At 45.5% G+C, this 275,748-nt stretch overlaps 32 protein-coding genes, 2 long non-coding RNA genes, 1 other non-coding gene and 1 pseudogene across 55 annotated transcripts; 19 read left to right on the forward strand and 17 right to left on the reverse strand.

Moving 5' to 3' along the window:
- Nucleotides 1-3,007: 3,007 nt before the first annotated feature.
- LOC100831127 (transcriptional corepressor LEUNIG) lies at nt 3,008-14,770 on the forward strand. 2 transcript variants are annotated; one of them, XM_014899429.2, is made up of 20 exons: nt 3,008-3,033; nt 3,157-3,226; nt 3,322-3,394; nt 4,172-4,272; nt 4,629-4,738; nt 6,017-6,376; nt 6,467-6,555; nt 7,838-7,925; nt 7,999-8,074; nt 8,679-8,728; nt 8,840-9,148; nt 10,220-10,399; nt 10,510-10,755; nt 10,882-11,002; nt 11,253-11,362; nt 11,451-11,600; nt 12,050-12,205; nt 12,533-12,649; nt 13,793-13,999; nt 14,281-14,770. In XM_014899429.2, the coding sequence occupies exons 3-20, from the start codon at nt 3,363-3,365 to the stop codon at nt 14,419-14,421; spliced, it is 2,643 nt and encodes an 880-aa protein (XP_014754915.1). In that variant the 5' UTR covers nt 3,008-3,033; nt 3,157-3,226; nt 3,322-3,362; the 3' UTR covers nt 14,422-14,770. The 2 variants fall into 2 exon arrangements, with proteins under 2 accessions (XP_014754915.1, XP_014754916.1); XM_014899430.2 differs by lacking the exon at nt 3,008-3,033 and having other exon boundaries at nt 3,050-3,226; nt 4,175-4,272.
- A 1,328-nt stretch (nt 14,771-16,098) lies between these two features.
- LOC100833268 (ubiquitin carboxyl-terminal hydrolase 14) lies at nt 16,099-26,126 on the forward strand. Its single transcript, XM_024459426.1, has 19 exons — nt 16,099-16,298; nt 16,398-16,575; nt 17,300-17,412; nt 17,493-17,829; nt 18,428-18,522; nt 18,937-19,070; nt 19,147-19,203; nt 19,298-19,375; nt 19,882-19,936; nt 20,594-20,674; nt 21,491-21,689; nt 21,766-21,823; nt 21,905-22,027; nt 22,717-22,805; nt 23,029-23,118; nt 23,204-23,377; nt 23,497-23,621; nt 23,818-23,944; nt 25,597-26,126. The coding sequence occupies exons 1-19, from the start codon at nt 16,203-16,205 to the stop codon at nt 25,773-25,775; spliced, it is 2,388 nt and encodes a 795-aa protein (XP_024315194.1). The 5' UTR covers nt 16,099-16,202; the 3' UTR covers nt 25,776-26,126.
- A 4,766-nt stretch (nt 26,127-30,892) lies between these two features.
- LOC100835718 (gibberellin 3-beta-dioxygenase 2-2) lies at nt 30,893-32,838 on the reverse strand. Its single transcript, XM_003569590.4, has 2 exons — nt 32,169-32,838; nt 30,893-31,920 (listed from the first exon to the last, which is right to left on the reverse strand). The coding sequence occupies exons 1-2, from the start codon at nt 32,660-32,662 to the stop codon at nt 31,257-31,259; spliced, it is 1,158 nt and encodes a 385-aa protein (XP_003569638.1). The 5' UTR covers nt 32,663-32,838; the 3' UTR covers nt 30,893-31,256.
- A 12,816-nt stretch (nt 32,839-45,654) lies between these two features.
- Nucleotides 45,655-56,484, reverse strand: LOC100837877 (ABC transporter G family member 31). Its single transcript, XM_003569597.4, has 24 exons — nt 56,057-56,484; nt 55,335-55,455; nt 54,975-55,063; nt 54,779-54,863; nt 54,373-54,532; nt 54,222-54,298; nt 54,088-54,141; nt 52,388-52,478; nt 52,003-52,304; nt 51,640-51,921; nt 50,533-50,849; nt 50,273-50,433; nt 50,079-50,182; nt 49,649-49,805; nt 49,443-49,562; nt 49,253-49,347; nt 48,594-48,926; nt 48,221-48,511; nt 47,951-48,034; nt 47,741-47,874; nt 47,429-47,656; nt 47,157-47,328; nt 46,821-47,075; nt 45,655-46,104 (listed from the first exon to the last, which is right to left on the reverse strand). Exons 1-24 carry the CDS (start codon nt 56,383-56,385, stop codon nt 45,832-45,834), a joined length of 4,314 nt encoding a protein of 1,437 aa, XP_003569645.1. The 5' UTR covers nt 56,386-56,484; the 3' UTR covers nt 45,655-45,831.
- A 5,192-nt stretch (nt 56,485-61,676) lies between these two features.
- Nucleotides 61,677-67,774, reverse strand: LOC100840219 (aromatic aminotransferase ISS1). Of its 3 annotated transcripts, XM_010232231.3 has the most exons (11): nt 67,722-67,774; nt 66,788-67,612; nt 66,556-66,644; nt 66,408-66,455; nt 65,850-65,978; nt 64,952-65,011; nt 64,589-64,745; nt 64,256-64,362; nt 64,096-64,154; nt 62,674-62,782; nt 61,771-62,451 (listed from the first exon to the last, which is right to left on the reverse strand). In XM_010232231.3, exons 3-11 carry the CDS (start codon nt 66,616-66,618, stop codon nt 61,999-62,001), a joined length of 1,185 nt encoding a protein of 394 aa, XP_010230533.1. In that variant the 5' UTR covers nt 66,619-66,644; nt 66,788-67,612; nt 67,722-67,774; the 3' UTR covers nt 61,771-61,998. The 3 variants fall into 3 exon arrangements, with proteins under 3 accessions (XP_014755070.1, XP_010230533.1, XP_003569653.1); XM_014899584.2 differs by lacking the exon at nt 67,722-67,774 and having other exon boundaries at nt 61,677-62,451; nt 66,788-67,546; XM_003569605.4 differs by lacking the exon at nt 66,788-67,612 and having other exon boundaries at nt 67,722-67,763.
- A 2,086-nt stretch (nt 67,775-69,860) lies between these two features.
- Nucleotides 69,861-73,029, forward strand: LOC100822625 (tudor domain-containing protein 3). Its single transcript, XM_003565369.4, has 6 exons — nt 69,861-70,219; nt 70,618-70,785; nt 71,325-71,571; nt 72,073-72,228; nt 72,329-72,591; nt 72,667-73,029. The coding sequence occupies exons 1-6, from the start codon at nt 69,950-69,952 to the stop codon at nt 72,814-72,816; spliced, it is 1,254 nt and encodes a 417-aa protein (XP_003565417.1). The 5' UTR covers nt 69,861-69,949; the 3' UTR covers nt 72,817-73,029.
- A 199-nt stretch (nt 73,030-73,228) lies between these two features.
- LOC106866147 lies at nt 73,229-74,019 on the reverse strand. The gene is made up of 2 exons (XM_014898901.2): nt 73,552-74,019; nt 73,229-73,413 (listed from the first exon to the last, which is right to left on the reverse strand). The coding sequence occupies exons 1-2, from the start codon at nt 73,851-73,853 to the stop codon at nt 73,410-73,412; spliced, it is 306 nt and encodes a 101-aa protein (XP_014754387.1). The 5' UTR covers nt 73,854-74,019; the 3' UTR covers nt 73,229-73,409.
- A 2,932-nt stretch (nt 74,020-76,951) lies between these two features.
- Nucleotides 76,952-79,475, forward strand: LOC100822938 (protein PGR). The gene is made up of 5 exons (XM_003565370.4): nt 76,952-77,312; nt 77,408-77,521; nt 78,389-78,611; nt 78,698-78,946; nt 79,045-79,475. The coding sequence occupies exons 1-5, from the start codon at nt 77,164-77,166 to the stop codon at nt 79,174-79,176; spliced, it is 867 nt and encodes a 288-aa protein (XP_003565418.1). The 5' UTR covers nt 76,952-77,163; the 3' UTR covers nt 79,177-79,475.
- A 1,678-nt stretch (nt 79,476-81,153) lies between these two features.
- On the reverse strand, nt 81,154-84,519 carry LOC100826549 (serine/threonine protein phosphatase 2A 57 kDa regulatory subunit B' kappa isoform). The gene is made up of 2 exons (XM_003569646.4): nt 82,869-84,519; nt 81,154-81,894 (listed from the first exon to the last, which is right to left on the reverse strand). Exons 1-2 carry the CDS (start codon nt 83,955-83,957, stop codon nt 81,529-81,531), a joined length of 1,455 nt encoding a protein of 484 aa, XP_003569694.1. The 5' UTR covers nt 83,958-84,519; the 3' UTR covers nt 81,154-81,528.
- Nucleotides 84,520-86,843: 2,324 nt separating this feature from the next.
- Nucleotides 86,844-89,656, reverse strand: LOC100829096 (auxin-responsive protein IAA1). Its single transcript, XM_003569654.4, has 5 exons — nt 89,227-89,656; nt 88,917-89,107; nt 88,722-88,836; nt 87,481-87,542; nt 86,844-87,356 (listed from the first exon to the last, which is right to left on the reverse strand). The coding sequence occupies exons 1-5, from the start codon at nt 89,439-89,441 to the stop codon at nt 87,337-87,339; spliced, it is 603 nt and encodes a 200-aa protein (XP_003569702.1). The 5' UTR covers nt 89,442-89,656; the 3' UTR covers nt 86,844-87,336.
- Nucleotides 89,657-94,416: 4,760 nt separating this feature from the next.
- On the forward strand, nt 94,417-96,057 carry LOC100823245 (aspartic proteinase CDR1). The gene has a single exon (XM_024458247.1). The coding sequence runs from the start codon at nt 94,441-94,443 to the stop codon at nt 96,055-96,057; it is 1,617 nt and encodes a 538-aa protein (XP_024314015.1). The 5' UTR covers nt 94,417-94,440.
- Nucleotides 96,058-98,034: 1,977 nt separating this feature from the next.
- On the forward strand, nt 98,035-99,435 carry LOC106866013 (aspartic proteinase CDR1). The gene has a single exon (XM_014898497.1). It carries the CDS (start codon nt 98,035-98,037, stop codon nt 99,433-99,435), a length of 1,401 nt encoding a protein of 466 aa, XP_014753983.1.
- Nucleotides 99,436-107,381: 7,946 nt separating this feature from the next.
- Nucleotides 107,382-109,341, forward strand: LOC100824171 (aspartic proteinase CDR1-like). The gene is made up of 4 exons (XM_024458253.1): nt 107,382-107,388; nt 107,814-108,103; nt 108,185-108,361; nt 108,439-109,341. Exons 1-4 carry the CDS (start codon nt 107,382-107,384, stop codon nt 109,207-109,209), a joined length of 1,245 nt encoding a protein of 414 aa, XP_024314021.1. The 3' UTR covers nt 109,210-109,341.
- A 1,309-nt stretch (nt 109,342-110,650) lies between these two features.
- LOC100824482 (proline-, glutamic acid- and leucine-rich protein 1) lies at nt 110,651-111,597 on the reverse strand. Its single transcript, XM_003565374.3, has one exon. It carries the CDS (start codon nt 111,551-111,553, stop codon nt 110,939-110,941), a length of 615 nt encoding a protein of 204 aa, XP_003565422.1. The 5' UTR covers nt 111,554-111,597; the 3' UTR covers nt 110,651-110,938.
- A 1,759-nt stretch (nt 111,598-113,356) lies between these two features.
- LOC100838391 (H/ACA ribonucleoprotein complex subunit 4) lies at nt 113,357-115,510 on the reverse strand. The gene has a single exon (XM_003569683.4). It carries the CDS (start codon nt 115,397-115,399, stop codon nt 113,624-113,626), a length of 1,776 nt encoding a protein of 591 aa, XP_003569731.1. The 5' UTR covers nt 115,400-115,510; the 3' UTR covers nt 113,357-113,623.
- Nucleotides 115,511-115,659: 149 nt separating this feature from the next.
- Nucleotides 115,660-123,410, forward strand: LOC100840825 (valine--tRNA ligase, mitochondrial 1). Its single transcript, XM_003569691.4, has 21 exons — nt 115,660-115,819; nt 115,967-116,005; nt 116,255-116,314; nt 116,391-116,560; nt 116,638-116,710; nt 116,873-116,938; nt 117,051-117,134; nt 117,673-117,750; nt 118,079-118,162; nt 118,264-118,343; nt 118,460-118,517; nt 118,619-118,921; nt 119,034-119,204; nt 119,700-119,890; nt 119,995-120,397; nt 121,326-121,577; nt 121,658-122,158; nt 122,240-122,334; nt 122,465-122,567; nt 122,819-122,964; nt 123,074-123,410. Exons 1-21 carry the CDS (start codon nt 115,811-115,813, stop codon nt 123,237-123,239), a joined length of 3,132 nt encoding a protein of 1,043 aa, XP_003569739.1. The 5' UTR covers nt 115,660-115,810; the 3' UTR covers nt 123,240-123,410.
- Nucleotides 123,411-123,927: 517 nt separating this feature from the next.
- Nucleotides 123,928-127,224, forward strand: LOC100827580 (E3 ubiquitin-protein ligase At1g12760). Its single transcript, XM_010232232.3, has 5 exons — nt 123,928-124,082; nt 125,000-125,820; nt 126,043-126,168; nt 126,250-126,526; nt 126,668-127,224. Exons 2-5 carry the CDS (start codon nt 125,225-125,227, stop codon nt 126,896-126,898), a joined length of 1,230 nt encoding a protein of 409 aa, XP_010230534.1. The 5' UTR covers nt 123,928-124,082; nt 125,000-125,224; the 3' UTR covers nt 126,899-127,224.
- A 6,898-nt stretch (nt 127,225-134,122) lies between these two features.
- Nucleotides 134,123-135,840, reverse strand: LOC100843464 (acyl transferase 7). Its single transcript, XM_003569701.4, has one exon. The coding sequence runs from the start codon at nt 135,694-135,696 to the stop codon at nt 134,383-134,385; it is 1,314 nt and encodes a 437-aa protein (XP_003569749.1). The 5' UTR covers nt 135,697-135,840; the 3' UTR covers nt 134,123-134,382.
- Nucleotides 135,841-140,266: 4,426 nt separating this feature from the next.
- On the forward strand, nt 140,267-142,058 carry LOC100844985 (acyl transferase 7). Its single transcript, XM_003569706.4, has one exon. It carries the CDS (start codon nt 140,439-140,441, stop codon nt 141,753-141,755), a length of 1,317 nt encoding a protein of 438 aa, XP_003569754.1. The 5' UTR covers nt 140,267-140,438; the 3' UTR covers nt 141,756-142,058.
- Nucleotides 142,059-145,010: 2,952 nt separating this feature from the next.
- LOC100824082 (syntaxin-32) lies at nt 145,011-148,982 on the forward strand. Its single transcript, XM_003569724.4, has 5 exons — nt 145,011-145,545; nt 146,886-147,136; nt 147,245-147,414; nt 148,063-148,269; nt 148,611-148,982. The coding sequence occupies exons 1-5, from the start codon at nt 145,290-145,292 to the stop codon at nt 148,768-148,770; spliced, it is 1,044 nt and encodes a 347-aa protein (XP_003569772.1). The 5' UTR covers nt 145,011-145,289; the 3' UTR covers nt 148,771-148,982.
- Nucleotides 148,983-149,585: 603 nt separating this feature from the next.
- LOC100820906 (DNA ligase 1) lies at nt 149,586-152,697 on the forward strand. Its single transcript, XM_003569713.4, has 3 exons — nt 149,586-150,174; nt 151,712-151,964; nt 152,048-152,697. The coding sequence occupies exons 1-3, from the start codon at nt 149,818-149,820 to the stop codon at nt 152,398-152,400; spliced, it is 963 nt and encodes a 320-aa protein (XP_003569761.1). The 5' UTR covers nt 149,586-149,817; the 3' UTR covers nt 152,401-152,697.
- Nucleotides 152,698-153,784: 1,087 nt separating this feature from the next.
- On the forward strand, nt 153,785-167,354 carry LOC100830324. The gene is made up of 23 exons (XM_003569745.4): nt 153,785-155,875; nt 156,313-156,511; nt 156,588-156,647; nt 156,856-156,960; nt 157,902-158,042; nt 158,150-158,212; nt 158,765-158,992; nt 159,080-159,163; nt 159,764-159,921; nt 160,014-160,539; nt 161,401-161,571; nt 161,689-161,748; nt 162,056-162,178; nt 162,548-162,823; nt 162,948-163,013; nt 163,144-163,275; nt 163,590-164,411; nt 164,642-164,922; nt 165,224-165,456; nt 165,598-165,839; nt 165,933-166,124; nt 166,383-166,655; nt 166,765-167,354. The coding sequence occupies exons 1-23, from the start codon at nt 153,981-153,983 to the stop codon at nt 166,909-166,911; spliced, it is 6,477 nt and encodes a 2,158-aa protein (XP_003569793.2). The 5' UTR covers nt 153,785-153,980; the 3' UTR covers nt 166,912-167,354.
- A 58-nt stretch (nt 167,355-167,412) lies between these two features.
- LOC112270639 lies at nt 167,413-173,599 on the reverse strand. The gene is made up of 3 exons (XR_002962965.1): nt 173,258-173,599; nt 168,516-172,110; nt 167,413-167,732 (listed from the first exon to the last, which is right to left on the reverse strand). It is a non-coding gene; the product is annotated as an uncharacterized LOC112270639 (long non-coding RNA).
- A 140-nt stretch (nt 173,600-173,739) lies between these two features.
- Nucleotides 173,740-180,657, forward strand: LOC100825089. Of its 2 annotated transcripts, none has more exons than XM_014899275.2 (5): nt 173,740-173,906; nt 174,090-176,436; nt 177,264-178,805; nt 179,375-179,627; nt 179,719-180,657. In XM_014899275.2, the coding sequence occupies exons 2-5, from the start codon at nt 174,193-174,195 to the stop codon at nt 180,261-180,263; spliced, it is 4,584 nt and encodes a 1,527-aa protein (XP_014754761.1). In that variant the 5' UTR covers nt 173,740-173,906; nt 174,090-174,192; the 3' UTR covers nt 180,264-180,657. The 2 variants fall into 2 exon arrangements, with proteins under 2 accessions (XP_014754761.1, XP_014754760.1); XM_014899274.2 differs by having other exon boundaries at nt 173,741-173,906; nt 177,174-178,805.
- A 2,978-nt stretch (nt 180,658-183,635) lies between these two features.
- LOC100825396 (crocetin glucosyltransferase, chloroplastic) lies at nt 183,636-185,429 on the reverse strand. The gene has a single exon (XM_003565377.3). The coding sequence runs from the start codon at nt 185,374-185,376 to the stop codon at nt 183,859-183,861; it is 1,518 nt and encodes a 505-aa protein (XP_003565425.2). The 5' UTR covers nt 185,377-185,429; the 3' UTR covers nt 183,636-183,858.
- Nucleotides 185,430-188,832: 3,403 nt separating this feature from the next.
- On the forward strand, nt 188,833-188,920 carry TRNAM-CAU. The gene is given in 2 exon segments: nt 188,833-188,870; nt 188,885-188,920. It is a non-coding gene; the product is annotated as a tRNA-Met (tRNA).
- A 1,279-nt stretch (nt 188,921-190,199) lies between these two features.
- Nucleotides 190,200-192,131, forward strand: LOC100825704 (crocetin glucosyltransferase, chloroplastic). Its single transcript, XM_003565378.4, has one exon. The coding sequence runs from the start codon at nt 190,436-190,438 to the stop codon at nt 191,921-191,923; it is 1,488 nt and encodes a 495-aa protein (XP_003565426.1). The 5' UTR covers nt 190,200-190,435; the 3' UTR covers nt 191,924-192,131.
- A 1,674-nt stretch (nt 192,132-193,805) lies between these two features.
- LOC100839208 (protein BOBBER 1) lies at nt 193,806-196,258 on the forward strand. The gene is made up of 6 exons (XM_003569774.3): nt 193,806-193,963; nt 195,038-195,210; nt 195,364-195,412; nt 195,507-195,673; nt 195,781-195,864; nt 195,942-196,258. Exons 1-6 carry the CDS (start codon nt 193,924-193,926, stop codon nt 195,978-195,980), a joined length of 552 nt encoding a protein of 183 aa, XP_003569822.1. The 5' UTR covers nt 193,806-193,923; the 3' UTR covers nt 195,981-196,258.
- Nucleotides 196,259-197,284: 1,026 nt separating this feature from the next.
- Nucleotides 197,285-202,529, reverse strand: LOC100826018 (probable serine incorporator). Of its 4 annotated transcripts, none has more exons than XM_010232235.3 (12): nt 202,267-202,528; nt 201,595-201,679; nt 199,584-199,988; nt 199,305-199,464; nt 199,171-199,195; nt 198,971-199,060; nt 198,611-198,856; nt 198,439-198,508; nt 198,218-198,289; nt 197,988-198,121; nt 197,839-197,912; nt 197,285-197,699 (listed from the first exon to the last, which is right to left on the reverse strand). In XM_010232235.3, exons 3-12 carry the CDS (start codon nt 199,917-199,919, stop codon nt 197,632-197,634), a joined length of 1,275 nt encoding a protein of 424 aa, XP_010230537.1. In that variant the 5' UTR covers nt 199,920-199,988; nt 201,595-201,679; nt 202,267-202,528; the 3' UTR covers nt 197,285-197,631. The 4 variants fall into 4 exon arrangements, with proteins under 4 accessions (XP_010230537.1, XP_010230536.1, XP_024315532.1 ...); XM_010232234.3 differs by having other exon boundaries at nt 201,595-201,682; XM_024459764.1 differs by lacking the exon at nt 201,595-201,679 and having other exon boundaries at nt 202,267-202,529.
- Nucleotides 202,530-207,180: 4,651 nt separating this feature from the next.
- On the reverse strand, nt 207,181-209,467 carry LOC100826330 (leucine-rich repeat extensin-like protein 3). The gene is made up of 2 exons (XM_014897983.2): nt 207,629-209,467; nt 207,181-207,525 (listed from the first exon to the last, which is right to left on the reverse strand). The coding sequence occupies exon 1, from the start codon at nt 209,317-209,319 to the stop codon at nt 207,673-207,675; it is 1,647 nt and encodes a 548-aa protein (XP_014753469.1). The 5' UTR covers nt 209,320-209,467; the 3' UTR covers nt 207,181-207,525; nt 207,629-207,672.
- A 4,348-nt stretch (nt 209,468-213,815) lies between these two features.
- On the forward strand, nt 213,816-216,649 carry LOC100826641 (annotated as a pseudogene).
- Nucleotides 216,650-240,486: 23,837 nt separating this feature from the next.
- LOC104582507 lies at nt 240,487-245,221 on the reverse strand. 2 transcript variants are annotated; one of them, XM_024459518.1, is made up of 6 exons: nt 244,947-245,221; nt 243,547-244,852; nt 243,362-243,455; nt 241,773-241,840; nt 241,083-241,161; nt 240,487-240,892 (listed from the first exon to the last, which is right to left on the reverse strand). In XM_024459518.1, exons 1-2 carry the CDS (start codon nt 245,077-245,079, stop codon nt 244,062-244,064), a joined length of 924 nt encoding a protein of 307 aa, XP_024315286.1. In that variant the 5' UTR covers nt 245,080-245,221; the 3' UTR covers nt 240,487-240,892; nt 241,083-241,161; nt 241,773-241,840; nt 243,362-243,455; nt 243,547-244,061. The 2 variants fall into 2 exon arrangements, with proteins under 2 accessions (XP_024315286.1, XP_010230539.2); XM_010232237.2 differs by having other exon boundaries at nt 240,487-241,161.
- A 99-nt stretch (nt 245,222-245,320) lies between these two features.
- On the forward strand, nt 245,321-250,367 carry LOC100827986. Of its 12 annotated transcripts, XR_002963520.1 has the most exons (11): nt 245,327-245,718; nt 245,810-245,896; nt 246,611-246,784; nt 246,864-246,988; nt 247,106-247,271; nt 247,578-247,592; nt 247,690-247,756; nt 247,855-247,916; nt 248,398-248,533; nt 249,004-249,895; nt 249,996-250,367. It is a non-coding gene; the product is annotated as an uncharacterized LOC100827986 (long non-coding RNA). The 12 variants fall into 12 exon arrangements; XR_002963512.1 differs by adding an exon at nt 246,004-246,108 and having other exon boundaries at nt 245,321-245,718; nt 247,106-247,756; XR_002963519.1 differs by having other exon boundaries at nt 245,322-245,718; nt 247,106-247,592; nt 247,831-247,916.
- A 1,588-nt stretch (nt 250,368-251,955) lies between these two features.
- LOC100830823 lies at nt 251,956-255,998 on the reverse strand. Its single transcript, XM_003569832.4, has 5 exons — nt 255,422-255,998; nt 255,250-255,334; nt 254,933-255,143; nt 252,455-252,526; nt 251,956-252,367 (listed from the first exon to the last, which is right to left on the reverse strand). Exons 1-5 carry the CDS (start codon nt 255,895-255,897, stop codon nt 252,165-252,167), a joined length of 1,047 nt encoding a protein of 348 aa, XP_003569880.2. The 5' UTR covers nt 255,898-255,998; the 3' UTR covers nt 251,956-252,164.
- Nucleotides 255,999-263,594: 7,596 nt separating this feature from the next.
- LOC100827258 (MAR-binding filament-like protein 1) lies at nt 263,595-268,916 on the reverse strand. Of its 2 annotated transcripts, XM_010232238.3 has the most exons (4): nt 268,447-268,916; nt 267,510-267,656; nt 266,528-266,766; nt 263,595-265,717 (listed from the first exon to the last, which is right to left on the reverse strand). In XM_010232238.3, exons 1-4 carry the CDS (start codon nt 268,703-268,705, stop codon nt 263,903-263,905), a joined length of 2,460 nt encoding a protein of 819 aa, XP_010230540.1. In that variant the 5' UTR covers nt 268,706-268,916; the 3' UTR covers nt 263,595-263,902. The 2 variants fall into 2 exon arrangements, with proteins under 2 accessions (XP_010230540.1, XP_003565429.1); XM_003565381.4 differs by lacking the exon at nt 267,510-267,656 and having other exon boundaries at nt 268,447-268,915.
- A 1,988-nt stretch (nt 268,917-270,904) lies between these two features.
- On the reverse strand, nt 270,905-273,281 carry LOC100835106. The gene is made up of 3 exons (XM_003569846.4): nt 273,042-273,281; nt 271,981-272,900; nt 270,905-271,499 (listed from the first exon to the last, which is right to left on the reverse strand). The coding sequence occupies exons 2-3, from the start codon at nt 272,895-272,897 to the stop codon at nt 271,340-271,342; spliced, it is 1,077 nt and encodes a 358-aa protein (XP_003569894.1). The 5' UTR covers nt 272,898-272,900; nt 273,042-273,281; the 3' UTR covers nt 270,905-271,339.
- Nucleotides 273,282-275,748: the final 2,467 nt, after the last annotated feature.

Genomic DNA, 275,748 nt, shown 5'->3' on the forward strand with positions numbered 1-275,748 from the left:
CACCGCCACGCGCTCTGCCCGGCGTGAGCCGCCGCTCTAGGCAAGGTGATCGGCATCGACCCGGTCCATACAGCCAAGCCTGGGCTGCCATGTTGGCACTGACGGGTGGGTCCCACGGTTAGGACCGTCGTTAACATGCTGAAACTTGGGTTATGACTTATGTGCAACGGATTATATAATACTCTCTCCGTTCTATAATTCTTGTCAAAATATTACATACATCTAAACATTTTTTAGAAATAGATACATTCATTTTTAGACAAGTTTGAGACAAAAATTATGAAACGGAAACGACAGCTGTTTTGGGCAACAACCCCAATGATGGATGGTTCGTGCAATTTCCTCTGTTTAAGTCGGAGTACGCTAGGCTAGTCAGGAGCGATGATAGGGGGTGGTGCTCCAAAAGTCCAAACGCGCTCTGTCTCAGGTCGGGTCGCGTCAGCCTCTCGCTCGCTGGCCAGTCGCAGGCAGCAGCGAAGACGACCCGGGCCGTTGAACCCAAGACTCGCCACGTCGGCCTCTCTGCCCACCTGACACCACGAGCACCCTCCAAAGACTCTCTTCTTCATGCGTCTGGCAACCTAGGAGTACCAGTACCTACGCAGCTAGAGTCCACAATGCCCCCACAGTCACCCCGAAACAAAACACACCGGAAATGAGAAAAAATCACGAAACCCTGAACTCGATCGCTATCCCGTTTCGTTTCTTCTCCTTTACTCTCTTCGCTTCTCCTCCGAAAAAAACAGAGTAAGTAAAAACCAGAACCAGCTCTGCACTGCAGCTCTCGAATTAATCTCCGCTTGCCCTCACACAAAACCCGAAGAAGGCGAAGCCGCGAAGGAGGAATTACACAAGAAGGGAAGAAACGCGCAGGGAGGGAGAGAGGACTTGGCGTGGAGAAAAGCGAGAAGGAAAGCAACTGCGGCAGGGGCGTGTACAGTGCAGCGCAGCGCAGAGCAGGCAGGGGGCAGTGTGCACTCCAGACTAGACTAGCAGTAGTACAGCCAGCATTGAAGCGCCCCTGCCCTACTAGTCTACCCCACGCTTTAGTAATTAGTTTTACTGGAGGACAAGCTAGCGCACCTGGCGTGCGGTTTTGTCTTCCGCGCGGCGGGGTTGAAATGACGGGGATGCCCCTGGGATGACTTAGCTTTGTCCTGATCACGCAAAACAGACTACAGCTCACAAGTCACAACACAACACAACACAACACAAAAACGCGCACGACTGTTTACAAGCTCTGGTCCAAACTCTGCAGAACCGTACTCCGTGGAACGTTTGTTTTAACCTTGTTAATCCAGTTGACTTCAGGAGATGTTGACAGGAGGCAAGCTGTGAGCTCTCTTTGGTTGTGGCTGGCTCATGAAAGCCATGCGAACTGCTGACCTTTACTCGTCTGTGACCGGAATCGCTTCCTTTGGCTCCGACGATCCCGTCGCCATTTGGTCGCCGCCGCGGTTGCTTTGCTCTCATCACAGGTTCCACAGTCGTAATCGTCGCTTTCATAGTTTCATTTCGTCCTCGATATAACGTCCAAAGGAATGTAAATGCCGGGGAAGTGACTTGCAGTGCTCGGCTTTTCACGAAATGACCCGGAGTTTGTTTGTTTCTGCACGCGAAGGGCTTGCCTTTGCTATGCCCTCGTGTACACACCACCACGCGAGGATCCGAGTACTGCAGGTTCTTTGGTTCAAACAATTTCCACGGAAGATTTGGATGTTTGAATTATTATTTTTAGGAATTTTACTGTGAGTTATTTCATTTTGTACGATTGAATTCTACACAAAGATAAAGCTTAACCGAGACGTGACAAATCTGCGGCGCGAAGACGAGGAGGAAAAAAGGAAGCATGCTCTCATAGATGTGGACAAATGTACGAAAACTCTCTAGTATTTGAATCGTAAGGGCATCATCAATGGTGATTGATGCTAATTTTTTTCTTCATTTTCATATGTTTTTTTTATTTTCTTTCTTTCTTGATGGACCACATGACATCTTCTTTTCTTTCATTGTATCCATGTAGATGTGGTTATTTGCACAAATAACCACTACTTATTTGCTACATATACTTCTAACAAATCATTTTTTTGGGTGAATTTAGAATGCCTGCAAAACGAAAGAGAGGAGGCTCTACACATAATTTTGATTTTGAAGCACACGAGTCATGAGTCAATGAGCGGCTATAGCTTTCACTGATTCAACTTATACCTTGAGCCATTTGATTTGACTGGATGGAAAGATTAACTCGAATTTTTATTAGTAGGAGGTGCTAGTTAACGAAGAAGCTACCATTCAAATTCAAATAGTGGCGTGTTACATTTGGTCAATGTCCGGTCCGGTCAACGAGCTCGTATGATGAGAGAAGGAATAAATGAGACGATGAAGAAATGTGATGTCGACCTACTATCAACGACAATACAACAAACGTCACCCTTGGAGGCTTACGACGACCAGATAGGTAACGCTAGCGTAGTCTAACCTGAGAGATAGTAATGCGTGATTGATACACGACAAATCTGCGGCGCAAGAGATAAGGAGAAAGAGAGGAAAACAGGTCATCATTGATTGGACAATTACAAGCGACTATTTAAATCCCGAAGGTAGCGTTTGTTGTTGACTCTTAGAACAAAGGTAGCTAGGAAGTAAGATAATGCGCAATTGGAGATGCGACAAATCTGCGGCGCAAAAGATAAGGAGAAAGGGAGGAAAACAGATCATCATAGGTTGGACAATTACGGGCAACTATTTAAATCCCGAGGGTAGCGTTTCTTGTTGACTCTTGGTACGAAGACAGCTAGGGAAGACAGAAGGAAAACCCAAAAAGGTCCTGGCCAATTTATTTGTTCTTGTCAAATAACCAACGGAAGAAAAATCTCGAAATATCACACACCTACACACCACCTTCGAAAATAGCTCGAAACCCTTTTGAAATGAAAACGACTGTGAAAATAATTGTGAAAGCCCTTTATGGCAACCAGGGGTGGAAGTGGAAATGCGAATAGCTGCTGGGTTTTTTGGACTGCCAAGACTCCGGTACTCCCATTCCTCCTTCTCTCTTCCCTGTTCATCTGTTTTTATTCCGTTCTTCTATTCCACCCCCCTCCCCTCTTCCCCTTATTAAATCATCAGGCACCTACTTTCTCTCCTCTCGTATAGAGTTCTTTTTAAAGAATCAACTTGCGTTTCGGCCCGCAAAGTGGACTCCTGATTGGATTTGGAGCAGAATGTGAGCGGTCAAATCCTTCTTTTTTCTTCGCTGCCCTTGTACTCTGTGCGCTCTTTTATGTTTGCGGTTCTTGAGGTGTTTGCCGTGTCGTGCAGTGTGGGCTGCGAGGAGGCGGAGGAGGAAGAAGCGGCCATCCATGGCGCAGGATACATGGGAAGCAGACAAGAGGTGAGTTTCATCTCTCTGCTTGCTCCCGTCTTCCAGTGTATCTCCGTGGGCAGATTGCTTTTGCCGGGGAAACATATCGCTGCTTAATTTCTTCTTTTCACTTCTTCAGGCATTCCTCCTTTTCGTTTTGATATGCTTGAGAAATGCGGCGTTCTACGTGTTTCTTGAAATTTCCTCGTTCCTATATCCTGTCCGCTTGATGATTTTCGTTCGCAGGTTGTTTCCTTCGCCGTTTTAGCATTGTAGATTACATCGTTCTTTTTTTGTGATTTTTTTTTTGGTGATGGCGCTGCCCCTCCTCTACCCTTTTAGCATTTGAGATTAGATTATCGGTTTCAGAACAGATGCTTTTAGATTATTCCTTAAAAAACAAGTGCTTTTTATGTCTGTTGAGTTTCTTGATTTTTCTGATTCCCTGTTCTGCACATTTATTTCTTCTCTTGCAAAAGTCGTCACCTTTTACCTTCTTTCTATGTTTCTTTTCGCCCTTTTCTTTCCCCGGTGTAGTTTTGTTTCTTGTGTATGTTACCTTCGTTCCTTGCAATGCCGCTGCGAACTCGCTCCATTTTCTGAGAATTTAATGCTTCTGTACTATAGTAATCCAATGCTCTCCTGTCCTGTTGTTTGTCAGTGCCTGCACTGAAAAGCTTCCTTGTGGGTTTTCTTTATGGAATAATTTTTTCATAGGAGGATGCGTTTAAGTTCTTTCGTGCCTTCATCCTACCTTGATGACCTGTATCATGGAACTAATGTTTGCTATGTGTATCGCGGGTGAAGCAGCTTGGATGCGTACATCTATGATTACCTGGTGAAGAGGAACTTGCAGAACACTGCAAAGGCATTCCTAGCCGAAGGCAATGTGTCTACAGATCCTGTTGGTGAGCTCAGAGAGTGCTCAAGTTTTGTTTCCAAGCTTCAATCTTTCTGCATTACATGATTTACATCCAAATACTTGATTCCTCGTACCATTATTTCTATATCGTCAATATGACACGTAGTCAGGTGCACAGTGATACTTTTATCGTCTCGAGATGAAAACTCTTTATTATTCAGTACTTGCACAACGGAGATGCATCACTAGATAGACCATATGCGAGCAAGTTGCTAAAAGATATTCGTAGTATTGTTTTTGGCTGATATACATATATATCTATGGCACTCTGACCTTTCTGCATTTTAGAAACGAAACTTAATTTTGCTGCACTAATTTGTGTCAATGTAATTCTGCAATAAGCAATCGATGCACCGGGGGGTTTCCTATTTGAGTGGTGGTCGGTCTTCTGGGAGATCTTCATTGCAAGGACGAATGGCAAGCACTCTGAAGATGCTGCTTCGTACATCGAGGTTCTTACAGGCTACACAGCTATAACACATGCATACTGTCATTACTTGTTCTTATTATTGCTTACTTCCTTTTGCTCACTTGCTGCTCTGGTTAAATGATACTCCCTTCGTCCCATATTAAGTGAATCCAATTTGCCCAAATGTGAATGTATCTATGCCTAAACAGCGTCTAGATACATGTAATAGAAAGTCACTTAAGATGGGACGGAGGGAGTAGAATTCTACAGTAACGTCTTAGATGTTTCAGTGTGTATGTCTTAGCCACCATGTATATGTTTTTGTACAGAAGACCATGCATGCAGAAGACTGAAAATTTCACAAGAACAGCAAATGCAAAATAAAATAAAAAACCTAATCCACGTACAACAGTAAAACCTTCATGGTTGACCCCTTGTTGTTCCTCTGGCCCATGTCACCAAATAAAAGACCTGTGACTATTGGCAAGATATCTTATGGTCAGCCAACATCTGAATTGTTTTCCCGTATTTATCAACTAGCTTCTGACGGTTAGTCTGTAATGCATTTGTTTCCCGCTACTTTTTAGCGTTTAGATTTCAAGTAAAAATTTGAGCTAATGCTCCAAAATGAACACGACTACCAATTTGCATTTTGAGCTAGGATAATAATAGGTAGTTCTGTTGTCTAACGAGTTATTTGTTCCAGGCCAGCTATTTTTATATTTATCCAGTGTATATATAATTTACAGGTCACAACTCACAAGAATCCATTGTTTGAGTAGTAAGTACTGATTTATGTTTTTCCTGTATCTATGAACTAGTCGGTACCACATAGTCCGTGTTCAGGAACTACTTGCCACTGCCAGGTGCCTAGGCATATAACGTGATAATAACATATACTCCCTCCGATCCATAATAAGTTAGTACAAAATCTGAGACACTTATTATGGATCGGAGGGAGTAACATTAATCTTTACTCCTATAGAGATCTCCATTGGTGGCGATTGTCCGTCACCTTCAAACCATTATGATTTTTGTTTGGACCAAGAAGCTGGAGGCTTGACCTTATGATTGCATTAATTTCAAGGTTTGAGTTACAAACTAGTGGAAAGACAAAACAAGAACAAAAGCGAGAAAATTAGGTAGTCATAGCATTGATATCATAGTGAGTATGAGTTGTTCAAATATGTAGTGTAATCTTTTAATCCGGAACAACACACGAGTATTGTGCTAGTCTTGCATAATTGTGAAGTATCTTTTCCTCTCTTGTTTGCATGGTCTTGTTACCTTACATCGCTATGACTACAAATTTGTGACCCAGACACAGAAGATTAAAGCTCAAGAGCAGCAGGCATTACGGCAGCAGCAGCATCAACTTGCTCATTCCCAGCAGTCACCACACCAGATCCAAACACAGCAAGTCCTGCTACAGAGACATGCACAACAGCAACAGCAACAACAACAACATCCCCAGCAGGAGCAGCAGCCATGCCGCCAGCAGAAGCAACAGCAGCGTAACGAAAGCAGTTATTTGCCTACAAGTTCTCAGAATTGTTCAGTATCTGCTGATCCAATAACACGACAAAATACTGCTGCCGCAAGTTCTTTGTCTGCAAAGATGTATGATGAGAGAATGAAGATTTCTTCTCAGAGGGATGCTTTAGATGAGGCATTAATAAAGGTAATTCCTCTGTGGCACTTTGAATTTCTCTTAAGAACCCTCATATCCGCTTGATATAAATTATATACATTCATATTTCCATTTCTGCAGCAAAGGTATACTGAAAACATTGAGCAGCTGCTGGAATCAAACCAGGCATCTATGCTGAAGTCCACCGCAATGTCAGCTCAGGCTTCAGGGTACAAACTACTCACTAATGTTTGTTAGTATTGCATTTGCTTGTAGGGAGTTATCTTGTGTGGACCACTCACAACATGGGATTGTGAGATCAAGTTGACGATCCCAGTAGGACACCCGAGTCAATGCAAATTTTTATACCTTTATGGAGATCTACTCTTAACGCTATCTACCTACCACTTAGGTGAAACTGTTAGGTTTCATCTTATCTCACCAACTAGAAGCTGAATGCTCAAATTATATTTTACTTACTCAAGTTATTAGGGTATGTTCGGATGTTTGCCAACTTTTTGGCATGCCAATGCCACTTTGCTGACTCTAGTTCAATTTTTCGGTCAAAGTTGGCCAATTCATCGGCAAGCTAAACCTTGGCTAGCTAAAAGTTTTGGTAGGGCAATCTTGGGCTCAAACCAAGCAGCCCCTTAGTTTTAGGTTTGTTCCTATTGTAGTTTTGTGTGCATTTTCCTTTGATGATAACTTGTTTATCAGAACTTCTATGGAGCAGTATTAGAGTTAACTGGTTATAAAAACCTGATGTTATGTACTCCCTCCGTTCCGTAATTCTTGTCGAAATATTGCATGTATCTAGACACTTTTTAGGAATAGATACATCCATTTTTGGGCAAATTTGAGACAAGAATTATGGAACTGAGGGAGTACTAATTATGTTGGGCACTCGAAGTTTCAGTTTTTTAATGTCTTCTAAGTATGACCATTGACCAAGTCTACATTAAAACCTTTGTGGTTGGTAGATAACATTGATGATGGCTTCCTGACTTTCGGGGAAAATGTTCAAGTTCAATTAATGGCCTGACTGATGATTTGCACAAATCGCACTCACAGTAATAGCTGGTTTACCCCAGAATGGTGTACGCACAATGCATATAGGCTTCTAAGTTGCATATGAGATGTATTTTATCAAATACATGAAACTCTTTCTTATTTCCTTATCACATGGGAGTTATTGCTGATTCACTTCCCCCTTTCAAGCAAATGTAGATGCTACAGTATCTTGAAGATGATCATTGCAATCTATGCTATCCATATTGGTTGGGAAGTGCAAGTTTTGTCTTCTTAATCCGTAGATGGCCATTAAGTATTTTACAGTGTGCCCTCCAATTAAGAGGCAAATCTATATGTTTGTCCCATTAGCATGCTGCTTCTAGTTCTTATCCATCAAGGCTATTATTTTAATGTGATAAATCATATTAGTTCATATCTTTTCTTCTGTTATCTGGTAGTATGTGTGTGCCTTAACTCGTTTTCTTTTCTTATGACCATTAGGAAAATATTTCAAGGATCTGCTGGTGGCATACCAGGTAGTTTCCAGCAAGCTCAGGCCAGGAGCCTGCAGCTTCAGGGATCAACACAGGTAGATTTTTTTTTAAGATTATGTATTCATTTATAAGCCAGTATCTATAATTGGATAAGTCAAATTGTATCAGGAAATCAAGGCAGACACAAATGGTGCTCTAAATTTTAGTGCTGCAGGAGCAGACGGATCTTTACTTGGAGTACCAGGTGTTGGCATCAAACTCCAATATAATATGATTTTCTGATATTGTTATGCTTTATGAATTTTTAACATCTATAGCGCAGCAGTATATTCCGTCTTAAAACAACTTCTCGACATTTCTGCTAACTAAGTGTCAATGTTGCAAATAATTATTTTGAATTGGGCCGGACTTCATTAGGCACAGATCGAGACATGAAAAGTGGTTGGACTTAAAGTTGTTGGAATTTTACAAAGAATACAAACATACAATCTGTTTCTGTACATAAAGACTCAACTATCTTTATGCAGAACACTTCTAGGATTTCAGCTATAGTTTTTTTTTGTAATGTTGCTCCTACGTATTGATTTTGCTTGATTTGTCATTTACTTTGGGTACGGTGGTTAGTCCACTCTGGGTACACTCGCCTTCTTCTCTGCTTGGGAGATTGTGATTTTTTTTAATGCACATGAAGGTCATCGTTATTTCTGTTTGAGCAGCAATTAGGTCTTTTATCTCTTGTTATGTCAAATAATCTCCCGTCTTGTTTATAAACCCAAATGGTTGCCCTTGAAACTTGTTTCCTCATGCACACACTCAACATTATTGCTTGATATTTTGCTGTCTGGCAGGTGCTAATCCTGCGGGGCACAATTTGACCTTGAAAGGCTGGCCTCTTACGGTTAGCTCTTCACCTCATTCAGTGTCTTGCATCTAATTTTTACCTTAGCAGCAAAAGCTTCTCAATATTTTTTAGTCTTATGATGCATTCAATTTGGTCATAATTCTTTAGGGTTTGGATCAGCTTCGATCTGGATTTCTCCAACAGAAATCTTTTATGCAGTCTCCCCAACCGTTACACCATCTTCAGTTTCTCACTCCACAACAGCAACAACTTCTACTTCAAGCACAACAAAATATAGCATCTTCGCCTGGAGAGATGGATGGCAGAAAGCTTCGGATGCTTCTGAACAGTCGAAACATGTTTTCTGGAAGGGATGGTCAATCAAATGCATTCACAGAAATTATTCCTAGTGTTGGGCCTTCATTGCAAAACATATATTCACCTGTGCAGCTCATGGAGACAGATATTCTAATGAAGGTAAAGTTCTACTTACACATTTTACTATATGCATTTAAGTGCTCTTATTTGCACCGCAACTTTATGAATATAGCTTCACGTCTTGTTTCTTTTGTTACCCAATTGATTACTGCTAAATTATAGTGCTGAATTTTGGTCTCAGAGCTGTCTTAAAATTTATTATAAGAAAATTATGATAAACTTATATCCCATGTTGTTTATCATAAGAAAATTATCCCATGTTGATAAGCTGGCATTCAGCAGCATCAATTTTCTCATCAGTTAAGTGCATATGACCCCCTGAACTTAGAGCCAAGTTTAAATTTTCAATCCCTGAATTTCGGTCAGTGAGCGGTCATCAATTTCATATAAATTTATCATGAGAAAATAGTCCGGAGGTGGTTTTGCTCCAGCGTGTCATCCAAGTGGATGGCAGTTTGGCTGTGAAGCTGAGTTGGCAATGGTTACAGGCTTTCCAAGAGATTGTTCTGTAAACTGAATGGCATCCTCTATTTAGGAAGGTAGCTCTTTCCGACCACTCTGGTATAATGATTTATTTCTGATCAATGAAAAAATTGTGATCCACATATAAGACCTGAAATAAAAGCACGCTCCCACTATCTCTTTTTTAAATTGATTTCCTCATATAAAAGGAATGTTCAAACTCTGAGATGTATGCTTCAACCCGTAAATGGATTTCTGAAACTTGCCAGAGGTAACTTTATTGCATGATCGCATGATCATAGAATTGCTCCCTCTTTTCAAAATTATAAGATGTTTTAGCTTTGCCAAGTCATTTTTTAAAAGCTGACCAAGTTTGTAGAAAAATCTAGTAATCTACCAACATCTACAACTCTATTTTTTTATTAAATCCACCATGATATATATCTTCATAGTAGTACTTTTTTTTATTAGTACATTTTTCTATAAACTTGGTCAAAAGTTTAGCTTAGGACAAATCTAGAACATGTTATATAATATGAAACAGAGGGAGTACTTTATACATGCTCAGATGTACCCATCACTACCATTTATGATAGAACTTTTATATATCGTCATATATACCCTCAGTGCGTCCCTTCTTTGTAGTAGAAAGTAGCAGCTTTGCAGCAGCAACAACAAAACAGCAGTCAGCAACAGCTCCTTCAACACCCATTACTATGTCAGGAACCACAAAGCTCAAACCACCACCCAAGCAATCATGGAAAGTTGGTATCCGGAAGTGTTACTATGGGTGGAAGCTTGTGTAATTCCTCCCGTGGAAATGAACAGGTTTTACTCTGTTCTGCATAAATTAAACATTATCATCGTAATATCCTGTTACATGTGTCCTTGTGTTAAATGTTTTAATAATTTCATGAACCCTAAACTCTGATATTCAGGTTTCCAAGAATCAAAATGGGCGAAAGCGCAAACAGCCTATCTCATCATCTGGTCCAGCTAACAGCTCTGGTACCATGAATACTACTGGCCCCTCCCCCAGCTCTATACCCTCAACCCCATCCACAGATACTCCAGGAGACACCATGTCAATGCCATTAATACACAACAATGCTAGTATATCAAAGGCGGTAGTTGTGTTTGGTGCTGATACCCCAGGGACAAGGGAATCACCAGCGAACCAGATTGTAAGTTACTTTTACTAGTTCGAAAAATATTTGGACAAATACCTATTATTACCTTGTTACATGCATGAGCTAGCTGGGAATATGGCTGTTGTAGTGGTTGATTTTTTATGCCTTGTATTTCTGTAGGTTGACATGGATCGTTTCGTGGAGGATGACTGCTTGGGAGATAATGTGGGCTCGTTCTTGCCTCATGCTGCCGCTGCTGGTCTAAGAGATGCACGCAGTCGTTGTATGACTTCTACTAAAGGTGTGACACTCTAGTCCAGCTGTTTAGTACCCTAAGACTTATAAACAGGTCCCAATTGGGTAAACTCAACTAGGTTGAAGTTAACGGGAAAACTAAGTGCCATATTGACTTCAGGTCCTTCACAAAAAGGAATTTCCTAACATGTGCAGAAGTAAAATATGTTCATTCAATGTGTTATATTTAAACTAGCTACTGGAAAATCGTATCACTAGTTTGTTTTGTATTCAATATTTGTATGTGTTTTATGTAGGATTCACCTTCCGAGAGATCTCTTCAGCTCGAGCAAGCACAAACAAGGTCGTATGCTGCCACTTCTCATCAGATGGAAAGCTACTTGCTACTGGGGGTCATGATAAGAAGGTAAATATGGATATTGTATGAGTTGTAAAGTCCTTCATCCGAAATTGGTGTTGATACTGAAATATATAACCACTATGTTGGAATGCAGGCGGTCCTGTGGCATGCTGAAACCTTAAAACAGAATTCAATATTGGAGGAGCATTCTCATCTGATAACTGATGTGCGGTTCAGCCCAAGCGTTCCACGTGTTGCTACATCATCATTTGACAAAACTGTCAGGGTCTGGGATGTCGACAATGTAAGCCTGTGTGATTTGTCAACAGTCCCTAGTTATTATTACCATCTGTTTCCTTCCGCGATATGTACGTCTGTCATTTAACATGCCTTGGATGCTTCATATTGCACGAATCTGTCCAGTAACTTATTTTATTCAATCCTTGTTAATGCCTCCTCGGTTTTCTTTGTGCTGAAACTGCATAGTATTGTTAATTAGGTTGTGAACTCACAAAAAAACTCAGTAAGCAGTGTCCACGGTAAGACGATGTGTTATGAAAGGTCCGCCATCCACAACATCGGTTCTTAGATTCCTTCACACGGCATGAATTCTTCCAGTAGAAAGTGGATGCTATTTGTTCTTTATTAATATGCTTGTGATTACAGATCCGATAAATATGTCAATGTTTTACTATATTATATGTTTTAGATATTATCATTGTTAAATTTTGAACTGTAATGATTCTTTTTCAGCAAGGTTATTCAATTCGTACGTTCACTGGACACTCAGGATCTGTTATGTCAGTGGATTTTCACCCAAACAAGGATGACCTCATTTGTTCTTGTGATGGGGATAGTGAGATACGATTCTGGAGCATCAACAACGGAAGCATTGTTCAAATTTTCAAGGTTACTCAACCTGGCCTTCTGAACTTCCATGATTTTGTAATTGGCTCTACTTCATTATGAATGCTGCACAAAATATTCATTTTATCAAAAAATATAAAAAATGTGCATGTTGAGGTGCTATCTGCTGAAGCCACCAAATACTTCAAACTATACCTACTTATTTAATTCGTGCCAAGCAGCCAAGGACTGCTATACACCCTGCAATTGGTGGGTTATTAACTTATTACAGAAATAGTGCGTTTACCGGCACAATCAGCAGATGGTCTTGAATAAGATTACCTGCAGATCAACAATTTCTTGATTTATTTATTACCATTGCCTTTGTAGGGAGGCTCGAGCCAGCTGAGATTTCAGCCACGCCATGGTGCATTTCTTGCAGCAGCTTCAGAAAATGTTGTGTCTATACTGGATGTGGAAACACAAACTTGCGTGAGGAGATTTGAGGTTTGTATGGCATGGCTCTAGCCTCTACATTTTTTTTGTTTGATTCACAGAGTGTCTCAGGACATAGTGGTCAAGTAATATTCTGGCAACCACCTGGAGCTCTGGCTCCATTAAGTAGAAGAGTCTATCCAGTTTATAAGGGAATCAGAACTGAAAATCTCACAAGTGCCGAGTTTTTGGAGATGGAACTGGCAGAAAACCTAAACTCTGTTAGATAGATATTAGTTTTATTGTACTGAAACTACTCCCTCCGTCTCATATTAAGTGACTTTCTATTACATGTATCTAGACGCTTTTTAGGCATAGATACATCCATATTTGGGCAAATTTGAGTCACTTAATATGGGACGGAGGGAGTAGTTAGTATGCCTTTTGTATTTAGGACTCCTAGTTTATCTTTCTGTACTTTTATATATTTGGCCTATAGCCTTGGCAATAGATCAAGTTGCATACCTCACATGGTACCAGAATCGTAGGGATTTTTCCCACCCAGCACACGCCCAACTCGTGCTCCCTGCAGACCGATTTCATGGTTTTCTGATCGATTGGATCGTTCATTCTCTACAGTACATGTTCAGTCATCCCAGCCTTGCCCGATTGGCACCGGGCTGCTCCCGTGAGAGCTCACCTCCCTATGGCCGCTGCCTGCCCATCCTCTGCCGGTCCTGCCAGCCGCCGCTCTTATCTTGATTCTGTCCGCCTTGCCAGCTGTTTTGACCGAGCGTTGTGCCCATGAACTGAAAAAAAGAAAACAGAATAGGGTCATGTCTTTGTTGTAAGTTCACGTCTCCATATCTCGCTGCCCGGTGATCTTCGTTGCAGCAGGGTCCCAGCAACCGGGGGCGGCACATTCCCTTCTGACCAAACATAGTATGAGCCACGGCAAAGAGCACACACAAAAAGCCAGACGTCATAAAACCTACTTGAGGATGCTACCAGCTATAACACTGACCAATTTGTTTAACTGTTTATAATTGTGATATTCATTTCTGTTCATGACAAATTGCTGTTACCTTAGTGTTATTTTTAAGTCGTCATGGGGCTGTTGCAGTCATAATTTACTTCTCTAGTAGTCACTCTAAATTTTGTAGGTTATGAAAAGAGATCACTTCATCCATTACTCTTTTCTTTGTAATTTTGCAGGGTCACACAGAGCATGTGGGTTCACTGTGTTGGGATCCCTCTGGTGAATATGTTGTTTCTGCCAGTGAAGACACGGTAAAGGTGTGGTCTTTGAATTCTGGGAATGAGGAGAACTGTGTGCATGAACTCAATAGCAGCGGGAGCAAGTTCCATTCGTGTGCTTTCCACCCTTTATATCCATCTTTGCTCATCATTGGTTGTTACCAGGTAAGGGTTTTCGCCATGTAACAGTGTTTTTTGCAATCTTGATACATCCAAAAATAAATATTACCTGCCTGTTCGAAATTTCCATCTTTTAGTGCGCGTCATCATCTGTAAATATACAAGTGTTACTTTGTGAAAGGAAAACCATCTTTAAATCTTGCTGTCATGAAATACCTATGATATTAATGGTTAAGGATAAACAGGATCGTTCGTTTTTACTCCTGAAAAAAATTGACGCTTGTGACATCTGCACACTTACAAGTGTTCTGTGTCAAATACTGCAGTCTCTTGAGCTGTGGGACATGTCGGAGAACAGAAGTATGACTGTTGCTGCACATGACGGCCTCATCTCTGCCTTGGCCTCGTCGAGCTCCGGTGTGGTTGCTTCCGTAAGCCATGACAAGCACGTCAAGCTGTGGAGATGAACCGTTCCCAAGCTCGCCGTGCTCTGATCCGTACCTGTGGATCTGCTCTTTTAGTCGCAGCTGAATGTCTGCCAACCGCTCTGGTGCTGAACAATCTACATAGTAGTCCCCGTCTTATGCAGCCTACTGCTTAACTGGATATATAAGGTTTATCGCAGTAAAATCTTTTGTTAGCCCTGGTACTCTGGGAGGGTGGATTACTAGTGGTAGTCTACCCAGCTTTTGTATAGAAAAGGAGGTTATATTTGTCAGGTTCACACCTTGCATCCATGAACCCTGAAATGGTTATGGTCATACGGCTGCATCTTTGGTCTGGATGATGAATCGCTAGTCGTTTTATCATGTGAAATTATGTGGACCTTTGCATTTCACCAAACCTGCTGTTTTATTGAGATTTGTGCCAAATTAGGACCGTGGCTGGCTGTCTTGGATGCCAGATTGCACAGTTGTGCTTAGAATATGGTTACTTACTGGCTAGGAAAATGAGAACAATATTTGGTGCCCAAAGCTTGCACCGGCACGGAAGGAATATTTGGCTTCGTGGGTGTTAACATCAACCCAACACGAACTCACATAATACGGAGGATTGATAACTCGTAGAGCACACTGGTCATCAGAGCACGGTGGTAGATGAACTGAGGAAGGAGATCGACGGAGAAACCACAGGCTATGCTCCAAGCTCTATGCTCGTTTTTGCGATGTTTTCTTGGACTGATCCGTTTCGTTTGCGATCTTGCGAAAGGTAATACACAATCGTCCTGATAGACACGTTTGTTAGGCTTCAGAGTGATCTCAAGTTGCTTTTGGTTTCGTTGTTTTGACGTTTCTATGCTCATTTTTCTTCGTCTTTTGCACAATATCACGTCGATTTTAGTTTATATCTTTTGACTTTATTGTCTAGTCTCAAAATCAATCCTATCTCTTTTTAATGAATCACCGAGGTGATTTGATCTCCCCAGAATCATTACTCAACCGAAGAGGTTACATAGTTTGAGAGATGTGAAGAGAGGTATTCACGCCAAGAGTTGGCGCATATCTTTTGATAGGCCTTTTCAAGCCAATGAGACCATAAGGTGGTGTTGTTTAGAACATTACGCATAATTAGAAATATTAGGAAGAAGAATTACAAAATCCAGTACAACATTGTTTCTTGACTTCCAAGATATTCCAAAGGTTCGAGAGAAACATTCTTGGTCAAATTGAGGTGGGTCGGTAATTTGCAGAGTGACCAACAAACGAAGAAAATGTGGATGCATGTTTTCATTGTAATTGGACAGTGTGAACAAACATTGTGGTCGGTGATTTCTTTGCAAATCAGGTTGCAGCCCAACAACCATCCGAAAAATTTCATCTTAATGAAAACATGTCTGCCGCAGGTAAAACTCGAGCCATAAGAATAAGGCGGCAGCATGAACCATTCTCTAAAATTTAAAAAATAACCTAATTGCTGAGATGAAAAAAAATGTAAACCGGCTAAGGAGCATTGAGTAATTCAGAATCCTCGATCAAGTTGCTCAAATTGATTTTTCTAAAGGAAAGAAGTTTCTACGGATCGATCGAAGATTCGAAGTCCAAGTGTCCAACGCACCCGGAGACCACCGGGCACCGGCTATACGGGCATCGTGTTTAACTTAACTTAACCCCTGCTGCTTCCCTTCTCCAAGTCCAAAACCCATTTTCGTTCTAATCTCCTCTCCTCTCTGCCTCGCCGTCTCCCACCCCCCGCCCCCAAAACCCTAGGCGCGACCCACCTCCACCGCCGCCCGGCGCCGCCCGCGGCCATGGATCTCCTCCGCTCGCGCCTCCACAAGGTCCGCATCCCGGAGCCCACCAACCGCATCCACAAGGACGAGTGCTGCGTCTCCTTCGACACCCCTGTAAACCACCCTCCCTCACCCCTGTACCTCCTCTCCGCTTCGATCGCGCTAGGGATACGATGGTTTTGACGCGCGTTGTTTTCGTGCCTGCTGTTGCAGAGGTCGGAGGGGGGGCTGTACGTGGACATGAACTCGTTCCTGGGGTTCGGGAAGGAGCACGTGGCCTGGAACTTCGAGAAGACGGAGAACCCCGTGTACCTCCACATCGTGCAGCGCCGCAAGCCGGAACCTGACGAGGCGGATCGCCCGCTGAAGAAGCCCACCCTACTCGCCATCGGTATGCCACGCTTCATTCACAGCGTGTTTACTGTTGTTAAATTCGATTTAATTCTATGTAATTGTGAATAACCTATGGCCTATCTGAATGGGCATGCATTGTTTGGCAGTGTAATTGTTTCTGTTTGGGCTTGCTTAATGTGGTTATTGATTAAAAGGGATGACAGGCAAAAATGACATAATATCTCTGGGTTTACATCATTGAGTTATTGTGGAGCAGTTTCACCATGTAGCATAGGAATTTGTGCTGAATGTGCCTGATATGATGTGTCCTGTTGTAGCTTTGATCACCATTACTCTACTATGTCTGTATTAGCTTTGGTTTGTTTTACCTTATTAAGAGTTCCTATGTTACGTTACTTTATTATTTGAAAGATAACATTGCTCGTTATAGTGTAGAAAGATGACGTCCTGGTATAATTTTTTGTTTGCTGTGCTCTTGCCTTGCAGCAATTATTGTTATTTGATCGTCTTTCTGTCTCTAGTATTTTGTGACATTGTTTATGCTAATTGTCTATAGTATCATACCGAGTTTTGTGATAGAACTTATCTGTATTTGGATTTTAAGAATAAGTGGTATTGTGGTAAGATCATAAAAATTGCATAGCGTGTTCTTTGTTCCCGTGCTTACAGATAGATGAATGTGGGTCCCAAAGTTCTGGTCGGTCTATATTTTTCATTGGAAGCAATTACCATCTTCACTAATCCCTTTCTTGGATTGATAGGAGTGGAGGGAGGTTTTACTGATCAAGAACCTGAATATGATGTTACTTATGAAATTGTAATCTTACCTGAATTCATCTCTCTCCCGTTTCCATCAGTTGACTTGCCCGAGAAGGTAAATTTTATTTTCAGTGTAGAATATTGAAGCTGTTATATGCATGGTTGTTAGTTATTTACTGTACTAGAAATCTGCAGGTCAGGCTTGCAGTTGATAAAGTTATACTTGCTGAAAGTGCTGATAGGAAGCAACAACTGGCTTCTTGGGTTGCTGACAAGAAGAATGTCAGTGCATTTGCTATGGATTTGCAGCAACTAGGCAATGGCGTTATTGTGCCTCCTACTGGATGGAAATGTAGCAAGTGCGATAAAACTGAGAACCTCTGGTTAAATTTAACTGATGGTATGATCCTCTGTGGGAGGCGGCTTTGGGATGGAAGTGGTGGGAATAATCATGCTGTTGAACACTACCAGCAGACTAAATATCCTCTTGCTGTAAAGCTTGGAACAATTACTGCTGATTTGGAAGCAGCAGGTAATGCTATTGTTAAACTTTTGCATTTCTGGATTTCCTCTTTTATTTCTTTTGTTACTCTAGGTACCTCATCCTTGGGTGACGATGCTGTGTCAGTTTGTTAGTGTGGAACCCAACCTTTTGATCTCTAAATTGGTCATGTGAGAATGGAAGCTGTAGGTTCAACATAAGGTGCTGATGGAACAGTATACTTTAATTGGTACTTGAAAAGATCCGATTAGTTCACTTATGCATTAGGATTAATTGTTTGAAACGTTTATTCACCGTTCGTCCTGATGATATATAAGTCCTTCCACTTATTAATGAGTACAATGCAAGAAGTATTGAAGATGCATTTTTAAATTAAGTCCCCAAAAGTTTCTGGTTGGTCTAAACCTCTACAGCTATTCTTTAATATTTGTTTTATAGTTCATACCACATAATCTGTTATCTACATAGGGTAGTAATCTTGTATTTTTGGCTTTTTAGTATGTCTTGCCTACATACCTTGTTAAGCATGACTAAGAGTATTCTTATTGCAACAGCAACAGTTGCTTATTTCATTTCTTTTTTCTTTTATAAAGTACCTATTCATCCCAGATTTTCTGTGACAGCTCAGACGTTTACTCATACCCGGAAGATGATAGTGTTGAAGATCCACTATTAGCTCAGCACTTGTCACATTTTGGCATCGATTTTTCTTCACTCCAAAAGGTAAGATACCAGCTTTTTTCATGGCACTCTATGTGTGAATCTGGTTGTACGTAATATGAATTTTATACGTTTTTCTTTCATATGTGGTCAAGTCAATTGTTTTTTACGGCACACATACTACTATGGAACACCTGATTGTAGAATTGATGTAGTGAACATCAAGCATAAATTCAGATTATAATTAGGTACTGAATATTAATTGCTTTATATGTACAAAAATTGTTAGATGATGCGGATGCCTGGTAATGATTTTTAAATATGAGTAGATTGAGTTGCTTTATGAATTGTTGTAAATGACCAAGTAATCTATGATATTTTTATGGACACGGATCAAATTTACAACTGGCAACGCATTAATAGACAGTTCTTTTTTTTGCCCTTCCCTTATACAAGGAGCTATTTTCTTTGTTGCAGACAGAGATGACTACTGCTGAAAGAGAACTTGACCACAACACAAATTTTGATTGGAATAGAATACAAGAAAGTGGGAAAGATGCCGAACTTTTATTTGGACCAGGTTATACTGGTCTTGCAAATCTTGGAAATAGGTATTGTGGTTTGATGACATGAGTTTATTTTATCTTCTAATAAGTTGTCTTAATTCATATCTTTTCTTCCTTACAGTTGCTACATGGCTTCAATTATGCAAGTTATGTTTTCAACCCATCCTTTTATATCACGGTTAGTTCTACTTCAATATATAATACTTTGCTACTTATTATCTTTCCGCCTTAAGTTGGATCTGCACTTCCATTTATTCAGTGGATTATTTCAGATACTTTGAGAAGCAGAGCTTGAAAGCTGCATTTGCAATTTCCCAAGCAGATCCAACGTTGGACTTAAACATGCAAATGTAAGCTCTCACTGTTGATCTATGAGTTTGGGGGGTTGTGCATTCAGAATGTGTTAAAAGCATCATATCCTTGCAGTTTTATTGCTACCGACCTGCCGCCACAAACAACATTACTCTTAGATCTGGGTTTGGTCAGTCATTTTTTGTTCTCTGCTGGCACTTTTTGGTCACCTACACACCTCCCACCTGGGCAATTCGTCCTAGTTGACTAGGTGGGTATTAGCGTATAGTTATAGAATAGCTGGTTTCTTCAAACCACAATGTCTGTGTCTGTTGGCAATGTTAATTCAATCAGGCATCATGTTGTAGAAACAAAACTGTGTTGGTAACATTATTCTTCTTGGTAACATTTTGCTGAACTGAATACAACTGAGGCGTAATCATAAAAAACTAAAATCATTGTGGTATCTATTTTCTGTCCCAACTTAGAAGGGTAAGATTTTGCGTTTCTGTGCAATAGTTAATCAATATATATGTGTCCTTATAAGGTTTGCTTTCTTTTTCAGGACAAAGTTGGCACACGGTATGCTCTCTGGCAAATATTCTGTTCGCAATCAGGAGGTAAGAATTTGTGCCTGTGTTTATCTATTGTTGGTAGGTGCCTGTTGCGGTGGTGGTGTTCACATGGGTGTCTAATTATTCAGTCTGGAGTAGATTCCTTCTTGCTTGATTTTGTTTACCTTTTAAGCAATACTTTTGTGGTCTTCCTTATTTTCTTTCAACTGATAGGCAATCCAAGTCCGCGTGTAAAGTTATTTGGTGTGGTCGGTTATTTATTTGTTTAAAATGGTGCATGATAGATTAGACTCCACCAATTTCCTTGGATATCTTTTGAATATTTAATGAAAGGGGATGGAACTTTGAACTTTCTTTCACTGTGCTACACTGAGCTTCCTGATAATCTTATCACCAATGGTAATTTCATGTTTTCTGTCTAGAATAGTTAAGGGAGAGTATATGTGAGAATGATGTTGCGCATCAATGGTGCTTCACAACCTTGAAATCATTTGTTTTAGGATTGGTCGGAAATAAGTGCTTCTGAGGGACAAATGTTCTGTTGTCCTATCTGGCTTTCTGGTGCATGATGTGTTATATTCAGCAAGTTTCGTTCTAAATTGCTGTACTGAACTGTTCTCGTTATATTGCCTCTGGCGCTTTACAAATACCGTCGGACCAACTTTGTGTTGATGCACCCAGTGTTATGTGGTCAATTTACAGGGACAAGAAGGAATACGTCCCCGTATGTTCAAGTCAGTTATTGCAGCAAATCATCCTGAATTTTCCAGTATGAGACAACAGGTACCTTTGCGCCCATTGTCCAAACCTATGTGTTCTCCTTTTTAAATTTCCAAGTAGAGTCCCTGTACAGAGTGATTTTCTGTTTTTTTTTCCAGTGATTTTTCTTCTAATTTCCTTTTTCTTTAATGTCATGTTTGGTTGGAGGGAATTGAGGAATGGGAGTGGGAGGTGGAGAGTGGTGAGGTGTAAATTCATCTCTCTGGTTGGTGGGAATGAGAATTTATGTGGGATTGGACAGCTCCACCATTTTAATTATAGGAATTGGGGTGGAAAATTGTGAGGGAATTGATTTCTAGAGAACATTCCAGCTGTCATCATAACTTATGTTATGATCTCTACGCTAATCTCCTGAATTCACACCAACCTAACAGGGGAAGCGTTCTAAATCCCCACGGTTAAAATGCTAATCTCATAACTTATCATGTACCAACTGTGTCCTCTGAACTCCTGTTCCCTTTTCCATTGGTTGCCAAACAAGGTGTAAGTTTATTTGCCGACAACACTAGTTATGCTGCCACATTTGTGAATTGGTACATCATGCAAAACAACTTTAGATTGATTGTGGAGGGTAATATGATGTTTTGGTAGTTGGGGTTGTTAATTTGTCTTGTTTTAAGACTTGACGGTTGGAAATGGACTTTCGTTCGAATTACGGATTTTGTGATCATTTCCTTCGAATATACTCTGGCAACAGTTGAGGGGTAAAAAATTGACCATTTCATTTTAATATTGTGATCATGTTGCTACCTATTTGCATTTTTTTTTTTCAATTTACTGAACTACAGTTTTGAGTGCAACGAGTTTCTTCCATCGCAGGATGCCCTTGACTTCTTCCTTCATCTTATTGATAAAGTTGATCAGGCAAACCCTGGAAACCACGAGTTAAATCCTTTTACGGGTTTTAAGTTTGTAATTGAGGAGCGGGTTCAATGCCCTTCTGGGAAAGTTTCTTACAACAAACGTTCTGACTACATTCTCTCGCTGAGCATACCACTGCATGAAGCAAGTAACAAAGGTGTCTTTTAAAGTTTTGTTTGTTCTTGTATAGTATTAAAGGTATTATAGAACATTCACATCTGTGGGTTATGCAGAGCAGCTAGAAGTGTTTAATGAGAAGAAAGCAGCCATGGACTTGGATGGAAAGGAAGTGTAAGTATTCATAGTTCTTGCAGTGCGTACTGCCTAGTGACTTAGTCTTATGACATCTGTGCCAATTTATTTCCATGACAGATCTAATGAGGAAGTCGTGAGACCAAGAGTCCCACTGGAGGCATGCTTAGCAAGTTTTTCAGGCGAAGACGAAATTCCTGATTTTTACAGCACTGCATTAAATTCAAAGACGACAGCAATTAAGTATGCATATATATGTTAAATCTCTATTCTGTGATGGGTTAAAGGATTTTATTAGCACCAGTTCCTCATGCACATTCATGGACTACAGCATTGTTCCACATTCGTGCAATCAGTAAATTTAGTGTTTATCTGATTGGAAATGCTCAATTTTCCTTGGAACTATAATATATCAAGATGGAACAATGTGAAAGGGATGCTTTCTCCTGGTTAGCTTAAAGTCAAGCCAAGAAAACGTTGAATTTCATGACCAACCACTTTTAGAATTCACATGGAAATTAGCCTAGTAAGTGTCAATCAGTGCAATTGAAATGTAATGCTCGCGCAATTCGACCTATTAGTACTTAAATATACCATTACAACAACAGCTTAGTTCTATAAACTGCACTCCAATATGGTATTAGGTCAGTTAGTTTGGATGTACAGTCGTCAGTGCACCAGTAATCTGAGGATACATGAGCGGTAGTTACTGAGAATGTTTCATGAACCGTTGGACAATTTTATCTGCTAATTGTCTTCTCTGGATCATTAAGAATATTTTACATTTTTACGTGGAAGTAATGAATAGCAATGTTGCATGCTTATTTATAATGATTGGATTTTTGTGTTGGACGGCGTCTTATAAATGTGAGATGCTCCTTATTGCCAAATGATTTAGCTCCATGGTTAACGAAATAAATGTATCATCGCAGGACTGCTGGCTTTAAAACATTTCCTGATTACCTGGTGCTGCAGATGCGCAAGTTTGTAATGGAAGCAGGATGGGTGCCGAAAAAGCTTGGTAATCCTCCCCACTCTTTCATCAATTTAGGCTGTTAGAAGTCTGATATTACTCGAGATTGTCTTGGGTAAAGTTAATGGACCGTGCCTGAAAGTTTTAGGAAAAGTGATGGTTTGGTGATGCTAACATCTCTGATCCACAGTATTTGCCATTCGATCTAGGCTATTCAAATTGTTTCCATCATATCGATGTCTCGAGTCATGACATCTTATTTCCCTCTCAGATGTTTATATTGATGTGCCGGATATTATCGATATCTCGCACATGCGCAGCAAAGGTGTACAGCCTGGGGAAGAGCTACTACCTGAAGGAGGTTCGATTGCCAACTATTTGTTCCTTTTTAACATGCTCTACTTTCCCCTTTCATGTTTAATGACTTAGCAGTATCATCCTTTCAGCTTCTTGTGGCAGCAAAGCTGAACCCGCTCAACCTGTTGCCAATGAGGACATTGTATCCCAGCTTGCAAGCATGGGGTTCAATTACTTCCACTGTCAGAAAGCTGCTATTAATACATCGAATACAGGAGTCGAGGAGGCGATGAATTGGCTTCTCTCTCACATGGATGATCCAGGTTGGTATGCAGAAACAAAAGGTTCCATTGTTGATTATTCTACATTTTATTCATCTTGAAATGATCATTCTATTATTAGTTGTAACTGTGACAGAAGAGACTGCTATCAACTTGTGCAGATATTGATGATCCATTATCTCAAGATCAAAAGCCTTCTGAAGACGCTATTGATGAATCAAGTGTTCAAACTCTTGTTTCGTTTGGATTCCAAGAAGATGTTGCTCGAATGGCCTTGAAAGCTTCAGTAAGAATGTTTTTTATGATTACATCATGGTCACCAATGTTTTTTTACAAGAAGAGACATCATTGTTGGCCTTCCTTTGGAAAGTTGGTGTTTAGTACTATTTTTCACATCAGCCTTGCATTTTCCTCTTGTACTAATGCGGTAATGCCAATTAACTTGGCCATGTCCTTGATACTCTTGTTTTGTCATGTATTAGGGTGGGAATATTGAGAGAGCCACGGACTGGGTTTTCAGTCACCCTGAAGCATCTAGCTCCGTATCTGCTGAGTCTTCAACAAGCAATGTAAAAGATGATGACTCACACATACCAGATGGAAGTGGCAGTAAGTTTCTCCAGCCCTTTTCATTGACTTCATCTGGAGTTATGGTCTTATGCAAATGAATAACTGACCTATGTCATGGCTGCAAATTAGAGCTGCAAATAAATAACTACCCTATTCAGCATGTATGATACACGTAACAAGTATTGGTATCGGACTGATATACATCAATGTCCAAAAATACGGACTCTCACCCTCCCTTACGGTTTAACTTGCAAACTTGTTGTGCTGGGCTATATATCTGGTGTGTGTCCGCAATGTTTCCACAAAGTAATGCACTGCCGACTTTTTTTAAATACTCCTATTTGCCCAATAGAAATTATTTTTCCTTATTTTGTCATGTATTAGGGTGGGAATATTGAGAGAGCCACGGACTGGGTTTTCAGTCACCCTGAAGCATCTAGCTCCGTATCTGCTGAGTCTTCAACAAGCAATGTAAAAGATGATGACTCACACATACCAGATGGAAGTGGCAGTAAGTTTCTCCAGCCCTTTTCATTGACTTCATCTGGAGTTATGGTCTTATGCAAATGAATAACTGACCTATGTCATGGCTGCAAATTAGAGCTGCAAATTTTTGACCCACAGGGTACCCTTTGACCCTCCTTGGTTCAAACAAATGAACTAGTTTTCCAAAAAGTTGTGTCACTTTAAAATTTTAGTTCATTTGGTTGAACTAAGGTGGGTCAACGGGTACCCTGAGGGTCAAAAATTTGCAGCTCTACTGCAAATAAATAACTACCCTATTCAGCATGTATGATACACGTAACAAGTATTGGTATCGGACTGATATACATCAATGTCCAAAAATACGGACTCTCACCCTCCCTTACGGTTTAACTTGCAAACTTGTTGTGCTGGGCTATATATCTGGTGTGTGTCCGCAATGTTTCCACAAAGTAATGCACTGCCGACTTTTTTTAAATACTCCTATTTGCCCAATAGAAATTATTTTTCCTTACTATTGAAATAGTATTTGTGGATCGTATCCAAGTGTATCTGGTGAACAATATATTACTGGATGTGGATAATTGGATATGGTACCCTTTCCAACCATCTCGTAGCAATGTAACTACCTGTCTGCTTTTCTGTCTACCGCATAGACACGTCTTCCCATCACTAGGAACCAGTGTAATGGCCATTTAGTACTCCCTGTTTGTAGTGCCAGTTGGACGAAAAACTCTGAACTGTTCAAGGGTTGTTTATACATTGTGAAAAGTTCGCCTCTCTACCTTATTAACTCCATCCAGTCTTAAAAAAGATGGTGTTTTGGACATTTCAGTCTTCAAAATATTATCATTGACCATTAATTAATACTGCAGTATAACAAACCTAGTTTCTTCAAAATATTTAAATGTTGTCAGAAATGTCATGTTTTTGTGGACTGGAGGGAGTTGTCAGTTTATCACAGTTAAAAACGGTTGTTTCAAATTAAATTCTTTTATGTTCATGGGAGTAGTACTTAACCTTTGAAAAAACAGGCAATAAGCAACGTTGTATCCCAGTGACTGTTTCATCTGCTTAACTGTTCTGTCTAAATCTAATAAGCATGTCAAGAACGCTGTGGTTGCTTCTGTTTCTGATTTATAGTTGATCGCATAATGGCTGAAATTTGTTAGCACTGTTAAATTGTTAACAATAATTATGCTGTCCAGGATACAAGCTGGTGGCATTTGTGAGCCATATGGGCACCTCTACCCACTGTGGGCACTATGTCGCCCATGTCCTGAAAGACGGGAGGTGGGCAATCTTCAACGACAGTAAAGTTGCTGCATCAGTTGACCTGCCCAAAGATATGGGATACCTTTATTTCTTCCAGAGGATAAGCAGTTAAAATAGACGGTTACAGTCAAAATACCAGGAAGTCAAAAGTTCATGCACACATTTCATCAGAAGCACGGCGGAAAGTCGCTTGACTTGCGTGCCAATCGACTTCAGGGACTTGGGACATTTCTTTGTTCGCTCAGACAGTATCAATTGGCACTTCCAGTTACAATTGTCTTTGGTACGATGCTATGAAATGGTTGAATTGTTGTATGGGAGTCGTCAGCATTCCGTTGGTTCCCTTGACCGCAAATTCTTTTATAGCACAACTCAAAGGCAAACCAGTACTTTTTTAGCATGCATCAATATGTTATGTATCCTCCGCACTTCCCTTAGCCGAAGCTGATTGTATTGGATGTTAGTTTGCATCCGTGTTCTCAGTGACTTAAACACGATAACAATCGCAAGCCTGCTAATAGTAGACATCTAAAGGCCCATGCAGGGCTGCACAGTGCTCACCCGCGTGGAAGCAAGCGACCACTGCCGCTCTTCTTGTCCAATAGTGTTTCTTTACAACGCTGTAGTTACAGGGAAGGTTGAAGTGGTGATTCGGCTGACTGCAGCTGACGATTGCGCGTTCGGCTGATTAGACGGCGGCGTCGGGCCGGGTCTGGTCGGTCTGCCCCGCGCGACACGAGCGCGCACATGACGCGGCTGGTTCCCTGCACCTGCATGTGCCCGGCCCGGCACAAGACGTCTTCCCCCAGGAGGAGCCCGGTTGTCTCGTCTGTCGGGACCTCCACACGCCACTGTCAGTACCCAACCCTGGACGGACCCAGGTCCCAGGGCCCTGGCCATCATAAGTTAGTTAACCAGATCCCATCTCACGCGTACCAGTTGTACTCTTATCCAAAACAAGAACGAGGCAGAGGTTCTCCTAGCTACAACGTCCCAGAACCCAACCACCAGTAGTCCAGTACGTAACGTAGCCCCCCATAGGACCATCAGGAATGATCGATGGCTACCTTTGGCTCCAAAACATGGTGATAGATAGAGCTGTCATCCCATAAATCAGGCCTAGTATCGTTAGTTAATACCACGTGCCGATCTCTGGTGCCCAACGTGGTTCGATACGTACCATTCCAGAGGAGGTTTGGTCGTTCACGAATATATGGATCACTTCAGCAATGCTTCCTTGTAGTAAGTCAACTGCTGGACTCTACGAGCATTGCCATCGGTTTCGCGACAGTTGGTTATATAGTCCTCGAATCTGCTCCCGAAGATGCATCCAACCAACAACGGACGTCGATCATGCATGTAATTTCATCGTGACTTTGCGCAAAATGTGCGATGACGCAATGTACGGGGAATACGGTGACATCTGCCGTTTTCATTCTGTTGTGGCGCCTAACAGCTCGAGTACTAGTTTTTCCCTACAGCTAGCGCAGCAGTGGACGGAGGGGGGCCTCGAGATATTTCAGAAACCTTGGTCTCTGCTTAACGAAATCACTATCCGTACGTTGGGGTCATTGTTGCTCCCTGCATGTGTAAAGCTTTGATCGGCACTCAGGCCATCGACCGATCGAGCCCACAGCGAGGTGTCCGACCGGCTCTTTCAGCTTTTGCATGACGTCAATGGGACGGAAGACAAGCAGGGTGCGTGCTGCAGACGTGCAGTGCGGCAGGTTCATCATCGATCCATGTCGTCCAGGCAATGCGATCGAAGGGCAATTTGCTCTGCTCCTCCGATCTTCTCTGTTCCGTGAGCTGTTCAGTTGCCGTCTAGACTGCATTGCATGCAGATGCAGAGAGATGTGGACAGGTGCACATAATACATAGACTGATTGATATGTGGGTAGATAGATGAGTCATCATGAGTGAGTGCTGGCAAGCGATAGCTAGCTAATACGTACAGTACCTATCTACTACTCTATATGGCATGAATGGCATGCAAGGAATTATTGTTGACATTGCTGGATAACTGAAGGTTTTGTTCGGGGTTTGGTTTGGAGACTGCAGTGCGTAGGTACGCGCGCAGGGCAGGGGTGGCAGCATGGCACGTGCGTAAATCGATCGGAATAATCAGTCAGCTGGTCTCCCGTCTCCGCTACGTACGTACGTACGGACCGATCTTGGCCTGTGCGTAGCTCGCCGGTGTGGCACTGGCTGCAGGTACGTGGAATGTTGTACGGAACAGCGGCGGCTGTGTGCGTTATCTATTCGAATAAGCAAAAACAGGAAGATGTGCAGGTAGCTATAGCTAGTGGCACAAGTACTGACATGCTTAAGCAAGTAAGTTGTGGTTTCTTGTGTGTTACCGGAAGTTTGAGCAAGTGTACATGTGATGTGAGCGAGAGATTTTCTAGCTCCTGCAAGCCTTTGCAACAGCGAGCTACGCTTGCGCCGCGCGCCATATATGCGCTGTCGATCGCGATTGATCTGGGATCACGGTGTTTTGATCACCATTGATGAGGCACGCAACAAGCTAGCTGCAGGTAGGCGCCGCGCGCATCATCAAGTGCTGCGCAGTACTTTTTTTTTCGAAAATGGGAGCTTCCCAGCCCATTTTATTGCAACGTTACGTCATCACAGTACATAAATCATGGGTCACACAAAGTCGAAACAAAAATAAGTCAAATAAAACAAGAATTCTGAAGCCGTCTATGCATCCTGAATTCTCGCAACATGCTGCCAGCCCGTTGGATATATCCCGTGCAACCGTCTCCGTCTCCAGCCTGGTGCACCCAAAAACCGAAAGCTTCCGTTTGTACACAAATAGAACAAAGGACCAAAGACGGATGGCAAAAGAAAATACTCCCTCCGTCCCAACATACGAGGGCGTCGATTGCTAGCTAGCTCCTTGATTGCTTTTGTTTTGTTTCGATCTGGCCGGCCTGGGTGTGGGGAATCCTGAGAACTTAACTCTGGAATCTGGATATGTATCAATTGTTTGCATGGATTGCTGGGGTGTCATCTGGCAATGATTTGTGCCATGCATGCACGCAGAACCTGACGGAACGACGGACCTTATTTGGGTGTACGTACAGTACGTGGTGGTCCTGGCCGGCCAGTGTACAGTGTGTGCTGGCACGGCCCCGGCAGGATCGATCGTCTAGTTCATCGACAACCAGCCGGTCCGGACGTTCGTCTCGCTTCGGGCCCGGTCCGGCCCATGCCGGCGCGTTTCCCGTCCAGTTAAAATAAAAAAAATTCGAACTTGCTACGTAGCTGTTTGTTTCCCAAATTTGAGAAAACCAGGCGCTATCGCTTTCCTTCATGTGCCGCGCGCGCTAGCTTGCTATGCTTCCGGTGCAGCACCAACCGAATCACCTACAGGGAGAGGAAAGGCAATCGGTCGGAACCTACTTTTCTTTCTTTCTTTTTTCTGGTTCCGGACATTTCCCTGTTAATCTTGGAATGGAGCCCTGAACTGGCGGGGAGCAGCAGGAACCGACGGGCGCCCATGGCTGCATTCTCTGGGCATCCAGGGGAAGGGGAAAGGATCCCAAGTTGCCTGCACGGCGCCTTTTCGTGCCGTTACCTCTCGCCATCCGTCCTGTCTCCCGCGTGCTTTGCTTGCCTGAACCTGGAACTTGTCAATGCCGATGCCGATGCCAATGGCGCGGCGGCCGGCCGGTGGACTGGGCCCTTAACAATGTCGGGCTCCGGCCAGCGACAGACCAGACACCGGCCGGCCGCGCGTATACATGTCTGTCTGGCCGTCCAGACAGTAGACACGGCATGGACACATCCTGGCACTCTATACTCTGTACACCTAATTAATCTGCCTTCCGGAGCCGGAGCCGTCACCTCCGTTCCCAATTAACGTTCCATTCTACTGCTACTCCCACGGATTTTGTTTTTGTCGTTGGCGAGTTGAGTACACACAAACATCTCACTTTCCCTGTCTGCCGGACATTTACTCCGGTGACCGACTTGGTTGCCGCCAGCTAGCTGGGAGTGCGTACGTCGACACCGCGCGCAGAGAAACTCTGCGCGTGCCATTCAAGTTTGATGACAAACAACATGCGCCAAACACATTGATTGTTCTTCATGGATAACCCATGCATGCCACCACGCCCGTACAAGCTCATTCAACTCATTCACCAGACACTCAGAGTCTCAGACTCAGTCAGTCAGTCACTGCTGATCACTGTCCAAAACCACCTACTATGTTCTCTTTGCTCATTCAAACAATATTCCTGCTAATTAAAGTTCCTCTGAATCTCTTTGCCCGTTCAAGCATACATGTATGTTCCCAGCTCTCAGAGATGGCATCTCTTCTCTTTTGGCGTGGCCCGCCTGGGGTATGATGTACTGGTCGGCCAGTTTTCGCAACAACTTGCAGCTAATAAGGACGCTGTAGCTAGCTGCTGCTGACGCTGAATGTTAGTTGAGGAGGGAGAGGCTAATGGAGGGCTCCTCCGGCTCCGTGGAGCATATGCATCTTGTCTCTTTTCGCATCATGCAGGAGGAATCCAAAAGGCGAAAAAGATCCCCGCAGATCTCCACATCACTCTCCAAATTTCCTTCCCCGCCCATTCTTCCTTCAGGACGCACGTCGACAGGAGCCACAGAAAGGGGAATACTGCCACTCCCTCTACTACCCCACACCCATGTACAAGTACAATGCTGCATGTATGGTATGTATATACAGTTATGTACTTATGTAAACACGCTCCTCTCGAGCTTCTGCCGCTGCCTCTCCTCCATGTCTCATCCTTTGTGCTTGTTGTGCATATTTGAGCACGCAGAGTCTGGTCCATGTCCATCTGGTTGCAGAGCTTGCATGTAAACAGCATCTCCATGACTCTAGCTCCGTGTACAACAGTACAAGCTACCCAGGTGTGTCCTATGCACACAGTTGTACTGTTGTAGCTGCATGCAGCTAGCTAGCAGCACTAGCTGCACATCCATGGCCTATTTCTCTTGAGGAACATACTGCTGCATGCAAAACCCGGCCCAATCGATCTTGTACTGGCATCCATGTACATGTATATATGTCCAACATGCATGCCAGTACAAGATCAGGTTTGGTACCTACCTAGCTTATATACATATATACATATATGCTCCCATCCTATCATTTGAGCAGCCTGGCCTCGGAGCATATAACTGGCCGGGCATAGATCGATCTATGCATGCATTGTAGCATTGCAGGCAGCCTGTGCTAAATGCCAATTAAGCTACAGGCCAAATCATAACCCACCCAATTAATTAACTGGCCAGTAGTACGCAGTAGTCCAGTTTGTTTGTTTCCTGCTTCGATCTTCTTCTCGATCCCCATTACAATTATTCTACACCTTGCCCAATCATTAACCGCCGCTAGCTGCTGCTACTATGCTCCTTATTTTTCTTTCTCTCGTAGATCCAAGCTAGCGGCCCTTAATTCTCTGCTTACACGACAAAAAAGAGAGGAAAAAAAACTGGTTCTTAATTAATTACATGCATGGATGGAGGAGACCTCGAACACGATCGATCGAGACGACAGCCGCACGCTCTTCTCCCGATCGATCCCTAATAGCTACCCAAATCGAGCTCATCAAAGTCATTAATAAGCTTCTCCGCTCACTTTTATTTTTCTGTTTGCTAATTTCGTTTGGGCGTCGTCGTCGTCGTCTTGATCGACGGCGACCATCTGGAGCGCGGAGTCGCCGGTGGCGAAGGCCTTCTTACGGACGGTCATGTACTCGGGCCACGTGACGGGCCGGTACATGGGCTTGGGCCGGGCCGGCGTCAGGGCCTCCTCTAACGGGCCGACCCTCGTCTGGGCCGGCGGGCCGAGGAAGTACCCGAGGGACACCCGATGACTCTCCTTATTAACCACAGCGCGATGGAACACGCTGTGGAAGCGGCCGTTTGTGAGGATGGAGAAGAGGTCGCCGACGTTGACGACGAAGGCGCCCGGGACGGCCGGCACGGCGACCCAGCGGTCCGGCCCGCGGCGGAAGAGCTGCAGCCCGGGCACCTGGCTCTGCAGCACGAAGGTGAAGTAGCCCGAGTCCGTGTGCGGGATCAGGCCCAAGGCCCGCTTCGGGTCCGGGCATCTCGGGTACCAATTGAGGTGCGTCGTGGCCGTCATGGTTTCGGCGATCCTGTGGGTCGCTTCCACGGCCAAGGCCTCGTCCGCGGTGAGGCCCAGCGCCCGCAGGAAGAGGCCCAGCAGCTTGTCCGCTAGCAGGCGCATCTCCCTGTGGAACTCCTCCATCACCTCACTGCACGTATATACAGAGTATCTGTCAGTAATGAAGCAAGTATGTATGTACGTATATACATAGGTGTGATATACGTCTAGCTGGCGTATATGTACACCAGGCTAGCCAACAAAAGGGAAAGGAAAGAAAAAAGGCTGGCGAGGGCGCGTGCGTGTATATGTCATTTATGCATGCATGGGCACATGAGGCGTCACGTGCGAGCCGGGGACAGAGATGGTATATGGCACGTGCGTGGGGGGAGTATATACCAGAAGAGGAGGTAGTCTGGGCCGGCCTTGGGCCAGAGCTTGCGGAGGTCGCGGCGGAGATGTGCCGGGGAGAAGGTGTAGCCCTCGGACCACATGGACTTGGCGAAGAAGCTGGAGATGGGCGGGGAGCCGTAGCCGCAGGACTCGCCGCGGCCTCGCACGGCGCGCATCTTCTCCGGCGCCGGCAGCGCGAACATCCCCGCCACGCGCTCCTCCACCCGCGCCAGGAGGGACTCGGGAACGCCGTGGCCCTCCAGCAGGAACGCGCCCCACGTCTCCGCCGCGCGCGCCACCGCCGCGGCCGCGGCGGAAGGGTCGGCGCGCATGTCCACGACGGGGACCCGGTCGGCGTCGTCTTCCCCGGCGCCGGCGCCGGCGCCGCCGTCCACGACCGGGTGGTCGTGCAGCCCCGGCCACGCGTGCGACTCCGGCACCCCGCGCGCCGCACGGAAGTCGAAGTAGCGCGGGCTCGTCAGGTGCGACGCCGTCGGCATGGCTTGTAGTGCAGAGACTTTGCTTTGATTTGCAGTAGTTCAGCTGGGAGTATATGTGAGCACAGAAGGAAGGAAAGAAGCTAGCAGAAAGCTAGCTAGTGAGTAACGGCGATCGGCACCGAGATAGCTAAGACGGAGAACTGAGTGTGTATGTAGGAATGAAGGAGAGAAGTACAAGGGCGGGGGGGTATTTATAGGGGCCAAGAGGTTTGGACCGTAGCGGATTAGGACGAGATAGAGCGGAATCCATTGATTACTTGCTTACTGGTTACCGAGAGAGGGAAAAAAAGAAGATAAAAAAGATAAGCACCTTTTGGTGAAGACAATGACGTCGAAATGTGAGCAAAAATAAAGAGGATGATTTAATTTGGAGGACACAAATGTACTGTACGTACGTATAGCTACAACTGCTCGGCGCTGGCTGGTCTGGTATGTATATCTGGCGCCCAATTAATTCTGTACGTACAGAGATGTGTACTGTATGAAATAAACTAATTAACGCGCATTGTACGTATGCACGTAAAGCGCCCGAAAATCATTATTGTCATCACAGATCGACTGCACCCGGCCGGCCCCGAAAATTAATTTTGGGTGAGCTGGTCCAGGATGGCCTCCACAGGGTAGGTCTCTCTGCTTCGACAGGTCGATTTTCGATCGACCCGTTTGTAAGAAAAATGCCATTAATAGTAGTGTTCGTCCGGAGGAACAAAAGGGAGCTGACTTTTCAAATAGCCAAGGACTGAAGGATAACGTACGCATCATGGATGTGTTTCCCTGGATGCATCCATGATCCATGATAAGGAAGGATGCAAGAAATCAACGGTCGTTGACTCGACCTGCTTTGCAAGGGCTGCCGTTACCGTCAGGACGACACAAATGGGACAAAGGATGCCTCTAAATCTTGAATTCAAAAGTTAAATGAAACTTTAATGTAGGAGTAATATAAGTCAGGTAAGAGGCATCCTGCCTGCATGCATCTTTAGCCACCATCTAGTTGATCCTCAAAATTTTCCTAAAAATCCGTAGAATCTACCCACGCCAAGCAGGGTCTTATGGGAAGAAAAAAAAAAGACAACACTTTATTCTATCTACAAACACTCCATGATAGAACTAGCTACTGGCACATGTGAGAAACAAAGCATACGCCAAATGCAATCCATATCAATCGGTGGACAGTGATCTACTGTAGTATTTTGCGTAAAAAATAAAACAGCTGGCGTGGCGACGAGGACATGGAAAGAAACAGGACAAGAGTGAGTCTAAACACTGAAGTGAATGGTGGTGAGGATCCCGAGGCAAATGCTAAATGCTAAATGCAGGGACAAACGAGGGGCGCTCCTGCTGGACTCTAGCTCTGGTACGAAAAATATGGCCATCCATGAGGTGAAAACAACAGTTAAACTTTTTATGCATATCAATTTTGTGTGTGTTGCCATTTCAGTATTTACTCCGTTTCTAGTTTCAAAATAGTAGCATGAACATGATTCTTATGAAGGATACAACGACCAAATTAAACTGAGTAATTAATTAATCTGGTGTTGTAAATCTCGGTGTTTCCTTCCATAAAGTTAGTCAACTTAAAAGAAATTTGACTTAGGATAAACCTAAATGTTTGTGTGTGGCTTAGGATAAACTTAAAAGAAATGTGTGATATTTGTGTGTGGCTTGCACACACAGGTTCACACGTGACTTTCTAAAATAAAAATATCATTGAGGATATATATGGAAATAGTTGACGCCCCAAAGAGTGGCATGCGTGGAGATCTAGCTGGAGATGATTCTGTTCGTGGGATAAAAATACTCAAAACGAGCAAGTTGTTAGGCAGATTTCATCCTCGGCTGCTTGGTCGTCTCAAAATTAGCCTCTGGCGACAGCGCCGCCACCTCAGTTGCATAGAAATTTACTGCTCGATCACTGCTGAATGAGATAGGACTGTCGTCTCGAAAGTGCTCTATAATTGTGTTCCATTATGTTTAGACGTGGGATGTTGGACTACTTGTCACGTAGTATGGGCTTGACATGTGGGCCCGTGGTGTCAAGGTAAAAAAAAATGGTTCCAAACGAGAGAAAAAAAAAGACTAGTACACACCCAAGAGGCAGAACCAGAAAGAAAATAAAGTCGGAGTATTAAATTGGGTAATTTTTACACTTTGGCAAAAAACAGAGGTAAAATTATCTCTTCGTTAATACACTCATCTAACTTACCTCTCTTGTGTACATGTTTTTGCCACTTCATGCCTTAAAACTGAATTCGCATATGAGCCATGCTCATTGGCATTTACCCGGACAAGGACACGTAATTTTGAAATGGTATTTCGCAGTTTCTTTAGGAACAAAATAAAAATCATCCACGCTAGCTAGCTCCAAATATATACATGTCAAGAATTCTGAGCTACACCTAGCCGATTGTGCTACGTTTGTTGGTCACATCGTCCGATCTCATGCGTCCACCCACCGATCCATTGGGCAAATTGCAAAAGTACAAAACAAGAAGAAAACTTGAAAAATAATTGTCGTGGGATAAGTTATATGAAGAGCGAATCGAAATTGGCATGGACGGTTGTCCGTGCTCTTGTCTTGACATGAAAAAACTAGATGGCTGATAATACATTATATGTAAGAGGACCCCACAGTGAGATCTCACCTTCATATGATTAATCTAAACGTCGAATTAATGATTGGTCGTTGAGGGGATTAATTTATAAATTTTACTTTTTAACTAGTACAAGAGTCTTCTACTCCCTCCGATCCATAAAAAGTGTCATCCGCTTAGTACAAAATTTGTACTAATTTAATACAAAACGGACGACACTTTTTATGGATCGGAGAGAGTAATAGTTTTCTTCTGTTAGCTTTGTTTAACCCTTTAACCAGAAGAGTATTTTTAAAATTACAATTATTTTGAATATTTGAAATTAAAATAAACTAAAAAGTAACTAATAAAATAGTTCAACTTTGCCAAAGATCTCATTCACAAGGCATGCATACATATATGTATTAATTACTGCATCCGTATACACAATGATCAGTACGGTATACCACAGAGGCCATGCAGCCATGCACCATATATTCTTCCTTCCTTTGCAGCTCTAACCAACCGCATTGCGACAGCGAACCTATCAGCAAACGGCGGTACAACCTGTCCAATAGTAGAAAACGCACAGGGTTGCATGGTTCTTTTGGGGCATTCCTTGTCCAAACATCTGGTAGCATGCAGTGGAGCACTGCTAGTATTTGCTTGCTACCTCCTCCTATCCTATGGGCCTCCATGGTTGGCGCCATCCATCCGGCCACCTGAAAAAAGAGAAAGAATCTTCACATGTTGCACGGAATCATATCCCCTCACAAACAAAACATCATGCTGCATCTCTCCTCTCCTACCATTTTGTTTACTGTTTATCAACATGCTGTCTTTTAGCTAGCTAGTTAGGCACTTGCCCGGAGTAGTATATACAATTAACTCAAATATGTTTTTTAAGAGTTAGAGAGTATCTGTTCCTCAATAACTTAGAAGTACGTCGTTTTTTCTTTCTCGGTCCATTAATAACCGTTTGATCAAAATCATCTCGATTACCTCTTTTGGAGTTGCCCGAGTCACATATGTTAGATCTGATGATTTTTAGGGGTAACTTAAAAATATATCATTTTTTAATCACCTAAGAAATACCAAATACCGACTAATTAATCGATCATGCATGAATATCATCGCAGATATCAAGTTCGAATTAATGTTTGATGCTAGTTTTCAATGAACCCTTTATGCATCTTAATTTGTGAACTGCCGATGGTGTCGAACTGTCGATCGATCGGAACGCTTTTCTATATCTGTTTTGATAATTTTTGGCGATGTGGTACCTACAGAGTTGATTTTCTATTTTTGTTTTCTGTGACGTTGATCGATCCTCCGAAGAACAGTAGGTCACGTACACCGAAAACGAAAGCGATTGCATTATTTTGGTCTGCGAGCTAGATGCTGAGACGCATTAATTAACAATTAAGAGCTAGCTTTGTGCACACACAATGCGACAAGAAGAGATTTTGCGCTTTGTCTCGTCACACGTCCTCATGTTTAGCATCTGGCTTATGTGTAGACACATTAGCTTAGCTAATGGCTCTTTGTCTCTGTGCTTGTCTTTTAACCACGTAAGCGTTCTTAAAGTTTAAGTAGCTTAAGGATGTAGCGTGTACCTAATATGTGGAATATCTTGTTGGTTGATGCGGCAAAGTCCAGCTATAGCTAACTGTCCGAAAGGACACTTACATGTGCTCTCTCCCGTCCGATTAACTAGCGCGCAGAGAATCCTGATATTATCTGGCAAGATGTTTTAAGGTCAATAAGAAGAAAAATTAATGCACACTTTTGATAGGAAAGCTACAGATTGTAGCCATTGTTTCCTAATTGATGAGGATGAGAGTGTTGCGGAAGGCAAAGTTGAGATCACTTATTGTAATACAGAGCGGAAAAGGGTTGCTCATGAATTGGCTACTTTCGTAGAAGAGATTCGGGTTTTTATGGCACGAAAATGTCCCATCCAAAGTAGCATCTTCTGTCGTTAGGGGTTGTAACCCTGTATAATTAATAGATCTCACATTTCCAACAAGAAAGCATATTTGCTTACATGTTTCTTATTTTCCAGATAGGATTGAAACACCTATGGCTGCATTGATGGTCTTTTTCCTTGCCACGCCGGTCCAAATATATAATAGGCGAAGGTAGAGACAAGATTATATATGATGGATAAGATGTGGCTTTTCTTTTCAAATTGTCCAGTGTCACTGTCAGGCCCTTGCACAATACGGAGTATATAGAAGGTGGATTTCATAAGGCAACATTGTTAAAGGCGGTTTTTGTGCTGTATATTTAGGGTGGTCGATGAGCCTAAGTTAAACTAAATGCCAACACTCGCACACAGAAAAAAACACAACATCCCAAACAGGTCCTAACAGAAAGGTGGCATACAAATTATACCATTGAAAACTTTTTTCGAATACAAATCCAAGCAAGTAAATACTACTAGAGTGCTTCATCACATACCAATTAATGGAGTATATCTTTCCATATAGCTGGTTTTAAATACGGGGAAATATCTCTAGTGAAAACCAACCTATTTTTGCCAACTTCGCAAAAATCATGTTTAAAAGTTTTAAAAAATATTTAAAAAAATACCATATGTTGGAGATGTAATGATCCACTAACATGCCAACCTCAAGTAAAAACTCAATTACATTGGGAAGGAATAAAAAAGAGAAATACCCTATATAGGTGAATAGTGACATCGCGAAGAAACACTATTCATGTTGAATTTGTTTTTTTCACTGCCGCTAAATGAGATTGAGTTTGGACATGAAATTTTACACACATATTGAGCATTACTCTAACATATTACTATTTTTTTAGAATTGTTTAAACATTTTATAATGGTTTTACCAGGTTTTGATCGAATACGTCCCCTTCAATTCAGTACAATTTAATTAGGGCCTGAGCTCTGGTGACAGGGCATTGAACAAACAGACCCTACGGCAACCAAGCACGTGGACAACCGATTCTGTAGAGGAAAAATTAAGCAGGAAAGAAAGTAGCACCACACTATCTGGAGTACCATGCTGATTAAGATCATTAAAATCGTTATCTAGGCCCAGACAAATGGAGTTTCAATTCGGTTGGTAACGAATCAGCATCCATCCAGCTGATCGATCCAAAGGCTCTGGCTGTGCAATCAGTTCCCATCAAAACCGTTGCCGCCCTGCGCACATACGTGCAGGGGTCTTGCACGTACGTACGACGTGGCCTACCCTAATCTACACATCGATCCATCGATCTTAGTACCTTTTTAAATTATTTCGCCTCCTTAGTGCACGGTGCTTAATGCTGTCACTAATATCCCCTGCAAAAAGGCTTATCCTACACCGCATCCCTAATTTCGGTACGTGACGCTGTCGGGCGCCGGCCCCTGGCAACAAGATTATTTGCTTTCGGTAGTCAAAGCCTATGGGGTATCTTCATGGGATTTTCTTTTTCAGAAATTCATTCATGTGGTTTTCTTGTTTTGGTAAAAGGACATGCAAAACCTACCTAAGCTAGTACTAGATGCTTTGCCAGGTGAGAGTGACACACCATGCATTAGCCGTACGTAGTACTAATATAGTCCATTAACTATAATGTGTTATTAGCACTAAGTTAATGAATAATGGTTTTCTGTATCTTAATTTCGAAATTGGACAAAATAAAATTAATATTTAATTTTTAGATCTAAATCATACTTGTTTTCACTTCTCACAAGATAAAAATACGTTTGTCGTGAAATATTAGGTGAAAAATTATTCTTGCAAAACTAGAAAGCAAACTCCATAGAAACCATTTTAAGAAGTTTTTCTTTAAAATAGCATATGGCATAGGTGTGATACTCTACAAGGATGTAAAAATTTTAGTCCAAACTCGATCACATTATGAAGGAATTGAAAAGAGACATATATAAATGAATAGTTTCACGCAGTGACGAATTAATCGTTATTCATGATGAATTTGTTTTTTCCCTGTGTCGAAAAAAAATTGAGTTTGGACTTCAACACGTATATAGAACATGACTTCCCCAACTTATGCTATTTTTTAAAACTTCTACGATATAGTTTTCATAGAGTTTTCGTCGTAAAGATGGTTTCTTACGTGTATCCTTGGATTTAATATTTTCCCCTTTCCGGGTCCCAGTTGTAATCGGGTGCTGTGGTGTTCTCTGACTCGCCTTAAGTTAATACTATCAAGTATAGGAAGAGTTACCTAAAAAAATAGACAGCACATGTCCTATCCAATGAATTATGATAATGCACTGTAATATCGAAGTCGTTTATTGGACAACGCACTTCTCTCTGCAAGACAACAATCATGACTGAATTTTGCACTGAACTGCCCAGTGGCTACAAATGGCTACCCACATGGCCTGTTAATTAACCATAGACTTTACCATATACACGGAGTTCGATCATTATAGTTCTTTTTTCGCACAGAGTTCGATCGATACGCAAACTATCAAGAGCGCATCCATATACACGGATCTTGTCAGTTATCACCTCTTGTCTGGGCTTGGCTAGGCTAAAAAGCCATGGTGACTAGACGATTCACCACCAGCACTCAAGGACAAATCAACGTCTGACCGGCCGGATTTAACCTTTGTTAATTCCCATCTTTTATTTGTTTCGGTCCTAAGAACCAAAACGGTGCTACTATGTCTTTACTTGATCAGAGTGTATATCAATCACTAGCTAGCTAGACGCCAACTTTTACACAACATGCAGCATGACACAGGGTCCGCTCTATCAATATATAGCTAGCTGCTAGCCTTTGCATGCCACCACATCCATGTCCCATAGCTGGCTAGCCAGTAGTATATATGGAAAGCCATTTTTTATCCCCAATATCCTTTTTCTGTTTTGGGGAATCGAATCTAAGCCATATCTGATCTTGCTTGCTCACAACATAGAGTGACTTTAGCATGAGTTGTCGATCCAACAATTTTTCATGGGAAAAAGAATATTTTTGTCATCTCCTGTTGAAAAGAGCCACAGTGAAATTTGCAGAGCGACACATTTGTTTTGTTTAACCACACAGATGAACTTCTTTTCTACGAAAAAATAGAATATATATAAAAGGCTCAAACAATTACACGTTTATTTACTTATATTTTTAAATTCATTGAATTTTGTTTTTGCAATTACTGCTCAAACTAAGTGAGTGCGCACCGTAGACCTGTTCGTGGAGAGGTGCAAAAAAGTGACCCTGATATTATCCTACTTAGTTCAAAAATGGACTAGAATTTTAAAATCACATCACTGAACTAAGGAGGGTTGGAGGTCAACATGTGGGCATTCCAACAAGACTCCAACACAAATTGTCTAGGGACATTGTCAGGAAAATACGACAAGCCAAATTGTGGAACTAGGAAGTTTTACCTTCCATGTGGATGGCACACGATGTCGAGCAACCAACATAATTTTTTTACAATACGCAAACAGTAGTGTTGAAATTTATGAACACAGGAATTGAATATATATTGTCTTCATTTCTCATATTAATTAACAACTTGCTCTGATCAGCTCAACAACTAGCCCCGGTCGTGCACACAATCCAACATCGACCGAAGGTCCAAACATTTATCATGTGACCGAAAATCGACTATAGATATGCATGCATACAGATATACAGATCATAGTAATCATGGTCCATGGAGCAAACTCTCACCGGTGGAAGCATTTGTACATGCTGCACCTTTCCACACATACATACACGCATAGCTTGCTAGGGTTAGGGAACATTGGGACAAAGTGTGTGAGGGTGGTGGGTGGCGAGGGGTAATGTGATGTCCTTTGGTGAGGCTGGAGGGTGCTAGCTAGATACAAAGGAGAAATAATAGGGAGGGGTTGGAGTATAGTGTCTCCTAGCTGACACAACCTCCATCATCACTGAGAGCTCAGTGGAAAGAAAGAAACAAAGAAAACTATAGCATGCGCATCTATATAGCACATGAACAATGCTATGCAAGAATCATGCACTCGGGATTTTTTGCCATGTTAGTGTTAGAAACTCTCAAGTATAGGACAATAACACACATTAGAGCTAGCCATAGCTCTCAAGTATAGGGTACTACTCCCTTTGCTTGGCAAGAGAAGAGGAGACATATGTTGGCCTTTGTTGCTTCTCAAGCACCATAGATCAGGGACAGGACATTTTGTCATTGGGAATGTGAAGCGATCGCTGTGGAAGAAAAGCAGTCGGGATATGTTTGTGAAAATGTGCTGTCTATCATGATGAAATCCTAGAGGATGTATAGTATGCCTAGCTATACCTAGAGCATTTTTTCCTTCTGTTTGTCTTGACCTCCTTTTGCATCTTACTGCCGTAGATTAGTCAAGGCCGGGCATGAAAATTCGGTGCGAGTTCTTTGAATATTCGTTGTTTAAATAAAGTTCTGTCGGTGTGTGTAATTAGTACATTTCTTCAGCAAATATGTTTTCGAGGAATTTCAGCAAATATTTTCTAGTGGATGGTTTAATATAGTGAATATCAGTGTCGTGCGTCTTTGGGTTTTTTCGTGCAAGTGTGTTTTCCATGCATGTACAATCAGTTTTATGATCTTGTTCTACTTTATTCTTGCCTCTTGATCTTTCGAACAAATTTGTCGATACGCTATTTTCAATTTGGGTTGCTACAAAAAGTATGTTTAATATGCTCCCAAGTGTACCCCCAAGAAAAGCTACGTCCCATGTAAATATGCATCAGATAGTTATTGTTGCCTTCACTCTTCTTTCCGATGAGACTTTTCTTCAAACATTAATAATGGCTAAAACTACTAATAAAATCCAGAGTTACAAATCATTGTCAATCGCAATCAAGGCATTGAACGGAGGGGGCAAAATGACAAACTCAATTCGTCAAGTGCCCCATTAATTTGGGCATGTCATCTCACTGATTCACTTGCATCCATATAAGCCAAAAACATGTATAAAACTGGCCATTTCATTCTTATCTCTTTGTAGCTTCTTCATCCAGCAAGGGCCCCATAAGCATGAGCATTAGTCCCCTTTTATTTCCTTTTGTGCCACCACAAAGCACTAGACAGAGGGACATGATCCAATTGCAAAATCTTAGCTTAAATACGATGTGGATTAACCTCCACTGCTAAACAGGGGATAAAAGCAGATGCGATATTATCTCACATGTCTGGGCATATGCACATATATGCCAGGTGGCAAAGAAGGTGGGGGTGAGTGGTCAAGAGACCAGCAGGTATATATATATGAGGATGACTTGTTTATTATTCGCCACTATATATATTCTTTGTTTGCAGCCTATATGGTAGATGTGGCGAATTTTGATGTATGGTACTCTTCTGTCGTCTCTTATAAGATATACTAACTTTGCATTAAGTCAAACTTATTAAAATTTGACTGAAGTATAGAAAAATCTACTAACATCTATAATGTAATTTAAATAGTTTTATTAATATGTCATGCTATGCATGTTTATAGTATACTTATTTAATACTCCCTCCGATCCATAATAAGTGTCTCAAATTTTGTACTAACTTAATACTAGTACTTTCTCCGTCCAACAAATGATGTCTCAACTTTGACTAAATTTGAATGCATCTATACATTAAGTTATGTCCAGATACATCGAAATTTTGACAAACTTAGTACATCTTTTTGTAGATGGAGGATACATATTTTCTGTCGACTTGGTCAAACTTTAAAAAAATAAATTTTAGACACAGCTAGAACATCTTATAAAGAGAGAGAGAGAGTAGTATTTATTTCTTAAACGCTACATGCAAGTACTTCTTAAATGTTGGAATTTTCTAATAATGTTGGCGTTTTCACAGGCTGGTTATTTCTGGGGAATTGCTATCGAAAAAGTTTCTTGGACTGGTTGGGAAGAAAACAAGAGCCAGGGAGATTTCTTTTTGCGATTAATCCAGCATGGAGACTACAGAAGGAACACCGCAAAGTGCAAACATAAAAAAACCGGCTGATTGTGGGCAGTGCTTAGAGAAGAGCCGAAAAGATAATTGAGATATACATCGATCGCCCGATCTTTGACATAAGCCAAGGCCTGCAGATAGACCACCAGGGGTGTCGATCGGTCTGTGCAGTCTGTCCTATTTTCAACATGGACAGGTTGTAGTATAATTTTTGCTTTTTGTCGGATGGATCGATCCTAGCTAAGTAAGTTGGTGCTTTGCGAGAGAGCGAGAGGTTCCTTGGCATTAGCGTTGGTCTTTCTTTGGTTCTTTTCTCTTGGACCGCGTCTTGGCATCTAGCACACATTATGCACGCTCGCACGTACGTACGTACCGCTTTACAACAAATTAACAAAACACGTGCAGATCGACGTATATGTACATGAACACATACACTTACACGCGTACATGCATACTAAAAAAAATCGGTTTTGCCGGTGAGAAGTCGTCTATTTTTAGGTCAAAGATCAACCGACGTGTTTTGGCCGTTCGTCGATTGAGTTATGAATATGATGCGTTGATATTGAGTTTTTAGACTTTTGCTTATAACCTCAACCAACAAAAATACTGATACATGCATGTGGATGGACGCATGCACGATATATGAGCACCGATCCCGGCCGTTTTAATTTTTCTACGGCCTGATCGATTCATGTGGGTGCTGAGAGGATCGGCACGCAGCCGCTCGATCCTTGTCATCACTCCCAGCAGGCTCCCAGCCGCTGCATGCCGACCGAATTAAGCATCTAGCGGTAGTGTGGGCCGGCGGTAACAGATGAGCTCGATCATCATGATCATGATCATCCCGATTATTCTCAGCCTGCAGCCAGATAGATGGGTATAGTAGTCCCGTAGCTACCTATACATATCATACATATCCGGTTCAAAAAATACATAGAGTATATCATACATGCATACATTATGATTCCCTTGCATGCAGTAGCGGCCGTGGCTACTGACAGCTGCGCGGCTGGCCCTGCATGCAGCCGCACACACTTGCCAGGCCCTCCTCGATCGGTCGCCGCTGGACTGGACTGGACTGGACTGGACTGAGATGGATATATAGATATGTGTCTAGCTAGACGATCAAATCTAAAAATATACGAGCATCTAAGCATGCATGCATATGAACGTACACAGACGGCCGGGATAAGCTAGCCTTGGGGAGCTCGATCGATCTCATCGGTCCACCGTATCTAGCCGGGCAAAGTTGTCCATATATGACCGCTGACGATACACAGTCACTTGACCGAGTCACTGACTGACTGGGGACACGACAGTGCACTCGAGTGTGCATCGCGCCCTGTGCCGAACGCCTGCATGCATGAATGCCCGGCCGTGGTCGATCCGGCATACGTACGTACACGCGCCGGCCGCGCGCGGACTGGCAATTAACCAAACGGCCGCACCGTCGATCGGCCCCAAAATACAAATCCGAAGAAGGTGATGGGTGGATGGACTAGGCAAAGGAAGAAGGGCTACCTTGGCCCCTACACTACATCCAGGCGCCGCCATGGACGCGCCAAAGGTCGTCAAGGACCACTAGCTGCTACTACGTACTGGCGGCTACACCGACCCACCGACCACCATTGGATCGGATTGCATTCATTTTGGAACTCTCTTTGGAGGCCAATCCACGTGCCTAAGCCGCAGCGCTCTCCATAGTGATCCCCTTCTTTGTCACTCTCTCCCACTCGCTCACTCACCCTGCGGCCGCTAAGCTTTAGCCATATATGCATGCGTGCACAAGAGCCCAAGTTGGGGGTCAAATATAATACGCCGGACTTGGCTAGCTTGGCCCGGCCCGCGGCACCAACGGCGGCGCGCGCCAAGCTTAGCAACCGGACAAGCGTTTTCGGTATTGGCGTACCGTTTGTCCTCGCTGCTAGCTGCAGCCTCCCTCCGCCGTTGCCGTCTTCCGTGACGTCCGCCGGATAGATAACGAGACAAACGCCACCCTTCCACCGCCATGCAGGCATATTCTCCCAACTGTTAAGAAAGGAAGAAAAGATATATAATGATGATACGAAATGCATGCAAAAAAGCTCTGCGTGCTGGGAGGCCTCTGTGTCCTGATCGATCTGTTTGCGTCGCGTACCTCGAGTGCATGCAGTTTACTGCTGGAGTAGTGTAGTGCAGTTGGCAGAGGAAGGAGGGAGGGAGGGGAGATAGATGCTCTAGCTCGTCTGCCTTTCTTTCTCGGGTCGCATTGGACGGTCAGGTCAGTCCTTGGAAGCAAGTAGCAGTTGCTGCTGCTACGTCCAAAAGGGCATCGGGGACGGAGGACGGACAACCGATCTGCATCGCCCGAAGCGGTCAAAAAGACTGGCCAGGTGTCGACCTTCCACAGGCGCGCTTAGCTCTACCTCCTGGATGCGGCAAATGCCCAGCGGATATATTCATTCCTTCTTCTTCTTCTGTCAAGGGTCCAGATCCATCGATACATCATCAGTGTCTGAGTCTTGGGCTGGCTATACATCTCACCTCTCGCGACAGAAAATTATTAATTTTACGTACGAGCAAAAGGTCCATCCATGTACTGCAAGTATCTTAATTGTACAGTGTGCGTGGCGTGTTGATATATAGTATGAATTTTAACTAGCAATATTCGAGCTAGCTATAGGTACATTGCTGCTGGCTTGGCTTAATTAAGCTGATCATCTGCGCTGGAAGTTGAGGTACTTGATGGCGAGCGCGAAGACGAGGGCGAAGAGCGCGCAGAAGCCGACGACCATGGTGGCCACGACGCCGAGGAAGTCGTGCCGGAACCCGAAGTGGCTCTCGAGGAACGCCGCGACGGTGGTGGAGCTGGTGCCGTCGGCCAGCAGCAAGGGCTGGTCCAGGTCGCCGAACTGGGAGGTCAGGAGCCCGTACAGCGTCCACGACACCGGGTTGGCCCAGTAGTACCACCTCCACCACGCTGGGATGCGCTGCATTATTAATAAAAGCGTGTATCAGCATTAATTCACCAAGTTGCTGCTACTTGAGCTGAATATATATACTCTAAGGATCAATTAAATAAATTTCTTTCTTGCAAATGTTGGACAGAACCACGAGAATGTGTGCTCATGTGCTTGTTGATCTGGGTTGTTCACTCACAGCCTGGATAAGAGAAGAATACCCTCTTTGGAAAGGAAAAGAAAAGTTGACAAGCCTAGTGGTTCAGGCTTACGTGGTTCTGCATCACTGATGTATAAAGCCCATATGGCCTGATGCATTCTATACAGGCCAGCCAAACATATTAGGGCCCACCTAGGACAACCAATTTGCCCGACCAATTTCCTATTATATTCCATGAAATTACGCATTCAACTCTAGAACGCAAACAATAACAGATCTTAGGATCCCTAGAAAAAAAGAAAAAATAATCTTAGGACAATGCACCAATTATTGGTTGGATATTGTGCACTTCAAAAAATTCCCCCAAATAAATAAATCATTGATGCAAAACAATGGGTCATGGGTGTATAAGATAACAAGATCATATTTGATTTTCCCAAAGGCCTTCACTATAAAAAGTATACCCTAGGATTCAATCAGATCCAGGCAGTCAAAAGGAAAAAGGAAGTTAGCGGTTGGTTTTGTGAAGTCAGCAAGAGGATTGATGTTGGGTTCAAATCATGGGGTGGTGCTATTTCTTCCATACCTTCCTCGGGATCATGAATCCGCAGAAGAGATTCCATAGCGTGTAGAATGGGGCAGCAATGATAGGCGCAACCGTATGGTTTGGAGTAATCGCCGTTGTCATCATCCCATAGAAAGTGAAGTACAACAGAGTGAAGTACATGAAGAAGAGAAACCACAAGAACTTCACTCCTGTCCACTCAAATGAGCCCAAACTGTAGAAAATTGTACCATAGACAAGTGACTGCACAAGAATGTAAGGGAACTCCACTGTAACCTGCCAAAGAACAATGTGTTAAAAGTTCTACCGTCGTATATGAACACTAAACATAAATGTGCTGAGGGAACAGAAATTTACCAGAGAGAATGCGAAAGGTAATGCTGAATACATTCCAGCAGCTCGCTCTCTGTATGAAACAAATCTTTCGATGGAAATCACAGGTTGAACAGAAGTTGCGTTTGTAATTCCTATGAAAAGTACTGCTGCATACATGGCACCCATGGCATTGAATATATCATGTTGGGTCTCCCTGGCAATTATAAAACGAAATTATGATCAGCTCACTGGGAAGACCACCATGTACAGGTATGCCGGAAAATTATTGATGTCAGAACCATCAGAGGACATACCTTCTAGAGCCGAATTTCCAGCAAATCGTCCCAAACATCAAGGAAATGATGACAGTATAGAAGAATCGAACTGCAGTGTACTGAGGATTCCTCCAGTATGATAGGTTTTGCTTCCATAAGCATGCAAGAAACTGAGCACAGAATGGTTGAGCATACTTGGTAGAGAAAGTGAGCTCTTTCGATTCACTGGTCGGTTTGCTCAGGGTCTCAACCATTTCTTTGGTCTGCCTGAAATGCAAAACACAAACATGTATTAGTGGTGAAAAGGTGACTGTGAAACATGTAGTGAGATTACAAGGGACTAGTGTTTACAGAAATAATTTTGACTGCCGATAGTATTCAGCAAAATCCACTCCAAGAATCTGCTCCATATGAGTACTTGTGACCTCCAACATCCATGCAGCAGGGTTATAGCCATCCCTGATTTTAGGCACTCCTGGAATTGCCTGCTTGTAAACAGGATGTAAGTACGGCGGCTTGTCTAAGTTTCTTCAGTGAGAAAACACAGACTGCACAGCATACCTCAAAAAACTCAACCAGATTGCGTGATTTGGAACCCAAGGGGCCAGCATATATGAGTTGCCCTCCACGCTTCATAAACAAAAGCTGAGCAGCATAGCATATGCACAAGTTAGGAGAGGTGTGGACGGTTAATCTTAGTACGTACTGGTTCAAGGTAAAATCATGTAGGTATCTTAAGATCAACGAAACATTCGTAGATCAAGACTGGAATGAGAATAATTTAGGTGTCATATTCATTGTTGAAAACAGATATTCTGTAAAGAAAATGACCTCGTCAAAGGACTCAAATATGTCGATACTTGGCTGATGGATGGTGCACACGATTGTCCGTCCTGTATTAACAATATTTCGTACAGTTCTCATCACAATGGCTGCAGACCTAGCATCCAATCCTGATGTGGGTTCATCCATAAACACAATAGAAGGATTTGCCACAAGCTCCACAGCTATCGTCAACCTTTTACGTTGTTCCGTAGACAAACCATTTACTCCTGGTAGGCCAACAAGAGCACCGCTTAGCGGATTCAGCTCAACAAGTTCCATCACCTCTTCCACAAAAGCCTATAAAAACAACCAGCAGGGATCAAAAGGGTAATATGACAATGTCTGGCACAGAAAACATAGAGTTTCAGCCATTGCTTACCCTCTGAGTGTCATCATTGACATGAGAAGGCAACCGGAGGCATGCCGAGTATAACAATGACTCTATCACGGTCAAGCAAGGTGAATGAACATCATTTTGCTCACAATAGCCAGATATCCTAGTGAAAGTCTCTTGATTCTTAGGATACCCAGATATAGTAATGCTTCCTTCTATGAGTCCTCCTGTCTTCCGGCCAGCTAAAACATCCATCAGGGTGGTTTTACCGGCACCACTTACTCCAACAAGAGCTGTTAGTATCCCTGGCCTAAATGCTCCAGTAACATCAACAAGCAGTTGCAGGCGATCTTCTGCTATACCTTGTTTTTTCAATTCCTGCTAGCAAAAGTGGATTATGAATGCACGAATCATATACTCCCTCCAGTTCACAAATAAGTGACTTTTTGCACACTGGCACAATGTTCAAAATGTAATGTTGAGCACTAGTTTCTATTGTAATATTTCAGAAGTACCTTTCAAGACAAATCTATTTAAATTAAATTGGCAGTCAAGTTTTCAATCTAAATATTTAAAATTAAACTGGCAGTCAAAATTTTAAAAGTTTGATTTAAAGATATGTCCAAAACATCACTTATTGTGAACCGTAGGGGATAGTTTTTTCAAACATTTTTTGTCATGCATATGGGCCACCTCTGACGTACCTCTGGTACATCAACATAGTAATTGATATTCTTGAAGCACATAGAAAGGGGTTGAAAGGGTAACACCATGCCCTTTTGTTCCTTGAGCTTAAGCCCTGGAACAGAGTCAATTAGGGGGCCACAATTAGTAAATGGTAAAAATACCTTGTGATGAGAACTGTATGCAAATATTTCACTCATCAAGCATTACCATTTAGTGAAGTTGAATGCAGATAAGATCTCAGCTCTAAGGCCACTCTGTCACTCTTCTTTCTAGAATTCCTGTGTTTAATTGCATCCTTGGACACAACAGCTTGCATATTCCCGATTGCTGTGGAGGAAAATCACTAGTGACGATGAGAAACTACTTTGAACAAGTTCAAGTTATTTCGGTCTAATAAAGTAGTGTAAACTTACGGTTAAGAATTGTCAAGAACAATGTAAATAAGGCATTCAAAACAATCGTGTAACCTAACAATGCTCCAACTCCAATCCAAAACCAATATTTTTCCTTGAATAATCCATATCCAGTCAGTACAGCTTCACCTAATGTGATGTTCTGGTCTCCAAATTGCTGCCATTAAACGAAATAAAGTAGAATAAGCATTCTAACAAATTCTGAACTATGTATGTCTAGTAAGAAATTTTTTAGTTACAAATGCCTTATTGTAGGTTCACAAGAAGAATATAATATATCTTAAGTAACTTGGGATTTCACATTTTTGCACCCACAAATATCCATGTGTACCCGTTTGTTGGATACAACCAAATTAAGAAAATATAACAGACCGCTCCCATGATGTTCCTTCATTGACATCCTCGAAAGGGGAGTGGAATCAGGTGTTACCTTGCTCCAAGAACGTCCATGGAATTCATTTACGGAAATAGCATTTTGTGCATACATCATAGGAGATACCCAATAACCCCAAATCCACCAGACCGGTATGCTTTCTGTTATAGTCAGGAACACGTAGCAACATATTAGACATATAATTTCGAAACATACTCTCAATTAGTTCATGATGTTTCAGAGAATTCAACCTTTGGTTATGATGAATCCTCCAAGGATCATAACAACTAACAAAGCAAATGATCCAAAGGTATTAGCAACTATCATATTTCGGCCCAAAGATGCCATGACCCGGAAAAGAGCCAAAGATGTCTGATGCAGAAAGAAAAGCAACAAAAATTGCCCCAGAAATCTGCACGCGGAAAAACTAAGATCAATCTTCCAATATAAAGATCTCGAAAGTTCTGAACAGAAAGTAAAATGAACAAAGTGATTTCATGGGATCAGTTACCTTGTGAATTGGGGGTCATAACCAACCACATAATATGTTACAAGAACCCACATTCCTGATTCAATAAGTGAGGTTGGAATGCTCAGGAGCCAAGAGGGAAGCGTAAAAGCCCATGGTGGGTAGAAGTGCAAGTCTCTGTGCTTGTAAAGAACAGGAAGCTTTGTCACCAACATCGAGACTTCGGTAAAGCCGTTAAACAGAATCATCACTATTGCAAAATAGAGGGCTCCAAGATAAAGGATCCCATCATCAACTGAATCATGGTGCATTGTTGTTCGAAAAAAAACTGTCATTGTGATAAGGGCCACAAGTAGAAGCTGGCACAAAAAGGTCATGTTAGAACATCTTTCATTTGCTGTGAACAGAAGTCAGGGCAACTTGCACTGACAATAGATAGTAGCATGTGTTATTAATTTAATCAAAATACGAAGATATAGTACACTCTACATATCAGGCAGTGCTCCTGCTGGGTTTCCCGAAAATAGAAAAAAACTTATGACTGGATATAACTAGAATAACATTCATGCACCAACTCAGAAACGGTGCTAGCATTTGTAATAACTCCAATATAGCCCTATCTTTCTATTTCGAGCCAGTTTTAACCACTTTAAATCGCCAAAAACAATAATAACAAAGGGAAGCTAATGGCAGTTCACTTAAGACTGCTAAGGAAAAGTAGGAATATGGTACAAATTCTCACGGAAATAGTCTCTTAACCCCTTTCATGGAATTATAACAATTGCAAGAACTCTTCATATAAAAATCGAACCCTTAGCTTGGTGAACTTAATTATAATTGCTTACATTTCATAGTGGATCATACTGATATATTAATTAAAATAAATAAAAAGGACGTAAGTACCACTACTTATAATTCAGTCATCACTTTTACATGTCTAATTAAATGAGAAATCAAATATCTCAAATGTATGTTGTATGATATATAAATTGTATGAGATATAAATTTTAATATTAAATTCTTTTGATAAGCCGAAGACTACAGTATACCACACTACTACACCCCTGCAATTGTGCAGGTCAATCAAATTGGCTAATTTATGTGAAGTGGCATGGTACTAATCTCCAAGATGAATCTCGTTGAAAATACCTGAATGAATTTGAAGACATAGATGAATGAGTTTCTTTTCATTAGCAGACGCTGCCACTGGAAGTTGGACTTCAGAATCTCGAGCCTCTTGACACCATAATTTGATCTTGAAAGAGCGGCAGGATGATTACGCTTTCTATTGTACGGCACATCTAGTTCCTCATGCAACCTCTTACCAATAACAAATGTTTTAAAGGCTTCAGCAAATTTTGATACAGACACAAACTGGTATGGATAATCGTACTGACACCAGTATTGCTGTTGATCTTTCTTGGACAAAACCTGCAACAAAAAAAACGTGAATATGCAAGGTAAACCCAATTGGCATTAATATACAAACATAGAAAGAGTAGAGCTGCCTACTTCTTGCAAAAAATCGGCCACATTTTTTCTTTCAGGGCACCTGAAACCCATTGCAGCAAAAAAATCAACAGCATGTTCACGTGGCCCCTGGTATACAATTTGACCTTCAGATATAAGAATAACATCATCAAATAGCTCATAAGTTTCTGGAGGCGGCTGCAGCAGGGATATGATTGTAGTGCCATCCAAAGCATGTGTAGAATGCCTTAGGTACTTGATAATCTGATATGTGGTTGCACTATCAAGGCCAGTAGAAATCTCATCCATGAACAGAACGCGAGCAGATCCAACTAGCAGTTCACCTGCAAAAGCACTCAATATTAGCATAGAAGAACACCACAAGAAGATTGTGAATCTTTTATAAATAGTATTAGCATGTATCAACCTGTTGTTAGGCGCTTCTTTTGTCCTCCAGAGATTCCTTTGATCATCTCATCTCCAACAATGGTGTCAGCACAGATGTCCAGCCCTAAAATCTTGGCTAGATCAAAATTAGCAATTCAGAAATCTCACCAGAATCATGTAATCAAGATATTACAAAACAAAGAACGATTAGCTACAGTTTTCGGTCAAAAGAAAGATTAGTTTCTAAAAACTAAAAAGAACAAAAAAAAAGGGGCTGTGTGGATTAACTTGTAAAACTAACAAAACAAAAATATAAGCAACCCTTGAAAAGGAATAATAACACAAACAAGATCTGTTCAAAATAGAAATTGCAATTTGCACCAACGGACTTGATAATTACGCAAAATAACTGTCATTTCTTTGCAAATAACATCAGTTGTTTTGACTTTTGACTTTGCATTGCCCTTTGCACCACTTTTCAAGATCAGTTCAATCCGACCCGGCAAGCAACCCTGAATGTCTAGCCTGCATACATATGTCACGCGAGCAGAAGATATGCCCCCCTGCAGGTGGACATAGAGCTCTAGACTCACTAGTGCAATGTCTGTGCAGGAAATACTAACCCTGTTATTTTGTGGAACATGTGGTTATCTTGTGCAACATGTGTCAGATAAGGCAGCAGAGCACAAACCGTAAGTTACTCATACAAATAGAAGTTCAAAAAGGAGATTGACACAACAAATTAGAAAAACTATTGAGACATCTATCATTTCCTTGACAGCTATGTCGCCTCGTGGACGGGCGTCTCTCGCAATTGTAATGCTTCGTATGCGAAGGGTAAATGTGTTGCCTCCCCTAGTTGTCTCCCTCAAGCGGACATAGCTGTTAATAACATGATTGAGGAGTTGTCGACTCTCCAAGTGGGATGGACTAAGGTAAACGTTGATGCAAATTGTGATGTTGTTTATAGCACTGTTAGTATTAGCACCATTGTTAGAAATTGTGGTGACCATCCTATCTGCTAGACTTGGGAGTTTTTGGAACATTGTAGCAGCATGGAGGAGGAATTGCTTGCCGGCTAATGGTTGACCTTCATATACCTATTGTCCTCGAGACTTGCTTGGTAGCCCATCAGGCGGGGGATTTTCCAACGTGGAGGACTGTTTTGTGCTCTAAGCTATTCATAAGTAAGTTAGTGCCTGCCAAATGTGTCCTTTGTTAAAAGTTGTCATAAGAACAATGTGACCAATCATATGTTGGCTAAGTTCAATATGAAAGAGAGGTACCGTGGGGTTCTGCGTGGTGTTGCTCCTCCCTGCATGGCGGAGTTAGTCACGTGTGTGTTTTTAGGAAAAACTGTAGGAGAGGCTCCGACGGTAAATATATTGCAAAAGGAAGAGAAATGTACAGAATAGACACAGAAGACACCAACAGGGGCAACAAAGCCCCTTAAGTAACACCCTCAACCAAAGTAAGCCAATCAGATAACAGAGACCAATTCCCTTCCTTCATCCTAAACATATGACTCCACAGTTCTTGTTTGAAACGACTAAACCAACCATTACAAGGAGGGTTCCTATCGAAGAAGTTACGTGTGTTTTACATGAATCTTTTCATTTAATTCATGTGAGCTCTCTTACTTTACACACAAAACAAGGAGGGGAGTGATGGGAATGTAAAAGAAGGCAAACATGTAGACAAGCTAAGTAAACAAACAAGTGAAAGAGACGCATCGCATACCTTCATTATGTACTCCGCCACAAGACTTGTCTGTTTACCCTCAAGAGCCAATGCCTGGAAAAGTAGTGGAAAGGATGATACAATCACCAACGTAATAGTGTGTGTATGTCCAAAGCTAGCTGGATTTAATGTACCTTCATGAATACATCAAGGTCCTGATCAGGCTTTATACCAGCATTCTTTTCTCTCCTCAGAAGTTCAACGAGCATATCTACAAATCGGTTGATGTCAAAAAGGGAAACTATCCAGGAACAACACCAGTGACATTGTGATGCAGTGACCTACCATACTTTATTCCAACACCCTGACAGCGCCCAGCAAACTCCAGAGTTTCTCTGACAGTCATCTCTGAAGCATGCCAGTCTTGCTGACTTACATAAGCAGATGTTCGTTGAGGCACAAATTCTTTTAGATGGTGGCCGTTGTAAGTAATGCTCCCAGACATCTACAATTGGTGTGGACAGTCAGTAACAATAAATTTATCCAAATGTTACTCCTGGGTTGATAGGCTTAGAGGTGAGCATCTGATCAGGTAGATAACCATTTTCAGGCTATACGATAATCCCAATCGATCACTCGTCTTATGATCGAGTGATAGATACAGATTTGGTCGAATTTGATCAGATAGAAACACCATCTTTAGTTGCAACAATTCAAGAAACCGAATCTAATTGATTAATACATGGCACACCTTTAGTCCAGGACCAAGTCGTCCAGCAAGAGCAAGGAGCAAGGTGGTCTTCCCAGAACTTGGAGGTCCTAAAAGCAGAGTCATTCTGCAGCAAGAGAAAAAACAACTAATTTATCAGATTTTTTTTCCCGAGAATTCTCAGAGCTTAGTTGTTGTACCAGAAAGCCCAAGTTACTCCTGAGTTGCACGGGTGTACCTTGATGGACGAATGATCCCACTAACGTCATCAAGGATCGGCAACTTCACTCTCCCCCCTCGGTAGATCCTCAGATGCCTCAGAAATGCCTTAATTTCAAAGGAAAAAAAAATGTAAGAACCTCCGTAGAACATCGGCAATTGATGTGCTTGCCTACATGATCCGCGATGGACCTCCTATTTACAGCCTAAACCCCAGTTATACCAATTACCAACAGAGAAAGCCTGAGGCGGTAAATAAGTCACGCCATATTAAACAAACCTTGTGGTAAAATTACTTTCACAAGATGAATTACTAGAGGAGAGCTGAGAGCTGAGAGCGAAGGCAAAAATTTCTTGGATCATGGGGTTACGGGCCAACCTCTGTCATGTTGCATATGAAGTTCGGGATGGTTGGCAGCGCCCTGCTCCCGACATGCACGTACGCGTCCACCGTCAGGTCCTCGTACCTCACTTCGATCTTGGGGAAATCGATGTGCACCCTGCAACCCGGAAAACGAAGAAGAAAACAAAATTAGTCTCACACAAACAAAGCACTAGTGTGAAAAATATTTTTACACTCTCGAAAACCAAAGCCGATGCAACTCTAGGCGCTGCTGCAGCAGATGCGACATCAGATACACATGATCATCCAGCGCAAAAAAAAAGATACACATGATCAGCTAGTGGAGTGGGCGCCAAATCTGCAGCCACTAGCAAGCAAGCGAACAAAACGCGGGTCGGGGCGGCGGGGCCCACGCGTCAGCCGCTCCCGACTGGAGCATGCGCATCTAGAAACTTTTTTCTCTCTTCAAAACAAGCGCGAGAAGAAATCTCAAATCTGCAAAGCTTCGCCCAGCATGGAGAGGCATGGGGTAGCCATTTTCAAGCAGCAGCGGCAGCAGCTAGTGTCCCGGGCTGATGCGACGGTTGGGCCCACGCGTCAGCCACTGCAGAGCGGCGGTGGGGACCCTCTAGAAGCAGAGCAGGCAAGCTTCTAGAAGCTTTTACAGAGCAGAGCACAACGCACAGTCACCGAGGAAGGCACGCACGAGGACGACGATGCGAGAGAGCAAATGTATACTGTAGCACACGGTTACTCACGCGTCGAAGCGTTCGCGAATGCGGCGGAAGAACTGCTCGGCGTCGCCGGAGTCGGCGAGCAGGCGGTCGACGAGCGCGGTGCGGTCGCCCGAGGAGAGGCCGGCGACGTCGACCTCCTCGCAGAGCGGCGGCGCGTCGTAGTCGTCCGCGGCGGACGAGGAGGATGACGCGGCGGCGTTGGCGGGGGCGGCAGGGGACCTGAGGAAGCCCCTCCTGGCGCGGGCGACGGTGGGGAGCCGCTGCAGCGCCGCCCACCGCAGCGCCTCCTGCTCGTCCTCCGCCTCCCGCCACGACCCCGACCGCGAGAACGCGGCCTCCGCCGCCCACATCTCCCCCCACCCCACCAAACCCTAACAAGCCAGTCCCCTCGCCGCCGAATCAGCGCAGTAGTAAAAGTGGTATAGGCTAGCAAATGGTGGCGGTGGCAGGGGACGGTGGGTGGCAGAGGGGGGGATTTAAGGAGGGGGGGACGCCGCGTGCTCGGTACAGTGGCAATGGAGGAGGAGATAGGGCCGGGTTTGGTTGGTTAGGTTGGAATGGATCCACCGACTCGCCTCATTTATGGCGCTCGACCCCGCGCCGCGCCGCGCCTCCTCTCTCTCTCTCTCTCTCTCTCCTCGCTGTGCACTGCTCTCCTGCTTCTCGCCTTCCTCTCTCTCTCTCTCGATAGTAGTCGTTGGGATTTTTGATCCGGCGGAAGGGAAGATGGGAGAGACGGAACGGAAGGTAAAAGGGAGGGAGGGAAAGGGGACAGGCTGGCTTTCGAGTTTAGACCGTTCGGTTTGGTTCCTTCGGGCCACACGTACGTAATAACGTACCTCCCGTATGTGACGCCAGTACGCTTAAATTGTCATGGACCCGTTCTGCCAGCCCATGCAAACAAACTTCGGCCTTTTACACTATTTACCGGCCCATTTACTGTCGCGGTAACTTTTCTTTGTGTTTTTCTTCCAAGAAGACGAGTCCAATTTTGGTTTGATTCCCATAAAAAAAACCAAAATACGGGTCGGCGGCCTTCATTTTGGTTTGATTGACACCAACAAAATTCTAAAGCCGGATAAATTCATAAATCATACCCTCACAGCTCGTTTGGATCTCATTAGATTTTGGTCTGGAATCATGAAATTTATTTTGAATTCAAACGAATCAACTTGTTTGGCTGGCATGAAATTGGTTCGAGAATTCAATCTCAAACATGGAATCATATTCATGCCAACAACACCTAACCCTATTCATTTCTAAAAGAAATCATTTCTCTAAAACTGTATTCTACGGATCCATGTGGCAGACAAGACATGGTTTTTGAATCCGAAATTCAAATTCAACCGAATGAAATACTATCAAAATTTTGATTTCCATTTCGTTCCTACCCAACCAAATGAAATCTCAAGCACATAACGATTATAGATCTGCAGGTTCCAAAATATTTGAATAGTCCAGTGTGGCAAGTGGGCTGGCCACGTTGGCACTGACTAGTGGGCCCTACCCGTCAGAAACACGGTTAACTCGCCTAAAAGCCCATTGAAACCTATCTGCAACAGATTAGACCAATAGGTGGTGAAAAGTGCAAAAAATTCGTTCAGATACTGTTTTGCGCAAAAGTGTGGTGGAATGTGCAATTTCCTCTGACTTTTAGCTAGCGAGTACATATACAGCGACGTGGTGCACTGGTGCTGTGTACAGCGAACTGGTATGTAGATATGTAGTACCAGTAAACTGGTTGGCGCAGCTGCGCAATCCACGTGAAGTAGTGCATAGCACATACTCTGGAGTATTTTTCACGGCTCACGTGATACCGCCAGCAAATTCACGGTTGCACGATTGCATTGCTTTCCTTTGCACCGATCGATCGCCCTGGGCCGTCAGAAAAGGGGCAGTACAAAGGGGCATTCCTGCTCTCGTTCTTCTTGCCCGGGACAAACGAAATGAACATCAGTGGCCAAGCTAATTACGACTACTTTAATAAACGAATTATGAAGTATTTTTTCCGACCCATATTAAATGATAAAATATTATATATATCTAGACATTTTTTGGTATGGATGGAACGAAGTGAGTCATTACTTGGTAATGCTGAAAATGGAAATTATGTAGGGCACGCGCGTACATGCATGTGTGCCCTGTCCCTGGCCTGCACACCTCCTAGAAATCGCTAATGTACGAATGATCGTGGCAAGAATCGATTCCGTATGTGATCCTCAAGAGGAGAAATCCGGACTCCGGACGCCGGAGATCGATCGCCTACGCGTCCCCCCAATTATTGAGGCGTTGAATCGCCGGGCGCGAGCAGATCGATCGCGGCATTCGATGCCCACCAACCGTAATTGCATGCCGTGATTAATCACGACCGGAACGCTAGCAGCCTCATTCCAGATTTAATTACCAGTGGACGACGAGGAGCCTGGCTCCATCCATGCCCCCGCAACAGCATCGTCAATTAATCTCCACGTTTGGAACAGCGTACGTACGTACGTGCTCCGTGCGCTCTCACCCTTCTACGTACAAAAAGGATCCACGTATATATACTCCGCACACCATATATTTGTTGATACCACTTTACAAGGAAAAAAAAATCGTGGAACGATCCTCCCTAAATGGCTCAGATGTGGTTAAATCGGGATAAAATTTAGTGGAACCATAAAATATAACGAGTAATAGAATTTGGAGATATTTAAATTTGTTTTAAAAAATCATTTAATCGGCCGAATAAATAAACAGGAGGTGTACACGGGACCAGATCGACCATGCATGTGGTTCCTGAATCCTGATCGCGCAGCTAGCTTAGCGTGCGGTCCCATGAATCCATGACGTTAATTCACGGCGTATACGTACGTACGTACGTACACACCCCTGCATGTGTCGTCCACCTCTATCATGGGACGCAGAATTGTAGATCGATTCGATCCGCATGGATGGATTAGATAGATCACCGTGGAATGGTCTGTGGACCTCGTCGACCTAGCTGAACTAGTAGGAGTAGATCGCCGTGGAGGACGTAGAGGCGTAGAGCAGTACAGTGAGCCAGCAGCATACAGCTCGCGTGTCGAGCGGCTCCCTGCATGTAGCTACAGTAGCAGTTCCGGCGCGGCGAAATATATGTCGCTCTGGGTTAGGGACGAAAATTGGTCTTTTCGCAGTGCTTTGCCGCTCGTCCCGATATTTGTCGTGTGGCTTTCGGATTTCGATGTTTAGCAGCGCATGCAGTCTCAATAACGGCCTTCTAGAGATGGATGGTGGATTTGAATTATTTGATCGATTTTTTATCGACAGGCTTGCTAATAAATCAATAAATTCTGGTTGTGTGTATCTTTTTGATGCAGAAACCGAGGGTTTCAACCACTTTTCCGAGAAAAAAAACTACTACTCCATATTGATTTGTTTAATTTCCGTGAAAATTTGTGTAGATTTATCTTGAAAAGATTTTTTGTGATGCTATAATTTTGGATGGCCTCATCAATAACTTTTATTTTTAATGATAAGGTCAATACACTTTTCAACAATTGGAGGAGTACTGTCCATTTATCTACTCCACGGTAGTTGGCATTGGCAGCATAATATTCAGAGTTGGTGTTTTCTTGGTACATTTGTTGTTTACTCCTGATCTCCACCCCCACTATTTTTCTGCTTCTCTCATCCTCCTGGCCAGAGAACTCATGTGACACGGGTCCCTGAAGATTAGCCTACAATTCTTGGCAAGAGTTTGGTACCACGAGTTAGTTGGGGGATATCGGTAGCGGTTGACCCCCCTTGCTGCATCAGCGCACCACTGCCAGTCTGCAGTGCGGTGCATATTGCTCTGGTCTTGCCCCTGTCCTGAGTCATAAATCTTACCACCCAGAAATCTTTAGCAGACACATGCATGTTGATGTTTGCAGTCCATAATAATTCAGGGACTTGATGGTGGTGGTGCGCATTGCATTAAAACCGCAGCGCAGCACACTGCAAAGTCTCTGCATTTTTTGCAATTGCAAGGACAGGCAGGCTTCACCTGCTTTCTTCTGCGCCTATTTACTCACTCCCGGTGCCCTAGCTTTATCCTTGAATGCAGCTTGATCTGCTCAGCAATAACATAAGCAAAACTAAAATTTCTTGACTTGTGAATCTGCTCGCGCGTGGTTGCATGCCAGTTTGTTGTTGCAACCATGCCCTGACCTGCCAGTGCCAGGGTGTGCTTGTTGTCTTCAGCAAAAACCCCACTTTTTACCAAATAAAAATAAAGTAATTTGACAAGATTTTGCTTTTCCAAAAAGTGGTCAATGTTGGCAAGAAATGGACTAGAGTGGGCAAAGGACAAGGGTGGCATGTGCAGGACTGAATTTCGGTAACCAAAAAGTTGGAACATGAACAAAGAAAAAGCTTTGTACGTACTGTTCTAGATAAACGGTAACCAGTAGGTTGGTTTTGGACAGCAACCTCCACGTGTGTTCTAGATAAACGGCTTGCCTTTTCTACACTCTCCTGCTAGCTTGTGACCTGCTGGCCGATGATGCAGGTGACCATCCATCGTCCATCGATCCTGAATTAATCCTGATACTACGTTTCTTCTTTAGTTTCCCAGTCTTTGTCACAACAATGTCACGCCATTGATGCGCCGCTAGAGCACGCACATCGTCGCTCTCGTCTCGTGCTGCTTTCCAGAAAAGCACAGGAGGAAAAGGAAAGGATGGGTGGCTTTCTGTTGGAGAAAGAATATATACTTGTGTGTGGGACGGCGTTAATGCCGGGGAAGCATGCAGATCACATGTCGCTGTGCGACCCCGATCGGCGTACGTACGATGAAGCAAAGCAGAGCAGAGCAGAGGCGGAGCAGAGTCGTTCACGGTTGGGGAGAAAAAGACGTGGAAGAGAAAGAACGGGGACCAGAACAGGAACAGCCTCACGAGGAGATCGTTCTCGTGGAAAGCAGAGGCAGCAGGATTTGCAACCCGGCCATTGCTCGGGTTCGGGTAACAAACAGTCTGCGAGCCTTTTACGGGAACTCATAGGTTTGGTGGCTGGCTTTGGTGCACCATCTGAGAGCTAGGATTGGAATTAGAGTAGTACATGCATGCATCACTGGAAAAATGTTGCATGTCTGTTTTTTTCGGGAGCGCTTATCTGCAAGTCGACTAAGAACTTTAACTAAAACAGCTATCGTTGGCCGGTTGCAGCGCACGCCATTTTTGCGCAACTTCCAAGCTTCATGATGTGCAACTTCGTCAACGTAAGCTGCGTTTGGTGTCAAGGTGGATTATGATAAATCCAGATTTTTGAACCGGCTTTTTTACTATTTTCATGTTTGGCTAACCAACTTTTCTTGCTTTCGGGTGTATTTTTCAACAACAGGTCGTAAAATAAATTCAGAGCAACACACTCAGCAATGTCAAACTAAGCCTTAGAAATAACTGTCTTAGATAACCTAGGAATAGCACATATGATAGTAGTATTTTCTGTCAGAGATTATAACTTAGTTATCTTTTAGAAAAGGGGTTGATTTCGCATCTGACATGCATATTCAGGTAATCAGATTCAGAAAAGAAGGACCCTTCGAGGGAAGTGGCAGTTCTGTCAGGTACAAGGACCAACAGTTTTCATCGGTTTCCAAGTTCTGATGAAACTGCAAGCCATACCCAAAGGCACAGACAGCTCGACCAAGAGCATAAAAATCATCGTATAATAATTCTTGTATTTTACTTGTATACAGTTGCTGGGGGGAAAGGGGAAATTAAACAGCGGGAAGTACTGAACGAGGAATTATGACATGGGGCTGGATGGCATTTTATTTTGCCCCAATTCTCAGTTCACCAATTGCCATTTCCATTGGGAGGATTCTGTAGGTGTATATAAACTTGGGAGATGTGGTCTTTCTGCTCTCCTGAACTAATACCAGCAAGAGTTATATCGTTGAAAAATCAGACTAGTGTGATTTGAATGTAGGATGTATTCTTGCATCCGATGGGCTGTTACTGTACCATTCCATCAGTCACCAGTTCTTGCAAACCCCGCCTTAGCCTCTCCGCAGCGAGTCTCGTGTCTGCCTCCTTCAATCCGCCGAATGAAATACGGATGAATCCAGGACTTCCGCAGGCGCTCCCGGGGATCACAGCGACCCCGTGCTTACTTGCGAGCCAACTGACAGCTTCAAAGTCGTCTGAACAAGTGTCTGGTAGTTTAGCCCAGAGGTAAATGGCACCCTCCCCACCCCTGACAGCATCCTCACCAAGTGGAGACATTGCCTCCACAAGCAACTCGCGGTTTTTCACTAGATCTTTCACCCTTTCCCTGATCCACTCTGGGCCGGCCTCTAATGCGTGGAGCGCCAGTCGCTGCCCGATGATGGAAGCACAGATAGGTATGTTATCTTGCACTTTAAGGAGCTGTGCATGGAAACCATTGACTTCACTCGGATACGCAATCTGCAGCATTCAATTGATCAGCTCCTGTAAGACTAACAGATCATTTCCCCTTGCAAATTTTGCACGACAACTCAGTTATTTATAGTGCATCAAATGGTCCCAAACTTTTAGCGTGACAGCAATAGAAGTGTGTGGGAGATATGTGAAACCGAAAGGAGTATTGAGTCGTAAACAGCAATTAAAGCTTGAGTAAAAGATAGAGAACGAGCATGGCACACTTACATATCCTACACGCCATCCCATCATTCCATAAGCCTTTGAGAATGAGAAAATGTTGACAATGTGAGCATCCTCTAAGCAATAGTGCTCCATTCCATCATACATAAAGTATCTGAAGAACACCAACAAAAACTTTCAACGGAGTTCAGGGTAAATAATTATAACTGGATGACAAGCAGCATGCAAAAAGCAATTTACAGAACATAGGAGATTAATTAATGAGTCTAAATCCATTGCAAAGACAACATATTTTGATTTCAGTTTTTATTCTACCATTTTCAATGTGCATGGTATACAAGCACTGTCAAATAAAACTGACCTAAAATACAACTGGAGAATTGAACTTCCCCATGTGAAACGTTTTGTCAATTGACTTGTACAGGGTTACTGGTGTCAACCTCTTGTGTAACAAAAATATGGAATATAAAAGCGGTGTATTAACATGTCCATGCATATTACACTTGTCAGTGCGATTCAGGAGGGAAGAAACTTTAACATCAACACCACGACAAAGGGCACAGAAAACCACGAATAATTTGCATTACTCGATGATTTGAGCCAGTCAACTAAACATGTAGACATGGTATGCAATGTAGGTCAGATTTTAGTGAGAAATAAAATAAATATTGATTTCTTAATCACAGGGATAAAATAGACCATGCTCCTTATGTCCTTCCAATGCCACTTAGTGGTCATCACGCTGCCCGAAACTAAGTCTAATCCGTGATAGCTTTATGGAAGCTTAAAGGGAAGTCCTTTATTAATAGTTCAACTTTGGACTCAGGTTTGCTTCAGGCCTTCAACCCATCAAGTTTCCAAAAGTACCCCATGTAGGTTAACAACTTAACATGTTAGTAACTCCACCTTTAAGTGATTAGGAGATCTTATTTCCTAATAATTAAGAGTACAAAACAGACCTTCAAAAGGTAGATAGACTGATATGGGACCAAACCTATATATGAGAACTAAAACAGGAATTTCCAGAGATCGTGAGCACGAGAATATAACTAAACTTGACAAAACATCCCACAGCATAGATTTCCCTCCTTTTAGCAGTTCTCGGCCATGTTCATCTTCAGTTCTGATTTTAATTTCTTTCTGGTGTATTCCATAACAGATTAATGCTGCCAAATTAAAAATGAATTCTACGAGTCCTCTTTGTAGAAGCTACTAGCGAGGATGCCATCCTGGACTGAATTTCAGTTAAGTCAGGAATGGCTATTCGTTGCTTATAATAATCTGTCATCCTAAGCTCTAACCATGATTTAAGGTGATCATGTCCATGAATGGTTCTATTTTTATTTTTGTTTTGTAAACTATTTGCATGTTTACACTTCTTTCAGAAAAGTTTAAATATAAGAGAGGGCTGTGGCTTTAGAGAAATAAGTGCAAGTATATCATTGCATTTGATCAATATTAACTTACTCATAGGTATTGTCAACCACAAGCCATGAACCAGCATTTCTGCACAGGTCTGAAATTCTCTGAAAGCGATAATAGGAAATAGTCAACACTAACTCATTGTGGGCGTGTGTGCACACGTGCATGACAAAGGGAGAGCGAGGAAGGGAGGGGAAGAGATGACCTGGAGCATAGGCTTGGGAATAAAAGCTCCAGAGGGGTTTCCCGGATTTACAACAGTAACCAGTTTAGGGATAGGGCCGTTTCCTTTCAGAACTTTCTCCAGCCAATCTGCAGTTTTAGGCATATGTAAAATATGATTTCGAAATTATATATTTTTCATTCAAACTGTGTAGAATTTCTTAGACCACATGTGAAGGTCATAACAGAGCAAATACATATTGGCATATTTGCCAACATGTAAAGGTCTTCGCTTAATTTAAAAATGTAAAATACATATTAGCTCATAAGCAAAGTACAGAAATTTATCTTAGATTATGGATGGTAGACATATTACCAACATCAGGATGGAGAGTCGTGGAATTGCAAGCACCAACTAATATGTCAGTGACACCAGTCATCTGGAATGACATGTAGGCGTTGAAGTAGTATGGTGCAAACATGACAACAGAATCCCCAGCATCGCAAAGGGTGAGAACTAGGTTTACAAAGGCCTGCCAAAATAAGTATATGTAATATATCACTTTACTTAGAAAAAACTAGTTGGGAAACGAAACAAGATTTTGGTGTAAAATAGCACTAATACAGGGAAGTAAGAAGGTATTTTACAGAACTTTAAAATGAGATACGTGGGAGGACACTAACCTATAGTTTGACAGCTAAAACAAGGGAAAATGAGTAGATGGAAAGTCTGTTTTACCTGATTTGCACCAGCAGTCACCATAACTGATGACTTGGTTAGCTTATTCTCTCGGTGAAGCTGCAAACAATTACTAAAATATCAGCAAAGCAAACAGCATGCTAGCTGTTTATCATGCTTAAAAGGAAATAAAGATAAGTCAAGGATTTGCTGAGGAGAGTCAAATTTAAGACCGGAATGCTTTTCAAAAATTATCTTATCATGGTAAGCAACATCAAAACAGTGAAAACAATATTTAAAGATCACTCTATGGAAGGAAACAATTTAGCTAGTGGATATAATGGAAGATACTCCGGATGAAAGATCTCACGATTTCATTGCAAAACTGGTAAAAGATAAAATGATGAATTTCATACAAAGGCCAAGTGATATTTTATAGTTTAAAGCTCTCACACCATGAGTTCCCTGCCATGTTTAAGAGGGATCATTTTTCTCGTTAATGGAAGCTTCTATTGATTGTTATCGTCGCATCAAGCTGTTATGATGGCATGAGAGTTCAACCCCTGGCGTCTGCATACTAGGATGCACAGAACCAGTTTAGAGGGTTGATAAAAAAAATGATTTTTTTTTCTCAGTTGATGAATACACATCGCATACTGAGAGGACATAGCTCATCCTCCAGTGAGCTGTAGTGAGACGAAAACATACTTTTGAAACCTTCTCTTTGATAAAACCTGTAAATTGCAACAATTACATGCGATTGGTTGTATTACTCCTAGTCCTAGCGCTAAGATTAAATATCTCTAGTAAAAAAGAAGTCCCACATTACAACTGGTTAGCAGAAGGCACATGGGTGCTTTGGTCTTGAATGATATTATCGGCTTCGTGGTAAGAATTGCTAACATGGGTACCATAATCTATGTTAAGGAAATATAAAATCTCATATGGGAAGAAGTACCTTCTCGAGAAGTGCTTCTCGAAGTTCGGGAAGGCCATCATCAGAGCCATATTTGCTGGTTGATGGTTCCCATACAATTTCTTTTACCTTATTCAGGGCTTCCTCAGGAGGTTGCCAATAAACAATTCCCTGCATTCGAGGTTTACCCAACTTCAAAACAAGGCAAACAACTTTGTTCCATTAAATACAGCATGACCTGCTCGCCTTGATAGGGGAACATCAGACACTTCTTTCATACTAACCATGTGTACCAGAAATCATATCAATCTCCAACTCTCCATGTTGGATATATAGTCAATAGTTGTGTTACATGAAAAATAGTAAGTTATCAGATGTGCCAAAGTCCTGAATTACCTTTCAAGTCAAACCTTTTACAGACACAATATATGGGAGAATTCGTAACAGGGATGATCGCTCCACTAATCCATTTTAGTACCATTTTTCTTTCTTTCCAGAATCAAATGCAAACATAAACTTGTGCCATTAACCTTGAGTCTCCCAAACAAGACATAAACTCAATGAACAGGTTAAACCAAGCAAGAATCGCAGGCAGGTTACCTGCGCAAGCGACATCACATCCTTGAGCCCTCCAAGAAGCTTTTGCATCTGAGAAAAGGGCACACATACCAAATACGAGTAAGACCAGTCAATTGGGGAAGGAGAAGTTACCAAATCAGAGGAGGCAAGAAGAGGAGCTCTGTATCACCTTGACCATGACGGGCGCCTCCGTCTCGACGGCCCTCTTGGCCAGCTTGGCAAAGCTGCTCATGTTCCCCTGCCTCCAAGAACCTGGAACTGGGAGATTGAGGAGACAAATTTGAGCCGGGGATCCAAGAAAGACGAAAGAAGAGGGAGGGGGGCGAGTCCAAGAAGAAGCCGTGGTGGGGAAAAGGGGGGACTGGAGGTTAAAGAATTCCCCAGCCAGACAGGACAGCAACCTCCGTGGGAAGTCGCCAACTGATCCCGAGCTCTTCACCAACCACAACTCCTCTCCCGAACCGAAGCCAATCAATCGAGGAAGACGCACGGGGAAAAAGAAACAAAAGATTCTCCGAGGAGCCCTTCTTCTTCTTCTTCTTCTTGTTTTCCTGCTGCTAGTAGGATAGGAGTATTGTTTTCGTTGGTTCGTTTCCTGTCAGTTTCTCTGTAGACTGCGTTGTCTTATGTGGGGTAGCTGGAGGAGGATAAGCATCGATCGAGCTCTCACCATCTCCAGGACAACCAGGAATTGAGCGTTATTTATCGGAGAACACAAAAAAAACGTTTTCCTTTTTGCTTTTCAGCACCGTCTCATTTTGCAAAGGCAAACTGAAATCTGGGAATAACGCCAAAGCAAGTGCTGCTGGGAAGATTCATGATGGGCAGGCAGGCAGGCAGGCAGCACATGACAAAAGGGAAATGGCGTGCGTATTGGACAATCGCGGCGTTTTCTAATTTGTAGTATACAGGAACCTCGGGTGGTTCGGAAGGAGACTAGACTAGATCACTAGATCACCAGAGAGGCGTTCCTGAAAACACGACGATGTGTGGGATCCTCGAAACACCGCCCAAGAAGAAGGAGAAGATATAGCTGCGGTAAATCTGTGGTGATCATCGAACCCCTTTCCGAGGACCGGAGATCCAGGTGGCGGAGTAGTAGTATAATCCAGGTGCGAACAAAAAGGCTCGGGGATGGAGGAGGCGGGGGCTGGTGCCTTGTCTCGGGAGATCTCGGATCCCCCCAAAACGCACACGAGGAGACGCCACACGATCGATCCATCTGTCTGTCGCACGAGGAGAGATTAAGGGCTGAAGGAAGGAAGACAAGACAAGAAAAGAAAAGGAAAGAAAAGGGAGGGTGTCCTCTGTCTGCTTCGTCGCTTCTTATCTTACCTTAACCGCGCGGCTGCTGAGTCAAGCCCGGCGATGAGTAGGAAGGCGTTCGTGTGGTGAGAGGGCTAGGATGGCGCCTGGCTGCCCTTTTTTGTAGCAGCAGCAGCCGAGACGAGCTATAGGGGGGCCGGAGGCCGCAGCCGTCGTCGTAACCTTTTTTGTTGTTGTTTTACAGCAAAAAGAAAAAAAACGTTAGTACAGTACGTAATTTCATATCGTTGATTGATGGTGCTCCTTCCCTCTCTGTCCTGTCGGTCTGTGTGTCGTGGTGGAGCGAGCGTGAATTGGGGCGTCCTAGGTGCGGCATGCCGCCGGGCCGGGCCGGCATGAAATCCGGTGCCCATGTTTTCTGTATCTTTTCTCTTCTCTCTCTCTGGCCAGAAACAGAAACAGGGAGCAAGGAAACTTAAGGTGTGTTTAGGACAGCTCGAACTACACGGATTGGACGCCTAGTTTTGAAAACCGGACCATAATCGAACCGGCGAGGCTCTCGGTTCGGGTTTTTCCGGTCGAACCGCCGGTTCACCAGTTGAACCGGTCTGTTTTTTTAAGATATAAAATAATCTATTTTAACTAAATACTGCAAAAAAAAATCCCGCTCCGCTGGTTGCGGCGAGGTGCGCAGCGAGTGGCCGGCGCGGGGGCGGGGAGGCACGCGAGACGAGAGGCGGCCGGTGCTGGGGGCGGCGCGGGTGCGCGGGGGGAGGCGCGCCGCGACCGGAGCAGCGGCCAGTGCTAGGGCAGCCAGGCGCGGCGGCGGGCGGGCACGGGACCCGGCGACAGTGGCGGCGGGACGAGGGAGGGAGACGGCGAGACGGGGGAACGGCAAGTGAACCGGGCGGTTCGAGCCAAACCGCCCGGTTCACCAGTTTTCACCAAAACTGGCCGGCTCACCCGGTTTTTTCCGGTTCGCTTGGCCGTCCGGTCTAGTGTGCTAAACATACCGCTGAGAGCTGTGGTTCCGATTTTTTTCGGTCGGACCGCAGGTCCGGTCCGGTTTTCAAAACTAGGATTGGACGGACCCGGTTCATGACGTCATGTTTTTTTTGGGGGGAGATGGAGCTTTGATTATATATTTCGAAATGCAACAAGATAAGATTATTAAAATCCCCCAAAATAACCCCGGCGCTCATGCCATGTCATCCATGATGGGCAACAATCTCAAGTGTCTATGATTTGTGCTTCTTTTAGTACCGAGTCACTTAAAAAAATTGAACTTTGTCATTCAAGATAATTGGAGCATGTCTTTTGCACTCTACTATTTATCTATCTTTGAACTAATATCATTGAATACATAGTCTTTGACGATAGAATTGAAAGAGAATTGGGTGTGGACAATTTAAAATGTGAACAATGACATGTGACCATTGATGGATGCGACACTTGAGCGGCAGATGGCATGTCCATTTGGCAAGTGACCGTTGGAGATGACCTAAGCTTGCGCACTTGAAGAAGAGTGTGGTTGCTCTATCTAAACCTGGCGTGTTCGTAGACGGCGACAAATACATGTTATGGTATTTTTTTTCTCTTTTTCTCAATACATGTCGTGTTTATTAAGACGAATATTTGATCATGCATTACTATGTTAGTGTGTTGTTTTTATGGCATGCAATTTATATCCCTAGTTTCGTCCTCAGACGTTTTTACTGGTAATTGTGGTTCTGTACATATAAATAACATATCAATAAAGTAGTTATTGGTTAAAGTATTATCTTAACGAAACCTAACTTACCATGTATTGATAGAAATGAGATTATTTTGCATATGCGTAAAGTACATATATTTTTTTGTCATTCATAATGTATATATTTCAATAAACGTGGGTAAAATACACGGGTGTATCTTATATATTGTAATTTCATGAAGTGTTCAAGCGATTAAACAGAATTTGGAATGGGCTTCTATATTGATTTCAGCATGCAGTTCTATTACCATTCAAACTACACTTGAAATGAAACTGGTCTGTAATTCTGATTTCAATGAACTCAGAATTTAAAATTATCTCTATTTTAAATTTAAATTTAAATTTAAATTATGATCCAAACAAAACTTAAGACATTCGCTGGACTACGCTTTCCATCAGCGAATACGGGTGTTGGGAGCCTTCTACCTGTTCTTCTTCCAAAGTGAAGGCGTAAAGAGGCAAGACCGCCTCCTGCTCCCAAACTCTCTTGTTCCAAACCTGAAACCCCGACCTCGCCGGAGAACAGTTCACCACCTCGACGGCGATGGCGGCGGAAGCTCCGGGCTCGTCGGCCTTCCCGCAAGAGGATATGCTCCTGCGGTCCCTCTCTGCGCGCGGGTGGCGCTTCCGGGACGCCGCGGACGAGGCCATCCAGGCCCTCCTCCACTCCTCCCCTTCGCCGTCGCCGGAGGCCGTGGAGGCGGAGCTCCTCGACACGGACCTCAGGAACTTCGGGGGGAAGTCCCTCCCCGACCGCGCCGCTGCCACCGCGCCGAAGCGGCTTTCCTACCTCCACGGCCCCCTCGTCCTGCAGGTACCGTTGAAATTAGCTAGCTCCACGCCTGTTCTTAGTCTGCCAAGGGGGGCAAATGCCTCATTTAGGAGTTGTTCCTAGTGTTACTGTCGATTCTTAGTCTTGGAATTTCATGTACGGCTCAGAAAATGAAGCGTGCCGGGATAGTAGCTGCGAAGAGGAAATAGTTGTTCTTGGGTGGCTAGGGGACGCAGATTTTTGTGAAGCAATGCAGTCTGTCTCAAATCTCAACTCAATGATCGAAAGTGATCTCTTGTTACTCTTCGTTTTGATTCCCTCTGTGTTCTTCTAGAGTTTGAGGATCTGTCATGGATGTATGAGGTTGTTTCATCCTCTATGTTGTGTTAACCTGCTTGCAGTTTCGAAGAATCTTAACCTGTTTGTTAAAACTTATGCAGGTAGTATCTGTAAGAGATATATATAGCAGCAGCATTGATGCTTCCTTTAAAAACCCACAGCAACGGCGCCTTCTGCGGTTTGGCCTCACTGATGGGATTTCTGAAGCAGTGGCCATAGAGTTTTCCCCTATTCCGTTCATCACTGAAGATATAGCTCCGGGTACCAAGGTTAGTTCACCATATTCTGTCTCAAGGTTCTAGCTGTGTATATTGTCCTAGATTGTTAGTTCAATCTCATGTACCAATGCAACTTTGATTAGAGACTGGAGACAAGCCTGACAAATACTTGATGTGTCACTGGGGTGAAGCAGTGTTCAGGGGCTCTTTGCATGGGCGTTATTCCACTCATCTAGCTTAAATGAAACACAACCAATCTTTGGAAAACTAGATACTGTTTTATGTGAAATAGTGTGAAATAGACTACTTTGAAATGATGTGGTACGGCATGAGGATGGGGTTGGGGTTGGGATACGTACTCTTAATTCCCATTGATTCCCTATCCCACAATCTATCTGACTTTGCTTTGCTATCCTTTTTAGTGCATCTGAAGTTTTGACTTTTGGTCAGAAATAGAAGAAAATGTTTTTCACCACTTATCTGGCCAGTCATATTTTTCTCAAATGTAACATTTTTAAAAACATGCAGGACTTTTCCTATTTGTTAAAAATTGACATCAGGACTTTTCTCCTTTTCTTTCTACGGTATAGATTCGTCTTGAGAATAGGATTCCAGTTAATCATGGCATATTGTGCTTGAGTGCAAAAAATGTAAGCATCATCGGAGGAACTGTTCAATCTTTGTATGAGGAGTGGCAAATGAACAAGAAATTCTCGGGCTTATCACGCCCATCATTGAGGTTGTCTCAAAATGATGATGGTGTTGGCCCTCCACCTTTTGAGAAGTTAGATGTTGATGCACGTCCGAACAGAACAATCCAGTTGCAAGCATATCCTGGTAACACTTCATTTTTCTTCTCTTTCCGTTTGCACTTTTTGTTCACTAAAACACTGCCATTGTTTGTAGCTGTCTACTTTGAGGAAAGCATAGTGTCTTAAGTAAATAAGATTTTGTACTTGACTCGTATTTGGCCAAAAAAGATGCTCTGAACTATTTCCTCCAAAAAAGACTGATTATAAGTAGTGGCATTTACTATTAAGAAATCTTCTCTGTTGGAACTTGGTGGGAGTCAGTTGTCAAGTCCTGCAAAATTTTACAAGCACCAGTCATTTTCTGAAAAATGTGAATCTTAAAGCTTTGCGTTGCTTCACTAGGAAACACTTATCCTTCTTAGTTCTTACAGGTGAATTGTGAACGTGCTTGCAACATATGCAATGTGATTTCTTAATGTTAGCACGGAATATTTTTGTATACCGACAGAGTTTTGGATTTTTTCAATCCCTTGATCTGCATATCAATATCAACCCAGGCAATAACATGTTACTTATGTCGTAGCAGATCATAAAGCTAGGGACTTGGGAACCACTCGTGATCCTGTGTGGGTTAATTCCAATAGCAGACCCATGAATGAGGGTTCAAGTGATATGAACAGAGAGACTACAGGAAACAAAGTTGAATCTAGACAGTCTAGTTCAGATGTCAGACCAAAAGAAGGTTGACCTCCAAATCCCTTGTTTTATTTCATCTAAATTTTTTGGGCATGATTTGTTGGGTGTGCTTAGAACTTAAAAACTTCTTCAATTGAATCACGCAGTAAGCGAAGCTGTTCCGGTTCAAAACCAAGCTGCCGCACAAAAGCTGCTGCAGAAAATGGCTATGCCTGAAGATAGATATGGTCGGGGTCGATTCAAGGGTAAGAGCAAGGAAGAAGATACTCCGGTCTTTACCCTCGATGAATGGGAGAGGAGAAAAGCAGCCGGTTCCAAGTCCACAGCACAAAGCTACATGCAAGACACTAGTCGAGATGAGGAGCTGGCAAGACAGCTCCAGGAGCAACTGGATTTAGAAGATTCCCATGTTAGTTTCAACTCCCATGTCATATCGATTTCTTTTAAGAGCATTCAGTAACAGCTGTCTGGAAATATTTTTCAGGGAATGCCGGTGAGATCGGAGGCTGAACAATTACGGATGAACATGTTCAGCTTCAATGACCCTGAACAAATGGGTGGTGGCAGAAGAGATTTTCGAGGGCGCGGGCGAGGAAGGGGCCGAGGACGAGGGCGAGGCAGGGGTAGATTTTAGGCGCGATTTCGCAACTGTGGTAGTGTGGTTTTAAGGCAGGAAATATTTAAGCGCAATTTTGTAACTGTGGTTTTTAGGGTAGACCCCGAATGGTAGTGGTAGTTGTATAATGATGATAATCTGGAAAAAAAAGAGAGGAGGTTGTAGTATGCTGACCTTTAACTCTTTAAGCATGTTCCTTTGTCCCATTTAGATTTGTGTGGAATTGGCATATGTTCTGATGTCTGAACTTTATCTTCTGTTGTTTTATGTAGTAATCTTCTGTTTATTATGTGGCTAGTACATCAGTCTGAATTTTGGTCTTCCAAATTATAAACTTGACTAGCCGAATGCCCGTGCGTTGCAACGTAACAACAAAATATATTGATACACTCAAAGGCATATGCATCAAACTAATTCTTCGGTTTACATAATTTGGTGAGCTCCAAGCAATGCTTGTGTATTCAGTTGCTTCTGAATCACCTGTGCTTACATTTGTGTTTTTTTAGTATTTTTCAGGCACGCGCCAACTGGAAACTTTTGGTGATGATAGCAAATGTTGGTGCAGCATTTTAGTAAGTAATCCAGTGAGTAAGTAATCCAGTGACTCCAGTTTAACTGCAAGAGGCAAAAATAAAACGATCTTCATTCTTTACAGCTGATTTATATATGTACATGAGAAACTTAAAAAACCCATTACAGTGTTTCATTCCTGAGAATCATCATTCTCCTCTAAAGAAGCAAACGATGTCCCACCTCCTCATGGCTCTTCCCAGGTGGAACTTCACAGGCAGGCACCCTTCAAAGCTATCCGATTCCACCGGGCGCTTGAGGCTCCGCCGCCGTCGGCTGCCTCGACCAGTGAGCCGAGCGCTCTGCATCGCCGGCGACGGGCACAGCGGCGGGAGGACGTCCAGCCTTGGCGGGCTCTTGGGTTTCCCTGGCTCGTCCTCCCACTCGAAGGGGACTTTCCCGGTCGCCGCAGAGTATACTCTCATGGACTGTCCTAGCTCGTCGCTGCCTGAGGAACGCAGGAGAGCGGACGAGGTGTCCTCCATGGATTCAGTTGGAGTTGTGTGCGCAATCAATCAATCGCAAGTGCTTAATTAGCTGGGACATCATACAGATTACAGACGGGGTTTATATAGAGAGAAAGAAGGAAAGGGGGGCCGGGTGTCGCCGTGTCCCGTTGGTGTGCTTGAATGCTAAGGGTTGCTTTTCCCAAGTCAACCACTCGGATTTAAGGGATGTTTTGCTGTGGTTTGTTTACTGGTTTGGTGCCAAAGGAAGACACCTTTTCTTGTGCTTTGGTTTGAAGATCACGTCGAGGAATTTTAGTAGCAGTGGCTCTGGGTCTGGGTTGGCCGGCGGCCGGCGCTGCGGTGTGATATGGCGCATGGACGATGTAGTTACTGTTGTGTAAAGCATGGGAGGAGCGGCGGCCACCGGGGTGTGGCTTGCTGCAGGTAATCTGCAATCAGGTAGGTCTCCGAGGGAACATGAGCGAAATAACTACAGCCAGCAATTTACAGGGTTTTATCAAGGAGATGGTTTCAAAAGTATGTTTTCGTCTCACTACAGCTCACTGGAGGATGATAACTAGTACTCCGTAGTAAGAAATCTCCTCTGTTGGAACTTGGTGGGAGTCATTTGTACAAGTCCTGCAAAATTTTACAAGCACCAGTCATTTTCTGAAAAACGTGAATCTTAAAGCTTTGCGTCACTTCACTAGGAAACACTTATCCTTCTTACAGATGAATTATGAACGTGCTTGCAACATATGCAATACTATTTCTCAATGTTAGCACGGAAGATTTTTGTATACCGAGTACCGACACAGTTTTTGATTTTTCAGTCCCTTGATCTGCATGTCAATATCAAACCAGGCAATAACAGACCTATGAATGACTGTTTAAGTGATATGAACAGAGAGAATACAGCAAACAAAGTTGAATCTAGACAGACTAGTTCAGATGTCAGATCAAAAGAAGGCTGACCTCCAAAACCCTTGTTTTATTTCATCTAAAGTTTCTGGGCAGGATTTGTTGGGTGTGGTCGGGCCGTCGGGGTCGATTCAAGGGCAAGAACAAGGAAGAAGATACTCCGGTCTTTACCCTCGGATGAATGGGAGAGGAGAAAGGAGAAAAGCAGCCGGTTTCATGTCCACAGCACAAAGCTACATGCAAGACACCAGTCGAGACGAGGAGCTGGCAAGACAGCTCCAGGAGCAACTAGATTTAGATGATTCCCATGTTAGTCTCGACTCCCATATCATACTGTTTTCATTTAAGAGCATTCAGTAACAGCAGTCCGGAAATGTTTTCCAGGCAATGCCGGTGAGATCGAAGGCTGAACAATTACGGATGAACATGTTCAGCTTCAATGGCCCTGAAGAAATGGGTGGTGGGAGAAGAGATTTTCGAGGGCGCGGGCGGGGAAGGCGCCGAGGACGAGGGCTAGGCAGGGGAAGATTTTAGGCTCGATTTTGTAATTGTTGTTTTTAGGGTACTCCCCAAATGGGTAGTCTAATGATCATCATCGAAAAAGTTGTGTGATGATGATGATGATGACCATTAGCTCTTTAAGCATGTTCCTTTGTCCCATTTTTCCTCACCTGATTTTACTCGGAGGTGTGTGGAATCGGCTTATGTTCTAAAGTCTGAAGTTCAAACTATGAACTAAAATTCCAGATTTTTCATGGCTACTTATTCTTCTGTTAGAACATTGGCATACTTGTTAGAACAGAGTTAATAATCACGAGGCGGTCTCGATAAGAGAGTAACTTGCGTTGCCAACATCCCAATTATTTTTCAAAACGATCCTTAACGGCATTCCATTCTTTGTTAAGAAGTTTTCTATGATGAATCGGGATACCCAAATATTTAAAAGGCAGAGATCCAGACTCACAACCAAAAAGACGCTTATACTGAAGTTCCTCGTCTTTAGCTTTTCCGAAACAAAAAATCGCACTCTTATGAAAATTAGTTTTGAGTCCCGATAATTGTTCAAAGATACAAAGAATTAGTTTCATATTAACGGCTTTCTCTAAGTCGTGCTCCATGAAAATAATTGTATCATCAGCATATTGGAGGATGGATACTCCTCCTTCTACCAAATGAGGAATGAGTCCCCCAACTTGACCATCCTCTTTGGCCCTCGCTATGAGGACTGCAAGTATGTCAGCAATGATATTGAAAAGAATAGGGGACAAAGGATCACCTTGTCTCAATCCTTTCCTGGTCTGGAAATAATGACCGATGTCGTCATTAACCTTAATCCCAACACTTACTCCTTGCACACATTGAGCAATCCAGCGAAACATTTCATGCGCAAAGCTTGTTGCAAGTAGGACCATTTCACTTGATCATATGCCTTTTCAAAATCAATTTTAAAAATAACACCATCCATTTTCTTCCGTTGAAGTTCATGGATAGTTTCATGAAGCACCACAATCCCCTCGAGAATGTGTCTCCCCGGCATAAAAGCCATTTGAGTCGGTCTAATAACTTTGTGGGCTATCCTAGTGATATGATTAGCACCGACTTTCGTGAAAATTTTAAAACTGACATTAAGAAGGCAAATGGGTCTATACTGCTGAATTTGAGCTGCATCCTCCTTTTTTGGGATGAGGTTAATCACTCCAAAATTCAGTCTAAACAAGGGTAGATCTCCCGAGTGCAACTGAACAAACATGGCCATCAGATCACCCTTGATGACCTCCCAAAAACATTAGTGCAATTTTGTAACCGTTGTTTTTAGGGCACTCCCCAAATGGTGGTGGCAGTAGTCTAATGATCATCATGAAAAAAGTTTGTGTGATGATGATGATGACCATTAGCTCTTTAAGCATGTTTCTTGGTCCCATTTTTCCTCACATGATTTTACTGGTAGGTGTGTGGAATCGGCTTATGTTCTAAAGTCTGAACCTCAAACCATGAACTAAAAATCCAGATTTTTTTTCATGGCTACTTATTCTTCTGATTTCTTAGCAATCTTCCGTTTTATTATGTGGCTAGCATATCAGTCTGAATTTCGGTCCGGCAAATTATAAACTTGATTTGCTTATTTGTCGTTCCTGATGGTCGAAAAACTTAATAAAAAAAATAAAAACCTGTCCCACATTATATACCCCACGGGCCCTTGCTTACAAGTTACTTACTGTACAACTCGGAACAAGGTGGCAGACATAACGACGACTTGCTTGTGAGTTCTTAGCCCTGAAGAAATCTCGCAGGTGCCTTCGCCTCGCCTCGCGCGTGCTGCTCTCCAATTCAGTATTCTCTACGAATCCAACCCACGGCCTGCAGCGAGATTCAAGCAATTGGACGGAACCGCCGGTGTTTGTAGCAAGGGGGAGAGATCGCTGCGATGGACCAGGGCGTCTGGATCCGCGCGGCGGCGGCTGTGGCAGCGGGCGGCGCGATCGCGGCGCGGGCGGTCCGGCGCAAGTCCGTGGACTCCAGCGCCGTCTTCGTCGGCGTCCCGGCCATGGTGGCCCACACCGTCGCCGGGTACAGGTGAAAAAAAAAGGGCGCTTGGAGGGAGATCTTCGTTTTTCCGGTGTCACAGGGGACTATGTTCCTGACGGGATCGCCGGACCCATTCTTTGCAGGTTCGCGGGGCTGCTGCTGGTGTTCTTCTTCACGGCGTCGCGGGTGACGAGGGTCGGCGAGGCGAGGAAGCGCGCGCTCGATCCGGAGTTCAAGGAGGGAGGGCAACGCAACTGGTGAGTGAGATTCGTTGCTTCTGCTGTCGTTCCTTTGTTGTTGTCAGTACCGTAGACCTAGCGGATGCAGTGAAGCAGTACTTCTGATAGCTGGTCTCTGTACTGTATGGCGCTGCAATTTTTCTGAGTACGAAAACTTAGTGCCAAGTGCGTTTGGTGGATGTAATTTTTGTGTTAAGAGACTGTGTGTTGGCCATTGGGATGGGAGACAACTTTGATGTTTGCTCGGATGGAGGAAGCTTCAAATGAATTCGGTTCCGATTCTAGGACAATGATATAATCTTTGGAAAGCGAGAATTCACCCTTGAGTAGAAAATGTCTGTAATTCAAATGTTAAACAGCCTGAGTAATTTTATGTTAGCGTGCTTGTTATTGTAAGAAGAATCGTTCTATATGATTATGTGAAAGAAAGAAATTGGGGTTCATTTGAAAATGTCTTGTTGTAAAGAAGAGCTGCTGTGCTTCTACCTTAGTAGAGAAATTAATTTGTATAGTCGAGACTCTGAGAGATTACAAGGCCTTTATTGATGCTGGTTTGAGTTGACGATATTACATTGAGGTGTGGCTACTTTCTTTCAGTCCAGCAACTATGTCATTGATTGCCGCATCAAGTTCAACCGCAAGTACACAAAAATTATATATTTGCTAGTCTGATGCAATCATTGTCAGAACTGAATACATACTTTTGAAGAACAAAAGTAATTTTTAATACATGTAAATGAGTTGCAGAAGATACATGTCTGTATGTTTTCTTAATTTTGATAAATGTTGTCATCACCATTGTTGATATAGATAATATGCCTTTCAGCTTCAGAAAATTCCCTTCTGAATCTTTCTAATGCAGGTGCGCACCACTCTTATTGGCAGGAAGCAAGTCTTGTCAAACAGCGGTATAGCAAGTACTTTGGTAGTTCTGATAGCACTAATTACTGGAGGGGAAGACAAATGCTTGGATTCAAAACAGTCAAGTCTTGTAACTGGCCTTATCGGTGGTGTTATTGGACATTATTCTTGCTGCAATGGTGATACATGGTCTTCCGAACTTGGCATACTTAGCAAAGCTGAACCACGAATTATCACAACATTCAAGGTATGCATTAAATCTTCTTTTCTAGTTGAACAAAACTTCAGTATAAATATAATTCCATTTTTTCCTTTTACATGAAACTTCATTAGAGGGTACGGAAGGGGACCAATGGTGGGGTAACCATCTGTGGACTTATCTCAGCAGCAGCAGCTGGTTGCTTGATTGGGCTTGCATTTGTGCTAATAGGATTCTTAACCACTCAGTGTGGTTCTGATGTATTTTGGAGGCAGCTGCTAGTGATACCCTTAGCTACAGCTGCTGGCCTATGTGGAAGTCTGATTGATTCGTTGCTGGGTGCAACGGTTCAATATAGTGGTTACTGTAGTGTTCGCAAAAAGGTACGACACTCTCAGAATGAAGATTCCTACATGTCTAAATACCCTAATCAACTTTGATTCGGAGTTTGATTCTTTGATGATGTATTATGTTTTTGTAGGTGGTCGGAGTAGAAGGGCCAACAGTAACTAGGATATCCGGAATGAACATACTGGACAACAACGGTGTCAATGTAGTTTCTGTGCTCTTGACAACTCTGCTTACTGCTTTGGCATGCACATTCCTCTTCTGAGGTCTCGTTACATAGTAGTGATAGCACCATGTCACAAAGGATGACTAGGAACACAATTGGGAATTAGAACATTGAATCTTGAAATAGTGCCATTGTTCATTTTCATACGATTAACTAGAATAGAAATTGTTGTTCTAGCAGTTAGTTTTTCAGACTAAATGCAGATTTTCTTCTTTAATGTAAAAGTTCAGTTGTAGTTACCCCATTCAGATGTTATGTCAAATATTTCCAATAGAGGGGTCTTTGTTTCAGAATATTGTTGCTCTGGAGCTATTTATTTTCTATAGGCTGTTCAGTCATTTTATCTGATTATGTCTAACATAACCTATTAGCTCTCCCCCTCAGTTAACCAGAAAATTCAACTTGTTTATTTGGCATATGAAAAGATTACAAAATATCAAATCTTGCTTAATCTCAACCAAACTCTTCATTTTACCAAATGTCCAAAACGATTTATAGACTTGGCACCTACCATGAAGTGGTTGCCATACTCCATGCAAACATAGTCGGAACCCATCGGTTTCATGTTATTAACAAAACCATTGCAGTTCATCTACCCGAAATACAGTGCTGACTGCTGAGACATCAGAGTACTCTGGTCGAGAAAATGACACAGAACTGAACATAATTTAACTGCCAACCTTTTGACACAGATGGTAGTTTGGCACAGGTACAACAACAGAGCATCACAAGACCTGTATTTAAACGCAAAATTCCTTCATGATCAGGAGCAGAATTAAGATTAGGCGCAGCAGCATAGGCATTCCAGGCAGCACTCGCAGGTCTCGTAGCAGCAGAAACAGCAGCACAGACTGAAGAGGCTGCAAGGAATTTAAATCACACGTCCCTGTCAAAATCCAAAAATAAACAGAGTAAAACATAGCATGCACAAGTAAATACTGCCCCTTCCATAGGGCAATCTCACATGAAAATGACCACTAACTAATCCATTTCTGAGCCTACAAGAGCAAGCTGACAGGAGCCTGAGCTCTTCATGAAACCGGTTAGGATTTCATTGCTCAAACTCTTGTTCATGTAAAGCGGAAATCGACCAGTCAGAAGAAACTTTGCATATATAACGCACAAAATTGAGAAGCCAGAGCATGTGTTGACAGGAAGGATGATAAGGTACATCACCATGCATAGATACAGCCTTTGTCCTCATGGCGCTTCTGGACATGGCCCAAGTAGGACATGTCCTGCGTGGCCGGAGGGTTATACATCTCCTACCTTTACTTTCAACTCCAAGTGCAAAGGTAGAAGAGAGGGCCTAGAGCCCTAGAGCAACACAAGAAGAAGATGAAGCTAGGAAAGAGTCTCATGGACATTGTTGGTGCCTGAGGCTTCTTTTATAGGCAGCTCAGCCCAAGCCCTGATTGCCAGGTGTCACTTGGGAACAACCTGCTAGTCAGACCTGGCGGGAAGCAATAACAGCGAAGGCCGGTGTTTAGGGCTTGTTTGGATATACACTGTGATTCGACTCGATCCCCTCAGATGGGTAAGGGGATTTCAACTGAAATCCTTCTGTAATTTGAAAGGACGGGCCAAATCTCTTTACCCAAATGAGCTGCTGGTCTGTTCTATTGTCCACATTTATCATGTTCAGCAGCATGCAAGTTTACACTCATTAACCCACACGTCGACAAATGGCCTGGAGTAGCATTCCAAGAATATCAGGTTAAATTAGGTTCATTCCTTTCAGGAGTAGATAAAGTTAGATATACCACCTGATTTAGGTGAGAATTATATATAGCTTGTTACCTAAACCAAATGCATTTCCCATCTTTTGGGTTTGTGCATGGCATACGGGTTTTCATGAGATGACATGATCATAGAAAAGGAACAAGGGTAGAGCAAGTAGATAACCAAAGCCCAAGAGTTTTAAAATGGATTTTTGGCTACTCTTGTTATCCTTCCTCCATCTACTCCATGTTGCTCACTGAACGGAAATCAATAAAATGCAATCTGCTCAGGTTGTTGGAGAAGACACTGTCCACACACAAGTGGATCTGATATTATATTACACTGTAAAAGATGCTACTGTCACATACAAAAAGATGGCCTTTCAATTTGACATCCCTCACATACAAAATCGGAAGTGTCCACACTTCACAGAATACTAAGGTAGAATCAATCAATATTTTGCCAAGAAAGCAATGCCCATTAATTGAGAATTCGCTGCAAAAAAAAATCAAGATTCCTTTGTCTTCAGACCAACAACTATTAATTACAGACTTTGGCAAGGGGGGCTTACAAAGGTAACAAAATGCCTTCTGTACCCCAGAGAAGCAAGCAACTTCATCTAGCTAGCTACGAAGCAAGGAAGTGAAATGGAGTATATTTGGAGCCATGTCATGTCACAGTGGGAACTACTGGGGGCACAGATGAAGAGGGCTGTGGAAAGCTCGCACTACCAGCTACCACTGGTTGAGCATTCCGCTCCAGTTGCTTCCAGACAAGCCTTCGACGCTCCTCGGCTGCAGTTCGCTTCTCTTCTTCTAATTGGAAGTTGCTCTGACAAGCCAGGAGCAATCTCTCATCCATGTCGAAGAACATTTTCCTCACATTCATCGTAACGTTGAGAACCGATTGGTTCCAATGCCAGCGGGCATTTCTCTCCAGAGCTGGATATACAATTGGCACAATCACTTGACGGTTTTGGGATATCATATCAAACAAATGTTCATTGTTCCACAAGAATAAGGCTCTCTCTGCAACCTGCCAAAAATAGGCCATGAAATTAACACTTTTTTTAGGAGAAATAAATTTTGAAAAGAGAACTTGACCCATAATTACAGGAGGAAGATCTGCAATAATTATTACAGAAGATGGAATTGCCACGAAACAAATATACAGTAGTGCCAGGTCATTCATAATCCCACATTTAATGTACTTCTCAAACAAAGAGGAAGATGACTGTGCATTGAACTCTTCTGAGGTTTCTCTCCAGAGTAACAGCTGTTGATCATTTAGTAGTCAACCATTGATTCATTCCCTTTTAAGTATGGAGATATCAAAGCTCTTGTTTGATAATGGGCTTAATAATTGATAGTTTTATCGGCTTGAAAACAATGTCGTAAAACTTACTGTAGATGGACATAAGGAAACATGATATATCGAGGACAAATGACTTAAGTTAACATATTCCATCTCAATTGGAAAGCAGAATTCTACCTTGATTGTCAAGGTCTGCAAACGGCAGGTATCTGATTCATTTGGGTGGTTGCATAGTCATAATTCACAACATTAAATGACCATATAAGTTAGCAAACAGCTTTGGTCATCCAAACCTTATACCCCAACTAAGATGTTTCGCCAAATTAACTCACGCAGTTCCATGTTTTATGCCTCTGGATTGAGGATTTGACTTTTTGTGACCAAACATAAACTCGGATGTAAGATAGAACTAAACAATTTATAGAGTATTCCATGTCCTATATTTGAATAAGAATGGACTATATAGCCTTCCAAAGTAAAGCGTGGACCACGTATTGCACTTGAACCAACAATTGAGGTGCTTGTTCTCACTTTAATGAACAAGAGGAACTCATGTAACACTCTTAGTTCTTGCTGGTATTTTTAACCTACCAATTGTTTCAAGTTTCAATGCAAAGAAGATCATACACAGGATACTGGATAGCGATAAATATTAGTAATGGCTACATTGAATTTATGCTTGGGAAAAAACTTACCTGGAAGTGGGAGCTATTCAGGCAAGTTGCAATCCTCCGGAACAATGGCACCATGCACTTCTGGAACTCAGCCATGTCAATTAACTCGAGCACCTCTTCCAACTCCCCCAAAAACATCATCTCCTTCTGACTATTGGTAATTGGCCAATACTTCAACAGACCTCTGATCACAGTTCCTGCAAGCTTAGGTTCCTTCTCAATAAATTGCGTTATGCAGTAAGTCAGCTGTGGCAGATATCCGCCCACTGTCTTAGGCTTGTGAAGGGGAATTAATGCTTTCCATAGGAACAACTTATGTTCCTCCTTCAATGGCTTGGCAAACCCACTTATTACACTGCCAAACACCTCCAACAGCTCGGCTATCCCATTGTGATGATCAGCCTCAGAGACGAACCTATAGAAGATATTACTCACAGCCTTACGAATGAACGGTCGATTTCCCATGAACTTTCCATATATCCTATGCAATACTGTCTTCAAGCAGTCCCTCTCTCTTGGGTCATCAGAATCAAATAGGTCAAGTAGCTTCGAGACGAATGAACTGTCTACATATTTCCTAGCCACTTTGGGATCAACGAACGGTGAAGTGACAAACCGAAGAAGCAATTCATACACGACTTGCAGGTGGTACCATGAGGGGTCAAAGAATGGGTCGTCCTCCTCTGTCTCGGATGCCGCCGTGCCTGATCGCACCTTGGGTGGGAAGACCCTGAAGAGGTTAACACCAAACATGTGCACGCACGCCGACATCATCGCCTCTGTGAGGGGCTCCTCGGCAGCACCAATGCAGTCAACGAGGGACATCAGGACCTGCCGCTTCCTCTCTTTCTCCGGCGAGTCTTTCCCCCGGTCAGCAAAGTCGTATACCGTGCAGCAAATGTTCACCTTCTGGATGAATGCATCCTCCCTGGACCTCCCCTCGGCTGCAGCGACCCCTGAGGGCGACGTAGGCGAAGCGTTCGGCTTCCCCGAGCCCCCATTTTCCCTGGGAGACATAGGGTGCGACTTCGCCGTAGGCGAGCCCCCTCCGCCTCCAGGGCTAGATTTCAGCGATTTCCACGACAGCTTGCCAATAAATTGCTTCCACATGGCGGCAAGATTCGGCAGCACCAATACCACATCAATTCCCCCAAATCAAAGAACCATTACAAGCATCCGGCCTCCCACGAACGACCGCGAAAAATCCGCGCTTGCAAATCCTCGCAAAAAAATACACGAAAAAACGCACCTGCAATGGCAACAAGAGATTGCAATGGCAGGGAGGATTCCGGATTCGACAGCAGCAACAACAAGAGATCTCAAGGTAAGCAACCAAAGAACGGTAGGCACCAATTCCCTTGCCCCCGGACAAGCTCCACGGCGCAAATGCAGACGGATCAAGAACCAATGAGCGCAAGCACCCCCCAAAAAAGGCGAAAGGACAGGCCGCCTCAATACACGGGGTACATGCAAACGAGCCAGGAAACGCGACGGCGCGGAGGAGGGAGGCCCCCGGAGCGGGATCCAGCAACAATGGCGGCCTCAGGGCCAGATCCGGGGGCGGGAGGCGGCCATGGATGGGATCTCGGGAGGAGGAGGGAGGGGAAAGCCGGAAAGGGAAGAGTGTGGAGAGAAAGTGGGGAATTTTTTTGGCGTTTTGGAGGGGTGTGGTACACACTGGACGACGACAGTGCTCTGCAAGTGAGAGGGAGAGATGCATGGACCATCTGGGCCATCTGGGCCGTTAGATCAGGGAGGTCGAGGTTTGTCAGCCGTCCGATTTGTGAGCTGCTCTTTTCTCTTTTACTAAATTGTTTTTGCTTGCACGATGGGCGATTGGATAATCGGAGATCAGGATGCAACGGTCGAGACATGTCTTATCATTCGGTGGTTTAATTTCCTTTTAAATGTACTGTGATCTGTGTGATTAATTCAGTTTTAGATTTATTATAATTTGTACCCTTTGGGCCTCTTTTTGGAGCGTCGGAATGAGAATACGGCGGGAATAGAAAGAAGTATGTAAATGGAATGTCATTGTTCACATACACGTGGCGCTTCAACTCCCTTCCACGTCGTCCCACTCAACATTGACGTGTGCGCGGTAAAGTTGTAGCGAGAGTGCAGTCGCATCCATACAAGAGATGGTGTGTTGCAGTGCTACATTGTACGTAGCATATAAAATTTCAATGGGAACACTTCTGAGTTTTGAAAGAGAAAAGAAGATGACATAACATGGGTCTTCTGATTGAATTGCACTTGCATACTGCATACAGTCCAAGCAATCCCATAAGAAATAGGAAAATAGTTCTCTAAATTTCTACAACCCAGATATAAGTACTCCCTCCGACCGGTATTATTTGTCTCAAATTTGCCCAAATACGGATGTAGTAAAAAGTGTCTAGATACATGTAATATTTCGACAAGTAATTCCGACCGGAGGGAGTAGTTTATTTTCTACGAATATTTATTGCGAAGAAGTCGGCACAAAAAAATGATCTAAATAACATCATCAAATCCAGAAACCCAAATAGTCCTCGGACACATATAATGCGGATGTTGAGGGTCGACAACACCCTAGCAAACGACTCGATCATATCCGTGTATGCAACCGAAACGATAGCTACATTCCTAATAATTTGCTTGATTTGTCATCATGAGTTCTGTCCATTAACATCCCCAAAACTCTTTGATCATTGCTCTCTTAAACCACGGTTTGAGTATGCGTCAAGCCCTCCAAGCTTTTCTCTGCCCCGAGACAGCAAGATACGTGCGAAGACCGAGAAGCGGAGAGCAATCATCATCGATCACACGTTCGAAGGCACGTTTTAATCCCCTAGATAGATCTCGCATGGATTTATAAATAGACAATTTTCTTAGGTAACAACAGCTCAACTCTCTCAGGAAACTGGACAACCACGTTCCTGGATCCTGATGGTTGTGCCTCGGAACCGTAGGATGATTACCAACTCTGAAATCCCCACGGCAGCATGATTAATTCGAAGCGTCTTTAACTCTCTTTACATGATTAAATTCGAGAGAGCATCTTATTAACTTTGACGAGGAACAAAATGGAGAGTCGCTTTTATGCTGGACAGGCAAGGAAAAGGAAAACTGGTGTGAAGAGACAGGAGGCCCCGGTTTAACCGGACATGGATAGAGAGGTCGTTTTCTGCAAGGGAAAAAGGAGCCGAGGCTGGCCAGGCACCGAAACTGATGGATCGGCCCGTTTAACCGTGGCCCATTCGCTCGACAGCGAACTGACCGCGAAAAGCAAGCTGAACCGGAAAAAAAAAGGGGAGAAAACGACCTTCCACCCGACCTTATCTGGTAAAGAACATTAGTTATGCGTCTTGGCAAGACAAATCGATTTAAGCTTGGAAAACACAGTTACGTCAACTCCTCAAACAGTCTGTTAATGGTACGAATACTTAGTTCATATTGATTAATTAAGGCATGGACCCGTACTTAGTGACCAATTTCCACTTGGCAATGCCATGAATATGGGTTTTGGAGATGTTACTTGGAAAGTTGAAATATGAAACATGGCTCATGAGGATACATAATACACCCAAAATCATATATGAATCAAACATCAGCGATTCGAATTCGAGCCTCGACGACATCTCGGTTTGTTAGTTGACAATCAGAGCGCACCAACCTGACACCGGCACTGAGAGACACAGCACACAAGGTGGTCGCATTCCATATGATGAGGCAAAATCATGAACTTCAAACAAAACCATGGCTTCACAAAAACAAAAAAAGATTCACCAGGGCGACGCTAGAGGCATCACCCTGTAGTGGTATCACACATATACCTCGCAACACAAAGGTGGCAACAACAGAGAACACCAAGATCTCTGAGTCTGGCCTTGTTCACTAAGGACCATATTCAGTGACCATTTCACTAGGAATTACCATGACATGGATTTTAAAGATGATATTTGGAAAGCTCAAATATGAAACATGGCTCACGAGGACACATGATACACCCAATTTCATACGAATCAAGCTTCGGAGATCTGGATTCAGCCAACAGCGTACGGCGACATCTCTGTTTGTCAGTTAACAATCAGAATGCACCAGCCAGACCGAGAGCACGAGGTGGTCGGTTTTCTTAATCATGAAACTTCAAACAAAACCATGGCTTCACACAAGCAAGATTTACCAGGGCGGCGCTAGAGGCCTCACCCTTAGCGGTACCACACATACCTCGCAACGCGAGGGGTGGGACGACGACAGAGAACACCAAGTTCTGTGTGTCTTGTCTTGTTCATCAAGAAACAAACTTAGGTGTGTATTTCAAGCTCCCAGTATTTTTCCGCAATCTATATGTAGGAATCTACAGACAAGTAATGAAACTAACAACCTTTTTCAAAACTCAATACCATAGAGGAACCGAAAGTAGTAACCGACAGCAGCTGTACACATTCCTATCTCACATGAAGAACCTCAGTAGAGCAAAAGCTTTCTCCTCCTTTCAGGCACCTCATTGGGCAGCTCTTGGTGCTGTGAGCAGCAAAAATAGATTCAGTACATCGAGATGGCTGATAGTGCACGTGCAAAGTGAGATAACAGCTGCATAATATGAATAGAGATCTCATTTGAATATGATGGTGAAATGAGCGTATACCTAAATTAACAGCCTTGGAGTTCTTCATGAGACGAAGGCGTTGGCAGGCCTCCACAAACATCCTGGGTAAATATCAGAAGGTTAGGAACTTGTCAGTGTAAATCTGGCAGGATCGTTTGTGTCATGTGCTAGTTTCGTGTAAAACGCTAGCCCGTTGCAATCCAACCAAGCAACATAACAAGGAAATGACAGGTCGAAACCACCTAACTATCTCGAACCTACGCAAACCAGTAATTCCACTTCCTAGAAAGATCAAGAAGCTATTCTGCCTTCGAACATAGCGTGTAGGTCAGTGCACGGTGCGATCCAGTGTAGTGGAGAACAAAACTAAAAAAGGTAACCTTATCCTAAGTAGTCTATCTTAATAAAGTGGATTCTTTTCAGTACACACATAGGTTGATGGGCATCATGGGTTGTCCTGCACTGGAAAGAAACTGCGCATCAAAGTTTACTTAATCTGCTAAGGTAGAATAGAAGTAGTAATCCAGTATACGACGAAAGAGCCAAGAAGAACCAAACATGAAATTCTTATCACTGGCCCACAGGATCGACATTTCTGAATGGAACCAGCGGTCAAAACCAAAAAGGCAAATGAGGGAGAATATGTTCAATTTCTTGAATTATTCATGCTCCACTAGGTGGATTCAGATTAACTTCACAAAAGAAAAGGCAACCTTATGTGACTAGTTTTGACTGTGAGCTGAGCTGGAAAATTGTAATCTTTTGAAGTAATTTAGTTTAAACAACATCACTGTTGGATTTTTTTGGATAAGAAACATCACTGTTGGATCAATACAGACAGAATCACAGAAGCAACTAATCTAATCTCTTCAAATCGTACGCTAAAGACTCTGGCACGCGTTGCGTTACTGCTGCCAACAACCAATGTCTCCAGGGAATCTCACTACATAAGAAAAACCACTCCCTTAGTTTAAACCCCAAGCAAAGCAACCTTACTGTTTCCTAACTAAATCATAAAGCATCAATTCACATGTCAATCGAGTTCGTCGTGGATCTCAATCCTGCAACCTAATCGCAACAGAATTAAACCAAAATACAACTGAATTTTGTCATACACCCAATCAAGTTTGATCAATCAAATAGCCTAACAAATAAATCATCCAGCCCAAACTCAAAACAACCATCAGAGCTCGTAACAAAAAGCTGGGAATTGGACACGAACTGCACAACTAATGATAACAAATCAAGGGGAAAGGAGGATGATGGCGTAAGGAGCTCACTTCCAGGGGACGTCGCCGACGAGCATCCAGTCGCCGTCCTTGTCCTCGTACGTGGGCACGTACTCCGTGCCGTTCACGGCGTCCACCAGCTTCCTCTCGTCGTCCGCGAACTTCCCTGCATCACAGATCCTCGTTGTCAGTTGAGAACAACAGGGAGGAAGCAACAGGACGGAAACAGGGGAAAAGGCAACTCACTGATGGTGAAGTGGGAGAAGAACTTGTCCTGGAGCCCGCGGAGGAGCTGGTCGTAGCCGGCGTAGGCCTCGAGGTTCACCTTCCGCAGGTAGGGCGCGCCGTCCACGGCCACCTTGACGAACTTGGCGGCGGCGTCCGCGAGCGCGTTCTTGCGGAACGACCTCACCGGCGGCCACCCCACCACCCGCGCCCTGGAAAGCAAGCAACAACAAAAAAAACGTGTCAATCCTAAACCCCACGGCATACGATTTCTCGCGATCGAGGAAGCAATTTTTGGGGGAGAGGGCGAGGCGAGGGGAGGCGGTGTTACTTGGGGGCCGGTGGGGCTTCGGGGGCGGCGACGAGGAGGGATTCATCAGCGGCGGCGGCGGCGGAGGAGGAAGCGCTGCGCTTGCGGTCGGGGTCTGCGGCGGCGGAGGAGGAGGAGCCGGGGAGGCGGAGGGTGAGCGCGAGGGCGGTGTCCTCGAACTCGAGGCCGGAGGCCCCGGAGGAGTCCGTGGAGCTCCGCTCCGTCTCCACCGACATGGAAGGAAACCGGCGCCTCTCAGGAGCAGCCTCTTGCTGGTTTCGAGCTCGCGCACGCGTCGGCGTGTTCTGCTTCCGCTTTTGCTGCTGCGAGGTCCGGAAGAAAGGAAGAGAGAGAGGAGAGGAGGCGCCGGGGTTGGTTATAGACAGACGGGGGTGAGGTCACCGGCGGTCAATGGTCAGCCCCTCGCTTACATACCATTTCCATACAAGGCCCCGTAAGCCGCGAATAGCACCCTCTCTTGAGTGGTCCGATAGAAGCAGGGTGCAATGTGTAAACTACCCAGGTGGGGTGATTGTTTTCCCGAAACGGAATCGGCAGAAAGGAAAAAACAGCGGCACGGCATCCCGCGCGGTTCGCTCGCGCGGGTGGGCCCGGGCTGTCGGTTGGGCGCCCTGCATGCAGGCGGCCGGGGCCCGCCGGAAGCGGCGCGAGCGTGGGGGGTGGGCTCCACGTCTTCCCTCCCGCTGCCAGAGGATTTGATCGTGTAGGGGCAGCCAGCAGGAAACCCGCAGACTCGGATCGGTGTACGGTTGCACGATCGATATCTCTCCAGACGGGCACGCAATGAGATACTAGTTCTGTTGCTGGGACGTAAAATGTCCACCTGCGCCTGATTTCTTTGCGTGGATGGTACAGGTACAGATGGTTCGAAAACAAGAATTGCTCCGTTAATACTCCTTTCGATCAATGATAATAAGTGTCTGGTTTCTAGTACTTTCTCCATCCCAACGAAGTACGTCTCAACTTTCAATTTTGACTAAATTTAAATACATTTATGCACTAAGTCATGTCGAGATACATCTAAATTCTGACAAACCTGAAACATCTTTTGTTGAACAGAGAGAGTACAAAGTTAGTAAGAATATGTAATTTACAAGAACCGTTAAATATTTTAGAAACGGATTTACGGAGTAGTGTTGTCGAACTTTTGTCATACCAAACCATGATTATTCGTGGCTGAAGCCTTGACTGATGAAATCTAATTATATCTTATACTCCCTCCGTTCCGCAGTTCCTAGCCCAAATTTTTGCCCAAATATGGATGTTTCTGTTCTTAAAAAGTGTCCAGATACATGCAATATTTCGACAAGAATTATGAAACGGAGAAGTACTTTATATCTTCCTTAACAGAGTATAAAGTGAAAGGATAATGTAATGGAAGGAGTTGTTGAGATGGCGTTTCCTTTCTAAAAAGGTAGGAATGTGTGATGAAACATTAATATACCTTTTCGTGTTATTTTTTAGAACTTTTTTGCTACAGAGAATCTTGCCATTCCATTAAACGTCAAACCACAGTACTACTCCGTACTTGCTATCCAGGGTAGCTTTTGCCAGATCTGGGCATGACAATTGTTTGCCGAATTAACCGACCAATGCCGAAACTTGCCCAGGCAACCCCAGAAATGGAAGGGAAAGCATGGCTAGCGTCTAGCGAGTACCCCAGTTATCAGTTGATTTTCTAAATTTTTGAAAGAATCCGTCACTTTGATTTTCTAAATTACTGTCATCATGTGCTTCTTTGCGTTGGCCTTGGTCTTAGCGGCGGCACCGCGTCAGGCCGCCGCCGGGGATCTCGTTGCCTCCCGATCAATTTTAGGCTAGCAAAATCACCGCCTGGCTGAATAATGGCCGGAGATCTGAACATCGTCTGTGCAGTTCTTTTTACTAAGCACCACAGATTCCAGAGGGCAGCGTACGGCTGTCCTCGTTGTCTGTCTCTGCAGCCTGCACTGCACGCACAGGAATATACCAAGCCAGAGATCTTCAAGGAGCCGGCTTGATTGTTCGATACAGCTGTGGGCATCTTAACCAGAAGCCGGTTTGATAGTACTAGTATAAAATAACTTGTATTTCTAACCATGCCGAGATCGTCTCTTAAGAACCAAATCAGCTGTACGTATGCACGACTGAAAATTTTGTACTGGGAAAGTCGCGTGCTCAAGCTCAACCGTTGCAGGCTACAGAACCCATTGGATTGTGAACCTTTTCATGGCCAGTTAGGCAGTTAGAGGATATCCAAGTATCTAGGACTATCACTTCGGCATGATCCGGAAGCATGTTCTTGCTGATATTATTTCTGGCATTTGATACTAGGCTAATCGTAGGCTCATAGAATTACTACTAACTTTTTTTATTCACTGCGGATTAGTTATCTGCCGTACGGGTTTAGAAATTCTCGGCCAAACGAGGTATTTGATAGAAAACCAGCGAGGAACTCCTTTTGATACTCTATCGTTTTGATCCCTCAGAACTCGATGAACATACTTCTGCATGCACGAAATCGATGGCGCCACGAGTCCACAAGAGACGATGATAGCATTGGACGATTTCTCTACGGGCACAGTATGTGCACATTCTTCCGAGGGTCCAGTATTCCTCCAAACAACGACACGATGCATATAATAGCTGACAATCACGATGAAATTCCAAAAGGGAACATGAAGGATCATAATAACGTCAAATCAAAATCCATGTGTGCATGGCTGGCTGCTTTTGTTGACACTTCCTGCTCAAGCCATTAATCTCAGATGTAGACCTCCGTGATTTCTGTCTCTCCACGGCAGACATGCTGGATTCTCTAGCTACTTTCTCTCCAAATATTATGATGCACCTTTTGTTTTTCCTTCCTGTGGAAGGCAGATGATGCGCTATGTGATGTTTTTTCAACCAATTTTTTTAAAAAAGTGACGCATGATTTTCCTAGTTTTAGATGATTACCACTGAACTAAAAGTACTTCTCTGGTGCACAGGCTACACTTTATGTTTCACTGACACGGCGGAACCTCGCCAAAACTTGTCATCGTGCCAAAGTAAAGCCTCCGCCTTAATTTGTCGGATCATAATTACTTTTTCTGATTCTAAATTCTTGACTCAAATTTATCCAAATATTGATGTATTCATTTTTTTAAAACGTTTAGATACATATAATATTTCGACAACAATTTAGCACGGGTAGGAGCAGCAGAAAAACACCAAGTCAATTGTCAATTGATTGGAATCTTCTTCGATCACTTTGCAGCCTGGGGCTGCTTTCTTTTGGTCTTTTGCCCCCGCCGGTCAAAGCTGTGCGCCCAGCGCCCTCCTGCTTGTCTGTGAAGACTGAGTAAACTGAACTCTGGCTTTGCTTTCTCAGTCAACCCTACATCATGTCTGGTTAGTGAGGGGCACCGGGCATCCCATGCATGTATTCTTTGCCACTTTGCAAGGAACACCTCCTAGTTTGTGGTGCTCTATCGGTCTGTATCAATTAGGAGTAAACATTATTCTATCAACCAAGTATCTCCAAGTTACTTCAGCAAAAAGAAAAGTATCTCCTAATTACTGCCAAAAAGAATACTACCCAGTTCCTAATATAAGTCTTAGATTTGTCCTAAATCATTTTTTTTTAAGTTGATCAAGTTTATAGAAAATATATCAACATCTAAAATATAGATAAGTATACTACTCCCTTCGTTCGGAATTACTTGTCGAAATATTACATGTATCTAGATGTTTTTAAAACATAGATACAATCCATAGTTAGAACAAATTTGAGGCAAGTAATATGGTCGGAGGAATATCTCCCTTCGTAAATATAAGAAGTCATGTCATGGTCCTAAGTCAAATCTATTCAAGTTTGACCAATTTTATAGAAAGATCTACCAACATCTAGAACTTCAAATTAGATTTATTACGTCGGTCACTATATTCCTTTTTATAGTAATACTCGTTTGATATTTTATATCTTATTAGATTTTTCTATAGACTTGGTCAAAGTTAGAAAAGTTTTACTTAGGACAAAATTAGAATTTCTTATACTTGGATATGGATGGAGTATATATCAGGTGGATTCAATAAAAAATATTTAGAATCTTAGACGGTAGTAGATTTTCTTATAAATTTGGTCAAAGTTTAAGAAATTATGCTCTTTTTCGCGGTGGTGCGCGGTGTATCCCAAAGAAACAAAATTGGATACAGAAGGAGTGATAAATACCGGATGGCGAGTAGCCAACGCGATGATCTCAATTTTTTCCCAGCTGCATTATTTAGGGAGAGAGAAAATATTGTTGGAGGGACGGCAGTGGGCATGTGAAGGCCCAGCATGAATCGTTCTCATGTTACCAGGCCACGTATTCCTCGGACTAGATTAGGAACTCGTTGTGGACCTGCTGGCCTTTTTACATTAGCAGAGCATAATATTCGATTACCCAATTGTCTCTGCAGCCCATCCGTTTGGCAACCACTGGGTCTCTTCTCCCATATCTGGGCCTCCAGCCCATCATGTACCTGATACCCATCATGTCATGTGTAAAAAAAAAAAGAGAAGAAACTGGAAAGGGCCGGAAGAAAGAATATGAAAAGGCCCGCAAGAGGAAGAAAGAGAAATTCTCAAAAAAAAAAAGGAAGAGAACATAAGGAAACTCATCAGGAGGGCGGTGGCGCAAAATTTGGCTACTAATTAATCCTTGCCGTGTCTCAAAAGATCGTTCTTACTTCTTACAAATTCCCCGCAGATTTTCCGCGCGTTATAGCCATTTTCCCGGTGGACGGTGGTGCAAAATTTGGCTACGAATATTTACTTGCTAATTATGGTTCGGCCAGGGAGGATACACGGAGTGTATATGCAATCTTTTGAATCAATTTGGCATCAACTTACCGCCTTCAAACCAAACCTTCAGTTTCGCAAGCAAAACCCCGCATGATCTCCTCATCTCTCTGCAATCAAACCTTTCCATACCATGGATATATACTTACCGCGTCGATATCATGCATGAATGCCGCTGGCAATCAACCGCCAAGTTCATTACTGATCATGTATACAATCTGAGGCATAAGGCAATTAATCTTTTCGTCTCCCCGGGTAATTATTACTCTCCATTTACGTTACGGCAAACCTCCCTATGAATACCCCGGCAATCCAATGACCCATCGATCGATCATACGCCATCAGCTGCCAGACGAAGAAGAACGCCATTAGCGAGTGATCGGTAGAGCTAATCAATCAAGCTAGTTCTAATGGAGACGACGACGCCGCTCCTGCTCGTCGGCGTCCTGCTCCTGGCGGCGCCGCTGCTGGGTTCTTCCGCAGCGGTCGGTGCCGAAGAAGACGGGTTCAGCGTGGAGTTCATCCACCGGGACTCCGTCAAGTCTCCCTTCCACGACCCGGCGCTCACCCCGCACGGCCGCGCGCTCGCCGCCGCCCGGCGCTCCGCGGCCCGCGCCGCCGAGCTCCACCACCTCCTAGCTCGCCGTAGCTCCGGCGCCCCCTCCCCCGGCACCGGCGCCGGCGTGGTGGCCGAGGTGGTGTCGCGGCAGTTCGAGTACCTGATGGCCATCGAGGTCGGCACGCCGCCCGTCCGCGTGCTCGCCATCGCCGACACCGGCAGCGACCTCGTCTGGGTCAAGTGCAAGGGCAAGGACAACGACAACAACTCGAACAGCACCTTCTTCTCCGACTCCGACGACGGCGAAGACTCTCCGCCGCCATCCGACGAGGACTCGACACCGCCGCCATCCGACGACTCAGGCGACGCGCCGGCGCCGTCCGCCGACGACACGCCTGCGCCACCGAGCGTGTACTTCGTCCCGTCCGCCTCGTCGACCTACGGCCGCGTGGGGTGCGACACCAAGGCCTGCAGGGCGCTCTCGTCGGCGGCCTCATGCTCCCCCGACGGCTCCTGCGAGTACCTCTACTCCTACGGCGACGGGTCCCGCGCCTCGGGCCAGCTCTCCACGGAGACATTCACCTTCTCCACCATCGCCGACTCCTCCAAAACCAACAGCCACGGCAACAACAACAACAACAGCAGCAGCCATGGCCAGGTGGAAATCGCCAAGCTCGACTTCGGGTGCTCGACGACGACGACGGGCACGTTCCGGGCCGACGGGCTGGTGGGCCTAGGCGGCGGCCCAGTCTCGCTCGCCTCGCAGCTCGGCGCGACCACCTCCCTGGGCCGCAAGTTCTCCTACTGCCTCGCGCCGTACGCCAACACCAACGCCTCCTCCGCGCTCAACTTCGGCTCCCGCGCCGTCGTCTCCGAGCCCGGCGCCGCCTCCACCCCGCTAATCACCGGCGAGGTCGAGACCTACTACACCATCGCCCTCGACTCCATCAACGTCGCCGGCACCAAAAGGCCCACGACAGCAGCCCAAGCCCAGCCGAAATACTACAAATCCAAGGCCCGCGGCTCCGGCTCCAGCTCCAGCAACAGCATCATCGTGGACTCCGGCACCACGCTGACGTACCTGGACTCGGCTCTCCTGACGCCGCTGGTGAAGGACCTGACCAGGCGCATCAAGCTGCCGCGCGCCGAGTCGCCGGAGAAGATCCTGGACCTGTGCTACGACATCAGCGGCGTCCGGGGCGAGGACGCGCTGGGCATCCCGGACGTGACGCTGGTGCTGGGCGGCGGCGGAGAGGTGACGCTGAAGCCGGACAACACGTTCGTGGTGGTGCAGGAAGGCGTGCTCTGCCTGGCGCTCGTGGCCACCTCGGAGCGCCAGTCCGTGTCCATCCTCGGAAACATCGCGCAGCAGAACCTCCATGTCGGCTACGACCTCGAGAAGGGCACTGTCACCTTCGCCGCCGCCGATTGCGCCAAGTCTCATCCGTACGGCGAAGCCGATGTGTAGTGGTACTACTGTAGTAGTAGCTCTTGTGTGATATGATCGCCGGCCGTTTTGTTTCCGGTGGAGATAATACAATAATCGTTACGGTTATTAATATACAATAATCGCTACGGTTATTGATGTTGCCATGGTGCGTCGTGTCGTATCATTGTGGTTGGGGAAAACAGAGGATGTGTGTGCATTTGGTTTTTGGATCATGAATTAGTGCGATTGATCATCCGTGTTTTTCTTTTTGTGACAGCATTGATCATCCTTGGTTTCTTTTTTGCAACCGCAAATGTTGCCTGGAAAAAGACCTAAATTCTTCGCCTTTAACACTCTCTTTCCCATTGATCATGAATTAACCCTCTCTTTCCCTTTGATGTTTCTTGACGAACTTTTCCTTTTGATGTGACCTCCACGCCTGTGATTCTGAAACATATGCCCGTAAAAGTTTGAAAGCACAGTTTGAGATTTCTGAATGCTTGTCCACGAAACTTTGGAAGTCCAACTCACAAATATTGGAAGCTACTCGTATTCAAGTTAGTTGAATTAATGTACTGTACTTCCTACATTCTGGCACGATTGCGGGGGATGCATGGAAGAACAACATTTTGTTATACTCTCTAGATTTTTTTTTACTGGACTACATTCTGTTAGATGTTCAGGAAAATGGTCGACTGTGAATCAACCGTGTGCTCCATATAGTTGTCGCCATTATAGCACGCACTAGTATTAGCTTTGCCGGATACTACCCCATTCGTTTCATTATCTCCTCCGATTCTCCAGGTGACGTACAAAGAACGTGAAACGTCAACAAATTTTGTTTTGATTGGAATATCAACAAACGTTTTAAACTAGCTCGTCCTTTTCTTCTTCTTCAGAAATGGACAGGAAACAGATTGCTTCTGCTGAAATGGACAGGACACAGGAAACACATGAGGAGTCCATCCATGGACCCTTTCGATTCTTGGATGATTGCTTTCCTCCTAATCGTCGCCATCAGATGAGGAGAGCATCTACCTATTGGCCGGCAAGGCGGCGACCCCTATCTCTATCCATGCTGATGCTGGAGCGAGTCATCAAAATCAGTCAAAGTTAAATGGCGACAACACACTCACATCGCGCCAAATCCTCCTCTACAACCTATTAACGGGGTGAGCAAGTGTCGGGCTGCTAGCAATGCTCTTCCGGTCTCTCCTTGGGCTGCACGCAATAAGATTAACATGTACCATAGAGACATGACAAGATACTAAGATACTTGTATTGTGATTTTTTTTTCTAGTACATGATCTACCGTTACGGGTTAAAGCACACGATCTTTATATTGGCGAGGTACTTTAAAATTGATAAATGTACCGATCATGTATTTTAATGTACCCGTCCTGCTCTGCTGTTTGTAGGAGCACTATAAATTGATAAGATACATGTAACAGGATGTAGTTACAACAGCCAGTACTAAAAATATTGACGACACATTTGTATCATGCATACAAGAAAAATGGTTAGGGACGGAAAAGAAAAGGTTGTCAGATATCACGTCATAAAAGTAAAAATATTAAAATAGACTAATACTTCTTGTTTTATCAGACTAATTAATCCATATTCTAATGCAAGACATGGTAAGTTAATTAGTTGGCATAGATCTCAAAGTCCCATCCTACGGTCAGGAGTCAGGACGATGGGTGGAGATGAGGGTACCGTCTCAGCTTTAGACATAACGCATGATTCAGATGGTAATCTCGACAGCAAAATTCGTATCAGATGATACGACGATCGAGGAGGAAGGTGATCGGTCCATTATTTACCGGGCGAATTACTTATTCCACCACCATTTACATCACGGCAACCAATAAATCTCATCAAGGGATCCCATACATGAATACCGCCGGCCATGGAATGCAATAACCATCGATAACTCGTTCTCCGCCGTAGATAAGCGCGCTATTAGCAAGTGATCAGCAGTAGATCGATCGGCCGATCGAGCTAGTTCTTATAGCAATGGAGGCGACGCTCCTGCTCGCCGGCGTCCTGCTCCTGGCGGGCGTGTGCGGCGCGGCGTACCCCGGCGACGGGGGCTTCAGCGTGGAGCTCATCCACCGCGACTCCATCAAGTCCCCGTTCCACGACCCGAAGCTCACCCGGCACGACCGGTTCCTCGCCGCTGCCCGGCGTTCCAGGGCGCGCGCCGCCGCGCTCCTCGCGTCCGACGTGTCCTCCGACCTGTTCTACGGCGACTTCGAGTACCTGGCTGCCGTCAACGTCGGCACGCCGCCTGTCCGGTTCCTCGCCGTCGCCGACACCGGCAGCGACCTCGTCTGGCTCAAATGCAACACCACCCAAAACAACAACGGCATCGTCTCTTCCGACTCCGGCAACAACAGCAACTCTTCCCCGCCGCCGCCGCCTCCAGAAGCCGTGGTGTACTTCAACCCGTTCGATTCCTCGTCCTACTCCCGCGTGGGCTGCGACGGGCCCTCCTGCCTTGCGCTCGCCACCAACGCCTCCTGCAACGGCGACTCCCACGCCTGCGACTTCCGCTACTCCTACCGCGACGGCGCCAGCGCCACCGGCCTCCTCGCCGCCGACACCTTCACCTTCGGAGGCAACATCAATAACGACACCACAAGCACCGCCAGCATCGACTTCGGCTGCGCGACGGGCACCGCGGGCCGCGAGTTCCAGGCGGACGGGATGGTGGGCCTGGGCGCCGGCCCACTCTCCCTCGCGTCCCAGCTGGGCCGGAAGTTCTCCTTCTGCCTAACAGCCTACGACATCGACGACGCCTCCTCGATACTCAACTTCGGCGCCCGCGCCGTCGTCTCCGACCCCGGCGCCGCCACGACGCCACTAATCGCCTCCTCCTCCAACGCCGCCGCCTACTACGCCATCTCCATCGACTCCCTCAAGGTCGCCGGCCAGCCCGTGCCCGGCACCACCAGCGTCTCCAAGGTCATCGTGGACACGGGCACGGTGCTGACGTTCCTCGACAGGGCGGCTCTGCTAGCCCCACTGACAGAGTCTCTGGCGCGCGTCATGGACGGCGCGGGGCTGCCGCGGGCTCCGCCGCCGGACGAGACCCTGGAGCTGTGCTACGACGTGAGCCGGGTGAAGGACGTGGACGGCGTCATCCCGGACGTGACGCTGGTTCTGGGCGGCGGCGGCGGCGGCGAGGTGAGGCTGACCGGGGAAGGCACGTTCGTGCTGGTGAAGGAAGGCGTGCTGTGTTTGGCCGTCGTGACCACGTCGCCGGAGCTGCAGCCGCTGTCGGTCTTGGGCAACGTCGCGCTGCAGGACTTGCACGTCGGGATCGACCTCGACGCGCGCACGGCCACCTTCGCCACGGCGAACTGCGACTCCAGCTCGCGGGCCACAGTTAATTCGGTCGCCGCCGATGTCTAGCTGGTGTGCCTGGGCTGGTCTGATGGCCGTTTAGTTACTTGGTGGAAATAATCACTACGACTATACGTTTATAGCTCTGATCCCCATTCGTCTGCTCCGGATTGTGCCCGCGCGACGTCGACGTCGTGCATCTTCAGTAGATTGTCGTAGTGAACGGAGATGGCCGGGGGGCAATTTTCAAGCTATCTTGTGTCAACTGTCAACTCTCGACTCTGGCATGATACGGTGGTCGCTGTTGGAGGCGTGTTTTGTTTCCCCTGTATTTCAAACCGTATGAAGTTGTAAAATGATATCTGCGCAAAAAAAGAAGAACGTAAAATGATACTCCATCAATTTGTTTACATTCCTTTCGGCGAGAAACTAAACTAATTTCATCTTAAGTGACTCAAATTTGCACAAATATAAATGTATTTATGTTTCAAAAACGTCTAGAAACATGTAATAAAAATCACTTAATACGAGACGGAGAGAGCTAGCATTTGTTTGTCGTTGCATATTAAGAGACGGTGCTGACCCTAGGCTAAAATAGCGTACATAAAGTATGTATGTACGCAAAATCATCTCGATCCGGCGGCAACAACTTATATATGGAAAATAACAGTAAGAGACGTGAACTTTCGATGTCCCGCGCGAGCGTCCTCGCTGATGAGATGGCTCACAAAACAAAATCTCTGAATTTTCTTTTGCGCGAACAAAATCTCTGAATTAATCCCGTAAGAATTGCGCAGTTCACCGACAAAGAATTTGATTCCTGCCCAGACGTAGGACGAGGCCTGCTTCGAAGGGCGACCCGTAAAAGCCCAGGTAGCTTTAGAGAAAAGGCTTTTTTCAGCCCGGATTTTTTTAGAAAGCCGAAATAGGTTCAGTTGGGAATAACAACGATACAGGCATTCACGTAATTAGTCCCACCTTGTCTAGTTAACAACCCATTGGACAATTTAAATTCCCAGCGCTGTCGACATAAATCGCCGAGCTTCGCGTGAGGCACGAAGGGTAACATGAAAATAGTGCGCTGTGTCTAGGCTGGTATAGCCTGAAAGGGATAACTGGCTTCACCTTTTTTGGTTTTGTCTCGTGACCTCGTATTCCTGTTTTCATTTAGAATATTGTTTTTTTTGGTTTTGTCTCATGACCTCATATTCCTGTTTTCATTTAGAATATTGTTTCGTTGATACTCCCTCCGATCCTAAATTTTGTCAAAATATTACATGTATCTAGACATTTTAAAAAAAAATACATCCAAATTTGGGCAGATTTGAGTCAAGAATTTAGTACCAGACGGATTTCTCAGAATTCAAAGTTCCTCTACGACAATCGCAGGGTGAATATTTCTCAGGTTTCCAAGCTTGTGTGCCTGCCGCGACGACCTGCATGAATGCAGCACGCACGTAATTGCGCGCACCTGCACGAATTAATCTTAGCCGCTACGAAATCAATAGCTATAGGTAAGATGATCGTATGAGATCATCAGAGATCATACGCCGAGTAAAGTGATCGTCTCCCCGATTAATCCACTTACCATTTATATGCAACGCTGAATCTCTCCCGCTATAAATACCAACCGATATGATCCTCACCTGCAATGCAAGTGCGCGACCATCGATCGGTCAGATTCTACCCTCAGCAAGTGATTATTATCTAGTACTTTGGCAGCTGCAAAAATGGACGCCACGCTCCTGCTCGCCGTCCTCCTCCTCCTGCTCCTCGCGGGCGAGCGCAGCACGGCGGCGAAGAAGACGGGTTTGTTAGGTCCCCAGAGTCTCCCTCGATCTCACAATCTGTGGACACAACAAGAAGACTCGATTTCAGTGGACACGAACAGCAAGACAAAACACAAACACCTCACAGGCACAACTCGAAATAAGAACAGAGCACACACAGAGAAATTGGTTTCCAGTCCCCCTATCGATGGGGTGACCTTCCTTCTTGCTATTCAAAGTAGCTACTCTCCCAGGCAAAACGCTGGGGAGATTTTACACAGGGCATGCTCTTCCGGTGCCCCTCAGAGTGAGCTATACGCTGCTCCTCTGTTCTCTCACACGACGTCGCCCATACCCCTGTCCACTGTACATGATGTGGAGCAGTTTTAGGTGCGTCAACTACAGTGGCTTTAGTCTGCACGGTTTGACTATTAGCCCTATTTTACAACTCAACACTTGCAAGTTTGTTTAAAGGAAGAAACTAACACAACAGGATTAATTTTGCTAACAATCTCTCCCTTCATCCTGCACTTGTCTCTTCACATGTCGAAGTCCAATTCTCTCCCTCAGTTCCAAGAACTTCACTTTGGGCAATGGCTTCATCAGCAAATCTGCGAGTTGATCACTTGTACCAACATGTTCAACAGCTACACTGTCCTCATCAACACATTCTCTTATGTAGTGGTAACGAGTCTGGATGTGCTTGCTCCGATCATAGTATACAGGATTTTTACTCAAGGAGATAGCTGACATATTATCAATTTTCAGTTTGACACAGCTAACCTCCTTGCCCAGTAGCTCTCCAAGTAACCTGCTCAGCCATACGCCTTGACAAGCTGTAGTGGTTGCAGCTATATACTCAGCTTCGCAGGATGACAAGGCAACTACCTTTTGTTTTTGTGATGCCCAAGTAATCAGGTTGGAGCCGAGGAAGAACACCATGCCACTAGTGCTCTTCCTATCATTTATATCATCGCCGTGATCACTGTCACTGAAACCAAGTTCTTCTTCTCTCTTTCTCCCAAAACAACAACCGAGAGAGACAATCCCACGTATGTATCTCAAAATGTGCTTCACAGCAGCCATGTGGTGCACTGATGGATCTTCCATATACGACTGACAATACCAACTGAATATGCAATATCAGGTCTGGTATTGACCAAGTATCTCAAGCTCCCAACATAGCTTCTGTATAGTGTGGAATCAACCTTTTCATCATCTTTATTCTTGTGCAATTTCAGTCTTGGCTCCATTGGCACCTGCGCTGGGTTGCAATTAGACAAGCCTGCTTTCTCAAGTATCTTCATAGCATAGCTTGTTTGACACATTTGTGATTGAAAGATCGGTATGGTCGACTAGGAGGGGAGGGGGTGAATAGACGACTAACAATTTTACTTTTTCTTTTCACTTTTAAGGATACAGGCATCAATACATGGGTTCACTAAAACGTCTAAATGATGAACACCCCTAGTATGATGCAATAGCCGAAGCACAAGCAATAGATAATCAATTGAAACTTGCTTGATAGCCGAAGCACAAGATAAACAATTAAGTTTTGCAAGTAAGTAAAGGGGCAAGAATGATACCACATGGGGAGACGAAGATTTCACCGGAGTTCCACCTATTGGGGTCGGTGTACGTTTTCGTTTGGAGGAGTGCTCTACCACAAAGGTAGATGCGCCACAAAGGCTCACTCTATTCTCCAACTCACCACACCACAAAGGTGGGATGAGCTCTCACAACACCACAAAGGTGAGGTGAGTTCCACTAAGTGGCTTCTTTGAGGGCGAATGCCAACCCTTACAAACTTGATCGGGGCTCTCTCCACAACTTAATTGGAAGCTCCCAATCCGAGAAGAAGGGCACGTCTCCACAACTTAATTGGAGGCTTCTTCCCGAATCCACAAGCACCAACTCACAAGATTAGTGGCCTTGAGGAGACATCTTAGTTAGGGATCCCAAAATCCCAAGAGTAACAAAATCCACAAAGGAAACAAGGGGAATCAACGTTTTGCTTTGGTGAAACCCTAGATCTAGATCTCCTCCTCCAATCCTCAAAGAATCAACAAGGGGGGAGCTCTTTGGAGGGAGATATAGCACTTTGAAGCTTTAGAAATGGTGTGGAGAGAGTTGGGCTTCGGATGATTTCATCTCGAGGTAGGGGATGACTATTTATGGGGGTCCCGAAATCTAACCGTTATGCACCAAGTCTGCCAGGAGAGGAAGTTCCGGTACCCCGGAACTTCCGCCCTTGTTTCGGTCCAACCTCCGCCAAACACAAATGAATTTCAGTAGCATCACGGAGGTAGGCCGAACGTTGGTTGGAAGTTCCGCCTCACCGGAGGTAGGCCGGAAGTTCTGGACCTGGAACAGACCTGGCAACACAGTTAGACTTTGGGTGGCTCTCTGTCGCACTTTTTGGTAGGATTTATGTGGGTGCAAGATGTTTGTTTGTGTACGTCGAAAGCGATTCACCCATTACCTTCCCATGTGGACTCCCTCTTAATAGTACGGAGTTCCTACGACTCAATAACTGAAAAAGCCGCTAAAACTCCACTACTCTTCATTTTCCAACTTGAGGGCGTCGAATCGTTTTGCGCCATTTGATATCAAATCTGAAATACTTAACGCACGATTAGTCCACAACACACGTTGTCATCACCACCAAAATTAACTAGGAGAGAAATGCCCTTTCAGTGATGCCATCTGAAATTTGTGCAACTTCTATACCGAGGTAGTAGGACAACAGACCAAGGTCGCTCATCTTGAACAATTCCATCATTTGGTTTTTGAACTTTGTAATCTCATCTACACTTGAGCCAATTATGATCAAGTCATCAATATATACTCCAGTGAGTATTCTTGTCTCACTAGAATTTCTGGCGTAAACACAGAAAGCCAAGGGACACTAAGCTTGCCTCAAGCTTTGAGTTCCAGGCTCTTGGGGCCTGGCGCAATCCGTAGTGATTTTCTCAATTTTAGGACCTTGTACTTTTTCCCTTCTTCCTCATATCTAGGAGGCTGGCGCACATATACATCTTCTTTCAGATCTCCATTTAGGAACGCTGATTTAACATCCATATGGTGCACACACCAGCCCTCCTGTGCTGCTAAAGCAACTAACAACCGTGCTGTCTCCATATGGGCCACGGGAGCAAAAACTTCATCAAAGTCTACTCCCTTTCTCTGCACATACCCTTTTGCAACTAGCCGGGCTTTATGCTTCACAATTTCTCCATTTGGATTTTTCTTCACTTTAAACACCCACTTCAAACCAATGGCCTTTTGACCTGCTGGGGAATCAACCATGCTCCAGGTTTGATTTTGAGTGATTGACGACATCTCTTCGTCCATTGCTCTCCTCCAGCAAACCTCCTTTTGGGCCTCTTCTAAAGATGAGGGCTCCTATGCTCCAAGCATACACTCATCATCAAGATCAAGTGCACAAGGTGATGTGTTATCTAGTATTTCGGTCAAATTTCGGTAGCCTTGTGGTCCCACACTTGAATCTGCTTGTTCATCTTCATTATCCATGTCGTCGCCTCCTGCTGCTGTTGGTGTAGCAGGGGCTATGGACATGGGTGTGGCAGGCGATGTTGGTGAAATATCTCCCTGCGCTGTTGCTTCTGGTGACGAGGCCACGGACTTAACATCAGGTCCGGTGTCCATCGGAGCCTCTTGAATCCCAATGCTCTGTTGCGCTGGATAGAAGACCGTAAACTCATCACTGCCATCATTTTCTTCAAGTGCTTCCACTGTACTCCATTCTCACCTTTTCTTCTCATCGAACACAACATCTCATGAGATTATTACCTTCTTGTCCGCAGGACAGTAGAGTCTGTAAGCTTTTGAATTTGCTTCATAACCAATTAGCACACACTTCACACTTCTGTCAGCCAGCTTGGTTTGATTTGGTTTAGTGATTTTCGCATAGGCAATGCTACCAAAAGTTCTCAAATGATGTACCTTCGATTTCTTCTCACGCCAAGCTTCATATGGGGTCTTGTTTGCAAGACTCTTTGTGGGTGAACGATTTAACAAGTACACTGCAGTGCACACGGCTTCACCCCACAACCAAGACGGCATGTATTTGCTCTTCAGAAGGCTTCTTGCCATAGAGACCACAGTCTGATTTCTACGCTTGACCACTCCATTTTGCTGTGGTGAGTAGGGAGCTGTAAGATAATGCCTTATGCCATGAGCTTCACAATACTCATTGAACTCATTTGAGGTAAATTCCCCACCTCTGTCAATTTTGATTGATTTCAGTTCTAGGCTCATCTCTTTCTCAGCTCTCTTTCTAATTTTATGTATTCCAGACAAGGCTTGGTCTTTTGACTTCATTAACACAACCCACATGTATCTACTGTGATCGTCAACCACTAATAGAAAGTACCGGTTGCCAACTGGTGTAGGTTGCGAAACCGGTCCACACAAATCAGCATGGACTAGTGCTAGTTGCTTCTCAGCCCTGAAGTTTGCTTTGCAGGAAATGAATTTCTCCTTTGTTTGCCAACAAGACACCCTTCACAAATTTGCTCCACATGATCAATTTGTGGTAGCCCATGTACCATTCCCTTCTGTGCAAGTGCGCGGAGTGATCTGAAATTAAGGTGGCCATATCTTGTGTGCCACAACCAAGCATCATCAGTTTGAACTGTCATCAGACATATAGGTCGAGATAGCCCTAGTTTCAGGATATAGAGTCTGTTTTTACTCCTCTTTACATTTGCTAGAAATTTTCTCTCAACATCATAGATGCAAAGATAGTCATCTTCAATTACCACCTTGCAACCATTTTCTGAAAGTTGACCAACACTGATAATATTTGTCTTCAGTGCAGGAATATGATATACATTTGTCATGGTCCTATGGTCACCATTTCGGCACTGAAATATTACAGTACCTCTCCCTTTTATTTCTACGGTTGAGTCATCACCAAATTTCACTTTTCCTGTCACCGAAGTTTCCAAGTCACTAAACTTGTCTTTGCATCCTGTCATGTGATTGCTAGCTCCGGTATCAAGGTACCAGCTCCCTCTATCTCTATTTTCTCCATTGCAAACCTGAAGCAGCACCTTTTCTTCTCTTAGAAAAACTTCTCCTTGCACTTCCACACTAGCACATGATAATTCACAGGTCTGCATCAACACTGCATGCCCTTCATCCCCATCGCCGCAACCCTTTTCAGCTACAAAAGCCTTTTCTTTCTTTGGTTTGCGACATTCCTTTTTGAAGTGGCCTTTTCTTCCACAGTTATGACATCTGACCTTTCTCTTGTCAAATTTCCATTCGCCTTTCTTTTGCTCACCTCCCTGGCTACTACTCCCACCAGAGGATTCTGGTTTAGTGTGATTCGTGTATCCTTTTCCCTCACTATGCGAGCCGTCACTGGTTCTCTTCTTTCCAGTGTAGCTCTCCCATTGTGAGCGGGAAAGCATCAAGTGATCCCCTTGATTAGGATCACCAAACCTCATCTTAACCCTGTCATCATACGCCTTATAGCGCCCAACTAGATCTTCCACCGTTAAAGTTGCAAGAGGCACACACTGCTCAATTGATGTAACTATCTGCATATAACGTGCTGGTGCAGCTTGCAAGAATTTTTGCACTATTCTTAGCTCAGAAAGAGTGTCACCGAGCAAGCGTATACCTGCAACCATGGCTGTCATGCGGCCTGCAAAATCATCCACCGATTCTGCATCTCCCATCTGGAGCTTCTCGAAGTCCTTCCGCAAGGACTGGAGGCTTGCTTCTCGGACCCGGTCGTGCCCAACGAACGACATCTTGATGGAATCCTAGGCAGCCTTTGCAGTGTCACGGCTAGCGAGGGACGTCATGCAGGAGTCGGGCACAACGGAGTAGATGGTGAGCAGAGCTTCTCTGTCCATGTCGTAGTCGACATCGAGCCGCTGCGTCGCCTCCCATATATGCGCGGACTGCATCGCCACACGCATCTTCATGGTCCAGATGGTGTAGTTGGAGCGCGTCAGTTGCGGCCATGTCACCGGGGGGCGCGGCCGCGGCGCCGGCGTCGGGGTCGCCAAGGTCGCCTTCGGGAGTGGGGATTTGGAATCCTTGTCCCCATCAGCGTTCAACGCCTCTAATTTATCCCTAATTTTTGTGAAGTCTTCCTCCAAGGCCGCCCTCTGCTCCTGCTTCAATTTCTCTGCCGCCTCCGCGGCCTCCTGGGTGTCGTCCGCCATTGCTGCTCGCCCCCGCCTCCAACCACGGCTCTGAGGCCAAATGTCAGGTTCCCAGAGTCTCCCTCGATCTCACAATCTGTGGACACAACAAGAAGACTTGATTTCAGTGGACACGAATAGCAAGACAAAACAACAAACACCTCACAGGCACAGCTCGAAATAAGAACAGAGCACACACAGAGAAATTGGTTTCCAGTCCCCCTATCGATGAGGTGACCTTCCTTCTTGCTATTCAAAGTAGCTACTCTTCCAGGCAAAATGCTGGGAAGATTTTACACAGGGTATGCTCTTCCAGTTCCTCTCAGAGTGAGCTATACCCTGCTCCTTTGTTCTCTCACACGACGTCGTCCATACCCCTATCCACTATACATGATGTGGAGCAGTTTTAGATGCGTCAAACTATAGTGGCTCTAGTCTGCACGGTTTGACTATTAGCCCTGCTTTACAACTCAACCCTTAATTTTGCTAACAGGGTTCAGCGTGGAGTTCATCCACCGTGACTCCGTCAAGTCACTCTTCCACGACCCGACGCTCACCCCGGAGGCCCGCTTGCGCCAGGCCGCGCGCCGCTCCATGGCGCGCCACGCCCACGCCGCGCGCATCAATAACTCTGCCGCCGCCGCGGGTGCCTCCGGCTCCGACGACTCCGACGCCGACGTGGTGTCGCCCATGGTGCCGCAGAACTTCGAGTACCTGATGGCCCTCGACGTCAGCACGCCGCCCGTCCGGATGCTGGCGCTCGCCGACACCGGCAGCAGCCTCGTCTGGCTCAAATGCAAGCTCCCCGCGGCCCACACGCCCGCAGCCACCAACGGCGCCGGCGGGTACTTCGAGTACCCTTAGGCTTCCTCATCCTACGCGCGCCTGCCCTGCGACGCCTTCGCCTGCAAGGCCCTGGGCGACGCCGCGTCCTGCCGTGCCACGGGCTCCGGCAACAACATCTGCGTCTACCGCTACGCGTTTGCCGACGGCTCCTGCACCGCGGGGCCCGTCACCGTCGACGCCTTCACCTTCTCCACCGTAATAAGCTTCGGAAGGAGAAGAAGCAGCCGACAAGCGTACCTCGACTTGACTTCGGCTGCGCCACGAGAACAGAGGGCTTGTCCGTCCCGGACGACGGGCTCGTGGGCCTGGCCAACGGGCCCATCTCCCTGGTCTCCCAGCTGAGCGCCAAGACCCCGTTCGCCCACAAATTCTCCTACTGCCTCGTGCCGTACTCCAGCAGCGAGACCGTCTCATCCTCGCTGAACTTCGGGTCCCACGCCATCGTCTCCTCCAGCCCCGGCGCCGCCACGACGCCGCTCGTCGCCGGCCGCAACAAATCCTTCTACACCATAGCCCTCGACTCCATCAAGGTCGCGGGGAAACCCGTGCCATTACAGACGACAACCACGAAGCTCATCGTGGACTCCGGCACCATGCTGACGTACCTCCCCAAGGCGGTGCTGGACCCGCTGGTGGCGGCGCTGACGGCGGCCATCAAGCTCCCCCGGGTCAAGTCGCCCGAGACGCTCTACGCCGTCTGCTACGACGTGAGGCGCCGCGCGCCGGAGGACGTCGGGAAGAGCATCCCGGACGTGACGCTCGTGCTGGGCGGCGGGGGGGAGGTGAGGCTGCCGTGGGGGAACACGTTCGTTGTGGAGAACAAGGGGACGACGGTGTGCCTGGCGCTGGTGGAGAGCCATCTCCCGGAGTTCATCCTGGGGAACGTCGCGCAGCAGAACCTCCATGTCGGGTTTGATCTCGAACGGCGCACGGTGAGCTTCGCCCCCGCGATTGCGCGCGCTCCGGCCACGCCGCCGCCGCCTCATACGCTTATTACTAGCAGGGGGAGAACATCGGGCCTCTCTGAAATTGGCCGAATTTAGGAAAAATTGGGCTGAAATGTGTCTGAAATGGCAAAATGATGCCATTTGTATTTTTGCACTGAGTTTGGCCGGAATTGTACGGAATCTTGACAAACTACAGAACGAATTGATTGGACACTCTGAATGCAATGATTTAGGTAAACAATCATTCGTGGCCCTATTATTATCAAAGGCTTGCGGTTCAGGCTAAAGAAACTTCGACTGAAAATAAGAGCAAAGGCTTTTGTACGCAACAGCAGCATTAGTACTTGTGGAGGTTTGTTCCTGGGAATGTTGCAAAGTACCAAGGAATTGTCATTCTTCTGTTCCAATGAAGGTCCAGGTGTGGATAACTAGTGCTGGGAAGATCAGCCTTAGAATATGTAAGGTGAGAGCTAAGGGGTGACATGATCTTACATTGCCTGTAACTGATAGAAGTAATGATATTTCAGAAGCATGCAAATTATTCAGCCTCGGTATGGTTCTGAATGTGTGAGGTACTCCCTCCGATCCATAAAAAAGTGTCGTCCATTTTGTACCAAGTTACTACAAATTTTGTACTAAGTGGACGACACTTTGTATGGATCAGAGGAAGTATTAGATTGAACAAACTAAAAATGAGATGTACTACAAAGAGAATCTAGGAAGTATTCAGACAAAAGGTACTGTTCCGGATGTCAAATGCACACCACCCTATTCTGAAGCATGTCACAGTTTGAAGCTTTGGTCAAAGTGCCAAAAATAACAATATGCATCCACATCATGAAGCTATTCCGATTTCCCAAGAAAGATGCTAGCTATTCATCTTGTGCTACGCATAGTCAATCGGTCTTAATAATAATATCATCATAGTTCGATATTTTTGTAACAATCATTTTAAGGAACAGTTTGATATTTTTGTAACAGAACTATATTTCTGTCAAGAAAAATATATATCATAGTTATATGTTCCTGAAAAAATAAATCATAATTATACCATCATCACCAGCCAAAGATGTTTAAAGCAAGCAGAATGATCATGATAAACCTTAGCCCCAAGAAAACCTTGCAACATCCACAAGATAAGAACTCAAGATAAAACACTGCCTGAACACAAGAGACTGAAACATGAGTAGCTCAGAAGCAATGCCTGTTAATATAACACAAATAAAATCTAGGATCCACATGATAGCACTATGGCTCAAGTTGCATCCATCTAAAATATCACAAGTACAACTCCAACTAAACTCAATGCAATTCGATAGCTATCCATCAGCAGGCATTTGGGAAAAATCAAGCAAAAACATTTCTGAAATTATCATGATCTCTGCACAAGAGAGTCCATACCCAGATGATATAAGAAGCAAAAATGAGCAGCAGCATGCGTCATGCGCCATAGTTGACAATTCAATTAGGAGAAATCAACATTAAGCTAGAGGGCACCTCAAGATAATAGCATATCATCCAGTGAAAACAGGGTGCATACATAACGAAAGCCATCGATCCAACATTGTCTTTGAGCATCAAAGGCCACACATATATAAGGAGACACATTTTGGCATTTCCGCCGCCGATCATCGTTAAACAAAGCAGAAATCCTAGCAAGTCTGCAACCACTTAAACCACACATTTCCATCTGAAACTAAACCGAACTACTGGATATATAGGACAGGATATACGAACCACCATACCATTTTCGAACCATTTACGTTTTTTAGCACCAAGCACGGTATGATCAAAATGCACAACCTTTCTTCTTCTCCACCATCGATCACGGGAGCTCCTGGAGGAATCCAGACTCGTCAACGCAGAACCCCAGCTCGCTCAGATCCACCGCCTCGTTGATGTTAAGCCCGCTGCCCCCGTTGTTGTCGCCACCAAGGCTGAGCCAATCCGCCTGCACCTCCTCCTCCTCGAACTCAGCCTTGATATCGTCGGTGGCCGCCTGCTCTTCTTCGTCTTCCTCCTCCTCCGCCTCGACGCGCGCCCTGCCCTTGAGGCACACGCCGACCTTCTTCCTGGAGGTGGGTCTGACGCGGGTAGGGGCGGAAGCAGAGGCGGTGCCGGCGGCGGGAGGGGTTGGGGACGGGGATGGGGAGGACGGTGGAGCCGGATTGAAGGGCGTGAAGGGTGCCCAACCTTCAGCGGGCGTGGCGGGGCCGAGCGGGAAGAAAGCCCAGGTGCAGAAGTACATGTCGGTCCCCGGGACGATGGGCGGCGGGGAGGGGAGCTCGGCGGCGGAGAAGGCGCGGCGGCACGTGGCGGTCGGGCAGCGGAGGCGGCGGCCGACGTAGACGCGCGGGTAAGAGTGCACGTAGCAGCAGTGCGGGCACGCGGTCCAGAATGCGTCGCCCGCGGGGGCCGGGGAGCCGGCGAAGTGGGCCATCCCGGCCGGGGGTTGGGGTTTTGGGGGGAAAACGAAAACGCTAGCCTGGGGGTACTGGGGAGAGGAACTCGAGGGGATGCACGGGCCCTCCTCCGTTTATATGCTCACCCACTCCCTCCTGTAGATGGGGACCCGGCGAACCCCCTACCCGTGAGAAAGAACACCACTCTAGCAGCGACAACAACAACAACAATAACAAGGACAACTGATGAGAGAGCGAGAGATGATCGACGGCGAGCGGCACGGTACGGCATGGAGGGAATGGTCGGCGGCGGTGATCGGAATCGTGGGAGGGGGGGGGGGCAGATTGAGAGAGAGATGGGGAGTTGTGGCGGCGCCGGGAGGAGGGATAGGAGTAGGATTTAGGGATATCATAATTGGTAAGTTATATAAGAGGTAGGGTTTAAGGATATCATAATTGGTAAGTTATATAAGAGGTAGGATTTCGACATTTCGTGATAGGCCTAATTGGACTCATATGTACAAATATACATGGCCCATGCATTAAAATTTCATGGGTTTTGAGAGACCCACCTCATCCTTAATAACATAAAACTCGCGGAAATACGGATTTCCAAGTCCATTGCCATCTTAACTCCCTCCTCGGTTTATATGGCTCCATATGTCCTATGTGGCGAAAAACAAGTCTAAGATACATCAGTATCGAAATGTGAAGATACACCATTCTCATGAATTATGCTCTTATATACTACTAACACTTTAAGTTAATTACCAAGAATCCAAGATCAACATTTGAATGTGTACTAAGCAGACCGTGCGTGCCACATATCACACAAAACATAAACACGTTCGCTCCTTCAAAACAAGTAGTGGAACGAGAGAAAAAAAAACTCAGAAAATATTGGGTGATTGTAAGCACGTATGATGTGTAGCAATGTGGGAAACCAAGTTCACACACTAAATAAGCATCAGTATATTAGAGGCTGAACCATAGCGTGCAAGGACTGCTAAACTCCACTTACACTAAGAAGATACAACAATACAGGCTTCATTGTCCAAGAAACTATGAAAAATCTCTCTACTTACCTTAACATTCCAGTAGAATGGCAATAGTCCGATCATAGACAAGGATTCATGGCTTCTCAAGAAATGGATTTGACCAGAGCATTTACAGACTTGTGCTAGACAAGGATCCACAAGGGATGCAGCCATGCAGAAAGGGTTTTTGAGCTTGTACACATGTAAATCATACACAGGCGGGATCGCAAATGTACTTACTGATTCCACGCCAGAGAAAGAGTAGTTCATAACTTGGTAGTAGAACAGAAGATGATAACTGCTGTAGCAACTCAATGTCAAGTACTCCGTACTAAAATCCGATGAATTATGATATCATTACATTCATATACATATACCACCGACGTTACTAAGCAAAATCAGTGCATGAATGTGCAATAAAAAGACCATGCACGGCACACAAGACATTACTCTGCTACTCTGAAAAAACCGGAATTCAAACTGAGTGCAAAATTTCAATGAAGCTGATAGATTTGATGCACAATAGCAGTCAGCGAACATCAGACTCTCAGTGCACAGGTGATTTTGCAGCAAAAACGAGGATGGTTGGTTGTATGGCAATGTGGGAAATCAAGTTCTTACATTAGATAAGCATCAGCATATCAGAAGCTGAATCTTAGTGCAGTGGAAATGTAAAAGACTAGGAAATTCCATTTTGGCTGAAGAACATCAGCAAACAGCTGACAGATCATATCAGGGAACCACCACATAGCATATCTTAAAAGCTATATAAAAACAATCAATATCAAATTGGCAAAATAAAAATTTCAAAGCAGTGAACTACTGATGAGGGAAAAATCATTGCGCTAACTGAGAAGTTATACAGCAATACAGGCCTCATAGTCGAAGAAATTTAATGAAAAATCTCTCTACTTGCCATAACAGTTCAGTAGAATGGCAGTAATCTAAACATAGACCTTCCAAACCATAAAAGGTTGGGCGGGGCTCAGAGCAAGTAAAACAGGTAGGCCAAACTCCCCATAACTGCAAGCACATATTACAGGCAGCCAATTCAAGCTACAATTTTACCAATTATGCCTCCTCCACATCTCGATTTTTCTTCTTTTTCTTCTCCTTTTTCTTGTCACTTTTCTCACCTTCCTCAACAGCACCATCTGGAGCACTCTCTGGTTTGACAAGATCAGTTTCTTCCTTGTTCTTCTTCTTTTTCTTTTTCTTCTCACTGCCACCCTTCTCCTGATCAGTCAGATCACCCTTCTCCTCCACTGCCTCCGAAACGGCTGATCCTGGTTCTCCCTTATCTTTCTTTTTCTTCTTCTTCTTCTCACTCTTCTCCCCTTCCACTGCTTCTATGACCTCTTCTGATTTGATCTTCTTTGCAGGCGTAGAAGCAGATGCATCATCTTCATCAACCTTCCTCTTGCGGCCTCCATCGGCCTTATCCTCCTCATGCTTGTTCTTCTCCTTGACATCAGCCTGTTCCACCTTCACCTTCTCTGGCTCAGGGGCAGCAGCAATGCTAGCAATCATCGCATCACCACCAGTCGGGAGCACCACGTTCCGAAGCCATTCAGCTGGGGTCTTCTCAGTTGGCTTCCCATGCTTATCAAGGAGGCCCTCGGCAATCATCTTTTTCTTCTTGAGTGCCACGGGGCCAAGTCCCCACTTCCTCGGGTATGTGTCTCTGTCCATCACCACCCTCTTGATCTTGGCTACTGCGCCATGGTCACAAGTTGCCATAACAGCAGTGGGCATCTCAGCAATACCAATGGCAATGGCCTCCCCCTTTGTAGTCATGAGAACCACCTCCTCCCCAACATCAATGTCATTCTCAAAACGGAGCAACCCAGGAATCATAAGCTTCGCACCATAGCAGATAGCATTAACAGCAGAGTCTTTGACAACAAGCCTCTTGTAGCTAGTAAGAATGACCTCAAGAGGCATCACAACGCGCCTTATGTAAGACTCATCCTTGTGGTTGTCCAGCGCCCACATAGAATCCATAACATCATGCATGGTTACCATGTTGTCCTGCTCTCCGAGAATCCCAGAACGGACACGGCGCAGCTCCTGCATATGCGCGCCAACACCAAGGAGCAGCCCAAGGTGCACACAGAGTGTCCTTACATAAGTTCCTGCCTCGCAAGAGATCCAAAACACAGCGAGGTGGCGCTCCGCGTCATGCTCCAGAAGCTTGCTCTCATAAATAGTCCGAACCCTGAGCTGGCGCTTGACCGCAGAGATGAGGGGCGGGCGCTGGAACACGGCGCCGGTGAGCGACTCGAGGGCGCGAGCCACACGGGCCGTGTCCGGCACGGCGGCGTGGAAGCGGGCGATGCAGACGTACTCCTTACCGGCGCCCTGCTGCGACTTGACGAGGCGGGTGGCGCGGTCGACGCAGACGATGAGGTTGCCGGTGACCTTGGGGTCGAGCGTGCCGCTGTGGCCGGTCTTCTCGACGCGGAGGAGGCGCTTGATCCACGCGACCACCTCGTGGGACGAGGGGTTGGACGGCTTGTCGAGGTTGATGACGCCGTACCGGAGGTACTCCTGGAGGGGCCGCTTGAGAGGCGAGTGGCCGGAGGGGAGCGGGGTGTAGTGGCCGGTGCGGACGTTGAGGCGGTCGTAGTTCTTGAGGAGGAGCGGCCAGGTGGAGGTGTCGAGGGACGGGACCAAGGACTGGGGCTTGATCATGTACCCGTCGGTCTTCGCCTCGGCCTCCGCCAGCGACGGGTTGTCATCGCCGGCGGCGGGGTCGGCGGAGGCGTCCTTGGATTTGCTCTTCTTCTTCTTGGATTTGGTCAGCTCGGAGCCCGGGGACGCGACGGCCGGCGGCTGGGAGGACATGGCGGCGGTGGGGGGTCGGGGACGGCGGCTAGGGATTAGGGTTTTTGCGGGAGCGGCTGCCCTGGCGGCGAATGGATGGAAAAGGGGTTTTGGGGGAAGGGTTTATCTCGGCGGAAGATGGTGCGCCTTATGTGCTGTCCTGAGATGGGCCTTACTGGGCCTAAAATTCCTAACGAGGATTTCTTTCCGCGGCGTCCTTCTTTCCGTGCCCGCCAAGCGAAGGCATCTCGGCCCATCTGATAAACCCCACATGTCTGTGTCGCACAGGCGCACAGGACAACGGGCACGGCATCCTCCCATCCACCCCCAAAACCCTAGCCTCCCCAGCCGTCCCCTCTGCTGTCTCCGTGCTACGCTCCGTCCACCCAAAGCGCCAGAGCGCGGCCTCGGCGGCGCGAACAACCTTTCATCATGGAGAAGGTAAGCTTGCCGCTCCCGTCGGGTGGATCTCTGTGCCTGTCCACAGCCGATTTGGGAGTTGCTGCGATGCTATTCCTCAGTTTGCGTCTCGTGTTTCAAATCAGTGGCTGATCCGATTTCTCTCTCTCTTTTGCTGGTGATGAGTAGCAACTTGAGGACGAGCGGAAACAGAAGAAGGATCAGAAGGTATGCTTAACAGAGATCTGTGTGGACTTGCTTTTGACGATTTCGTTTGTTCTGTCGTGTCTTGTTGTTTTTTATATCCGCCGCATTGATGATAATATGGGTAGTTACCAGTCCCGATTTAGAGTTTAAATCGTAGTGGTTTGTGTTTTTTTTTCGCCAAGGTCAGCAAACAGGTTCGATCATAATATCAGTTTGTTTGTTATGTGTGTGCTGGGAAAATGGCTTATGGGTTGAGTGTTCTGTATGCAGGCAAGAGAGAAGGAGGAAAAAAAGCTGAAGGCTAAGCAGAAGGAGGCGGCCAGGCTCCAGGTTGCCACACTGTTAAAGAATTTCGTACTGAAATAACTTGGTGGAGATGGTTTTGTGCTAAACTGGTTTTCTGCAGGCTCTAGCGGCTTCGGATGGGCCTAAGAAAAGCGAGAAGAAGCAAAGGAAAAAGGGTGCGGAGGATGAAAATCCCGAGGATTTCATTGATCCAGACACCCCTAGTGGAGAGAAGAAATTGCTTGCACACCAAATGGCCAAGCAATATAACCCAAGTGCTGTTGAAAAATCGTAAGATGCTAAGTTTCCTTGAATTTATAATTCAGAGCATCTGAACTGCCTAGCTGAATTGCATCATCATAATGTAGATGGTATGCCTGGTGGGAATCATCAGGAAATTTTGGGGCAGACCCTGCAAGCTCAAAACCACCCTTTGTTATTGTAAGTGACTCGCATCTCAAGAAGTTTGTTCAAGATGTGCACTGTGAGCTGGTTTATTAATTATTAAACCGCATCTTGTGGACTTGCTAGCGTTTCCACAATCATCGTATTACATAATAAATAGAGTTTCTTAAGGCAAAAGTGCTAATTATTTCATTTCAGGTTTTACCACCTCCTAATGTGACTGGAGCACTTCACATAGGGCATGCACTTACAGTGGCTATAGAGGTATTCATCATCATGCTTGTTGAGATGAGAGACCTAGATGACATTCTAACATAAGTAATTCACTACAAGATGATTATAATCCCCTTGCTTTTCTTGTGTTTTAACAATGCAGGATACCATGATACGCTGGCGGAGAATGTCAGGCTATAATGCTCTTTGGGTTCCAGGAGTGGACCATGCTGGCATTGCTACACAGGTCTGCATTTTGTACTCCCTCCGACCGATATTACTTGTCTCAAATTTGCCCAAATATGGATGTATCTATGTTTTAAAAGCGTCTAGATACATGTAATATTTCGACAAGTAATTCCGGCCGGAGGGAGTAATTGATTCACTATCTGCTGAATGTCATCTTTGAAACACAGAAACGCAGGCAGTACAATTGAGTTCCTCATAACATTTGTGGTGATGCTTGCTGTCATTCAACTTATGAAACATACATGTACATCTCATGCTGGCAGTGTTAGTTGTCGATGTGTCAACGTATGAAACATGGTTATGGATACTTCAGTTGGCCACTATCCAAACAGCCCCCTCTTTGCCAGCCCTTTTTTTTTCTTCCCTTTTAGCAGATCAAATTAAATCATGTATGACGTTGTCCAAATCAATGTGCATTATTTTCTCGGAACTAAGCTACCATCTGTACCTGTTGGTGGATTATGGATATTTCAGTTTCATGCATTTTTAGTAATGAATTTAATTTAATTTAACAATATGTTCTCCTTTTATGCCAGGTTGTAGTAGAAAAGAAGCTAATGCGTGAAAGGAATCTGACAAGACATGACATAGGTCGTGAAGTATTTGTATCTGAGGTAAGCACTGCTTTCCCTTAAATCATTTATTATCACCTTTATGTTTGTCTGACAAGACATGACATAGGTCGTGAAAGGAATCTGACAAGACATAGACATGACATAGATTATGTTTGTTACTGTCCTATCTCCTGTGTCTTTAAGAAAATAAATCATTTAATTATCACCTTTATATATGAAATTTTATAATAGATTCATGTAGTTATTAAAACCATAATGAGCATAGTGTCAAACGGGATGAAGTGATAATCGTAATGACCTTAATTTCATTCGAACTTGGTGTATCCTTTTCATGCTTATTCTATTTTCTATATCATCTTCTGTACAGGTTCTGAAATGGAAAGATCAGTACGGTGGTACTATACTGAATCAATTACGTAGGCTTGGGGCCTCACTTGATTGGTCCCGTGAGGTAAAGTTCCTATTTTGTTCATACAAAAAAGCACAAGAATAATGACTTGTCTTATATTGCTAACACTGAAATTATCAACTTAATCTTAACTTGTGCATTAGTGTTTTACAATGGATGAGCAAAGATCAAAAGCTGTAACTGAAGCTTTTGTGAGGTTACACCAAGATGGCCTAGTTTACAGGTTAGTTTCCTTGCGTTCTGTTAGTGTAAGTTGTTAGCATTTTTCCCCTATGATCTATGATATTCATTTGCCAACCTAGGATTTGTACCTCTTATGGATATTTTGTTCTTTGCCAGAGATTACCGTCTTGTGAATTGGGATTGCACACTTCGAACAGCAATTTCTGACATAGAGGTGGATGAGCTTATTATATTGTGTTATTGCCTACAATGTACAGTTTTGTTCAACATACACAACCTAGATCAACTTTGTTTAAAAATACTGTTTTTGTTCAGGTTGACCACCTAGAGCTTAAAGAAGAAACTATGCTAAAGGTCCCAGGTTATGGCACTCCTGTGCAGTTTGGTGTCTTGATATCTTTTGCCTATCCTCTTGAAGAAGGACTCGGTGAGATCATAGTTGCAACAACAAGAATTGAAACAATGCTTGGTGATACAGCAATTGCTGTTCATCCTGAGGACAAAAGGTATACACATCTGCATGGAAGGTATGCAGTTCACCCCTTCAATGGACGAAAACTCAAAATAATCTGTGATGCTGTGCTAGTGGATCCCACTTTCGGCACCGGGGCTGTGAAGGTAGGATATAAGGCCAAGGACTGACTTAATTACCTTCATCTCATTTTACAAGTATAACTTTTTGTGAATACTACCCTATCTTAGCTTTAATTGTTGTTTGCTCATTATCCAGATTACACCTGCCCATGACCCAAATGACTTTGAGGTTGGGAAACGACACAACCTAGAGTTCATCAATATCCTCACAGATGATGGCAAGATAAACGGCAATGGAGGTGCACAATTTGAGGGAATGCCAAGATTTGCTGCTCGGGTTGCTGTTATTGAAGCACTCAAGGAAAAGGTACTACTGATTTCACTCATGGCATGGCGTACAAATTTTCATTAGAATGATCACAAGACAGTAAAATATTGTGAAGTATTTTCCTGACACTTGGTACAAAGAACAAACTTAGTAGTGTGAGCAATATTGATCGATTCAGATGCTAGATAATTGTATTAAATTCCTGCTTTGACATGGTTGTCTCTTTACCTGGCTAGCTGTGATCAATTTTATGAATCTCTCGGTATTCGAGATTGGACAATATTCTTTTTCTGAGAAATATGAAAGTTGTTGTGCCTATTTTTATCCATATATCAGATTATTGCCCTTATTTCTTAGGAATTTAGTTTACACTTAGGAATTTAGTTTACATGTGTGTGGAAACCAGTGATGAACCATTACCTTTGCTTGGTATATATCATTATACATCGTTCCTTTTCCAATTTATATCATTTGTATTTACGTAAGTAGTTCTGAGTTCTGGACTAACAATATTTTTATTCTGCTATAATTAAGGGCTTGTACAAGGACACAAAAAAGAACGAAATGAGTTTGGGCGTTTGTTCAAGAACTAACGATGTAGTGGAACCTATTATAAAACCCCAATGGTTTGTTAGTTGCCATACAATGGCAAAGGCAGGTCTTGATGCTGTAAGATCCAGGAAAATTGAGATTATTCCGGAACAGTATGAACAAGACTGGTACAGGTATATCTTTGTCCCCTTTTGCCTAGTTGAGAAATATATCATCTTCTGCAGATGTCATGTTGAAGTAATGAAACATGATCCATCCATTACCATTGTCCTTGCAGATGGCTTGAAAATATACGCGATTGGTGTGTTTCAAGGCAACTTTGGTGGGGGCATCGTATACCAGCATGGTATGTGACTCTTGAAGATGACCAAGTGAATGATCTGGGTTCCAACAATGACCGTTGGATAGTCGCGAGAAATGAATGTGACGCTATACTCGAGGCACAGCAAAAGTATCCCGAGAAGAAATTCCAGTTAAACCAAGATCCCGATGTTTTGGATACTTGGTTTTCGTCTGGTCTCTTCCCACTAACAGTGTTTGGTTGGCCAGATGATACTGCGGATCTTAAAGCTTTCTACCCTACTTCAGTATTAGAAACTGGACTTGATATTCTCTTCTTTTGGGTAGCACGTATGGTGATGATGGGAATGCAACTTGGTGGTGATGTGCCATTCCAGAAGGTAATGACACAAATTTCATTTTCTGCCATTAAAACTGTATTCTACAATTGCAGTGGTCCAAATGTATATCCCATCTATGTTGCACACTCTTTAAGCCAATAGATATTTCCGCCTTCATGTCGTCTGGAGACTTTACATGGTGAAACTATGTTTAGGTGTAACACTACATCTGTGATTAGAAGTCCCAAATTGACGTGATCTACATTTGATATTGTCAGTGTGATTACGTAGATTCTATAGCAATTGTTTTAATAATTGAGGTTACTTCATAGGCAAGATATTTGTTGAACTTGTTAAGCAAGCTTCCTCATTTTGTGTTGTTCATTGCTCTGCCATTTGTCTCTAAAGTTCATTGCAGTTTTGTCCTGAATGATCTCCGTAGTTTGTCAAAATTAATTGGACATATGTTACACAAAGCCATCCACCTTTAATCTTGTATGTGGATGTTATAAACAAGGATAAGTTCGAAAAATGAGGCTACCTTTGTAGGCATAATTTATTTGACAGAACAGTGCACTGTAAGTTCCCACATATATTTGCTGATTGGACTAAGGAACGCAACCCATCTTGAATTATTCTATGTGCTCTCATTGTGTCTACAGGTCACTCCTTATTCCTGAATGAACTCTGTAGCAGGTTATTTTGTTAGTCTAGTTTAAACATAAGTTACTCACTTTTTTGTTATCTTCATCCATTGTCCGAGTGTAGTATCTGCTTGATGAGAGATCATCTTGTACAATTACATGCAGTCACCTAATCAACTTTTTTTCTTCTGGCTGTAAGATACTTATTTCTAAATTCTGGAATTACTTATGTAATCAACTGGATTGAGCTGCAACTTGATTATAAATTACCCTGAGGCACTCTAATTGAATATATGCTTAATTATATATTGCTTCTGGAGTCATGATCACACCCTCTTTCACAGGTGTATTTGCATCCTATGATCCGTGATGCACATGGCCGCAAAATGTCCAAGTCACTTGGTAATGTCATTGATCCTCTTGAAGTGATAAATGGTACGACACTTCAAGATCTGCTCAAACGTTTGGAAGAAGGCAACCTGGATCAAAATGAATTAAGCATTGCAAGGGAAGGGAAGACGAAAGATTTTCCTGAAGGCATTCCTGAATGTGGTACCGATGCACTGCGTTTCGCACTGATTTCTTACACTTCTCAGGTTAGTCATGCCCATTTGAGTTCCTGTTGTATTAAGGTTCCAATTCATTTTTTTAATAGAATCCCTTGTTTTTTTTTCAGTCTGACAAGATAAATCTGGATATCAAGAGGGTGATTGGATATCGACAATGGTGCAATAAATTGTGGAATGCTATTCGTTTTGCAATGGGCAAGCTTGGTGATCATTACACTCCACCAGCAACTGTTGTTGTTTCTACGATGCCACCAATCTGCAAATGGATACTCTCAGTACTTAACGCGGCCATTGGCAAGACTGTGATCTCATTAGAAGCATACAAGTTTGGTGATGCAACAACTGCTATATACTCATGGTGGCAGTACGACCTATGTGATGTATTTATAGAAGCTATAAAACCTTACTTCTTCAATGAATCTCAGGAGTCCGAATCTGCAAGAACTGCTTGTAGAGATGCCCTATGGGTTTGCCTAGACTCTGGTCTGCGCCTGCTCCACCCATTTATGCCTTATGTAACTGAAGAACTCTGGCAACGTCTTCCTCAGCCCAAAGATTCTTGCAGGCAAGGTTCCATTATGGTATCAGAATATCCATCTGTTGTTAAGGTAATGCTCCAATCTTGAAGAATGTATTTCTGCATATCGTAATACCTTTTTACCATGGAAAACTATTGTTCTTTATGGCAGGAATGGGCAAATGATAGCCTTGAAAAAGAAATAGGCATTGTCTTAGAAACTCTGAAAAAACTCAGATCTCTGAGGCCAACAACAGATACTGAAAGGTGTGTATATGGTCATTTATCTGCGCTCTGTTTATTCTGGACTAAGCATGATATCTTTGTGCTTGATTCTTCTTGTTCTACGGTTGTGCTTGCCAAAACAATATCTCATTCCTTATCTTTTTCATGACAGGCGACCTGCTTTTGTACTTTGCCGAGGCCAACATATTGCTGCCACTTTTCAATGCTATCAATCTCTAGCTGTCTCTCTTCTTTCATCTGTATCATCGCTTAAGGTCTTTCCCTTACATTTTAGTATTATTTTTTATTTTATTTTTATTTTGTCATTGAAATATCTGGGCACTTTTTCTCACATGCCCGCAATCAGTTTCTCCTTTATGGATTGAAATTTGTGCCAAAACCTGGAGTGGAGTATATATTATCTCAGATAACTCGGTTATTGCTGAATAAGCAATTCTTTTAGTTGACTTGCAGCCCTTTCATGCGTTCAACTAAAAATACTGACCTGATGTTGGAAATTCCTCAGATCCTGACAGAGAGTGATGGAACTCCACCTGACTGTTCAACAGCTGTGGTAAACCAAGATCTGTCTGTGTACCTCCAGCTTCAAGGAGCTCTAAATGCAGAAGCAGAGCTCGAAAAGTTAAGGAAGAAAAGAGATGAAATTCAGAAGTAAGCGAGGATACATTGTCTTTTGCAATCGATTCAACAATTAAGATCTGCATATTGTTCCTGCTGTTTTTGTATGGTATCAATAACATGGTTTCTTATCAATACTCAGGCTGCAGCTTGCCCTGTCTCAGAAGATGGATGCGTCCGGTTACCGAGAGAAGGCTCCACAAAGTGTCCAAGACGAGGACTTGAGAAAGCTCACTGCTTTATTCGAGCAATTGGAGGTCATCAGTGAAGCTGAAAAGAAACTAGATGTGAGAGATGATAATGCTTGAAACAGCCCTCTCTCTCTCTCTCTCTCTCTCTCTCTCTCTCTCTCTCTCTGCTTGTGATTTGTGAACAGCCATTTTTGTATCGAGGTTGATTCCTCACACATTTTTGTGGATACTACTTGCATTTACAGAAATTTAAATGAAATGTTGACACTAGTAAACAAATTTCCAGTCTCTGTTGTCTTGCCATCGTACGTGCATAGGGATTTTGCGGTTAATCTGTCAAGATTTGACTAAAACTGCATCCTGACCATAGGTTCTTTCAGAATCTTCGCTGTGCAATTTTCTTTGCGAGTGCTAATCTTGTATTCGATGTGCTTTAATGACATAACAAAATGAAGGGATACTTGAAAAAAAAAGTACCCTATCTCCTTTATGGAAAGAAAAAATAAGCTTTGGGCAGCCTGATTAGTCATGTCCTCAAAATAGAACAGTGGCACAATGCAAAACGTGCACTTCCTATGTTTTCGTTAAGCGAGTAACCCACGCTTTTTCACAAGATGGAAAATGTGTTTTGCACTAGCCATTAATTACGTTTTAACTAACATTAGTCTCCTAAAAATATTGTCCAAGAAAGAAGTTTCTAATCCTGCACGCGGCCAACGAACCGACCGCGCCGCAGCCGTCCGATGATATATCCTCCAGCGGCCAGGATGCCTTCTCCGCGTTTATAACGAGACTGCCCCTGCTTGACCTCCGCTGACCTGTTCGTCCCCGACCACTGACCTACATAAGCCAAGCCCCAAAGGAGCAGACAAAAATGGAGGAGGGGAGGGGAAATTTTTTCGGCAGGAACGCGATAAGGAGAAGGAAGCTAGCTTGAGGCCTCGATTCCTGCCCTGCCTGGTACGTACGCGCGCTCTCTCCGGATTGTTTCCTGCTTTGGATTCGCTATCTTTGCTTCGTCCGAACGGGGGCTGTCTGGCCTGTTCGCCTCGCGATTCGCCGATGATTCGAGTTCTGGGTCTAAAGCTGCTGTTTGTGCGTTCGTGCGGATTACCGGTGTCGATGAGCCACCTCGTGGATAAAAAATGCTCCAGCTGCTGTAAATAATGCTGGTAGGATTTGGTTTCCTGGAGCTAGTACTGTTCTGCAGGCGTTCTTGACGGTCAGCCACCTGGTGGTTGGGTAGGTGGATGGGATTTGGTGATTAAGAGAGGCCTCGTTGCAGCATTTTGTGCTTCCTCCATTGTCATTGTAGCCTTCCTTTGAGAGCTAATGTTTCGAGGCGGCGTTTGAATCAATATTTTTGGGGCTGGCTGAATTGGTCTTCGTTTCTAGGATTGGTAGGTGTGGTTGGTACTGGGATATTTTCTGTATTAAATTGGTTCCACTGACCCAATCATTCCTAAGTTCTTATGTGGTTGCATGCCACTGGTAAAAAATTGCTTGTGTATTGGTTTCTTATTTACATTTTGGATTAGCCTTTTTTTTTCCTTGCATGACTGGTTTGTGGTCAAGCTTTAGGATTGCAGGATTTTTTTTTGCCAAAAAGGGAAATATTGTTGAAAAGCTTAATTCTGTAATTTAAAAATTGGAAGAATAAATGCGAATTGGGAATGGAAGGCGTAGGATTACCTTAGTCGCATGCTCCAGGTCCTCCTTTATCAATCGTTCATAAAGTCAGGCTCTGATCTTCCCTTCCTTCTAGTCTAATCCTGTCTGATGGTACATGATGTCTTACCTTATACAAAGCCTTTCATAATTAAAGCACACAAAACTGCAGTTAATTGACATTTCCTATTAATTTTCCTTGCCTTCAGGTACACTAAAAGTGACCAGCAGATTCATCGGAAAAAAGGTGACCTGAAGATGGTGTCGGGGTAAACACATTGGCTTAAAGCGTGAGGAAGTATAGCATTCGGTTCAAAACTGCTGCTTAACAAGGAAGGGTATCGAGCTAATGTGCTGAGTGGCTTTCCAGTTTACGGCCGTGCCCCCATATTGAATCACAGTGTAAAGTTGAAGAAAACAAACATTCTTTACTGATGGATCACCCTGGAAATGTTACTCCTCGTGATCACGCGATTGACATGCCAAGGAATGATCTCACATTACCATCAACATCTCATCCAGACAATCATAATGACTTGGATGAGTTGAACCGCATCAGAGGTCCTTCAAGTGAAGTTCCTCCTGTCCCAGAAAGTTCTTCTAGCACAACTGGTACACTTAACTTTCGAAGCGCATCTTTCACGAGAAGGGATCAGGGCAATCGTCAGCAGAATCCTCTGAATTCTGGCCTATGGATCTCAATTGAGCTTATTGTAAATGTTAGCCAGATTATAGCTGCTATTGCTGTCCTGTCGGTATCAAGGAATGAGCATCCACGTGCTCCATTATTCGAGTGGGTTGTTGGTTATATAATAGGTTGTGTTGCTACTATTCCTCATCTGTATTGGCGCTATCTCCATCGCAATTGCCAAAACATCGAGCAGGAACCAACAACCCAGGGTTCATCTCAAAGGAACATATCCGAGTCTGATTCTTTTGCACCGATTTCATCTGCTCGTGCATCAGAAGTTGGGAATGAAGATAACAGTACTGGAGTCTCGAGAAATAATTTCCCGATTGCAAGTCCAAGGTAAACATCCTCTTCGACTGAAATTTATTCTATTGTATAGTGTGTGCGCTTCCACGGGCAATTTACCTCTGACGATTTGGAAGATTCTGTGTACCCAATAATACGTGAAAGCAATAGGGCTTGGTTGTTCATTTTTCTCTCGACTGTGGACTTGAAATACGAGGTTTTGAATTCTTCCTTTTGTCTAACATTATGAAGTAACACTATATTTTCTACTTGTAGGGTCTATGCATTGATTGCCTGCTTGAAGTTGGCTCTGGATTGTTTCTTTGCCGTGTGGTTTGTTGTGGGGAACGTGTGGATATTTGGTGGCCGTTCTTCTGTCCATGATGCTCCTAACTTGTACAGGTGTGTGCTGCTAGGTGCTGTGGGCAATACTTTCCTTCTTACTGCGGATAATTTACTCATTTGTTTATAATCATTTTCCAGGCTGTGTATAGTGTTCCTTACATTCGGCTTCATCGGCTACGCCTTGCCTTTCATCCTCTGTACAATGATATGCTGCTGCCTACCCTGCATAATCTCCATGGTAGGCTTCCACGAGGATTTGGATCTAAACAAAGGTGCTACCACAGAAGTAATCGATGCTCTGGTGGCGTACAAGTACAAGTCAATGAGGATTCGTGACGGAGATGTGGGCGAAGACAATGGCGGAGTCCTGGGAGCTGGAACTGACAAAGAGAGGACCATTTCTGCCGAAGACGCTGTGAGCCACCCCCCCCCCCCCCCCCCCACCTGTTTTCCAGATTTACACTCATTGAGCATGGGATCTCGCGCTCATGTCTACACATCCGTAGTGCCACATTACATGATTAGCTGACTCCTGTGAATTTGTGGGCTTCTGCAGGTTTGCTGCATCTGCTTATCAAAGTTCTCGAACAACGAAGACCTAAGGGAGCTTCCATGCGCTCACGTCTTCCACATGGAATGCATCGACAAATGGCTCAAGATCAACGCGCTGTGCCCTCTCTGCAAGTCTGAGCTCGGTGGGTCGACGGCAGCCCCAGCAGACACTGCCACAGGAGGGCACCAGCAGAACGACAGCAGAGTAGGAGACGATGTCGAGTCGCAGCAATAGCTGCTGTACTCGTGGTTTCCTCCCATGAGCACGGGGGGCGAGGAGGGAACACGCCCTTTCATGCGGCGCACACCGGTTTTTAACCTCTGAAATTTACATGACACAAGACTATACTTAGGACCCGGCAACAGAAGACCATTTCCTTTTTGTTCCCTGACGGAAGAAGGGAACTGGCTCGTACATATTGTATATACTCTCACATCTGGTAGCTAGTAATCAATCGGTATTTATGAAATGTGGCCATTCACCAGAAAAGTGTTCATGCCTTGTTTGGAACATCGGAATTTTCTCGGAAACATGCAGAAATTGAATTGTTTCATGTGAAATTCGTACAAAATTCCCGAAGAAATCCTGTACTGCTAAAAAAAAATTGGGGAGGAACAGAGATATTTATCAATCAAACATAGTTGTGCTTATGCTTCAGTTGAGTTCGCTGGGGAAAAAGCATCGCAGATTCAGACTAGGCTGTAATCATTGGATCGATCGGATGTGTGCAAAGACTGAAGAATAGATACAGATATCATCACGTTTATTTAACAGACACGCATGCAGCATATCCACCAACTCGATTCTCCTCCTACACATGAGGTAGCTGCGAAAGCTTTATTCATTGACTGCATTATTCGGGGCAGATAGCAGTGAGATGGCTGTTTCATTCTCTTCCCTTGCATCATCATCCACAGCGCGGGGCAGAAAGAAGAAGATCTCCAATCAATTATCTGGTCCTTCTCTTGTTGCTCCGGTACTATGTAGAGAGACATATGCTCCATTTTATATATGCACCATTTTATCTCGCATTGAAACTCGAGCATAACTTAACTGCAAAACACACTCGATCGATCTCTCCAGATGAGGTGCGAGCGCACGCGCGGCAGCTAGTCCACGAGCACGAGGGTAATCGTACTAGGTGTGCACTCCGGAATCGTACTAGTTGATCTCTCCGGATGAGCTGTGCCTGTACGTAGCGTGCGTGCGTGCGTGCGCGTGTGTGTTGTGTGTTCTTGTTTTTTTTTTGTTTTTTCTGTTTTCGTTCTTGATTTGGAACAAGAGGAGAGAAAAAAATAAGACAACCGCGGAATGTGATACGTAATTAGCTGGACAATTAATCATAGGGAACAGGCGGTCCTGCATGAGTGGACTGATTAGTAAAACGTGGAATTCAGTTGTGGATCGACGGATCATTTCTCGGCTAGCGCGCTAAATTTCATTTCAGAGAGCATCGGCCTGGCGCTGAGAATGGGGTCCTCTTCCGAGAGATCAAGGCGTTTGCACGTTTAAATGTTGTTACTGCTAGACGGTCATATAATAAAGTTGCTGACGCTCTCGTGAAAGTGGACGCAAAGCCGGGTAGTCTCACGTCTCAAGTCGTTTGGCCGGACCGCCGGATGCTGCTCCCGACTTTATTCTTGGGGCCTGCCTACGGCACAGGCGACTGAGTCTATAGCCAAATCCCGATCGATCCCTCCGTATTCTCAGCTCTCGTGAGTAATTTTAGTTATTTGTGGGCCACACTGTGCCTAGTCTTTGGCTGGCCTGGTTACGGCCTTTTGTTGGTTTTTCTATAGGTGCAAATGGAAAAACAGATTTGTGTGGGTATGGGCTTCTGTAGGTTTTGCAGAAAATTACAGATTGGAAAATGGTAATTGCAGTTGCAATTGAAAAGAAATTACAGTATGGTCTGTATAAAATTTGCAGTTGCAATTGCGGGCAGAAAATTTCCAGCTGCAATTACTATAAAATGCAGACCCAGGCTGATTTAAAAAAATGTAGATGCAGAAGCCAGCAATAATCATGAAGTAGAAGCCGACTGCAATTACCATAAAGCAGATACGAAGCCAGCAAAATTACAGACCAAAAAAGGAAAAAAATGCAGTTTCAAATGAAAAGAAATTCCAGTATGATCCGTATAAAATTTGCACTTTTGTGGGTAAAAGAAATTGCAGTTGCAATTACCATACATTGCAGAGCCGGCTGATTTTAAAAAATGCAGGATGCAAAAAACGCAAAAAAAAACTTGCGCTCCGGACCAATGCAAAAAGCAGATGCAGAAGCCAGCAAAATTAAAGATCAAATAGAGTAAATATTGCAGCTGCAATCGAAAAAGAAATTACGGTATGGTCCGTATAAATAGTTGGACTTACAACCGTGGGTAAAAAATGCAGTTGCAATTACCAAAAATTGTAGAGCCGGCTGATTTTGAAAAATGCAGATAAAAAACCCAAAAAAAAACACGGACGGTGGGGCCCGAAACCCCCACCACCCTCGCAGACCAACGAACATCAGGTAGAAACACATGCAAAAGGACAGCGTGAATCGCGAAGTACATCCGACGGCGCCTGACCCATCGACTAAAAAAATGAAAATCCCAAGCGAGTGCTGCCTAGCTATTCCGTTTTTAAAAATCTCAACACAACCAACCATGTTGAACACTAAAAGTGAAAACAATAGAGTAAGAAAAAAATGCAATAATTTTATGTACCATTTTAATTTTTTTGCAGATGAAAAATATATTTGTTTCAACTGTTCCAACCTAATACAGAAAATAAGACCCACAAAAGAGACAAAAAGCCCAACCGCAGATACACAAAAGCCTGCAGTAGCCCTGACCATGAGGCCCAAGAAAGGCTAAAGCAACAACGTGGGACACGATCGATCGGTCTCCAGGCGACCTGAAAATCGATCGACTGAGAAAAGCAAATTATTAGGCGACTGGTCCATAGGAAAACCGTTATTCTTGATCACGCTGCCCGCTAGCGATATTGCTAAGGCTGGTCATAGTGGAAGTAACTTGTCTAGTAACATAGATGTCAACTAGGCATTTTGGTGACATGGCATGGCAAGAAATGAAAAAAAAAAGAGGAAAGTGGTAACTAGATATGTTACCATAACATTACACAAATCAAGACAAGATAAGTTTACAAGATAATTAATGACATAATGCATGACTCCACACATATGTTATTACTCACTATGAAAGTAGTAACTTAAACTAGTAACATATGCATGTTACTACTCTAAGTTACTCCCCACTATGACCATTCGAAGTACGGCTAAGTAATGTAATGATCTAATATGTCCTTTAGAAAAACTTGTGTAGCGACGATTTTAAGCCAGTGCTCTTGACTAACATGTTTCTTTCTTTTCCTGCAAAAAGAAAAATTCCTTCTAGCCAGAAAAGTCCAGGATCGTTCGCAGAAGCTCCTTTTTTACACACAGAAGCGTACATGGATGCTGCGATCAATTGAGCAACACACGAGATTGACTATTTTTATCGAAACATGGAAAATTACATCATTTATCTGACAAAGAGTATGAACGTCATCCATTGGTTTGCTTTTTTTGACGGAGGCTACAAAAGATGGGCCGCCTGTTCTTTTTTTTTGAATCAAGATGGGGCGCCTGTTCGATCCCACCTGGGCCTTTTCTGCTTCTACCATCTCCAACTGGGCCGGATCCCCGCCCAGATCAAGCGATTGCATAGCGAGACGGCTGAGACCGACAATAAATCCACCAAGCCAGACCGTTGTTCTTTTAAGACAGGGTGAATCTGATGCAGGGTTAAAATACTTGGATTTTGATCATATAACACTCTGTACATTGTCCTAAATGAAATAAAACACTCTCTGCGTTTTCATCTGGTTAAAATACTACTCGCTTTTTTCAATTTTATAACTTGTTCTAGTTTTGATCTAAGTCAACCAAGTTTATAAAAAAACTCCTATGATATCTGCAATATGAAATAAGTATACTACTCCTTCTGATTCATATTAATTGTTTCGAATTTGCCGAAATATGAATGTATTTATGACTAAAAAACTTCTGGATACATATAATATTTCGACAACTAATATGGATCAGAGGGAATATGAAGATATATATCATAGGAAGAGAGAATCATGAGGAAGAGAGATGGGCTTATAAATTCTAAATTGACCAACACAGCTAGCTGAATAAAACTAACCCATCACCATTTTGGGTGGTTCTTGGAATCTTTTCCCGTCTATCATGGGCTCATGGCGGATCAGATGGCAACAAATCCTGCGGATAGTCAGAACTCACAAAGGACTAACCAGTGACCAGAGACATACAAGGCGCTGTCAGAGAAAAAGGATTAGACAACCAGAGGCTGCGGGATCACCATCACTTCTGCGAGCCAACCACCCACGACGAGATATCAGATTGGATTAAAAAGTGCTATCTTTTATATATGGTAGCAGATCATTTGTTAAGATAAAATGACAAGTAGTAGTTCAGCTTAATCAAATGGGATTCTGTAATCAGCTCATGTATGTGGTTGGTTTCTACCTGGTCTTCTTTTAAGCGCCCCGCCAGTAGTGCTTAAAGAGTCTCTCTGGTTGGCATTGCTGGTCTGTCTAACTAGGAGTGGGAGGACCGTGCAGTGCAGATCTGGCTCAGACAAAAATAAAATAAAATTGTAGGACTCCTCTGTTGAGACCTCAGCTTGACAGCCTGCTTCGGTGCTTCCTGCAGAATTTGCTTCCACGACACTGAGCAAGTCCTCTTGGGGAAAAAAGAATAGCAAGGTCATTACTGTAGGTCTGTAGGCTGTAGCGTTGACAGATCAGCAGGAAAAGATTCTGCCAGTTATTTTTTTCAGGATTCTTTGCCAGAACTGAACCAGCGCCCGCTAGATTAGCCTGAAGGGAGGTTCTGTTCTGAAGGCGTGCTTTGGCCAGTGCGTGTGTCTGCAGTGCATCTGCAGGGCAGAGCCAAAACCAGATGCTTTGGTTTGAATCCGAGCTGGTCCTGAGGCCCTCCACAACGTATCGATGCCCCATGTCTGACAAAAGAGCACCACCTCGTATCGATGCCTTGAAAATTCGTTGAGCCACCGATCGCACAACGTTAGTATTTGGTCCCTGAAAATAATAGGACCCACCCTGAATAAAATAGATCGACCGGCAACTTCCAGCTACTTCCTTCCCGCGAGTTCTTCCCGGTCGCTCGCGGGGAGAAATGAATCCCCTTTCTTCTTAGAGAAAGATCCAAGAAATCTCATACATTTTCTCTAGTTTCTTTCCATTTCTTCCCGATTCAACATCGGGTGGACTCGGACTGAGCAAACGGCGGTGAGGCAGCTCGATGCGGCGGCCCCGATGCAGTTCGATGCCGCAACTGTGAGTCGTCAGCGAGGGAGCTCGATGTGGAGGCACGTCTATGTGGCGGCGACAAGGCGTCGGCGAGGCAGTTCGCAGCAGCAGCTCCGAGGCAGATCGATGCAGGGGCGAGGTGTTGGGCGAAGCCGAGGCGCGACGTCCGGTGGCGATGTGCGCGGCCTCCCCCCAAGCCTCTCCCCAAGTTCTGTGCGGAAGCGATGCGCGGCGTCGGCGAGGTCCTCTAGGCGGAGCCAAGACGCGGCAGTCCGATGTGGCTGCTCCGAGGCGGCGCGAGTCAGCTCGATGCGGGGCGAGATGTTGGTCGGAGCTGAGGCAATTGTGGTTCAAGGAGGAAGACGGAGCTGGCAGTTGTGCAAAATTAGTATTTTATTTAGGGCAGAGTTAGGCATCGGAGCAACTAGTTGCTCCGGTTCCCACGATTTTTTCTCTGGCACAAATCGAGCAACGGAGGGCACCGATGTCAAAAATGAGCAAAGGGGAGTTTGGCACCGGTATTTGGTCTACATTGTGGAGGGCCTGAAGGCGTGATTTATCAGATCACTTGGAAAAACTTGAGATGTCATGACATAATGAATTTGAGATATATCTGTACTCGTTTAGTGTACTAGTCCAGTTTAGTCCCCTACATTTTTTCCTAAAAAATACTCTCCGATTGCAGAGTCGATGGAGTTGCAGCTTATTTTAAGTTCAGGTATATCTGTAATTGTGTGGCTTCCACGCATATCTCTAATGAATGTCGGTACTTAATTTTTTTTGCCATTTCAATTATATATTTAAGTGTCCTCTTTCCGATCCATATCAAGTGTCGAAGATTCGTATAAAATTTACTAGTCGTGCTCTTAGCTCGCTTGTTTACTCGCATGTTCACCCCACAGGCCCTCTCCACATCTACTTGAAGACCAAGTGGGTCCAATTGTTCACTTTTACTGGATCGTCTGGCTATACTTTTTATCTACAGTACCAATTAGGATGTTGCCATCTCGAGTCTCTTGACCCCGGACCTCATGGCGGATCAGATGGCAACTGATCTGCAAACAGTCAGAACTCACAAGGACTAAAGCAAGCTAACAAACAAACACTACAGCACTGAACAGTGTCAGAGAAAAGGATTAGTCAAGCAGAGGCTGCCTGTGCGACCATCACTACTTAATGCGAGCTAACCACCCATAAATGTCCCACTAGATTGGATTAGATAATGTATTTTACAGGCGACGCCAGATCATTTGTTTGGCTAAAACTTTATCTATTTTCTCATCCTTTCGATCATAATTTTGAAAGGGCCTCTTCTCGGACTTCGTAACGACGTCGATTTCGACGCAGGTCTACTTAACTTAGACTAGCGGAAGTTTGATGTTGGGACAACTAGACGAGAATATCGTCGAAAATTAAATCCTAAAATAAATCCAGAAAAGTATGATTATTCATGTCAAGTGTAGGACTTGAACATGAATGAAGTTAGGCTCAGTTCACCTTAATTTAGGTGTTATTTGGTATAACGTCACTGACATGAGTTGGTACTTTTCGTCTCTCCTCTCTTAAATGGGGTGGCTACTCTAATACACTCATTTTTGTCCGTGGGCTACGCACAACGGCACACACAAAAAATGTATTATATCGTACCATTGTGAAAAAAAATCTTGTTTCTTATGCTAAATATCTACTTGATCTCCTTAGGTCGGTAAATACGAAAATATCTCTCACAATAAAAATATAACTATATAGGGAACATATAAGATGTGCTTGATAGAAATTTAGTTAAAAAATAACTAGATCATTAACTACACAAAGATTTGGAACAACATATCATTCAAGTTGTATAGCGAGCTCGGTTTGGGATTTCATATGTACAAAGACATAACTAGTTCTTTGTTGGGCCATGTGCTAGCTGGTTGGCGCAGGAAGGAGAACGTCGTGCAACACGTACCTCTGCGTCCGGTCTCCCACGCCTCTGTGTCTGCCTTCATCGGCGCCGACCAGGGAAGATGATGTTCCGTCGGTATACGGTCCATTCCTCGCACGGGAAACACCGCCGCCGGATTTTCGTACCGACTTAGACATCGTATCGACGTCGTTGTACTGGTATATGTATTTAAACGTTTTTCATGCGTACATTAATATTTAGACAAATTTGAGTGACTTGATATTAGAGTGGAGAGAGTAATTCCGAAAGTTATTTTGAGCTTCACTGCACAGCAATGAGCCAATGACACTCCACCGTCAGCCAATTCGTCCATGTAACCAATCCGAAAGTACAAAGCATGCCAAAATAATCAATCAACAGTCAATCGATTCCTTCCGCCTTCAGCCATCTTCTCCAATCGGTCAGCTCAGCTGAAGCTCGATCAATCAGTTCATGTCGAGCATGCCCTGGTGGAACGCAGCGACTCGGTCAGGCGTGACGCACTGGGTGATGAGCCTCGCCCCGGGCTTGTGCGCCCATGGCTTCACCAGGATGCAGGTGGCGATGTAGTCGAGGTTCGTCAACGGCACGACATGCGCCGGGGGACCCCAGCCGTAGTCGACCTCGGCGAACCCGAGCCTGGTCCAGTCCGACACCAGCAGCGTCCGGTAGTCCGACGTGATCCGGTACGGGTCTTCCCCTCCGGCGCCGGCCTCCCCGCTCGCCCACCGCGCGAACTCCGCCGGCATCCGCCGCTTCCCGTCCTTGATGATCTTCACGACCTCGGGCACGGAGGAGCCCGAGACTTTCCCCGCGGGCGCCGACACGCGCATGATGTAGTAGCAGTTGCCGTAGAACCCGGCGCCGGCGGAAGGGAGCGACGCGTGGAGCAGCGGCCGGGCGTTCATGGCGAAGCAGAGGTGGACGGTGGCGGATGGGTCGAAGCCGGCGGCCCGGGTGCGGCTCTGCCACGCCTTGGCCACCAGCACCTCGAACGCCGAGCACCGGGCGCCGCCGCCATTGTTGCTGGAGTTGTATTGGGATTTGAAGTGGTCGATGTAGTCCGCGGAGATGTCCATGGCCAGGTACTCGAGCCGCTTCGCGCCGGCGGGGTCCGGCAGGGCGCCCACGACGGCGCCGGCCGGGTCGGGCACCGCGTCGCGGCCCCACTGCGGCTCCATTGACAGGGACTCTGCCCCGCGAGCGAGGTCTCCGACGGCGGCCATGAACTGCGCGGCGCCGGGGCCGTCGGCGACGGCGTGGCTGAAGCGGAACCCGACGACGAAGCCGCCGCAGGCGAAGGAGGTGACCTGGACGAGCAGGACGAGCCTCCGCTCGTCGCCTTCCTCGGCGGCGTGCGGCGTGGGCGGGAGGAGCGCGTCCTTGGGGATCATCATGGGGTGCTCCAGGTAGTCGACGTCCTCCAGCCCGCACGCCGCCGCGGCCTCCGTGAACCACACGCCGCTGCCGGGCCCGCCGCAGTCCACGTGGGACTGCCCGCCGTCGTCCGTGAAGGCGAGGCGGCCGGCGAGCGGGTAGTAGCGGACCAGGGCCTGGGCCAGGGCCCGCTCGATGGTGCGGGCCGGGTCCGCGCCGTCGTGGGCGGGGGCGGGCTTGAAGACGTGGAGCGACTCGATGAGGGCCATCTGGGTCGGGTAGCGGTCGAGCCAGGACAGCCGGAGCGGGCCGGCCGGCGTGGGCTCCGCCGGGAGCACCAGCCGCTGCGGCAGCCGTGAGACGGACTTGTTGGCTGCCGCCATGGGAGACGAGAATGTGACAGATCGGAGTTGGTGAGAAGAGGAATTGATCAGTGGATTGGATGTGATGGAGACGGAGATGATTGTTGCTGCTCAGCCGATTGCTTTGCTTTGTGTTGATTTGTTGGTTGCTTGACTTGGCAGCTAAGCGTGAGGTATTTATAGGTGAGGCGATCTTGGTGACGCCGTGACGAGGATGGGAGAAGGATGGATGAACGCGTCGACGGGGCCCGCCTGTCTGTCCGAGATTTCGGCTCTGGTACTGGTGGGGGCAAAAAGGTGGTGGACGTCAGCTGCCGTGCTTTCGTCGCTCTATCCATTTCCATACTCGTGCTGCGTTTCGACTGCATGCAGCACGGGATCACTGCGAGGTTAGCTGAGGCCTGAGGCTCCAGCTCTTCAGTCTTCAGTTTCGAGGTTGATCGAGCCGGCAGCTTTCCCGGGCGGCCGGTGCAAGCGTCCATTCTGATTTCTGGATGACTGAACCTTTTTTTTTTTTTAAGCCCCGATTGACTGAATCTTTGGTCCACATCACATAGAACACGATGTACTGTGCAGGCGGCATGGCAAAAGGCAGCGGTAAAGCAACACCGATTGATTCTCCAGAGCAGAGAGACACGTGACTGAAAATATTCTCAGTCACAGGACGGCCATTGGTTGCACCGAGCTGCCTGAGACCATCGTTTTCTATTACATACAAGAGACAAATCTTGGACATATGCATGCATGTTTGTCACTCCACTTAGACAAGGCTGCACGACTTAAGTTTGTGCTGCATCCACTGGCAGATGGTCACGTGTTAAACCGAAAAGGAGGGCCGGCCGACGTCGTTGCAACTTGGTTAGTTAGTGGGGAGGGATCGATCAATATCAGTGTGGGTGGAGTAATTAGGAGGGTCTACGTACATGCACTCTACCGAACCTTTGTTGGAAGTGGGCTGGCCGCTATGGATATATCTCTCTCTTATTTCCGAAATATCTTCCGTGGACTTGGATCCTTAATTATTCGTGTGAAACACATTTCGACTTTCGAGTTCGCAGCTGGTCGCAGTTTAACTACGGAAGAGAGCTTTTTCTTTAACTAACAAAAGGGTACTCTAAAAGCACTAAACTACCAAGCACCACACGCACAAACGTTACGCGTACACACTTAACAAATCAGAGGATCGGAAAAAGGTTGCGATTTCGTGCTTAACTAAAGATGCAAATATATCTGCAGGCGTCAGATAAACGAAAGCATGAGCTTAATTAGATTATTAGTACTGGTATCTTGTGACTGAATGAGACTGCCATTGGTCGATCACTGGATGGATTGTATCAGATTATCATCACACTCGGATATGCGCGCGCCGTTACGGAGAAAGTATATATGGATGGTTGCGTTTGCCATTTCACCAACCGGCTGTTTCACATGGATACAATGTGGTTCATGTACATGTCCCCGTGACCCTTGGCCATATCGTAAGCAGCAGCCAGAGCCGAGAGTTGCTTGCGCACTCGATCGGCACTTGCTTAAGTGTTTTTTTTTGTTTTTTTTTTTAGGGGGCACTTGCTTAAGTTGTTTGTCTGTTTGCGTACTGCTTCAAAAAGTGTTACGCAGGTAATACGTGGGGTCCCGTAGATAGCGAGCCAGAGGGGTTGCAATGCAAGCGACGTTTCGGCGTCCTCAGCTTGCAAGCTAACTTTAATTTTTCGGCCAATTCTTCTTCGGCGGCCGCCGAGCTGGCCTTGGACTTTTCTCGACAGCCACGGTGTGCCGGTAGAGATCGTGGATAGCGGTATCGCTGGATTCGACTTAGGTTGGTTGCTTCCGCGTCTGGTAGTCGGAGTCGTCTGCTCAGAGGAGTGAGGTGGTCTGATCTCTGGGATCCTTTCGACGCAGGCCTTGCATATCGTCCCCTAGAAGCTCATCATCAGAATCCGCGTCTTTTGTTCGCTAGCGAGGTGGCCAACTGTTTGCCATGGGCTAGCGCAAGCTTGCGTTCCTGCAATAGCAGTGTCCCCGTTCCTGGGCGTTGGTGGGGGAAGTTAGAGTTGCCAGTTCAGGAGGAGTGTTTGCGTGATGACGATGACTTCTGCGTGCAACCTCGACGGCAATCTTCTTTCTGCAGCGTGCGTTCAGTGAGTGCGGGTGGCCAGGTCGGCCAGTGTGGCCCTTTGTGTTGTCATGTTCCATGATAACACTTTGGGCGTTTGTTAGTTTTTGCCCGGTTTTCCGTTACTATATTGTTCTTAATTACTTACTTCATTCCAAAATACACCTCATATAGATTTGTGCACCTGGACCAAGACAGCTCTCGTTTCTAGTGCCTGACAAATCATATTGGGTTAATAATAAATGTATGTGACTAGTTATTGGCCGGGTGTGGGTAACAAGAGAAAAATGAGGTGTATTTTGGAACAAATGAAAAAAATCTATACACAGTGTATCGTGGAATAGAGAGAGTAATAGATTGAGTCGTTTGGACTCCGGTTCGAAAAAACGTACGTCCTCTCGCAACATGGGTCCATTAGCATGTTACTCGCATGGATTTTTTTGCCTTTCGGTGACCCGATAACATTGGCGTGATTCGATTCTTTTGGAAGGCGTTGATTTGGATTGCAACGTTCTTTGTTAGCAGATCATGTGTGCCCCTCTTACTCTGCTAGCTAGTGGACTTTGTCTCCGACGATATGATCATAGGGTTAGTGGTAGGTTCAAGCAGAAAAAAAGCAGATGGCTGATCAAGGTTAAATTACACGCACGTACGAGAGAGAAATACGTGCGGACAACCATGGTTAGTTACACGTTGATCCGGAGAAGTCATCTGAAGAAACTGATCAAGAACACAAGCACTTGCACACCTTCGTACGAAGGACAGCTTAATCGAATAAAGGTGCAGTCTTTGATTCAGAAAGCTACATCGGCCACTCGTAGCGTTACCGAACTTGCGGTCAGCTCTCCCTTTCGAGCGCTTTTCCACTTGGAGGAGCAGCCAGTGCAGCAGTGCTGGCTTGTTGATTAATTGCAAGCATGCATGACTTCCATGTGTTTGGGATAAAATATGTAATCCTGCGTTGAGTATCAGAGTAACTTTGATTGTTTGACGCCACCTGCCGCACTTGCAAAGGTTATTGAACACTAGCAATTAGAGGTCATATTGAGCCCCGCTGCATGTCCTGTTGCGTGAGGACCATATATAGAGTTCTGGATGATGACCATGACTCTGCAGATTAGGACCATGTGTGTTTAGGTATGGATGATGACGTACATGCATGTAAGTCACCAATAATGGCGTACTGTCTTCATAGGAGTCTGCCTGCCCGCTGCTCGGCCTCATTTCAGACCGGGCCTAGCCTCTTAATTTGGAGCCCTGGTCATAGGAATGTTATAAGACCATTCACCCAACGACCCTCCTAAAAAAAACCCTGCAAAAATACGTAGACATTTAAAAATCTTTCAATTCAAGGGCCCTAAAAAATAGGAGAATGTCGCCAGAGTTTAGACTTTAGTACTCCGGATTTGAAAACCTCAAGGCCCTAATAAAAACCAAACCTGAAGGCTCTCCTACAACGATCTTTAGTCGTCGTATGAATACATGCATTAAGAAATACTTGATGTTTGTTTTTCTTAAGATCGTTCCAAACGCAATACAGGACCCGGCCGCGAGCTGAAGATGCACGCACCGAACCTAGGCACTACACTACACTCCAATAAATTAACGTTTTCATGTAGCGACACTATCACGCGCATTCCGTGCTCGTCTTAAAATAATCAGGACGTACGTAGGCAACTTGTGCTCGCTCTGTAGTTGATTCGTGTCGGCCCTCCACATCAATTACTCTAGTAACTAATTAATCATTCGGGGTTGTTAAGTTAAGATTCGTCGCCACCAGCCCCGATCGAGAGGATTGGTTAGTCAGGGGAACACGCGCCCAATCTGGACCGCGTCCATATGGACCAGGTAGCTTTCGTGCCCGAATCGAAGGGAGCACGATGTCACCTTGGAATGTGTCACCGTAACTCCGTGTCATTTGACAGCCAAATATAAAAAAGGAACTCGGTGTCATTTGCTGATCGAGAAATCGTCTTTGCGTCGGACGGACAGATATGCTGAATTATCGCCGATGGATGCATAGATAGCCAAGTGTTGTTCCGAACTTCCGATAGAGGTTTCAACTTTCAAGTTGTGGATAACGGAGCCTGAAGAGTTCTTCGCCCGTCCTTTTACTGTTCAATTATATGCACGAACACGACATACGTGTAAAGTGATCATACCGTTTAAGCAAAGTACTAGTCCTAGTAACTACGGTTAGGTAAGAAGCTGAATTCCTGAATGGGGCACGTCCGTCAAGCAGAAGCCGACGAGCCATGGCTGGATAGAGCGGGGAAGGACACCAGACAGAGCAGCCGCCTCCCTCCCACACCACTGCAGAAATCTCGCGGCCAGACAGGTGGGCCAGCTTGACGCGGTCCAAAGCTAGCTCCAGCTGCATCCGACTCTCCTCCTCGTCAGCAATGCTACGAGACTGACCGACGCTCGCTCGCCCACGCGCATCGGCTGCTGACACCTATAAATAACGCCCCCACGCGCTTCCCCTTCGCTGCCAAGTCAAGCAAACGAGCAGAGCACTCAACACAAGCGACCAAACAGAGCAGCTTCAGCAGCAGCTGCTGCCTGCGAGCGGCAACCAACGAGCCCGGCCCTTGTCTGTCCGGCTGTCTGTCGCCGTCCACCGATCAATTCTTCTTCCTCTCGATCTCCCATGGCGGCAGCCAAGAAGTCCGTATCACGGCTGGCGCAGCGGCTGGTGCTCCCGGCCGAGCCCACGCCGTCCGGCCCGCTCCGCCTCTCCTGGCTCGACCGCTACCCGACCCAGATGGCACTCATCGAGTCGCTCCACGTCTTCAAGCCCGCCCCCGCCCGCCACGCCGACGCCTGCCCCGGCCCGGCCCGCACCATCGAGCGGGCCCTGGCCCAGGCCCTGGTCCGCTACTACCCGCTCGCCGGCCGCCTCGCCTTCACCGACGACGGCGGGCAGTCCCACGTGGACTGCGGCGGGCCCCGCAGCGGCGTGTGGTTCACCGAGGCCGAAGCGGCGTGCGGGCTGGAGGACGTCGACTACCTGGAGCACCCCATGATGATCTCCAAGGACGAGCTCCTCCCGCCCACGCCCGCCGCCGAGGAGGGCGACGAGCGGAGGCTCGTCCTTCTCGTCCAGGTCACCTCCTTCGCCTGCGGCGGCTTCGTCGTCGGGTTCCGCTTCAGCCACGCCGTCGCCGACGGCCCCGGCGCCGCGCAGTTCATGGCCGCTGTCGGAGACCTCGCCCGCGGGGCAGAGTCCCTGTCAATGGAGCCGCAGTGGGGCCGCGACGCGGTCCCTGACCCGGCCGGCGCCGTCGTGGGAGCTCTCCCGGACCCCGCCGGCGCGAAGCGGCTCGAGTACCTGGCCATGGACATCTCCGCGGACTACATCGACCACTTCAAAGCCCAGTACAACTCCACCAACAATGGCGGCGCCCGGTGCTCGGCGTTCGAGGTGCTGGTGGCCAAGGCGTGGCAGAGCCGCACCCGCGCGGCCGGCTTCGACCCATCCACCACCGTCCACCTCTGCTTCGCCATGAACGCCCGCCCGCTGCTCCACGCGTCGCTCCCCTCCGCCGGCGCTGGCTTCTACGGCAACTGCTACTACATCATGCGCGTGTCCGCGCCCGCGGGGAAAGTCTCGGGTTCCTCCGTGCCCGAGGTCGTGAAGATCATCAAGGACGGGAAGCGACGGATGCCGGCGGAGTTCGCGCGGTGGGCGAGCGGGGAGGCCGGCGCCGGAGGGGAAGACCCGTACCGGATCACGTCGGACTACCGGACGCTGCTGGTGTCGGACTGGACCAGGCTCGGGTTCGCCGAGGTCGACTACGGCTGGGGACCCCCGGCGCATGTCGTGCCGTTGACGAACCTCGACTACATCGCCACCTGCATCCTGGTGAAGCCATGGGCGCACAAGCCCGGGGCAAGGCTCATCACCCAGTGCGTCACGCCTGACAGAGTAGCTGCGTTCCACCAGGGCATGCTCGACATGAACTGATCGAGCTGAGCTCGCCGGAGCCGAGCACGACGATGAATCGAAGCCGAAGGCCAGAGGAATTGATTGATTGCGCGGTTAATTAGAGAGGTTGTTGTGTTTGATTGGTTTAAAGGATAGGTGGGTGTTCATGGTTGGTGTGTGGAAATTGGAAATAAGAGGGCAGTTCCTGGAATTGGGGAGTTGACAGTTGGTTCTCGGTTGAGTTTGGCGGGAAGCCACCACACTAAACTAATGTTGGACTTCTAAGGATTATATTATCCCAAATTTAATTACACTGCGAAAATCTCGAGCTTTTTTAAGAAACCTGATAGATGAGTTCTTGTTCAGTTCAGAATCTAGCAGTGCAGTCGAATTCAAAACGAAGCATCTGGTTTCCGCGCTGCAGTTGCGAAGCTCACATTCAGAATACAACTGCGATGCAGCCCATATCTGAATCGTCTCACTCTCAACTGCATCGTCACTCTAAGAAACCGGATATATAGATGAGGTCTTGTTCAGTTCAGAAATCCAGAAGCACACATTCAGAATATAACTCCACTTGCAGCCAAGTTCTGATCCACCTGCATCATCACTTGCAATTTGCTTCAACAAGAGCTACATTGGCTCAGATTCAGCTGACTGACTTCAGGTTAAATGTTGTGGGAGCCCGATCCAAATCTGGCGGAGAATCCTCAAAAAAAGGAAAAGAAAAATACAAATCTGGCGGAATCTTTTGCTCCCGGACTGTCAACGCTACAGTGATCACCTTGTTATTCTTTTTCCAAGTGGACCTAATTATGGAAGCAAACTCTACAAGCTGAGAGCTGTCGAAGTCAAACTGAACCCTCAAACTCTGACGAGTCCTACAAACAAAAAATCTGTCTGAACCAGATCTGCAGACTGCACTGCACGCTCCTCGCACCCACAGCTAGAAAAACAGGAATGCCAGCCAGCCAGATACTCTTCAAACAACACTGGCAGGCCTATTAAATAAGACGAGGTATATATATCCACATGGATGAGATGATTACGGACTCCCATTTGATTAAGCTGATCCAGTGATCCACTATGCTACTCCGTAGCATGGTAGGACTGCACATTTGATGTAAACAAATGATCTGCTACCATATACTGCTCCTTTTTAATCTTATCTAATAGTAGGCAGTGTGGGTGGTTAGCTAGCTTGCAGTAGTGATGGTAGCTGGCTAATCCTTTTCTGAAACTTTCAAGTATGCAGCTGGCTATCCGAAGGATCCGTGGCCATACCCCCAAAAAGAAGGATCCGTAGCCATCTCCCATCTGATCTGCTGGGATCCGTGGCCATCTGGCCGCAGCTCGTTCTATACTCTCTCCGTAGTTCTGCCTATCTGCAGGATCCGTAGCCATCAGGATGGTTAGTGCCTCGGCGTTTTGGCGAGTCAATTTCACTATGCAATCGCGGAGGTAAGCCCACAGATAATCCGGTCCAGCACAGGTGCGTAGATAGAGGCATCATAGAGCGAAATGTAAAAGGCCAGGCCCCAGTCTGGGATTGATCTAAGGGCCTTTTTCATTAGTTTTGACAGAACTACGAAAGTCGTTAGTGGGCCTTTTAGGCCGGAATATCCAGGCCATCGGGTTTTTTTTTTTGCAGGCCGTTAGTTGGGTTGAATCTTTGCCCGCACCGGCACACCCAAGCCAAGTCTTGTTTGGTTCAGGACAAATTCTTGTGAATTGGATGGGAATGGGAGGGATTAAGAGAAAAATGAACTACAATCCCTCTTCATCTTTGCCATTTTCTCTGGACTGTTGTTGGAGTCCAGGTTGAAACGAGGAAAGCCTCACGGAACTGACAAACTGATAAACGAAGTTGGTGAGCAAGAATTGGGTGTCCCCTGGACAGCATGCCAAAACGTCGATAAATAGCTTTTGCTTCAGAGCTTTCGCAATCAGTGGTGAAGAAGATCAAGTGGTCCATAAGCACGACCGGAAAGCGTGGAGCGGTAACGACCCAACATTTTTCGTGCGCAGAGGTTTGCTCATGCCATGGGTCGACCCCGCGATGGCAAAACACAACGGCGTTGCCTCTATCTCGGCCAATGGTTCCCAAACCTCCCATCCCGAAGCCCTCGCTGAAAGCATTGTCCAGGTGCACCGAAACACTCTCGAGAGGGTGCTTTGCCATCTTCCAACCCTCCTTGCGTAGATGTGCTCTACTAGAAACCTTTACGCGTATAAACTCGATGTTGTGTTTCATGGTCGGAAGGAGTCTGAGGCGACTGGTGCTATCCGTAGGGACGATCGTGGCCAGTTCGTTGCGGCATCATTGACTTCTCTCATGCACATTGAAGACACAAATAACGCAAGCCGAAGAAATGCGCAAGGACTTGAGATTAGGCCAAGAGAGATGGGATGCAATGTGATCCAGGTACAATTAGATTTGCTCGAGGTTATTTCATGAATTCACACAAAAAACTAGGCATGCGGGCGGAAGAAATCCTCGGGCATCATTTGAATTCATGACTATACATTTTTTTTAAACGATCATATGATCGGATTCCACTATCAGAAGATAACGGAATACACCCAAGTTCACCCACATATGTCCATACATGAGGGAAGACATTGCGGAGTGTGACAACACTACTTTACGTGTATTGTGCGAAGAAGGCGGGCTTAATCTCCGCATACCCAAATTTGCAGGGGTGCAATTCATTCTTGGGTCTCACTCATTGTCATTCTACGTCCATGCATGAATACTAATCAAATGTCCCTTCCCATGGCTCTTGTTTTTCCAAGTACAACCTTCACAGCTTCCATCTCCTTTTCCTCCAATATACTTCTGCATCTCAGGGGTGGAGGCAAGAGGGGGATGAGTTATTTTGTTGTTGTTGTTGCTGCAAAATAGTCATATATTAAGTTTTGGGTTTAATGCTAGATGTATTTAGAGAACTACTCTGCAAAAAAGGTCGCTATCTGTTCGTAGGTGTCGAGATCAAAACTCAGCATAGTATATACGCAAACAATGACCAAAACGAACTACTTAAAAAAGAGCAATCGTGTTTCAATTTTGCCGACGTATCAGGTGAACACCTCTATCAGTAATTTGAAAAATTACGATCTCGGATAAACGGATGGTATTCGAAAGTCGGACTTGAGTACACGTCACGAGGTTCGCCACAACCGTGGATGCCGTGGCAGCGTTCTTCACGAATCAAATCTAAGCCGTTGTTTCGTCTGGCCATAGCCAAACTGTCCGATACCGCGTCAGCTCCAAATTCCGACCCGGCGATCTCGACTTCGTTCATTCCCCTCTATCTTCCTCTCGTCAGAACTCAGAAGGAGGGTAAAATCACCGATCCCCCCATTCGCCAGCTCGTTCCTTCGCACCAAATCCCCAATCCCCGCGTCTCCCTCCTCGCGTGCGTGCTCCTCCCCCCAGCCCCCAGGGGAAAAACAACACCGTCACCGAATCCATCGATCCCTACCCACCGCCCGCCGGCCCCCCTCCCAACCGACGCCGCGACCCAGATCCAGATCCAGATCCGGCGGCGGCAGCGGCGGTCGTCGGCCACGATGAACCACCCGTCGCGGTCCGCGCCGGCGTCGTTCCGCGACCGCACCAACGAGTTCCGCTCCGCGGTCGAGAGCGCGCGCCGCCACGTGGCCCCGTCCCCCGCCTCCTCCTCCGCCGCCTCGGCGTCGGCCAGCGGCGGGCCCCTCGACGACTCGCGCTCGGCCGCGTCGGCGCACTCGGAGTTCAACCGCCGCGCGTCCAAGATCGGGCTCGGGATCCACCAGACCTCACAGAAGCTCGCCCGCCTCGCCAAATGTATACCTAACACCTCCCCCCCGTCTCGTTCCATTTCAGTCAGCTCTGGTCCGCTCGTGCTTGCCTCGTTTCCGATTAGTTGAACCGGTGGTAGTTGCGTTGCTCCCCTACCGAGCTGTTGGGATGGGGATCTCTGGATGCGCGTGCTGTGTACTGTAGATAGAGCTCATGCTCGATTGGTTCATAGCCCGGGAAGGGAGCTGCTAACATGTACGGATGACTATATGGTACTCTGCGCTGTAGCTGCGGATGATTGCTACCAGTAGTTAACATGTTTACAGTTGCCATACAAGTAGAAGTAGTGAAAACCTAATATATCCGTATGCTTGTTTTTTACATGGTATTCATATGACATTTGGCTTAGATGCCTGGTATTTTGTTGATCCTTTAGTGGTCATGTACTTACTGGACATCATGTTTTTTCTGTAGTTTGCTTTGCTGGTATCAGGATGGTTGGTCTGCACTTATTTCAACGATATCTGTGCCATCATTCAACTTCATTTACTCATGTCACTCCAGTTTTGTGCATTAGTATCATATATACTCATTTGCGTTGCAGCGAGTGCCCTCTTTTGTCACTTCAAGCGTGAATTGGATGGTTCCTGTCGGGTTAGATGTATTTGGTTGTTGAATAACTTCGTCAGAGATGTCTGCCACTTCAAAAGTGAATTGGCTGGTTCTTCTCGGGTTAGATTCATTTGGTTGTTGAATAACTTAGTCAGAGATGTCATAGTATTGTCATGGATTGAATTTCAGAGGGACACCACAATAAGATGATGTAGATAGATGCACGCCAGCCAGTGCAAATGTGGATTAAATATAGATCGCGTCACGTCCCATTTATAAGAACTAGGCACATTTTGCCAAGAATTCTGCATGGTTTGGCCTCTCGTTTACTCTGGTAATGTTATATTGGATGTGTGTGTTATCAATGACTTAGCTGTGTGGTCCTTGCACTTGGACACAAAGTTATAGGTAGTAAAATTCACAACATTGATCATCGCTGTGAGTAAATATGTCTGGGACTTCTTGATACTATTGAATGAAAAAGTAATGTTCCTATGTAATGCCATTTTATTTGACACATGATCTCCAAGTTGGCTATATTAATCTACATAACTACATAAGTCGATCTGCTAAGGTGCTGACTTGAGATCTAGTTGCACACGTGAGTGAGAAGTTTTGCATGTGATGTTTTCTTTACACAACAAAGCCTTGCCTATGACTTATAATCTTCGCACACGAGTACACAAATATAATGTCAAAACTCGAATAATAATATTGACCTGAAAAATGAGAAGTGTGGACTGTTGCTGATTTTACAACTTGATTATTTACAGTGGCAAAGAGGACATCTGTTTTTGATGACCCTACCTTGGAGATACAAGAGTTGACTGCAGTTGTCAAGAAGGATATTGGTGCTTTGAATAATGCTGTTATGGATCTACAAGTTCTCTGCAATTCACAAAACGAGAGCGGTAATCTTTCCAAGGATACAACAAATCATTCCACTACTGTTGTGGACAACCTGAAAAATCGCCTGATGAGTGCAACAAAAGAATTCAAAGAAGTTCTTACCATGCGGACAGAGGTCAGATAAAAATATATTAGCTTTTCTGATTCAAATACATTGACCTCCAATTTCCTTTGTCTGTGCATTATAAATGTATTCTAAGCCTCGGTTTCCCTGAATGTGCAGAACTTGAAGGTTCATGAAAATAGAAGGCAAATGTTCTCCTCCTCAGCTGCGAAGGATGCATCAAATCCATTTATTCGTCAGCGTCCCCTTGTTCCCAGGGAGGCATCTGACTCCAATGCGAACCCAGCACCATGGGCCAGTGACTCTGCATCTACCCCATTGTTTCAGAGGTACTGTAGCACGTGTTATAGTTTGTTGGCATGTACTTCCATTTCGAGCTGTTATGCACAACTACCTTGGTTTAGGCCTCTACATGCTATAGTTGGAGATAGCACTGCTAAAGCCAGTAAACACTTGGTGCATCATTTTGTCCAATGTCTGTTTTCACATAGCACTATGACTGTTGTAATAAATGATATAGACTTCTAGTTTAAAACAAAAATAAAAATCTTAAGTGTCAAAGCTGGCTTTGACAAACAATTCCCTGCCCTTGATTGAACCAGTAGTTTATGAAGGGCTGAAGGCTATAGGGTCATTACTTATTATAGCTGTGGGCAATAGGGGGTCTAGGCCTGGAACCCTGTTATCCAGGTGCCATGATGGCACCTTGGTGGAATGGTGTATAACGATAGGAAGGTAGGGGTAACTGGTTAAGAATTTTCTCATTAAATTGCCCTACAAGTAATACAAAGGCTATGTTTTTTTCCTCATTAGGGAAGTGATAACTAACAAATAGATAAATGCAGATCTATTCTGCTTAGCGAACTAATGTAATTGGACTAATCTTGAATTATCTGCTGCTTAACCGTATAAGGCGCTGCAAGTATTTTCAGTGTGCTTTACAAGTTCTATTTTGAATTTCTGCTTCTGTTCACCAGGAAGAAGACTAATGGAGATCATGGAGCATCTTCATCATCATCTCCTGCTTTCATGCAGCAACAGCAGCAGTTGGCAGTACAGCAAGACACTTACATGCAGAGCAGAGCTGAGGCTCTTCAAAATGTGGAATCAACCATCCATGAGCTGAGCAACATCTTTACACAGCTGGCAACCATGGTATCCCAGCAGGGAGAACTAGCAATCAGGTGAATTTTCTGCCAACCTAGATTGTTCCATCTAGATTCAGGTGTAGACTATCTTACACCTAGAATCCCATTATAAGGCATCACTTGAGTTATCTTTAAATCAGAAGGATATTCGGCATGTGAGCAATAATTTACTGAGACTCTGTTTTCTGACCTTTTGGCCGATTTTTATTAAACTTTCCGGGCATATGTATTCTTAATTGCTCGTGACAAAACTAGTTCAGATGGATTATCTCGGAGAGACTGTTTTCTGCACAAATAGTTTGTTCCATGTTTTTCTTAAATTGCATTGGGTTACAATCTTGGCTTAAACATATTTCTTTTTGTGCTATGTATGACAGAATCGATGAGAACATGGAGGAGACAGTAGCTAACGTGGAGGGAGCGCAGGGGCAGCTCCTGAAGTACCTCAACAGCATTTCATCAAACAGGTGGCTGATGATGAAGATATTCTTCGTGCTGATGGTTTTCCTCATGATCTTCATATTCTTTGTCGCATGATCCTCCTGTAATACTTGCCTCCCCACATGTCCTGAACAAGTATATTCTTTGATTTTTACTAAAACTACACCATGTACACAATTTTCAGTCGGCCGGTTTAGCCTTTGTGGTCATATATGTAAATTGGGAAGAAGCATCCGGCCCCGGTGCGGATATGTTACTATCAAGCTTGTGATATTTTTACTGTATGTTACGTTTGATACACGGTTCAACGGCACAAGGTGATGGCACTGTCGCAAATCGTTTAACCTTATCTTTTGTCAGATTGCTTGCCTAGTTCCTGACGCGCCCTTCGTGGTGGCCGCCGGAAATGCTTCTGATAAAAGTCACTGTCGACGTTGGCCTTGCAGCCTCTGATTCTGGGGTTTCCCACGCTCTGTGATACTACTAGTCTTTTCCGTCCTAGGAATCTCTCCTATTTTTCACCTGAAAATGCTGATATATAGGTCTTGGGTCCCATGTAAAGAGTCTCGATTCGGTCTCATAAACTTCCTATTTCTGAGTCGCGTGTGCTCTTTTTCGAGTACGGTGAAAAGGCTCGTGTGATGCGGCTTCGGATCGCAGCAGCACTCAGGCGTGGCGTCACGAGGATAGAGTTGCGGAAAGATAAGCTAAACTCTGAGGTAGGCAGCCCGGCCAAGCAACCCAATTACCCAACCCATTTTAGCCCCCCATCGGCTCTCTTGCACAGAAACGGCTCATCCCTTTCTCTCTATACGGCTCATCCCTTTCTCTCTATAAACAAAGCACGCCGTTTAGCCTTCCAGACACCACCCCCTCCTTCCGTCCCATCTCAAAACCCTAATAATCCCCCCACCCCCCCCACCCCCCACCCGCCGCGCCGCCCGATCAGCGGCGACAAGACAAGGGAATTCTCGTCGAGCCACCCGCCTGCCCCGGTCCCTCGCACGCAGATCGATCGTCCGCCGCGTCGGGAAGGGGGGCCTCGCGGGCGCTCTGCGGGGGGCGGCGGACTAGATTTAGATTCGGATTTTTTTGTTGTTTTTGGGTTTCGCGTGTTTTCGGAGGAAGGGTTGCGGAGAGAGCATGGTGGGAGGCGGAGGCAGGAGGGGAGCGGCGGCGGACGAGGCGAAGCTCAACACCGGCAACGTGTTCGCGGCGCTCGAGACGCTCAAGAAGAAGAAGAAGGGGGACAAGGCCAAGGGGGCCTCTTCCAAGGGAGGGAAGCAGGACGACCAGCCCTCGCAGCAGCAGCAGAAGGAGCTCTTCTGGGCGCCCGCGCCGCTCACCACCAAGTCATGGGCCGACGTCGAGGACGACGACGACGATGACTACTTCGCCACCACCGCGCCCCCTGCCGCCACGTGGGGTGCTGACCAGGCCGGCGCCGGGGCCAAGGAGGAAGAAGAGGAGGACGATGCTGTCCACGCAGCGCTGCAGGAGGTCTATTTCTCTACTTTCGATGTTGTTACTACGCCTGCTTGTTTCGGCTGTACATGATTTATTACATTCTGCTTGGGAGAAGCACTGTTCTATTGTGCAAGACATGATTGCTGATTAGTTGACGTGCTCTCGATATGGCAAGAGTGTCATCGTGAATATGTTGGTTTGGGTTAGGCAGCAGCCAGCAGGACACCCTGTAGGCTATGGGTGTACCAATGGCTTCTAGATGAATTGTCTACGGTAGCCCCTATCGTTGCGCAATGGATGTTCAGTGGACATATAGGATTTGAATTACATGTAGCTATTATCTGAAGCAACGAATCCGAGAGGGAAGCGGACTAAGTGTATTTACATGCATGGTTTGGTTGGCGGGAATGTCGGCGTGTAACTGTTTGTAGGCTATGGGGGTACTAACGCCTACTGGATAAATGTTAACGGCATCCCCATTATTGTGTGACGGGTTCAGTGGGACAAATGGGGTTATAAATTAGGTCTATTTATGGAAGCTGTGAATCAAGACACGAATGTCTTAGCTGTATTTGTGCTCACTGCTGGTATACGTGTATTGAGTGTGTCAGGGGACATCTTGTTGTGGGTGCACTAATATCAGCGATTTCAGTTTTGTGAATGGTATCTGTAACGTATGGTCAGTGGACAAATGGGTCTTAACTTAAGTGTACGGAAGCGGTGAATCTGGACAAAAATGCCTTAGTTTTATTTACGTAGTATTGATTATCTATGTATGTTGATGTGACAAATCCGTTTTTGCTCTACTGTATTTCTTTTATTAATTAACTAATAAATCACACCTGGCAAGTGCTGGTACATATTTACACGTAGGCATCGGAGCATGTCCTGTAGGTGTTGCCCATTGATGACTGGTTTACTCTTGCTGTACAATGTTTTCCCACCTCCCCATTGGCGTTTAGGCCTATAGGTGTAAGTACGTAACTAACTGGGTACTAATGTGTGCATTGACAGTGGTGTTCTGTTATTTTGGGAGTTGTTGTTAAAAGTCATTGAGAATTGGTACCATAGGTGTTTACAAGACAACAGAAGTTGGGAATTATATGCCAACTTTATTATGTTTTTGCAGATCAATAGTTTCCACTTTTGATACCTACTTTAACTCGTGGTGTTTCAATTCGTGCTACTATTTTGCAGCTGCTAAGCTTCACTTATGCTTGCAATTGCTAAAAGCCAGAAGAAACCACACATTACAATAGATTGAATGAATCATCATAGCATGATTCTATCAGATATATCCGGTTTCACTATCTGTTCCCAGTGATGATGCTCTTAACAAAGTGTGCTGACAAGTGGGAGAATAACTGAACATCTGAAACAAACTATGGAACTAAAGCAAGTCTCAAATTGAGTGATAAGGATTTAGTCCAAGTTTCTCTTGCGCTTGGTTTGGCAGGTCATAGGGAACTGCTTCTATTTACTTGACTAGATGTTGGCTGACTTCAATGTGATATTAGTTCAGGAGAATATCTGAGTGTGATATGGATGCATTTGCCTTTACACGCTGCAGGAAATCGAGAGTGATGATGAGGACCTTGATGATGAGGCTCAGGATGGTGCTGAGGATGAACCTGAGCATGATGTGGATGCTGCTGATCCTGCTATGAAGAAAGTTGCAGCTCCAGCTGCTGCTCCTAAAGAGACAGAAAGGCAGCTGTCCAAAAAGGAGTTGAAAAAGAAGGAACTGGCAGAACTTGATGCTGTGTTGGCAGAGTTGGGAATTTCTGAGAACTCCACTGATGCTGCACAAGATGGAAGCAACGGTAAACTATATTATACGCTTTTTTCCATACATGTTCTCATGTAGTTAAGGAACATTCCTGTATTGGGGCACACATTCTTGCAGCTGAGAAGAAAGTTGCGAATCAAACTGGTGATGGAGAGAGGAAGGAAGATGTACCTGCCCCTGCAGAGAGCAAGAACTCTAAGAAGAAGAAAAATAAGAAAGACAAGAATTCAAAGGAGGCAAAAGAAGCTGATGGGTCGGAGGAGGCTGCCAGTGCAGAAGCTGATGAAGACCCGGCTGTGGATGTGAAGGAGCGCCTAAAGAAGATGGCCTCAATGAAGAAGAAGAAGTCGAGCAAGGAGACAGACACAGCCGCGAAGATTGCTGCTGCTGAGGCGGCAGCTAGGAGTGCCAGGCTCGCGGCAGCAAAGAAGAAGGAGAAGAACCATTACAACCAGCAGCCCGTGAGGTAAACGGGCTGCCAAAGTTTTGAATGATCCTGAGTTCCCATATGATCCCCTTGTTCGTTTTGGAGTTGCAATAAACATTTTTCTTCTTCGAGTTGTATCTATGACCATGGACCTTTCTGGTCCCCAAAACGGTCGTGTCGTGTAATTGTGTTTTGAATTGGAATGGTTCATCCAGTGGAACTTCATAGACAAAATGCCCAACAAGGGCCTCTCGGCACTTTCTTGTTGTGGACTTCATAGACGACATGTCCATGGTTGTCTCCATTTTTCTGTGGCAAATTTGAAACCTAGTCTTTTTTTATTAGCTCAGGAGTTAAGCACTCAAAAATAAATAATCATTCGTTCTATGGTTTTACTTGAAAACAATTCCTAAAATGATACTGGCAGTCCTAATGTTTTTAGTAGCTCAGGATGTTACGTTCGGAACAAAGGAAAATCATATGAACTCTGGAGCATATGATTCTTTATGATTTTTTTGACCAACTGATTTTCAATACAAGGATTAATCCTCTTGATCCAAAAGAATTTTATGGAAAACTTGGTGGATTTATGCCCAAGGAATTTTTTCCCCCCTATACAGCTTGTTTGATTTGCATGATTTAAAACCATAAGAAATTTTTCCACGAGTTATTTTCTACGCAATTTTAGAGAACAGTTTCTACTATGCTTAGCACCTAATCCTTCGAGTAAGCTCCTGTATTTTAACATGATGCAATCAAACAACTTTGATTTTTGTGTTTCGAATTCCTATAGGATTAAAAATGATATGACAATCCCTTTTCCCCTTTCTATTTCTATGTTTTTCATATCTCGCAAATCAAAGAGGCTTGTTTGATTTGTAGGATTGCTAACCATGTTAATTTTTCACCACTCCAATCTGTTAAGAAATGTACTCCTATAAACATCATTGCACTTATATAGTATCCAAGATGACATAACATTCTGAATCCTATATTTTTGTATCATGTATTTGAAGAATCCTGTGAATAGATGAAACCTGAATTCCTTTTCTACTCATGTATTTAGAGAATCCTGTAAATAAAAGAGGCCCTTGATGTCATTTGGAACAAAACAAAAGAACCTTCCTATCGGATCTACAATTCCTATGGTGTCAGGTATTCCTTTTTTTTTGTCTACAATTCCTACGTTTTTGCTACGTGATTGTGCTCTCCAAATTGTCCCGAGTTTTCTTTCATTTCCTGTAGAAATCTACGGGAAATGACTCCTGTGATTTTCGTATTTCTGCCTTTTTGAGTTTTTCTCCAGAACATGGTGTTAAACTGAAGGAATGCGAAACCCAGAGAAGGCCAGAGCCGAGAAGAGAAGCGAAAGAGGCTTCTTCCTGGCTTTCGCTTTCAGCCTTTCACCAAAGACAAGAAGAGAAGCGAGGAAGTTTGTCCATCTCTCCAAGAAAGCAAACACGCACGGCAAGGTAGGCACTAGGCAACGACCCCAACGAGAGGCAAGCATCTCCCTCCGCTCCTCCCTTCGTCGCCTTACTCCCTGCCGCTGCTGTTCCATACTCCACCCCCTTCCCGCCCGCCGGCGCGCACGCAAATGGTCACCTAGGCCGGCCGGGGCCAATGTCGCACAGCCTCCGCGTCTCGCCCTTCCTTGCGCCGCCGCGGCCCCTCCTGCTCTGCCCAGCCCGCCGCCGGCCCCGCCGCGGCCGCCACCGTGTCCCGAGGCCCATCCTCACCCTCGCGCGCTTCGACCCGCCCCCGCTCCTCCGCCTCAAGGTCTCCGACTCCAGCGACTGCCCCGGCCAGGTGCAGGGGGACGGTCACCACAACCACCACCACCCGCTGCGGCTGCGCCTGCCGCGCCCGCAGGCCCTGATCGGGTCCCTGGCCCCCGTATGGCGGGAGGGGCTCTTCCTCGTGCGCTGCTCCGTATTCGCCGCCGTGCTCTCCGTCGCCGCCGCGCTCTCCTGGTACGCGCAGCTCCGGGCGCGGGCCTTCGTCGAGGCGCGCCTCCTCCCCGCCGCCTGCGCCGCGCTCGGGGACCACCTCCAGCGGGAGGTCCGCGTCGGCAAGGTGCGCAGCGTCTCCCCGCTCGGGATCACGCTCCACACCTGCTCCGTCGGCCCGCACGCCGACGAGTTCTCCTGCGGCGAGGTGCCCGTCGTCAAGATCAGGGTCAGGCCCTTCGCCAGCCTCAGGAGGGGCAGGGTCGTCGTCGACGCCGTGCTGTCCGAGCCCACCGCGCTCGTGGCCCAGAAGAAGGATTTCTCCTGGCTGGGGATCCCTACGCCGTCCGAGGGGACGCCCAAGAGGCATTCCGAGGAGGAGGGCATTGATTACCGCACCAAGACCAGGAGGCTCGCGAGGGAGAAGGCTGCGGAGCAGTGGGATGAGGAGAGGGACAAAGCTGCTAGGGATGCTGCTGAAAGGGGATATGTAGTTCCCCGTGGCCAGTCGACTTCGCGTTCGGCTGATGAGATGTTGGAGGACGATGGACCTGTCGAAATTGGGAAATCTGGCTCACCCCTCTGTGCCGATGAAATGCACAGGAAGATGCACAGGAAGGATGGTCACATAGATCCAGCCATTGACTCTAGCTCGAAGCATGCGGATTTGGAGAAATCCTTTGGCGTGAAATCTCGTATCCCGGGTATCAACTTCTGGTCTAGGATCATTCCAAACCCTAGCAAGCGAAGGTACAGGAGAAAGTCCCATAGCAAGGTGGTATCGGACATTGACAATTCTTCTCATGAAAGGATCCTCCGACGTAGTGCACATGCTGCCGTGGCATCTTTTCAGAACATAGATAGTGGTAACATTGATAACTCATCCCCTGGTCCTGGGAATGATTCATCTGATGGAGGTCACGCGAATGCTGGTTGTGAGGAAATCACTTCAATTAATGTACCAATTGGCACCTCTGGTACCGTACCGAAGAATTCTGGGGAATTACCACCAAGTAGTAGTTATTGTCTGGACTTCACAGGTAAAGGCAAGTCTGCAAGTACAATACCGGTCATCAACACAGATCATGTCCATAACGAACATTCTTCTAGTCAACAACATAGTCAGCATAGTTCACTTAATTTGGATAACAAATTGTTAGTATTTCACCATTTGGAAGATTTGCAGCATGGTGAGGGCAACTTGTCCGATGGCCATGAGTTTGAGAAATTTGAGAGTCTTTCTGAAGATCACATCAGTCCTCAGCAAGAATTAATTCTTGGGAATTTCGGTTCGTGCACTTATGCTCACAACTGGGCATCATTTTGGCCTTTCCAATTAAAGGGGTTCCCTGTTAGTTTTAATGCACCATCTGCTTCTCTGAGTGTTCAAATCCAGAACTTCAAGTCACGATTTGCTATCGGTCTTGGAGACAGCTCCGCTGAACTTGTAGATGGGGTTGGCCACATCCACCCTGGTGGTGTTCAGAACACACTTCCAATCACACTGGATTCTGTTTATTTCAGTGGAGGGAACTTGATGCTTCTGGGATATGGTGATCAGGAACCAAGGTTTGACCTCTTTATACACTCTTATGTCCTTTCTAGTGTACTTGGTAATTTTAGCAGTCTACCAGTCATAGAACTTAAATTGGGGTATTTTGTGACCATCTGTCTCTTCCCATGAATTTACCACATTTGTCGACCATTAGCTTTCATGTGAACAGAAAATATTCTCATATTAGGTATTCAGATTTGTATTATTAGTACTTATTATCTGGCATTATATTCTAAACTACAGTACTCAGGGTAGAGAATGCTCCATGTAATTTAATGCTCAACCTGTATTTGCCAGTACATTATTATAGCCTCTTTGAATAGGGGGTTCGTGGCTGTAACTAGCTATCCAAAGGAAGATGGGGAAGTGCCGCTGATTTTAGTCATAGTATGCAACTGCAACATTTTAAATGATTTCCAACAATTTTAGAATTATTGTTTTCCTATTGTAGGGAAATGAAACATGCTAATGGACACATCAAGTTCAAAAACTCTTACAACCGTGTACATGTGCATGTCACTGGGAACTGCATGGAGTGGAGACAGGATCAAACATCCCAAGGAGGGGGTTATCTTTCTACAGATGTTTTTGTTGATATAGCTGAGCAAACATGGCATGCTAATCTGAATGTAGTGAACGCTTTTGCTCCGGTAATGCACCTACTTTTATCTGTAAAAGATGCTACAATTCTTAGTGCCTGTGTTGAATGGGAGTTTCTGTGTGCAGCTATTTGAGCGTATCCTAGAAATACCTGTTGTCTGGCACAAAGGAAGAGCAACTGGTGAGGTGCTTTTCTAAACTTGGTCTCTTACATCTTTTGTTTCACTATTAATATGAGCCACTTATCCAAAAAATTAGACAATTTCAAGACATGACTTCCACATGTGGGTGTTTTATGCTACATCTTAACATTTATGTCTCAAGAAAAATTGCCTTTTATCATGCTTGAAGGTGCCAAATGCTTAAAATGAGATCTCTCCTTTTCCTATTCCAGGTGCATATCTGTATGTCAAAAGGCGATAGTTTCCCGAGCATTCATGGCCAGCTTGATGTGAAAGGCCTAGCTTTTCAGATATTAGATGCCCCCTCATCATTCTCGGTATACTTATGCTTATGCTTTACCCCATTAGTTTGTTTTCTCCAATTCTGTTTATTTGAAATAGCTAGGGTCTGGCAAAGGAATCAGTTTTTGAAGTTATAAGGAAGATTTACATGGGTTTGATGCTTTCTTGTTGATTTTCCATTAACCTGAGCTACCATTATTTCTAATATATCATTGACTTTTTTACTTTAAGCATTTGCTGTGTTGCAGGTGAAAAATGATTGTATTTACTACTTGAAAAAAAAATAGCACAATATGTCGATGGGGAATATTGTTTATACAGCCAGAAGGGGCATAGCCAGAATATCCGCGAAGGGTAGCCACAAATAATAGACGAATCATCAGGGCGGGGTGGGATGTGTGGGGGATAGCTTCAATATTGTTGAATTGCATGGGATTAACTTCCGTACTCATGTAGAGTTCACCTATCGTTTGCTAAAACATGGCAAATATACATATATAAAACCTGCCCAAAATATGGATCTGGATCTGGATCTGAGCAACAATTGGCATAGCTCGTTATAACAACCTGATATACTTATCGTATAGGTTTCCAGTATTGGAAAAAAATCTGTAGATGCTGGATGTGATAAGTTTCTGGCTTGTATCGAAGAAAATGGGTTAAGGGGAAAGGGACTGAATAATAAGGTGTGGGAGAGACGATATGAATGACTGCTATAGTGCGTCCTCAGGGCGGGTGCTATTGTTTGTAGTGTCTTAAGGAAGGGATCGGCCATCAGCATTTCAAAATATCTATTGATTTTACGGACACCGACATTTTGCCCTGAAGAAAAAAATAGGCCACATCTGCTAAGATGTCTTCCAGATATTCCATTCTTAGATATGCAAACATTAACTCTCTTCCAAATATTAGTGCTGAAAACATTCTTAATGATTAATTTGATTATAGATTTTAATGGAAGCCTGGATATTTTCAGGAAATAGTGTCGACTCTATCATTTCGTGGTCAAAGAGTATTTCTGCATAATGCAAGTGGTTGGTTCGGTGATGTTCCGGTCGAAGCTTCTGGTGACTTTGGTCTAAATCCTGAGGATGGAGAATTTCATCTAATGTGCCAGGTATCTTTAAGTTGCTAATTGCATATTTGAATATATGTCATACGTACATGTAGTCCTCTAAACAGCAATGTATGCATTTACTTGATAACTTTTGTTTTCCTTTCCAGGTTCCATCTGTTGAAGTTAATGCACTTATGAAGACAGTGAAAATGAGACCTCTGATGTTTCCGGTGCAACATACTTTACTTGACTCGTTTGGAAATACTACATTCTTGCTTGCAGCAATGCATTACTAATTCTTGATCAGTTTGTTCTGACCATTGTCTGGCCAACATTTGTTCACATCACAGATGATAACTAATACTTCACTTGATATTTCTTCTACATATTCTTTTGTCAATTAAGAAAAGAGGGCAAGTAAATTGTTCATTATTTTATTAAAAAGAGGAAATCAACAGATTGCACATTGTTTTGTACTGCTGAATTCACTGCAGGATTTTCCACCTGAACTTATATATGGAGATGGCTATACTGAACCCACATATATTGCAGAACACAAAAAAATCACTTTGAATTTATTATATCATTCTTATATGGTCCTCAACTCATCCGTATGTACAAAAATAGTTAACTGGGCAACCTATTTGTGTCGATATATGAGTGGGCTTATTCCACTTATTTTGCAACAACATTTGCATTTTCTTAAGAACATCTTTTTGCCTTATTATTTTCATATTCACCCTTTAAGACTCGACTGCTGATACAATACTTAACTTATCCAGCTGGCTGGTGCTGTTACTGCTGTATTTAATTGTCAAGGACCTCTTGATGCTCCTGTTTTTGTTGGAAGTGGGATTGTCTCGAGGAAGTCTCTTTCTGTATCTGGTATGCCTCCATCTGCAGCTTCTGAAGCTGTGATGCAAAATAAAGAGGCTGGTGCAGTTGCTGCATTTGATCATATTCCCTTCTCCCACGTATCAGCGAATTTCACTTTCAACCTTGACAACTGTGTGAGTACAAATATGGCCACCATTTTGTCAATTGTTGAGGCTTGTGACATACAACTAATTTATCTTTGTTATTATCATTGGATGCAGGTTGCAGACTTATATGGTATTAGAGCATGCCTTCTGGATGGTGGGGAAATTAGAGGGGCTGGTAATGCATGGATTTGCCCAGAGGTATTATGATTAATGATTAATTGGTTACACTTCCAACCAGTCATGTTTAATGGCTGCGCTAATTTTCAGCATGCACTTAACTTCTTTCTACCTCTATGCTAGTGTTTTAAGTTTGCTTTAAATTGCCCAAGCATTTACTCCCTTCATTTCAAGAATAAGATGGAAGATATCAGATTACAGTGAGGGTAGCAAAATATAGAGTAACCATCAGGACTTCTATGAAATTAAAACACCTGTGGAGACAAACAATGCATTCTTTCATGTAGAACTTCCTGAACTCCTTCATCATTTGCGACTTTGGCATCGTCATGATATCATTGCATCCTGTTGAGGCCATTGCGTTGTTCATTTTTCTGGGCGTACAGTGAATATCTATCGTTGAGACTTGGGAGCATTGGAAATAGCCAACTACTGCCTATGAATATCTGATGTTAAAAACCGAAAGAAATGGAATAATGGTGGCATACTCCTAACTCCTAAGGGCCTACACATAAATTTGCTGCACCAGCGATATGAATCCAATAGATAGTCTGCCGTTCTCATAATGTACATGACATTTACCACCTTATGCAAGTATTATACATATTTAGATCTCTGCAGGGGGAAGGGGATGATTCTGCTATGGATATTAATTTATCTGGGAGCATTTTACTTGATAAGGTTTTGCATCGTTACATACCTGGAGGCATCCAGCTGATTCCACTGAAAATTGGAGAGCTCAATGGAGAGACTAGACTTTCTGGTCCCCTTATTAGACCGTGAGTATCTTACATGTACCATCTGCAGTTCTAGTGGTCAAGTAGGCTAAGTATTTCTCTGATCTTCTACCCGCAATAAACCTTTATGGCAGGAAATTTGATATCAAGTGGGCTGCACCAAATGCAGAAGATTCTTTTTCTGATGCACGCGGCAACATTGTTATTGCACATGATTATATTATGATCAACTCATCATCAGTTTCCTTTGACTTGAATACCCGTATTCAAACATCATACATTGATGACTACTCGCTGCACAAGGAGATGTATCAAATGAAAAAAATCATGCCACTAGTTGTGGAGGGTGTCGATTTGGATTTACGGATGCGGGGCTTTGAGTTCGCTCATATAGCTTCTTCAATACCTTTTGATTCACCAAGGCCATTACATTTGAAAGCATCTGGGAGGCTCAAGTTTCAAGGAAAAGTGGTGAAACCTAGCCAGTTAGTTGATGACAAGATTTATGGTGCTCTACAAAGTATTATCGACCGAAGTAAGCTTGAGAGCGATGTTTCAAGGCTTGTTGGGGAGATTTCTCTGTCAGGAATAAAACTCAACCAACTTATGTTGGCACCTCAGTCTACTGGTTTCCTCTCTCTATCACAAGATTCTATGATGGTAAGTTTTTGTGAATTGCTGTTTTATTGTTGTCATCCTCTGAATTTGATTTGCTTGCATGTGATTTTATATAGCCTAATTCAAATTTTGTTTGTTTATACGTGCCTTGGTTGTGTGTACTAAGCACCAGAATTTGGGTCATCAATGGTATTATGCATACAGAAAGATCTCTCTAACAGTCCATACAGAGGAATTTTGGATTTAAACACTCTGCCTTTTACTTTTCAAATTACTAAAGACATCCCCTACTACCTTTGCAATACAGAACATTTGAACACTCCTCTTCAAAAAAGAAAGAACATTTGAACACTCTATGTCTCTTGATTATCCAAGTTATTGAAAATGTCTCCTATTACCTTGCAATACAAAACAAGAACTAACCAATGGATATAAGAATGGACGTCTACTTAATATATAAGCTATTGTTTAGGCTCGAGAGGCCATCTATCCACTCAAAGGTACTTCACTATCCACATTGATCAACTTTTCTTTCCAAGTTCATTTATGCTGCTTTAACAGACTACATTTCAACAATGACATACTCTTACGAATTATTGTGAGTTTTCACCCAAGTAATCTCCGTCAAAGATTTACTTAGGTCTTACGCGAAGAATGAAGAATGTATCATAACTTCAAATACTTTAAGAGGCTTTAAATCTATCTGCATGAATCTACACAAATTAAAGCCTGTCTCTACGCTTATATGCTTTGATGGTTTTCTATGTCAAGCCTGAAGTGTTCCTCTTAATAGAGTGCACGTATGCATTTAATATATATCTATGTTTTTATTTATCTGCATAGACTCCACTTTGGTCTACCTTACATTTTTCCTCTTACTGTCTCTATTCCCTGGACAAGCAGTTAAATGCTACAGGCAGGCCTGATGAGAACTTTTCCATAGAAGTGAACGGGCCATTGTTTTTGGGTACAAATGAGGTCATTCAAGATGGAAGGCTTCTATCAGTTTTCCTCCAAAAGGGGCAGCTGAAATCTAATATCTGTTATCATCCTGAAAGTCTGACTAGTTTGGAGGTACATTACTGAGTTGTTTGTATTTTTTTTGCCAACAATCTTTCTTGAACATTACAAATCTTGGAGAGGCTATTTCAATATTGATTTCTTCTTGATACTTGTCTTCTGGTTGTATAGGTTCGGAATTTGCCGCTTGATGAGCTGGAGTTGGCTTCGTTACGTGGATTTGTTCAGAAGGTAGTACTATTGTCCTAGATGAGAGTATGGTCTTTTGCGTTTTTTGAAAAAAAAAAGGTAACGCATTGATAGGTTCATATTGTTTGTAGCTCTATTTGGTTGGTTCTACTTTCTCATGCACATGAGTTGCAATTACTCATGATGTTTATTTGTTGTTAGTTCAACTATCTAGATTAAGCTGTCTAATAAAATGTTAAATTACAATTATGTTAAGTTCACAAAGTGTTTTTCCCTTTTGCCTCAATCTCCCCAGTATTTGTTGAATACATTAATGATGTCTAATGCAACAAATCTTTTGTTTTTACAGGCTGAAGTCCAGCTTAATTTCCAGAAAAGAAGAGGTCATGGTTTGTTATCAGTAATTCGTCCCAAATTTAGTGGTGTGCTTGGTGAAGCACTTGATATAGCTGCTCGATGGAGTGGTGACGTCGTGAGTGTTCTCTCTCCTGCACATATTTTTCCTTTTTTGCATGGTAGAAGCCATATCCATGTGTTGTTCCTTCAGCAAGTGTTTGATATATTTTTATGAAGATTCTTGACACCTGTTTGTTACTTGTTTAGTAGAATATGAAGTTACGAAACAATCACAGCTATAGCTAGTGTCCGTAGTTCATAGTGTCCCCGATGTTTGCCTTTCCCAAAAGGCAAACAGAAAACACTTGATGTTTAGCGTGCATGTGTTAGTTTCTCCAGACGACAGTTCTACATTCCACTGGGGCTATTATATTCTTTTTAACGGTTAGTTATGCATCCTCTCTGTGTTGACTTACTAGCTTTCCTTTTTATTGTCAATACCCAGATTACAATTGAAAAATCAATCCTAGAGCAATCTAATAGCAAGTATGAGCTTCAAGGGGAGTATGTATTTCCCGGAACACGTGATAGATTTCCTATGGAAAGTCAGGGTAATGGGTTCATAGAGAAAGCAATGGGAGGGCATCTTGGTAGCATTATGTCTTCGATGGGCAGGTGGAGGATGAGACTAGAAGTTCCGGGTGCTGAAGTAGCTGAAATGCTTCCCTTGGCAAGACTTCTTTCACGAAGTACAGATCCAGTTATTCGTTCTAGATCAAAGGTGTACATTTTTTCCTGCATTTGTGATTCCCTCTTTCTTTCCCCTTGTTGGGTAGATTATTTGTTGGTGTTTATGGTCTGCTGCTAGATGGCAGAGAGCCATTTGACCCTATATTTGTTTTCAGGAACTTTTTATGCAATGCCTGCACTCTGTTGGATTTAATGCGGAAAGTCTTCGTGACCAGCTAAAGGTACTAAAGCTAGCAGTTTTAGGAAAATGGAACCACATTGATAGAGCTTGATATCCTATGTAATCATATAGTTCCCTTATTGTTATTGCCATGCTACTTTATATTAACTTCAACCCATTGCTTGCAACAGGCAGTTGAAATGTACCATGATTGGTTGGATGATGATACAATTGAAGACATAACCCTTCCTGCCTTAGCTGAACTGAGAGGTTATTGGCGTGGCTCTCTTGATGCCAGTGGAGGAGGGAATGGCGATACTATGGTGAGCATGTTCAGAAATCAACTGTATTGGACTTTTGTTTCTGCAATTACCCCTTATAGTGGTCATTCCTATAATACTTCTAGAACATCTGATAAGTGGACTGAAGATTGAACCTTGCACGCATTTTTGTCGAGCTACACTAACCTCCCCACTTGTTTCATATTTGTGTTAGTGGTATGTTTTTGTTACATTCTTTTGTATGTCTTCCAAGATTTATTTTTTGCAGAATGTTCACAATCTAAACAAGGCTTTCACCAAAACAATCTTATTTGAATTATATGTAAACATGAATTTTAATAGCCTTATGTTTACAGGCTGATTTTGATTTCAATGGTGAAGATTGGGAGTGGGGCGCTTACAAGACACAGCGTGTTCTGGCATCTGGTTCATACAGCAATAATGATGGCCTGCGTCTTGATAAGTTATTTATTCAGAAGGATAATGCCACCCTTCATGCTGATGGATCGATTCTTGGCCCGCTAACAAATCTTCACTTTGCTGTGCTTAATTTTCCCGTTGGTCTTATACCAGCTTTAGTTCAGGCTATAGAATCATCAACCACAGACTCCATGCACTTTCTGAGGCAATGGTTGACACCAATAAAGGGTATTTTGCACATGGAGGGAGATTTGAGAGGCACTCTTGCAAAACCAGAATGTGATGTTCAAATTAGACTTCTTGATGGCACTATTGGAGGCATTGATCTTGGAAGAGCTGAAGTATTGGCTTCTGTAACCCCAACAAGCCGTTTTGTTTTTGATGCAAATTTGGAACCAACTATACAAAGTGGACATGTAAACATTCAAGGTAGTATCCCTGTCACTTATGTAGATAGTGGCTCCATGGAGGAAAATTTGGAAGCGGGAGATGACAAACAGGGTATAATAAGAATCCCTGTTTGGGCGAAGGACAGAGGATCATCTAATGATATCAGTGAAACAAGAATTGTGAGGGATAAGCCTGAGGATGGTTGGGAATTCCAATTAGCTGAAAGTCTCAAAGGTTTAAGTTGGAATTCGCTAGAACCAGATGAAGTGAGGATAAATGCAGACATAAAGGATGGTGGCATGATGTTGATAACTGCACTGAGTCCTTATGCAAATTGGCTTCAAGGCTATGCTGACGTGCTCCTTCAGGTAGCCCATTCTTGTTTGATTCCCATAATTCCACTAATGGTGATACACCACTATTTACCATAATTAGCATATGATTGCATAGCAAACATTCCACTCATGAAAACGTTTGTTGAATTGAACTTAAAAAAGTATGAAGAATAAGTTCTGCCTGTGCAATTCACATAATCATTTATACGTTTTTTTGGATCTAACATGAAACACTGGATTGATATTTCCCTCTTGGATGAAAGGTTAAAGGCACTGTTGATCAGCCTGTTGTCGATGGGTCTGCATCATTTCACCGAGCAACTGTGACTTCTCCTTTTCTTCGGACGCCACTTACAAATTTGGCTGGTAGTGTTAATGTTATATCCAATAGACTATGCATCAGTTCTATGGAGAGCAGGGTTGGGAGGAAAGGGAAATTGTCGATGAAAGGGACACTACCTTTGAAAAATAGCGAGCCATCAGCCAGTGATAAGATTGAGTTGAAATGTGAAGTTTTGGATGTACGAGCAAAAAATGTTTTAAGGTAATTATTGCTACTTGTCCTTTCAGATTTCTAAACAGCATTTTTAATGCTTAATTTCTGATTAGTGACTTCCGGGTGATATAACGCACGGTGCGATCTGGTTAATTATCTTCTAGAATTGGTTTTTGGAATTTCGTTGTATGCCCTAACAGTTAACAGTACTGAGCTGATCTAAAATGCATCTGATAAATTCATATTGAATGCACGATGTGTTTTTTTAACTGGTAAATGCACAATATGTAGGACCCCAGATTATGGTTTTCTACTGTTTGCTATATTGTTTTCGTTTTGACTTGTGCAGTGGCCAAGTAGACAGCCAGCTGCAGGTTACAGGCTCGATTTTGCGGCCAGATGTCTCTGGTTTGATCCGATTAAGCCATGGCGAAGCATATTTGCCTCACGATAAAGGCAATGGTGCTGTCACCACTAGGTTGGCTTCAAACAAGTCTAGCTATCTTCCTGCTGGTTTTGGCCAAACAACCACTTCGCAGGATGTGTCACGTTTCCTGGGAGCATTGTCAACTTCGCCAGACAGTATGTTATTTGACATTGATAATATTTCACAGCGATTACTCTTGATCAATACATGCTACTTCAAAATTGACCGGTTAAATGCCGCAGTTAGTTATGGTTGCTATGAGCCTACTGAAGCATTCATTGTTTTTTAAATGCCAGGTCAACAAACAGAAACAGAAAGGTCTCTTGAGCATGATGGAGGTTTTAAGCCAAACATTGATGCCCGACTCAATGACCTGAAGCTCACGCTGGGACCAGAATTAAGAATAGTTTATCCTTTAATTCTAAATTTTGCTGTCAGTGGTGACCTCGAGCTTAATGGCATGGTCCATCCAAAGTACATTAGGCCTAAGGGTATTTTTACATTTGAAAATGGTGAGGTCAACTTGGTAGCTACTCAGGTAAGCTTACCCTGATCCCTTGTTTGGGACAAGTTCTTTTTTCTTTTTTAGAATTTATGGATATGAATGTTTACATTTTGTAAATAATTGCAGGTTAGACTTAAAAATGACCATTTAAATGTAGCAAAGTTTGAGCCCGATCTTGGTTTGGATCCTATTCTGGATCTCGTCCTTGTTGGATCTGAATGGCAGTTCAAAATCCTGAGTCGAGCAAGCATGTGGCAAGATAATCTGGTGGTAACCTCGACGCGCTCAGTGGACCAGGATGTTCTGTCACCTAGTGAGGTGAGACACATCTACAAATGAGTTAACTTTAGGCCTCATAATCCCTTGGCTTAGTTTCTCATAGTTTTCTAATTTGTAATATCATACAATGAGGTAAATCTGCCTTTTGCCCAGTGTACCTTTTATTGGTTGCTTGTGTTTTCTCTATTCAAGACTGTCATAGCCTCATAGGGAGATTATACAGTTGGTTTAGGTGAGCCTAAGCTCTTCTTTTATCACGTGTAACTCTTACTACTTCCGCTTCTTGCTGTCTTCTAGGCTGCAAAGGTTTTTGAGTCCCAGCTTGCGGAATCACTATTGGAAGGTGATGGACAGCTTGCGTTCAAGAAGCTCGCAACTGCAACACTCGAAACTTTGATGCCAAGGATTGAGGGCAAGGGCGAGTTTGGACAAGCGCGGTGGCGGCTGGTTTATGCACCCCAGATTCCGAGTTTGCTATCTGTAGATCCAACAGTTGATCCACTTAAATCACTGGCAAACAATATCTCTTTTGCTACAGAGGTTGAAGTGCAGCTTGGAAGGCGCCTACAGGTATAATTGGTTTTATCTTGTCTTTTTGAAACCTTAACATTTAAAGCTTAATTATGCACATTGTACTGCATGAATAAAACTTCCCTGAACTGCTACCGTTGTTATGCAGGCCTCTGTTGTGAGGCAAATGAAAGATTCAGAAATGGCAATGCAGTGGTCGTTGATATATCAGCTAACCAGTAGGCTCCGTGTCCTCTTCCAATCTACACCATCCAATCGGCTTCTCTTTGAGTACTCGGCAACATCTCAGGATTGATTCATATTTGTCGGTCGCATGGAGTAAGAGCTGATGTATTCAACAAAGGTTCAATGCCCCGATTTGATGGCTTCTCTTTGAGCACTCAGCAACATCCCAGGATTGATTCATATTTGTTGGGAGCAAAAGCTGCTATCTTTGACAAAGTTTTGGTGCCCCGATTTTTTTTTTGTAGATAATGCAAGTTTTGACAGGCAGCTCCGTATGTACACTTGCCGTGTTTTTGCTGTTTGCTGTAGCTACATTCTTTTCCTCGGAAACAAAGTTTCTGGGTTGTACATAGGTAGAAAGTTGAGCACCCTTAGCGTGAGATGTAAAGAAACATCTGTATAAAGAACAAAATTTCCCAGTCTGTTTGTTGTGCTGATCAATGTGTGGTCACCATGGTAATTTTGTAAAACCTATCACAGGTACATGAAATCCATGATCGACTTGTCAGGTGACACTGTGATTGGCAACAAAACATGTTCAACCTTTGCAAGCCCACAGGATACGAAAAGCAAGCTACAAAGTTCCAAGCAGCTATCAATACAATGTAAACTGATACGTCCTCTACAACAAAAAAGTTTTAGTGTTCCAAGTTACACCAGCAAGAAACAGAACATGATGATAACAAATACTTGCACGGTGATAAATCCTCAAATGTACAAAGTACAAACCCACAGATCAAATTAACTGAATCATTGACAAGTGAGTGCCGATACAGAAAGAAGCATTCTGGTTTATTCCCAAGGCTGTACTATACAATATTGCTAGCATAATTTCACTCATTCATCAACATTTATTGTGGCGGGATTCCTTAAAGGTCACTTCAACAGCTCCTAAAACATCACGTCCAAATTAAAAGAAAGAGAATTCAGAATCAAGCACATGGTAACGTGGTATATGAAAAAAAAAACAGATGCCTATCGAGAGAAGTGATTTTTCTGCAGCGAAAAGGAAATGATGATATCTGCTGCATGATATGCATGTACTGACGTTAGAGAGAAACAAAATAAAATGCATCATCACAATGGCTTTCACAAGGTAGATGCATAAAGATGATAAAGTTGAACTGTGCAAGCTTAGGTCCACTTTGCTTGGAGAGTACGAACATGAGAGCTATCAATGCATCATCACACCGACTATCAAGACAATAAACTGGTGTAACTGAACTGTGCAAGGTCAGGGCTATTTTGATAGAAGAGTATAACATGAGAGCTAATGGCAACTGAAATAAAATGCATCATCACAGTGGCTATTACTCCCTCTGTCCCATATTAATATGGGACAGGGAGAGTACAAATTAGATGCATATGGACAATAAAGCTGAAGCGTAACTGAACTGTGCCGCTCGAAAAGTACAAACCTGAGAGCTGGCAACAGAAACAAAGTAAAATGCATAGATGCATAAAGATTATACAGCTGGTGTGCCAGGTCAAGGCTATGTTGCTTGAAGAGCAGAACATATGAGAGCCATGGTTTACAAAGCGTCCAGGCGCTTTAAGGCGTTGGGGGGGCACCTCAACGCCTAGGCGCTCAAAGCGCGAAGCGAGGCGACGCCTTAGTCAATTTTTGCAAAGCGCTAGGGGAACTAATATGGCAGACATCAGTAGACAGAAAACCTGATTCATATCTTGAATTCCCACGATTTATACCACTGGCGGGGGAGGAGGAGGATCTGGCGGGCAGCAGCCTGGCGACGGACTGGCGGAGGAGGATGGGATCTGGTCGGCGGGAGCTCTTCTCTCTCTTTTCCCATGAATTATACCACTGGTGTGTTCCCCTCTCTCTCCCCCAACTCGTTTTCCCTCCAATTTCTCTTCCTCTCCGACCAATTTCAGTTTCTCCCACCGATTTCTGAGTTCTGGGCCTTCTGGCTCTGTTTCCCGCTGAGGGAGAGGCCAGCGGGGGATCTGGCGGGCTGTGGGCAGCTTCCTGACGGCGGAGGTGGATGGGCGGGAGCTCCTGGTGTTCCCCTCTCTCCCCCTACTCCAATTTCACTTCCTCTCCCGCCTATGCCTGCCAATTTTGGTTTCTCCCGCCCGATCTCTGTTTCCCGCTCGAGAGCGTCCAGAATGGATCGAAGAGGCGATTTCAGCGCCTAGGCGACGCCCCAGGACGCCTACGCGACGTCTCAGGACGCCTTAGTCAGAAATCTAAGGCGAGAACGACGCCTTGACGTCACCGGGCGCTTCGACGCCTAAGCGTCGACTAGGCGACGCTTAGGCGACGCTTTGAAAACCATGATGAGAGCTAATGGCAACAGAAACAAAATGCATCATCACAATGGCTATTATGCGTATAGAAAATAAAGCTGAAGTTTAACTGAACTGTGCATGGCACATTTTTCCTTAAAAGAGAAAAATCTAAACAGGCAGGTATGTAACATTTTTATTTCCTTACAAGAACGGCGAAATTAAAACATTAAGAAAGCTAACTCAACAAGGCAGACTAACTGTATTGCCAATTCTGGACTTGCTGCCCACCTTCCTTGCTACACGCCTCCTGGGACACGTAATCGCACACATGACAAAGAAAGACATGGAATGACCCTATTGCAAAATTTGGTATGGTTGGTTCTTACAAAATAATTCCCAATGACCTCCTAGTCGACTTAAGTTTCGTACCTCTGAAACTGGCTAAAAAGTTCTTAGGTAATTCTTGATCCTTTCAACCTATGGAATTGGCTAAAAAGTTCTTTCTCAGGTAATTCTTGATCCTTTCAAGTTGCTCGGTCCTGTTAAACCGACAACAACAACACAGTGACAGAAAATAGTTTCAAGGAAACGAAGTAAGCAAAAGAGGTTACCAACCATTAAAGGAATGGGCTATGTCCTAAAAAAGGCTGAACTAGGTGTTTGGCATGCAGCTGCTAGCCTGTAATTCTTCTCAAACCCAAAAAGGGTGCAAGGTGGTGCATCATTAAAAACCACTACTACATAGAAACTAGAAGTGAGAGTACCGTTTCTTACCACAAAAGGAACATCCTTGACATAGCAAAAGCATTACATCATGACTCGAGTAAAAAAAAGGAACAAATTGGCTCCTTTTCACATTATTCTCAACAAAGAGAGTGCAAAAGAGCTGCATGAAAGCCTAAGTTTTCTATAAGATAAAATCTGTACAATTTTGCAAGCTCAAGGCAAGAAACTTACGGATGTTAAAGTGGTGCACTGAACAGTAATAAAACATAGGAAAGTACTTTACCTTGGAGTTGCTGAGTGACATATTAAAAAGAGGAGCAGTAAATAGAGAGTTAGAACTTAAGTCCACCTATCCTAATTCAACAACAATCTTAGATCCAGCAAGGAATGCTTAGCAATAACCAAACCTATATAAGAAATAATTGAGTTAGTGCACATAACTCAACTTTGAAGAAGGCGGATAATATAAAACCTACCTGATCATGCCTATGTCCAATAACCTAAACCATTGTGTTGTTGTGTGTATGATGGGGGAGTATCAGGTGAAAACTCCCATCTAGTGCAAATCTGAAAACTCTCATCCAGAGCCGTTGGATTCGGAATGGACGTCTAGATGTGATGCGGAGGCAGCTATGGTACTTGATGTTTTTTTGTGAAAAAAAAAACCCATCGTGCCCTCTTCCTCTACCTCCGTCCAAACTTGAATCTGACCCTATGGTGATGCGCCCCGCGGGCTGCTGCTGCTGTCGATCGGCGAAACTGCTGTTCTCACCCGATGCCTGAACCCTCAGCCGGTGAACCAATGAAAATTTCTAGGCCCTGAAATGGATTCGGTCCTACGGGACCTATGGATGGAGATTTCTAAGCTGTGAATTAACTTTACGAATTCATCACTGCTAGGCCCCTAACCACTGCAGCCAAGAACAGTCAATGGCAGAAATCAAATTATGCTCTGCTAACTTGTGATTGCTTCTCCATGCCAACGAAAGTGAGCAGAACCAAGAAGTAAATCTACAAACTCTCATCCGTGTACAATAAATAAATGAAAGCTCACAAGTACCCACGCCCAAAATTGACTCCAGGCAAGCACACTTTCGACATGAATGAATCAAAATATACGGACAATGAAATCATCCAATTACGCCATGTTCTGTTCGGCATAAGAGAATTCTAGTGCGTGGTCAGGAGATGGGGAATAAATTTCTCGGAGTCACCAGCCGGTCCATCAAATCCACACCAAATTGGGCTAAGGGATCGAGGAATCGCAGAAGACAGACTTTTTAGGCAATCAAGCGTCACATAGGGCAGAGGGCCCGGCTGTTGCCGACGGCCACGGCGGCGGCCTGTTCTCAGTTGGAGGCAGGAGAAGGGTACGCGGGCATGAAGTAGCGCAGCTGCCTCCGCTTCACATCTGAAGCGTCCTTTCGCAATCCAACGGCTTTGGACGAGAGTTTTCAGATTTGCACGAGACGGTAGTTTTCACCTGATATTTCCCCGTGCATGATACTCAACCTCTCATAAACTCAACTCATAGGCATGTGAACTGTATATATTTTGTTTCTGCTAGTTTACTTGCACACTAACATATTGAGCCATACATACCATTCATGTATCAAAAGTTCTTTTTAGGGTACATTTAAGACAAGTATGCCTATCACGTATCCCATGGGCTTCCTGAATACACAATATGGGTACGTGATATGCCGATATGGCATTTGCAAAAAACAAGGGACAGTGTATAGAAAAAATATGACAGTGAAAAATGGTATCGACTCAATGAAAATTGTATTCCTTGTGTCCAACCACCCTAAAATTGAATATTAAGATATAAGGGCACAATCGCCCTAATATTTCTTCCCTAATTATTTCCACTAAACATACCGCTATTTTTACTATCTTCCAAATAAATGTCCATAACCAGATTTAGTCCAAGAGGAAAAGGAAAGGGTGTGCGGGGAGCTGGCTGGGCCCATATAGGCTGATTCTTGCGGCATACACGCAAAGGAGGCCTAGGGTTGCGCTCGTGCTTGGCCGCCGCTGCCGCCCATGGAGCGAGTTCAGCACCGCCAGGCCGTCGCCTCCACGAGAGCAATTCCATGGTATCCCCTTCCACCAAAATGGTTGTCATCCCCCTATGTCGGCGGCTTGGCGTGTTACTCCGGCATTCCTTGTGTGCCGCACCAACGCCGGTGGCTGTGAGTCACCGAGCCACTCCTTCCGCCGAGGCAAGCAACCCCTTCCTTGTGGCTTTCCGGGGAGGAGTACCATCGTCGCCCCATGGTGCGCGCATCATCTGAGGGACCAAGGAGACAATGTCAAGGGTTCACCAAGGGCTGCATCGAGGTTTCACAGGTTCGATCTGAGATGGATAGGGTTTGCTAGGGTTTGTAGTTTATGGATCTAATCGCTAGTGGTGGGGTTCCATTCATGGTTTTTTAGATCAGTTCAAGGGGGTTTGGATCTGATAATACTGGAACTATTAACGAATGATGGTGGGGTATCAGGAAACTTTATTTTGAAAATGAAAATTCCCCCAACTCCTCCATGGATGTATCCCCATGTGCTGGACATGCATATGGCAGTTTGGCAGAGTAGAGAGTACTGAGGTAAAATAGCATATTTCCATGGATAGTTACTGTCATGTAGAACCAGAAGCCAGAAGTTAGTACATGACACAATTACACAAAGGGCAGGCCCTAGATTTCTTAGAATAATGCAATGGCTACAGAATGATATATGTTTCATAGTTGGGCCATACAAATATTTTTTATTTGTGCACTATTGATTTTCTAGCTTCACAGCCAATTGCCCATAAACAATGGAAAAAGGAGAGAGTAGTGTACTAATAAAAACGTAGCTGACATTTCCCTAGTTCTCTTTTTGCAGTGGTACTCTTGCAATTATATTAGTGTTAACCAGTAGACAGTAGATGGAAAGGAAATCTATTTCAGAGGCAACCAGTGACAATAAAGTGAAATCTAATCCATAAATTGTGAAAAGGGTCAGAAAACATATATATTTAATGGCCTCTGCCTAGAGAGAAAACAGAGACATATGCAATGGTCATTACTCATATTCCGAATTCTCTGATTCTGGAAGATTCGCAGACACTAGCTTTGCCAAACTAACAAATTTCTTTACTTGTGAGATATTATTAAAATAAGGCATGTTATCACCATGAAGTTAGTTAGAAATTCCAAACATATGCAAATCCACAGTTATTTTCTCCAGACATTACAAATAGAAGCTTGACACTGTAATACATCAATTCCATATAATCCATATGTTTTGCGATTACACAATACTACTAGTTACAAAAAAAGAGATGACACTGGTACTTTAGTCCATTCCTATAGGTTAGTCTCTAAGAAGATTAACACAAGGTCCACAAGTTGATCCACAAGGAGCACAAGTGCACAACAGAGCAAATATGACGGTACCTTCAGGCTACTACCGCTGCCCGGCCTTCCCAGACCACCTGAAGCACCCAATCCTGCGGCCTACCTGTTTCTGAAGCTCTTGCCTTGCCACATCCCAGGACGATGGACCTAGGACCGCGACGCACGATGGATGCTGGGGAAACAACGAGGTTAGTGGTGGGATTGGGGGTGCGGCGAGTTGGACGCGGCAGCTAGGGCCCAAGCGGGTGCGCCGGAGACGTTGAGCAGAAGCGCCGGCGACGCCGTCGTCTCAGGTGAGAGGTGGAGCAGCGGCGACCGATGAGAGGAAAACAAGAACAACAACCGCACGGAGACGCCTTTTTTATTTTTGCCAGGGCCAGGCTCTGTCCTAGTCTCATCCTGACCGTCCGATCACGATCTAACGGGGCGCGAAATCCAGTGACGTGGCCCGTCCGACCCGTCCATGACCTTTATTAGAGGGGCCGATTCGCAAAAATTTCCCCTGTCCCCAATGTCCCCTTCTTCTTCCTCCGGCCTCCTCCCCCTGCCTCCCTCTCCTCCGATTTCTCCCCAAATTCGCACTCCCTGTCCCACTCTTCCCAGCAATCCGTTGCGCCGGCGGTGACGGGGCACAAGGGGAAGGCTCTGAAGGCACTGGAGTGGCTCGGATCGATCTCCTCTATTTCTGGTATGGAACCCTAGTTTTTTCTTCGATGGGATTGTACCAAGAGCAAGTTTCTTGATCCTTGTTTTGCTGTGGCAGTGAACAATCGGGATCAAAAACACTCTTTTCTTTCCATTCAGTCAGTTGCCGATTTGTTTGCTGCCTTGTAGCCTGTTAATCTGATCCATATGTCCATGGTATGGTTAGGTTATTGTTCTTGGACGCGCAAGATCGATCTAGTACTCAGTGCCCTGGTGGAGGAGCTGCTTATCTTCAAGGAACAAAAAATTGGGGGTTCAACTGAACCCCCATGCCCCAGGTTAAGCCCACCCCTGCAGCCGAGTCAGTACTGGGTTTAGATGGAGAGGATACCTTGTCTGAGAGGGGGTCAGTTGGATCCAAACAGGGGCCAGGCTTGCCGGATGATGGTGGAGAAGAGACCTCTTCCAGCAGTTCGTCTGCAGGGAGTAAGAGGAAGCGTGATAGCTTGAGCTTTGATAGAGTGCAACTTGATGAGCCAGAGGTGACAAGATCCATTTCAAGTGATTCCACATGGAGTGTGGATAGTCACCCACCTTCAAAATCGAGAAAAAAGAACGGGCATTCAGAGCCTTCAGTTAGTTCAGGTGCATTCATCGGTCTGTCTCGTGGTGTCTTGAGAAAAAGGAACAAACACTCAGAGCCTTCAGTTAGTTCAGGTGCATTGATCAGCCGGCCTCGTGGTGTCTTGAGAAAAAGACACCCGGAGCCTTCAATTAGTAAAGGTGCACTGATCGGCCGGCCGCGTGGTGTCTTGAGGTTGAGGAAGCTTCCACATAATGTAACTATCGAGGGTGGGACTGGAGATTCTAATGTTCTTCAATCCAATGGCATTTCTAAGCCTCCTCATTTCGTGAGGAGGAAAAACAAGAGGATACCGCACACATTCAAGGAGAACAGAGATGCTGGTGATGACACTGTCAGTTGCTCGAAAACTGAGAATGGCATTTGTGGTCAGGAAAGTACTGAAGATGATCTCTCGGTTGAAACTCAGTCTCATCTTTCAGGTGAGCCATCTAAACCTGTTCATGTTGATGAGGAAAGCTTAGGGGATGATGATGTTAACTTGGAAGAAAATGCTGCTAGGATGCTCTGTTCTCTATCAGATATATGTGCTGACCCACCGAGGAAGAGAATGAATTCACCAGATAGATCAAATGCATATTTTCGGCATTCTAATCGTTCCAAGGGTCCATATAACAAAGTAAAGGATGCAGCACATCCTGCTAGGTTGCTACGGAAGCGTGATGATAAAGTGACATTCAGGAAGCGTCGTCCACGCCGGCATTTTTATGAAGTCAGCCCTCATGACATAGATCCGCTTGGCATTGTGAAAGAGAGGATTAGGGTGTTTTGGCCTCTTGATGAGACTTGGTACTTCGGGCTGGTCAAGGAATACAACCCTGTCACAAGGTTGCATCATGTCAAGTATGATGATAAGGACGAAGAGTGGATCAATATTAAAACTGAGAGAATCAAGCTCCTTCTTTTGCCAGGTGAAGGGCGCAAGATATCTAATCGTAATAAATCAAGGACAACATATAAGGTAAACTATGAAGGGGATAAGAAAGAAAACATGGATGGGAACAGTCCACAAAGTTCTGAGTCGGAGCCCATCATCTCATGGTTGGCTCGATCAGACCAAGCAAGATCTGCTACATCCAGTATCATCAACAAGCCAGATCACTTGCACTCGAATATTGTTCCTATGCTATCAAACTCACTCAATGCCGAGCAGGGAAAGTTGTGCTCTAATGATGCTATACCAGGTAGTGTACCTTCAAATGGGGGTATAGAAGTTCATAATGATGGGACTACATTTGAGGATAGGAGGTTTCGCTTTGTATATTCTAGGAAGCGATTTCCCAGGACAAGGAATGGTTTCCTCAACATATCGGAACATGTTTCGAATCCTAAAAGCAGAGAAAATTCTGCGGATTTTCTTGGTTCAGTTATTGGCAGGGAGGCTAGTACTGAAACTGATGCTTCAGTGAAATATGTCATGTTGTTATTGAGCCAGCCACTGAAATCTGTTTACAAATTAAGATCTGAAGCCTTTAGTGGTTGGGTTTCTCATTCTCTCTTTCACCCTCAGCATGGTTCATTGGTTGCCTTATGGCCTGCAGTATGTCTGGACATACTTCTAGTTGATGATGCATTAGGTTTGAAACACTTGCTCCTTGAGACTTGCTTAAGATCAGCAGTATCTCTTTTCTGTCTACTTGCCGGAAGCTTCAATCAGTATTCCGAGCAGAGTACTTTGAAGGAATCAAAAACGCCATGCACCTCGGTCAGATTTCAGATATCTGGTTTGCATGGTAGAAACCAAGTAGTGTTTGTGCTGTTCAGCTTCTTTGGGATAGGTAAGTCACAATGGAAGAACCTGCAATCAAAGCTTCGATATCATTCTTTGAAAAAGGAGCTATCTAAAGTTAACTGCACATATGCTAACATCAAGCACTTAACCAATGGAATGGACCGGAGAGTCTCAACTTCAACAAATCTCTTTTCGAAGGTACACAACTGACCATAACTCTGCAGATTCAATTGTCACATTATGTTGATTAATGCATATTTGCATGTCCAGGATTTTTTATTTGCATAACAAAATAACTTGCTATCTGTGGGTTTTTACTTATGGAGGATATGCTCATTAAAAATTATAACTATCAGTTAAGAAACAATTTGAGGTTGTAATCAGCTGTTCCCCCTAGTAACACGCAGCAAAGTTTATATGTGCATGATAAACTCGTCATGCTTGCAACACTGGAATTCTCTTTTATGAATAACTTGGCATTATTTATGTACTGCTGAAACAGTCGTGTTCTACAGGAATGAAATTTTTTATTCATCTAATGGGTCTTCTACTTAAAAACAAAAGATTGAATGTTGCCACAAATTTATTGTTAATATGGACCATTTGGTAGTTGAATCCTTACTTTTGGTAGACAATTTTAGTTAGGTAGTTCTGTCTATGCCTCACATGATTACCGTTATGTTTGTCATCTGCAATGAGAATAATGTACTCTCTACTCTGCATTATTTAATGAAGATGAGCAGTTTAACTACTGTTTACTTGTTGGCCTCTTCCTTTCCAGAAAAAATATTATTTAGTCATTGATTTTCTATTTGCGTAGTTTTTTTTGTCTTTTTACATAATTTAATGCATTAGTCAAAAGTAATTTCTGCTGAAAGTCCAGTCCTAGAGCAATTAGTAAAACACTTATTACTAACTGCCTTTTCTGTTTACAGTGTTTATCACTCGATGTCCGGGTCCCTCAGTTTCGTTCTGAATTGAGTTATCCAGATGTTGATCCTGTCATTTTTTGTCTTGATGGGCAGAGTGAATTTGCTAAAAAACATATGGATGTGGTAGATGTGGTAGCTGCACCTTTGCTACTGCTATGCCATCATCTAAAATTGCTCATCGAAAGCAATTTGACTTCCGATGGTTCGGCTCACCAGGCTGCTCCTGCTTCTGGAATTTCTTCTCTTAATGCCAATTCATCCACTGATTGGCCCCTGGATATGGGTACTGTTGGTTTCATAAGCCATTCTAATCATTCTAGCAGGAAGCAAGATATGGCTGAGTGCTCAGTAAGTTTGGATTGTAATGACAGCAACAATGGTGATATCAACGGGGCATGCAACAAGTTTCCAGATCAAAATGGGTCTTATGTACCTGACGACAAACCTTGTTCTTCCGATCTTAATGGTATTTGCTCTCCACAGAAGTCTAAACACCCTTCCATAGATATTCCTCGAGATAAGACATCTGATTCTCCGGATGAGATACTTGTCAAAGATGGCAAAGCTACAGAGCCTGTATCTAACTTGGTCCAGGAATTGAATGAACGTCCAATTGGCAGTGCTACACCAACTGCTCCAAGGACGTCCTACCATCGAAACCGATTTGCATCCTTATCACGGACTTTCGGAGATGGTCCAAAATTATGGCCAGAAGAAACTATTTCGACTGGCTTTGCTGGTGGTTCTAAGAAACCACGAAGCCATGTTTCATACTCAGTTTCTCCTAAAAGTGATGAACTTGGATTAAAACACAAAGGACATTTCCGCAAGACTCACAGCAGCATCAAGATAAATGGTGCAAAGAGGCTTCCTGATAATGCTAGAAGTGGGGAGAGCAGCCCGGAGTCGTTAGCTTGTGTTGCAAATGTCCTGGTTACAGTTGGTGATAGAGGATGGAGGGAATATGATACTCAGATCACAATTGACACCGATGGGCAGAGTGATTGTAGGATTTGTGTGAGGCTTGCTGAAGGAACCAAGTACGCTCACAAGGTTTGTCAAGTTTTGCAGCCTGGGGCTACAAATCGATATACACATGCTATGCTATGGAAAGGGGGCCCTGAATGGTACCTAGAGTTTCCTGACAGAAGTCAATGGTTGATTTTCAAACAAATGCATGACGAATGCTACAGTCATAACATCCGAGCTGCATGTGTTAAAAACATTCCAATCCCTGGTGTCCGCTTGGTTGATGGTCATGATGATAATGTGGTTGTATCCTTTGTGCGTCCTCAAGGTTATCTTTGCCATATAGGACCAGATGTTAAAATTGCTCTTGATGAATCCCGGGTGATATATGACATGGACAGTGATGATGAGGACTGGATTTCAAGATGGAAGAAGAATCAACAAAGTAAGATCAGCACTGTGTGTGAGTTGACAGATGATATGTTTGAGAGGGTCATGGACAAATTCGAGAAACTTGCACATACCCACAACTGCAATGAGCTCACCCTTGATCAGATGAAGGAACTAGACATGGATAATGTACCACTGGACATCATTGAATTGATACATGATTACTGGCATGACAAGAGGCAGACGAAGGGAATGCCACTCGTTCGACACTTTCAGGTGAAAATATGCATCTTTCATTTTGTTTTGTTAATTTTGTCTTGCTTTCTTGTACTTGTACACAAGCAAAATGTTTGCTTGGTCCTGTTGATGGTTTATGGAAAACAGAGATCTGGTAAGCATTTCAAAATTTGTTTATTATGTTCTATTATTCATCTTCCTTGGGATGAATCCATAGTCCTTAACTCCTTCATGGTCCTAGTTACCATCTTCAGTGAACTTTAGTTTCTTATGCTTGTGAAGTTTTACTTTTTACATTTATTTTTATAGCTAGGCAAATGGTGGATCAATTCTCTTAACATGTATTCGTAAATAGAAATGTTAGTTTTGTTTTTCCATTCGTAACTATTTTTTAGGGCTCTTTTATCTTGAATTTAAAGAAACATGAATTGTGCTGATGTTTCTAGGGAAATCTTGTTTGTCATGTTTGATGAATTATTCTTAACATGGTATGCCAATCGGCTCTTACATTTTCAAGCTATCATGTTCTTTGTCTTACCAAGTGGTCATCATCCAGCTAACAATGTCGAGTGCATGCTCCCTCTAATTTTACTTTCTTTCATTCTCAGTCTGCTTTGTGGAAGATTTATGAGCAGCAGCTACAGGAATGGGAATCAGCAGTGGACAGAATACAGGGTTCATCAAATGGGTACCAAGGAAAAAGGTTGCCCCCAAAACCTGCCCTGTTTGCCTTCTGCTTGAAACCTCGTGGACTTCAACTTCAAATACCATCCAAAGGACCGAAGCAGCGATCACATAAGAAACTTATGTACTCTGGGTGCCACAGCTTTTCAAGAGAACATGATGGCTTTTACCGACAAGGTACATCCTTGGTATTATGTTATGTAACCATTGGCTCATCTTTTTTTTATTATCTCCATTTGCTGATACATTTTCCTGTTTCTGTCAAAAGTGTCAGGCCGGAAATACAGTGAATATGTTGGGGATGGGAGGACATGTGAATCCTATGACGGTGGTTCTCTTCATTCACCAACAGGGCACTCTCCCAGGTTCTCTATGAGAACTGATTCCCCTCGTGCCTTCGATGCTGCAGAAAGAGGTTCTACTCCAAGATTCGTCAGGACTAACAGTGTGAAAAGGAATGCAAGTGTTGCATTCTCTGAGGATAACCAACAGTCCCCGTCTTTCCGCAACCAGAAAATAAAGCGAGGCGCACCTGATCATTGGAAGACAGCGATGCACGAGTACCAAAACTCAAAGCACCTGCTCCCAGGGCCAGTCCATGGCCAGCGCGTCAACGTCGAGGAGCTCAAGCTGCGTGACGCCACTAGTGCCGCGCAGCACGCTGCAACGATGGCCAGGCTCAAGAGGGAGAGGGCCCATTGCCTGATGCACAAGGCAGATCTGGCCGTCCACAGGGCCTCGGTAGCGGTTATGATCGCCGACGCGATCAGAGCGTCGTCGTCCAGCAGGGACCCGCCTGACGAAGAATGCTGACAGCTTTTCTTTTCTGGGCGTGAGCTGATGGCGGGTGGCATCTTTTTGTCGATAGGATCAAGGCGGTAGATATAGCATCTCGAGCCCCGGTTTCTATATTTGATCCTTTGTACATGTGTTCTTTTCTTCTTTTCTATCCTGTTCATCCTCTCTAGGGAAACCTCCCGGTTGACTGTTGGCAAGATGGTGATGATAGGGCGGCTGTCGTTGCATTGCAGTCCAGCGTGTCTGCAGGATTCTGCGTTGGTGGTTGTGAATTCTCAATTGTTGTAAGGTTGCTTCAGGGAAGACGGCGGCATATGCTTTTTCTGCAGTGACCCCAAAAAAATGAAAAATCAAGATGGTACAGGACTCCCCACCTGACAAAGTCAGCCTATGTTGTGTTGTTGTTTCATCCGTTTTTGTGAATACCGTCGGTTGGTATTGTCCCTGTTTGTTTTGCTTGAAGGATCGGTCGAGCTGTGCTGGAGTAATCTGCAGATGTGCCTTAATGTGTAGAAAATGATGGCTGATTAGACAGGATCTGAGAATATTGACTGTCTTGGGGTTCCATCCACTGTTTAGGTCAAGTGTCGATGGAAGTAAACTTCTTTGCTCGTGGAGTAAAATTCTTCTGGGCAACGAATAGGTAATGAGAAATGCATTGTCCAAAGGTCTCTCTTCGAATAGAAATTTTATCGAACTATCATTCGACTTATATTTGGCTTACGGAGTGAACGATGCCGTTGGATTTGAGATGATCTGTGACTGGAGGAGCGGAAGGAGAAGAGGTTAGGAGCAAGAAGAAAGAGGCGAGCAACACACGGCGTCTCCCCAGGCATGGATTAGAGCTTCATCCCCACCTCCTAGGCTTGTATGAGAGCTTCATAAGGGACAGTGACTCAGTGAGTGGGTATGTCTAGGAGGAGGCGACTTTGCACGGACGTTGCGCCAAAGACACCATCGCGTCCCGGAAATCTTAGTGCTTTCTTTTTCCAAAGATTTATTCAACCTACTTAGACGTTTCAGCGAAAATGAAGAAGCGATTCAAGTGAAGCAGTCAGCATGATTTTACAATTCCAAATATTTCAAAGGATCAACTCAATCCGGGACTTGTAGAAGGAGCCTTAGGGTTTATCCCAAAGTTTAGCAGGGAGCAAAACATAGCGAGCCATAATTTGGAGAATAATTTGGTGTATCCCGCTCCCTCTTATTCAGAGCGCTTGCAAAATTAAGGCCGAAGGAAAAATTCAGTTCTTCATGTGCCTGCTGCGGCAAAATAGATTGTGGACAGCGAACAGACTGGCCAAACGGGGATGGCCTCATAATCCTCGGTGCGTTCTCTGTGACCAGGTTCAGGAATGCGTCTCTCATATTATCATCAATTGCCCGTACGCGAAGGAGCTTTGGCACTTTCTCAGATCCCGATGGCCTTGGGTGGCGGCCTGAGCTGCTAGCTGCTGCTCCGTAAAAAAATAATTCCGAACCGGAGTCACTCGTTCCATTAATTAAGAAGAATAGATTTGTCTAATTAATTAATGGAAAACCAGGCAAAAACCGTAACAAACGTTTAATGCACCGTCATGGAACATGACCCACACTCACTCAACGCACGCAGCCGAGAAAATAACCGTCGAGGTTGCTCGCAGAAGTCATCGTCATCACACAAGCACTCCTCCTGAGCTGGCGACTCCAACTTCCCCCACCAACGCCCAAGAACGGCGACATTGCCTCTGCAGGCACGCAAGCTCGCGTCGGCCATGCCAAACAATCGGCCACTCATGCCAGCGACTAAGTGGCGCCGATTCTGAAGTCGAGTTTCGAAGAGACAATATGCAAGGCTTGCGCCGAATAGAAACCCCGCAGATCGGACCATCCATCATCATGTCATCGTCATCACACATCACTCATCTGAGCTGGCGACTCCGACTTCTCAGTGACGTAGCAAAACAAACCTTGGAGAGCCATCAAACACGCCGGAAGGACTGACTACCAAGAACCACCGCCGCAGCCCAAACTCCACTTGACCATCGTCGTTGCCACAAGAGACGCCAACGAACTCCACGCAGCCAGGTGCCCACGAACAACCACGACCCGCCGGCAATCCCCATGGCTTCGCAAGACAACGTCTCCAAGAAGCACACGACACCGCAGCGTCGTCGCCGCCCGATCTGAAACAGACCTAAAGCTTTCACCCGCGAAACACAAGAGGGAGGAGTAGAGAACCTTTACGACGCCTCCAAGAAGGTTAACGGCGCCCAAGGGCGTCGCCGTCGTCCGTACCGGCCACCACCGGTCGAGGCTTTTGCCTGGCCACACAGACCTTCACCAAGGCAGCCCGCAAGACAGGCATGCCCGGTGGCCGAACACCACCGCACCGGAGCTGGCGAACCCCGACCCCGCGGGCCAAGACCAGGGGACCAGCTCGTCCACCACCAACCGGGGCCGCCGCCCGGCGCTCCACACCCGCCGAAGCCCCTCGAGCAGACGAGCCGCCCGCGCAGATCTGGCCGCACCACGCGCACGCCGCCAACCCCGCGATGCTGAGCCCAGCTTGCCGCCGCCGGGGCACGCCGCACAGCCCGCAGCCGTCGGATCCACGCCGCCCGCAGCCGCCGGACCCCTCCGCGCGTCCCGCACGCGCCGTCCCGTGGGACCAGGCGCCACGGCCAGAGAAGGCCCCGCCGCCACCGACGCTACCAGGGCTTTGCCCAGCAGCGCTCACCGGTGGCGGCGAGGGGAGGAGGAGAGGGTAGGGGCTGCAGCGGCGGCTGGAACCAGGGTTCCGCCCGAGTCGCCCCTTTGGGAGCGAGTCGAGGGACGAGGTGTTTTGCTCCGTCAAATATTGGTGGAGGAAGATCATTTCGGGGAGGCGATCAGACATGATCTTTGGCGGCCTATGGAGCTTGGCACCTTTGGAAGGAGAGGAACAGAAGAGTTTTTCATCGGAAGGAGATCAACCCGGTGATGCTTTGTAGATTGATTATCGAAGACTATGGCCTCCTCAAGGAGGCAAAAGAGATGTTTTTTTTAATCTGACAGCCGGTATGTCGGCTGTCTTCTTTTTTCTCTTTGGCGCTTGAGACTCGGGTTTGTTTCGTAGTTTGTTCTTTCTCATCTCTGCTAAATGAAAAGACGGTACACATGTCATTCCCGTCAAAAATAATTTGGCAAATATTGGTCCTACTGAAAGGCGCACAGTACGCCAGACCCTGGTTGGCTGATTTCCATCCGCAACCTGTTTTCTTTTAGGCTAAGGACGGTCAATTTCCGTCATTCGATTAGAAGAAAAGAAATGTATACGGAGGACCTAAACAAGGTCATCGACGAGGGAGGGGGGAGCAAATTAAAATACACCCCAAGAAAAATTATTGATGCTAAAAATGATTGTAATGAATCTCATGATCAATGAATATTCCTTTTTCACCGCAAAAAGGAAGAAGAAGCGAACGGCATCGTTCGATCTTTCCCAGGTACAGCACAGCAAGCAGCAACGGCTACAACAAATAAATGTCTGAATCGAAATATTTAGACTACGACTGATCTGTCGCTCTGCAGGACCACGCACGCATGCATGCCAGGCAACTGAGGCAAGGCAAGGCAAGATAGCTGCAGGCTAGTTGCCGCCGCCAGGGGCGATGGCTTGCTCCATGAAAGCCCTGAGGTTCTTCTCGGACGAGCCGCCCTGCGCCGCGGCGGCGCGCGCCTTGTCCCTCCAGAGCGCGGCCTGGGCGCGCACCGGCTCCGACGCCGCGAACGCCAGGCACCGCTGCAGCTCTTCGGCCTCCAGCACGCCATCGTCTTCACTAACGGCGGCCCTAACCCCGACGCCGATCCGCTCGAGCAGCCATGCGTTGGTCCCCTGGTCCGTCCACTGCGGCACGCCGACGGCCGGCACCCCGCAGGCCACGCTCTCCACGGTGGAGTTCCAGCCGCAGTGCGTCACGAAGCACCCCACCGCCGCGTGGCCCAGCACCTTCCCCTGCTCGCACCACTCCACCACCATGCCGTTGCCGCCCTTCTCAGAGATGCCGTCCACGTCGATGCCGGCGCCGGCGCGGTTGTCCTTCCTGAGCACCCACAGGAACGGGCGCCCGCTGTCGGCCATGCCGCGGGCGATCTCGGCCACCTGCCGCTCGCTCATCACCGACAGGGACCCGAAGGAGATGTACACGACTGACCCCTCCTGCTGCGCGTCCAGCCACGCCATGTAGTCCTTCCCGTCCTGCTGGAACAGGTCGTTGTTGCTGGCCGGCGCCGGCGTGCCGAGGCCGGCGTCGAGGAAGGAGAGCAGAGGGCCGACGGGGACGACGCCGAGGCCGTGCTCCCTCAGCGTGGCCACGGCGTCGGGCTCCATTGCGTCGAAGGTGTTGACGAGAACCTTCGGATCGTCCTCGCGGGCCAGCGCGGCGAGGTCCTCGAGGAACTCGGCCAGGACCATGACGTAGGGGTCGTCGGAGCTCGCAGGGTCGTCGACGACGGCGCCGGAGATGAGGAAGGACGGGAGGTCGCGGACGCGGAGCTGGGCCGTGATTCCCGGGATCTGGACCTCGGCCCACAGGTCCCCGGCCCGGGCCGCGTCCGCGATGGCTTTGTCCACGCCGTCGGTGCGGCGGAGGTAGTGGAAGTAGGCAGCGAGCACGGTGGCGGGCTGGATCCAGTAGAGCGCGGAGGGGACCCCGTGCGCGCGGGCCACGGCGGCGACCCAGGAGAGGAGCAGCGTGTAGACGATCCGCGTGACGGGCCGGCCCTCGTCGCGGAACCGGCCCAGGAGCGCGTCCAGGGTTTGGGCCCCCACGAGCCTGAGCGCGCGCATGTAGGCCGCGTTGTCGCCCTTCTCGCGGTCGAACCCTTCGTCGTGGCCGTCCGAGTAGGCCGCGTAATGGATGCCCGCGCCGTCCACGAGCTCGACCTCGGCGGCGTTGTTCTCCGGGAACATCTTGCGGCAGGCGGAGACGGCGGTGGAGAGCGTGACGCGGGACCCCGGGGTGGCCCGCAGGAGGCGCTGGGCCAGGTGGCGGGCCGGGCTGATGTGGCCCTGTGCCGGGAACGTCACCACCAGGTAGTGCGGCGGCGCCGGCTTCGCCTTCGCCTTCGTCTCCGCCACCTTCTCCTCACGCGCCATGGCCGGCATTGCTAGCTGCGCGAGAGAGAGCTGCGTGATCGATGTGTGTTGGCTCAGGTGTGCCTTGCTGTGTGCTGAACTGGCTCTGGCCATGGCCCATGGGGGCTTGTTTATATACGGCGGTGGCGACGCAAGTGCTGACTGCTACACAGCCTGCCTGCATGCAGGCTATTAAGGAAGTGAGTAACTCTGGTGAGGTGGCGCTCGGCTACGGTAATTAATTTTCTTTTTTTCTTTTGAAGAACGTGTGACATTGTTGGTTCACGAAAGAAACACGGTACACGTTCAAAACAAGAAAAAAGAAGAAAGGAACACGGTACAGAGCATGCTGTCAAGGCAGTGAGTAACTCTGGTGAGGTGGCGCCCGCCTACGGTAATTAATTTCCTTTTTTATTTTTGAAAAACGTGTGACATATTGATTCAAAAAATACTGAAACAAAAACGTGAAGTTATCATATCTTGCTACCTCTTCATGTATCTCGCGATGAAACACCGGAAGATCCGTTTTGCATAAGCTGGACTAATTTTTTGGGTTTTTGAATGGCGAAGTATCCGGTGAAAATCACCTCTACGGTGCGAACTGTGCAAACTCCATCGAGAAAAGTTCAAAAAATTCTCAAAAAAATCACATACGTTAGAAAAGGGATGTTTTATATATGTGTAAAATTTCAAGTCCAAACTCAATTTTGAATAGTGGTTTTTCCGTGTTTGACACTATTCATTGTAAATTTTTCTTTTTAATTTCTCTCAAATGCTTTTGATTTTGAACTTGAAATTTTGCAGGTTTGTAGAAAATCACAGTCCCAACATATGGTATTTTTTTAGAATTTTTTTGAAGCTTCTAAACGTGGTTTTTATGGAGTTTGCATGGTTTGCACCGAATGGGGATACTTCGCCTTTTTGAATAGCCGCATTAGTAGCTCATCCGAAACAATGAGAACCTAAGATCAATGAACGTATTGTAGCTAGGACACACCTCTTGCAAAACAGATCGTCGAACTGCTGATTCAACGACGAATCGACGAGTAAAAAGACCAAAATAATGAAAGTACAAAATGTGAGAACCACTACCTCCATAGAGTATATCGTGTTTGACTACACCAGGACGGGAGTAGAGCGAAGAGACACTTTCAAACATGGAAGGAGCTTTGCCTTTTCATTGATTAAGAGGAGAATTTGAAACATAAATGGCCCAGGCCCAACAACGTCCGAAGCCTACAAAGCCCCTTAGAAGAAAGGCCCCTTTTTAGATTCCCCAATTGGCCGGGCCACGGCAGGAAAGGAAACGGTGAGAGACGAGCCTCGTTGGTCTAGCAGGGAATATCTCTCCAGATGTGCTTGCAGCAACGGCACTCAAAAAGGCCTTGTCTTGCCGGTTCTGAAAGGATCTGTAGAGTTGGCATGGAGGATATTGCGGCCACCCAATAATCGCCAAATGATCTGAAGTCTAGAGGCAATTCTAAGTTACCTAGCCGGTAAAAATTTGCAATTTTGGCGGAGCCCAAGCTTTCAGACAAGTTGAAGGGGTCAGCTAGTGAGAGAGATGAGAGAGATGCATGACAACTTCGGTGAGACAGTGACCGTGTGCCAAAATCTGTTACCACACTCTCCATCACGTGCATATATCCGAATGGTTTTGCTATGTCCAAGCCGGCCACTTTTTAGTTGGGGATCAATCGATTGCTCCGCCATCGGATCTGGCTTGTGTTTTAAGGGTTCGCAACGAACGATGGAAACTGGGATTTCAAATTCTCCTCTTAATCTTGACATCCATATATGCGGCTTTGGTACGTCGACTGCGATTTCAGACATTTTCTAAGAGTCAAGCGACTGAGACATAGCCGCACTCCGATATGCTAAAATAAAGAATGTCACTTCTCTCTCCGTGGAAGCTCTTTCGTATGTGATATGTGATCAAGCTCTTCCAGTTAATTCTGCACAATCTAATTCGTGATGTGCACAAAAATAACGAGAATGGGGACCTAAATTCGTGTTGGTCTGACTTTCCTTTTCCTTTTCTGCTTGGGTGGCAATAATGTGAAGATCTGCGTAAAAACTAAAAAATCTACACAATTGAACGCAGAGAGTGAGTAGTTTTTTTTATGCAGGAACGTGCTCTCTCCGGCCGACTTCCGGGTCGGTACAGGGTTTACTTATGGCTTCTTCACAGTTGGCACTAGAAAACCCATGTCATCAGAAAAGAAAAGTCTAAACATCTGATGGGGCGCCGTCCATGGCGGATCTACGTAACTGCGAAACATTTTTGTTGACTTTTTTTGACAGGTTATTACTTTACTGACTCGGTGTCAGGCCCCACCCCAAGTCCTGGATAAAATTTAGAACGTTTAGGTCACTGCCAAAACTGTCCGGGTTGCTTGATCAGGCGACCAGCTGAATCGGTGCACGCGTGCTGCCATGCCAGACATGTGCGATCAAGTGAAGCCCTGCCGGATCGGCCGCTGTGATCAGCTGAATCGAACGGCAGCCCATTGGATGGGCTTCCAGCAGGCCCCAAACCGTGCCCTGGGTACGCCACCACGGTAGTGCGGCCCGGCCCGCCCGGCCTTCGCCTCTCCCCCCTCCTCGCGCAACATGGCCGCCATCACTTCCTCAAAAATAAAAATAAAAATTGTCATTGATGGCTTGAGCGAGCTGTTCGATCGGTCTCAGTGTCTGTGATTCTGCTGTGCTGGATGGTGAGGTGGAGCCGTGGAGGTGCGCCAGCTGGGGCTTATTCGTATACGGTGAAGGTTACGCAAGTGGTTGAATATAGTGGTCCTATGCTAATATGTAGGAATGTCAAATTTGTCAAAATCGAATGCTAGTACAAGTGTTTTGTGTGATGCCAACGAAGATATACGATTGCGCAATTAATTTCATCCATCCAGACGCCGAACGGCTGGAGCAGGATCACTTGCACAGGCATGCCTACTCTAGTTTATGTGGAATGACGCACACTCTAATTAATTTGGCGAAGTATCCGGTGAAAACACTCATTCGGTGCAAATCGTGCAAACTTCATAAAAATTATGTCTAAAAGTTTATTTTATTTTTACAAAAATACCATATGTTGGAAGTGCGATGTTCTACAAACCTGCAAAATTTCAAGTTCAGAATTAAAAGCATCTGGAAGGAATTAAAAAAAGAAATTTACAATGAATAGTGGCAAACACTCAAAGATCACTATTCATGCAGAATTTGTTTTTTTCGCTGCTACCAAATGAAATTGAGTTTGGACTTGAAATTTTACACATATTTCTAACATCAATTTTCTAACATGCGTGAATTTTTTGAAAATTTTTTGATGGAGTTTTCACCGGATATTTCACCCTTTAATTTTATGAAAGTATATATGTTGGCTGTCTACCTCAAGATTTAACGTCAAGCTTGGATAACATGCAGATGTAGTATCCAGCTATGCTTGACAGGGTTGATTATGATTTCTCATTCCAAGCTGACACCAAAGGGGTGGTGGCGCAGTTGGCTAGCGCGTAGGTCTCATAGCTAAACGTGAGTGATCCTGAGGTCGAGAGTTCGAGCCTCTCTCACCCCACCGAAAACGACCATCTGATGATGAAACGCTCAGTTGACACCTTGGGGTAGTCACACATCCATCTCAATCTAGATGAGTTGAGCAAATCTGAACATGGTCTCTTTTTCTGTTTTGCTTAAATCCGGACCCGCTCCTCGTTCTTTCGCCTCACGGCTCCCGAACCCTATCTCCGACGAACCGCCGGCTTCAGTCGGCCCGGCCATCACCTCATATAGGAGTAATATATTTTTTCTTTTTGTCAGGAAGAGACCTCACACAATCGTTTGCAAGTGGCTGTTAACCACAAGTTTCTAGCGGTACTACTGTACCGAGACGGATCGGCAACGACCGGCCGATTTGAGTAGTCGATCGTGAACCACAAGCTAGCTAGAATTTGGATCGACGCAGAATGTGTTTGCGTTTGATTGATTCATTTGAACTGCTCTCTCCCTCACGGCTCACCCGCAACCCAGACAGCCAAAAGCCAATCCTGCTTCCGCGGCGCACGTGCGGTAACAATGCTCGAAGCTCGATCTGCGGCCGGATAACTTTCGTCATGGCGGACGTCACCGCCTCCATTCCGGCGCCCCAATCATGGAGAGAAGCTATATCATGCATCGCCTCCTCTGATCTAAAATTCCAACTTCCTCACTTTTGCACCAATTAATCCGGCACGTCACGTCGATCATACTATATCCAAATCCGGCGCGGACAGATTCAAGAGGGGACTGACCTGCAATCTCTATCTAACGTTAGAGATAACCTCAAACTAAACCTGTATCTTGTGAAAGAGATTTCAAAACATGTGTTTTTTTTTGTTAGTAGATCCACAATTAGATTCTGAATTAGCAAGAAAAAAGATTCAAGAGGAAGAGTTTGATTAATCACAACGGAATTCAGGAAGAACTTACATGGAGCTTAATCACACACTACTTAAGAAGTGACATTCTTTATCGTCGTAAAAGGAGTTTTGCACACGTTCACTGAACGTGTTATATCTGCAATCTTACTTTAGGCCACCGATCTCTGACTAACACACTACGTTCCCGCGAGCCACGTCAAATCTGACAGCCAAGTCTCAGAGAGGAGACAGAACCAACAAAACCTGTAGACTACTGTGCATGTCATGACCACCAGTTCAACTGCAAAACCCAGTCGGCGCCTGCGTCCGGATCGAGCTGAAATTATGCAATCCACATCTCCTTATCTCGTTGCGGTACGGACCACACAACACAAGCAACTGCAGCAATGTTATTACAGTAGCCAGCGCCAGCCAAATTCCCCACTGCCTGCCTATTGCCTGCGGCCAGCCTGCCTTAAACATCTGCTGACCACAGAGCTGACAAGGCCCCCTCTGCACCCTGCAGTCAGCGCTTGCGTCAGCTCCGCCGTATATAAAAACAGCTCCGCCGCATATAAGAGCCCCCATACAGCCAAAGCATCCTCCTCATCGGCCAGCAAAACAAGAGGTCAAGAGCGCACGCTTCTGCTTAGTTAACACACACACATTGGCCAGAGAGAGTTTAGCTAGCAGCGATGCCGGCCATGGCGCGGGAGGACGAGAGTACGGGGCCGCACTTCCTGGTGGTGACGTACCCGGCCCAGGGCCACATCAACCCGGCCCGCCACCTGGCCCAGCGCCTCCTGCGGGCCACGCCGGGGGCCCGCGTCACGCTCTCCACCGCCGTCTCCGCCTGCCGCAAGATGTTCCCTGAAGCCGCCTCCGCCGCCGACAGCGAGCTCGTCGACGGCGCGGGCATCCGCTACGCGCCATACTCGGACGGCTACGGCGAGGAGGGGTTCGACCGGGCGAAGGACGACCACACGGCGTACATGGGCCAGCTGAAGCTCGTCGGGGCCCAAACCTTGGACGCGCTCCTGGCCCGCTTCCGCGACGAGGGCCGGCCCGTCACGCGCGTGGTTTATACAGTGCTGCTCTCCTGGGTCGCCGACGTGGCACGGGGCCATGGCGTCCCCGCCGCGCTCTACTGGATCCAGCCGGCCACCGTCCTCGCCGCCTACTTCCACTACTTCCGCGGCACCGACGGCGTGGACGCCGCCATCGCCGCAAAGGCCGCCGACCCGTGGGCCGAGGTCCGGCTCCCGGGAATCACGGCCCAGCTCCGCGTCCGCGACCTCCCTTCCTTCCTCGTCTCCGGCTCCGGCGCCGCCACCGAAGGCGGAAACGACCCGTACGCCTTCGTCCTCGCCGAGTTCCGCGAGCAGCTCGCGGCGCTGGACCGCGAGGATGACCCGACCGTTCTCGTCAACACCTTCGACGCCATGGAGCCCGACGCCGTGGCGACGCTCAGGGAGCATGGGCTGGACGTCGTCCCCGTCGGCCCCCTGCTCTCCTTCCTCGACTCCGCCGGCCCCGGCGCTGAGCCGGCGCCGTCAAACAACAACGACCTGTTCAAGCAGGACGGGAAAGGGTACATGGCGTGGCTGGACGCGCAGCCCGCGGCTTCCGTGGTGTACATCTCCTTCGGTTCCATGTCGGTGATGAGCGAGCGGCAGGTGGCCGAGGTGGCCCGCGGCATGGCCGACAGCGGGCGCCCGTTCCTATGGGTGCTCAGGAAAGACAACCGCGCCGGTGCCGATGCCGGCGCCGGCATCGACGTGGGCGACGGCAACGGGATGGTGGTGGAGTGGTGCGAGCAGGGGAAGGTGCTGGGCCACGCGGCGGTGGGGTGCTTCGTGACGCACTGCGGCTGGAACTCCACCGTGGAGAGCGTCGCCTGCGGGGTGCCGGCCGTCGGCGTGCCGCAGTGGACGGACCAGGGGACCAACGCATGGCTGCTCGACCGGATCGGCGTCGGGGTCAGGGCCGCCGTCAGCGAAGACGACGGCGTGCTGGAGGCCGAAGAGCTGCAGCGGTGCCTGGCGTTCGCGGCGTCGGAGCCGGTGCGCGCCCAGGCCGCGCTCTGGAGGGACAAGGCGCGCGCCGCCGCGGCGCGGGGCGGGTCGTCCGAGAGGAACCTCAGGGCCTTCGTCGAGCAAGCCATCGGCACCGGCAACAACTAGGCCACATTCGGATCTCTGGTTGTTCGGGAATTCCGTGGTTCTGTAAACCATCGGTATCGCCGTCCGGTTAATTAAACTGTTGTTGTTGCGATAATGTAGGAGTATTGGATGTTATATGTACATCTGCTGATCTGCAGGTGGCTTAGCATGTTCCTTTGTGGCTTTGTGTGCGCTTATATGAGCAAAGACCGTTCATCCAATCACTGTACGTACCTCACTGGCTCACTGACCGATTTGGGAATGATCAAATTGGCAAGGAAAAGGGGACATTAGGCTTTACCTTTTCGGCCTGTCAAACCCATAGCCTGAGATCCCAAATTGACAGCCGATCTGCCTGACTTGAGCGCCGGACACGCGACAGCGCGACTCGACGGCGGGTGACGGGCGTGCCGTGTGATACCCGAGACGAGACGACGACGGGCGAGGATGCTCCACCTGCAAACGGCCAAGCTTCAGCTAGACGTTATTTCTACAAAGGATGCTTAATTGCTTACGGAAATACGACAGGGCACAAGGATCCAGTGCAATCCAAGTAATTGGTCGCCGGTTGACGTAGGGTACTCGGGGCCTTCTGTTTTTTTTTCTTTACGGAACCTCGTCAAGAGTGTAGAGTGCTCCTACATTTCATTTAGAACAATATAGTGGCTCCGTTTATAAGAAAAATTGAACGGAAAACCGTACGATGCATAACTTATTCAAGGGAACCGCATGGAAACCCTGACTACCAGCATTACAAAGTAAAGCCGATAAAACAAGTCGCGTCCGCAAAAACGAACCACCGTCCGTTCCAACAACACCGAACAGGGAGCAACTCCTAACGCCAGAGAAGGTAGGCAGAGCTGGGCTTCTTTGGCGACCGGAGCAAAGAAAAAGTCACCCTGACAAATACAACTCGCGCATCGGTGAGCCCACGCTACTCGAAGCTGCAAACCCTGGCCGAGTCTCATCCAAGAGCACCGTAGCACATCCACCGCTACCCGACAAAGGTTTCAAAGGCAACGCCTCCAAGGAGGGAACGACGTCCGAAGCCGACGCCGTTGCCCAGTCCAGTAGACTGGATCTGAGATTTCGCTCGGAGACACCTTGCCTGCCAAGGATGGATTGTAATGGGGATGCATGACGACCCTTCAAGAAGGAAAACGACGTCCGAGGACGCCGTCATCGCCGCACTGACATCATGAGCGCAGAGCTTTCACTCGCAACCACCAACAACCATCGCGAACACTCGGAAGCAAATATTGAGCCCAAGAGAGAAACCTGACCAGAGCTCCCTCCACCACCGCTCCATGGCACCGACAGGATCTGCCACACGCCGCGGAGCCCGGTACCCACCGTCCGGAACCCGCAACACCAGCAGCCACGGATCCACGCGCGCACGGCCTTCTGGTTCAAAGGATTATCTTTTGGAACAATAGATAATTGGGATCTATCTCTGTATGCATGCATGTATGTATGTATTGGTTGATTCATATGACTGTATGATCTGGAGAATTAAGGGTCGTTCCTTTGTGCCCTATTTTTATATGAATTTTTAATTTCATCTATACTCAAACCTTTCGAGAGGATTTTATTATTTTTATTGTGGTTGAATCAAACAAATTTCGATTAAAACGTAGTAACCATGTAAGGTTTGGATAGGGGTAATCCTGTGTTCTCATATTTAGAGGATTCCGTGCCCAATTCTCCTGTTTTTACAATCCAAAAAGAAAAAAGAAGTCCTTACTCTTTTTTTTAACTCCAGAATATAAAAGAAGCCCTTACTGAACTCCGTCCTGGACTCCTGGGCCAATTAACGGAGTTCTAGAATAAGCCGGAACAATGGAAAGGAGGCCCAGCGGAACTTCCCTAGGATCCAACAACCAAAGGGCCCATTGTCGTCCATAACTAGACCCTCGTTCGCTCGCTGGCTCAAAGTTCACGCGCCACCACGTTGGCCCAACCGAACCCTAGCCGCCAGGTGTCCCTGAACGAACAAGGGAAATCACTGTCCGGCCTTCCCGATGGGCGACGGCGAACCGGCGCTTCGGCCACCACCCTCCGGTAAGTCGGTCACCGTCATGGGTCCTCGTACTTCAAGCCCCTCTCTTTGCTCCGGCCATGTCGGCGATGTCGGTCGTCGCCCAGCTCCCTCTTTTACCAGCACCAAGAGCCTTTAGAAACCGAAACAATTAAAAACTGGGGAATCGAACCGAAAACCCGAAAGAACCGAATTTCGCCGACAGGACGGTTTCCGGATTCGCCGCCTCCCGGCCGTCAGATTAGAATACAGTACATCAGAGGACAATGTCTAAAGTTACTCGTGAACTATACTGTGATGGTTAATCTTATCGTCATTGATGTGATGCTTAATGTTGTCATAACTTGCACGTACTTCCTACTAACAAATATTGTCCATCTTACTAGATTAGTTCGGAGGGTTTAGGGTTTTATAGGTAGATGCTAACTTCCGATTATTTTAGACGGATGAGGCGACAGGGTCCCAATCACTTCCTTAGATGGATATCTACCTTTTTCGAGGATTTGACTCTCGCAATTCAGCTTCTGACTGTAAATTATCCTTGGAATAGCTGAACCAACTCCAAATACTAGCAATTCGGCTTGTGGTTGGTCATGGGTTTCGATTGATGCTTAGGCCACTACTTCTGATCTATTCCTTGCTTTTTAACCACGATCCTGAATGAGAAGCTGCCTGTTTCAGTTTACGAGTCAAATTAGATACTAGTTAATCTACAACTAGAACAGTTACCAATTTGTTTTCTGTGTAGTTTGGGACCCTTTCAAGTGATATAGTTTTTTTGTTACTGTGCACACGCGTAATGCAAATACGAGATGTTACTAATTTGTAGAATCTGGTAAAGCTTGAAACTTAGTTGGATATGATGTATTTCTTGGACAATTTGCTATGCTCCTAACAAAATAGGATGAGCAGCATGGTTAATCTCTCATTTATTTACGACGACACTCTATTTTGGACAATAAAATGCATACCTTAGAGTCATCCTGGTCAGGATGAAATTACACGGATTCATCAGTTCTCTGTTTAGGATAAAACTTCAGTTATCTACTTTGAGATAAAATAATCATGTCTCATCTCATGCATGTCCTACTGAACAGAACCAAATGCTGGCAATGGTCTTGATCTGGAGAAGTATTCCTGGACTCAGCAGCTGCCAGAGGTTAATATCACAGTTCCTATCCCTGAAGGAACAAAGTCAAGGTTTGTTGTCTGTGAGATTAAAAAGGATCATCTGAAGGTTGGGTTGAAGGGCCAGCTTCCTATCGTTGATGTAAGCAATAGCAATAAAGCAATTTATCTTATGTGTGAACCATTTTTCTGGTAAAGATCTTACATGCTACCTAAGTGAATGATTGAAGTCGTTGCCCAGGGTAAAAGGCTTCTTTTAGTATGGTGCTCTAACTGTGACTTGCTTCCTTACCAGGGTGAGCTCCACAAACAAGTTAAAGTTGATGACTGCTTCTGGAGCATAGGTATCAAATTACAAACCATTTGCATTATGTCAAGTTCCCTACCTTAATCCCTTTACTCAAAATATTATCATTTCCTTCCGATAATATCTTTCAGAGGATGGAAACACTCTGTCTATATTGCTTACGAAGCAGAATCAGATGGAATGGTGGAAATCTGTGATAAAAGGTGACCCTGAAGTTGATACCCAGCGTGTAGAGCCAGAGAGTAGCAAACTTTCTGATTTGGATCCTGAGACTAGACAAACTGTGGAGAAGATGATGGTGAGATACGCGAAAACCTTATTCATAAACTGTGAATTAAAATGCCTCCAAACCCGTACATAATCAATACTAACTCACTGAGCTAATTATTTTCCTGCACATTGCAGTTTGACCAACGCCAAAAGCAGATGGGTCTCCCCACAAGTGACGAAATGCAGAATCAAGAAACGCTCAAGAAATTCATGGCCGAGGTCAGTGTTTATCACATTCCTACTGTATGCATTGTTTCAATTCCAGTTGGTGTATCTGATAGAGCTTTTCATTGTAGCACCCGGAGATGGATTTCTCAGGGGCGAAAATAGCTTGAGATGGTGGGATCCAAGGCAATCAACTGGGAGATGTTGGAATGGAGAAATCACTCGTTTCTACCTTAGTTAGTATACCATGTCTGTCTATGTCAGCTCCTTTTTGTTTTGGGACGGACAACTAATATGTAGAACTGAACTGCGTTTTTTTTCTTGGTAGAATCGATTGCTGTCAGTAGACGTTATTAATATGATGCTTGCTTGGGGAAAAACAATCGGTCCTTCATTTGCCATACACGTGAAATCATGTTGTGATTTACGGAGAAGGTTTCAACTGTTCTGAGCAAGTCCCACAAACAATGCTCGTTTCCGTTTCTGGAGTTCTTCATTGTGCAAGTCTCCGGCGCCTTCTTCTCCAGCAGCATAATGTTTCTTTTTTTTTGAAGCAACCATATATTACATTAGACAATCCGTTTATAGAGATTACATATACAGTCACATATACAGTCACGACGCGAGATAAACATGCTTGTCAAACAACTTTGCACAAAATACCCAACAAAACGTAAAAATAAAATTCCACTCTTGGAGATACTTGTGCCTCGCCGAACCGCCATCCATCCACGCCTCCAACGCCACCATGGCAGCGCCGACAAAAGGGGCGAACAACCGCCGTACCCAGATTTGGGAGAGCACATTCGCATACAAGGATGCTTTTTGAGCCAATGAATTGGACTGTCGCAAGCAACGAGACCGAGACTTTGTAGCACATCGCCAGGGGATCTTTCCCGTGGTCACCAGACGCCATCAACTTCATCCAACGCAGTCGAAGAAGAGAAACGCCACCGCCTGCCAGGCTGCCATCATCCACACATCCAATTGCAAGACAACAAACACAACTATAACAACCAACACGATCGCTACCCGCAAGAGTGCCGACTGCTGACCACGAGACACGACCTTCGCCGGATCCAAAAATCAGCAAGACGACCGAGCCACCCGCCCCTCGACGCCAGCCAAGATAGGAAGAGCAGAGGCAAATTATTTCGACGTGACACCGTCTCCTCCATAAAATCAACGACTCAAGAAATACTATACCAACCTAACTACAGGCCGGAGCACCGGGGTCCCCACCCCCTCCCATTGCCTGAACGGCAGACGGAGGAGGCAGGGACCAACTTCTTGGCGCTGTAATACTGGCCAGATGAGATGTTCCTAGAAACGAAGCATAATGTTTCTTGTGAGTACGTCACCGAAGCCGAGTCCTGTCGACAGTGGCTGCATGTTTTGTTTTCCCGCTAGATGTTCCCAAGGAAAACTGTAAATTGCTTCGTATTCTCCACGTTTCCTTAACGGCGACAAAAGCAAAATGCAAGTACGTACGTGTAATCCTCTGTTTTCTTAAACAGATCTCTTTCCAGAGTGAGAATATACAATCGACTCATCTCCAAAAGAATATATCTTTTCTCTCTCTCCACCATGCAAAATTGGCCAGATATACAAGGCACAAAGAGGAACAAATTTCGCTCCTCTTAACTCTCTCCCTGCCGCCAAGTTAACAAAATCAAGTGAGAACCACCATCCATCCATCCGTGCGACCATCGGACGGTGCCTCTGCTTCCTCCGTGTCCTCATTTTTCTTGTACACATAATTTTTCTTCTTCTTGAGATGCAAGTGTGTCACACACATGATCGAGAAAAACACAATGCAACTCATGGACACGTGGCCGAGGACCCGACCTGCCTCCTCTTCCACACGATCGGAGCGATCACCATCCATACTGCAAGCAAGAACAATTCCGTCAGTCAGCAGGATGAACAAGATAAAATGGAACTGTTCTGTTCCAAATGGAGCATGACAAAATTCAGTGTTTCTGACGATCTGCAGTGCTCAGTTAAATCAGCTCAATTTCCACTTACTGTACACAATCGCCGCTAGCCATTCGTTGGCCACACGCACCCACGTGCTCGCCCAGCCCACATCAATCGTCCACCTGAGGATCATCAAACAGTATGAACAATGCATCATCATAATCTGTTTATTTATTTTATTTTTGGCCTGAACTTACTTCTCCATCTTCTGGTGCGCGTTCCAGCCGACGAAGAGCATGGCGAAGTACATGGCGCCCATGGCGAACACGAAGTGGAAGAAGCCGAAGCCGTAGGGGATGTCGTCCTCCGAGTCCGTCTCGCTGCTCTTGAACTGCAGATTGCATGCTTGGAGAGTTGAGTTTTCAGCTTACCAACCACGGTATATGTGTACCGTGTTTTAGAACGAAATCGGTTTGATCAAACTAACCTGCAGGCACTTTGAATCTATCCCCGTCGAGAAAGTCGCCGCGACGATCACGATCACCGCGATCACAAAATTCTGCAGAAATTCCAAACTTCTTTTAGTTTTCAGATAGTGCTAACAACTAACTTAGTTGATGGCAATTTGGTAATTCTGTACTGAACTAGTGTCACTGAAGATACATATCCTTGAGTTACTGAACACTGAGTGAAGAATGGTTCTCTTACCGCTATGTTGAGCCAATCTGCGCTGGTTGCGGCGCCCGCTTTCCTGTTGCAAACCTCCGTGTGCGGCTCGCTGTCATCGCGACAAATTTCAGCATGCAAAGTTGTTTAAGAAACATAAGCAACCTGCCATGAAAAATTTGTTGGGAATTCAGGGGCCCTGCACTGCACATACCTTCTGATGGCGGCCCAGCAGAGGAAGACGACGTAGACCCCCATGAGCCCGGGCGCCAGGTACCCGGCCTTGACCTTGGAGTTGGCAGAGACGAAGGTCATGAGCAGCACGAGCAGGAGTGTGACGGAGATGAAGATGGAGTTGAGCCTGCAGGACGCCCTCGGCACGTACCACACGTACATGAGCGCGATCCCCAGCACGGCGCCCACGTACGCCACGGTCGACGCCACCAGCACGTGCATGTGGCTGCAGCCATTTTGAGTAGTACTGTCAGATGCTGATCGCCATCGATGCATATATACACAACAGCAGCTTGGCTGGCCAGAGGAGGAGAGAAGAAGAAGTTGTTGTTTTCAGTACCATTTCTTGAGGTTGGTCTCGGAGCGGCAGCAGTCGTTGATCCAGGTGATGAACCTGGTGACGCTGATGAGTTGGATCACAAGGAACGCCCTGCTCAATCCAATAGATTCACGGCAAGTTAATTCAAGTGTACATGTTGTTGGAATGAGGACAGCAATCTAATGTCTGAGCCAAGATGAGATGAGATGCGCCCTACGTACCCTGCTCCGAAATGCGCGACCTTCCCTGAGAAACAAACAGACAAACAAACAAACACTGTCAACAGCATGCAACAGAATTGCAGAAGCAGGGAGCAGACAGAAAGAGGAAGATGTAGGCGGGATTTGGGAATTACCGTAGAGCTGGATGAGCTGGGAGGGGGCGAAGAAGGGGACGGCGGTGAAGCCCATCCAGAGGAGGATCTTGACCGGCCACCACTCCGAGTGCCACGAGTTCCGGCAGTCGTGCACTTTCCTCGTGTTCACCGTCGACAGGAACATCATGAAGAAGAAGAGCTGATCACACCCGTTCCGTCAAGGCCAACAATCACATACATATGTACTGTATATAATTGGATTCCGATTTTCCCATCCTGGTTTGCAAGGAAGACAGAGTTTGCAAGGAATAAGGATACGAAGCATCCGAGGCTGATCCGGAGCACGCCCTCGGCGCCGAGGCAGTAGCGCGCGCCGCGGCAGCCCCTGAGCCGCCGCAGCTCCAAAAGCGCCGAGTGGCCGTAGTCCCGCACCGTCCACGCCAGCAGGTTCGTCACCAGGAACACCAGCGCGTACACGTACCGCGCCATCATCGGCTTCGGCCCCATGGCGCACGCGCACCCTGAAGGCGAGCACTCCTCCGCCACCCACACGCACCACCTCTCCCTCTCCGCCGGCGTCACTCCGGCCGCCGCGCCGCCGCCGCCGTCCCTCTCCATCGTCACGCTGCCGCCGTTGATGCCGTCAAGCGTCATCGATCTTCTAGTTCCAGCTAGTTGCGCTGCTGCTGGCGATGATGATCGTCGAATCGTTGGTTTCCTGTCCTGCGGAGCAAAAACAGAGGTTCTTGGTCAGGCTAATTGCTTGCCTGCCTGCGCGAACTGCGGGCAAGGGAGATCGAGATTGTTTGTTTGATGTTGTTATTCGTTGCGTACGCCTGGATCGATCGAGGAACCGCTCGTGAGCGAAAACGATGGGTTTCCTTTGCGACCAAGCCATGTGGCGTGCGGCCGTTCTCTGTCTTGCTTTATGGGCAAGGACCTGCTGCTCTTCTGTTCTGCTCTGTTTCTGAGAGTGAGCGCGAGCTGTGCTTCAGTGCTTGCTTGCTTGGACAGGAACAGGACAGCAGCTGTTCTTGCTCTCTTCTGTATGTCACTCCTATGCTAGGAGGGTTTGACTCGGCGTTGACCGGGGAGATTTAAGCTCCCAGCACGGCTAGCTAACCCGACTGCTACTAGCAATGGCGGTTGCGCTAACCGTCACACCGAATTAAGTCTTCCAGAAGCCCGGAAGGAAGAAAAACAGCTGCTAATTTTGCTTTCTCGTTTGATCGTTTCACTTTCCACGGCTAGCTAAGCTAGGATTGTGTGTGTTGCTCTGCTAGCTGTTGATTTACCATATTAAGGTGTTTGGTCAGAAGCAACCGCTTCTAAATACCGTGGTGTCCAACTTGGTCTTGGCGATTTAAAAAAGAGAAAGCGAGCGAGCTGAGCGGGGAACATGTGTATATTTGTGTGTAGCAGCAAAGCCTTGGTCATAAAGGGGGATTAGGGGTTACAGATGGAGGGTAAATAAAGAACTAAAGCTCCATTGGACTACTGGGCGCCGTAAGAGGATGCACATGTCTTCCTTTCTGTGCCTGTCATGTGGAGAGCTTTGTATACGTTTGTGCAACAACAAAAGAGCAAAAGCCCGCAAAGCAAAGCGTGGAAATGAAATGATGGTGGAAAAAGGAGGGGAAATGAAAGGAAAGCCGGCGAGGAAATGCGAGTAATTAGCTGTGTTTTGGAGCAATAATTCGGGCTTGTGTATATCTGTCGTTTGGATCAGGCCACGGAGAACTTGGCAGAGCTTTCCGAGCGTTATCTCCTTTGCCTAGTGCCCTAGCCTTGTCATCTTTAATTTTTTTTGGCAGCCTTTGGAATCTGTTGCTACCAAACAACTGTTGTTCTGAATCTTTATTCCTTATCGGCGCTAAGCTGCACGCTAGTCCCTTTTTATGTGGTAATCCAGACTAGGCTAGATAGTTTTGTGTGTTCTGCCTGCGTAAAAAGAGAGCATCTCCTTCTTTCCAGGCAGCCCCTCTCCGTCTTTTACTTTTTTTACTGGCACATATTCTCTCCGAAGAGTATTTTTTCTGCGGCTGACCACTAAAGGTTTTCATACGACGACTCTGCCTTTTTTCTCTTTTGAAAAAAATAAAATAACATATGGCTCTATCAAACTAGACTATGTCCAATTTAATACTGCCTCCGATCCATAATAGGTGATCGGAGGGTGTAACTATTAGCAGAAACGAACGAATGATCAAGCACTTTTTTGAGGGAAGAATGATCCAGAAATCAATCAAGAACACGCTCGTCCGGACCTTCTCATCGTAATTACATAGAAGAAGTAAGAAGAATAGCAAGTTGGTTTTGAAGAACTGACCTTGAATTACATACCCAGGCGCGCAAAAAAATCGGCAGGCAGCAGTGACGAAACTAGTGGAGAATCCGATGCTTGCAACCTGGAGCTGCTGCAGAAGAAGAAAGAAGCGTGGAAGGAATCAGCTGAGGCCGGGAGGTTGTGAGGCAAGGAAGGGAACGCATCTCTGTAGCTTGCGCTCCCGACCACGCACGCACGGGAAGGAAGGAAGGAAAAGAAAAGGCCCTAGATCGAACCCAATGCGCTCTCCTTTGTTTGCGTATATACCTACCGGCCGTCTTGCGGTTGCGGCCTCACGCATCGGCAACTATATATAATAACGGAACCGATACTCGAAAAGGGATTTAGGAATTGCTACTGATAACTTGGAATATGTGCGACGACGAGCGGGAATGCATGCGGCAGCTGTTGCAATCTTGCTCTGGTTACGTTTCCAGTTTCTTTTTCAATGTGCTCCCTCGGTTCAGAAATAAGCGATTTAAATCTTTACAAATCCAAATCCAAGTCACTTGTTTCCGGACAAAGAGAGTGCCGATTGTTATGGTTATGTTTCTATATGGTAATGCAAAGAAAGGAAAGGTAAACGGCCGGGGCCAAGATCTCAGGACGATGCATGCGTGGATGATCCTGGCTTCATGAGAGCAAGGAAGGCGATCGATAGAGCGAGGGACTCACGATCGATAGAAGAAGAAGTAAAGGCCTCCTCGAGCCGATGGTCTCCTGGCGCCCGGGACGTAGGAAGGTCGAAGCTTCGAGCTCTGCGTCAATGGCGCGCCGCCGTGGTGCTGCTACGTCTCGTTGCTTGCGTTCAACACGTAGGAGAAGGAGGAGACGATGCTGGGGGGAGAGAGATATCTGGAGAGAAGAAGGCGGTTTTATTCCCGCCGCAAAAACCTGTTCGCGGCGCCTGTTTTACTCTGCCTTCTCTCGCTCTTTTATTTCCTTCTCCTTTTCTTTTCTGGTGGCTCGTGATGGCACGCGCACTCCTTCAAACCGCCGCCACGGGCACCACGGCCTCCACCCGCTTGGCTCCTCTCAAATTGTGCAAATTGTGCGCGGTGGATAGTAACTACGCAAAAAAATTCGCATCCTTCGAAGTCTCTTTCGAGGAAGGGAAAAGATGTGGAGCCGGTTGACCCCCCGGTGTGACCCACGAGATCCTACACTGCTGCTGCCTGCAGGCACCTGTCCGCCGCTCGCACAACAAGCCTTTGGTTTTATTCGTGCGTGTGTGTGTCAGGAGGAGAAGGATGCCACACAAACTTGTTTTACGCCCAGACAATTTTGTATCCAAAAAAACTCGCACCGCGGGCGGAAACGGCAGATATGAGGCGGAAAATTACAGTCACGCAGTGTTCGGGCTCTCCGCTTTCCGCCACAAGTGCAGCGGATATTTTTTTCTCTCCCTCGCCTCTGTCGTCCGAGTACAGGTGACAGGTGCCACAGATTCTACGATATCAGGTCCGTAAGTGCACCCCGCTGGCTCGCCACGTTCTGTATGGTGTTGCCAAGACTGGGACCATGGCCATGCTTAGAATCCTGTGTATTTTTTTTAAAGAAAATGTTGGTGCTTAATTAACTGTTTTGTTGTTGAAAAGTCCCATGTTTTTTAGTTAGATAGATATCAGTCGGCGTGTTTGGCCGTTGGATCTTAATCCAAGGGCTGCACGTGAGAGAAGTGAAAGTGAAGATGGTATCTACATCAACTGAGGTTCATGTCATTTGCTTAAAAATCAGACGCCTAGAATATAATCGCACCCCATTTAACTACTTACAAAGTTAAACTAAACATCTTTTCATGGTTAAAAATATACATATTACATCAAGCAGCCTTGAAAACAAAAAATCCAACCAGGGTCTTTACATGAGCATATTGTCATTTATCTACAGCCGAGATTTTTCAACTCTGTATCTGATCAACTGCTTCTCTATATAGGTCAGTGAGGCCATCCATAGAAGCTCAGTCGGGTAACACAGAGAAACCCACTACCCAAAATGCACAAGAGTAAGATCGCTAGAGCTGAGAAGAAAAAAAACAGCACAAGGCAGAAGCAAATCGAGAGGAAGAACCGAAGAAGAAAGGGCCGGTTCAGGAGAAGGAAGAATTGGCTAAGCTAAAATTTCGGCTGTAGGCAAATTGAAAACAGCCGAGTGGCCATTAACAGAACCGTTTTTTCATTGTTTCTCCATGCTGGACAGCACGGAGTTACGCAACAAGCTGCGGATATATAGTCCACCAAAGACAAGTGGCAAGACATAACCAGCCAGCCTGCATCATGTTTGGCTCTCCCAAGTCCCATCGTCATAATAGGCTCTTGGAGTCCCTAAAAGTCCAAACATGATGTTGGCCTGTGGTCTCTTTACTACCCATATATGTCCGTGATATCGTAGTTTGGGGGTTCAAGGCAGTGAGTTGACCACCGACCGAACCGTGCGCCACCACTCAACTGGCCACTCATCTTCCACTCAATTCGTATGTACAATCCACTTTGTTCATGCATGTATGAAGTAGTACATGTGTGGTGAAATAAAGTAAAGTAACTGCATGCAGGGGTGCTGTGCATCACCGATATGATCGATATTATATTATCCAGCTTAATTAACAAGATAAAAGTATACGCGGCGACATGGTTAGCACTAGCACGAAGACGTGGACTGGAGCACGTGCATGCATGCATTTATATTAACAAGGGCGTTTGCAGGGATGGGAAATCCAACATGCAATGGCTCTCTTACCCCTTGTTCGGTGTTAGTGTATATTTGAGTCTTGTTTGATGTTATATTGTAATTTTTTAGTCACTAACGTTCACCCAAAACACTCAAAACCCCAAAACACTAGTGTTTTTCTAAGAAAAACACTAGTTTTTTTTCGTTTCATAAAGATTGGCACGGATTTGAACTAGTACTATGAGAAATGTTTTAATTTGGTACAAATGTTTTTGTGAGGAAAAACTAGAAATAATCCCTTCTAAACCCTTCCTACCAAACAACCCATTGGGTTGCTATTGCTAGTGTTTTTTAATTTGAAATGATACCTAAAAAACACCCTAAAAATTCTATTACCAAACAAGGCCTTAGGTTTTGTTAATTTTTCAGGGCAATGGCTAGATCTCTAAACCTTCCCAAGATTTAATTCGTCGGAGAGACAAGCATGCGCCTTTTTCTGTCCAAGCAAGATTAGCTAGTTGCTCAATTCGTTTCTTTAACTCTAGTAAGGAAAGTTCGTATTCCATCGTGGGCAGGGTACAGGGTACGTATTCGTATTCGGGGCTGGCCGACTTGCCGAGATTTTACCGATCTCCCTGAGATCTCCTAGGGTGGCACGTGGTTTCCCACTTCCCATCGGAAACTTGAGCTTGTTTCGGATGCACGGATTATTTCATGGACCAAAACAGGAAAAAAGACAAGACAAGCAACTAGCACGTGTGTGAGCATGCGACACATGCTCCCGAATAAGAGATCGAATTCATTCAGAAAAACAAAAGGCTCAAGTTCGAAGCCAAGAATTTCAGACGTGAACCAAAAACAAAAAAGAAACCAAGTGCTGAATCTTTTGCTCAAGTACTGCCGGGCCGCTGCTGGGCCGAAGGAGAGACCCAGGCAGACATCTAGTCCTGAAAGAAGCAGAAACTCAAAAAACGGAGGTTTGCCCCATCCTGCGCTGAATGGGCCTAACTTCTGTCAACTCCAGAATTAGACCAGTGCCGTTCTAAAAGGCCTGCCATCTTTTGGTAAAGAAAAAGGCCTGCCATCCTTAATCGTAATTAAAAAAAGAGGTGTACAAGAATTTCGGAAGGTGCTCTGTATTTATTGCCTGATCGGTGTGTGTACGTTATTGGATAACATGCCAAACGCTATTCTCACTGTTGCATAATGTACGTGGCACTGTTCGTGGCACAGGATTGGAATGAGAATCGAGAATGGCCAGCGGTATTGGATTCGTCACTACTGTATCGAGTGGAGGATCGCACTAGTATTGTTTCAAATCTTTCCAGAAAAGTATTTGTACTCCTATAAAATTTCAATGGATAATGCCATCTATTATTTCAACCTTTTCTATAGTACATTTTTTCTTACATTTGTATCTGCTGCAATAGACCGAGATGATAATGATCTTTTGTCACTAAAGTTGAAATGAAACTATTAGCAAGACGTATATGATAATACTCTCTCCGTCTGACTTTTATTTCATGTATGTAGACGTTTTTCATAGTTGGGCAAATTTGAGTTACTTAATATGGAACGGAACGGAGCGAGTAATTTTTTACTTTCACTAAATGACAGGTATTTGGCTAGTTGTTTAAAAAAAAAAATCGATGAGCTGCATTTCCCTTCAGTGCCATCGGCCATGCTTGCTACTAGTATGATGCTATAACCGGCAAAAGGTGCGCAACGGTCGTCTCGGACGCAATCAGATGATGATATCCATCCTTTTTTATTTTTTCTCACCCTCAAAAGAACCAAAGGGTGACCTGACCGGACCGACCAGTGCGTGGGCACTAGCAGTCCAGCACTCGTCAATCCACCGCACCTCATGAGCTTCAGCGAGTAATTTAACTTTGACCAAAGTGAGTGTCACTACTACGACTGTACTCCAGGATGCATTCATGCAGATAACACCCATGCCAGACTACTATACTTAAACAGCAGTCACAATCACATGCTTTTGGCTAGAGCAAAGCAAGGTTAAAGAGCAATGATAATAATAACCCCCTAACTTGGATTGGAATCTCAAAGCTGTCAACCTCTGCTCCTCCAGAAACCGGCAGATATTCCAGATTACGGAACAGTGGATCTAATAAAGAATAAACAACTGTAAACATCACGGTGGCAGCGGCTGCAGAAGACGGTTGCTTCTGGAAGAATTCTCCGGGATCAGAAGCGTTTCTTGGGAGAAAAACAATAATATCATCTTCTTGGCAAGGCTTCTTCAGAAGCAAGCAGCACATGGCAGGAAATCCAGGATCTCACCAGCACCTCGACCACGCCTTTCAGAGAAAATGACACTGGCAAACCTAAGGAAAGTTGCACCGACCTCTGATGAACTTTTCTAGCTTTTGTATATTCTCTCGAATGTGTTTCTAAACCATAAAGCAACCGTATAAAGTGGTTCCAATATTTTGCTGCTAAAATCGCTGTAGGACCAATGAGATGGAACTCAAATGTATCTCATTCAAGGTATGAATGTGGGGCACTAGAACTGTAGGGCTACTGGACAGCAGACGCAGCCATTTGATAATTCTAGGATGATCCTTGGGAGGAAATTTGAATAACAAAGCCCAAATCCTTGTAAATATTCAGAACCAGCTTAAGTAGGCAGAAAGTTGATATGAAAGCAGAGGCCAATGAGAAACCATTCGAATTTTTAGAGCAGCAGCAAGTTTTCCCCTAATTATTCAGAACCACCCTAAGCAAAACAAGAACAAGGTTTGGGAGCTTGCTACTCTGGCAAAGTGCAATGAACCAGAAGCAACAAGTTTACATCACAACACAGCAAAATGGATAAAAGGAAGAAGACTATTGGTCGAGGGAAAGTGGATTGCAACATAATCAACATTAGTAATATCTAAAAAGGAAGAACTTAAAGAATGCAGAGTAAATAATATAAGAATTGAATTAACCAAATGTAAGTGTGATACAAACAAAGGATGGAATAACACTCTTCTAAACTTATGCCTGACTGAATTTAACTGAACTGAACTCATGATTCTCTCTATACATCTCACATGTATCCCTGCGCCTACGATCCACTCCCAAATCATCCCTCTGTCTGTCCCTCTCAAACTCTTATTATTCACAACCCAATTAGCTTTCAATCTGCAGCCCAAATTCTTCCACCTCCAATCCCTTTCAACACTACAACATCACAAACTGTTTTGATGCGCAGAACCGGCAACGACAAACCATAATCAAGAAAAAGTTTTGCGCACCTCACTGCACGAAAGTAGCCATCAATCAAGAACACTAGCAGCTAAAGCATGACAATGACCACGTAAATTGTTGTCCAATGACGAGAGGTGAGGAGTGAGAGCTAAACCATGTATTTTCCTTCAAATATGCTTGTTCTTTCGGAGAATCCTATCACTGCCGTAAGGGCGGTGGGGGTGATCCATATTCTGCTCGGGAGACGGGTGGCAATGGGCCAGGGTAATAGGGTGGCGGCGGTGGCAATGCTGGTGTTGGACAGGCACAGGGCGGTGGTGGTGGGCAAGTTGGATGAGGATGCGGATGCGGGGCAGGAGGGGGCGGTGAATGGTGGTGGACAGGCGCGGGCGGCGGTGGTGAGTGGTGGTGGACTGGCGCAGGCGGCGGCGGTGAATGGTGGTGGACCGGCGCAGGCGGTGGTGGTGAGTGGTGGACCGGCGCCGGCGGCGGAGGCGATGGTGGAGGCGGCGATGGGGGTGGAGGTGAGGGGGGCGGTGATGGTGGGGGTGGAGAAGGTGGTGGTGGTGATGGAGAAGGTGGTGGTGGAGATGGCGAAGGCGGTGGAGGTGACGGCAGAGGCGGGGATGGTGGAGGCGGAGAAGGGGGAGGCGGAGATGGCGATGGAGGCGGCGGCGGAGGCACAGGCGGGACGAATGGCTTGCACTGGAACGCCGCGCAGTTGACGGGCGGGCGGGCGTAGAAGGCGGAGCACTGCTGCGGCGGCCGCTGTGCGGGGCGGTTCGGCAGGCAGTTCCTCCGGTCGCCGTCCCGGGGCACGACGCGCGCGCACGAGGGCGGCTTCCCCGTGAAGAAGTTGTAGGCGAAGGTGAAGTTCTTGAGCCGCGGCAGCGCGCACACGGCCTGCGGGATGGGTCCCGAGAGCAGGTTGTGCGCGACGTTCAGCTGCTCCACCTTCCTCAACCCGGCCACCTCGGGCGGCAGCGGGCCGGCGAGCCGGTTGTGGCTGACATCGAGCACCGTGAGCTCCCTTAAGCGGCCGATCTCCGGCGGCAGGCAGGAATCCAGCCCGTTGTTGATGAGCAAGATCTCGTTGAGGGTGCCGGACATGTTGGCGACGCTGGCCGGGAGGCAGCCGCCGAAGGTGTTGTGGGCGAGGACGACGACGGAGACGGGGGAGTTGCCGATGTTATCCGGGAGGTTGAAGCGGAACCGGTTGTGGTTGAGGAAGATGGCGTCGAGCGGCCTGTCGAAGAGCTTGCTGGGGACGACCCCCTCGAACTCGTTGAACCGGAGGTCGAGGAACCGGAGCGCGGGCATGGAGAGCACGACCTCCGGGAAGGGACCCACGAAGCGGTTGTTGCTGAGGTCGAGCTCGTGGAGGAGGCGGAGGCGGGCGAGGGCGCGCGGGAGCACGCCGCAGAAGCGGTTGGAGTTGAGGTGGAGCAGCGCGAGGTCGGAGAGGAGCCCCAGCTCCGGGGGCAGGTACCCCGCGATGTCGCCGTGGTTGAGGTCGATGCCCGCGACGGCGAGGCCGGCCGACGGGTCGGAGGGCGGCGACGCGCAGAAGACGCCTGTGTAGTTGCAGACCTCGGGCCCGGACCAGTCGGCGGTGAGGTTCCGCGGGTCGGAGAAGATGGCCCGCTGCTTCCACGTCTGCAGCGCCACGTAGGCCTCCCGGATGCGGCGGCTCGGGAACCGCCACGACGGATCCACCTCCACCGCCGCCGCTGACGCCATTACCCCTTCGCCGCCGCCTCCATCGCCGGAGAAATCCGCCGCCGCGCCGCAGCACAAGGCGGCGAGGGCGACGAGTAGCAGCAGGAGTAGCGCACCGCCCCTCATCTCATCTCCGGCGCAATGGCGAGCGAGATCCCCGTGCTGGTCGGTCGGTCTTCTCTTGGGGCTCACTCGAGAGGAGAGGAGTGGAGTACGGAGGAAGGGAGAGGAGGAAGAGGATGGATACAGCTAGCTATAAACGCGCACACAGCTCAACGCGTCCGAGGAGCGGACGAAAGAGAAGAGCCCTGGCAGTGGGGCCCGGGCTGTCGGTGGGGTCAAGCTGGTGCTTGCGCGTGGGAGGGGGTACGTGTACGTGTAGCAGAAGGGAACGGTGGGGCGCGCGGCGGCGGAGCCATTTATGGTGGGGCTGTGCTATGGGTCCCCCGCGTTTCTCTCTGGGTTCCTGACCGATGCAGGGTGAAAGGCGAGCGACACGGCGGAGTAAAAGCAGCATGTCTGAGAGAGAGAGAGAGAGGAAACTGCCCCCGCGTGGACACACTTCAAACTGCCCAAATACCGCGGCCTTGTTTTTTTTTCCGTAAACGTTTGGAGTAAACTATGTACGACGAAATAAGAAGAAAGCAACAAGTATAGAGGCACCGGTAGTGAAACACAACAAAAAAAAAACATGAAGATGCACTAGCGGATTGAGCATGGGGAGAGGAGGGGAACAACGGGTTAACATCCAGCAAGCAGTTTGTGTACCTCCGTGTGAGGTTTTGTGCCTCGCGACGGCATCTTGAACTCCTGACGGTAGTGGCGATCGGCGGCGTATGGAATATTGCTCTCCCCGCCTCAGCCCCGTCCACGGTGCACTCAATCATCTTATGTTCTCATCAATTGAGATGAGCATCTCATGCAAATACTCAAAAAACAATGAGGCTAGTGCAACTTGTGCAGCTCCGATCTTCTGAATTTTCATCACCAATGACATGGTTAAATATCAAGATACGGATGACGAATCTAACAAGTTTATTAGCAATCTTTGTCGTCGTTTTTTATTTCAGTTTTGTCGATCGTTTGTATTTTGTACTAGTATTATGTTTTTTAAATCAATAAAGCCAGATGTGTGTAAAAATTTAATAAGGAAACACTTTTCCTGTCAAAAAAGTTGAAGAAACAATATATTGGTACAATATTCTTTCTTTATTGCTTTACAAAAAAATAATATAGAAAATGAATCTGTACACTGCGCTGACTGATGATGGGAGGCTGCACAGTACCGTACCGGTCAAAAGGAGGATCAATCCAACGTCTCAGAACAACCACATTAAAAAATCCGTGAATCTAACGACCTATCCACTGGATTTCGCATTTGTTTAACCTGCACAGCTGCTGCTGTTCTCCCTCTCACCTGGGACTGAAACATAATCGTGCTAGATTGACCATTTTACCCTCTGATCCGCTTTCGGCTCGACAGCAGGGTGTTACGGTCATTTTGGTCACGTCGTGGTCCATTGCGAGAGAATGGCCGAGATAGCACGGCACCCGGTCCATGTGCAGGGAGGGCTCTGGGGGCCCATACTGTAGGCCACGTGGGCCGCGGCCCGGATGACACGTCGGCGTCGAGGCGCCTTTACGCGCTGCTGCCGCGCCGCGCCTCCGTCCGCCCGTGAGTGGGCCCGGCCGGAGATGGAATAGTACTACGTACCGGAGTTTAATTAGGCAGATTCGTAGGTCTCTCGTCCTGTGGTTGGCGAATTAACGAGGGCGTTTGAATGCGTGATTAAATAACGAGCACGGCACCTATATGTTTACGAGATTCCAAACCCAAACCCAAACCCAAACCACAGGTCGATGGATTCAGTATTGAGAGTGCAGTATATATGCATGCATGTGGATGCCTAGCTAAACAAAGTCGTGGTCGTTGAGAACTTGAAACCTTAAATTCAAGCCCCAAATTTCGTCTAGTTACGGAGAGTAGCATGTTACCGCTAGCTGACGACACACTGCACTGTGTCCTTGCTGACCATGAATCACTGAAATGGAGCTGAGCTATGCGTGTCGGAGGGCGGATGAGAGCTCGCCTGAGCCACTGCTGGTCCACCCTGACAGCGCAGGCTGGCTAAACGAGAGAAACTTTCTACGTATTCTCTAGCCGGAACGTATCTACTCCTAGCTAGCCTACGACTTACGTACCCCTACACCCGGCCAGCCGGGGTACTTGCATCATATCCCATTTTACGGGCGCCGCTACTAGCGCTAGACGTACGTACACGTATACGCACGGCGTGCTTAATTTCCGATCGTCAATGAGACATCGATCTCTAGCTGCAAATGCGGGCTTGCATTTAAACCAGAGGATGAAACCAGCTACGGCCTGCAAACAAAGGTACCGGGGTAGTAGTAGTAGTAGTACGGGGTAATGTTAAGTACACGGTCAGAGGGTGTTGTGATTTGTGAACCACGTACACCGTAAAATTATTGGGCTATCTCGAAAGCGACTGAGAATCAACTTTTTCTAAATCATGGCCAAGAATCATCCACTTTAGACATTGGGATTCAGACTGAAAATTGATTATTTTTCAGTAGTGTTCTGAGCTCCGATATCGTCATGTCGGCACTCGGAAAAAAGAGATAAGAAGCTCCACATCAGAACAAACCCCGCCGCATCGTGCGCCGCCGGCGCCCGCGGCGTCGACGTCGACGGGGCAACGGAATTGGGGGACACGCGTCCAGTGAGAGGCAAGGACGAGCGTGCATCTGCATGGATGGATCATGGATGAAGGTTGGAAGGGACTAGCGATCCCTTTCGGTCGATTATAACGGGCCGGGCCAGCACAGCGTGGGCCACGCTTCCGGCCGAGCGGAGCAGAGAGCAGGATCACAGCCTCACAGGCTCACAGGTGCTGTCCGGCTCCAGCTCCAGCTCCACCTCCACCTCCAACTGCTCGAGCTCTCCCAAACGAATCACTCCTGGGATAGCCAGCAGGAGGTCCATCCATGGCAGTAGCTAGCCACAGCACAACAGGCACAAGTGGATCTGTTCCCACAGAAATAGACACAAGTGAAAGCAGTTAGGAGTAGTACTTAGCAGTACCTCTTTTGTGTCCGTCTTGGTCGCGTGGCTGGAGTTGCCCTCATTTTGACTCCGCGTTCCAGATATCGGAATAACATGGCGTCACTTTGGTCAGAGAAGTGGGGCGTACTGTGCATACACCACTGAATTTCGACAGAATTGACTCAAAACACAAAGAAATTTGAAAAATGGACTCCTGACGAAACCATTTCACAGAACTGACCCTTCCGTGTAGCGCCCGCATACCGGGCGTTAGACCTGAAGTATAACGCCTTGTGATCGGGCGTTAAACAGGTGACAGCGTGGCGTGCTTGTCCAGCGTGGCGACGCCGGGGACCCACGGCAAGCCATTATAGCGCCTCGTTCACGGGCGCTATATTGATACTTTAGCGCCTTCACACCAGGCGCTATACCCCCCCGCACTAAAGCGGCTGAACCGCTCGGGCCAGAGGCTCACGCACAGAAGGGTTCCCCTCTCGTTAGAACACAGCGGCGGCGGCGGCGATTCCCCTCCAAATCTCTCCCCCGATTCGTCCCAATCTCCGTGGATTCCGGTGGCATTTGCCCCCCCCCCCCCCCAAGTATTCTCCTTCGATCCTCTCTGTTTCCTCCTTCTTTTGTCCCCTGATTCGCTCTACATTTAGGGTTCCTGATTAGAACAACTTTATAACAATGCACGATTAGACACTGATTAGAACAGCGATTTTCGTAGGAGCTTGCGCAACTGATTAGAACACGGTTGTAGAGCGCGTTATGTGTTCTTGATCATAAGAGTGCACGATTAGACCATAACACCTAATGTAGCAACTTGCTTGTGGGAATTTGGTAACTTAGCGCTGCAATTTCAGTAATTATATCCGCACCCTGCCCTTGAGTAGCACACAATTGGAGAAAAGTTTGTTGGATAGGACATGGGGAGCTGTACTAGTGTAGAAATGTCAGATTTTGAATGGAACTGAAGTGGTGAGAGAAAGAAAGGGTCTGCCATTTGAGCACCTCTACCTTCCGGGAACTATTGCCAATGATTTCTGAGATAATATAGTTTTTAATGGTTCTGTTAATTATTTACTTATGACATAAAATTAATGGTGGCTGTAGAAAAGCAAGTTTGTAGGTCATGTTGGCATGTGTAGTTCCAACAGCTGCTGTTATGCCATGCCCTTTAATTCAAGATCGACATGAAAAATGTCTTGTAACATGTGTATGTGCATCACAATTTGCTACTGTTGCATTCAATGTCATAATGCCAATATATTTTGACAACAAAGCTAGGTTTTCTGGGAATGTGGCCGGCCGGTAGTTGCTTGTTTTGTATGAAGAAAAAACTTATTGCTCAAATACCTTGATATGTTATACGAAATTGTATTGTTTAGGATGACAAGACCTCAGAAAGTATGCTCTTTTCCATGCATGTGGGATGGTTGTTATAATCAATAATTTTGTGTTAATTGTTAGAACTAGTTCTTAGGCATGGCTGGTTTGGATTGTTCCTTGGATGGTCGTGTTCAATTCATGATATGCCTTAATTGGAACATGTAGAATGGCGCTCCTAATGGATCACTACGATATGGCTCACCGTGGGCGTTTGCTACGGGATGAAGAAATGGTAATGAGCATTTACATGTTTCTTTTTTTTTTTGTCACCATTCATGTTCCAAATGTGTAAGTGAGACGATCGTAACTTTAATTGCTTTTGTACTTGTTTTGTAGGATCTTGGATCCCTCAAGCTTCGGTCTCACAGTGCCTCCTCAGGTGCCATGTCTTACGATGAGCGGTACACACCGTTCATCTTGAGGACATGGCTCCTTCCGCTCATCCATATGGTGACCCGGTCGACACCAGCCATGAACGCTTGTGCAATCACCGCCCTTGTCGACCGGTGGAGGCCTGAGACCCACACTTTTCACCTCCGGACCGGTGAGATGACTGTCACTCTTCAGGACGTGTCCATGATCCTGGCACTCCCCATCGGCGGGGAACTAGTGTGTATCAACACGGCCTCTTCGGGATGGCGCTAGCAGATGGCGGATCTCATTGGTCGGGCACCAAAGGCCCCTGAGGACCCCGCTAACGACAGAGTGCCAGCGGGAGCAACGTACACTTGGATAGTTGAGAACTTCTCCGAGTGCCCCGAGGATGCTGCCATCGAGGTGGTTGAGCATTACGCACGAGTATACGTGTGGTATGTCATCACACGCACTCTCTTTGCTGACGGGGGTGGCAGGACAGCTCAATGGCATTGGCTGAAGGCCTTGACCGTATGGGACTCCAATTGGAGCTGGGGCACAACTGCACTTGCCTACCTTTACCAGCAGGTAATTAATATTTCATTGTTGTTTCTATGTGCAATGACCTTTGATGACATGTCTTAATTTATTTCCTGATTGCCTCTTGTTTTAGTAGGACGATGCTTGTCGTAGGAGCAAACCTGACAGCGGCATAGGTGGTCCATTGCTTCTACTGTCTGTCTGGAGCTGGGAACGCTTCCCCGTTGGACGCCCGGAAACGTTGGCATTCAACGATTGGGACGATGAAGAAGACCCGCTGCGGAGACCCACTTGGGCTTACAGGTGGGACCGTACGAGAGAAAACTGGAACGGCACTAAACTTTTGTACAAGCAGTACACGAACGAGTTCGACACTTTAACCCCTGAGCAGGTAAATATTGTTATTGCAGAAAATTATTATGATTTCCGTGCTCTATGCTAACTAAACATTGCGATGCTTGTGATATGTTTAAGGTGGAATGGCAGCCATATGGTAGTGGGGACGATTTCAGAATCCCATTCGATTATGAGCTAAACCCGAAGTGCTTGGAAGAAAGACATCTGTGGTTGATGCGATGTCCAATGATATGATTGTGGGCGGTTGAACTTCATCAACCACAGCGTGTGATGCAACAGTTTGGGTTGTTCCAGACGAATCCCCCAAAGTGGAAGGACACAAACATACAGCTGCATGAGTAAGTTTTTGTTGTTCTCGTTAAGCTTTCCGATGTTACCTTTTCACCGCTATGATATGGTGCCTTCCAAATATTTGTAGGCTTGATAGGAAAAAACAGAAGAGCAAACAAAACTGGCCTAAGGAACATAGGGTGCATGTGGACAAGTTCAAAAGGTGCTTGGCCAAGATGGAGAATGGTGAAGGAACGCCCCAACGGCCGGCAAATCCCGATGCATTTAACAACTACCTTCGTTGGTATCTTGAGAACACTAGAGCGGAGATTTGCCGGCCCGCATACAGCCATGAGATTTTGGAAGAGTACAACCTATTCGACGAGGCTGCAAACGCGGAGTACAACAGGCTTGTAAAGGATGGGAGGCAAACATCATATGCGAATGTCTTGCACTTTGTGGTAACTGTGTTATGCTTCTCCAGTCTTTTGTGTATTTCCAATATTTTGTTGTTACACATTAATATTTTCCTCATTTCAGCGTGATGAGATCAGGAAGGACGCCGACAGAACCGAGATAGTTCTCGATGAAACTCCTCACGGGAAAAAGGGGGAGAGTGCACTAAGGAAGTTTATGAAGGTGCATGCTTCTCTAGTCTTTTGTATTTGCATATATGTGAACCGAGAAATCAATTTTTCATTTCTGAACAATACAGCGGCAAGGCAATAGGCTACGACGGTTAGCCAACCTGATAAGAGGTTGCCGTGACCGCGAGATGTCATCGTCAGCACTCTCTAGTTCATCTTCACCCACTGATGCTAAGGAAGATGTTCAAGATGACTTGTCCAATGAGGTTTGAATTGTGCTTACATTAATGCAATTGGGTTTGAATTCTGCTTTGTGCTCACATTGTGCTTGCATTTATGCAATTGTCATGGCAATCGAATGCAGGAAGGACGATCTGTGGATGACGACACCACATTAGGTGATTATCAACGTTCAATCCCTAAGCAGCAGTGTGGAAACAAGGGAAAGGGACCCCACATATTTACACCATTGGATTATTCGACGAAAAAGAAGAAGGTGGCCGTTCATTCCGATGGTGAAGATGAGGAAGCTACTTTCAGCTCAAGGAGACGGATGAGGGGCATCTCCGAAGAAGAGCAAGAAGGAGAGGAAGAGGAAGAGGTACATGAAGATGATGAAGACGCGGAACCACCCCGACGGAGGAAGAAGTTGGCTTCGAAGAGAGGAAGAGGGTCTAGGAAGTAGATGTGTTTTTACATAACTGTCATGCTTCTCGTTGGTGCTACTTGTTGAACTATTATAACTCTATTTCGTGTGCTCTCAGACTAGTTGAATATAAGTCTACTTTTGTTGCTCTGGTGCTAAGCTAGTAGAACTGTGCATGTGAACGATGAATTGTGTATTACAGCTGTTATGTGAACTGTGAACTGTGTATTACAGATGTTTATGTGAACTGTGTATTACAGCTATTAGAACTGTTATGGTAGACCTGTTCTATGTAAAATTAATAGGTATAGCGCCCAGGCTCCCGGCGCTATCATGGAGGTGTAGCGCCCAAGCCCTGGGCGCTACACACTGACTTGGAGAAATTTCGGCCCCAAAACGGTACTAGAGCCTTTTGTTGCCTAAAATTAATATGTATAGCGCCCAGGCGCCAGGCGCTAACATGGAGGTGTAGCGCCCGCTCTCTTGGCGCTACACACTGACTTGGAGAAATTTCGGCCCCAAAACGGTACTGGAGCCTTCTGTTGCCTAAAATTAATATGTGTAGCGCCCAGGCGCCAGGTGCTAACATTAGGTGAAGCGCCCGCTCTCTTGGCGCTACACATTGACTTGGAGAAATTTCGTCCCCAAAACGGTACTAGAGCCTTCTGTTGCCTAAAATTAATATGTATAGCGCCCAGGCTCCAGGCGCTAACATGGAGGTGTAGAGCCCGCTCTCTTGGCGCTACACACTGAGTTGGAGAAATTTCGGCCCCAAAACGGTACTGGAGCCTTCTTTTGCCTAAAATTAATATGTATAGCGCCCAGGCGCTAGGCGCTAACATGGAGGTGTAGCGCCCGCTCTCTTGGCGCTACACACTGACTTGGAGAAATTTCGGCCCCAAAACGGTACTGGAGCCTTCTGTTGCCTAAAATTAATATGTATAGCACCCAGGCGCCAGGCGCTATCGTGGAGGTGTAGCGCCCGCTCCCTTGGCGCTACACACTGACTTGGAGAAATTTCCGCCCCAAAACGGTACTGGAGCCTTCTGTTGCCTAAAATTAATATGTATAGCGCCCAGGCGTCAGGCGCTATCATGGAGGTGTAGCGCCCGCTCCCTTGGCGCTACACACTGACTTGGAGAAATTTCAGCCCCAAAACGATACTGGAGCCTTCTGTTGCCTAAAATTAATATGTATAGCGCCCGGGCGCCAGGCGCTATCATGGAGGTGTAGCGCCCGCTCCCTTGGCGCTACACACTGACTTGGAGAAATTTCGGCCCCAAAACGGTACTGGAGCCTTCTGTTGCCTAAAATTAATCGGTATAGCGCCCAGGTTCCAGGCGCTAACATGGATGTGTAGCGCCCGCTCTCTTGGCGCTACACACTGACCTGGGCAAATTCCAACAAACATCTGTTAGAATACAAACAGTTGTTGCAAATTCAAACAAACAGCTGTGATGCAACAGACAGATTGATATACAAAACAGCACATATAAAATGTTCACACTCGGAATCTAAAATGTCCTGAATCAAATGGTGCATCACAACTCATAGTTCAATGCAGATTACAAATTCTAATTCGTAGTTCATAGTTCAATACGTATTACAAATGTTGATTCAGGAAAAAGGAGTAAACTGCACGGACAAGAGTCTATTGGGTCGAACAAGGACCCTTTCCCTTCCTCTCCCTCTCCTTCAGCTCTGCTTTGTCGTCGAGTGCCGTTGCGCGACTAGCCTCACGAACTAGCTTCTCCTTCCATTCCTTCTCCTCCCTCTCCCTCTTCTTGGCGGCTTCTTTCTCAGCCCTTTCCCATGACTCAGTTAATTTCCTGACTTGTTCTTTCTTCCTAAGCTCAGCTTGTTGCTTCAACCAAGTTTCCCGGCTCCAACTGTACATGTGCGCCTCAAATCTCATTCGAGAATCCTCTTGAACTTCCTCACTGTGCTTCCTAATTCTTTCCTTCTCCCTCTCCCTTGCTTCCTGCTCTTTCACCTTCATCTCAGTTGCCTTCCACCACCCTGGCCTCTCACCCTTGTCCCCCTCCTCTTCATCGTCCCACTTAGGTGGCGCCTTCGGAGGTTGAGTACCGGCCATACCTACAAAATGTGCAACGTATATGTTAGTTTTGGTAATATAGCATCATAATGTATATATTACGGAAACAAATATGTAGTGGAATAAAGAAATTCTTGTGGAAACAAATATGTAGTGGAATAAAGAAATTCTTACGGAAACAAATATGGAATGGAATAAAGAAATTGTTACGGAAACGGTCCTGATAGGTATCCAATCATACCACCACCCCGGTTGACTGCTTGTTGCTTCGGAGCTTGAAATGTATGTCTCCCTCGTGTCCCTCTTTGTTGGCTACGAGTACCTCGTTGGCGACCTCTCCCTCGAGTACGTCCTGGTTGTCTAGAACCATCTCGTGTACTTCCTTGTTGCCTAACTCCTTGGCTAGGACCTTGTTGGCTAGAACCATCTCGTATACTTCCTTGTTGGCTAACTCCTTGGCTAGGACCTTGTTGGCTAGAACCATCTCGTGTACTTCCTTGTTGGCTGCCACCAAGTTGGCTTGGAGCTTGCTGGGCAGTACCTTGTTGGCTGCCACCATGTTGGCTTGGAGCTTGCTGGGCAGTACCTTGTTGGCTGCCACCATGTTGGTTTGTGCTTGCCGCGTTCCTCTTCAATCGTTTTCTAGATTGCTGGTTGCTGCAACCTCTAGTGTTGTGTCCCTCCAAGTTGCAATCTCCACACCTTGATTTTTCAGAAGGCTCCTCGAATATATTGTTGCCCATTTCTTGGCGGCCGCCACCACCCCATCCGTCCATGTCACCCCTAAGACGCTTGGTTTTCCGTCTACCTCGTGAAACCACCTTCAACTCTAGACCGGGCCACATATGAATTCCATGATACTCAGGCCAATGCGATTGGTCAAAGTATGGGTGAAATCTACTTTCCCATGTCTTCCTTGTGGTCTCGATCGAGTACTCGGACTCCCTCACGGTCAGCGGATTGTTAACATTGACATTTCTAAGTCGTGCCGCCGCCCGCAAATGTGAGCACGCGAGATGCAACAACGATGGTCTCATGCATGAGCACTCAGATTTCGTTAACGAGACCTCGAAACTCCTGCCTCCATGTTGCACACCATCGCTTATGCTGCCTCCAGGCTCGTTTACTTGGTAAATCATTTGATCGTTGTCAAAGCATACAAGCTTTAAAGTGTGCGCCTTCCGTGACTGATATGTCAACCAATGATCAACCTTAGGTGGGTATTCGAGAGGCCTGTTACGCTTCTTCCACGTACCTAAAATCTGCTTGGCGGTTTCGTCTGAATATTTCAGAAAGTACTCATTCAGCTTATCGAAAGTGTATTGAGCAATTGCCGTAACGGGCAATGCACGGACCCCCTTCAGTACGTTATTGAAGCATTCCGCCATGTTACTTGTCATTTGACCGTACCGGCGGCCCCCTTCATCAAAAGCGCGTGCCCACTTCGATCTATCACCGAGGTGCCTAATCAGGAATTCATGCCCCCCTGCGCTGAGGTCCCGTGAAGCCAGCAGTGCGTTTATCAAGTTTGAGAAACGCCGATCGGAGTAAGCCTTGCAAGATTCTTGAAGAAGGTCCGTCAATTCCTTGTTCCTACATGCTCTAAAGAAGTTGGCACAAAAATGCCGCATGCACCATCGATGGTGCAATCGAGCATGGCCAGGAATGTCAACCTCCACCGCGTTCAACATTCCTTGATGGTGATCGGATATGACACATACTTCCCTTTGCGGCGGTATAACTTTCGATCTAAGCAGACCAATGAACCATGCCCAATTATCGTTGTTCTCTGCGGAAACCAATGCAAAAGCTAAAGGCAACAATCGGCTGTTCGCATCACAACTTATTGCCACCAACATTGTGCCCTTGAATTGGCCGGTCAAGAAGGTGCCATCCACGGATATCACCAGCCTGCAGTGCTGGAAAGCCTGTATGCACTGTTCAAAAGCCCAGAAAGCACGGCCAAAAATCCGCACGGTTGCACCTTTGTAAGTCCTTGTTCGTTGGCCAAAAGGCTCGACCACATGAACCATGCCCGGGTTTGTATGCGCCATAGCACCCAACAACCTTGGGAGACGGTTGTAGGCTTCCTTCCAGTCACCATACAACATCACCATACAACATCTTGAATGCGGCTTGCTTCGCCTTCCATGCCTTCCCATACTTCACCCGGTAATGGAAGAGAGTATAGACAAGCTCCTCAACTGACTTAATGGGCGTTATTGGAAGTGACTTGATGGAATTAGAAAGCCTATAAGTGATGAATTCTGAGGTCAACTGTCTATGATCGTTCTTCACCGTAGGTTCATCTATGTTCTTGCCATCGCACACGTGAGTAGCACAACAACTCAAGATGTACCATTCGGACCCTAGTTTACGTGGCCATGCACGGACAATCCATGGACAACGATCTTCGGTACACTTAACCGTGTATCGAATCTTGTTGTTAGAGTGGACAACCTTGTACGGTCGATGGTGCTTGACGGAGAACTCCTTTATCCACATCTTAAATTCCAGCAATGTTCGGAACCTCAAACCAGCCTTAATGCCATACCGTCTTTGTGTCACATCCCGATGGGAACTTGGCCTAGGTCCAAGCAAGAACCCTTCGCCACCGTCAACCACGGCCTGATCCGCCAGGCTAACATCACGAAAAAATGGTATACTTGGATCCCGGCCAGTTACAACCTTGAAAGCGTTAGCTTCTTTGGCTGTCAACCCATCCTCATCAACTTCTTCCTCCGGACCATCTTCATCCGAATCCGATGCAAATACTCGGTTAAATGGGATTTCACGGTCCATGTCCTCTTGCTCACAATATGCCTCCAAATCACCTACATTATTGTCATGCATATCATCGTCCTCCTCTAGCCACGGTTCAGGTTGTTCGTCTGTCATCAAGCTCGATGGTTGCGCCTCTTCATGTTCGGTCTCTTCAGGTTCAAGCCGACTCATTGTAGTGTTGCCAACATCGGCCTTTCTTGTAGCAAATATCTCTAGAGCTTTGTCTTGTGATTGGGCCACCGTCTCTTTGTATGCCTCCCAATGTTGCTCGGAAGATATGCGCATTGTCTTCCAACGGAGGTGCTCTCCATACCCAACATTGTGTCTTCCCTCCAAATCTACCACGTCACATGGGTCCATCCATTTCAACTCAAGCCTCACTTCCTCCAATAGCTCGGCTTAGGTTGGACTAAAATCGAACACCAAGTCTCGCTCCTCCGTGTCCGCCTTTACATTGCCTCCCAAAAATGCCTCTTTGTCCACGTGATGAACATGAACAATTCTTGCCATCTAGAATATAATTACAATGGAAAACATCCATCAACGTCCCTGAGATTGACTAATATCCAACAAGAAAAGTGCTACATATCCAAATACTAGACACCCTAAATACCATTCCATAATTCGGACCAAACATTTTTGGGCCAAGTACATATACTAGGGTTTGCCCCAAATATATCCAACAAGAAAGTGCTACATATCCAAATACTAGACACCCTAAATACCATTCCATAATTCGGACCAAACATTCTTGAGCAATTACATAAACTAGGGTTTGCCCCAAATCCAACTAGAACCCTCAATGTACACAAATTTCTAGGGCAAAATGCGGAGGAAACAGAGGGGATCGGAGGAGAATACCTTGGGGGGGGGGGGCAAATGCCACCGGAATCCACGGAGATTGGGACGAATCGGGGGAGAGATTTGGAGGGGAACCGCCGCCGCCGCCGCTGTGTTCTAACGGGAGAGGCAAGGGTCGAACCCTTCTGTGCGTGAGCCTCTGGCCCGAGCGGTTCGGCCGCTTTAGTGCAGGGGGGTATAGCGCCTGGTGTGAAGGCGCTAAACTACCAGTATAGCGCCCGTGAACGAGGCACTATAATGGCTTGCCGTGGGTCCCCGGGGTCGCCACGCTGGACAAGTACGCCACGCTGGCACCAGTTTAACGCCCGGTCACAAGGCGTTATACTGCAGGTCTAACGCCCGGTATGCGGGTGCTACACGAAAGGGTCAGGTTTGTGAAATAGTTTCGTCAGGAGTTAATTTTTCAAATTTCTTTGTGTTTTAGGTCAAATTTGCCTGGCCGACGACAGCACCGAGAACGGCATGCTCTTCTCGTAGTGGAATGACCAGGCCATCCCGACAACACCGCCGCCATGACTGCACAACCTGATGATGGGGACGACACGGTACGCGGCCGCCGCCACGCCGAGGCAGTTTTCCACCGCATACATGGACTCCATCAGCACCAACAACACCGTGTCGACGTTCTACTCCCTGGCACAGTGCACGTCGAGCCAGTCATGGCAAGGAAAAAACACTGACCAATTATTAAATAGCATATCCCTTTTTTTTGTGTGATCCGGTACTCGGGTCGTTGTCTCGTGTAGATAGCTAATTAGAGCATCTCTACCAGCATGAGAAAAACTGAATGAGCTCATTTTTGGGAGTGACAAAACCAAAATTTTCCTCCTTCACAGTTTTCCTCTCCACCAGCATGAGAAAAATTGCCTCCCTATTTTTGTCCTTACATGTGGGACCGCCTTTTCATTGGGTCACCGCTTATTCTTTCCCGTCGATCTTTCTTTCTCGTTTGACCACCCGCTCTCCATCCTCTCCCTCGACGCGCCTTCGTGTCGGGCGAGGCAAGGGGCAGCCGGTCACGTGAAGGGGCAGGGGACGGCTGGTTCCGTGCCCCTGCTCGCCGTCCTCCCGCTCAAGACAAACGAAGAAGGACTAGGTGGGGGTGGTGACGGACCAGGAGAAGGAGGGCGCAGGGGTGGTCTGGAAGGGCGGAGGTGGCTGGACTTGGGAGCTGGGCGGGGGGCTGCAGCCCGGATTTGAGGGTAGGGTCAAACGCGGGTGCGCCGCGCCGCGCCGGGCCTAATTAAGTTTTAGCCATTTATATACCCATGCTCTTTTTACCAAACCCTCATCTGATTGATGCGGATATCCATTGCCATCTGGAATTCCACTTTAAACAAGAAAGGCCACATGGTTTCAAAGGCCCACGAAATGTCGCAATTTTTTAGAAAAAATAATAATAATTATTCGATAATTACCTTTTTATATCAATTTTTTATTTTTAAAGAAGTACAACAACTATGTGCAATTTTTTTTTCAGCGTGACTTATAAGAGTGAGCTATAGTGTTTTTGCCGGCCGGAACAAGCAGACGATGTGTGACTGATGCGAGGCATTGACTCAGTCCTGAACTGCACATTTTTTTCGTTTTTCTTGTTCTATACTGATTGTGACCTAGCATAAATCAAGAAACTAGCTAGTATGCGGTGCCCATCAGCAATGACTCGTGATCGATTGTTTGTAAGGTATACTGACTAACTTGCTGCTGAAAGCAACATGCACAGGCATCCTCATAGTGATGTCGGCAACCGCACGTACGTAACGGAGGTCAACAGCTACCAGTCGAACCTTGCCATCCTTCTCCCGCTACAAGTCACAACCATGGTGTCCTTCCTGCTCCTCGCCGTTAGCTTCCTCCTGATGTCGCTGTCGGCAACGGCAACGGTGGCAACTACACGGCCAACAGCACCTACCAGTCCAACCTCGCCGCCACGCTCCTGAGCAACGCCTCCTCCACCACGCTTCGCCATCGCCACCGCCGACTGCGCCCCCGGCGCGGTGTAAAAGTGCGTAACGGTCAAAGGGTTGTCTTGTATGGTGTGTCATCGGAAGGTATCGACGTGCGTGCAGAGAAGGCTGTTAGGTTCGTTGCATAGGAAACAAAAAATTTCCTACGAGAAGTGCGGAAGAAAACCCAATAATATATATACTAGATGTATGTAACGAGAGGGATCATGAACATCATACCCTCGTAGACCGCTAAGCGTTACGATCACGAGATCGTTGTTGGTGTAGTGGAACTTTCAATGAGATCAATCTCAGTGCCGAACGGACAGCACCTCCTTGGTATCCACACGTTCAGCTTCACGTTGTCTCCTCCTTCCACGATCCAGCAAGCGAGAGGGAGAGGTAGACGAGATCCCGGCAGCACGACGGCGTGGTGACTATGGTGAATATTCTCACGGGCAGGGCTACGCCGTGCGCGTGAGAAGAGGAGGAGAGGAGGGCTCAGGGGAGAGAGATCCAACTGAAAGCTTGGGGTGTCTCTCTCCCTTGCCCCCCCTTCTATTTATATAGGGGTAGAGGAGGCGTGGCCGGCCAGGACTATCCCGTGGCCAGGACTCTCCGGCGGCCAGGACTCTCATGCGGCCAGGACTCTCCCGCGGCCAGGACTCTCCTCCTGGCCGCATGGGCCCTGTGGGCTAGCCCCTCGGCCCATTAAGGCCAGGGTGCTCCCTCACAGGCATTCCATATATAAATCTTTATCTCCGGAACATTCCGGAGCTCCTCGTTGCGTCTAGGATCCCATCCAAGACTCCGAATCATAATTCGATATCATCATCATTTATCTCATCTAACCCAAGCAACATGAAACGTTAAGTGTGTGACCCTACGGGTTCGAGAACATGTGGACATGATCAAATATCAATAACCAATAGCGGGACCTGGATGTCCATAATAGTTCCCACATATTCCACGAAGATCTCATCGGTTGAACCACTATGTCGAGGATTCAATTAATTCAGTATCCAATTCTCTTTGTCTCGCGATATATTACTTGCCCGAGATTTGATCGTCGGTATCGCCATACCTAGTTTAATCTCGTTACCGGCAAGTTCTCTTTACTCGTTCCGTAATATAATACTCCCGCAACTAAACACATTAGTCGCATGCTTGCAAGCTCATTAGGATGTTATATTACCGAGAGGGCCCAGAGATATCTCTCCGTCACAAGGAGTGACAAATCCCAGTCTTGATCCATACAACCCAACAAGCACCTTCTGAGATACCTGAAAAACACCTTTATGATCACCCAGTTACGAGATGACGGTTGATGCCCACAAAGTATTCTTCCGGTACTAGGGAGTGGCATGATCTCATGGTCTAAAGAAATAATACTTGACATAATAAAACATAAGCAACTTAAACTTAAGTGACACGATCAAAAGCTATGTTTAGGTTTGGGTCTGTCCATCACATCATTCTCCTAATGATATGATCTCGTTATTAAATGACAACACATGTCTATGGTTAGGAAACCTTAACCATCTTTAATCAACGAGCTAATCTAGTAGAGGCGTATTAGGGACATGGTATTTGTTTATTTATCCACACATGTATTTGAGTTTCCAATCAATACAATTATAGCATGGGCAATAAACATTTATCAAGAACAATGAAATATGATAATAACAAATTTATTATTGCCTCTAGGGCATATTTCCAACAGTCTCCCACTTGCACTAGAGTCAATAATCTAGTTTACATTGTAATAAATCTAACACCCATGGAGTCTTGATGTTGATCATGTTTTGCTCGTGGAAGAGGTTTAGTCAACGGGTCTGCGACATTCAGATCCGTATGTACTTTGCAAATCTTTATGTCACCATCCTTGACATATTCACGAATAGTGTGAAACCGGCGTTTAATATGCTTGGAATTCTTGTGAGACCTCGGCTCCTTGCCGTTGGCTATGGCACCAGTGTTGTCACAATAGATGTCCATGGGATCCAACGCACTCGGAACCACACCAAGTTCAGATATGAACTCCTTCATCCAAACTCCTTCCTGTGCCGCTTCTGAAGCAGCCACATATTCCGCTTCAGTTGTTGATGCTGCCACAACGCTCTGCTTGGAACTCCTCCAGCTAACTGCACCACCATTCAAAATAAATACGTATCCGGATTGAGACTTAGAGTCATCCGGATCAGTGTCAAAACTAGCATCGACGTAACCCTTTACGACGAGCTGTTCGTCACCTCCATAAACGAGAAACATTTCTTTAGTCCTTTTTAGGTACTTAAGGATATTCTTAACTGCTGTCCAGTGTTCCACTCCTGGATCACTTTGGTACCTGCTAGTCAAACTAACAGCATGACACACGTCTGATCTACTACACAGCATGGCATACATAATAGAGCCTATGGCTGAGGCATAGGGGATACTATTCATCTTTTCTCTTTCTTCTGCCGAAGCTGGACACTGAGTCTTACTCAATATCTTACCTTGCAACATGGGCAAGAACCCTTTCTTTGCTTGATCCATTTTGAACCTTTTCAAAACTTTGTCAAGGTATGTACTTTGTGTAAGTCCTATCAGGCGTCTTGATCTATCTCTATAAATCTTAATGCCTAATATGTAAGCTGCTTCACCAAGGTCTTTCATTGAAAAACTTTTATTCAAATAGCCTTTAACACTTTTAAGAAGTTCTATATCATTCCCAATCAGCAATATGTCATCCACATACAGTATTAGAAATGCAACAGAGCTCCCACTCACTTTCTTGTAAATACAAGCTTCTCCGTGAGTTTGGACAAATCCAAACCCTTTGATCACCTTATCAAAACGGAGATTCCAACTTCGAGATGCTTGCTTCAGCCCATAAATGGAACGCTGAAGTTTGCATACCTTATTAGCATCCTTAGGATTGACAAAACCTTTGGGCTGAACCATGTATAACTCTTCCTCAATGTGACCATTAAGGAACGCGGTTTTGACATCCATCTGCCAGATTTCGTAATCGAAAAATGCAGCAATTGCTAACATAATCCGAACAGACTTTAGCATCGCTACGGGTGAGAAAGTCTCATCGTAGTCAACTCCTTGAATTTGTCGAAAACCTTTTGCGACAAGTCGAGCTTTATAGACGGTAACATTTCCATCAGCATCTGTTTTCTTCTTGAAAATCCATTTGTTCTCAACGGCCTTTCGGTCATTCGGTAAGTCTACCAAAGTCCATACTTGGTTTTCATACATGGATCCCATTTCGGATTTCATGGCTTCTAACCATTTTTCGGAGTCTGGGCTCATCATCGCTTCCTCATAATTCGCAGGTTCATCGTTGTCCAACAACATGACATTCATGACACGAACATTGTACCACTCAGGAGTATTACGTGTTCTCGTCGACCTGCGAAGTTCAGTAGTTGTCTCATTCAAAACTTCATGATCATTATCATTAGCTTTCTCTCTAGCTGATGCAGGATGCACGGGAACAGTTTCTGGTGCTGCGCTACACTCAAATTCGAGAGAAGGTTCAATAACCTCATCGAGCTCTACCTTCCTCCCACTCACTTCTTTCGAGAGAAACTCCTTCTCTAGAAAGGACCCGTTCTTAGCGACAAACACTTTTCCTTCGGATCTGTGATAGAAGGTGTACCCAATTGTTTCTTTAGGGTATCCTATGAAGACGCATTTTTCCGACTTGGGTTCGAGCTTATCAGGTTGTAGCCTTTTTACATAAGCTTCGCATCCCCAAACTTTAAGAAAGGACAGCTTAGGTTTCTTGCCAAACCATAATTCATACGGTGTCGTTTCAACGGATTTAGATGGTGCCCTATTTAAAGTGAATGCGGCTGTCTCTAATGCATAACCCCAAAACGACAGTGGCAAATCAGTAAGAGACATCATAGACCGTACCATATCCAATAAAGTACGATTACGACGTTCGGACACACCATTGCGTTGTGGTGTTCCAGGCGGCGTAAGTTGTGAAACAATTCCACATTGTCTTAAATGCGTGCCAAACTCGTAACTCAAATATTCACCTCCACGATCCGATCGTAGAAATTTAATTTTCTTGTTACGATGATTCTCCACTTCATTCTGAAATTCCTTGAATTTTTCAAATGTCTCAGACTTGTTTTCCATTAAGTAAATATACCCATATCTACTCAAGTCATCTGTGAAGGTTAGGAAGTAACGATATCCACCGCACGTTGTAATACTCATTGGTCCGCACACATCAGTATGTATGATCTCCAACAAGTCACTGGCCCGTTCCATTATGCCTGAAAACGGGGTTCTAGTCATCTTACCCATGAGGCATGGTTCACATGTATCAAATGATTCAAAATCAAGTGATTCAAGTAGTCCATCAGAATGGAGTTTCTTCATGCGTTTTATACCAATATGACCTAGACGGCAGTGCCACAAATATGTTGAACTATCATTATCCACTTTGCACCTTTTGGCATTAACATTATGAATATGTGTGTCACTACTATTGAGACTTAATAGAAATAAACCATTCACAAGTGGTGCATGACCATAAAAGATATTACTCATATAAATCGAACAACCATTATTCTCTGATTTAAATGAATAACCGTCTTGCATTAAACAAGATCCTGATATAATGTTCATGCTCAACGCAGGCACCAAATAACAATTACTAAGGTTTAAAACTAATCCTGAAGATAAATGTAGAGGGAGCGTGCCGACGGCGATCACATCAACTTTTGATCCATTCCCGACGCGCATAGTCACCTCATCTCTTGCTAGTCTTCGTTTATTCTGTAGCTCCTGTTTCAAGTTACAAATGTGAGCAACTGAACCAGTATCAAATACCCAGGTGCTACTACGAGTACTAGTAAGGTACACATCAATAACATGTATATCAAATATACCTTTGACGTTGCCAGCCTTCTTATCTGCCAAGTACTTGGGGCAGTTACGCTTCCAGTGGCCAGTCCCCTTGCAGTAGAAGCACTCAGTATCCGGCTTAGGTCCAGATTTGGGCTTCTTCGCGGGAGTGGCAACAGTTTTGCCACCCTTCTTGAAATTTCCTCTCTTACCCTTTGCCTTCTTGAAACTGGTGGTCTTATTGACCATCAACACTTGATGCTCCTTTTTGATTTCCACCTCCGCGGTTTTTAACATCGCGAGGAGCTGAGGAAGTGTCCTATCCATCCCTTGCATATTGTAGTTCACCACAAAACTTTTATAGCTAGGTGGTAGTGACTGAAGAACCCGGTCAATGCCTAATTCATTAGGAATCTCAATTCCCAGTTGTCTCAGGCGGTCGGCGTACCCAGACATTCTGAGCACGTGCTCGCTAACGGAGCTGTTCTCCTCCATCTTGCAGTTAAAGAACCTTTCGGAGGCATCATACCTCTCCGCACGGGCTTGGGTCTGAAATAAAGTATTCAGTTCCCCAATCATAGCATATGCCGAGTGGTGCTCAAAACGCTTTTGGAGCTCAGGTTCCATACCAAGCAAGAGGCCGCACCTAACTACATTGTGGTCCTCAGATTGAGTCAGCCAAACGTTCCTAACGTCAGCAGACTCAGTTGCTGCGGGTTCTGCACCAAGCGCTGCATCAAAAACATAAGCCTTTTTGGCAGCTTCGAGGATAATCCTCACATTCCGGAACCAGTCCGTAAAGTTACTTCCATTGGACTTCAGTTTATCTTTCTCTAGGAGAGTATTCATATTGAATGTAGGACGAGCCATTGATCTACAGCATATTTGCAAAGGCAATTAGACTAAGTTCATGATAATAAGTTCAAGCTAATCAAATTACTAATGAACTCCCACTAAAATCAACATCCCTCGGGTTGTTTAGTGACACATGATCCAAATCCACTACACCAAGTCCGATCATCACGTGAGATGGAGTAGCTTCAATGGTAAACATCAGCATGTTGATCACATCATTCATATGACTCATGTTTAACCTTTCGGTTCCTTGTGTTCTGAGGCCATGTCTGTACATGCTAGGCTCGTCAAGTTAACCAAAGTATTCCTGCATGTGTAAAACTGGCTTACACCCGTTGTATGCGAACGTAGAGTTTATAACACCCGATCATCACGTGGTGCTTCAAAACGACGAACTTTTGCAACGGTGCATACTAAGGGAGAACACATTATTATCTTGATATTAACAATGAGGGATCATCTTATAATGCTACCGTCAACTAAGCAAAATAAGATGCATAAGAGGGATAAACATCACATGCATAAATAATGTGACATGATATGGCCTTCTCTTCGTGTGCCTTTGATCTCCATCTCCAAAGCACGGGCACGATCTCAATCATCACCAGCATGGCGCCTAGGTCCTCGGGCATCATGTATAGTTGCCTCCACCAACTATTGCTACTACTAGCGATAAAGTAAAGCAATTACATGGCGATTAAATCATTGACACGAAGGTCATACAATAATTAATGAGACAACCATACGGCTCCTGCCGGTTGCCAAACTCGTCGACATGCAAGTCGTGAAATATTACAAAACATGATCATCTCATACATCAAATATATTATATCATATCTTGGCCATACCACATCACATGCCCCTGCAAAAACAAGTTAGACGCTTCTACTTTCTTGTTGCATGTTTTACGTGGCTTTGGGGGCTGCACTAAAAGAACCGTTCTTACTTACGCAAAAGCCACAACAATGATATACAAATTGCTTATTAACCATATAGGCCTCCCATTGCAAATCAGATTTCAACTATAGTGGGAGAGACAGACACCCGCCAGCCGCCTTATGCAATACAAGTTGCATGTTAATTGCGGAACCGGTCTCTTGTGCGAAGACAAGTAAGGTTGGTCCGAGCCGCTTCATCCCACTATCCCGCAAAATCCGATAGTGCACAAAGGAGGTAGCAATATGAACATCAACGCCCACAACTAAATTGTGTTCTACTCGTACAAAACATTTACGCATTGATCTAGCTCTGATACCACTGTTAGGTTCGTTGCATAGGAAACAAAAAATTTCCTACGAGAAGTGCGGAAGAAAACCCAAGAATATATATACTAGATGTATGTAACGAGAGGGATCATGAACACCATACCCTCGTAGACCGCTAAGCGTTACGATCACGAGATCGTTGTTGGTGTAGTGGAACTTTCAATGAGATCAATCTCAGTGCCGAACGGACAGCACCTCCATGGTATCCACACGTTCAGCTTCACGTTGTCTCCTCCTTCCTCGATCCAGCAAGCGAGAGGGAGAGGTAGACGAGATCCCGGCAGCACGACGGCATGGTGACTATGGTGAATATTCTCACGGGCAGGGCTACGCCGTGCGCGTGAGAAGAGGAGGAGAGGAGGGCTCAGGGGAGAGAGATCCAACTGAAAGCTTGGGGTGTCTCTCTCCCTTGCCCCCCCCTTCTATTTATATAGGGGTAGAGGAGGCGTGGCCGGCCAGGACTATCCCGTGGCCAGGACTCTCCGGCGGCCAGGACTCTCATGCGGCCAGGACTCTCCCGCGGCCAGGACTCTCCTCCTGGCCGCATGGGCCCTGTGGGCTAGCCCCTCGGCCCATTAAGGCCAGGGTGCTCCCTCACAGGCCCATTTAGCCCAGGGATAGGTGGGCCTCAAGGTGGAACCCTCCGGATCCCTCCGGAACCTTCTAGAAGCTTCCTGGTCAAAACCGGGAAATATTCCAAACTTTCCAGAACCCTGAAAACAACTTTCCATATATAAATCTTTATCTCCGGAACATTCCGGAGCTCCTCGTTGCGTCTAGGATCCCATCCAAGACTCCGAATCATAATTCGATATCATCATCATTTATCTCATCTAACCCAAGCAACATGAAACGTTAAGTGTGTGACCCTACGGGTTCGAGAACATGTGGACATGATCAAATATCAATAACCAATAGCGGGACCTGGATGTCCATAATAGTTCCCACATATTCCACGAAGATCTCATCGGTTGAACCACTATGTCGAGGATTCAATTAATCCAGTATCCAATTCTCTTTGTCTCGCGATATATTACTTGCCCGAGATTTGATCGTCGGTATCGCCATACCTAGTTTAATCTCGTTACCGGAAAGTTCTCTTTACTCGTTCCGTAATATAATACCCCCGCAACTAAACACATTAGTCGCATGCTTGCAAGCTCATTAGGATGTTATATTACCGAGAGGGCCCAGAGATATCTCTCCGTCACAAGGAGTGACAAATCCCAGTCTTGATCCATACAACCCAACAAGCACCTTCTGAGATACCTGAAAAACACCTTTATGATCACCCAGTTACGAGATGACGGTTGATGCCCACAAAGTATTCTTCCGGTACTAGGGAGTGGCATGATCTCATGGTCTAAAGAAATAATACTTGACATAATAAAACATAAGCAACTTAAACTTAAGTGACACGATCAAAAGCTATGTTTAGGTTTGGGTCTGTCCATCACATCATTCTCCTAATGATATGATCTCGTTATTAAATGACAACACATGTCTATGGTTAGGAAACCTTAACCATCTTTAATCAACGAGCTAATCTAGTAGAGGCGTATTAGGGACACGGTATTTGTTTATTTATCCACACATGTATTTGAGTTTCCAATCAATACAATTATAGCATGGGCAATAAACATTTATCAAGAACAATGAAATATGATAATAACAAATTTATTATTGCCTCTAGGGCATATTTCCAACAAAGGCAACATGTGGTCATCTATGTGTCTCGACGAGAAAATCAAACTTGACGTGTAGTGGGACCATGACCAGTTTAGTTGAGTTCCTGCATGACACTAATGTTGTGTCTAGTCTGCCACCGCAGGGAGCTCGGCAACCTGCTGATCTGGAACTATCAAATGCTGAATGCATTTTGTGGTAGTTAATTCCTAGACCATCGATTACCTGAGCAAATTCTTAAGCATCATGTCATGCACCATCTCGGGATCTGGCCGGAAGATTTTGAACAGCCAGTTGCAGATGACGCTAGGCGTTTGGTATTCGAGGGGACGATAGAAGTTGAGCTCCTTGAAATAGGAGGGGGAGGGGGGGGGGTGCGGCGGCGCTGCTGCTGTTGGTGTTGATCCCCATGCCGGCGGCCTTGTCTGCTCCAATCCGAATCCAACCCTTGGATATCTTGGCCTTCTTACCAAGCGGACCCGGCTTATAGTACCCAGGCGGCGCTGGTCCGTCTCCGGCCAGGGGTCGAGGCTTTCGTCCGAATCCACGAAGGCGACAAGATTCCTCCGCCTCCGCCTCCGCCTCCTTCCCTGCTTCAATCATGGGTCTGACCGGGGGGATCTCCGATATCTCGGCCCTGGTCCGACTCCGACGAGGGGTTGAGTCTCCTCCTTGTCGGCCATGGCGGCGAGGATCCGAGCCGATCCGAACTTGGTTAGGGTTGTGGTTGGCTACGGTCTTTTTTTTTTTTTGAGAACTGGGGTTGGCTACGGTTGCTTCTGCCGGTGTCCTATCTCTGGTTGTCTGGGCCGGAGATGGGATACTAGGCCAAAAGCAACTAACGTTTTCAAAGTGCAATGTACCGAATGCGTGGGGACTTAATATAAGATGATTATAATAACCAACCTCTAGCTAGAGATAAGCATTATGCCCTGGTAATGTTATCTAATGTGTAATCTTATATACAAGGAAAAAGAACAAGTAGAGAGAGAGACACGGTCACCAAGTAGTAGCACTAGTGGACGACATCGAAAATCATTTTCATGCAATGCACTAGCTAGCAATCTTTCCTTGTCACGCTGTTGATCTAAAATTTTTTGGGTGGATCACTATTCATCAGAATTGACTCGCGTGTTATAGTGGTAGAGTAAATTAATCTGGGCCAGTCAAACCACAAGGACAAGAGAGTCGGCCCATCACGAGATTAATTCTACCAGGCTTTGCTTACCCGGAAGATCGAGGCCCTTTAAGTTCCACGCAGACATGGGAAGCCCAACACAACCAAGGGCTTTCCTCCCTGAAGAAAAAAAAGAAGCAATTTATCATGGCCGTTGTTGATTAGGATGCGGAGACAATATCCACGATCTGGCCCGGCCATCTCCACAGTTCACACGAACCTGCCTCAAGGTGTGTATAATGTCAGTCACACTTGTACATGACCAAGAATTCTCTAGAGAATATTTATTGGCCACCAAGAGAATTCTCTCTCTAGAGAAACCTAGCCTTAAGACTTTCCATGATAAATTACATTCCTCTTCAAATAATCTCTCGTCTTCTAAAATACTAATAACTACATGTACGCATGCATGCCCACGGGAGGAGGTGATTAAATAACGAATTGACGAGGTAACAATTCTTGCCATCTAGAATGTAATTACAATGGAAAACATCCATCAACGTCCCTGAGATTGACTAATATCCAACAAGAAAAGTGCTACATATCCAAATATTAGACACCCTAAATACCATTCCATAATTCGGACCAAACATTTTTGGGCCAAGTACATATACTAGGATTTGCCCCAAATATATCCAACAAGAAAGTGCTACATATCCAAATACTAGACACCCTAAATACCATTCCATAATTCGGACCAAACATTCTTGAGCAATTACATAAACTAGGGTTTGCCCCAAATCCAACTAGAACCCTCAATGTACACAAATTTCTAGGGCAAAATGCGGAGGAAACAGAGGGGATCGGAGGAGAATACCTTGGGGGGGGGGGCAAATGCCACCGGAATCCACGGAGATTGGGACGAATCGGGGGAGAGATTTGGAGGGGAACCGCCGCCGCCGCCGCTGTGTTCTAACGGGAGAGGCAAGGGGCGAACCCTTCTGTGCGTGAGCCTCTGGCCCGAGCGGTTCGGCCGCTTTAGTGCAGGGGGGTATAGCGCCTGGTGTGAAGGCGCTAAACTACCAGTATAGCGCCCGTGAACGAGGCGCTATAATGGCTTGCCGTGGGTCCCCGGGGTCGCCACGCTGGACAAGTACGCCACGCTGGCACCAGTTTAACGCCCGGTCACAAGGCGTTATACTGCAGGTCTAACGTCCGGTATGCGGGTGCTACACGAAAGGGTCAGGTTTGTGAAATAGTTTCGCCAGGAGTCCATTTTTCAAATTTCTTTGTGTTTTATGTCAAATTTGTCGAAATTCAGCATACACCACGAATGCCTTCCTTTCTTGCTGCTGACATGCTAGCATATCTGACAACAGGCAGGTTCAGAAATTCAGCAGTGTAAATGTAGACTACCAAAGGGAGGTCAAAGACCTTTTGAGATTTTAATGCATTTACACCAGAAAGTAATTAGACTATCATAACTCAGTGTACTAAACTAAAATAAGTGCTGGATATGCAGATCAAAACAACCGTAAATATCCAGTCTGCCTTATTGTGGTTTTTGAAGAAGAAATCCAGGACAAAATAGGCAGGCATGCTCATTTAAGATGGCAGATCCTTTCAATGTGCTCGGAATTAAGAACTAGCGCATGCGGCTACAAGAAACCACAAGGCAGTGAACTGCAAAATTAGCGATAACATGATCTAGTCGAAAATAATCTCTACAGTCCACTGGGATTTCTACTCACTGATCCATCACTTGGGTAGGTACCAGAGGACAGGAAACAGCTTCTTCAGGTATGACAACAATATTTACAGTTCTAAGTAGGTTTCCCATGTTGACAATCATTTTCTGTCTTGACTACCTAAAAAGGAAGCCCCCGATGCCGTAGGTTGTCACCCAGACAAGAAGGGGAGATCCTCACATCATTATCCATAACTGAAACAAATCCCAATGGCCATTTTCTACCAGTACAGACAATTAGTGTATGTGCGCGCGTGCGCGTGTGTGTGTGACACATGAAGCCAAAAGCTCAATTATTAGAAGCAAAGAAAATTAGGCCAAGACAGGAGGGCAAGAAGAAGGGATTAATTTCGGGAAGGAATCCAACCTAACCTGGCAATGTAGCCCCTCGTGCCAGCTATTTTAGCCAGGCCAGCAGCATCGCAATGTACTTTGGTTGTTTGCTTCTTGGTCTAGTCACCACCAACTCATCTGTGGTTTGGTATATCCTACCCTGTACTTGTGTACCACCTGTCGAGAATGATGCATTTAGCTAATTACAACACTAGCATCACATTAAATGATTTTACCCCTTTTATTTGTCATATATTTGACTTACAAGCGTGTCTCATGGTGTTACACATCATCAGAAGCACTGAAGCAATCCAAGTAGCAGTTCAGGAAAATGGATGAGTGTTGTTATTTCACATTTTTTTCAATCATTTCAACTTTTGTGTAATTCTTTCATCTTGAGGAGAGCTGAAACTAACAGAAACACCACTCCATATGCAGCTAATGCAACATATAACCATATGTAAAGAAACGTGAACATAACTTGAATGAAGTACCGCTATGGCGCTATGGAATGAGGCAAATCTTCCCTTTTTGCAGCCAACCATGGTACTGCAAGTACACCATGATTAAACAAGGCGGTCCATATGAGTAATTAAACAGGTCAAATGAATGAAGATACAGTGCAGCTACTAAACAATCCTTTGCATAAAGCAAGAATGTGTTGAAATTCTCAAATGTAGTTCCACATGAATATCATGTCCTAATCTTCATTGAACCTACAGTGCAACAATCGACCTAAAGCAAAGAGCCAATCGAACATGGAACATACAAAAGGCATCCATGTGGCAAGAGGATACGAGATACCATTTCATAATAGTATGGGCCATGCAATAATCATTCGATCAGGTGTTTATGAAACAGCACAACTAAATTGTTAACATGTAAATATGCAACCCAATGGGATGTTTTTTTAGAAGCAATGGGATTTTATTGGGACACCATGTTTCCCTCAAACCCAATGGTAGCAGCAACCAAGAGTATTCAAGAGTGAGTTAAGATCCAGTGTGCATAAAACTTCAGAAGTATGGGGAGCACATGCAACAATTGTTGCAGAGAGAGAGAGGAAGGGAAATGAGAGAGATAGAGAGATAAATACCACTTGACTGCGGGGATTACAGAACTCGATCTCCGGGAAACAACCAGATCAGCCTCCAGCATATCAAAATTGTGCACTGGGAGTAATTAATCAAAAGCATGTAGGTTAACCTAAAAGCATGTGAAACAAAGTGGATAGTGACACTGCATTTCAAATAAGCAATACTGCTGGATAGGCAGTTAATGTAAGAAAACTTCAGCTCAAAAATGTAAAAGATAAGAAAAGTGATTCTGTAAAGTAGATAAAATGATCAAATGATATATATGTGAACAATTCAACATAACCACGAATAGGAGAATTCACCGCCACGTTGACCGTTCAAAAATACATCTGTACACATCTAAACCCTCAATTTTCCAAAACTCATGACACGGGAATTACAAGAAAGGAACTGGAAGTCTGGAATGTTACAAAGAAACAAATGAAATAATAGAAATGGTTACGTAGCTACCTTGCAAACAATGGTAGTATCAAAAATTAAGTTATAACTGATGACTAACAAAATGAAAGGAATATGGTTCTTCTCTATAGGATCTCCAAGCAGATTCATGTTGATGCACCACCTTTTCTTCTCCTAGTGGTTCTTTTTACAGTATAGGGAGCCCCACTAGCAACTTCGCTGGTTTTCTGATTACGATCATTCACAGGCTGCTCGTTTGCAACCTGACTGGTCTCTGTTGGTGCACTTGTTCTGGGAACAGAGCTCGTCTCTGTGGCTGCACTTGTTCTGGGGAGAATTTTTGTGTTCTGGGATCTGCTTGCACTAATCTGCCGCCTTAGGCGCAACATCTCACCCTTCGCTAGCGCCAATTCCTCTTCAAGGTGTCTAGACCTCATTTCAAAGCTCTCCCTTTCCGTCTGAAGCCTTGAGATAAGATTCTGAGCATCTTCACTATTTTCTTGCGCCTGGATCGTCTTCTTCTTTTCTTCATCGAGAGCTTTAGATAGCACTTCTTTCTCTGCCTCAAGAGTGGAATTCTTAGAATGAGTGCTCTCTAGCGCCTTAGACAGTGACAATGCGCTCGTGTTCATCTCGTCTAGTGATCTGGTTGCCTCATCCAGCTCTGCTTCAAGAGCTCTTCGTGCTTGAGAATCTACCTGCAATTGTTTGGCCAAAGCTTCAAGCTCCCTGTTTAAAGTAGTCACAGTTCTTCTTTCCTCAACAAGCTCCTGCGTGGTGGACTCAAACTTCTTGTACACGTCCAGCAATTCTTTCTTCAGGTTGTCACGAGCTTCCACAACAGATGCAAGCTGACTAGAAGTAGCTTCAAGTTCTTGCATGCATGATGCATCTTCTTTACAAAAAAAAGAAACAAAAAACGTTCCGTACAAATGGTGGATTTTTCTTTTTGAGCGCAACAAACAAATGGTGGATAGCTTAATCCGTACATGTCGCAGTCCTTTCGCAGATGGCCCGGCAGGGCAGATCACAGGGCCTGTAGTAGCAACGTACGGCTTTCACTTGGCCCAGAAAATCGTCTGCCATGGCGGCTACTATTCTATGTACCCTTGGGCCTTAGCTAGGCAGAATGCCAACCAGCCCAAGTACGAAAAATACGAGTCCGAATTGGATGACTGGGCCGCGCTCTCCGATGCTTGGGCCTCTCCTAGGCCCAACAAACCAAAGCGCAAACAAAACAAGAAACAAGAGCGTGTCAAATGTGTCGCTACTCCATATCACAAAACCAAAACTAGAAACCAGTAGTTTTTTTTGGAAAGAATTGAGGTTTAAATACTGGTCCTTCGGCAGCGACACATGGATGAGTAAACTTGGTACCGACCCTTCAAGTTGGCAGCCGTTTGCATTCATGCCCCCCTAAGGCGTTTTCTCACTGACGTTGCTGATGTGGAGGTAACGTTTGCTTATGTGGCACTATGGAGTAGCCACCGAAATATATTTTTGTTGGGTTCGTTCGGCAGTGGCGAGCCCGTCGTTTCTGTTGTTGGCAGATCGAGGAACGGAAGAATGCCTGCTGCTTCGGTAGCAGGGGAGCGACAAGTTGAGCGATGAAAGAAACTTGCCGGGGATGCCCATATGATGGCCATGCTCTGCCTAGAGAGCTAGGCGCGAGGGCAAAGAAACTGCAAACAAGAAAAGAATCGTAGATCTTTCAAAAAAAGAAAAAGAAAAGAACCGTAGCCGGCCATGTAAAATACTCCATCAGGTTGTTGCAAACGACGGTTGGCTGTTAATGATCGGTACCGAGAATAATAACCAGCGCCACCTCGCTTTTAATTAAGCTATCTATGCGATTCACACAGGAAACATTTTCAGTCAGTCTTAGCCTCAACTAGTAAATGTTGAGCTCTTCTCCGGTGCCCTGTAATAAATACTGGCCATCCATTTACGAAGATCCAATGGTTCATATGGGAGTGTACCGATGAGATCCAGCGAACAGTATAGAGGCTTCCAGGGGTAGTTTAGGGACAGTTTAACTTTTCTGTCAACCTCCCGCTCCCGTAAGTCCCGGCTGGCTCTTTCCCCTTTCCCTTCTTCCCCGCTGCCTCACGCCGCCGCCGCACGCGTACCCGGCTGCCCACTAGCGCTTCCGGCCGTCGCCGCTCTCCGGCCGCCTCCTCTTCATCCGCATGCCCGGCCATCTCCTCTTCCTTCGCCGTGTTCGTGGACTGATGCCGGCCCCCGCCGGACGGCCGCCTCCCTCCGCCGAGCTCGTGGAACGGGTGCTTAAGGGTCGCCGGCGAGAAGTGCTCTCTGGAAGTGCTTCATCTGCAGCAGGCTGCGACCGCGCTCGAGAAGTTGGCCTTCCGCGGCGACAATCTCCTTCTAAGCTGTAGTTTATCACTTACCTGCTGTTTAATGCATTTGGGAGATTTGACTTGTAATAACTCCTCTATGCGTGGTGGTGTTCATGAGTCTTTTCTACAGGATCATTAATGGATTCCTGTATTTCAAAAATACTTGTATTCTAAGCATGTATTTTGTACTCAATTGGTATTGACGGGCCAAATTGGCTCAGCTGCGGCCACGCGGTGGTGTTGTTCATGCATTCATGAATCGACGAGGGGTCCTGCATTCCTGCCAGGGAGGGCGCGGCCGCGCGGGGCTTGCTTTTGAAGTGAATGATAGGCTGATGGCTCGGGTCGGCAGTACGTGGTTTGCCCGTAAGGTCGATGAGCGATTGAGGCCGGCCGCCGGCGGCCGGGGCGATGAACGATCGTGCAGAGTCTGACGGAAACAGGAGATGAGAGCACATGGGCTGAGCCCATCGGGAACGCTATTTCAGGAATAAAGAAAAAAATTGATTTTCTTAAAAAAATAAATGGAAAATGTCCATTCTACCCTTGACAAATCAAGGGTGGAGATTTATATACTGCTCTTTTACCCCTGGCAGTACAGGGGTACGGTAAAAAAGCTCGTAAATGTTTCAATTAGCTTTAGTTTCAGTAATTCTCTTTTTGGAGCAATGGGCAGAAATCAGATTGGTTCGACAATGGAACAACGAATGCAGAAATAAGATATTTGACCAAATACTTGTGCATTTCATACTCTGAATTTGTTACAAAGAATACATCTGCTTTCACATCGGGAAAAAAAAAGAGATCAACTCACGCCTAATGAATTCTTCGCTGATTTCACTGCTCTTCTCTACCTGCGCCACTGCCGAACCCGCGGCCCGGCAGTGAAGTTCCCCTCGTGACACCGGTGGCTGCGAGCTCCACGACCTGCACTCGAATGTCTCCGACTCCCGGACTCGTGCTCTGCGAGAGCACGGGGCCTGTGGCCGTGGGTAGCTGGCGAGTGAGGATCGTAGGTCGGCAGCGCCGTGGATGGGGTTTGTAGCCGGCGTTGGAACTGCTGCCGAGCGCCGTGGATGCGGTTTGTGGCCGGGGCGTTGGGACCGCCGCCGGGCCGCCGTTGGGAGCGCTGTGGACGGAGGAGACGGCCACTGAGGCTTGGTCTGATGAGATCGGGATATGGGGCGCTAGCGTTGTATACACAGACTAAAAGGTTTCAAGCGTCATTCGGAAGCTCGGTCCCCAACAGCATTCTACTACTTGTAGTAAAGCAGTAAAGACCAGATAGCATAGAGTTGGAGCTGTTGCTGGCAACTCACCACAAGTCCAATGGTGTCTAAGCACACCACACTTTCTCCTCTAGCATTGAGGACACTGTCATCGTCGCTTCGGTTTACACTGCCAATAAGACACAGACAACAATGATGAAGTTGACAGTACATCGGAGACACGAAGGTAGTCAAATAAACGCTATACCAATATGGACGAGAACAGAATAGACAGCAATACAAGAACACAACAAGAAACTCAACTGTTCACAAGGAAGATAATTGTTCCTTTCTAAAACACTACTACTACAAAAATGGCCATACTTAATGATCCAATATTAAGTACTAATCTCTACTTTAAGCTCTGACCCAACGAAAAGATAACTCAATCAGATCCAACTAGCAGAAACAATAACCATTGACAAATGGAAAGAGAGCACAAGTTATAAGCTCATAGCCATATGAGTGTAATAGTACTGCAAGGGATAAAGAAATATACTTGTGGTTCATTTAAAATTAAATTTGCTAAATGTTCAAGTGTATGCAAGGTGCATCATTGGGCATACAATTCTTGATAGTTAATGCACCCATCAATGACAATCATTTAAGATTGTCTTTATGCGTGCAAAAATGGTAGGAAGTAAACATCAACAACTGAGCAAACTCAAGGGATAACTTCCATGACAGTAAACAGATCGTAAGTTCCTTCTTGAAGCTTATGACAAGTTAAGCCAAAAGTACCTGGGTGGGTAAACATCACAGCTTCCTAACTCCTTTACGGCAAGGGGCAATCTTTCCCGATCTGTAGCCTGGTGAAGAAAGCATAATAAGCAATCACAGAAGCTTCTTAATTCGACTTTTTTTGTTCACAGAGAAGGCAAACTGACATCAAAGCCTGCACCAACTTTGATGTTCACAGTTTGTATCTCGTTATGTTTTGTCCAAATGATTTTTTCACCGGTATCCATACTTGCTACTGGTACTTCACATAACCAATTATCATTCAAGATTACCAGAAAATTCGTATATTAGATTCAAGTTTAGACCAAGTGTAAAAGCCTAGTAGGACGAAACAGTGGTTAAAAAGAGGGACATGGAAAACAAAAGAAGCATAAATAAATCAAATCAGATCATGAGGAAAGACTCATTCTCACATTTTGCTGAATATGAGTCAACAAGAAAATTCTGGTGGGGCGAAGAGAAGGATAAAAGAAGGGTACACTGTCAACTTGGGAAAACTTGACTACACCAAAGTTGTCTGGCGGAATGGGTTTCAGAGACTCAAAGTTGTTTAATCAAGCTCTCCTAGCTAGACAGTCTTGGCGAATGCTGCAGAACCCTGATTGTCTTTGTGCAAAATTGCTAAAACCTGATTGACAGTCTTTAAAGCTGAAGCTTCACAAGTTCGGAGAGGTGTTGAACATGGACTAGAACTGCTTAAAAAGGGAGTTATCTGGCGCATAGGTGACGGCTCAAAAATCAGAATCTGGAGAGACAATTGGTTACCAAGAAATGAAGGCCTGAAAATCACATCTGAGACCACCTCCACCCGGCTACATAGAGTGAAACAACTGTTTGTTCCAGGAAGAAGAGAGTGGAATTCACAACTAGTAAACGAAACCTTTCCCCCTCATGACGTGGAGCAAATTTTGAGCATTGGAATTCACCAAAACGAAGAAGACTTTGTGGCATGGAACTTTGGAAAACATGGACTGTAAAGAGAGAGTGTAATTGTGTAGCCCTTGATTGCAGAGATTAGAAACAAAATGAGTGCCTTGCCACACTGCTCCATATCCCACGTTAAGAGAGAGTGTAATTGTGTAGCCCATGATTTAGCTGCTCAAGCTAGTTTAGCTAATACAGTAGGCGTTTGGTTAAACGAAGTGCCAGTAGCCTCAGCTAAATTTGTAATCTCAGATTTCTACAATGTGACCCGTGCTACGCAATAAAGCTCTCTCTTGGTATCAAAAAAAGTAAAACAAACCTTTGCAGCGCGGTCGAGAGATGCGCTTGCAAATGTGTGGGTATCATAGCCATAGTACTGCAAGGGATAAAGAATATAGTTGTGGTTCATTTAAAATTAAATTTGCTAAATGTTCCAAGTATATGCAAGGTGCATCATTGGGCATACAGTTCATGATAGTTAATGCACCCATCAGCGATAATCATTTAAGGTTGTCTTTATCGTGCAAAAATGGTAGGAAGTAAACATCAACAACTGAGCAAACTCAAGGGATAACTTCCATGACAGTAAACAGATCGTAAGTTCCTTCTTGAAGCTTATGACAAGTTAAGCCAAAAGTACCATAGCATGAGCTTCGAAAACTTACTTTGTCCATAGTATTGTAGTTGTAGACGCGATTGTACATATCATCAACACCAGCTACAACCCATGTTTCCTTGAAACAAACTTTGCCGAACGCACTGAAATTAAATTTGCACACAGTACGATAACGTAAATTCCAGCCTCTAGCATAATCGGAATTTTTCATGTGAACAGGAGTCCACTGCATACCTGGCAGTTCTGAAACTTCAAATGATTTAACCATGATCTGCAAGATATACAAAAACAAAAATATTAGAGAATCCAAATGTTTTTATACGGCAGTACGGTATAGACATATTTGGCCTGAAAACATCATTGCAGCAGTAATTGTCTAAGCATAGACCATCTAGGATTCCAGGTGCATATGTGTCCAGCACAAAGTAAGTTGAAAACGCATACTCGAGTCTATGTTGGTTCAAATCCTTAGCCAATGCAATGATTAAGATGAGACAAGAAGATTATCCCAAAAAAGTCAACATACCACACTGCATATCACATAGCCATATCAGTGTAATAGCAGAATAAAACATCAGAACAAGCATTTCACAACATAGCAATAACATCAGTAAGAAGGTAAGATCCGCCAATATCTGCAATGACTTCAAAACCGTTTTAGGTAGCGTCCCACGATGTTCAATCCGTAGCCAACATAGCAAAAGTAAGTATGAAATGACGTATTTGGCAATATTAAGAGCGGCATCTGTTTATGGCAAGAAGTTTGGAATGGTATCGATCACGGTTTTCTTGAGCTGAGTGAAGATTGTCCTTGGGCTCTCTCTCTGGGGCTCAGCATGGAAGGTAAGATCGCCCAATTTTGGCACATAGTAAAACGAAATCGCATCAGGTTCGATGAAGAGCCTCTTTGTCTCCATAGGTGTGGCTGCATTCTCCTGATAACATAGCACCAACGACCTTACGTCTCCGCCTGGACAGTCAAAACCATAAGCCACAACACAGTGATTCCATTGCTTGTCCTCTTCCTGAACCGAAGCCAACTCATTTGGACTGGAAGGAGGCAACTGCCTGTAAGGAGTGTAGACATCCCTGGGCAACCAATAGTGGCGTTGGGTTCGGATGAAGATTACCACTGGGCCGACCTCAAGGCAAGAGCACAGGTGTTCTCTGTAACGCATCGCAGCCTCGTACTCACTGGCTGTAGGAGTGCTGAAAGGGAGGGGAACGGCATTGTGACTCGTCACACTTGTACCAGTGCAGTAGGTCCTGTGGTCAGATTGTGGCGGATTGCCGTAGGGTAAGATTTCACCTATGAGTGGTACGCCGACTTCAGATGCCAATTCCGCCACCCGCTTCAAGGACGACCCATTGACAGTGAGCACCCCATGGCCAGCAGAACAATGAATCATGGTGGCCATGTCAACCTCAAAACAGTCTGCTTCGTATGTCAAATCAGGGTCCTGGTATGCAACTGCTTCATACCACCTCCTGAGCCAAGCGGTCATTGCTTCCGCATAAGCGTGTACACAGCAAGTACCACCTGGATTTGACAAAATTGTGAGATCTTTTATTTGAAACGAACGGAGTTACAAATTACAATCTGAGTGCAATTTCTCTAGGAGTTACAAATTTACCCCAAGTAGTAGCCATCCCAGCAGATTCTCTAGGAAGCAACCGTGTCATCTGATCGGTCGGCGTTGGCATGTACTTGACTGAAGTGTGGTTGTAGAACTGCTTCCACTCGCGATTCGCTCCCCATTGGTCCATTCCCGTGATTCCGGAGCCGGAGCCGGAGTTGCAGTGCACGGACGGCGGCGTTCTAAGCAAAGGGTGGGGGTTTGGTAGGGTTCGGGGGCTTCTGGGAGTGGGAGGGGGGAGGTTGGAGTCGAAGCGGAGCGGAGTGGCGGGTGCGTCATCGACCCCTGGGGGGGGGGGCGGGGGGGTTGGTTCGCTGCATTCCCCTCCCTTGCCACCCTCCGTGGGACCCGACAGCTGTGTGCCTTACCCGCCGGTGAGAAAGGGTTTACTTTCCCCATCGCGATATCGTCCGGTGGCGGTGGCGGCGAACGCCGTACCCTAGCTGCCTCCTGCGCCGCCACGGCCTCGTGCCCGCTCCTCGCTGCAGCACTCGCCGCCGACCATCAACGTCGACCGCTCGCGGGATTCCTCCAGTCGCTTCCCATCTACTCCACCGGCGACTTCTCCAAGCGCCCGCCGCCATGCGATTCCCGCTGCTTCGCCGACCGCCCCTTCACCGTCGGCGGCCATCTCTCTCCGCGGCGGCAACTCCATCGTTCTGCTGCACGCGTCTGCTCGCCAGTGCGCTGCGGCCGGCTCCACCTCGCCCTCTCCTCGTGGCTTCCACCTCGCCCTCGCCTTGAGGACCTCTGCAACGGCATCGCCGAGGTAGATTAATTGCCAAATGCCCCCTCTTTCTCTTCTTCCCCCTTCCGATCCTTTCAGATTTAATCTCCGATGTACGTGCGATTGATCCCAGGTGAAGGTGGGGATCATGGTGAGGGAGGGGGAGCTCGGCCAGATGGTGGTGGTCGGCATCCGCCTCCACGACAAGAGCTCATCTCATGTGAGGATTTTTTTTGTCATAGTGGCGTGTAAATCCTGCTTGATCTACTTTTAGTTCATGCTTTGGATTATTAGGATTGATTAATTCTGATGTTTATTTGTGGTTAGATAAATGCACAAGGTCTTGGTGATGGTTGGTCTCGACTCTTCACATGTTATTGCCCAGATATTTTTCTGAAAGTGTAAATTAACATGGCCTCTGATTTCTGAAAGGTGAAAAGTACCTTACCGGGTTTAGGAAGTTGAGCTCATAATTTTTGGAATCTGACTAATGCATCATGGATTTATGCAAGTTAATTACTTAATTGATTGCAAAAGGAGTAGTATGCGTAGTGGATTAGTATGAGCAAGGGTCGCTTGAGTGATATCTTACTCTTGTTTGCTTCTGATAGAACTACTAAAAATATATATATCTGTATATAATGAAAGTATATAATAGAACTACTCAGACTTCTCTTTGAACAGGTTAAAACTTCCAGTTATGCTCCTGCTATATTAGATTCCCATTTTCTTCTCGACGGTATTGAAAACAGCTCCCTAATGAACGCACTGTTTAAGATGTGTTCTCATCTCCCCACTGTCTTATCGCTCATGAGTTGAGAAAACCAATGTGACTCTCAGTTATTGGCCTTTTGGAAGTATCTTTTTTTCATCCATGACTAATATCATGAAATCTTTCACATGTACTCACCATTTGTTTATATTTTCTCTGCAGGTAATCTTATAATCGTTCTTGTAGGCCTCTGCCATTTAAATTTGGGTGGGGACACTCAATAAGACTTTGTGAAACATGGCTAATTCGGGTGTGAAGATCAAAATCTTATCAAAATACTACCATGGAATGACTATGGACTAAATCAGACCTTGACGTTTTGCTGTTGACATTAAGGTTTGTAATTTTCTCACCTGCTGCTACATTGTAATCACTACTAGGTGTTTTTGCATTGACCATTTTCCTTGGTATGCAGGTTTCTTAAATTTGTTCTCATAGGCTTCCACATATTTTGCATTTAAATTTGGGTTGGCGTCACTTATCAGGACTTTGTAGGTTTACATGGCTACCTTGGATGTGAGGATCAACATATAACCACAGGTAATTGTGGAATAAATGGTACTTCATTGTTTAGCCAAGATTTGCAATTTTCTCACCCGCTGCTACATTTCTATCATTACTTGTGTTCTTGCATTGACCATTTTTCTTGGAATGCAGGTGCCCTTATATTTGTTCTCGTAGGCGCCTACATATTTTGCATTTAAATTTGGGGTCGGACTCACTCATCAGGACTTTGTGGGTGTAAATGGCTAGCTTGGATGTGAGGATCAAAATATCACCACCGAATAATTGTGGAATAAATGAGACTTCACATTTAACTAAGGTTTGCAATTTTCTCACACAGCGCTACATTTCTAATACCAATGGAGGTCCCTGCGTGGGGAATGGATTTCATGGGTGTCAACCGTCTTATCAGCTTTGATTTTTCAAAATTGGCTTCTGCCTATATTCACATTATACAGGAAGATATCCAACTTTGGGCATCTAATTTATGATGTATTATTGTTCTGTTTTTAGTGTTTTGGAATTTGTGATCAAACCTAAAACATGTTTCGGGCTTGTTTGGGCAAGAGCCTGAGGGGTTCTTTCTCTAGGATTTTGAATATTCAAGTGTTGTGTAATTTTGCAGGAAATGCTACCAGAGGTTTGTCCCTCCTCCCTTATGTTTGGTTAATTAACCACCATCTTTGGTAGACGTATAACAGGCTACACGTGATTGAATGCTGACTGTACCTCCGCAGAAAGGTCGAGGGCAAGCGCTTCAATTCCTTCCTTGACCTCTACCGCTATGACCCATGGGAGCTCTAGGTTGATCTCAACTAACCAGCAATTAATTAATCTCCCTCTCTCTAGATCTCTTCAACCAGCTAACCCGTCCTCAGTTTATTTCCCTTAATTTCCTGCAGTGATCCATCCACCGGCGATATTGACAAGCTTTCAACATCCAATATACATGTGGATCTAAGAAGTGAGCGTTGGACCATATGAATTAGTTTATCTCTATTATCAATGTGTTTTTACTTTATTTGTGGACATGCTTTTCTGATCTGTTTCATAGAAGCTGTATGTATTTAACAGCGACACTGGCTTACCACAAATAAAATCTGTATATGCATTTATTATACATACTCTTGATGATCAGTTATAGTTGTGGCTTTTCGGTGCAATACTTAACCTATCTACGCCAACTTTCTTGAAATTCATACATCTTACTAATCTGCATATTGCTTGCATAGGTTATAGGTGTAGGATTATTACTGTTATTTGGCAGATATGAGCAATAAACCACCGCTCTTGTGCGAGTTTAGTAAGGTGCAAGCGTAGGCAGCTGTTCTGCTCAAAAGCATGTTACTGCATGTTTGTCAGCCCTGCAGCATATCTACCCATATTTGTTTGTGCTTCGTTCATTTTTGTCTGGTCATGTTCTCACACTTCCTTTTTTTGTGTAGGTTTATAACTCACCTGGTTATGGCCTATGTATTCACATTTTGGACCTGCTATGTACTTATGAAGGAATATGAAAACGTCACAACCATGAGGTTGTGCTTTCTTGTTTCAGAGAAACTACAACCAGATCAGTTACCGGTATGATCATATGTCCAAAACTTTGTGTATTCAGTTCCTATTTAGTAAAGATGTTCAGATGTGATGTATATCAGCTTGGATAAATTGAAAGCGGACTGGCATGCTTTTCACTGCAAAGCATCTACCAAAATTGTGGGAATAAAATGATTACACACTGGATATTTCTGCATCATGTAAATTGACAAATAATTAGATCTTTCTACAAAATTCAGTAGAAAATTCTGCGTCCGACTTTTTGTGTGCATTTAGGTATATATCATCTTTGTGGCTGTAACTTCTACATGAGCTTCTTTTAGATCCCTTTTCTGAAGAAAAAATGCGTTTGCACATCGGAATAATCTCAGTAGAATGCTGTTGACAACATCACCTTCTGCATACATGATCCTTCGTAATTCCACTTAACAACTGTGCCATTCCGAGCATTTCATCTTACTGGATATAACCATTAACTTCAATAACTTCATTTGTAGGATTCATCTGGTATAACGATAGTTTGGCGACGCTATTGGCACAAGTGCTGAATGCTGATCTTCTTATCATGCTTAGTGATGTGGAGGGACACTATAGTGGTCCACCGAGTGATCCTCAATCAAAGGTCATCCACACGTGCATTACTGAAAAATCTCATGTAGGAAGAGATGGAATGCAAACTAAAGTGGCATCTGCTGTTACTGCTGCATCAAAGGGCGTACCTGCTGTAATTGTGAGGTGACCACAACTTTTTTTTTTCTTGGTGTTAGAGCATGAAATTTTATATGCATACCTACTAAATATTCCCATTAGGTTAAGATACTGCAAGCTACTATATGGTCAGTCAAACTGGCAGCTACCATATTTGTGCAATTTTGGAACGCAGGGAGTACTAATTAAACTATTGCTGCTATAATTGGATATTCAAAAGTGCTCGAGTAAGACAATTGGTAATTAGTTATGGAGATTGGAGTTTTAATGCAAGGGTTTAACATTAGATAATCATCTGCAATGTTTGTGTTGATATATAGTTTGAATAACTTTCTTAATTCTTAAGTACTCCTATCAAACTGCGCATCTTCGAAGTGGCTGGTGCCACGTTTGTTTGTGCTGTTGGTCAGGAAGCAGCTTAGCACACGGTGGCATCAGACGAAAATAACCAGAATAGAAGGTTCATCAATAAAATGTGCAATTTAATTTTCAATCTGTTTACTTCTCTAGAGGATCATCTACCTCACCCATTTTGATCGGAATTGTGTGTACGGAAAAAATTTCACCATGCAAGAATACCAAGTTCGCCACCTTGAATGCCTTATAGGCACAAAGAGCCCTCAGTTCAGATACTATGTGTGCACAATGAACAAGCCATTTGTCTCACCCAGACAAAGGATGGTAAAACCTACAAACTATTAATTCTCTCATCATACATATTATTCTCTCATGACAAATATTGATCAACGTTATCAATGATGCTTTCTTCTCCTATATGCAGTATCTTGATCATACCGAGTTCCTGCTGCCGTATCTTGATCCTGCAGTGAACCATCTGCGTATAAAGCTCGCGGGAACCTCAATTGCACATCGAGTTCGCCTAATGAAAGGAACATATGGTAGAGCAACCATCACCACCAACTGGCAAAATTTTGTGCACGATGCTGGACTTCAAGAGAGATATAGTGGCCTTTGTATTCAGCGCTCGTCGAACCAAGCTGTGCCTCCATGTTCAACAACTCTAGCTGAAATTATGTAATGAAAACAAGATGTCTGTACAGAAATATCCACATGGTGCTACCCTTTTGTCACTTGCTGTAACTCTCATGAAGCAAAATAAGTATTCCCTTCGATCCATATTACTTGTCTCAAATTTAAATTTGTCCAAATCTGAATGTAGTATTTCAACAATTAATTTCGGCCGGAGGGAGTACTTAATTCTTTATGTGTTGCGTTTGTTCACTTGCTGACAAGTCACATAACCATGTATGATGCAGCTGTTATTGCTACTCCATTAATGCACCGCTGTTGACAAGTGCACCTCAAATGCCCTGAACTATCGTACAGGAGCGACAGACAACCTCACTGGGTCTTTTTGAAGTTCTCACCGTTGTTGAGCTACATCCCAGTGCGCCTCCAGAGCATAATCAGAACCTTACGCAGAGACCCTGAGATATACTCCAGGAGGCGCCCAGGGCGCGCCCCAGCTCCTAGTCCTTTATAGAATTATAATGAGCGCCCCACCAAACCAGCGGCTCTGTTTTTTTAGGGTTTTCTTTATCAATTAATCCTTTATAGAATTACAAAGTGTGGTTTCCCACACGATTACATAACATCTGCTAATAAATTTCATTGAACACCACCGATTAAGATGATCGTCGCCGTCTTTAGTGAAGTGCATAGATGAGTGGCAAAAGTACCATATATTGATGTTCCAAAGCAACATCAGTCTGGTGAAGTACGTTCTGCATTGTCGGCACCGGGCTCATAAAAAAGACGCAAATGGGCGTTCGGTTGGTCGCGAACAAAATTGTACAGCCTCATGGGCCAAGACAAATGCCTCTTATCGCTAGAAAGAAATGGGTGATTTCCACCATTTTGTCACCGCATAACCATGTCAGAGTGTATATAAATAGTGTAGCATATACTTTTCCTGCATATACGGAGCATGACTTAGTTTCAGAATTTACGATCTATTCATTCAATATTTCCCTTTTTAGAAGACAAATTCTTGCATTTGGATTATCTATCACATATAGAAATACCTTATCCTATCCATTTAGAAATCTTTGATTCAAATCCTTCAATATCGTCTCCAAGATGTTCCATCTTTGCATTTTTGCAATTTTTTCTCAACTACCATTCGAATCGGAATAGTCTTCTTACTTCAGTGAAATCCATTTTTCTTTTAAGAAAATAAAATAAATACTATTTTGATTCCTATATAACTCTTATGTATCAGTTGATTTTTTTCTTAACAAAAAGAATAATGTTTGACAAATTAATGCAAAATGATCAATTAAAGAAAAGAGTTGATACAACAACTAACAATCAATCCCTAGAGTCCACTCCTCCCCCATACTAGTGAAAGAGAAAATGTAAAGACTACCATTAAAGCAGCCCAAGACTGTCAAGCTCTTCGCATTTTTAACCTCTATTTTTGCCAGTGCTAGGATTGCTGATTGAATTGAATTTTTAGAGCATGGACGAAAAAAATACGTTGCAAGTTTTTTGAGTTTAAATGAACCGTATCTTTTTTGGTGCTGCGTGTAGTCTGTGTATCCTTGTCTCTACTACTTTAGCAGCACCTCCACGTTTCTGAGAATACAATGGAAATCTGGCAGCTCTCCTTCCATGTATAAGTAACAAAGAACACCCCCAGAAACAATTATTAAAATAGACAATTCAGAGACGACGACTCCCAGAATACCCTACCACAAATCCCTGAAGTCTCAGCCCAATGAGACATCCAACGGAACACATTTAAGCATAAATATTACAGAAATATCATTGCCAGTATATAAAGTTATTAACAGTGAGATAGATATCAACCTTAAGGAATGTATGGCTAGATGACCTGACACGATGTGAATATGAAGCACATAGTGATATAAATTACATAGGGCATTCAAACCGGACTGCCACATATAGCTCCACCAAAAAATCTAGGTTATGCATGATCTAAGTGTGCTTTCCATACATTGTCCTTGTGATGGCCGAACTCGAATTCTCCTCCGAGGGGATGCAGCACAATGCACTTAGGATAGCACATGTGACATAACCTCTCAACCTTGCCACCACATGCACATGTCCTGGTCATAAATGGATCCGGAAGAAGAAACTGACGGTGGCATGTCTTGCAAACGCAATCCGCTGGGGGAAAAACACAGAGTTCAGGCAACAAAGAGAAAATGTGAGAGAGTAATCGTGCGATGCAGAGAGAGAGAGAGAGAGACATACATCCACCATCGCGACGAGTACCACACCCAAGACGAAAACCAAGGAACTTGTAGGCTTCAGTAACTGGTTCATCTGAAAACACGCGAAATGAGCAGATCGTATTCAGTTGTGAACATGGGTGTAAGTGTAATAGCAAACGACCTAACCAGGTGAATTTATCTATATTTCAAAAAATAAAAGGATAACACAGCTACGAAAAATCAGGTTTATCAATATGAAGTAACAACTTTTGTTGAATATCCATATCGTACTGGGAGCTTAGGTTGTGTAGGAAGTCTAATAATAGTGCAACAGCCTTTTCCGCAAGGAAATTAGACAGCACCTTCGTAATCTCTTTCCCAGCCCAGCAAAAAAGAAGGAAAAACAAATCATCAATTATCCCTATCCTAAACATGTGCATCATGCACCCCAACCCTCTAAGCATGATAGAATGCCCATCTCTATGTGCCGAGAGACAAGGCAACTACTACCTGCAATTCATTCGCACATGAATATAATCTGCACATAAGATTAAGTAATATTCAGGAAAGGGAACAAGTAGAATTACTGGAAGCAAATGAAAAGGACGACACACGGTTACACGGTTATAAAATTTGATCATCCCTCAGTTGCTGAACTAATGAAAGCAATGCAAGATAATAATGAGACTTCGGACTTGAGAGGATCACGTTGCTACTGGAGCTGGAAGGATCAGACATAAAGTAGGCAATTCAGACACTGGGAGGACTTAGCGAGGGAAAACAGGGAACTAACATGCCTAAATCCTAGGTTGGTTGTAGCAAGTAATGAGACGTATAACTTCTAGCAGGAAGGGTAGAGGATACACTAACCATTTGAATCAAGTAAGAGAGTAATGCATAGTGCATTCATTTTTTAACTTTCTTGCTTTCAAATATTCTGGTAAGTCCTAAGGTCTTCAAGGTAACCTAAGGAAGATGCACCAGAGTACAGAAGACGAATGTGGAGAAGAGAACGGAGAAATAGAGGGATTCATTTGGCTACAACCTGTACTGTCTCGTAGGCCAAACAAGGTAAACGCACATAACGCAACAGAAGGGGCGCAGAGAACCATGCATATAATAAAAGCGGCCGCACTGATAAACTTCTCAGACCATTATCTCTACTACCTTATAAATTGAAGTTGGTGGTGGTTGTTGTGAGTTCACTCCATGTGATATCCACCACTGAATTTGCATCAAACGGCTTAGCCTATCCGTCGCTTCTTCCCTCAAAGGTTTTGAGCCGACAGGTGGACCATGCATTGTAACCCACGAGCCCCGTGTTTCTTCGCTCACATCCTTGTTCACTCGTCCCTCTTGCGGCTGCGCGACTGATCCGAATGGTTCCGATCAGGACATGCCCCCCTAACCAGTATGGGGATTGTTGGAGGCGGTAGTATGGGGAGGCTGGTCAATGTTTTTTATTTAGTTAGTGTTTCGAATTTACTATAGATATGTTGCTTTCGTTCATATTTATCAGTTGGGTTGAAATACCAATGCAGTCTCCGTGTCTGTTAGATTGCTAAGCGCACAACAAAACTAACTTGCAGCACCAAAGCCATTTTTTTATATGCAGCTTCCAAATGGCACAGTTCTAAACAGTTCATATTACGTCAACTTCTGCATACCTTTTTCCTTTGTATAATAAATAAAACTGTATAATTGTATATGATGCATACAGTTAATGACGCAGTGCATAAGGCTAGAAACACAGTCTCAATTGAGCTGTGGGCACCATATTTTTGTATTTTACCAAGCAGAGGAGCATTGAGTTTAGTGGTAGTGGGCTGATACAATCGACATTTTCGACGGCAGGTCACGTGCACTTCCTTTCGATATTTTGTAGGCTTAATATACGGAAACTACTGCAGGTTACTTTTGGAAGAGCAAGTATATTATGCTAACAAATGATACTATGTTATCTACAAAACAAAGGATATTATGATTAACACGATCGAGCATCTATTTGAACTTTTCTACTATATCATTATAGTCTTATGGAAAGAATCTGAAAATGAACATTTTAGTATCTCAATAGGATCAGGTATTGGTGATAATTGAAAAGCTGTGTGAATACACGGTGGCGCAAATATATGTTTGGTATACGAACTAATGATATAAAATTTGGTTTGAATTGCTGAGATATTACTTTTATTTCAAAACACATTCTGTGGCCCACAGGCACTACTATGCTAGTAGATGGATAAAGATTGAAATGAAGCAGTATTGATATGTATGCCGAGGAAAGGAGCATACATGCAGTATTTTAAATCAACTGACGCAAGAACTTGTTTATAGATTAGTATAATACCATCTATTTTGAGAGTGGAATGTTTGGGCGTCTAGAATCAGCTTTCTCTTTTTCTACATGTCTTTTGACGAAAACCTATGTTCATTTTTGTAAACACACTGAATGAAAGAGAATAAGATCTTCCAATATGCATGACATGACAAGAGACGCTAGGAAGCAGATGCATACCTAAGGGGGCGCATGTGACAACTTGATCGATACAATCTAAGCCAGCAGTGAGCTCAAAAAAGAAGAGAGTTCGTTGAGCGGGCAGGAAGGAGAAGCAGCCAGAGCCAGAGCGCTTCCGACGAGCCACAAAGTTGCCATGAGTCCACCAACGGAGATTGTTGATTATTGTGTATCTGGTCACCCGACCAGGAGCAGGTTCGTACTCATCGCCCTGATCAACAAAAACAACATGGAAAAGGATATAGGCAATGTTAGCAAGGCAAAACAATGATGATTCAAGAAGAAATCGGTCGAGTAAGATGGGAAGAACATATCACCGGATGGTTGGAGTTGTACCACTCAAGGCATTGTAGCACGATCTCGTGACTGACACCTTCGATCTGCGCGCGTGCCTCCCTAGTCCTGACATAGAACACACAGACGGGTCAATGAAACAATGGTAATAAAATGTTGGATCGATCTAATTGGACAGAGGGGACAATCGATTACCTGAGCAAATTCTTAAGCATCAGGTCATGCACCATCTCGGGATCCGGCCGGAAGATTTTGAACAGCCAGTTGCAGATGACGCTAGGCGTTTGGTATTCGGGGGGACGATAGAAGTTGAGCTCCTTGAAATAGGAGGGGGAGGGGGGGGCGGCGGCGCTGCTGTTGGTGTTGGTACCCATGCCGGCGGCCTTGTCTGCTCCAATGCGAATCCAACCCTTGGATCTCTTGGCCTTCTTACCAAGCGGACCCGGCTTATAGTACCTAGGCGGCGCTGGTCCGTCTCCGGCCAGGGGTCGAGGCTTTCGTCCGAATCCACGAAGGCGACAAGATTCCTCCGCCTCCGCCTCCGCCTCCTTCCCTGCTTCAATCATGGGTCTGACCGGGGGGATCTCCGATATCTCGGCCGTCTTAGCAAGCGGGCCAGGCGGCGCTGGTCCGACTCCGACGAGGGGTCGTGTCTCCTCCTTGTCGGCCATGGCGGCGAGGATCCGAGCCGATCCGAACTTGGTTAGGGTTGGGGTTGGCTACGGTCTTTTTTTTTTTCGAGTACGGTTGCTTCTGCCGGTGTCCTAAATCGCCCCATCTCTGGTTGTCTGGGCCGAAGACGGGCTGCCGGGCGTGGGCTACTCTTGTTTTCTCTTTCCAACTTTTTTCTACTCCCTCCGATCCATAAAAAGTGTGTCCATTTTGTACTAAGTTAGTACAAATTTTGTACTAAGTGGACGACATTTTTTATGGATCGGATGGAGTACTATATAATACCCATGTTTTGTAAAGATTTTAATAATGGAGATGATTTTTTTGGCTAATATAATACTAACCTCCATATCGAAATAAGTGAAGCCGGACCTTTTTGCAAAAACCCTCCATTGGTTTTTCATAATCAATCTGCAGTCCACTTCAAGAAATTGTGGAACCTTGGGTCAATTTTGAAAAACTACAGGGGATTTTCTGCAAAAGTGTCATTATAGAGTAGAGGGGCTTTTTTGCAAAATGGCCAAAATCAGTTATATCGATACGAAGGGAGTAGATCTTTTAGGATGAAGAATTTTTTATATAATGAAGATGGAATTTTTTTTTTTGTGAACATGGAGCATTTTATATGAACACATCATTTTTTCATGAAGAAGTAATATTTTTCATTTAACATAATTTTTTTGTATAAATACAAAACATTTCTTACTACGATACGGCCGTGTACTACGACAATGGCACGCAGGAGTGCGTTAGTGGCTTCTCCGGTGCCAACCTGCTCAGCCTGGCCGACGACAGCACCGAGAACAGCATGCTCTTCTCGTAGTGGAATGACCAGGCCATCCCGACAACACCGCCGCCGTGACTACACAACCTGTTGATGGGGACGACATGGTACGCGGCCGCCGCCACGCCGAGGCAGTTTTCCACCGCATACATGGACTCCATCAGCACCAACAGCACTGTGTCAACGTTCTACTCCCTGGCACAGTGCACGTCGAGCCTGTCATGGCAAGGAAAAAAAACCGACCAATTATTAAATAGCATATCCCTTTTTTGTGTGATCCGGTACTCGGGTCGTTGTCTCATGTAGATAGCTAATTAGAGCATCTCTACCAGCATGAGAAAAACTGAATGAGCTCACTTTTGGGAGTGACAAAACCAAAATTTTCCTCCTTCACAGTTTTCCTCTCCACCAGCATGAGAAAAATTGCCTCCTTATTTTTCTCCTTACATGTGGGACCACCTTTTCATTGGGTCACCGCTTATTCTTTCCCGTCGATCTTTCTTTCTCGTTTGACCACCCGCTCTCCATCCTCTCCCTCGACGCGCTTTCTTGTCGGGCGAGGCAAGGGGCAGCCGGTCACCTGAAGGGGCAGGGGACGGCTGGTTCCGTGCCCCTGCTCGCCGTCCTCCCGCTCAAGACAAACAAAGAAGGACTAGGTGGGGGTGGCAAGCGACCAGGCGAAGGAGGGCGCAGGGGTGGTCAGGAAGGGCGGAGGTGGCTGGACTTGGGCGCTGGGCGGGGGGCTGCAGCCCGAATTTGAGGGTAGGGACAAACGCGGGCGCGCCGCTCCACAGGGAGGGCGGAGGAAGGCCGGGATCGGTGGTAGAGGGTTAGAGCACGGGGCAAAGCTCCAGCGGTGGCGAGGTAGGGGGGAGGCAAGGATGGCTGTGTTCCGGCAGCAGCAGGCCGAGCGGGAACTTTCCGGCTCGGCAGTTGGCGTGCGCGCACGAAGGAGATTTTTTTCTTCGATGCCCAGAATCCCTATTTGGAGGGGGGAGGAGAGAGGCTTTTCCTCCCTCCCAAATTTTTTCTCATTGTAAACGTGTTTAGGGGAGCTGGTGGAGCAGTTTGGAGGAGAGAGAAAAAATTGTTATTTGATTTTCTCCTCCGGTTTTCTCATGTTGGTGGAGATGCTTTCTCCTAGGCGACTAGGGTTTCTTACTCTGCCGGCGACCTCGTCCGTTAGCCACTGTTTTACACCCTACCTTTTTTACGTGTTGTAATATCTTAGTTATGGCAATCGGTAACATGGAGAATAACAAATGTAAGTGATATCATTCTATAACATATGAGATCAAGGTTCTCATTAGAGTTTTTTTGACACTATGAGTTCATGGGGGCCTATATATATGGGATAACTTAAATTAGTCAGGTCTATGGGTTGACGGGTTTAGGTTTACCACCTCCATATATACTGCCTCCGCTCTACCCGTTGGGCCTAATTAAGTTTTAGCCATTTATATACCCATGCTCTTTTTACCAAACCCTCATGTGATTGATGCGGATATCCATTGCCATCTGGAATTCCACTTTAAACAAGAAAGGCCGCATGGTTTCAAAGGCCCACGAAATGTCGCAATTTTTTAGAAAAATAATAATTATTATTCGATAATTACTTTTTTATATCAATTTTTTATTTTTAAAGAAGTACAGCAACTATGTGCAAATTTTTTTTCAGCGTGACTTATAAGAGTGAGCTATAGTGTTTTTGCCGGCCGGAACAAGCAGACGATGTGTGATTGATGCGAGGTATTGACTCAGTCCTGAACTGCACATTTTTTTCGTTTTTCTTGTTCTATACTGATTGTGACCTAGCATAAATCAAGAAACTAGCTAGTATGCGGTGCCCATCAGCAATGACTCGTGATCGATTGTTTGTAAGGTATACTGACTAACTTGCTGCTGAAAGCAACATGCACAGGCATCCTCATAGTGATGTCGGCAACCGCACGTACGTAACGGAGGTCAACAGCTACCAGTCAAACCTTGCCGTCCTTATCCCGCTACAAGTCACAACCATGGTGTCCTTCCTGCTCCTCGTCGTTAGCTTCCTCCTGATGCCGCTGTTGGCAACGGCAATGGCGTCGATCTGCGGCAGCAGCGGCAACTACACGGCCAACAGCACCTACCAGTCCAACCTCGCCGCCACACTTGGTTTTCCGTCTACCTCGTGAAACCACCTTCAACTCTAGATCGGGCCACATCTGAATTCCATGATACTCAGGCCACCGCGATTGGTCAAAGTATGGGTGAAATCTACTTTCCCATGTCTTCCTCGTGGTCTCGATCGAGTACTCAGACTCCCTCACGGTCAGCGGATTGTTAACATTGACATTTCTAAGTCGTGCCGCCGCCCGCAAATGTGAGCACGCGAGATGCAGCAACGATGGTCTCATGCACGAGCACTCATATTTCGTTAACGAGACCTCGAAACTCCTGCCTCCATGTTGCACACCATCGCTTGTGCTGCCTCCAGGCTCGTTTACTTGGTAAATCATTTGATCGTTGTCAAAGCATACAAGCTTTAAAGTGTGCGCCTTCCGTGACTGATATGTCAACCAATGATCAACCTTAGGTGGGTATTTGAGAGGCCTGTTACGCTTCTTCCATGTACCTAGAATCTGCTTGGCGGTTTCGTCTGAATATTTCAGAAAGTACTCATTCAGCTTATCGAAAGTGTATTGAGCAATTGCCGTAACGGGCAATGCACGGACCCCCTTCAGCACGTTATTGAAGCATTCCACCATGTTATTTGTCATTTGACCGTACCGGCGGCCCCCTTCATCAAAAGCGCGTGCCCACTTCGATCTATCACCGAGGTGCCTAATCAGGAATTCATGCCCCCCTGCACTGAGGTCCCGTGAAGCCAGCAGTGCATTTATCAAGTTTGAGAAACGCCGATCGGAGTAAGCCTTGCAAGATTCTTGAAGAAGGTCCGTCAATTCCTTGTTCCTACATCTCTAAAGAAGTTGGCACAAAAATGCCACATGCACCATCAATGGTGCAATCGAGCATGGCCAGGAATGTCAACCTCCACCGCGTTCAAATTTCCTTGATGGCGATCGGATATGACACATACTTCCCTTTGCGGCGGTATAACTTTCGATCTAAGCAGACCAATGAACCATGCCCAATTATCGTTGTCCTCTGCGGAAACCAATGCAAAAGCTAAAGGCAACAACCGGCTATTCGCATCACAACTTATTGCCACCAACATTGTGCCCTTGAATTAGCCGGTCAAGAAGGTGCCATCCACGGATATCACCGTCCTGCAGTGCTGGAAAGCCTGTATGCACTGTTCAAAAGTCCAGAAAGCACGGCCAAAAATCCACACGGTTGCACCTTTGTAAGTCCTTGTTCGTTGGCCAAAAGGCTCGACCACATGAACCATGCCCGGGTTTGTATGCGCCATAGCACCCAACAACTTTGGGAGACGGTTGTAGCCTTCCTCCCAGTCACCATTCAACATCTTGAATGCGGCTTGCTTCGCCTTCCATGCCTTCCCATACTTCACCCGGTAATGGAAAAGAGTATAGACAAGCTCCATGACTGACTTAATGGGCATTATTGGAAGTGACTTGATGGAATTAGAAAACCTATAAGCGATGAATTCTGAAGTCAGCTGTCTATGATCGTTCTTCACCGTAGGTTCATCTATGTTCTTTCCATCGCACAAGTGAGTAGCACAACAACTCATGATGTACCATTCGGACCCTAGTTTATGTGGCCTTGCACGGACAATCCATGGACAACGATCTTCGGTACACTTAACCGTGTATCGAATCTTGTTGTTAGAGTACAACCTTGTACGGTCGATGGTGCTTGACGGAGAACTCCTTTATCCACATCTTAAATTCCAGCAATGTTTGGAACCTCAAACCAGCCTTAATGCCATACCGTCTTTGTGTCACATCCCGATGGGAACTTGGCCTAGGTCCAAGCACGAACCCTTCGCCACCGTCAACCACGGCCTGATCCGCCAGGCTAACATCACGAAAAAATGGTATACTTGGATCCCGGCCAGTTACAACCTTGAAATCGTTAGCTTCTTTGGCTGTCAACCCATCCTCATCAACTTCTTCCTCCGGACCATCTTCATCCGAATCCGATGCAAATACTCGGTTAAATGGGATTTCACGGTCCATGTCCTCTTGCTCACAATATGCCTCCAAATCACCTACATTATTGTCATGCATATCATCGTCCTCCTCTAGCCACGGTTCAGGTTGTTCGTCTGTCATCAAGCTTGATGGTTGCGTCTCTTCATGTTCGGTCTCTTCAGGTTCAGGCCGACTCATTGTAGTGTTGCCAACATCGGCCTTTCTTGTAGCAAATATCTCTAGAGCTTTGTCTTGTGATTGGGTCACCGTCTCTTTGTATGCCTCCCAACGTTGCTCGGAAGATATGCGCATTGTCTTCCAACGGAGGTGCACTCCATACCCAACATTATGTCTTCCCTCCAACTCTACCACGTCACTTGGGTCCATCCATTGCAACTCAAGCCTCACTTCCTCCAATAGCTCGGCTTAGGTTGGACTAAAATCGAACACCAAGTCTCGCTCCTCCGTGTCCGCCTTTACATTGCCTCCCAAAAATGCCTCTTTGTCCACGTGATGAACATGAACAATTCTTGCCATCTAGAATATAATTACAATGGAAAACATCCATCAACGTCCCTGAGATTGACTAATATCCAACAAGAAAAGTGCTACATATCCAAATATTAGACACCCTAAATACCATTCCATAATTCGGACCAAACATTTTTGGGCCAAGTACATATACTAGGATTTGCCCCAAATATATCCAACAAGAAAGTGCTACATATCCAAATACTAGACACCCTAAATACCATTCCATAATTCGGACCAAACATTCTTGAGCAATTACATAAACTAGGGTTTGCCCCAAATCCAACTAGAACCCTCAATGTACACAAATTTCTAGGGCAAAATGCAGAGGAAACAGAGGGGATCGGAGGAGAATACCTGGGGGGGGGGGGCGCAAATGCCACCGGAATCCACGGAGATTGGGACGAATCGGGGGAGAGATTTGGAGGGGAACCGCCGCCGCCGCCGCTGTGTTCTAACGGGAGAGGCAAGGGCCGAACCCTTCTGTGCGTGAGCCTCTGGCCCGAGCGGTTCGGCCGCTTTAGTGCAGGGGGGTATAGCGCCTGGTGTGAAGACGCTAAACTACCAGTATAGCGCCCGTGAACGAGGCGCTATAATGGCTTGCCGTGGGTCCCCGAGGTCACCACGCTGGCACCAGTTTAACGCCCGGTCACAAGGCGTTATACTGCAGGTCTAACGCCCGGTATGCGGGCGCTACACGAAAGGGTCAGGTTTGTGAAATAGTTTCGTCAGGAGTCCATTTTTCAAATTTCTTTGTGTTTTAGGTCAAATTTGTCGAAATTCAGCATACACCACGAATGCCTTCCTTTCTTGCTGCTGACATGCTAGCATATCTGACAACAGGCAGGTTCAGAAATTCAGCAGTGTAAATATAGACTACCAAAGGGAGGTCAAAGACCTTTTGAGATTTTAATGCATTTACACCAGAAAGTAATTAGACTATCATAACTCAGTGTACTAAACTAAAATAAGTGCTGGATATGCAGATCAAAACAACCGTAAATATCCAGTCTGCCTTATTGTGGTTTTTGAAGAAGAAATCCAGGACAAAATAGGCAGGTAAACAAATGTTCGCAACAACTGTTTTTGAACTAAACACATGAGGAATAACTAATTACAAACCCAAAAGGTTTGCTTGGATAAAATCAAGCAGTCATGCTCATTTAAGATGGCAGATCCTTTCAATGTGCTCGGAATTAAGAACTAGCGCATGCGGCTACAAGAAACCACCAGGCAGTGAACTGCAAAATTAGCGATAACATGATCTAGTCGAAAATAATCTCTACAGTCCACTGGGATTTCTACTCACTGATCCATCACTTGGGTAGGTACCAGAGGACAGGAAACAGCTTCTTCAGGTATGACAACAATATTTACAGTTCTAAGTAGGTTTCCCATGTTGACAATCATTTTCTGTCTTGACTACCTAAAAAGGAAGCCCCCGATGCCGTAGGTTGTCACCCAGACAAGAAGGGGAGATCCTCACATCATTATCCATAACTGAAACAAATCCCAATGGCCATTTTCTACCAGTACAGACAATTAGTGTATGTGCGCGCGTGCGCGTGTGTGTGTGACACATGAAGCCAAAAGCTCAATTATTAGAAGCAAAGAAAATTAGGCCAAGACAGGAGGGCAAGAAGAAGGGATTAATTTCGGGAAGGAATCCAACCTAACCTGGCAATGTAGCCCCTCGTGCCAGCTATTTTAGCCAGGCCAGCAGCATCGCAATGTACTTTGGTTGTTTGCTTCTTGGTCTAGTCACCACCAACTCATCTGTGGTTTGGTATATCCTACCCTGTACACAGCACAACTAAATTGTTAACATGTAAATATGCAACCCAATGGGATGTTTTTTTAGAAGCAATGGGATTTTATTGGGACACCATGTTTCCCTCAAACCCAATGGTAGCAGCAACCAAGAGTATTCAAGAGTGAGTTAAGATCCAGTGTGCATAAAACTTCAGAAGTATGGGGAGCACATGCAACAATTGTTGCAGAGAGAGAGAGGAAGGGAAATGAGAGAGATAGAGAGATAAATACCACTTGACTGCGGGGATTACAGAACTCGATCTCCGGGAAACAACCAGATCAGCCTCCAGCATATCAAAATTGTGCACTGGGAGTAATTAATCAAAAGCATGTAGGTTAACCTAAAAGCATGTGAAACAAAGTGGATAGTGACACTGCATTTCAAATAAGCAATACTGCTGGATAGGCAGTTAATGTAAGAAAACTTCAGCTCAAAAATGTAAAAGATAAGAAAAGTGATTCTGTAAAGTAGATAAAATGATCAAATGATATATATGTGAACAATTCAACATAACCACGAATAGGAGAATTCACCGCCACGTTGACCGTTCAAAAATACATCTGTACACATCTAAACCCTCAATTTTCCAAAACTCATGACACGGGAATTACAAGAAAGGAACTGGAAGTCTGGAATGTTACAAAGAAGCAAATGAAATAATAGAAATGGTTACGTAGCTACCTTGCAAACAATGGTAGTATCAAAAATTAAGTTATAACTGATGACTAACAAAATGAAAGGAATATGGTTCTTCTCTATAGGATCTCCAAGCAGATTCATGTTGATGCACCACCTTTTCTTCTCCTAGTGGTTCTTTTTACAGTATAGGGAGCCCCACTAGCAACTTCGCTGGTTTTCTGATTACGATCATTCACAGGCTGCTCGTTTGCAACCTGACTGGTCTCTGTTGGTGCACTTGTTCTGGGAACAGAGCTCGTCTCTGTGGCTGCACTTGTTCTGGGGAGAATTTTTGTGTTCTGGGATCTGCTTGCACTAATCTGCCGCCTTAGGCGCAACATCTCACCCTTCGCTAGCGCCAATTCCTCTTCAAGGTGTCTAGACCTCATTTCAAAGCTCTCCCTTTCCGTCTGAAGCCTTGAGATAAGATTCTGAGCATCGTCACTATTTTCTTGCGCCTGGATCGTCTTCTTCTTTTCTTCATCGAGAGCTTTAGATAGCACTTCTTTCTCTGCCTCAAGAGTGGAATTCTTAGAATGAGTGCTCTCTAGCGCCTTAGACAGTGACAATGCGCTCGTGTTCATCTCGTCTAGTGATCTGGTTGCCTCATCCAGGTCTGCTTCAAGAGCTCTTCGTGCTTGAGAATCTACCTGCAATTGTTTGGCCAAAGCTTCAAGCTCCCTGTTTAAAGTAGTCACAGTTCTTCTTTCCTCAACAAGCTCCTGCGTGGTGGACTCAAACTTCTTGTACACGTCCAGCAATTCTTTCTTCAGGTTGTCACGAGCTTCCACAACAGATGCAAGCTGACTAGAAGTAGCTTCAAGTTCTTCATGTCCCTTTTGAACCATCTCTTTAACTGAGACCAGTTCATCTGAAAGAGCTCTAGATACTGATTCTACCTCTCCAATCTTGTAAGTCAAACCTTCTTGCATTTCATTGAACTCCTCTTGGAGTTTTGAAATCTGCAATTCTAGGTCTTGATTCAGTCTTCTTGCTTCATCAAGTTCCTCAGAAAGTTTGGAAACCTCCGTTCTGGAATCCCTTAAGGTCTCTTCAGTGGATTGAAGTGAATCTCTTAAACTATTCACTGTCACAACTTCACCCTCTAGCATTGCTTTGGTGGCAGCCAATTCCTTGTTCAACCCAACAATGATTTCATGGTCTTTGCTAGAGTCGCTTAATGCAACAGAGAGCTTTTCTTCCAAGTGTTTGAGTAGATCCTCTTTCTCAGATAGTAGTTCAGAATCGTGACTTGCTCTTGTCTCAGAAGAAGCCTTCAAGTCTGCGTACTCTTTTATTAACTCATTTATTCTTTCCTCAGCTTCATTCTTTGCAGAGTTTAATATTTCAAGTTTCTCATTCAGTGAATCAATTAAAGATGCCTTAGAAGCAAGATCATTTTTAGTTGTATGAATCTCATCCTCCAGTTGTTGTATTTTAACATTTGCAAGCTCAAGGCTCTCTTTAGTTTGATCAGAGAAAGAGCACAGGTTCTGGTAATCCACTTCCTTCGAAGAAAGTGATGAGCTGAGTTCCTTGATGCGTTTCTCCTTATTATCAGCTTGTTGGTTGAGAAGACTTAATTTTTCCTGCAAAACATCGATTTCATTCAACTTCTCTGTCAATTTGGCTTCAAGCACATCGTTGTTATCCCCAGCTTGTGCAATACTACTCTCTAATCGCTGTATTTCATTCTTAAGCTCCTCAGCCCTTGTCTTCTCCCTTCTGAATTCTTCGCTTAACGATGTTACAGTCTTTTTTGATGAAGCTAATTGATCTAAAAGAGAAGCTTCCTGCTCCTGGAACTTCACCGATTGCTTTTTCCGTGCTGCTTGCTGCTCTACTAATCTTTTCTCATAATTTTCCCTCATCAATGAGATTGCTGCTTCGTTTTCAGCCAATTTGGTCTCCATCTGAACAAAGTAGCATTTTACACATGTCAGATAAATATCGCATCTTCAAAGATCATTTCGAACAAATATAAGCTTCAACGTAATAATAATCTGAGTTATACTCTTGAGTCCTGACTGAAACAACTTAAGGTATGTATGTCAAACAAGTGGAGACCATGCTAGAATGAGACACAAGTCCAAGCATAGCTAAAGAAGTACAAAATAATAATGAAGGACAAATGGGTTAGCCATTTGCGACATAAAGAGCCGACTAGAACAAAATCTCCATAAAATAAGACCTTACATTTATAAGAAGGCAAGATCATGAATGAAAAATTCAGAAAATGCAGAAGCAACCTTCTCAAACTTAACAAAATTTTCATACTAATTTAGCACCTGAACTGAAGCTCCAACAATAATTTTGCAACAAAGACAGTGCACATAGGATATTTCTAGCTCTCCCTTAATCAAGACTTTACAAAGATATTCGTAATACCGAGTACAGAGAGCACTTCAAAAAGGGCCAAAAATGGTGGCTCATCTAAAAGACATGTTACGTACACCAGCTGGTTACAGATACTCCAAAGATCACTTAGCAATTTATATCATTAGCTAACAGATTAAAGGTCAAAAGGATGGAAAATACATGAATTAGCAGTTTAGCACTAGTCTGCAATTAAGATTATCAGTGGAGGGGTTTGCATATCTGCGTTTAGTAAGAACTAGCAAGGCCTGATTTTGATTATGTTAAAGGCCATATGAATCAATATAGCTACTACATCAGAAAGGCAGCAGTAGCATAAACTAAGTACAGATTTGCAGATGATTTACAGATGAGACGACCGACTGCAGGGCCTTCTTTTCCTGTCGAGAAGTACCATACAATGCAGCAAGAACACCCGAGGCAACAACTGCAATTGCATTCAGAAGGCCAGCAAGTGGATTCCCTTGAGGTTGTTCTTGCACCACCACAGGTGTGGGTGATTCAGATTGAGGAGCTTCAAGTAGAGGAGTTTCTGCCTGTGTTCCTCCAGGCTGAGGTTCATCAACCTTTGAGACCTCCTTTGTCTCTACATAGAATGGTAGAAAAGGCAACATCAACTATTGATCCAACTTTGTCAAGCCATCACACATGCGCAACAAATGAAATGTGTTGAGTATGTGTACAAATATTGCCAAGTTAGCAGTACTAATATGCAAGCACTAAATAAGCAAATACTCGCTCTGTTCTACAATATAGGTATATTAGGTTTCGTTAAGAGAATGATTTGACCAAAATTACTATGTTAATATGTGGTTTACATGACATGAAATTGGAATCGCTGGTTTGTTATCAGAAGTACTTAATTTAGTAATTTTACTAATAGCTTGGTTTCATATCTTACAAGACACGCATTAATAAAGTAATTCTTGGTCAAAGGCTTATCTTAGTAAAACCCAACTCACGAAAAAAAAGAAGGAATCCTAATACGTATTATATTATGGAATGAAGGGAATGGTAACTCTAGTGTGATGGCAATGAGACAGCACCAAGATAGCACCACTAAGGGAATAAAAAACAATCTCATTTTGAAGTAAAAGGACACTATTGATGTCGAGGTCCTAGTTCCAATTTACAAAAAACAAGATACTCAAATAATAAATCAAAACCAGTCCAGTGGTCTAGAGGGACCATGATGAGTTTCAGCTAATGAGAAATATATATACCAGACAACAGAAGTCAAGAACAAAAGGAAAATAATAGCAGAGGGTTTGCGAAAATAGACACAAAAAACCATCTTTAGTATGCCTATAAATGAGGGGGGATTCTGACCATCAAGCATGGCCTCGTTAGGTCTACAGATGACTTTATTACGTCCAATCTTGAAAGTTTTGTAGCAATTCTGAGCTTGACGATCTATCCTCGGGGCAAGGAAACCCTTTCTTCTAATAAAACCTTGGGGTAACAACATGCCATAAACTGCGGGAAAATGAGGAAAGTGGCGTCTGATCATATGCCATAATTAAACTCAAAATTCACTGAGACAAGTCGTGAATAATGAGTGCATATCTGCATAGCTCCAATTTTTCAAAGTAATACCATCAGAATGTCAGATCTAAGCACTCTCGTGAGCTGACCACACCCCTCTTGCACCATGACATTCGAATGATGTACTAAGATGGTCCAAAACAATTGGGTGTATGCCATTTCCAAACTGATCGACACTGCACGTACGGACTTTTCTTTTCCATAAATCCTATGCACAAACCTTAAAGGTGTGGTATAGATCAAGGTTAGATTTCGTTTGAGTATGTAAAGCCTTTCCATTCTAAACCCAACTTTGTGATTCTAAGCAATAATTTACAAACCAATGAGCCTTGAGGGAGTTTTCAAAGAAAAATATTTAACACATATTCACATTTGAAATTTGCATTTTCAAACAAATAGTCTTGAGTCTTGACATTGAACATACCATGAATCTCTACAATCCAACACTATAGGTAGTAGTAATGTACCAAACATAACTCTCTGCATACAGCGTTCTTTTGAGTGCGCACACTCTTAGACTTGGTTTCAGGCTCTTATGTCACAGGGTCAGGTGGATCTTTCCATCTGATATTTGTACAAATTTTGTATTCTAAATCGGAAATAAAACGATTTTGCTAAAACAGGACTCCATATATTATACTGTACAGATTAGGCTTTAACTGAAGAGAAACACAACACATAGCACGAATAAACGGATCCACGGTAGGAGCATCGCACTAACCAGTCAAGAGGCCCCCGTTGCTGGGCGCGGCCGCCTTGGCCGCGGTGTCGCGGAGGAGCGGGAGCGCCGAGACGCCGAGGAGCACGGCCCGGCGCGCCAGCACATACCCCGGCGCCTGAGCCGGGGACGGCCCGCCATCGGACGACGACGCGATGATGGACGCGCCTCTCCGGGCGCGGTGGCGTCCGGATGCGGCGGAGGACGGATGCCGCCGGAAGGCCACCAGCGGCGGCGACGGCAAGAGGAGGACGTACCCCATCGCGCGCGCGACCCCAAATTAAAACCAAAACCCTAGCTCTCCCGGCCCAGCAGCGGTGGCGCTCGCTTTTGGGCTCGGGGAAGCAGCGGAGGCGGCCGTGCAGGGGGAGTCGCCGGATTAGGACTCCGCCATCGAACTCGGAGGCGGGCGGAGGCGAAGCAGGAGGAACAGAGAGAGTGGGTGGGTGTCAACTGGTGAGAAAGGCAATCTCTTTGGGGTTTAGCAATTACGCTTATACCCCTGCCCTTTTCACCTCGATCGGGTGGGAGCCCACTGGCCGTGCGCGGGAGGTTGTCTGGTCAGCGAAATGACGGATATACCCTCCGATTGTGTGCTCGCGCGCGGTTCGGGAGCTGCTGTTTGCAGGGGTGTATCGGGGATTTCATGCAACATGCCAACATTGGTTTTTTTTTTTTTTGAGAGGAACATGCCAGCATTGCGGAGGTGTGCGTCCGAGGTGTAAGCTCATCCGGATTGCAAGTAAGTGGATTACGCCACGTGTTGACGTGGGCTCGGCCTGGTAGGGCCAGGAAATGTGGGCTACTAGCAGGCTTCTTGTTGTTGCGTTTGTGGGCTCCCAGCGAAGCCCCGGGCAAGTTGGCCCGTTTTATTGGGCTTCATACCCCCCTTAAAAAATGTTGGGCTTACAAAATAAGAAGCTCGAGTCAATGTGAGTTCTCACTTCCACGTCCTACTACTAGAGAAGACAACGTCCCCTAAAAAAAAAAAACTAGAGAAGACAACGTCCAAATTTAAAGCAGCCTAGCAGAAAGGTTCTAGAGAAAATATCTCAAATTCACATGAGCGTTTTTAAAGGAGATGTGAATTCTGGAGAACGGAACGTTCTAGCCATAGTTGCCCGAAACCTCCAAGTAGAAGTAGTACTTTTTTTACGTAGAAGTAACCCCCAAGTATACTTTTGTTACAGGCATGCAACAACACAACACGAGTCATTGACTCAGTGTGAGTTCATCATCGACTAAAAAAAAATACTAGACAAAATTCTCAAATTCACATGTTGCTAGCTCGTTCTTTACCCCGCACTACATAGTTTCGACCACTCCATTCACCCACAGGCCACAGTCACGCAAGTTCGAGTTTTGCCGTGATGAGCAACCTCACTGTCAGTCAGTCAACATTAGCACTGCTACTGCGTTCTGGAGTGGTTGAAACTACGGGGGTTTAATGGACCACCCCTCCACTCCGCATGACGCAGAAACTTGGCCAATTGGGGATAGCATACTTTCCATTATCAAGAAAAGGTGTACATGCCCCAGTGAATCCATCCCACCGTCCTCTTCCTCCTCTTCACGGTAAGAGCACGCTTGTTATTTCCACACACACGGAAATGCTGACGCATGAGACGCACATCCATCAGCATCCAGATTAAAGGAAAAAAGACGCAGACGTCGCCCATAAAAGAGCAGAGGCATGGGACGGCTCTGAATCCGATACAGGAGGAGTGAGGAGGAGGCATTGCTCTCTCTTCTGTTTCTGTCAGGTTCATTTCCCAGGGATCAGCGCAGGCCAGGGTCAGGCGCAGAGACCCATTTCTAGAAAATTATACAGGTGGGATTGGGATTTGAATTGGATCCATGCATCCATCCACCGTCCTGAATTCCTTTGCCGCAGCTGCAGCGATCGATCTCTCGTCTCGCGCCATAGATTTCACCATCGCTAGCTTTTGCCTTATTTTCAGTTCTTCAGAATATAATCGATCGTTTCTGAACCCCTGCCTGCCTGCGTTCGTACTACGTGCATCATTGCCATCATCCCTCTGCCTGCGTGCGGCCTGCCCGCTAGTCATGTCAAAATTTATTTTCCTTCTTTAAATTTGGGTCCGGGATATTTGTTTCCGAGATCAATCACCTCCACATGGGAATCAATCAGCGTTTGCATTGCATTTTACCGTGAGTACGGACTGTTAGTGGTTGAGGATCAACCAAATGTCTTCAGCTCGTTATTACGGCGACTGTTCGTTCCATTGATGTTAAGTTTTTTAACCCATTCATTACCTAGGACTGGCTTAGCTAGCTAGGTTTTGGTAGGCCATGGAATGGAGAGAAAAAAGAGGCCTTTAAGTTGTAGTGGAGCAGGCAAATCAAGTCAGTTAAACCATCATCATCATCATGTCCTCTCCACCGCGATCATCATCGTCGTCATCATTCGTCCCCAAAGCGAAAGAAAGGAGAATGGAGATGACCCAAAGCAGCTCAATGTCATTATCTCTCACACACACAGAGCGGTGTAGCAAATGTGCAGACATGGTCACTGCTGCCAAAGAAGAAGAAAAGAAAGAAGAAGATGAAGAAGAAAAAAGGATGGGTGGCACTGGCCAGCAGCCTCAGGATCAAAACTACATGGACTAAAGGCAAGCAGGCAGGCGACCTCCTCCTCTCTTTCTTTTTTGTTCTTGCTAAAGAAGCCCAGATCCCTGCGAGTTTGAGAGCCCGGGACTGGTAAAAAAATGGCAGCACCTGCTCATCCGGAGCCTAATTACGGTGACGATGACCCACCAAGAACACCGGCGTTTCTCCTGCTTCTTCTTTTCACTCGCTGAATCAAATAACAGCAAGTTCGATCGATCGACGAAAAATGGTGTCCCGGTCCGGCCATCGTCGCCGCGGGGAAGGGTCATGTCGCGACGATCATGCCGGCCATGAAGAAGATGTCCTCCTGCATCGACGAGCAGGATGAGCCAGGGGAGCCGATGGTGGTGGTGTTGTTCTCGGCTTCCTCGTCGATCAGGATCTGTTGGTCCCGGCAGCTGGCACTGCAGAATGCTTTCTCACCTCTGCAATAATGAAATGAACACAGAAGAATTGATTTGGTCAGTCTGTGCCTTTTTTTCTGAAGAAGGAAGATGCATCGGTAGAACTGCTGTTCCCCCAAATAATGCAATCGGATGAATTAATGAACGCATAAAGCAATTTGCTCCATTCATTATCGTTCTAGTTATCCGGCCCAAAACAATGGAATCAGATTGTAATTCAGCATATGCCGTTCAGTTCACACGCACTGCTTCATTTTGGATTTGCCAGAAGCCTTCAAGTTTTAGCAAAATTTCTTCTCCCAAAAGGGATTTACGAAAATGCTCCCCAGATGAACAATGTGACGACAGTTATTCGTTCTATGTACTCTGTTCTTTCAGATCAAGTGCTGGTTCTTCAGAAAACATCCCGATCCTGAAACACACTTTGCCCAAAATGATGCACTTCAAAGCAAAACAGGTTCAGATAGGAGCTCTTCATATAGTGGTGGCATCGACAACATACCGGTAAATGTAGATGTCATTGCCTTCGAGCTTCTTCCTGCAAGCGAAGCAGGAGCTCAGGAAGTCCTCGGCGGCAGCAGGGGCGCCGTCCTCGGCGGCCGCGCACTTGACCACCAGGTACGAAGAATACTTGGCGGCTCCTTGCTCCACTTCCATGGCGACGCCGCTCTTGGCAACCGCCTGGGGCTCGAGGATGCAGTCCCCGAAGATGTGGGTGGTCTTGGGGTTGGGCCCGCGGGCGATGATGCAGGTGTAGTCCTCCGACTGCTCGACCTCGCTCGCCGACACCGACGCCACGAACCGCCGCGGCCCGCCGCCGGCGATCGTCGGCGCCGGCAGCGAGAGCGGCCCGGGGCCCGGGAGCTTGCCGAGGTCGAAGCTATGGCGCTTGCCGTTGGAGGAGTGAGCGCCAGCGGCGGCGGTTTCTGGACCAGACTTCAGATCCCCGCGGAAGAACCTGCTGCAGGGCACCGACATGCCGGCGGGGCAAGAGATGGTCGTCGTCTTCCCCAGCTCCGGCTGCGAGTGTCCCCCGCCGCCGCAGCCCTTGGGCGCGGAGGAGGAGGAGCAGTGCGACTTGAGGCGCAGCCGCGGGCTGAGCAGCGGGTTCGGGCCGCTGCTGGCGTTGGCGTCCACGACGAGGCCCAGGCCCACGGGCTCCGAGTCCCATGCCCGCGGCGAGCGCGGCGACCGGAGCAGCAGCGCCTTGGGGTCCAGCGGCGACGTCGGGCTCCGCTCCGACTCGCCGCCGCCGTCCGCCGCGCGCTGCTTCGCGGCCAGCCCCACCAGCAGCCGCGGCACCGCGAACAGCGCCCCGCCGGCGCCGGCGCCCACGCGGGGCCTGTCGCCGCCGCCGCCGGCCGCCGCGGCAGAGGAGGAGCCCGGGCAGCCCTGGTCCGAAACCATCCTCTTCAGCATCGCCTGAAACCGGGGATCAATCAATCAATCAACAACAACACTCACTCACTCACACGAGAGCCCAACAAATAAATCACAAATCCACTCCGTTCGACCGAATCCACAACACCGTTCTTGAATAATCGCATCCCAACAAGCTCTCACCTTTATCTTCCCTCTTCTCTCCCCCTTCCGCTGCAAAGCTAGCACGGGTCTCTCAGTCTCTCTCCCCTTTAGTCCTTCTCACGCACTCCGCAAGACTGCAAATGGCTCTCTACGAGAGAGACGAGAGAAGGGGGAAGGAAAGAAAAAAGCAAAGGAGGGGAGGACGGACACAGTGGCAGCCAAACCACACTGTGCTGCCTCTACTACTACTCGTACTACCACCACCACTGATCGATGCTCCCTCACTCTCACTCTCTATACTCTACTCCGCGCGTCACTTTCGCGTGCATCAAAATCAGAGACGCAGCGAGAGAGAGAGAGTGATGGCGAGATGGCGAGCGAAATGCATCCACAGCAGCAGCGACAACACCCACCCCCACCTTGCCATTCATGGATGTCAGAGAAACGGAGGCCGGATGGGGGCCAGCGGCGTTTTTAACCGCGGGGGGGCGCTACTAGCTGCCTGTACTGTACGCCGTATAAATACATCCTGCGTATAGTACACGCTTCCAAGGACGGCCTGGCCCTGGCCTGGCCTGGCCGGGGCCGAGATGCTGTCTATACGACTCCGTGTACAATACCGTAGTAGCTAGCTTGCCTTCAATACTGCCAGAGTGCCAGACCCGTCAGCTCTCGTGCCCGCGGTACAACCGTACAAGTGAGTAGTATTTCTTACGCCATGATATTGTCCAAATTTTGCATGTCTTGTACGGCAGGATATCCTCTCTTTTATTTTTTGCTCCTGAGAGATTAAAATACGGAGTACTCCGTATCATACAGTACTAGGTTGGAAGGAAAATCTGCCAAAATTACTTGTTCTCCGTAGCACGTCTTTCGTTCTGAAGGATAAGGTTCATTGAACCAGGGCCCATTTTGACTAAATTGCGATTTGATTCATTTTCATTTTGGAACAGCATTTCCATCACTCAATAGAATTATTCGAAATGCAGCAAGTACACTAGCGAGGAGCGCTCCATTTTTGCTTCAGAGAATATGCCGCGGCCTCCTCGGAGAGATAGGATGTTCCGGGATCAGCGAGCAGAGTAGATTCGAGCGTGTTCGAGACGCTTCTAGACAGGCCCATCAGTAATCACCGTGAACGGATTTTGTCCGGAAACACATTACTGGTACCAACTGTCACGCAGGCATGCAACGTGTGCTGCATTATACATCAGCCCATTCAAACTTGTGCTACTCCTAGTGCTCCTTCCGTCCCATATTATCTGACTCAAATTTGTCCAAATATGAATGTATTTTATGTCTAAAATGCGTCTAGATACATGTAATAAAAAGTCACTTAATGTGGGACGAAAGGAGTATATTTTAATCCGCAAGATTATTACTCCCTTGATCCACATGAGCTGGTCCATACATATTGTTGGAGATATGCCCTAAAGACAATCATGTGATGATGTTATTTCTTATGTATTTATGAGTTATTGTTATTGTCTTTAAACATCATCACTGATATGTATCAATAAATACGTGATTTGTTTGTGAGACTATGTATTCTATGATGTTGTTCTAGTGGTCCTTAGTTATTGAGGTTATGCGGACACATAACCTAGACTAGCAATGTGAATCAGTATGATGACTATGTTTCACGAGTCATAGGGCAAGGTGTTACTGACTGATAGCATGGATTCGACAATGAAATTGTTGAGTCGAACAGACCCGCACTGAGACACAACGAGATGATTGTCATTTGTTAGTCTCAAGTACGATGTATATGCCAGTTCTAGACCTGAGGTCATCGCATGAGCTTGGGATGTGAACCGGCCTACTTAGGGGTTACCAAATGCTACTGCGTAACTGGGTGGTTATAAAGGTAGCTTTCGGGTTTGCTGAGAAGCATGCTGCGAGTCATGGTTGATCAAGATGGGATTTGTCCCTCCTGTTCGGAGAGATATCTCTGGGCCTTCTCGAGTGATCAGATTCGGAAAGCATGGCCATGCGACTTGGATTAAGTGTTAACCCGTTCGGAAATCTGTATCACAGGAACGAGAAGAGAGTCGAGCTATCCACAAGGATGACAAGCACTCGCCTTGAGCTCGACACACATATCGTGAGGCAAAAGAAATGTTGCATATGACACATTATATGGTTCGTCAACATAGTTTGTGGTTACTCGGGAGTTGGCACGTGCTGCTAGGCGCCGCTACCAACTATCGACTTGAGTCGGTGTTAGTGGACGAGTAAGGTGTTACTCGGACCCGCATTCCGAGCTCGTAGTCGTGTCCGTCTGACCGTGAACCTGTAGGGTCGCACGCTTAAAGGGATGTGACCGAATTGGATCGGATCCAACTCGTATCGGGCTTAGACTCCTAACGGGCAGCAGGGAGGTCTATATAAGTGGAGGAGGCGTACACCGGGTTACACCAGTCCAGACGCGAGTTAGACTCGGCCGTCACACCTCCATGCCCAAAGCCTTGCGATCGGATCTAGCAGTCCGCCGCACGGAGTTCCTCCCTGTACGTGTGGATACCTCGGAGGCGCTGCACCTGCAGCGCTTGGACGAACTGTTCGTGGGATCGGCGAGGAGGAGCAGGCTGTTCGACTACTCGGCATCGGTGCGCTACATCGACTCTACTTCCGCTACGGGTCTGCGCGTCTAGTGGTAATCTCGTGATCCATTATCTACAACATTGATCCGGGCGGAAGCGGTAGAAATTTTTATTTTGTGCTAGCGTAGCATACCGCGTTTCCC

The sequence above is a fragment of the Brachypodium distachyon genome, chromosome 2 (genome assembly GCF_000005505.3).
Source record: "Brachypodium distachyon strain Bd21 chromosome 2, Brachypodium_distachyon_v3.0, whole genome shotgun sequence".
NCBI classification, from domain to species: Eukaryota; Viridiplantae; Streptophyta; class Magnoliopsida; order Poales; family Poaceae; genus Brachypodium; species Brachypodium distachyon.

Bases quoted from the DNA above. Each gene is read 5' to 3' on its own strand.
- LOC100831127 (XM_014899429.2), top strand. From the start codon at position 3,363: ATGGCGCAGGATACATGGGAAGCAGACAAGAG. The intron at 3,395-4,171 runs GTGAGTTTCATC...TCGCGGGTGAAG, and splicing joins ACATGGGAAGCAGACAAGAG to CAGCTTGGATGCGTACATCT. The intron at 12,650-13,792 runs GTTTGTATGGCA...GTAATTTTGCAG, and splicing joins CTTGCGTGAGGAGATTTGAG to GGTCACACAGAGCATGTGGG.
- LOC100833268 (XM_024459426.1), top strand. From the start codon at position 16,203: ATGGATCTCCTCCGCTCGCGCCTCCACAAGGTCCGCATCCCGGAGCCC. The intron at 18,523-18,936 runs GTAAGATACCAG...TCTTTGTTGCAG, and splicing joins ATTTTTCTTCACTCCAAAAG to ACAGAGATGACTACTGCTGA. The intron at 20,675-21,490 runs GTACCTTTGCGC...CTTCCATCGCAG, and splicing joins TTTCCAGTATGAGACAACAG to GATGCCCTTGACTTCTTCCT.
- LOC100835718 (XM_003569590.4), bottom strand. From the start codon at position 32,662: ATGCCGACGGCGTCGCACCTGACGAGCCCGCGCTACTTCGACTTCCGT. The intron at 31,921-32,168 runs GTATATACTCCC...ATATACGTGCAG, and splicing joins CCAGACTACCTCCTCTTCTG to TGAGGTGATGGAGGAGTTCC.
- LOC100837877 (XM_003569597.4), bottom strand. From the start codon at position 56,385: ATGTGGGCGGCGGAGGCCGCGTTCTCGCGGTCGGGGTCGTGGCGGGAG. The intron at 47,329-47,428 runs GTATGTCCTCTG...TATAATTGCCAG, and splicing joins TGGAAATTCGGCTCTAGAAG to GGAGACCCAACATGATATAT. The intron at 47,076-47,156 runs GTAAATTTCTGT...GTTCTTTGGCAG, and splicing joins TACCTTTCGCATTCTCTCTG to GTTACAGTGGAGTTCCCTTA.
- LOC100840219 (XM_014899584.2), bottom strand. From the start codon at position 66,618: ATGAGCAGCTTTGCCAAGCTGGCCAAGAGGGCCGTCGAGACGGAGGCG. The intron at 65,012-65,849 runs GTACTTCTTCCC...AATTGTTTGCAG, and splicing joins GAGAAGCACTTCTCGAGAAG to CTTCACCGAGAGAATAAGCT. The intron at 62,783-64,095 runs GTAAGTTAATAT...GGTGTTCTTCAG, and splicing joins GTGGTTGACAATACCTATGA to ATACTTTATGTATGATGGAA.
- LOC100822625 (XM_003565369.4), top strand. From the start codon at position 69,950: ATGGCGGCGGAAGCTCCGGGCTCGTCGGCCTTCCCGCAAGAGGATATG. The intron at 71,572-72,072 runs GTAACACTTCAT...ATGTCGTAGCAG, and splicing joins CCAGTTGCAAGCATATCCTG to ATCATAAAGCTAGGGACTTG. The intron at 72,592-72,666 runs GTTAGTTTCAAC...AATATTTTTCAG, and splicing joins TGGATTTAGAAGATTCCCAT to GGAATGCCGGTGAGATCGGA.
- LOC106866147 (XM_014898901.2), bottom strand. From the start codon at position 73,853: ATGGAGGACACCTCGTCCGCTCTCCTGCGTTCCTCAGGCAGCGACGAG.
- LOC100822938 (XM_003565370.4), top strand. From the start codon at position 77,164: ATGGACCAGGGCGTCTGGATCCGCGCGGCGGCGGCTGTGGCAGCGGGC. The intron at 77,522-78,388 runs GTGAGTGAGATT...TCTTATTGGCAG, and splicing joins GAGGGAGGGCAACGCAACTG to GAAGCAAGTCTTGTCAAACA. The intron at 78,612-78,697 runs GTATGCATTAAA...AAACTTCATTAG, and splicing joins GAATTATCACAACATTCAAG to AGGGTACGGAAGGGGACCAA.
- LOC100826549 (XM_003569646.4), bottom strand. From the start codon at position 83,957: ATGTGGAAGCAATTTATTGGCAAGCTGTCGTGGAAATCGCTGAAATCT. The intron at 81,895-82,868 runs GTAAGTTTTTTC...TATTTTTGGCAG, and splicing joins TGAATAGCTCCCACTTCCAG to GTTGCAGAGAGAGCCTTATT.
- LOC100829096 (XM_003569654.4), bottom strand. From the start codon at position 89,441: ATGTCGGTGGAGACGGAGCGGAGCTCCACGGACTCCTCCGGGGCCTCC. The intron at 89,108-89,226 runs GTAACACCGCCT...CTTGCTTTCCAG, and splicing joins GAAGCCCCACCGGCCCCCAA to GGCGCGGGTGGTGGGGTGGC. The intron at 88,837-88,916 runs GTGAGTTGCCTT...TCTGTGATGCAG, and splicing joins CTTCTCCCACTTCACCATCA to GGAAGTTCGCGGACGACGAG.
- LOC100823245 (XM_024458247.1), top strand. From the start codon at position 94,441: ATGGAGACGACGACGCCGCTCCTGCTCGTCGGCGTCCTGCTCCTGGCG.
- LOC106866013 (XM_014898497.1), top strand. From the start codon at position 98,035: ATGGAGGCGACGCTCCTGCTCGCCGGCGTCCTGCTCCTGGCGGGCGTG.
- LOC100824171 (XM_024458253.1), top strand. The intron at 108,104-108,184 runs GTCTGGCTCAAA...GAGTACCCTTAG, and splicing joins CCGACACCGGCAGCAGCCTC to GCTTCCTCATCCTACGCGCG. The intron at 108,362-108,438 runs GTAATAAGCTTC...ACGAGAACAGAG, and splicing joins ACGCCTTCACCTTCTCCACC to GGCTTGTCCGTCCCGGACGA.
- LOC100824482 (XM_003565374.3), bottom strand. From the start codon at position 111,553: ATGGCCCACTTCGCCGGCTCCCCGGCCCCCGCGGGCGACGCATTCTGG.
- LOC100838391 (XM_003569683.4), bottom strand. From the start codon at position 115,399: ATGTCCTCCCAGCCGCCGGCCGTCGCGTCCCCGGGCTCCGAGCTGACC.
- LOC100840825 (XM_003569691.4), top strand. The intron at 118,344-118,459 runs GTTAGTTTCCTT...GTTCTTTGCCAG, and splicing joins CAAGATGGCCTAGTTTACAG to AGATTACCGTCTTGTGAATT. The intron at 119,205-119,699 runs GTACTACTGATT...GCTATAATTAAG, and splicing joins TTGAAGCACTCAAGGAAAAG to GGCTTGTACAAGGACACAAA.
- LOC100827580 (XM_010232232.3), top strand. From the start codon at position 125,225: ATGGATCACCCTGGAAATGTTACTCCTCGTGATCACGCGATTGACATG. The intron at 126,169-126,249 runs GTGTGTGCTGCT...ATCATTTTCCAG, and splicing joins GATGCTCCTAACTTGTACAG to GCTGTGTATAGTGTTCCTTA. The intron at 126,527-126,667 runs GTGAGCCACCCC...GGGCTTCTGCAG, and splicing joins CCATTTCTGCCGAAGACGCT to GTTTGCTGCATCTGCTTATC.
- LOC100843464 (XM_003569701.4), bottom strand. From the start codon at position 135,696: ATGGCGGCAGCCAACAAGTCCGTCTCACGGCTGCCGCAGCGGCTGGTG.
- LOC100844985 (XM_003569706.4), top strand. From the start codon at position 140,439: ATGGCGGCAGCCAAGAAGTCCGTATCACGGCTGGCGCAGCGGCTGGTG.
- LOC100824082 (XM_003569724.4), top strand. From the start codon at position 145,290: ATGAACCACCCGTCGCGGTCCGCGCCGGCGTCGTTCCGCGACCGCACC. The intron at 147,137-147,244 runs GTCAGATAAAAA...CTGAATGTGCAG, and splicing joins TTCTTACCATGCGGACAGAG to AACTTGAAGGTTCATGAAAA. The intron at 147,415-148,062 runs GTACTGTAGCAC...TCTGTTCACCAG, and splicing joins TCTACCCCATTGTTTCAGAG to GAAGAAGACTAATGGAGATC.
- LOC100820906 (XM_003569713.4), top strand. From the start codon at position 149,818: ATGGTGGGAGGCGGAGGCAGGAGGGGAGCGGCGGCGGACGAGGCGAAG. The intron at 150,175-151,711 runs GTCTATTTCTCT...TACACGCTGCAG, and splicing joins TCCACGCAGCGCTGCAGGAG to GAAATCGAGAGTGATGATGA. The intron at 151,965-152,047 runs GTAAACTATATT...ACATTCTTGCAG, and splicing joins TGCACAAGATGGAAGCAACG to CTGAGAAGAAAGTTGCGAAT.
- LOC100830324 (XM_003569745.4), top strand. From the start codon at position 153,981: ATGTCGCACAGCCTCCGCGTCTCGCCCTTCCTTGCGCCGCCGCGGCCC. The intron at 156,512-156,587 runs GTAATGCACCTA...TTCTGTGTGCAG, and splicing joins TAGTGAACGCTTTTGCTCCG to CTATTTGAGCGTATCCTAGA. The intron at 159,164-159,763 runs GTATTATGATTA...AGATCTCTGCAG, and splicing joins ATGCATGGATTTGCCCAGAG to GGGGAAGGGGATGATTCTGC.
- LOC100825089 (XM_014899274.2), top strand. From the start codon at position 174,193: ATGCCCCAGGTTAAGCCCACCCCTGCAGCCGAGTCAGTACTGGGTTTA. The intron at 176,437-177,173 runs GTACACAACTGA...TTCTGTTTACAG, and splicing joins CAACAAATCTCTTTTCGAAG to TGTTTATCACTCGATGTCCG. The intron at 178,806-179,374 runs GTGAAAATATGC...TTTCATTCTCAG, and splicing joins CACTCGTTCGACACTTTCAG to TCTGCTTTGTGGAAGATTTA.
- LOC100825396 (XM_003565377.3), bottom strand. From the start codon at position 185,376: ATGCCGGCCATGGCGCGTGAGGAGAAGGTGGCGGAGACGAAGGCGAAG.
- LOC100825704 (XM_003565378.4), top strand. From the start codon at position 190,436: ATGCCGGCCATGGCGCGGGAGGACGAGAGTACGGGGCCGCACTTCCTG.
- LOC100839208 (XM_003569774.3), top strand. From the start codon at position 193,924: ATGGGCGACGGCGAACCGGCGCTTCGGCCACCACCCTCCG. The intron at 195,413-195,506 runs GTATCAAATTAC...AATATCTTTCAG, and splicing joins TGACTGCTTCTGGAGCATAG to AGGATGGAAACACTCTGTCT. The intron at 195,865-195,941 runs GTCAGTGTTTAT...TTTTCATTGTAG, and splicing joins TCAAGAAATTCATGGCCGAG to CACCCGGAGATGGATTTCTC.
- LOC100826018 (XM_024459764.1), bottom strand. From the start codon at position 199,919: ATGACGCTTGACGGCATCAACGGCGGCAGCGTGACGATGGAGAGGGAC. The intron at 198,509-198,610 runs GTATGTGCAGTG...TCGCGATGACAG, and splicing joins TGCTGGGCCGCCATCAGAAG to CGAGCCGCACACGGAGGTTT. The intron at 197,700-197,838 runs GTAAGTGGAAAT...TCTTGCTTGCAG, and splicing joins GCTAGCGGCGATTGTGTACA to TATGGATGGTGATCGCTCCG.
- LOC100826330 (XM_014897983.2), bottom strand. From the start codon at position 209,319: ATGAGGGGCGGTGCGCTACTCCTGCTGCTACTCGTCGCCCTCGCCGCC.
- LOC104582507 (XM_024459518.1), bottom strand. From the start codon at position 245,079: ATGGACCAATGGGGAGCGAATCGCGAGTGGAAGCAGTTCTACAACCAC. The intron at 244,853-244,946 runs GTAAATTTGTAA...TGTCAAATCCAG, and splicing joins TGGGATGGCTACTACTTGGG to GTGGTACTTGCTGTGTACAC.
- LOC100830823 (XM_003569832.4), bottom strand. From the start codon at position 255,897: ATGGCCGACAAGGAGGAGACACGACCCCTCGTCGGAGTCGGACCAGCG. The intron at 252,527-254,932 runs GTATGCATCTGC...GCGTGTTTTCAG, and splicing joins TGTCACATGCGCCCCCTTAG to ATGAACCAGTTACTGAAGCC. The intron at 252,368-252,454 runs GTATGTCTCTCT...TTTTTCCCCCAG, and splicing joins TACTCGTCGCGATGGTGGAT to CGGATTGCGTTTGCAAGACA.
- LOC100827258 (XM_010232238.3), bottom strand. From the start codon at position 268,705: ATGGGGTACGTCCTCCTCTTGCCGTCGCCGCCGCTGGTGGCCTTCCGG. The intron at 266,767-267,509 runs GTCAGAATCCCC...CATTCTATGTAG, and splicing joins TAACGAGGCCATGCTTGATG to AGACAAAGGAGGTCTCAAAG. The intron at 265,718-266,527 runs GTAAATCATCTG...TACTTTGTTCAG, and splicing joins TGCAGTCGGTCGTCTCATCT to ATGGAGACCAAATTGGCTGA.
- LOC100835106 (XM_003569846.4), bottom strand. From the start codon at position 272,897: ATGCTGAAGAGGATGGTTTCGGACCAGGGCTGCCCGGGCTCCTCCTCT. The intron at 271,500-271,980 runs GTATGTTGTCGA...TCATTATTGCAG, and splicing joins AATGACATCTACATTTACCG to AGGTGAGAAAGCATTCTGCA.